General features: G+C 51.5%; 7 protein-coding genes, 2 long non-coding RNA genes and 1 other non-coding gene across 19 annotated transcripts; 2 read left to right on the top strand and 8 right to left on the bottom strand.

The window, feature by feature from the left end:
• Nucleotides 1–35,503: 35,503 nt before the first annotated feature.
• Nucleotides 35,504–36,771, bottom strand: LOC134159908 (uncharacterized). Its single transcript, XR_009963357.1, has 2 exons — nucleotides 36,540–36,771; nucleotides 35,504–35,730 (listed from the first exon to the last, which is right to left on the bottom strand). It is a non-coding gene; the product is annotated as an uncharacterized LOC134159908 (long non-coding RNA).
• Nucleotides 36,772–97,713: 60,942 nt separating this feature from the next.
• On the top strand, nucleotides 97,714–101,078 carry LOC134159907 (uncharacterized). Its single transcript, XR_009963356.1, has 2 exons — nucleotides 97,714–97,865; nucleotides 100,831–101,078. It is a non-coding gene; the product is annotated as an uncharacterized LOC134159907 (long non-coding RNA).
• Nucleotides 101,079–108,112: 7,034 nt separating this feature from the next.
• SDC3 (syndecan 3) lies at nucleotides 108,113–118,203 on the bottom strand. The gene is made up of 5 exons (XM_062611525.1): nucleotides 118,102–118,203; nucleotides 113,474–113,663; nucleotides 112,111–112,730; nucleotides 110,112–110,382; nucleotides 108,113–109,200 (listed from the first exon to the last, which is right to left on the bottom strand). The coding sequence occupies exons 1-5, from the start codon at nucleotides 118,201–118,203 to the stop codon at nucleotides 109,034–109,036; spliced, it is 1,350 nt and encodes a 449-aa protein (XP_062467509.1). The 3' UTR covers nucleotides 108,113–109,033.
• A 28,068-nt stretch (nucleotides 118,204–146,271) lies between these two features.
• Nucleotides 146,272–209,741, bottom strand: PUM1 (pumilio RNA binding family member 1). 7 transcript variants are annotated; one of them, XM_062611413.1, is made up of 22 exons: nucleotides 209,598–209,741; nucleotides 205,270–205,643; nucleotides 194,677–194,745; nucleotides 187,239–187,347; nucleotides 184,977–185,155; nucleotides 182,883–183,049; nucleotides 181,388–181,658; nucleotides 177,385–177,478; nucleotides 175,990–176,106; nucleotides 170,270–170,421; nucleotides 168,313–168,451; nucleotides 166,638–166,781; nucleotides 165,025–165,321; nucleotides 162,828–163,064; nucleotides 159,037–159,304; nucleotides 158,368–158,497; nucleotides 157,120–157,254; nucleotides 155,688–155,825; nucleotides 153,979–154,104; nucleotides 152,866–152,987; nucleotides 150,806–150,998; nucleotides 146,272–148,143 (listed from the first exon to the last, which is right to left on the bottom strand). In XM_062611413.1, the coding sequence occupies exons 2-22, from the start codon at nucleotides 205,630–205,632 to the stop codon at nucleotides 148,012–148,014; spliced, it is 3,582 nt and encodes a 1,193-aa protein (XP_062467397.1). In that variant the 5' UTR covers nucleotides 205,633–205,643; nucleotides 209,598–209,741; the 3' UTR covers nucleotides 146,272–148,011. The 7 variants fall into 7 exon arrangements, with proteins under 7 accessions (XP_062467397.1, XP_062467393.1, XP_062467394.1 ...); XM_062611409.1 differs by lacking the exon at nucleotides 209,598–209,741 and having other exon boundaries at nucleotides 157,126–157,254; XM_062611410.1 differs by lacking the exon at nucleotides 209,598–209,741 and having other exon boundaries at nucleotides 175,990–176,094.
• Nucleotides 172,541–172,624, bottom strand: LOC134159978 (small nucleolar RNA SNORD103/SNORD85). Its single transcript, XR_009963382.1, has one exon. It is a non-coding gene; the product is annotated as a small nucleolar RNA SNORD103/SNORD85 (small nucleolar RNA).
• A 6,575-nt stretch (nucleotides 209,742–216,316) lies between the features above and the next one.
• Nucleotides 216,317–237,870, bottom strand: NKAIN1 (sodium/potassium transporting ATPase interacting 1). The gene is made up of 7 exons (XM_062611407.1): nucleotides 237,542–237,870; nucleotides 223,039–223,176; nucleotides 222,777–222,857; nucleotides 221,962–222,159; nucleotides 221,202–221,262; nucleotides 218,426–218,507; nucleotides 216,317–217,623 (listed from the first exon to the last, which is right to left on the bottom strand). Exons 1-7 carry the CDS (start codon nucleotides 237,593–237,595, stop codon nucleotides 217,614–217,616), a joined length of 624 nt encoding a protein of 207 aa, XP_062467391.1. The 5' UTR covers nucleotides 237,596–237,870; the 3' UTR covers nucleotides 216,317–217,613.
• A 3,999-nt stretch (nucleotides 237,871–241,869) lies between these two features.
• On the bottom strand, nucleotides 241,870–250,740 carry SNRNP40 (small nuclear ribonucleoprotein U5 subunit 40). 2 transcript variants are annotated; one of them, XM_062611404.1, is made up of 11 exons: nucleotides 250,537–250,740; nucleotides 250,468–250,506; nucleotides 249,500–249,629; nucleotides 248,422–248,515; nucleotides 247,674–247,839; nucleotides 247,160–247,282; nucleotides 246,086–246,206; nucleotides 245,085–245,167; nucleotides 244,627–244,688; nucleotides 243,132–243,235; nucleotides 241,870–242,293 (listed from the first exon to the last, which is right to left on the bottom strand). In XM_062611404.1, the coding sequence occupies exons 1-11, from the start codon at nucleotides 250,717–250,719 to the stop codon at nucleotides 242,244–242,246; spliced, it is 1,155 nt and encodes a 384-aa protein (XP_062467388.1). In that variant the 5' UTR covers nucleotides 250,720–250,740; the 3' UTR covers nucleotides 241,870–242,243. The 2 variants fall into 2 exon arrangements, with proteins under 2 accessions (XP_062467388.1, XP_062467387.1); XM_062611403.1 differs by having other exon boundaries at nucleotides 250,468–250,740.
• A 682-nt stretch (nucleotides 250,741–251,422) lies between these two features.
• ZCCHC17 (zinc finger CCHC-type containing 17) lies at nucleotides 251,423–263,897 on the top strand. Of its 2 annotated transcripts, none has more exons than XM_062611406.1 (7): nucleotides 251,423–251,730; nucleotides 252,103–252,160; nucleotides 253,265–253,365; nucleotides 253,927–254,018; nucleotides 255,025–255,125; nucleotides 256,017–256,165; nucleotides 263,045–263,204. In XM_062611406.1, exons 1-7 carry the CDS (start codon nucleotides 251,689–251,691, stop codon nucleotides 263,063–263,065), a joined length of 564 nt encoding a protein of 187 aa, XP_062467390.1. In that variant the 5' UTR covers nucleotides 251,423–251,688; the 3' UTR covers nucleotides 263,066–263,204. The 2 variants fall into 2 exon arrangements, with proteins under 2 accessions (XP_062467390.1, XP_062467389.1); XM_062611405.1 differs by lacking the exon at nucleotides 263,045–263,204 and adding an exon at nucleotides 263,225–263,897 and having other exon boundaries at nucleotides 251,437–251,730.
• A 781-nt stretch (nucleotides 263,898–264,678) lies between these two features.
• On the bottom strand, nucleotides 264,679–267,827 carry FABP3 (fatty acid binding protein 3). The gene is made up of 4 exons (XM_062611402.1): nucleotides 267,709–267,827; nucleotides 267,006–267,178; nucleotides 265,556–265,657; nucleotides 264,679–264,968 (listed from the first exon to the last, which is right to left on the bottom strand). Exons 1-4 carry the CDS (start codon nucleotides 267,779–267,781, stop codon nucleotides 264,915–264,917), a joined length of 402 nt encoding a protein of 133 aa, XP_062467386.1. The 5' UTR covers nucleotides 267,782–267,827; the 3' UTR covers nucleotides 264,679–264,914.
• A 2,674-nt stretch (nucleotides 267,828–270,501) lies between these two features.
• LOC134159927 (cAMP-dependent protein kinase inhibitor beta-like) lies at nucleotides 270,502–279,660 on the bottom strand. Of its 2 annotated transcripts, none has more exons than XM_062611401.1 (4): nucleotides 279,560–279,660; nucleotides 271,883–272,038; nucleotides 271,610–271,761; nucleotides 270,502–270,928 (listed from the first exon to the last, which is right to left on the bottom strand). In XM_062611401.1, the coding sequence occupies exons 3-4, from the start codon at nucleotides 271,752–271,754 to the stop codon at nucleotides 270,846–270,848; spliced, it is 228 nt and encodes a 75-aa protein (XP_062467385.1). In that variant the 5' UTR covers nucleotides 271,755–271,761; nucleotides 271,883–272,038; nucleotides 279,560–279,660; the 3' UTR covers nucleotides 270,502–270,845. The 2 variants fall into 2 exon arrangements, with proteins under 2 accessions (XP_062467385.1, XP_062467384.1); XM_062611400.1 differs by lacking the exon at nucleotides 279,560–279,660 and adding an exon at nucleotides 275,712–276,216.
• Between the last annotated feature and the right edge of the window lie 3,370 nt (nucleotides 279,661–283,030).

Below are 283,030 nucleotides of genomic sequence, written 5' to 3'. Positions count from 1 at the left end.
GGGGGTACATCACAGACACTGTTAAGGGACCATCAAAGCAAAGACCAGCCAACATTTTGCCTGTGTATTTACTGCTTTCTCATCTTCTGTGTGAGAAGCATTTGCCAGGGTCTACTGAAACAAAAGGTTTAAGATGGGCCTAAAACCCATCTGGAGCTGGTTTGGTCTGGGAACTACAGAGAGTTCATAAGGCAGCCCAAGGTGGTGTTTGCAAAACGTTGGTTTAAGAAGGCCAAATGCACATTCCGAGGTCTTGCCAAAAAGCAATTAGATAAAGAGAGGAAAAGCAGGGTCCCAGGACTATCCTGAGAGGTCAGACCTGACCACAACACAAGGTTGGACACATGAACGTATGTTCAGACACCTAAATGTGGGTATTCTAAGCTGGGGCTGAACCCCATCCTTAACTGCACCCCCAAACTGCCCTGCTGACAGGCCCAACGCAAATCCTTCCAACAGAGCAAGGTCTCCACAGAGAAGGTAATTAAGCATCAGAAGCGATTACGAGGAGATAGAGCAGTATCTGCATCCCCTCGAAATCCTTAAATCCAGACAGGGCAGCTTTGTAAAGCTGTGTTGTAGCTCAACCTGTAATTACAGGCTGGATGCCCATCAGGAGATAAGATGCTGTGGTCTGTGTTTATGCAGGATGATGTCGGGCTGGTTTCTGTGCTGCTGGGAGACTCAAAGCACTGTGAGGATTGTGCTTGATTCCCAAGGTGAGCACGTGAGGAGCTCGGAGAGCTGGGCTCTTTGTGCAGGGCTGGGCTTTTCTGAAGCCTGTTCTGGGGGCTTTGGAGAGTCTCTAAATGAGTGTCAATGAATCCATCACACTCCTGAAGGGGGCTACAAGGATGCTGGAGAGGAACTGTAGTGACAGGACAAGGGGTGATGGGTTCAAACTGAAACAGGGGAAGTTCAGGTTAGATCTAAGGAAGAAGTTCTTTATTGTGAGGGTGCTGAGGTGCTGGCCCAGGGTGCACATGGAAGTGGTGAATGCTCCATCCCCAGCAGTGTTCAAGGCAAGGCTGGACAGAGCCTTGGGCAACATGGTCTAGTGTGAGGCATCCCTGCCCATGGCAGGGGTTCGGAACTGGATGATCTTAAGGTCCTTTCCAACTCTAACTTTTCCATGATTCTATGATTTATATTCCCCTTAACAAGAAGACTTCTTCCAAGCAGCAGTGATGCTTGACTTCATTCTATTTTTCCCTTTATTTTTAAGGAATTCAAACCACTCCTGTGAAAGATGTGATGTTTTCTTCTGAGCTGACAACACCTTGCTCATTAAATCCCACTTTCCACCACTCCACCATGTGCTCTGTTGTGCCCATGTACCTCAGGCACGGCAGCTCTCCCTTGGTTGTTTTTCCTGGGCTGTTTTTCTCCCTCGTTGCAATTTTGCTGCCCCATGAATAAAGAGTCAGAGTCTCCCTTTGAAGCAGCAGGCCTCTGCTGAGCCCTGCAGAAGAGCATTGACACCTGCCAAAGTAGAGATTTCAGGCGGTGGTTTCTAAGCAGGGGAAACCTGCTCATTTCCCGTGAAGATCACAGGAGTGAACAGGGTTTTCTTTGCAAACTACACGAATTCCACCTCCAAATCTCACCTGCTTCCAGCTAAATGAAGCTGTGGGGTGTTTTGAAGGTTGCTAGACAGCAAAAGGTAACTGGGGGGAAAGGGGAAGGCTCAAATTAAACCTGAGCTGGAGCACAGGCAGCTTTGGTTCCCACAGAAAGCATCCCCCAAAGTCAGGCAGCTTCAAAAGCAGCTGACTTAAAAGTAGGTGCGTGGGTAAAGTCTAAATTGTCCTAAGGTGGTTTCTAGACTGTTTGAGCTACTGAAGGTCCAACCTTAGATACCTGTATGGCCTTAAATACCTGTATGGCAGTGGGAGACGTTTAGAGGCCAAAATATCTAAGGTGGAAAAAGAAAGAAGGGAAATGGGGCTGGATGCAACAGGCAAAGAGACCAAGATGCCACTTGTTTGAGGCAAGGAGGAGGTCAGAGCCAGCAGTGATGGTCAGGAGGAACATCCATCAGCTTTGCACTGCTTTCCCATGTCATCTGAATGAGAGGTGAGGAAAATCAGAGGAAAACCAATCCACTCCAGCTGAGTGGATGCAAGAGACTCTTGTTCTTCTCACTCGCAGGGCTCTGCTCAGCTAGAATCGCTTTCATCTTCATTGCTGTATCTTTTGCCACTGTTTGTTCAAGCCTGAACCAACCCGCCGCCTGTTTTGCTCTGTGTTGCTATGGCAATTGGAGAGGTGCTGCACAGCCCTGTTGCAAACTGCAGCAGCCCTGCACAAGGCAAAGTGTCCTGAAGAAAGCAAGAGAGCTGAGCTGGCCTTAGGACTAACCCAAGCGAAATCTATACAGCTGTGCTTGGCATATAGCACCTCTGCTGTTCCTCCTCCTAAGGAGAAGGAGTTTAGGCAGCCTCAAGTGAGGCAGAGGGGTAAAATGCACCAAGTGGAGACATTGTCTTCAAGACTCAGCTGCTTCATGGCAGGAGTCTGGAAACTTAGAAGGTAAGAAGTGAAGAGGTAAAACATCACAGGAAGAAGAGCTCCCGTGCTGCTGAGGTGAGCAATTCGTCTTGTGAAGCACGCATCACTTGGTGCCGATGTCCAGAGCAAAGCTGAGATTTCCAAGGGCATCAGATGAGACTGGAGCCCGGAGCCTGCTCCTCTGAGCACCGTTAGCTTCAAAATCCTCAGCCTAAATTCCCAGCCGGCACTGAAACTGTGTGGTTCCCTCCAAAGCTCTCCATCACTTTCAGTGCATCAAGCTCTCCATCTGGGGAAGTTCCCAGCCCTCCTTAACTCCATGGTTTTCCACAGGAGGAGATGAGACCCAGAAGGATGGTGCGTGCTGTGTCTACATTCTCCCTGCAAGTTCCTGGGCATGATAAATTGGCTGGGATACCAAATTCATGTCTAGCTTGAGAAATCAAGCTACTGTCTTGCTTTAAACTATTCTCAATCTGATGAGCCTAAAACTCTGGAGAGCTGGATGTCCCCTGATGGTTCCCCCTTGCTCAGCCCCTGTCCCAGCAGCTCAGATGAAAGCACACCACTATTGGTCCCAGCTGGTCACTGAGTCATCCCTAGCCTTGCCAACTTAACCAGGATTAACATCAATTATCCCCCATCAGCAATTCCAGCCCTGGGAGGTCCCCTGAGCCCTCCATGGATACATATGACATGGGTTAAATTTATACAAGGTCTTGGAATACCCCAAGTGCCTGCAACATCTGGCACATCTCAGGGTTTCCACGCTCTCTGGGTCTCAGACCTGTCACAGACGGGTTGACCCTTGAGGATATAAGGTCCCTGGGTCAGGACCTATTGATTCTGCAGTGCTTTGTACAGCATTTGTCAGCGATTAGGGAACGGGAACTCGACCCAAAGTATGTTGATGTGGGTTATGTGTATAGAGACACAGGCATCCAGCTTGACAGAGAAATTAAAGGGCATTTTTGGTTTTCTATCCTCTCTTTGGGCTGGAAGGGAGATAAAAAAGGCTGTTCTATGACTTCCATAGCCCAGCACACTAACTGAAACAGTGAGTGAGGTTCTGCTGTCTGCTGATGGAATGTCCTGGAAAGGGGTATGTCAGAGTCAGGAAGCAAAGAGCTCTTAAACTGACTTTTCCGTCCCTGGCTCCGGGAGTAGGGGCCATTGTAAGTCACTGTCCCCACCTCTACTGTGCTGGGGAAACTGAGGCACGGGAACACAGGGACTTGCTAAACACCATCCAGCTGACATGTAGCAGAGAGGGGACTGAAATGCAGCAGCCTGAGGCTCTCATTGCTATTCTGGGCCTTAAAGCATAAATCAGAGAAGGTGCAATGGTAGATTTTAAATAACACAGAAGCTCTCATGCCCTGCTGAGCACTGCAGCCTCGCCTGGGGCTACCTACTTATGTCATGGAGATGCCTACTTAACTCCAGTCTTGGAAATCCAGATACTCCCTTGCCTTTGCCATGTTCCCAGGTCCTGCACCAAACCCTGGGTGCACGTTAACCTGTCACACGCAGCAAATCAGGGCTGAGTACTTTACCCTGTCAGGGGAAATAGCTTTAGGTCTGTTTGGAGCACTCTGGAGAGGGCAGCAACCTGCCTTGTCTGCAGCAGCCTAAAGGCATTGGGAGGGAATAAACATCCCCCTGCACAGGGACAGAGCTTTAGTCTGCTTTGGGAAGGTTATTCAGTGAGCACAACTTTTGCTTCTCATAAAGGCAAGCTTTGGCCCAGCCCTTTGCTCTCCATTGCAGAGCATCCCTTCCTCCACGGACTGGACCAGCCGTGGGCATCAGCACCTTGACATTCCCCTGGGATGGTGTGAGCTCCCAGGCTCTCAGCTGGGGCTAACAGACAGGAGGTGAAGCATGACAGTGAGTAATGGCAAGACCTTTGGAAGTCCAGGAGAAATCAAACCAAGGTGACAGCATTTATTTGCTTTCCAGTCCCCCGTCCCGCCCTCACCCCCCATCCTAATGGCATTTCAGGCTGTTTGGCTGCATTCCCCACCTCATAAACCGGGACTCAACAGCAATGACTTGAAAACTGCCATTGATGGGCTGTTGGTCAGGGTGATGCTGGGGTGTTAACCCTTTCCGCATCAGGAACAGGGCAGTGCAGAGGCAGAGCCGCTGTTGTGGCACTCATGCAAAGCCACTGAGATGAATCAGTTTTATTTTTACCTTGGAAATTGTGTGTGCCCAGAGCCTCAGAGACTGAAATATCAATTGCCCAGGGCAACACAGCTACCAACTGCATTCATCTTTCATTCTTGCTGCTGGAGGGAGAAAACCAGGTTGCACACATGGACCTCTGCCTTCCCATCTTAATCACTCCTTCATGTCCCTGCTCTTGGCAAGGGCACGACCAGGTTCTCTTTGAAGATGCCCATCCCTGTCTCAAGGCAAGCAGAGGCCTCCCAAATGCATCCCTGGTTCTGACAGCACCACAGGGCAACAGCAGGACCATGGTTTGAATTCCTAGCTCTGTAACATGCTCACAGACCTCCCAGGGCAGCTTTCTGAGCAGCAGTGATTTTAGGGGTGTTGGGGGGAGTTTCTCTGCATTTGGGGGTTTTAGGGTTTTCTCTTTGTTTTGGGGGGGGGGGTTGTTCTGGGTTGGGTTGGGTTGGGTTCTTGTAATCAGATGACACAAACTCATACTCATGAAATCTCTTGTTCTGCAGGGGCACGTAGTTGGGTTAGGAATGAAAGCTGTGTTCAGAGTAAACATCAGAGCCCTGCAACCAGGGTGTTGATGCAGGAGGTTTGGCCTCAGCCTCTTTTGGTGTCCTTTAGCAATGTTGCTGGAGCACTAAAGGGATCGTACAGACAGCAACAGCATCATTTCAGGTTGCTTGGCTCCATTCCCCTGGGGCTCCTCGGCACCAGGTTGAAGTCAATCCCTTTGTTGTTAAACATCCCAGCATGTAAATCATGTCTAAGAGCATCCCAGTCCATAACTGGATCCTTCCAGGAAGAAGGAGAAATGCATCCAGATCACAAAGGAGAATCAAACCTGTTACCTAATTGTCAGTTGAGTGCAGACAGACTGAATAAGGAGGAGATAACACATCTTGGGCCTCCATCTTTGTCACATACCCTATAAATGATGTATTTTTAATTACAAAAAGAGCTACAAACAGCCTCAACCCAAACATTTTATGTTGCTCACAATCAAAGTTTCATTTATCCTTCATTTATTTTACCACGATCTTCTAGATCAGTTTCTTTCCCAGATGGAAAGGAGACAGATGGAGTCCAAGGTGATGATTTAAGGGTTAAAGGAAAGGGTCCAGTGCAGGTTGCCGGGTTCAGCTGCTGCAGCTCTGAGCACACCTCATCTGCTGGGATCTGCATGACAAAGGCCAGCCTAGAGATGCCAAGAAGTCAAAGCCAGCCCGTTCTCCAGGTGTCCCCCGTCACAAGCAGTGGCCGTTTCCTTTTCTCCTCTGTGAAAGCAGCTGACACGTACCAAAACAAGGATCAGCATCGCAACGGCGAGGGTTTGGTGGAGAGGCAATGCCTGGGGTTGGCTGTGGTGTGCAATGAAAGCCTGAGAGCGCCAAGCTCTGAGCACGGATCTCTGCTCCCAGCTCCCAGGCAGGGCAGAGCAGCTGGGAGATGTCAGAGCAAGAGCAAACCTCACCCCTGCGTGTGGCAGGGAAACAGAGATGGGATTTCAATGGATTTCAAGATAGAGCAAAGCCCTGGGAACAAAGGAAAGCTCGAAACCTTCAGTGAGGGCCCTGAAGCCGAGCCAGCGCTGCTGTTTATACATGGCTCTGCATGTGAATCAGGACACTTCACACTTCTGTCCCCGCTTTATATGAGAGGGGTAGCTCTAAATCCCTGATGCCTCCGGGACAAGCGCTCCTCCTGGCCACCGCTACCTGCAGTTACACAGCACAATAACAGCGTTACTGAGGTCAGGTTCTGCCAGCTACACAATGAGCCTCCCTCCTTCCAGCCCTCGCAGGCACCAAGGAGCCTTTGGAAGAGGTCGGTGATTCAGGCAGACAACAAGAGCACCCAGGCCCTGCTTGTCCCTGGAAGTGTTCCTAAACCATGTAGATGAGGCTCTTAGTGCCATGGGTTAGTGGTGGCCTTGGGAGTGCTGGGGTAAAGGTTGGACTTGATCTTAAAGGTCTTTTCCAAGCCAGTTGATTCTATGGTTAGAAGCAAATGACGGGAAACAGCACAAAGAGAGGCAGCGCTGCTTTGGCCACACGGTATGCTGGGGCATGTGCTGCTTGAAGGACTGCCCTCCTTTTGGAAGGGAAGTGCATTCCTGAGGTCTGTTGGCTTCTGGGTGATATCCACAGACAGAGCAGCCTGACAGAGCTCTGCAGATGCCAGCAGGGGCTACCCCTTGTAAATCAGCCCCGGACTCAGTGTGACACGTTTCACACGATGAGCACATCTCTGAGAGCATCGCTGCCCTGCTGAAGCTGCAGGGAGCCTTTCTGATGACTGCTCTGGGTGCTGGACTGCTTCCTAGAGCAACATGGAGCTAAGGACATCGATGAGCTCTTCTATATGGCTTGAACAAGGGCATGGAGCAGCAGACAAAGGGAATGGCTTTAACCTGCCAGAGGGGAGACTGAGACGAGCTCTTAGGCAGAAGCTCTTCCCTGTGAGGGTGCTGAGGCGCTGGCACAGGGTGCCCAGAGAAGCTGTGGCTGCCCCATCCCTGGCAGTGTTCAAGGCCAGGTTGGACACAGGGGCTTGGAGCAAGCTGCTCTAGTGGAAGGGGTCCCTGCCCGTGGCAGGGGTTGGAGCTGGATGAGCTTTAAGGTCCCTTCCAACACAAACCAGGCTGGGATTCTATGGTTCTGATGACTTTAGAAAAGAGGAAGGTGCCCACACCACCCTTCTGCAGAGGAGGGGAGGGAGGATACACCAGCTCCCACCAGGATGGCTGCTGTTTTCCTGAAGGCTGGACCCAAAGCTGATGATTCGAAGGGCTGCTCATGTGAAAGCAGGACCAGGCTCCCTGCTGTCCTGTTCAAGCAGATTTTCTCCACCCCTTTTACAACCCAGTGCCAGAAGCACTGATTACTCCAGGGGAAGCCAAGAGAGCAGTGGTTCCGCTCCTCATCCGGAAACCTGGCATCTTAAATTGCTTTTGTAATTCCATCCAGGTATATCATTAGCGTCCTTCCCATCCTAATTGTCCTGCAGTCCTGCTGTGCAGCATCTCACAGCACAGCAGTAAGTAGGCAGCAGGGTTGAGTGGGAAAGGCAGGAGATAGGAGATTAGGAAGCCTGGATCAGCTTGTGCCAGGTGCTGCGCATGGTTTTTTGCCTCTCCTTGTCCCTGCTTATCCACTTGCTGATGCTGACAGAGTCAGGAGTCAGAGATGTTGGAGCTGGATGATCTTAAGGTCCTTTCAACCCTAACTATTCCATGATTCTATGTGACAGCATGGATCACTCCAGCGTGATGGAGCAGACCCGTGTCACCCCATATCCCCAGGGCAGGGCTCTGACAGGGTGCAGCAGTGATGGGGTTTGGTGCAGCAGCACTGCAGTGAGTGGCTGCCACCTCCTGACGCTGGCAAACAGGCAGGGACAGAAATGGGGAGGGAGCAAGTAGAAGCCAGTAGCACTGCATGACCCTTCTGCCATCCTCTGAGCCTCAAACAACAGCCATGTTTTGATATCCATTTACTTGCTTGCTCTTTGGAACAATAAAAGCCACTGCAGAGTTGTATCTGGAGTTTCTTTTGAGCTCCAGAGTCCAAAGAATATACCCCAACCTGGCTGAGTTTGTATAGACACAACACATATGCAAGTGCAAAGTAACAACTTACTTTCCACTTCACCAAAGAAGGATAAAGCAAAGCTACATGTCCTACACCCAGGAGACAACTGGCAAGTCACTATCCCTTAGCAATCACCCCGTGACTCGCTGAGAGTTCATCTCCTCTGTCCCAAAATGATTAGCTGCAGAAAGATGCCTTCTGCCTTTGCTATGGGAACATCCCTGTACCTGGCAGCCCACGGCACAGCAGCCTGCTCATGGCATGGTGGAATGGGCCAGCCCTATCCCTAGCCTTGTCCCCAGCTGTGTCTGTGCAGAAGAGCCCCAGCCTTGCCATTACCCTGCAGTGAAGATTTTGCCTTCATTTGGGCAGCTTTCTATTTCACTGGGAGACCCAAACTGTGCTTTGAGCAATAGCAACGGGCTGTGTCTTCAGCAAAGCCTAATGTAGCAGAAGGCAATTGCAAGGGAAATTACATCTTGTGGAAGCAGGTAGCGGTGCAGTGATGCGTAAAGTGTTTTCCCTCCAGTGAGTGTGTGCATGCTATCGGTGTTTTGGCTTTCTTTCTATTCTTAAAAGGCAGATCAGGATCCAATGCTCACATTTTACTGCAGGGAAAACGATTTCACAGGTCTGCACGCCATGTAGTCACTTCCAGGCATGGCTACTGGGGCTTCCAACCCTAATGCAAGAGCATCCTTTCTTGGAGGGGGGTGGGGAGAATGAAGAGGTCAATGGTGGAAATATCAGGGCACTGCTAAAAATATCCCTGCACCCTTCAGGCCAGGGAAATGGTATTTGGGGAAGGGATGAGCTGGGTACAGGGAGCAATCCCTATGTCTCTGTTTAGAAGCAAAACCCCTACTTGTGCCTGTGCTGCTGCCCTGCGTAGGATTTCACCAGGCAAATACTGACCCTCAATACAGCACCCAATTTCTCCTTGTGTTTTCCTTCCTTTAGCATCACTACTGCACCTCTCCTGCCAAACATCAACCCCTCTTCCCTGGTCCCTTTTGCCCTCCTTCGGGACGGGAGGTCCCACTTTCCAGTGTAGGTAGGAGAGCCACAGTGACCTGCAATCACAGTAACCCACTTGCAGCCCTCACTAGGACTGCCGCAACCTGATTTCCAACCTGTAAATAAAGCTTCCCTTTCCCAACCATAAAGAACTCCCCAGCTCATGAGTAACCACCACACTCATCTGGGATCTCCAGGCCTGGATCTATGTATCCAGGTGTGAAAATACCAGTGCTGGCTTATAAACCACTCTGTCAACCCTGTGGGACAGGAGATGCCCCAGAAATATTAGCTGCGATTCTATCACTTTCTCAATGGGTCAAGTCCAGCGTGGGTCTGAGCAGCCTCTGCATGCTGATTTGGGGCTCAAAAAAAAGCCACTAAATGAGGTTTGCGCAGTACACAGCTCATCAAGGATTCAAATGCAATAAGGGTGTTTATAATGGATTTAAGGAAAAAAGAATATATTTCCTGCATGCATAATGTATTTACTCCACACGTATATATGGTTGGAAATGTGCTGCGTTAGCTGTGAAATCTGCACAGCTAGCAAAGGGAGAGAACCCCCCCCCCCATCCTCTTCATCTGATGGGTCAAAGAGACATCACAAACTGTCAGATGCTCCTGAAATCTCATCTTTCGGTCACTTCAGTGTAAGCTCCTTCTCAGAACCAGACCCCAGCTCCCATTTCCAGGCTGGGTGCTCCATGTGTCACACTGAAGCCCCCAGTGCTATAGAATCGTAGAATCCCAGCCTGGTTTGGGTTGGAAGGGACCTTAATGCTCCTCCAGCTCCAACCACACCTTCCACTAGAGCAGCTTGCTCCAAGCCCCTGTGTCCAACCTGGCCTTGAACACTGCCAGGGATGGGGCAGCCACAGGTTCTCTGGGCACCCTGTGCCAGCGCCTCAGCACCCTCACAGGGAAGAGCTTCTGCCTAAGATCCAACCTGCCTCCAGCCCTGCCAGTATGGCAAAGGACCCCCAGGAATGTAGGCAACCTGGGTCTCCCCTGTCTTGCCTCCTCTGTATGCATTTGGTCAAGATGGGCTGGGAAAGACACCAAACGCTTTGATTTTACATCCAGAGAGTTCTGGATGATGCTGTGTGGATGGATGCTCTAAGAGTGTGCCTCCACCCGCACTGAGGAATTGCAATTGCATTGCACAGACATGTGCTTGTTGATTTAATGTTGGGGGAGATGTAATGGATGCTGAGAGTTTCACCTGGCAGATGATGGAGATAGAAGCCACCATGGGGGGAGAGGTGGGGACCAGAGGGCTCATTGCTGGTCTTGCTCTTGGTTGCATAGATGAATTTTCTCTTCCCTTCTTTCCTTGCCTGGCAAGATGCTTAGTTCAGTTCTTTAGGGACTTAGTGACCTCTCTCTGACCTGGTAGCTGGGTCTCAACGTGCCCCAGGGAGAAAAGGAACCATAAATTCACCTTCACTCACTAAAATAAATTACAAGAAATTAATGTCCCATAATGAGACAATTTGTCATTGCTGATAGGCCTGGCTTTAACGGAGGGTTTTAAAACAGCACCATTAATTTATATGGCTTTGCTATTTAATACTTGAGCAGGATGAATCTTGCTATAAAGGCAGTTTACTTGGAAAGCAGGCGAAGAGTGGGGGAGGAAAGGAGCATGGTTGCATGTGTGTCTGGGGAGCACAAAACTGCCTCTTGCCTTCAAGTGAAGGAAAGGTGGGTTTAGCTCTATTAATCTGGCTGATGAATGCAACTCCTTTTGGGAAACAGGCTGAGGCCCCCTGAATGACGATGCCTTCCCTAAAAACAGGAGCATCCTATCTCCCTAAATGCCCACCAAGGTGCTGGCTCCTGCTTTCCATGACTTGCTCCAAAGTTTGCCCATCTCCAGGACCACTGGCTTCTGGTGCAAACCCAGAAAGCAAGATAATTCTTCCAACAGGGGACTCTGAGCTCCCTATAACTTAGCCTTTCCTCCCTATCCCCTCCTACAGGGCTTCTGCCTGAGCTTTGCAGGACTGCTACAGGCTTTACAGATGAACAGAGGTGCCTGGAGCAGAGGATACCAGTGCTTATGGTCAACAGCCAGCCATTTCCCTTCCCTCTGGCTTCTGCAGGTGGATTTAGGGAGCTGTACATAGCAGGGTTAGTACCTTTACACTTGTACAAGCAGCTGACTTCTTTCTGTGTTTTTGATATACCTCCCATGTTTTCACTACCTTCTCCACTCTGTTTATTGTCAGTCTGCCACACTCTGCTCCTAAAAAAGGCTGAAAACCCAACGATGAGGCATTTAAGCACCAAAAAGCTTCAGAATGCTTTGGATGGACCTCCTCCATCTCCTCTTGTCAGCCAACATTCCCATTGTTCCTTGCATCCTGCTCTCAATGGGGTCTCTTGCCAAGCCCTGGAGCAATCTCCTGTGGTCCCTGGATGAACAATCCTGCAGTCCTGGTCAGTGACTTTCATTTGGCTCTTGCACTGCTGCATGAACACCAGGGGAATAAGAGCTCAGAAAGCAGCACAGTGCCTGCCCAGCAACACAGCCAGCCCTGCCGCCTGCTCAGCCTCTACCAGCCTGGCCTGGGGGCCCTTGGGAGCTACATGTAATTAAATTACTGTTTATGGAGCTGAGCTGACTTCTTTCTCCCAGAGATCTTTGTATCGTTCCTATTGTCTTCCATTGCCCATTGTTATTCTAGAGAGCTCTGCTTTCATTCTCCTTATAAAGGGCACATCTGCCCTGCCAGGGTGGCCACCCGTTGGGTTCAGAAAGGGAAGGGTTTAGTATCAGCCACGTTGTCTGGGAGCCCTGCAGGGACTCAGCAGAGCACCAAGCCAAAGGCAAACACCCAAGCTGCTGGAGGCCTTCATTCTAATCAGATTTACTTCTTGCACTTCATCCTAATTAGAAGTCATTTTGGTGGCACGTCCTACATTACACTCATAAATTAAATATTTCAATACCCAAAAACGTTCAGCTCGATGCCTTCTTGGAATTACTCTGCTTCTGAAAGAAAGGCAAAGCTACTCCATTAAAACTATTGTTCCCCTAGAAATGTCATTAGACTTCATCTACTGCAGTGAGTTATCGCCGGCAAGGCCAATATGAAAAGACCCTGAAGAGTCTGACCTAGAGCAGATATTAAGTCATCTTCCTTTCAGTGTAAAGTTTCTGCTATCCTTATCAAAGCTATATCCCAGTCAGAGCCTTGTGCTGCTGCAGTGTCATCCTTATAGCAAAGGCCCATCAAGAGACCTCCCGCTGCTCAAAGGCATTTTATCCAAGGAGCATCCATACATAGGAATTCTCCAGATGGGAAAAGACTTCTAGCAAACTATCTTTTACTTTCTCTCCTGATCCCCTGCCTTTCAATAAAAGACATTTAGCAGCTCCTACAGTGTTTCAGACATTGTGAGAGGACCTGGGGCGGTCCATCCCCGTGTCCTAGCAAGCTGGTTAGACCATCCATGAACCACTGAATTAATTTCCCAGTTAGAGTTCAGTGAATACGAAGTTTTGGCACTGCTGTGGTTTATGAACCTGATTTAATCCTGCGCTGGGATGAAAGGAAGTCTTTTTCAGTAAAAGTAATGGTGTCAGAGCTTCTGGCCTGAAACTCGAAAGGCCAAGGTTTCAATTCAGAGCCCTGTGCTTCTTTGGAGAGGACAGAAAAATTCACCCTTCCCCTTAGAAACACGATGGGAAAATACTCTCATTGCATGTTTCAGGTGGAACAAAGCGTTTCATCCCGAGGAAAAAGGAACTGGGTCAAAATGTTCCGGCTGCTGTTGCGCTGGGACAGCCCTGGAACTGGTTTATTGCTGCTCTCAAGGTGTTCTCCAATCTCAACTTTCCCTCCCACCAGTGACCATCATGGCAGAGGCACAGTGTTCCAACCCCTTATTTCACACATCAGAAAGGCTTCGCACACCCAGGGGTACATTACATGGGGCATTGCAGATTTAATCTCAAACATCTTGCTCTTAAACTGCTGGAACAGGCAGTTATTTTGGGGTGACATCAGGTTGGTTTCTCTAAAGCAGAGCTCATTTCAAGCTGCAGGATGACTGATCTGCCAGCATAAAGTCTGCATTTCAGTGGTCAAGTTAAACTGGACTAAAATGGGAGTGATTTTTATGGCAAAACACATTTAAAATCCCTACTCTGAGCTAGCTTAATCCACTGAAATTTCCTGTGGGGAATTCGAATGCTCTTATCCCAGACAAGGGAGTACCCACTGGGAATTAATAGCATATGGTATTCTGTTTGCACAACTTCTTCGAGGTGGGGTTTAGGGCTCATTCGTACATAAATGTCCTTCTGCGTTTATCTTTAGCAAATAAAATACTTCATGAAACTTAATCAGCCCTTCAGGACCTCAATTTTCCTTGTCAGTTAGGGTGGGTAAATTCATACCTGCTACTGCTGTATTAGAAAGGAAGGCAGCAAGTCCTGCTCTGGTTCATGTTCACATGATCTTTATGGCATACACCTAGATACAGAACTCCACCACATTCTCTTCAGACTGCACACCAACTCCATTACTCTTTGGGGCCAGAGAATCAATAAGCTTAATGGAGCAGACATCCCATTTATTTTTATGGGATTTAGCACAGTGAAAAGCACTGTTTCAGGTAGTAAAATCCCACGTTTGACCAAAACATTCTCTATTGGGTTCTAGCATCCTCCATCCCAAAGTGCAGATAAGGCCCGAAGCTTCAGAGAAAGGGCAGAAGCACTCATAATGTGCTTAGCCGGGTGTTCAATGGGCAAAAGCAAATTCATTCCTCTTCCTTTGCAAGTGTTCTTATGTCCTGAAGCATGAGGTTTCATTACCCTTATCGTAGCCTTAGTTTGCAGAGCATCAAAGGTTATTAATGGTCATAAAATTGCCTATTACTGTTTCATCTGTAAGCACTGTGTTTCTTTTTATGGCAAGCTTGTTCCATGCTTTGATTACCTGGAGCACTCGCAGAACAATGCTGTAATCCTGCAAGTTGGATCAGCAGTCATTTTATTCACATTATCTATGCGCACAATATAATATAAGCAATAATCTTTGCCTATCATTCTGACAACACAAAATCCCATTAAGATCAATGGTTCAAGAACTCATTTGGCTTTGGTGGACCATGGGCTCATTAAAACAAGGCACAAGTGCCATTGGGGACCTGGAAGATCTCTGGAAATGGGAGCAGAAGGGCTGTATTCTTCTCTCTTTTCACTCCCTACTTTAAGAGAAGGGAGTGTTTAGGGACAAGATTTCCATCCTACAAGAAATCCCATTTTGGGGAGCTTTTCTTCAATCCAGATCAGAAGGACATCCATGAGATCTTGCACACAAGTGGATGAACACCCCACTTTGCCCCCACAAGAAAGAGCATCCACCACAAGGATGCTTGGAGGCTCCCTGGCAATGAGTGAGGAGTGAGCATCAGCAGAGGAGAATACGCTCCCTGCCTTAACTATGTGACATTGCCCGTAGGAAGACCAAGGCACAAAATGACAAACAGGCTGTAAGGAACATAAAAGAGGAACAAGAAATGAGTCTGTAAATATGTTAATTGATAAGGAGGAGATCAAAGAAGTGGCTGGTGCACTCTTCGACAGAGAGGCACAGATGGGGACAGATAGGATGGTTGATGTGCACAGTGACGTATTTGCAGAGTCTTATTCAGTAGGCACTGTCTGGTTGGACTGCATGTTAATGTTGGTAACAGCAGGGGATGTGCTCGTGCTACAGCAAGGGAAAATAGTGAGTTGGGGAATATTTCAGTGAATTGAGTACTTTGAGATAGACTTTCCTTGGTAATGTCTGGAGCACTTGATGGCCTAAGCAATGCAGGCTCATAACTGGGGTGAGTCTTGTCAAGGACATTTGGACAATGGGTGATGCCCCAGCAGGCAGGAGAAGGAAAAACATTGCACCTGCATGTAGGGAAAGAGAGACCCCACTATTAGTATCAGTTACGTGGTGCAGACCCAATGCACACAGTCACACTGGTCCTCTTAAGTTCCTGGAGGATAACGAGGAGATGAAGCCAGGACAGATGTGTCAAGAACAATCCAATCTCCTCTCATGGCAGGGTCGCAGACTGTGTGTATAAGGGAGAAGGATGCGCTCTTGTGGTGCTTCGGATGTTGTTCCATGCTGCTCGAAAAGCAAGGTGGGGAGACACAAGGGGCTGCTTAATGTATCCAAAACGCTTTCAAAAGGCCTGTTCAGGGAGCAGCTAAGAGTTCTCTGGGCTGTTTGAGGTTGAGGAGGGTCCCACCTTGGACCTGGTGCTGTTTGATGCGTTCCTTGCTGACTTTGCTTATGAAGTGGAGAGTATTTAAGTTAGGTGTGGAGGAAGCTATAAATGCTGGCGTAAACGATTAAGGACAGTGCATTAATAATTGAAATACTGTAATACTTGCATACTATAATCATTGAAATACTATCTCAGGAAGGAAATGGCTAGTTTTTGCTCTGCGGAAGAGAACCAGGGAGTGACAGTGGATTGCACAGAGTCAGCATCAGCAGAAGAAGATGTCCTGGTATATATATACCTATATACATATGTATATATATGAGGCCTGCAGCAAGACATGGGAGGAACCTTCTTGATTTGTTCAGCTCAGAAAGATCTTAGCTGAATTTGAGAGCTCATCCCAGAGAGGATGTAGTCATCCTGAGGACAGCAGGGAAGGATGGGACAAGCTGGGGCTGTCTAGGGAACGCTGACCAAGAGGAACATGATAGCCACCACAAATATATCAAAGTAAGATGATAAAAAGAAAGGAGTGAACTTCCTTCAACTTTGGAGACAGGACAAGAAATAATGAGTTCACCTCCATCAAGTACTATTTAGGTAGGTGTTAGGAGAGCCTTTCTAATAGTGATAATGGCACAGCACCAGGTGAGGCTGTTCAGCTGATTGATTGCAAACTCTCCATTTCTAGAGGGTTTTGGGAAGAGGTTTTACAACTATCTGCTAAGAAGGGTTTCTGCAGAGCAGATTCTATGTTTTAGCTGTGATAGATTTAATGTCTTCAGTCCTGTCCCTGCAAGGCTGTGCTCAGGTATAAAATGTAATTTTTAATACTTACATCTGTGTAAGATGGATGTTCTTATGTATTTATATCTTCAGATTTGTAAATATACATCTGAATATTAACCTTTACATTCAGGAATCATATAGAAGCCTATAATTAACGAATTAAAAAATAATGATGGAATTATTTGAAAGGAGAACATCAGAGATTTCAGCTCCTCTGGAAAATGTCACTGAAATCAGTGATGAAAGCTTTTATTAAAAAAATAATAGTTGCAACCCTGCATTTTCCAATAGGAAATGGATCATTTTGAAGTGTGGAGTCACCCTAATTCCCAGCAATTAACTCTGAATGGCCTCCAGAGAGTTTTCTGCTGTAAAGAAGAGAGTTAATGTTTTAACTTACTAGGCTCTTTGAGTCTTTATACGTGACTTATTACTGTCATTAATAGATCCTTACCTTTGCATGGATATTGATGAATAAGGAAGTGTTAGCTCCATAGAAGGAAGCTTCCCCACATCACCGAAGGGGCTGGAAATCCATCTCCACTCTCCCAGGTCTTTGCTCCTGGTTTTACAAGCAAGGAAACTGAATCCTGTGGAAGGACAGAGACTTGCTTAAAGGTTACAGAGTGAACAGCAGCTCAGTACCCAGGGCAAGTGTGAACTCGGAATGCTCCTTCTAAATGACAGAGGATGTGGAAGGGGTATGAACTTGAAGATGACGCTGTAGAAGGTCTAGAAAGGTCAGATCAGGGTTATGATGCCCCCCCACACACATAAGGAACAACTTGATTTTGCGTCCATCAGACATCATTTCATCCCTGAAGCCTTCTCAGGAGCTGAAATCCATCACCCAGCTTGGCAAGCCTGGAGGGCAAAGAGGTGAAATGTCTCTGTGGAGGTCACCGGGGAGTTATTGTCAATCCCAGGGATGGAGCTCAGAGGACTCTGTCCCCTGTGCTGCTCCTGCTGCTGCTCTGGGCTGATACCCGCCATAGTTCATTAACAGAAGTCCAAGACTGAAGTTCAACAGTAAATAAATAGAAGGAGGAGGAACAATCAGTATTTACCAGCAGATGTAAATACTGATTACATCTCGTTGTTTTTTCTGTCCTGTTTAACTGCTCCTTTCCCCAAGCTGAGAGACACAAATGGCTCCTCCTTCCTTTGAGGATCAGCCCAATATTTAAATGTCAAGAGTGACCCGAAGGCAGCTTTACCTTTCCATCACTCCTGCAATAGAAGCAACCCAGACAGCACAGATCTTCCAGTCCAGGGGAAAAACAAAAAGGCAGGGATATAGAGCCTAAGGGTCTCTTCTTTGCTGACCTTTTCCATGCGTTTTCCTCCCATCCTACCTCTACAGCCCAAATTTCCTCCTCTCTTTCCCCCTGACTCATGAAAGCAGCAGCAAGTGTTTGGCTGGGGCTGTCTCTGCTGATATACATGCTTGATGGTTCCATCTTTCTAGGGACACACAGAAATAGCTGCTGGTGCCCAGCAGAGGAGGGAGGTGAATCGAGGAGGTGGATAACACAGAGAGAGAAAATGAGGGCTTCAATCTTGCTGTGCTCCACTGAAGCAGCACTGAGCTTGTATAGGCAGAGGCACTGCTCCTGCACCCTGAATGAGGAAGATCAAGGATAAACAGCCATGAAGATGTGGCCCAACAAATGCCAACAACACCTCTGTTGCCACATTGCAAACATTACACGTGCATGAGCAATGCTGTTGTAAGAAAGCTTTGGAAAACTGGTGCTGAGGTTGTTTTCCAGCTGGTTTTCATTCCTTGCACTGGGCACCTTTGTGGTATAATCATAGATGGGAAAGAAAGAAAGAAAGAAAAGCAAGCAGCATGCACTGAAATGATGTGTTCACACTGTCAGGGCAGGGGATTGAACTTGGCTGTCCTCTTATGGCAGTGGGAGCCTGGTTTAGCTCCACACCTGCATGAGGCTCCCTGCACATCTGGTTACTGCTGAGGAATGGGATGTTTCCATTCCATGACCCACCAAGTACTGGCCAAATATCAGTATATAGATGGTGGGAAACTGAGGCAGAGAGGGAAATCCCTGATGTTTAGAAAATCCCAAGTGTCCAGCCTGTGATCCCTATCTGTGCAGCAAATCACTGCCTTTCAAAGTCCTTAGAAGCTGGAAGAAGGAAAAACTGGTGGAAAGCCACAGCAGTGGAAGGTGCAATCTCCTTCTCCCTTCCACAGGGCAGGGAGCTGCCTCATATTCCTGCCTCTGTCAGACTTCTGTGACAAAAACAGCACGGAAGACTTGAGAGCAGCACGATAACTGCACAGCTGGCCAGCACCTCTTCATTGTTCCTGCCCCATCCATCTAAATCCACCTGTAGCAAGCCACAAATACTTTAAGCTCTTCAGTTATTCTGGGTTTGTGCAGTCTGAGGGGGATCCCTTTGCTCTAATGAATATGGCTTTTACTGAGATTACTATTATCACTTTCCAGAAGCCTTTTACTCACTTAAAGCATCTCATGTCTTACATTGGGAAACTGGAGCCTGTATTGCTGAGGAGCCCTTTACAAAGCCAAGATAAAACGCAGACCAACACCCACCCTGCTTGCAACCTCATTCATCCAAACCCAGGTTGACCGCAGTGCTTGAGATCTGGACCTACTGATGTCTGCTGTATCTCAGCCAGATAAACATCTTTACTGTGTCTTTCCTTAGGCTTTGACAAAGAACCCAAAGATCAGCCCCTGGTTGTTCCGGAGGTGAAAGCACATCAACAGCACGGCTCCACTGCTCCAAAACTTTGCAGAATGCCTCCCTGCCTTCCCTTTTCCAGCTCTGTTTCTAAGGTTGCAGCCTTCACGAGAAAGGTGGGTTGCCCTGGTAACATCTGAACACTCCGCCTGGACATAAATTACCGTCAGTCTCTGAGAAAAAGATGAACTGGACGAATCTGCAGCGTTTCTTCTTCTAAAGCAGGATTTTCCTTCCCTTTTCCCCAGATCACTTGACCAGAGGCTTTCAAACTCTCTAGAAAATGAGAGAAAATGAAGAAAAAAAAAGAGGTGGAATAGCCCATTTCTGAGGATTCAGACTCTGTAACCAGTAGAAAGAAGAACCCACCCATAGAGGCTTTTGGAACGCAAAGGTTGCAAGTAGTTGAGGGTAGGGGAAGGGAGACAGCCTGGTCCAAGGGGAAGGCAAAGGGAGCTGGGGCAAGCAGTTTCTCTCTAAGAGGAGCTGCAAGTCCCTTTGCTCCCCATGTCCCACCACTAAAATCCGTGCTCCTCTCTGAGCCATGCAGGGATGATCAGGGCAAGGCAATGTGGTGTTTTCTGAGCCTTAAGCCCTGGCTTTAGACCTGCAACCAGAGCACCACAGGCTCCACAGCCTCTTCTGAGTTTCTACCCTGAGATGCAGCTTCTCCCCGCTTAGTGTTGCATAAACCCCTCAAGCCAGCACTTGGGAAGCCATAGGGACCTTCAGTGTCTTTGAGGGATGATCATTTCTCCATCTCTTTGGACTTCCTTCTTGAAAAGGAGAGGTTTACGTGCACCACAGAGCACATGGTGAGAAAGGGACGCAAGCCCAGGCACAGTTTGCTCAGCAGGAAGCCTCTCACACACCAGGAGGCTGTGCTCCCTGCATCAGGAGGGGCTGCGGTCCTCAGTCAGTAACTAATTCAGGGTAATTCATGTAGCCAGAACTGGAGCACGTTTGTGTGTCCTCGTGAGGTCTCTCAGGCACCGCAGACCGGATGGATCAGGATGGGGAACCTCAGCCCCAGCATCTGCTGGTGTGCAGATCCTCTGAAAAAAACACCTGAAAAGTGTAAATCACCTCTTGTTTCTTAACAGCCTTGTCCAGGATTTTCCCTTTGCAGGATATTCTGAGGCTCAGTCTGTGCAGGGAGCAGGGAGACGATGCACTCCCTTGGATGCACAGAGCAGGATGATGCCTGAAGGTCTCCCATCAGACCTATCAATGGCTTTAAGCTGCCAGAGGGGAGACTGAGATGAGCTCTTAGGCAGAAGCTCTTCCCTGTGAGGGTGCTGAGGCGCTGGCACAGGGTGCCCAGAGAAGCTGTGGCTGCCCCATCCCTGGCAGTGCTCAAGGCCAGGTTGGACACAGGGAGCTGGAGCAAGCTGCTCTAGTGGAAGGTGCCTCTGCCCGTGGCAGGGGTTGGAGCTGGGGGAGCTTTAAACTCCCTTCAACACAAACCATCCCATGGTTCTATGTTCTATGGTCACCTCTGGCCATTTGCACCCCTTTCCCACCCCTACCTGGGCTGCTCCACCACAGCACAGAGGCAGCGTGAGGAGCCCCTGAGAGCCAGCCAGCCAAACCCTAGCACATCCTAATGCCAGCCAGGTTTTAAAGATCCCAAAAGAATGATGTGCCCAAGAGCCATTAATATTCAAGGGGAGAGAAAAATCACAGCTTAAATCTGCAACGCATGTTCCCACTACTGCTGGAAGTTGGATGTCAGGAGCATTTCCACGCTGTCCCGTAGCATGCAGGGAGATTTCAGTCCTGAACACAACTACTTTCATGCAGTTTAAATCTGAAAGTATTTGGTTTTTTTTTCCTTTTTATTTCTTTTTTTTTCTTTTTTTTTTCCCCTTTTTTTTCCTTGCCTCTTGCATTTAATAAGAAGAAAGAAAGGAGGGAGAACATCAGCACAGACCCTGTCAGTGCCAAGCCTGGTGCTGGCAAAGGCGGACAGCATTAGAGTCGTGATCGTATTATTAATTTCAAAGTGAATTTAATAGGTCACTTAATACTCAATGAGGAAGAAGAAAAACATCAGGAAGAAGAAAAACACAGTCCAGAAGCAACAGTATGGATATTGGACCTCATGCAACCCAGCTCCTAGGCTTCAATGGCAAGAAACAAAGGTGTTTTCCTCATCAGTTAGTTAATTCCTAATGAGTTCAGTGCAACAAGTAGTTTTGCGCACCAGTCACTAGGTCATGGCAGTGCTTGCCTGACCTGCATCTTCACGTGAAGACTTTCTCCTCCTGCCATTAGGAGCTTATCCCACAGTGCAATAAAGGATTCAAGTCACGTCACCACCTTCCTTCTGGGAGATCGAGCCTGTAGCATCAGGGATGGAGCTTAATGAGGAGGATGGGAGACAACGTTACCCATCTGCCCGGCGTAATGGATGCAGCTCTGTGTTTTACATCCCTTTTGGAAGCACTTGGTGCCAGCCCCATCACAGCCCAGCCACCGGCTGGTGACGGTGGCATCTTTGGGGCCATCTGGCTGTTTCTAGGGGGAAAGAAGCAGTTATGTGAAAAAAAAGAAGCAGAAGTGATGCTGTTACCCAAATGTGAGCGCTGTGGACAGGCAGGAGGGATGATGTGAACAAGAGGGAAGTTTTTAATCAAAGTTGGGGCCTTTTTCCAATGAAAAACCATTTTGTTTTTCCTCAAAGAAGAGCTTTGGGGATTCCTGTTCATTTCATTACCATATCTAAGAGCATGTGTGAAAATAAAATGAAACATTCCCACCCGCACATCCCTGTGCTCCCTCTTCTCTGACCTCCCTTCTTTCTGCTGTTGGAAAGGGGAACAGGGCAGAGGGAAAAGACCAAAACCTAAAGGAAATGTGGTCACATTTCAGCAGCTGATGGTCTTTTTGTGACCAGTTTCAGGCTTTCCTAAGAAAAGTGAAGAGGATAACTGGGACTCTCCTATAAAATTCAGTTACATGCATTGGCCAGGTCCTGCTACAGGATGTGAAGTTATTTTTTCCTTCATTCCATATTCCACAAGTGCTGTTAAGTCCCTTTAACAAGTAAGGAAACTGAGGCAGGGAGACATAAGGCAAGATATAAGAACACGCAGTAAATCTTGGGCAGGAATGGAGCCAGGCAGAGATTTGCTGCTCTACGGACAGGTGAATGTTCATTATTTACCTGTTGGTTTTAATTGGGTCTAATGAGGACCATCTCCCCTCCACTGTGGTCCTTGCAGCCTTCCCTGCAGAGGGATGGGGACACGGGGACATGTCCCTCTTCTGTCCTTCCACATGAATCACCTCCATCACCTTTGGGTGAGCAGCAGAGCCCTGCTCCTGGCTGGGCAGGGGGCTCGGGTGCAGGCATGAGTTGGGCTTTGCTCAGCGCATCCCTCTTCAGTGGGTGCAGCAGAAATCACTGAGCAGCCCCAGCAGGGCCCTGTGCTGGGAGGAAATGTTGATCAGCCATGACAGCCTCTGTCTGCTAGCATAAGGAGTGCCAGAGTGATGGATACAGCCTTTTCTTTCTCTAGCTCTGAGGAGCATTTTGCTTTTCAGTTGGTGTTAGGGCAGCCAGATCACATCTGCTACAGTCTTTAGACCCTGTTCCAGCAGCCAGCAGTGATTCCCTCGGGATGAGCAAGGCAAGTGCTCCCAGATAATGTTTTGGGAAGCTGCTGAGGCATGATCACCACGCTGGGCATTCTCTGACCTGTTCTAGCAAGAGGCATCAACACAACCTTTAGTCAAGAGATACAAGCATGAAGCTGAATGAAAACCCCAGAAATCCTTGGGGAAGCACCAAAGTCCCTGAAGTTATTCATGCTCCAGGCTGTCACCATGCAATCAGTCATCCCAACCCAAAGCCCAGCAGGAACAACCCCAAACAGCACAGAAAGACATGCCAATGCTCCCATGGAATGTGTCAGTGCAGCTCAATCCCTAGATACTGCTTTGTGCTGTGGGTAGTAAGGGCCATTTGAGGCTTTTGGGGGTCAGCACAGGAATAATTGCTTGCATTTAGCAGCCAGACAGGGTATTTATAGAAAACCATTAAAACAAATCCAATCTTCTTATGTTCTCTCTCGTACCACTGCTCATTACATTTTGTTTGCTCTTGAAAGCAGCCAGAGCCTGAGCCTGAGGACATCAGGCTGCAGGGACCAGATCACAGTCGTTTGGTTTTTATCTACAGCTGGTAACTAGGTTAAAATCTAAAGTAGAACTAATCAGGCTAAAAATACCACGGCTCCCACCACAGGACGAGGCCGTCATTACCAGTCATATCCCCAGTGATGTTAGCATGCTCCTGACACCTGGCAAATAGCAGAGCTTTCAAAGGTAATTGAATGAAATTATTAACTTTCCCCCAAGCTCTGTTCACTTGTATTTACACCCTGGATTGGGCACTGTGCTCTGGGGCATCTCAGCCCAGGACTAAACATCACAGTGATCTTGGGGTTATGGGAACTCTTAAGGAGATACAGGTGAAAAAGTCACCCTATCTCTTAGGTTCCTTGAAGTATAGGGGTGAAGAGTAGAGAGAAGTTATCTGGGATGTGTGACATTATTCCTATCTGGATACTTTGATTGAGAGCTGGATGGATTTGATAATGGGGTAGTCCTATCTGATCCTTGTCCCGTACAGCAATGATCCCCCTTCACCCGCTGCAGCTGAGGGCTGAGAACAAGAAAACATCACTCATCCTGCAGCATCTGGAAGCCCCTCTCAGTCCATGCCTTTACTTGATGCTTCCTGGCTGAATTTGTTGTGGCCCCAGCTTGTCCCCTACCCCTCACCTCTCCATGCTGGGTTCTGGGGTTGGTGCCTCTTTGGTCCCCCTCAGCAAAGCCTTTCATGCTCTTACAAACTATCACCCCACATTCCTCACCAGTCTTTACTCATTTCAGCCTCACTAACTTCTCCAGACTGGCTGCAAGGCAGAGGTATCCCACACAGACACAAACCCTGGCAGATGGGGGGGTACATGCACTGCCTGACCCAGGAGGACCATTCAAACCATCACATTTCCAAGCCATTAGCACTTTTCAGGAGACACCAACCAGAAGAAAACTCAGCAGTGCGCTGGATTTAGGAGGACACAGCAAGTCCTGAGGCAGAGATGCTGGGTTTGCTCTGTGCCAAGTCCCCTGTGTGAATTATCACAGTCCCCTAACCCCACATCTGCTCCTTATCTGTGAACACACTCTTAGCCTTGGACCTCCTCAGCTGATGAGAGCAGACCTACGTGTTTAGATTTCAAGCTGTTCCATACTTAGGAGCCTCTTGTGTCCTTGGCTCTGAACAGTTTAAGGAACAGAGCCAAATAACACCCCAGGCCACAATTTATTGTGTTTTCATAAGAAAACGGGAGCATAATTGATCTCTGCACAAACTCTCCAGAAAACTCGGCTCCATGCAAGCCTTGTCTCCGTCCTACTCAACAGAATGAGGGCTATTTATGGCCTTGTCTCCTCTAAAATAAAGCACATTCTTTAAGCTGTTTGCAAGTGAGATCATCGCTGTTTCTTCATCAAATGTATAAATAACGATAATGCAGCTAGGAACATGCTTTGTAAACTAGGTCTTTGGCAGCACGGGGAGTTGCATCAATCTCTGCAGATGTTCAACCTTTATGGACAGGCACATGGAGCCTCTTCAACGCAGCCCAAAAGCCTTTTGTAAGCAGAGAGGAGGCATTGGTATTCCTGCCCTGGCTCAGCCTCTCGGGAGGTGTTGGTCCCCCAGGAACACAGATGGGTCTCATTCATTTCTCTTTATCTCCCACCATGGATCACCACCTGACTCTCAGGGGGTGCCAAACACTTCAGTGCCCTTTGAAACCATCATGCACCCATCCTTTGCCTGGCATCACCATTTGCAGCTCAGCACCGGGCAGGATTGCTCACATGCTGAGTGCAGGCAGTGGAGGGCTTGTTTCCCATTGTGGGTATGGGGGCCAGGCATGTGGGTGCTCCAGCTCCTTGTTTCAGCTTTCAGAAGCACTCAAGGTGCTTAAATAAAACCAAAACACATTGAAAGCTTCAAGTTTTTATGACAACATAGATATTTTCACCCAGACACCACACTGTGTTCCTTCTTAATATGTGTTTCTGTTAATAAATGGAAATCCTAACCTCCCTGTCTGCTCCGAAGTGGCTTCAGTGTCTGTAGACCTTTGCCTGCAGCAGCAGATCTAATTCCATCAGGCAGGAGGAAGGAGGCAGAGACACCTCCTGATTTGCCTGTAGCCCCCAGACCAGCAAATTGAGAGTTAAAGCCCAAGTCCCAAGCTGGGTTTCAGGCTCCTTTGATACTGTCAAATATTTTTACTGTTCCTTCTGCATTTTGCACTTATCATGAAGCAGTCTGTTCCCCAGGGGAATATTTAAGATTGCATTTGGCACCTAACAGTTGTCCCCCACTGCACTCATCAGAATAAGGAGCACAGTCCTATGGGAATGGCGTCCCCATCAGTGCAGGGATAAATTAGGCAGGATGCAAATTGCCCCTAACGCGTGCATACATATTGCTGAGGACATAAATGCATATTAGCAATGGAGTTATCAGAAGAAGCATTAACAAGAGGGCTGGGAAAAGGATGGATAGAGATATCCTTGGTTTAAGTAAAGGATAGCAGGAAAAATGCATATTCATATGAAGCCTCCTGGGAAAGCCATTCGTAGGAATAATGCTTGTTTCCATAGTGTGGAGAGCAGCTGCCTGACCTAACACATTCTGTATGAATGGCTGAGGAAGCATCAGTGATCCATGATCACAAGGCACATCAGTGCTCGTTGTCACACCTTGGGGAGCATTCACTGCAGGGGATCTGCATGAGACCCCCACAGAAAGGCCTCGGGGTGCAGGGCACGTCCATGCAAGCAGCGACAGAGGTGCTGCACATCTCAGGCTGTCATCTCTTGTCCAAGCTACAGCACACACGGATGCTGCTCTCCTCCAAATGAGCCTGACCTCTCCCAAGGTGTGAGACAGCGCAGGGATGCTCTTTGATGCAGGCCTGGGTGAAACTTGAGGCTAAAGACTTAACGTGTGGAGGAGATAGGACCCAATTTCCTCACACTGATAAATGCATTTCAGCCTGGATTCAGATTTTGCCTCCCTGCCTCAACTCCTTTCTCTCAGCACTCTTGCAGTTGACTGCCAGCAGTGGAGCACTGGGGTTTGGGACACAGGCATCAAACTGGTATGGATGGACCCAAAGCACAAAGAAGCCCCAGGCAAAGCAGCATCAATGCATTGAAGAAGACAGCACCTATAGATGTATTTTTAGTGGTGGGTAAAAAAAGGCTAAAAATAAACAATAAACTGATAAAACTGGATATACCCTGAGGTTTCCTGCCCTGGATATGTGGGCAAGAAACACATGCTGGTCAGAAGGTCCTAGCAGCAGATCACTTCACAGGGATAAGCAAGACCTGGATGTCTGTGCCCAGGGACTTGTCACAGTGCGTTGCAGGCTGGCACGTTTCACTTGCTGCTGCTGAGCCTTTGGGAAGCAAAAGCTTCCTGAAACACCAAGAGGCTGAGCCTTGCAGTGACTCCAGACACTGGGATCTCTGCAGCTGTGGATCTCACACACATGCACAGCGTAGGAGCCCCAGTTCCTGCCTCTGCTATTTGTTCACTGTGTGAATACAAGCTGGGTTTGGTTTTCTAGTATTCTCTTTGCTCCTGTGCCTGAAGCACTCACCAGCCTCAGCAGCAAGCGCAACAAATGATGCTGCTTCAGTACAAAGATGGGAGCCCCTACTTCTAGATGAATTCAGCAGAAAACACAAGCAGGAGCAGCCCGACATGTCATCCTGCTTTTATGAACCCAGCCTGTGGAGCGCAATTAAGAACAAGATCGCTCAGCAGTGGCCTTCCAAATCCTCTTGCATTGCTTTTCCCTGCCTGGCAGGAGGGAAGGGAAAACATCAGCTTTCTCTGGTGCAGCGCTTGATCGTGAACTAATGTGCAGCTCAGAGCCAAGACAAGGGAACTGAACCAAATCTGATTAATTAGGGTATCCAGACAGGCAGAATCCTTCTCATGCTCCTCACAACACAGCAACAGAGATTATGTTTTACCTTCACACCACAGAGAAGGAAGAACTGATCCTTTAGGGATGGCTCTTACGCCTGTATCACCGCTGTGGTGCTTGGTTCTGCAGCAGTGCTGGAAGAGCAGGAGCAAGGGAAGGCTCACAGGGATGCTGATGGCTTCCAGATGTTGGGCATGGAATAAAATACCAAATGCACAAGTCCTGCTTCAGGCAAGAGCTCAGATCCACTTTCAGAATGGACAGGATCCACCGCGCCTTATAGCTTAGCATCTCAAGGTCTGCAATCACATCATGAAGCCAGCTCTGAGGGGAAAACAGAGGCCATGGATGAAGGCTGAGAAAGGTGTTCCTGTCCTGAGCTATTCTCAGGCTGTGCCCAAGCATCACCTGGGGCACCATTTGTTGGCCCAGACCAGCATCATACCATGGGGCACATTGACAGGTCACACTCAAGAAATGCTCTATCCTTGTCTCTGTCCCTGTCCCATTTGCCAATGGAGATGAAGCTTGGAAAGGCAGATGGAAAACGACAACTGGCCCCTATCGCTACCCCTACCCGCCTCTGGAGGGATTTGCAAGCTATTTGCAGCCACTGTGGGTGCATCCACACCTTCCAGCCAGTTTAATACAGCAGCTGGTCTTCAACCACCAGGAACATGCTAGCACAGTGGCCCAGGAAGAAAGCAGGTAAAGAACAATAGGAACTCATTAAGCAGCACAGCGTGGTCCTACACCAGAGTGCCTGGCTCTGATTTCACTCCATTCCTAGGTTTATGGAGCTATTAGGAGATAATTTGGTCCTGTGGTAGAGGAAGAGACTTGCTCAGCTTTAAGGCTGTTTTATTTTGGGGGGTTTTCTGTTCTATTCCTCCCAGCCTTTTCTGATTTCTCTTTCAAGCTCTTTCAACAAATCCAAAGCCACTAACAGCATGGATGGGATGGGATGGGATGGGATGGGATGGGATGGGATGGGATGGGATGGGATGGGATGGGATGGGGTAACTCCCAGGAGTCTCCCAAGTGGATTGGAAAATTCACGTTACTGCAGCCCAACCTGAAAGGAGCTCAATTCCTAGGCAACGCTGAATGCCCAAACCTGAGATACCCAGAGTTTTTCATTGCTTTTGCAAATGTGAATGTTAAGAATGGTGCTGCCTGTGGCCAGCAAGTTGTTACATCATGAAATCATCCATTTTCATGATGCTCTCTATGGGGGTTTCTGGCCTGAGAACTTTGGTTGGCAAACGTGCTTTAGACTTTTTGCTCCTGTTCTTGAAAGAGCAGCTCAAACAGGATAGAAATCACAGACCCGAAGGGCTGCTTAACCAGTTCTTTAAGACTTCCAGGGATTGCAGCTCCTCAGCTGCGATTGAGCAGTCTGAGTCTCATCCTATTTAAAGCAAAACCTATTCTTTTTTGAAGTCACAAATTCCCAGGTTATAATAACACTGCGGTACCTCTGATACCATGCAGCAGTCACTGTGAGCAAGCAGCACACAGTGGTGCCTGTAGCTGAAGTAGCTCCTATAGCATTTATTGTGAAGGTCTTTCGGACAGCTGGACAACAGGAGCATCATGCAGCTGCCAGAAGCATGAGGACAGTGGTGAGAATAAGCCTCTTGGCCTGATTTCCCCCTCTCTGCTTTGCAGAGGTACACACAGGCTGGCAGTGGGTGAATTGAGTGGGGTTTGGAGAAGCACAGGGGAAAGCCTGGGATAGGGGGATGCGTTTGGAAATGGCTCCACAAGACAGACTGTGCCTGGAGCTGGGAATTGCCTGCACCACGGTTGCTCCAGGATTAGACTTTTCCAGTTTTTCTCTTTAAAAGACACAGTTTAATTTTAGGAGGAGGAGTGTAACCATGCACCCGAGGGAACACGACACACGTTCACGCACAGGCACATACAGATGCGCAGCACACCGCTATTCCCACCGCTCACAGCCCAGCCTACTCCTTCAAACCACTCACACCTAGAAAACACTTACACAAGGCCAAAGCTGTGTGAGCATTTCCCAAGGCTGCGGAGCACTGAAATCCAGGCTTCAGCTTGCTTTCAACAGCTGAACCTCTTGAAGGGGCTGAAGGAACCCTCATCCCGCATCCTTCCCAGTGGCTCCAAGCGGTGCTGGGTCTCTCTGCAGTGATGCTGGCTGTCAGCAGTGCTGCTGAGAGCTCTGTTGCCAAGCTTCAGCCTCCTGACTTCCTCTTGTGGTGGAGTTTCTCCTTGTCATCCTGACCCCATTCAGTCCTTGAGCTTAATGAATTCCTGGCACTTTATTAACAAGAGATATCCAAGTGTGATAAAGGCCATTTTATAGTGTTGGATGAGTTGCAAAGAGAAGCAGAATTGAATGCTGTCATCAAAGAGATGCTTAGCTACAGATTATAAGAAATCTTTATATAGCAGCAAAGAGCATCTTGAGGTGTAGAACCGGGACTTGGCAGACTGGGACTCGTGTCCTTGTTTTGTCATGGACAATCTGTATGACTTTGCTGAGCATGCAAAGGGTCGAATCCTGTGAAGTGCTGGACCCTTTTCTATTGATCCAGTAAAATCGAGCAGCACCTGACACCTAGAGCATGCCAAGAGGATTTACTGATGAGAGATCAGAGGCCTGACTGCCCTGAAGGATTCAGCCCTTCTGTCTCCCCATCGCACATCTGCAGCAGCACATCTGCAGCAAGGACAGTGCTTTCCAGTGCACATCATAGAGGACCTCTGCCAGTGGCTATCAGACCATCACACAGTCACCTCTGATGCCCTTGTGAGCTGGTGAACATCACTAGATAGCTCATCTGGAGAAACAGAGGGACAGGACAGACCTGCCCAGAGCCAAAGAAGTGGCTGATTTAGCTGTGAACTAATCTCCATCCCACAGTCTTTCGCACCCCATCACCCCGAACATCAGACTGTCACACCTCAATACTCGCAGATGAGAACCCAGTCATCATCTGGCTATAGAGTCAGCAACTGCTGTGAAGTTGGTGCCCATCAGGAAGCGAACAGCACACATCACCCATCACCCCATCACCACACCAGGAAAACCACAGGCACTTGGGTGAGGCAGTGGGAGCTCGGGTTCATGTTGTTTGTATGAAATGCATTCAATTATGTTCTCTCTGGCACAGAGCTGGTGGCTTTGCTGCATTAATGAATTGTAGCAGGCAGTGCCTTTTTCAGCTTTATGCTTGCTGTATCCACCTGCATTAATCCCCTCTGAGTGGGTGTTTCTGCTACAGCTCTCATCTCTGCTCTTTTTCACTCCAGACTTTTCCTGCTGCGCTGTCTTTTCCACACTGCATTTGCTAATGGGGAATCTTCCCCCATGGCTTTTCTAAGGGCTCTTTCATCCATGGGACCCAATGCATCCAGTCTCCTCAATGCCCCTGTGAAGCAGACAAGGTAACAGCATAATTGACACACACACACAGCTAAAGCACTGAGGAGATAAAGGGATGCAGCCAAGACCAGGATGAAATGGCAGCAAGTGTTTGAAGCATTAGTGGGGGGCAGATCTCAAGCTCCTTAACCCCTCAGAGGGGCTGTGTGTCAGCTTGGGCCCTCAGTGCAAGGACCATGGATGTTCTTGCTCTGCTGTGGCCATGGATGCACTGTGCTGGGTCAGTTGGGGCTTCACCCATCCCACTCCCCTGCAGAGAGAAAATGTGCCCTGAGGTCTCTTCCACAGCTGTGAGTTTGAACTCGGATTTAAAGCCTGAGAGATGCATTGGTGATGTAGGACCTGAACTCCCCAAAGCTTTCCCCAAAGATCAGCTCTTAAGGGGCTGAATAACACCATGACTGTTGCTACTGAAAAGGAGGAGGTGGAGGAACCTGCTGGAGCAAATCCTTACCACTGTCTTGCTGCTGTCCCTCCTGCCACACAACCATCTGGTGTCTCCACCTACCAGACAAATCCTTCAATACAGGATCGCCTTCTATACAGGAACTGGGTTTTTTTACTCCATAATCCAGCACAATGGGGGTTTCTGGGCTCAAGATCACATTAAACCTGTGTCATAGGGAGCTTCCCCTCACCCATCACCCCTAGTCCTTACCACCACAGGGACTCGCAGGGTCCAGTCTAGCAGGGATGCATTGGAGGACTGGAGGAGGCAAATAGAACATCTGTGATTGACCCAGAGCCTGGGAGCACAGACAGACTGTGATTTCATCATTTCCACATAGTGAAAGACCTTCAAACACATCATGAAACAGTTTCTAAGCACCTGGAGGATAACAAAGCAATAAAAAGCAGCCAATGTGAATTTGTTCAGAATAAATCCTGTCAAACCAATCTTCATTTCTTTCTTTGGCAGAGTAGCTGGCCCTGTGAATAAGGAGGGGGAGTGGGCTCAGATGTGATGCGTCTTGAGTTTAGCAAAGCTTTTGACATAGTCTTACATGACATCCTAAATAAATACAGTTTAGGGGAAACCCCCACGAGGCAGATGCAAAATTGGTGGGAAGATTGTACTCAAAGAGTATTTATTCACATTCGGTTGTCAAAATAGGGAGGATTTTTCAACAGGGTTCCCATAGGAAACTGGTTCAAGTCTAAACACTTCTCTTGAAAACCACAATGATGGCAAAGAAAATACACTTGAAAATTATTGTGTGTGATCCAAAGAGCTTGGCAAGTGCAGGTTTAGAATTCAGAATGGAAAGGATGCTACCAAAATAGGCTGAAGGAAGTAAAGGTGAGATTGAGAATGTAAAAGAGAGGATTGCATTAAGTAGAAAGTAACCAAACACATAGAGACAAGATGAGGTAAACAGCAGGAAGCAGCACAGCAGAGAATGGACACAGACGAGCTTTATCTCTTCTCTGTAATTATTTATTAGCCATAGAGATAGCCATAGCTATCAACCCTATTGAAAGAGCAGGGGATCAGTTTACTCCAACTGTCCCATGGGAGTAGGGAAAGGTACAACTGGAACATCCCCAACAACGACCAGGTATAGAATCATAGAATCATGGAATAGTTAGGGTTGGAAAGGACCTTAAGGCCACCCAATTCCAACCCCCCTGCCATGGGCAGGGACACCTCACACTAAACCAGGTCACCCAAGGCTCTGTCCAACCTGGCCTTGAAAACTGCCAGGGATGGAGCATTCACAACCTCCCTGGGCAACCCATTCCAGTGCCTCACCACCCTCACAGTGAAGAACTTCTGCCTTATATCCAATCTAAACTTCCCCTGTTTAAGTTTTAACCCATTACCCCTTGTCCTATCACTACAGTCCCTAATGAAGAGTCCCTCCCCAGCATCCTTATAAGCCCCCTTCAGATGCTGGAAGGCTGCCATGAGGTCTAATAGGTAGGATGAACATTAGGGGATGTTTCTACAGTAAGAATAGTTTGCTCTGAATGAGCCTAAGTGAGAAGAGAGGGAAGTCTGTGGATACCAGGGACAGCAGAGCAGGCTGTCGATGATATCCTGAAGCCGCTTCCACCCATTCATTCCTGTATCCTCCTCATGTTCCAGACCAAGTACCTTGCAAGGCTACAAGGGCCCCCCAACAAACCTGCCTTCCCTACTAAATGGTATTTTAACCTCGCTCAGACTTCAGTCCTGCTGTGTGAATGCGTTGCACTGATGTATTAAGGGAGGATACAGCTCGAGGTGGCTCATAAGGCAGTGGGAAGTTTTTCAAGACGATCTTTGCTGCCCTCTTTGCTGCAAGCAGATGGGTTTACATGATTACACTGTCAAAGCATCGTGGCCTCCATCCTGCAGACCAGGAAGGGTCATTTTGCCTGTCAAACCATGCTGACACCAAAACACAGCCCAGGGGCATGTGTAGGGTGCAGGAAAGGACGATCCACAGACTGGCTCCTTGGGGAGCATCCTTATAAACACCAGGGACACCCACTCTGATAGCTCCATTTTCCAATGTTTTTCCAAGAAAAGAGATGACCCCAGTGGGGAGTTGTTTCTAAGGACAACCTGTGTCCCTCCTCTAGCACAGTGCTTACAGGGACCAAACAGGAGCCTTAGAGCGTTTCTCAGCCTTAGAGCCCAGCAATTTGTTACCACTCAAGAGTTTAGATTTAGTCCCTGTGCTCACCCCATGCTGATGCATTTGGATGTCGGAAACACATTAAAAATGCAAATAGAGGCAGATCCTAGAGAAGCTGAATGTCATCCCTCTATGTCTTTATTTAAAATCAAATCCAGCTTCATTTTAATGTCCTCCTTGGGCTGGGGCTTAGCGATGATTTTCACTTGTATAAATACACTCGCAATGTGTGTATGCATATTTATGCTGTTCCAACAGGAAACAGAAAGTCATCAATAAACCATATTATTTCTACAACTACAGCAGTAACAGGAGCAGCAGCAGCAGGCCCCAAAAAAGACCATCTCTCTTGGGCTATGGCAGAGCACAGGTGCTGCATTTAGCCCTGTACGATATTAGCTCTGGGAGACAGAGCATCCAGCCTGAAATACCGGCCTGAAGAACAGGAACTGTAGCATCCTCGTAACCGATGGCATCCTTGTGCCATCATTCTCACAAAGCACGACGCAGATGCTCCAGCCAGCCCCTAGGTCTGAGCTGCGTGTTTCAATCAGCCTGGCAAGCCCTGCCTGGGGAGCTGCAGAGAAGAGCAAACAGCACTGGAGAGGATAACCCCTGCTCTCTCCAGCTGAGCTGTGTGACAGCAGTGGATTAACAAGCTTCCCCTCCTGCTTCGGTGGGTGGAGAATTGCAAGTACCCACACAGCTGATGCTCAGGCTGTTTCCTATCCAGGAAGGGGCACTGAGGTCCTTCCAATGTTGACATGGTGCAATACTTGCTCTTGGGTCTGATCTCTGGCAGGTGGCAAAGAGCACTGGCTGCTGGCTCCCTGCTACAGAAATAGCTGATGTGCACATGCTTGCTGTGCATTCAACCCCAAATTTCCAGGGAGGAGAGGAACAGGCTGGGTCACGCTGTCAGAGCAAGGATCAGCTTCTACATGGATCGGGATCTTCTGCAATCTCCTCCTCATCATCTATACATTAAATGTTTCCCTACACTACATCGGTCAGTGCTGGCATGCAGAGCTGGGAACCAGATGGGCTCCTTGCCCTTAAGGTAGGTTTGGAGGTTGCTCCCCAGCATGGCTGAGAAAGAGGATTTGGGTGTCAAGAGCTCCTGAGACCCCAAGTCCCTCGCTGTCCTGCAGATCACCTGGGTGATTTATTTGTCCAAATCACCTTTGGACATGTTGTATAGATGGAGCTGGGTTCCTTTGCCCAGGCTGATTGTGGCTGGTGTGAAGCATTCTGGATGCCTCATTGCCCCATCTCATGAGGGCAATGCTACAGTTTTTCCTTCACTCTTCCCTCCCATCCATCATTAGATTTAATGTGATACTGCATGGTAGAGAAATGCCCTTTTTGCTGTATGGAATGACAGAGTGCTTTGGGTTGGGGGGTCCTTAAAGCTCATCCAGTTCCAACCCTGTGCTACGGGCAGGGACCCCTTCCACTAGAGCAGCTTGCTCCAAGCCCCTGTGTCCAACCTGGCCTTGAACACTGCCAGGTATGGGGCAGCCACCACCTCTCTGGATAACCTGTGCCAGAGCCTCACCATCCTCATCATAAGAAATACATTTCCTCTATCTAGTCTGAATCTACCCTCTTTTATTTTAAACCCATTACCCCTTGCCATACCACCACAGCCCCATGGCATCTAGGAAAGAGGGACAGAGCCCAGCTCAGACTGAGGTCTTGGGAACAAAGACATTTTCTCCTGTCAATCTCTGCAGCCCCAGCAGGCCCTGATCTTCATTAGGACTCCAGCTTCTGGCATAATCGAGTTACAGCTTAATGTACTGAATGCAGGATACTGGACTCCAGTTCAAGTGGAATACATCGTAATGCATTAAGTATTTCTCTTCAGATAAATAACTGAAGAAGATGTGTTTCCATTATCTGTGCATGCCCTCATAGCAGAATGGCAGAAGGCCTAGCAGAGGATTACATTCTTTTTTAATCCAATAAACAAATGTATAATGATATCTTCTGGGAACCACCCTGCAGAAAAGAGCTCCGAAAGTCCAGTGCTGGTAAAAAAAAACACCCAGAAAAAGACTCTTTTTTGTCCACGCTTCAAGGCAAGAAGAGAGCTTTATCCTCACTCTCCTCTGGGTTAAGCCCAGCAGCCCCACTGATACAGGAGACTCCATCTGGGTCCAAATGCCTTTGCTCCAAGGACAGAGCAGAAGGTCCCTGTTTGAGTTTGGTCTCCCACCAGCTCTGGGTCCATGGTTAGGATCATGAAGAGGCACCAGGGGTTGATTCCTTCTCCAGGAGAATTTAATTAAGCCTGCTGCTGAAATAACACAACTCTAAACACTCTAAATATAGGTTGCGCTCTATGGAGGGAGAAGAGGCAGAGCTATCCTTTATTGAGATACAAAGCAGGGATTTCAGCTGCAGAGCCTCTTGAAGCAGCAATACATCCAGCTGCCAAAGGCATCTCTCAAACCAACTGCTTCTTGGTGGGAGAGAATAACAGTCACCTCTATCGTCTTCCTTGTGTCGTTATATTCATGAGCATCTGTCCCCTGTCTCTGCAGGGAAAGGCCTGGCTGGCCTCTGGAAGGAAGGGAAAACCCTCTTAGCGATGCTCGCATGGGAAATTGTGTGATATTTCAATTCGAACCCCATGTTCTTGGGGGGTCCTGGAGAGCAGGAGTGCTCTTGGTCTGCCCTTTCCGTTTCATACAGGAGCTGCTGGTGAAATGGCTTTGAGGTGACCGCTGAGATCCTGCCTACAAGGGAGGCTTGTGACCCCCACAGTGCTGCCTGCAAAGCGCCTCCAGCTGAATGACAAAGGGAAGGGAATCGCCATCCTTGGGGGGGGAGTTCCCACATGCTTTCAAAGATAAGAGCTGCCGAAGATAAGAGCAGTGGCTTTGCCACCACTTTGAAACCCCTGCTCTCTCATCCCAGCGCAGCAGGGGCAGAGGGGTGACAGTACCCTGCGGAGCAATGGACTCAGCTGGGTTTTTCTATGGCAAACCTGCTTTTTTTCCTCCAAATTTGTCACCATAATGAAGTGACTCAACTCAACAGAAAACTAATTCATAGACATTCACCAGCATTAGTGAGAATTCTTAGCTGGGCACAGAGCATTCTCTCCTTGGGATGATGACTGGCCATCAAGCCCATCTCTATCAAACCAGGGTCCATATGTTTGATACACTCAGCAAAAATGTAAGCTATTTGGAGAAGTGCTCCAGGAATTTACAGCTCAGATTTATGGCTGTAATCAGGTTCCTGGTACCCAGCTGAGGGGAGCTGGGTCTCGAAGCTCTTCACTTGATTCACAAGCCCTATGACCAGAGCCATCACCCGCAGGTGACAACCAAGAACTGAACCAAGCCAAAGCACTTACCTGAGGTTATCAGGAGAGTCCATGGCAGAACAGGAGCTTTTAACCATGTTAACCTATTGCAGAGATTTGTGTTTTTATGCAGCCAGCTTGCCTCTGAACACAGCTGCAGCCGTTGCTGATAGCTCATTTAGGAGCAGTAATTTTCCCAGTGAACAACAGACAGATGTATTTTCCTTGCTGTTACGGTCACACTTGTAGGTGACGGTAATAAAACAGCTGTAGTTGTGTCTCAGCTGGCTGAGAATTAGGAGAAAGTACCTGAAATGAAGCATTTCTGCCTCCTGTGCAAGCCTGCTAGAAAGATGCTCCAGGTAAGACACCAGCTCATTCCCAGAGCCTTTGCTGACAGACAGGCTGGCCCTTTCCAAAGCACCCCATGAACAAGAGAAACTCACTGCAGTGCTGAACTGGGAGCCAAGGCAGAGGACTGGGAGTCAGTACGTGTACAGTATCTTCAGACCATTGTGCTGAAGCTAGAAAAACCAGTAGCATCATCAGCTTTAGAATCCTCTGACAGGGATGATGGCAGCAAGGATGAAACCTGGAGCTGTGTGATCTGGGTTGTGCTGGGATTAGTAAACTGGAACAGCAATAACCCATGGTATCAGAAAAGAAACTCCTTAACACACTGCTGAGATATTGAGAGATGGCAAAGCCAAGCTCCCCACTCCTTACAGCACATAGAGACAGGTTCAAGATCCCTGTCTTTACCTCCCAGGCAATCTGGGTTGCAAATGCCTAAAAGCCCAGCTAACACCTGGGATGATGAATGTGGCTCACAGATGAACTCCTTGGCACCACCAGTAAAAGCAGAGCTTATCTGGGAGGGAAGCAAGCTTTCCCAGGGGAAGTCAGGCTGAAAAACAGGTCCTCTGCCAACATAGGATCAATGCAGGCTGCCCTCAACCCAATCCAAAGGCAAGAGATGTTTACCTGACACACATTCTGTACCCCAAAGGTAGTGCAACCACTTCAGCTCAAAGGAGCAGCACAAAAAGCGATGTCGGGGGAGAAGCTCTGGAGAGATTTTACACGGTCCTCCCCAAGGGAAGATGCGGAAGCTCCTGACGGCACTGAAGTTGTCTCATCTTTTTCCCTCCCAAACAAACCCTGCAAAGGAATGAATCTGGGAAAGGAGCAGTTTCCCTCAAGGATGGAGTTGTTTACTCAGCACTTGTGTCCTCTCCATAGCTAGAAGTGGTAAATGGAGTAGAGCTGCAGCTGTGTCCTGGCAGGGCAGGAGGAGCCACCTGGTTGGGCTTAGGGCTACCCTGGATTTTGTCCCCCATCACCACGGACAGGCCACCCTTTACAGTGCACCTTCATGACAGTAGTTACAGACCAGCTGAAACAGTGACAGCTTTCAAAAGGGGGGAGGAAACCCTCCCCGTAATCCTCCAGCTAAGCTGTTGCATCCAACCATTTTAGCAAAGGCCATCTCCATGCCATCTGCTAGACTGCAGCTAAACCTGTGCCCCTAATGTGCTCCTTTATTTAGTCCTTGGGGAGGATTCAGGAGCTAATAGAGGACTGAGAGGAGAAACATGCTTCTGGTACAAGCCTGCAGCCTTTCACCTTGCCCTGAATGGTGCTGAGCCTTTAAAAGTAGATTTCCCTGTGAAACCAAGCACAATTGGAGCAATGTCTCAGGCACAACAGACTCCTGTGGAAGGCAAAGGGCTCAATATCCCACTGCTTGTATAAACCCATTTGTTCTGCTTGGAAAACAAATGCAAAATGCTGCTGTTGCAGGAGCAGTTGAACCAGCAACAGGCTTGAAGGAGGCTCAGGCATCCCCATGTCGTGAGCTGTGGGGTTCTCAGCCCATCTCTTTGCAGGAGGGGCACACCCCAAACGCACTGTGAGCACCTACATGACCTGGCCTCCTTGGGAAGAGCCCCAGCCTTGACCCAAGGCACACTCATCCCAGTTGACAACAGATACCCCTGTCTAGAGCAGGGGATAAGACCCTGCTGCTGAAGGCAATGCTTGCAGGCTCCGCTCCTGCTTGCTCAAGGGATGCAGGACTTCAACATCCCAGGGAGGGCACCACTGCAGACCAGGCAAGGAGGGGGGATTTTGGGGGCTGCTGCTCCATTCTGGCACTAAGAGCAGAGAACAGATCTCAGCACGAGCACCCGAGCAGCGCATCAAGGGCCGGGCTGCAGAAGGCTTCCAAAAGCACAGCTGATGCAAGGCACCAGGCAGACGGCACCAGGCAGGCTCTGCCCGCACCATCTGCCTGCTCCCTGCCTCCCTGCGCCCAGCAACTTAGGCAGGAGAAACACCCATCTTCTGCCGACTGGCACCTTAGGGTGCCAAAAGCATGGCAAGAGGCAGCTGTGCACTGAGCAGAGCTGCCAACAGCTCATGTTTCTAGTCCAGCTGGGAGCACAGGGATCAGGAGAACCTCCCATCCTTCAGCCTTCACAGAGCTGATTTGTCAGAGGCAGTTACAAACCTCATCTGTCTTTACTGAGGGGGAAAGGAGGTCCAAGACACAGTGAATCGATCTGGGCATGGGAACATTGCTTTAATCATATCTGCAGAGGGAGCTGAAAGGCCACTAACGGTCAGCCCTGGTTCAGGCAGCTCCCTTGCACTTGTAGAGCGTGGTTGGCTCTTCCAGGAGCTGCAAAAGGTCATGTCCTAAAGCTAAAGTGATACCTAAAATAAAGATACCTAGAGTGATACAACCTAAAGTGGTATCAGTGGGTGGCTTTTCCAGCACACATCAGACTGAGGAATTCCATTTTGTCCCACTCATTTCCATGCTGAATTCCCATAGAGCTGGGATCTGCATCACATGGGACACAGAAGCTTGATATCCTGTAGGGATAACTGCATTTCCTCAAGGAGTTCAACCAACCAAACCCCTCCTGACCCCTATGCAGGGAGCTGGTCACCCCAGCCAGCATTAACCTTGTATCGAGTGTATTCCTGAAGTGCCCCTGGAGCCACTGGTTTAGTTTACAAGCCAGAAGCATCACTGTGGGATGCTTCATCCATCCCACTTGGCCCCACCTTGATCATCATCACCGTCAGCACAAAATCCCCTCTACTTCACACCCACGGAGGGAGCTGTGCTCTGCCAAGGAGATGTAAGGCCCAAAGCCCCTGAGTTGCTTTAATTTCCTCCCCTGCTCCAGACCGGGCAGATTTGTGTCACATCGCAATCCAATTAAGTCAGTCAGCATCGCTAAACCCTCCAAGCCGAACTAATGGATGTCACCATCTCACTGAGCAGCCCATCAGCTCTCTCCTGTGGTTTCTCCACAGAGCCTTGCTCCATGGGGTAGCACAGGGCTGCCATCAAAGCCCGCCACCCGTTTTCCTCCTCTGCTCAGGAGAAGCACAGCCAAGGATGCGAGCCATCAATGGAAACGCAGTCACCGGGCCTGACCCCAGGACCCCTGACAAAGAAACGTTTGAAGTGGGTAATTAGCTTTGATTAAAAGCCTTTTGCTGTGGCAGAGGCTCCTGTAATTTGCCTGGAGGGGACAGAAAAAGAGCGGAAGGAGCAGATGTTTGGATTTGCTCCCCATAGGCGGGGTGGGATTTCATCCGCCTTTGACTGGCTTCTCCTCCTGGGTCCCAAGGCAACGGTGCTACAGCACTGCCTGCCTGCATCCTCTCCCCATCGCCCTGCAAAGGGCTGTGAGGAGAGGCAGGCTATTGCAAATGAAGCTGAAAGAGGCACCGGTTACTGCGAGATAAATGTGAGATGAATGAGATAAATCTGTGAGCTCAGTGTGTTGGGCTGCATCAAAGCAGGTCAAGGGAGGGGATCCTGCCCCTCTGCTGCGCTCTGGGAGACCCCCCCCCTGCAGTCCTGGTCCAGCTTTGGGGCAACAGCACAAGAGGGATGTGGAGCTGCTGGATGGAGATGCTGCGAGGGCTGGAGCAGCTCTGCTCTGGAGCCAGGCTGAGAGAGCTGGGCTGGGTCAGCCTGGAGAAAAGGCTCCTGAAGGGGAGACCTGAGAGCAGCTCCAGTGCCTGAAGGGGCTGCAGGAAACCTGGAGAGGGGCTTGGGACAAGGGCCTGTAGGGACAGGCCAAGGGGAATGGCTGCACCCCCCTCTCCCCGCCTGGCAGCAAGCGGGCACTGCTGCTCTGTGTCTCAATGTGAGATCGCTGCTGCCAAAGCCACTGTGAGGACACCAGGAAATACCCTGGGGACGCTCTCTGGGTGCCGTGGCCAGCGCGTCCTCCATGGCTCACCCATGGAGAATAAAGCCCTGAGGGGCTGAGACCACAGAAAGCATCTTTATTAAATGAGGAAAGAGAGCTCATGCCTTGTTTAAAAGAGCCTCTCCGCGCGGTAATTAAATGCAGCTCTAACCGCTAACAGGAAACGGAGGCGTGCCAGGCTTCTCCATTAAGAAATGCTGCCCAGAGGCTGAGGCTCCCTGTCAGTAACCGGGCTGGGTGCAAACACCATCAGACATCCCCAGCAAGACTCCTTGGGATGAGGAGTGCCCAGGGTTTATTAACCCTGTGCTGTGCTCCTGTTGAAGAGGCACCAGCAGAAAGCTCTCCCTCCATGGGTAATCTCTGCCTCAGGGCACCCAGGAAAGACTTCAAACACCTGCCCTTGTTCAGCCTGGCTGCCGAGAAAACCTTTATTTACAGGTCCCTGTTCCCGTATTCCCCCGGGGAGCTGCCCTTGGGCACATCATGATGCTGCCTTTGTTTCACTCGCATACACTTGGCCTAAAGAATCAGAATCTCCTTTTATCTTCTCCCTCATCATACTCATGCAAGGTTTATGGGATGCTGTAGCCCCCCCGCCTTCCGATTCTACCTGGTATTCCTGCCCAGCCTCCCACCACCCTGATGAAAAGCAGGCAGGACTCTTTGCGCAGGTCCATTTTATGCACCAAGGGTGACCAGTGACCTGGTCAAGGTATCCCCAATTACAATGCAAATATCCAGGCAAGGAGGTGAGTGTGAGGGAATCACTGATGGGAGAAAGACTCAAAGCAACACCTGGAAACAGCTGGCAGAGAGAGAGCTGCTTGTGGGAACAACCCAATTTGATCCGGGGGCAAGTACCAGAGCATCAGGTCAACCCTGTGATCCATGGGGCCTGATCCTGCTCTCAGAGTCACCCAGGGACATGGCACTCACGCAGAGAGGAGTTTTAACCCCCAGCCCATGTGAGAGACTTGTTAAGGTGGAAGTGGTGTTTCTGTGCTTGAGAACCTTGAGGCTTTTCCCCCAGCACTTTATGGGATTGGTTTCTCCAGCCTCTGCAACATCCTGCGGCGAGGAGTTCCACCGGATAAGCACTTCTCGCATGAGGAACAGCCTCCTGTTGTTCATCTGAACTTACTTCTTGTCCTGGGAATGGACCCTGAACAACAGCCCCTTGTTCAGCTTCCCCCATACTCTGTCCCTTGCCCCTGCTCCTTTTCAATGCACACTTAGCATGGCAGCGCCAGAAAAGAGGGTCACAAAGCCCCGTGCCAACATCCCCCTTCTCAGAGCGAAATCCCATCCAGGACAATGCATTATTGATTAGGAAAGGGGAGAGGAGGTGATATTCAAACCACACGCCTTGCAGCACTCTCAAACCCACCCTCCGCTGCCAAGGTTTCCATATCCCAAAGGTTCCTGCTTCATCTCCGGCCGTTGCTTGCCCAGCAGCAGGTACAGTGGTGGAAAAGCAGCAGAAGGTCAAGAGCGGGGTTGTGCTGTGTGAGGCTGCTTGCTCTGGGTTGTTCATTCAGAGAGATGAAAGGTTAGCGAGGCTTTAGCAAAGCTCAGAAACCAATCTGCCCAGCTCCTGATGAAGAGTCACACATGCAGCAGTGTTAAAGGGTTATTTCAGCACTGGTGGCCATGGGTAAACAGGAGTTTTCCAAACCGGAGTTTTCTAAACACGGATCCACATCAGTTAGGAAAGAATTCTCTCTCTTCTGCCCTGCCAGAAACTGGTTCCAATGAGCAGAGCACTGGAGGGCTCAGGAGCCACTGCTCCCAATGCCTCTCACCACAGGGATGAGCAAGGCTCTGCAAACCCACTGAGGTTTCATGCTCTGGCCCAGCACACACAAACTAAGGCTGTGGATGCGAAGGGAAAATTGTTTCCATGCTGATTCTTCTGCTGTAAGTCAAGCTTGCAGGACGTGGCAGCCCAGCAACACATCCAGAGTCAACTACTTGGAGGCACTAAGATGATGGTGTGGGGTTTAGGAGCCTGAGCTTGCAGAGCCTTCGTCCAGCCACCCGCAGACCCCAAGTGGCTTCATTTCCTTCCCAGTTTTGTCTCTGAGCACTGGGGACAGGAGCAGGGGGATGCCTGCCACATGCCCAAGGCTCCCAGCTTGACTGGCATCTCATATAGAACCACGGACTGGTTTGTGTTGGAAGGGACCTTGAAGCTCATCCAGTTCCAACCCCTTGCCATGAGCAGGGACATCTTCCACTGGAGCAGGTTGCTCCAAGCACCAGCGCACAGCAGAGGGGCAGGATCCCCTCCCTGAGCTGCTGCTCACACTCTGGGGGTGCAGCCCAGCACATGGGGGGGGTTCCGGGCTTAAGCACACACTGAAGCTGGGTCATGGGGAGCTTCTCATCACCCAACACCCCCAAGTCCTCCTCAGGCAGCTCCATCCAGTCTCCCCAGGCTGTGGCTGTGCTGGGGATTGCCCCAGCCCAGGTACAGGACTTTGCACTTGGTGCATCTCCTCTGTGTCCCCAGGCTATCGAGCCCTGGGGATAAGGGGAACTTCTTCCCCATGGGCTATCATGTTCCTTGACACGGAGCATTTTGGGAAGAAAATAACCCTCAACAGTGCTTTTTAGCGTTTCATAGGCAGATAAATCTAGGTAGTTCAGCAGCGCTGGAGTGATTTATTGAAGCTTCACAACAGACATAGCACGGAAGTTATGTGAGTCATGGATGCCTGTATTTGCATATGTCCATAATAAAAGGGATTTTAAAAGAATCAAGACAATGTGATTGATGGTTGAAACGAATATTACCATGTTATCAAAAGGAAATATCTTCAGCAAGCCCGATCTGTTTCAGGAAAGCTGTGCTTCCTCTAAACCCCTCCCTGCAAACCTGAAAAGCTTTTTCTGACCAGCTCATTTGGCACCTTGCAAAGGCAAGTCCTTACAAGAACGGGGGAAATCTCATGCATGGACAGGTTTGGGCACACAGGACACCGCTCCTACCACAAAGCCCCATGTGCTTATCCTTAATCCACTCAAGCCATCTCACCCGGCATCCTTTGGATGCATCCCTGACTCCTAGCACTGTCTCTCTGCAAGACAAGGAGGATGCAGGAGGTGCTGGGCTCGCCAGGCTGCTGGGTTTTCCACACAGCAGATGTCTGTGCTGTATGGATGAGGTCTGGAAAAATAACCCATGGCTGGATGGATCTCCAGAGAAACTCCTCCCTCAGCGCTTCATTATGGAACTGATAAATAAAGTAATTGTTGCACAATTAGGGTTCCCATCTCCTCCAACTCCTTAATCACACCAAGATTAATTATCGGCGCCGTTATTGCTTTTGCTTTATGGTTTTTGGGTGTTTGTCTGCTCTTTTGGAGCTGCTTTGAGATGCGAAAAGCCTTTGAAGCAGCTTAAATGTGAACATCCAGGCGGCAGCTTTGTTAAAGTTGCTTCTGCTTCAAAGTCAGCTTCATTTTCTCATCGGGGCTGGATGCTCTGAAGTCATTTAATTGCAATTTAATCTTCCTGCTTTCTCCTCTAATATATTGCGGTGCGGTTCACGGGGTTATATTTGCCAATTCATTACCAGCCTCGCTGCTATTTGACATTTCGCTTTAGGGAAATGCAGGTAAGCGATCTTTAATATTTGGAGGATTCCTGAATAAGATTTAGGGGCTGTGGGCTGGGAATTCTGATTTGCTTTTAATTTCAGTGTTCACTTCAGGGCAACTTTGGGGCATTTTCCTTGAAGTTTCGGACCATGTTGAAACTCGGGAAGAGGGAGAAATCAATGGGAAACAGCAGCAACATTTGGAAGAGGAGAAACACGTAGATCCCTCTTGCATCTTGAGCACACATGGATTAAAATCCCAGAGTTTCCCAGATCAAAATCCCAAGCCTTTTCTCCTGGATCTGATTTTTTTCCTCATTAAGCACATCGGGCTTTGCCTGTGCTTTGCTGTAGGAGTTCCTCCTCCAGCTGGTTTTGCTGCTATCATCACACCCAGTAGACTGGGAAGGCATGTGAAAGAGCCTGCCCACACATGGCACACCACATCCCTTTGTTAACACGAATCATGTCCCTGAAAGCCTTGGCAAAGGCTGGGATGCGGCTCCCACCATTTGGCTTTTATTCCAAGAGCGATGTAATGCTTGCCACGAGTGGAGCTGAGGGATGGGTAACTGCCTTTTGATGGTGGCTCACCCCTCTCAGCATAACGACTCTGAAATGAACTCCAGTCTTTTCCTGGGTTCACTTTACTGTTTTGCCTTGAGCTCACTCCTTCACCTCTTTTCACCTTGTTATTAAGGAACATATTAAGGAAATCATAAAGATCCAAAATGCACATATATGCAAGTAACCACAAAACCAGACTTTTAAAGACACTTAAAGTAAAAACCACCTAAAACCACTTGGGACTTTCTATTTAATACCCAGACCTCCTAGCTCTCCAGGCTCAGCACTCTGTGCAGAAAGCCTACATCCTGCACAGACAAATCCCACCAGATCCCAAAGGAAAAGAGTGATAAAATGGAATTTGCTGGTGTGACACTTGGCATGGGCTTCAGCGCCATTTCATGCCTCATTCTCCCTTTGGATAGTGCAGAGCGCATCGCAGAGAGCTGTCGGGACATGAGTTATTGCACACATGCAGCAACTCATATTAAGTGATCATTATGAGAAATGCAGAGTCAAATATGCAGAAGTATGGAAAGAGCCGGAATTAAGGCTGCTTTTACCTCCCTAATTAGGCCCCTGGTGAGTGTGCATCGAGTCCCAGCATTAATCACCCCCCTGCACCCTCCAGACTTCATTGCTTTTGCAGCGTTTTTGTACATTACAAACTATTTCTTCTCCTGTTAAGCTTTTGCAAAGCACACGTCCCCTTCCCACACAGGAATACCTGCAAGTGCCCCTTGCACTACAGGAAGAAGGTCTGGGAGATACCCATGTGCATCTCTGGGCAGGAGGCAGCCACTAAATGCTGTCAGCACAACTGGCACCTGCGAGAGTGTTTTGTCTGGCAGGAGGGCTGCTGCCTTTATTTGTTCCAGAGCTGCCTCCACATAAAGGATGTTTAATTTTGCTCTCTTCTCACATGGCAGCATAGAGCAGAAGCTCCCCGTATACACCAGCTGTGCCCAGATTGTGCCATCCAGCTCAGCACACCAGAGCCGGCACCCGACTCCCATCAAGTTCCTGTTGGGGTGACCTGTGTCTCTGCCAGTGCTTTTTGGACTCGCAGATCCCAGACATCCCAATAAGGGTCCATTAAATAGAAGCAAACTTCCCAGTGTCCTGGTTTTTCTTGCTGGCTAAGACTTACCCTGCTTAAGCCAAAGGGAGAAGAAAGGCAACTATCGTGACTTTTCTTCTTGAGGAGCTCTCAGCAGTGGGAATTTGCCTTTGGGCAGCCTTGCAATGAGGTTTATTTGTTTATCAGCCTGAGGAATGAAAGGCAGAGCTTTTCATTAGGACAGTTCAAGTCTTCCATGCAAATCCAGCCACACAGCAAAAGCAGGTTATGCTAAACTGGGCACGCTGATTGTGGATATAAGGCTGGCAGGGAGTATTGTCTAGTGGTTAGGCTGAGGGAGCCGGGTCCTTTCATCAGGTCCATTCACAACACTTACTTACAGGAGACTTGTAACCAGACATCTCCTCTCTGCTTTAGTTTAAAGCAATATAATGCTTTTTCTCCTTATTCATCAAGCGGTAGTATTAACCGATGGCTGCAAAGCACTCTAAGAGCTACAAAGAAAGGTAGTTTTAAGAGTGGGCAGCTAGTGAGGTTTATAACTCAATCAAACACAGCCAAGAGGTGACATTCCACAAGGAGAGCTCAGATCCTGCTGTCTCTGAGTGGTCACCATAAGCTGCCCATCCTGGGGATGAGATGGACATGGAGGGATGGAGGGCAGCAAAAGCATCAGCTCTCACCAGAGGGGTACTTGGGCAGCATCAGTGATGCCAAACCACACCAGAGGGAGAAACCAGGAATATGTCTGCAGAAAGAAAAGGCCACATCAAGGCTAATGAATCATTTCTAACCATAAAACTGGGCTTTGCAATGGCTTTGGTTCCCCACATACCCCCCCCTCCTTAATAATAGTATACATTTCTAGCCAGATGCATTGGATTATTGCCTCCAAAATGAAGCTTAACCTAATAATACTGTCAAAAGTGGAAACACTGTTTAGTCATTAATGGAATTCTAATAGCAAAGTCATTAATTGAACCCCAATAATGCTTTTCCATCCCAGTGACTTACTGCAGTTGTGCTGAGGAGGCCCAGACTTGCATCTGCATCTCCTTTCCACCTTCAGCAGTGACCAGGACTTGTACCTTTTATCATTGTATGCCTTTGTATCAGGAGATTTTCTGCTTGTTATTCACTCTTAGGAAATTTAGCAAGTCTATACAGGCTCTTTAAAGCTAATGTTGCATGAAATGCAGGGATAAACCAAAGCAGACAGCTTCATATGTACAAACATACTATCAAAACGCTCCCATCACCTAGGCTCTTCCAAATGGTTTTATTATGTAAAATGATTCAGTCTGGAGCAAAGCCACCACTGCCAATGCAGCAGTGCCAAGCAGGTATTTAATTCCTTATTTAAATATGGAATTTCAATGAAATCACACTGCATCCAAACAAATTTCTCACTAGTTGCCACCTGGTTCCCAGGTCGAGGAAGTGATGGAAATTCCCATTTTTTATTACAAGAAGGATTCATTTACTCCAGGGTGTTCCCACCAACAGGAATTAGTGCCAAGAGAGCTGTCTGTGGATTAACCCATGAGGAACAACCCTCTTCATACCTGTATCACCCATGGAGAGAGGCCATTAGCCCAGGTGCAGACACAAGATCAAAGCTATATTACTGTTAATTCATCTCCATATGGAAGAGATGTCCAATGACACATTCAGCATTAAAAAGCCAAGGTGTGTGCTACCCCAGCCCCTCTCCTTTAATCTTTGATGTCACAAATCAAAGCCAAATTTGACAAAGGGGTAAAGCTCCCCCGAACTGTTAACGCCTTACAGCTTGCTTCAGAAAAGACGTGGGCACTAAAGGAACAGATTCAGTGTCACCCCCCCCAAGAAATGTAGACGCTCATGATTCATTCCATATGGAAAAGTCATCTTGGTCCATAGACGTGTTCCGTGGAGCCTAACACGTTGCATAAACCCCGTAGCATACCTCATCCCTCTGTAAATTTTATTGCCTAAGGCATTGCAAACCAGGCCTGCTTGCCCAATATTTGCAGTGTGCTGTGTAACAAAGTATGCCCCAAATCTGCTTAAAAGGCTGTGAAACCTTTCAAGTACGCACACATAACATTAACATGCCTTAGCACCCTGGGAAGCAGCTCCATCAGCTCCCTTGAAGACTAAACTGATGTCTCGAAATACCAGGGGAATTTCCTTGCAGCTTTGCGCCCAGGCTTGTTTTGGCTGAGGAAGTGTCAGAGATTGTCATGTCCTTGTCTTTATAGATTAGATGCTTTTGATCGCCTCTGCTTTCATAAACTGTTTCCTGAGCTGCCAGCAGAGAGAGATCTCAGAGGCCCCGGGGATTGCGATTAAATTAGAGGAGGTTGTTGTCATCTCAGAGCCTGGAGCCTTTCCGACCCCCTGGGTCCTGCTGGAGCCCCCCGTGACCCTGTAACTCACACTGTGAGCAGAGGATCTGCTGCAAGTCAGCTCCTTCCCATCCTTCTCCACCCTTTTTGGCTGAAGATACTAAAGGAATGAAGCCTCCCTGTGCAATAAAGTCACACCACAGAGGGATTGCCCACTGGCCAAGAGCAGGGATCCTTCCAGGCCAGCACCATTCCCAGCAGTAGGAAGGAGGTGGTCTCTAAGGAGGACATCACCCGAACCCATCACCAACACCCAGATTGCACAGGACAAGCCTGAAGAGTGACAGAGGCTGCTCTGCTTTGATTCTTGCCCCCATCGAGGTGGTAGGTGTCAGAGCAGCAGCTCTGCACTGATGCTGAGCAGTGAGGCAGCAAATCAAAAGAGGAGCAGATCCAGACCAGGCTCTTGAAAACTGGAGCAGGGGAAGTTCAGGTTGGACACGAGGAAGAAGCTCTTCCCTGTGAGGGTGCTGAGGCGCTGGCACAGGGTGCCCAGAGAAGCTGTGGCTGCCCCATCCCTGGCGGTGTTCAAGGCCAGGTTGGACACAGGGGCTTGGAGCAAGCTGCTCTAGTGGAAGGTGTCCCTGCCCGTGGCAGGGGTTGGAACTGGAGGAGCTTTAAGGTCCTTTCCAACCCAAACCATTCCATGATTCAGTGACCCCCAGGAGGTGGGAGGGCTCCTGGGCACCCCAGAGTGAGCTGCACATCTGCCTTAGGGAAAGCTTTTTCTGTGCTTTTAATTCAATTTGACTTCAAAATATTGTCCTAAACCTCACCTTGTTGCTGACACACAAAACCCAACCTTCCCCACCCTGTATTTAAGTGCTGTTGTTAAGGTGCTGTTATTAAGGCTCCATTACTTTTACAAAATGCATGACAGAGCATCCTGTGGTACCCTGTGAAGTCCTATAAATAATTAACTTCAACTAGACTTGTCAAAATAAAGGAGCAGAGTGGAGCCTGCTCTGTGGTGCCTTTGATTTTTGTTTGCATGTGTTGTGCCTTTTACTTTCTTATCTGCTAAACTGCATTAACACAGGGATCAGAAGAAGGAGGCCCTGCCACCAACCTCGCTATTGTCACACGGGGATGGTCTGCCCCATGTCCTGCCTGGCCAGGAGGTTTGGTGTCTGCTGGAACGCTCACTCTTGGAGGGAATTTGGTGCCCAGGTTCCCCTTCCCAGCAGCATCACACCAGGGAAGGAAGCAGAGCTCCTTCAGGAAGGCACACGGCTCCTCCCCGGCCACTTCTGAATTATTCATTGGGAATTAGGCAAATCCAGGCTTCTCTGCATGAATTACCCCCAGAGCAGTGGAGATCCTGCTTTTCCCCAACATCAATTGTTTCATTTACACATCGTCCAGCAATAGAAATTAACACAGCAAGGCTGGGCAAGGACTTCACCCAAACCTGCACCAGGACCACGCTCTGTGCATTGCCTATGAGTTCAGACCAGCAATACACACCTGTGGGGCACCAAATAGAGAGGACAAAGGGGGCAATACCGGAGCTGCTCCCCCAAAACACCATCTGGGTACAGAAATAAATGAGGGAGACAGAGCACTCCTGCTTAGGGCTGTGGCTTCCCCTCTGCCTGGCTCTGCAGCAGCCTGTGCTGGTGTGCATTCAGATGCTCCATGAACGTGAGTCTCCCACCTGGTCTCAAGCAATGCTGTGCTCATGTGCAAACAGATTATCTTGGTCTCTGCTGCTGTAGAAGTTACCAGCCCCAACTTGCCTCTGCAGCACATCCCTTTCTCCCCATCACTCTCACCCCATCTGTATGCATGGGGGCACCCTAAACCATCACACCCATGTTTTAGGTACCTCCATAACCCATAGGACATCCCCAAGCCAGGGAAATTGTACATCTTCCTCTGATCCATTCATCACCCCTAGTCATACCTGTATAGCCTGGGATTAAGCTCAAAGCCACTACAGTTCCCAGACTGCTTCCTTAATGGGATTAATTTGAGCAGCTCAATGCCACCTCCACCCATCACATTCTGACTCCTGTCTCCTTGCTCTGCAAGGAGTTCACACAAAATGGTCTCAACAACCCTTGAATCCATCTTAGCTGGAGAAAACTGCTGTAAAGAGAGAAGTTTGAAGTGGGGAATGAACTGGAGGATCCAGAAAAGGGGTTTTATCTGCTTAATGGCAGAAATAGACTTTCAATACCCAGCAGGAGAGCAAAGGATTCTCACTGCTAACAAACCTATTAAAGAGAAATCAGCTTTGCCAAGACATGAGCAAGAGGTCTGGGTTCCCTTTCCAATGCTGCAGCGAGCCATTCAATTCCTTCAGTATGGTGGGGCAATTCCTCAAGCTCCTGGGAGGTTTTCTTCATCTCCTCCTAGAAGACAGAGCTATTGAACCACGTTCTCCTCATGAGCAATTCACAACCTGATGCACCATTGCCCTCCTCTGTCACCGTCTGGACCCAGGGAGCACGAATTCCTGTTCTCATCACCTAGGAGCTTACATCCGTTTTACACTGGGATGGATGCTAATACACAGTGCAGGGCAATGTGACACAGGTTTTAGGTTGGAGATGTCGGTGCAAAAGATGCCAGATCCCCAAAGAAGCTCTCATGTGTGCTCCCCACACTGTATCCAGGAAGGAGAAGGCTCTGCTGAAAAGAACAGTATTGTCTGTCCATGTAAATGGAAATCTCTGCATGCAAAACCTTCTCTCTGACCCCAGATTGGCATCTGGCTCAGTGGATTGTGAATCCTGATAAAGAACCTTTATCCATGGGTCTGCGGATCCTTTCCACCCTGCAAAGTGGCAGATAGCTCTTGTTTAGGGCTGCCAAGTGTAATACCTGCTGCTGCTATTGCTGACTGATAAATCCAACACAGAGCTGAGCGCGAGGGATGTCCTTGGGAAAGGAAAGAGGCCTGCGGGTCATTGACTGGCAGAGGGCATTAAGAAGAGCATCCAACTGGAAACGGTAGCACCACTGGCTCCTATAGGGTCTTGTGCACTGTCCTGAAGGACAAAGAAAAAGGGGAATTTCTTAGACGGAAGGAGCTGCAGGATTTGTGATAGCAGCATCCCATGGACAGGGCTGCAGAGGGGGGCATCAGAAGGACCTCAGGAAAGTCAAGGCACTGCTGGTGGGCAACCCCTGAGCTGCTTAAAATAATCCCCTCCTCTTACAGGGCTCAGTGCTGAAAGGAAGATCCTAAACCTTCATAGGGACAGGATTTAAAGGAAAATGACTACAACACCTTCAGGTGACCTGAGTCAGCTCCAAGAAGCTGGGTGGGCAGAAGGGAAGGGTGAAGAGCAGGGATGTAGCCCATGAGAGCAGGCATACAAAGAGGAGATTCAGACTAAGGGATTCAAAGTGATTCACCATATTCAGGCAGCCTGAAGCACTTCAGTAAGCGTGTGAGCTGTCAGAGATGCTGGAATTCCAGCCGCTCTCACCCATCTCATGCTCCAGCCTTTGCTCACGTCTGATTTTGAGGTGAAACAGCGGCTCCACCCCAGACATAAAGAAATCTGCTCGAAACAAGTGAATTTTCCCTGCAATGGGTAATGCAGAGGGGCCCCACCTCCTGCTCCAAGCGGAAGATGAGCTCCGCTCGGGAGATGAACTGTGCTCTGAACGCCAGGCAGGTTGTTACATGTTATTACCATTAATTATCCCACCTCCCCTGTGCGGGCACCTCCATCAGTAATCATCACGTATCAGCCAAAAGGCCACCCTTGCTTTTCTCTGCCTCTAATTCCGTAATTGGAGGGGAGGAAAGAGGGAAGAAAAATCAGTGCTGAAGTGTAAATTGCTACACTAATCTTCCTGCACTAATTGCATGTTTATTTGGAAGGGAGGGAAGGACGGTGGGCAGCCCTTGGGTCGTTACTCTCCATCACTCCATCAGTGCAAGCAGCTCCTATGAGGTTAGCAGGGAGATGTGGCTGAGCCCCTGTTGCCTTCCAAGCAGAGTGAGCGCTCGCAGGTTGTGCTGCTCACCCCACATACCCTCAGCTCCACCCCTCTCATTGCACAGGCACATGGGAATGGGAATAAGGGTCTGCTTGTGTAGGAGCAGGTCAGGGACTGCAAGGAGTCCCCCTTGGCCAGACCCACACAGACACAGTCCCATACACCAGGGAGAGTGAGGGAAAAGCAGAATGAAGCACAAAGAAAAGCCCCTTTGTGCCAGTGCACTGGAGGAAAGGTTTGAATACACCAGCTCTATCAAAAGCTCCTTTTAGGATCCATCTCACTTAGCTGCCTGTTGTTTTTCAGTCCATTCACATCGCTCTCCTCCGAGCATCTCCCAGCTATCAGAGCTTGCTGTCGCTGGAGTCGGACCAGCAATGCCATGACCAGCGTCAGTAAATCCGAGCATCCCACAGCGTGGAAAGCCAGGCCTCCAAGGGTAATGGGGAGCCAGGGAAGGGCAGCAGCCAGGATTTGCCCCTGTAACTTGTTTCAGTTCACACAGAGAACACCAAGCCCCTTACAACCTTGAGTAGCATCCACATAGTTGATCATATTCATTACCTGTCCCACCTCCCTTCTCCAGCATCTGTGCATAGACCTCCTGCACTATGATCCCAGCAGCCTAAAAGGGCACAGAATATGAAGCATTTCCCTAGGCAGCTCCATCTCTGCTCTCAAGCACACAGACCAAGGCACTCACCCTCCCCAGTGCCTGACACGGGGCTCATGTCCCCGGGGGGGGGCCACAGCCCTGGCCAAGGGCAGATCCCAGGGGACCACCAAGATCCACCTGCATCCTGCTTGATATCACCAGATGGGGAGACCCTTTCCATCTCCCTCACAGTGTTCCTGCCCTCGCTTTGGGATCATGCAAGGGTTTGGATAAGCATCTGCTCTGTTCTTTCCTCCTCTCCATTCTCTGTGGCTGCAGTGATGCTCGCTGAGCCTACGAATACATTAAAGTGTCAATATTCTTTCTTGCTTGAGGCTTGTTTGTACAGGTTCTTCTACCTCAGATTCGGATATCCAGGTTTATCTATGCCTATTTTATTCACGGTAATTCAACGCTATCAGCAGCACACTCAGCTTTTACCTTAAATCTCATATTCCCAACTGAAAGTCTGCAGGGGGAAGCACACACTTGACATGCTCTAAGCAAACAGTATTCACACTCTGCAGTTACCCACCTAGAGGAATCTGATCTCCTGAAGTACCCTGGTGAGATAAAGTAGCCATTTTCCAATACACCGGTGACCCGAACTCACATTTATTCAGCTTAAATGTGGTATCAAGCTCCACGGAGTGACTTTCATGCTAAAAATAATTGCCATTTTCCAAACGCATTGCAGAGTTTCTTAAGAGACTGAATTCCAAGGAGGATTCCCCAAACTCGAATATAAGGCTCAAGAAATGAAAGAATAATTTAGAGCCTTAGAAATGGGATCATTCATTATTTTTTTTTTTTTTTTTAATATTATAGAATTCATAAAATCAATGATTCATGGCACTGTTTGCCCGGGCATCGCATCAGCTTTGTAAGAGGGTAAATAATTGAGATGCATTTATTACATTATTTATTTGAAAATTCACAACATCAATAATTCAAAGCCAGCTAATTATCTGAAAACTAAAGGCTAAAGGGAGGCAACACAGTCCATTAGCTACGGCCACCCAATGGAATTTAATTCCCCTTTACCAGGAGTAGAAGGCCGGTTATGGAAAGCAACAGGGACACAAGGATGCTGGTGAGCCAGCTCTAGGGCATCACTGCAGGCATGGCTGGATGCGGCTCCTCCTCATGCCTGAAGTGCTGGTGCTGTTCCCCACCTGCCATCCACAGGGCATGAGCTGGGTGCATGGTCCCATCAGCATCCCTGCTTCAGACTAAGGTCTCCCCTTCAGGAGCCTTCTCTTCTCCAGGCTGCCCCAGCCCAGCTCTCTCAGCCTGGCTCCAGAGCAGAGCTGCTCCAGCCCTCGCAGCATCTCCATGGCCCCCTCAGGAACTGTGGGCTCCTGGAGTTGTTGGAGCAGGAAAGCAGATGAGAAAGGACTTAACCGCTATTAGCAGGAGAGGATGGGACAGAACAGTCTGCTCCCCTCTCCTAGGCTTGTATCCACTGCAAACAGTCCTTCAGGCAGGGAGACCTGGCTTGGATCTCTCCCCTGGACTATTTATGTGTTACCATCCATCATCCTTCCCTCCTGCCTCTAGGCTGCGGAGGAGCAGCGCCTCTTCCATCGGGACTGTGCCCCTCTGGCTGCTCACAGCAACTTCATCGAAGTAGAACACCCACAAACACACGTGTTGCTCTATCAGAAAACGAAGAAATCAATGGAAAGTGAGGTGTGGGCATTTTCCACTTAGTGCTGTTGAGACTTCTGCCACCATTAGCTGAATGCACGTTGCAAAACGCATTTATCGCTGTCTGGAAATGGTGACTATGTAAAATCTATTACAACCACCACAGTTTTCTTCTCCTCTGCCTCCTCTGATGCTCACTTTTGAAACGCACAAGCCTCATTATTAAAAGCACAGCCTCCTCCCTTCCTCCCACCCATCTCCCCCCGCTTTCCTAACCTATAAAGAAGTCAGCAATCTGACAGACCCACAGCTGCTGCTTTCAAACCCGGGACTTCATCAGGAATCTGGGAATAGGCAGCTTCCTCCTACCAGATCTGGTTTAGAGCTCAGGAAGAAGTTAGTGTCTGGGGTAGAGATGCAAACCAGAGTTATAATAACACAAGATTATCCCTCTCCTTTATAAAATTCCACATAAGTGAATGAAAACTTATACACCAGCTTTATGGAAATCTGGTATTTTCTCTGCAGTGTTGTTATAATCGTGGCAGCAACAGCAGTTATTCTTAATGCTCATTTCTCAGTGTGCAATGGTGACTGGAGAGCTCACCTTAGAGGAAGCCCTCTGAAACCCTTGGGCTGGGCTGCTGGAGCTGGGGCTGTCACTGCCCACCCAGTACAAGGCTGCGTGATATCCCCTGCACCACAGGGACAGTCCCTGCGCAGAGCAGCTGATGCTGCCCTGATCTTCATTCCGCCGCTGTGATTTGCCGCCCATCCCTATGCAGGAGAAGGTGAAGGCTTTGGAAACATCTCTTACAATACCTCTGGAACCTCCCCTGTGATCAGTATGCCGGGGCATGCTGCATTCCGCACGCATCCCCTTGCGCCAGAAGATGCAGAGTTTCCCCTTCTCCTTGCACAGAGCTGCCTTTCAGCTCCCGCTTTTGCTCCAGCCTTGCCTCTCCCCAGAGGAGTCATTAACTCCGAGTCGTGGCCGGTTTGTCACCAGTAGCACAAGTCTGGTGCACCGGCCCCTCTTGGCCTGGTGGGGAGCACGGATTCAGCCCTCAGCTCTTTTGGTGACGTTGGCTGTTGTTTTTGCCTAAGCCGGTTATGTCCATGACTTGCATCCAGATTGCTTCCATCTGGATGCAATCTACTCCTTGTGTCACCCCTAGGCAGCTGAGAGGAAGCCACTGGTTCTGGCAAAGGAACAAACACAGATTCTGGACCACTTGTCTAGGCTAAGCTGTGATGTTGTCTTCTTCCTGGGAACTGTGAGGCTCAGATCCTGGCTCTTCACTTGTCCTGCAGCTCACTGAAGTCATTGCAGATGTAATCCAGTGCATCCACCAGCATGTGCATCTCGTATCTTACCTGACTCAAAACTGTGCCTTTCTCAAGCAAAGGGGATGCTCCAGTCCCACGTGAGGGATGCAGCCAGGAGGAAACACCAAGATGTGCAAGTCCCTGGGAGACAGCATCCGGGCAAAGGCATTGCTGCTCACAGAGGCTGCTGGTCCTGCAGCACTTGAGCAACTCATGGTGTCCCTGACCCAGCAGGAAGCATCTTTATAGAGAGTGTGGGCTGCAGAGATGCCACAGGGCTTAGTATGGGTGCACAGCATCTGGAGAAGAGACTATGCCTCCTCAGCACCGGCCTCTCATCTAGGGATGCTGGGATCTAAAAAGGTGCTGGGAGAGAAGACGACAGGATTTGTCAGGCTGGGACAAGTCAGGCTCCTGTGACAACCCAACGTGCCGTGGGGAAAGACCATGTCCAGGGCTCTGCTCCTCACCGTGACCAGGAACAGGATGTGCATCCTCTCTGTGCTTGGCCTAGCTGTTAATTCCAGCTGGAATTCCCTCCAGACTGGCATCCTGCTCTGCCTCAGCAGCCAGAGGCACTTGCAGAGGAAACCCTCCTCTCCCTGCAAGCCCACACTTCATCACTACCCATCACTTGCTCTCCAGAAGACCATAAATACACATCAGTTACATCTCATGCAGGACTCCCATCCTGGCCAGCAGTGTTTTAAATAAGCTTTAATAGTATGCAAATGGGCCCTGGTGTGTGTTTCTCGTTTGGCATCTCTGAGACATTTGTGCATAACGAGAGATGGAGCGTTGTTGTGCTAGCTCCCTCTTTGCCGTGACACCGGGGCTTAGAAGTGTGATTTATTTGCCACTTGTAGCATCAGTGGAGCATGTCTCATGCTCAAGTTACCAAAGATGCTGCGAGGTTTCTTTTTGCAGCAGAAATCTGTTCCAGAAGAAGCTTGTCAATAGATGATGGGATTTTCAGCACAGAGGGAGGTCTCTGCTGCGAGCTTGGGACCAGAATTACTGATGCCTTTTCCCTTCTGCGCTTTGCAGGCTTCTTACTACACCCACTGTTACCAGTGTCAAGGGATTTTCAAGCAAGTTACTAAGCTTGCTCCAAAGCACTGGGAAATCAGCTCTGTTTCCAAGCCCCCAAGTCCCTTGAAGATGCCTTTCTCGTACAGTACCAACAAAGACATGGAACTGAATCCTATAGTTTTCCAGTCCCAAATCGCAACACTTAATTTGTCTTAGAAGCGACATGACCAAAGACAAGTCATGGTTTCCCAATTCATTAAAGGCAGCTTTAGGGCACTTAGCATCAGATCAAAACCATTGCAACTACACGATGCCAAGGGCTATATAAAACCCACTTGGCTGTTTCAAATGTGTTCAGAAATGTTGATCAGTTTTAGCTTTGTGCCAGCAGTTTTCCTCCTCACACAGGTATATTCTATTCTATTCTATTCTATTCTATTCTATTCTATTCTATTCTATTCTATTCTATTCACACAACTCTATTCCAGATCAGCTATTGTCCATGCTCTACTGCTGGATTGAAACCGCTAATATGGCCAAAACCTCTCATTAATTTAAGCAAAACCCCATCATGTGCCTGCACATTGTCTAGAGTGAATATCTACACCCACATTAGCTCGTGTGCTGGTCCTGCAGTGCCACAGATTCAAAACTTGTCACATCCTTTTAACTCAGGACCAGCCCATCTGCTTGCAGAGTTGCCAGAGCCATGCAGGCTGGGAATACTGATGGAGCAATTAAAGGAGGAAGACAAAGATGGATTTTGAGGTGAGATATAGGGCTGTGATTTCCTCTCAGAAGAGGCAGACCGTGTGCTTTTGGACCATTCTGTGTGTCCCTTGCTGAGAAGACTTAAGTGATGTTCACTGCTGGAGATAAACACATCTGCACCTGAGAGCTCATGACATATCCCCATCAGTACAACCCTGTCAGCCTCACTGAAGTCATTCTTGATCTGCATGGGTGCAATTGAGAGCAGAATGAGGCACAACAGACTGTGAAGGATAGAGATGACAAATATTGCCTGCACCCATCGGCCTTTGCATCCCCCAGTCTGTAGCACTCACAGTGCAGGCGCTACCCCTGTGTTTCTATTGTTCTGCAGAGATCTGGATGCCAACACTTCTGATGATAGAAACACGGCTGCATCTTAGAAAGCAGCACAGAAGGAGCCAGAGGAGTTTGTTTCTCGCATCACCTCACCCCAGGCTTCCCAAAGCAGAGGTGCAGAGGCTGCACACTGTGAAGGCATCAGACTCAGCACATTCATGCTCTGCAGTTTCTATCTTAGAGCTTGCAGAGCTGAGACCTGGCAAAGGGCTTGATCCTAAACCCATCCACGATGATCTGTGAACTATTCCAAACATCAAACCAAGTGGAAAAGGGATCTCTGTGCAATGCCCACTTGTGGTAATGAATCCTTGCTGATCCTCATCATGTAGGGAGGGGTTGTTATGCTCCTTTCTTCACAGATGGGGAAACTGAGGCAAGGACCAAATCATTTGATGCAGCAATTCACAAACACCTCTTCCTGGAGAGCAATTCAGAGGGAAAACCAGGGACAATCCTGCTTTATCCTAATAAAACAAGCTGAGCATCCCTCCTTGCATTTACACCCAAACACGAGCCTCACCCAGGAGTTTTATGAGTGGATCGTGACATTCTCCATGGAGGCAGGAACATTTATTTAGCCAAACCCCGACGTGCCCCTGCTGAATGGACTCATCAGATGTGTTCCGAGCATCCCTGATTTATGTGAAGCCAGGGAGAGAGCTCAGGCCTGCCTCACCCTCACAGAGGGGGTTTTCTCTCCCAGTACTGGATGGTTTAGCCCAGGGTCAAGGCGCTTCTGCGAGCACCAGAGCTCACTCCATTGAAAGGTCAAGGGATAGAAATGGAAACATGCCCTAAACCAGAGGAATTCCCTGGAGCGGGCTCTGGGCAGTGGAGATTGCTTGTCTCTGGCTGTTTATGTGAGGAGAAGCTGCTGAGGTTCACAAACAGCCCCATGCAGGGCAGAGGCAGCGGCTGGGTTTACAGCCTGGTCATTCAGTGACCTCCTGCTTATTACCTGCTCGTTAGATTGAATGTCTCAGGCAGGTCCAGCTGATTTCCCCTCTCTCCATCACCCCGCTCACCCCTTTCCACCTCCTAATGGGCTGCATCTGTTGAGCAGACCCAGCAAAGCTGGCAGGCTGAGAGGGGGGATGTCGGCTGCCATCAGCAAGAGCTGGGGAGGAAGGAGGGAGAAGGCAGAGTTTGCCTGAGATTCCAGGCTCCAGGAGGAGGAAATCCTGCCTCCAGCCACAGACCAGCTGCCCCAGATGGGGTGAGTGCAAATCAAGTTGAAGGGATGATGCCCGAAGAGGGGTCTCAGTGATCTGCTGCGATGCTTTGAGATGATGCCCTATATCAAGGTGGCCTGGCTCTCCTTGGCTCCAACTTGCAGGACCTGCTCCACATCCTGGGGTCCCTAATGGCATCCCAAGGCACAGCTCCCCCCCCAACCATGGGCTTGCACACGTGTTGTTTGCTTCAGATCTGCAAAATTCAGACTGAAAGCAGTCCGGGTTTGCCAGCTGTTTGCAAGGTCAGAGCTGCCTGTGGGTGAAAAACAATGCAAATGCCACTTCCAGCTGAGCCAAAGGTTGAGCTCTGCAGTATCCATCAGGGAGCAAGGTTATGAAAGAGGAAAACGAAGCATTAAACTCCCTTCGTGTGAAACAAAGAGGTTCCTGTTTCGTTGTTGTGATCCCTCTCCCCTCAAATCCTGGATAAACATGGAGCCTCTTGACACAGGATGACAACTCCTGCCCCAGTGGGGCCGTTTCCACCCAAGCCAGGAGCAAACCTTTAATCCCAAAGTGTGGATTGAATTCACAAGCATACAATGGATCCTTCCCTTAGTGGCTTCAGAAGATCCCTGGGCTGGAAACATCCCCTGGCTCAGTGTTTGTAGATGCTCTAAGGAGGTTGCATGGGTCAAATTAGGGTGCTGAGGCACTGGAATGGGTTGCCCAGGGAGGTTGTGAATGCTCCATCCCTGGCAGTGTTCAAGGCCAGGTTGGACAGAGCCTTGGGTGCCATGGTTTAGTGTGAGGTGTCCCTGTCCATGGCAGGGGGTTGGAACTGGATGATCTTAAGGTCCTTTCCAACCCTAACTATTCTATGATTCTAAATCAAGATAACCAACTTCTGCATTAATGTGAAGCTTTAGGAAGTGAGGTCCATAGGGTTACCAGGGGTTACGTGACTCATCCACCTTGGGGCAATATGGTCACACACGGAGGCTGTGTGCACCCTGGTAGGAAACTCTCCCAGTTAAACCATTCTCCACCCCAAAAGTCTCCTCTGCAACACTCCTATCCTTGATGCTAATGGCTGTGCTGCTTAACTGCCCCAAATGTGGGGCTGTCCCCTCTTAACCCCGGCCTGCAAAGCCCTTCAAGATGCCTCAGCTGAGACGCAAAGGGAGAGTTGCTCAGGGAGAGGGGTGAAAGTGTGCCTGAACCCGTGCCTCGGTGACACAGACATTCAATAACCAGACACACAAGAGGATGGCAGCCTGAGCTCAGGACACAATATCTCCCCTAATCCCCAAATTGTGTCTCCTGGGGATAATAACCAAATATCTTGTCCACGGCTTAATTTAGTCAATTATACCAGCAGGGAAAAGTGCACCTTCATTGTGTGGGTACAAAGGGAAGCCGAGCAGCAGAACTTGGATCAATCTACTCAGAGAAAATGTAACAAATGGGGCTTTGTGAATATCTTTCCTTGGTTCTTTTTTTTTTTTTTTTTTCTCTTTTTCTTATTTCTTTTTCCTTTTTTCCTCCTTTTCTGGCATATTTCCAGGTCTAAAGAAAAAGAAAACCACCAAAACTGGGGCAAGAGGTGATGAGGGGGGATTGGATTTAGGTCAATGGGAGAGAAAAACCCACCAGGTAAATGGGAAGGGAATGGATTTTGTTCACATTTTAAGTGTTCTTTTCAACTCCTTATGAAATGAACTGAAGAAAAGCCCTACCTGAAAAGGTCAGGCTGAATCTCAGAAGGAAATAGTAGGGTCTTTGCTGCTATGTTTGAGCTGGGGGAGGAGGAAGGTGTGCTGGGAGCATTTTGGTGTCTCAATCCGTGCTTTTCACTGCCTGGGAAACACTGCACCCAGCAATGGCAGAAGAGCCTGCAGGCTTCCCTCTGCCTTGCATCCCAATACAACCCAGTGCATCCCAGTACATCCCGAGTGGCTGGGGGAAGCCAGACCAACCCCTTCTGCGTGTACTTGTATTTGCCGGTAGCTTTTCCATGCCCGGTTCCGGTTTGGCTGATGCCCAGTACAACGTTGTGCCCAGTTGCAAGCAGGAACCACGATTTTCTCAAGCCTCAGCCAGCCTTTTCCATCACTTCCAGGTGTCACCAGCTCCTGGAAGCTCTGAGCTGGGTGCTGGCTCCAAGGACAATGCTTTTAAGCCTCAGGTGCCACTGCTTTGAATGAGTAGGGTTATCATGTGGGGATAAGAGTAGGAGTGGATTGTCCATGGTAAGTGCTGCTGAAGGAGGAAGACCCTCAATGTGATCAATCAATCCATCCTTTCCTCCATTCTCCTGAGCCTCCAGGCTCTCATCCCAAAGCAGCAGGATGCTGTGGCCATGCTGCTCACCAGGGCTCATCCCAGGCACTCTCAGCTGGTTTGGCTGGGAATTCTGGCCTGGCCTCAAACCACCAGGCTGATTAAAGGGATGGTGGGGGAAACAGAGAGGAAAGCTTATGATACAGGATGAACAAAAGCAAAAGAAATAGCAAAGCGTGTGGCTAGAAAGAGGCAAAGCAGACGTGGGGCCAGCACAGCCAGAGAACAGGCCAGGAAAGGGAGAGGAGGGAGCATCAAAGAAGGCATCTCTGTGTATTTCCCATTCAAGTGCTCTGAAAGGCAGACAGTTCAGTGTGTGTCTGCCTCATCTCCTACACCAATTAATCCAGTGATAGAAAAACCTCACACAGACTCATCAGCCACGCTCTTCCTTTCCTGACTGCTTCCCATCAGCTTCTACGGGTTTAAAGCATCCTCAAACCCTCCGTTTGCAGCACTGAAAGTCTCAGACCAACAGAGCCCACCATTTAACACCACGACAAAGGGCAAGGGGATGGTGACTTGGAGGATACAGCCCTGGGTTCACATCCAGCCCTGGCTGGTGGCAACCAAGAATCACCGCTTCCTTACAATGTTTTTCCACAGTTTTCCATGAAAGAGTTGAGGAATAGGGTTGGATATCTTCATCACAAAAGTCAGCATCCTGCACCAGTGCCTGGAGGCACTCAAGGCCAGGCTGGATGTGGTTCTGAGCAAGCTGATGTAGTTGAAGATGTCCCTGCTCATTGCAGGGGGTGAGCTCTGAGGGTCCCTTCCAACCCAAACCATTCTGTGATTCTATGATCACTGATGGACCGGTTGATGGGGTCTTGGACCCCAACAGTGCTCAGGCAGGCATGGAAAGGAGTTTATGCAGATCACAGCTAAAGGAGGCCCTCGTGCCTTGCAGGACACTCGCACCAGAGCAGTCTTCATCCTCAGGGGCTGCCATTCTCCATGGGCTTCCAATTAAAACAACAAAGCCATCCATCTGGAGAGGAGCTTTTTGGGCCAGCCCCATGTTGTGCAAGTCCTGAAGCTGAATCTGTCTGTGCATGGGCAAGTCTTGTCCACAGACCTTCACTGAAAACCCAGGGAGCTCCAAGGAGGGGATGTCAGCAGGTGGTGCTCTTCACCTGGAATCAGTGGGAAGCTCCCATCACTCGGGACCTCCTTCTTTAATGGTGAGACATCAAATGGAGGTCTTGACCGCTCATGACCATTAAACTGCTCAGAGAATTGACTGTAAAAACAGCACCTTGCGCAACAGCTCTATTCCCTCTGACACATCCTAGCCATGAGCAGAGGCTGTATTGCTTTTAATGCCTGCACAGAGAGGCTGCTAAATGCTTACACAGAGAGCTGGTGGGATGGAGCTGCTGCCTTCCTCCATGCTGTTAGCAGGAAAATGAAAGGATGGGCAACTAAGATATTAAGGGAGTGGAGCATCTCCCTTATGAGGAAAGACTGAGGGAGCTGGGTCTCTATAGTTTGGAGAAGAGGAGACTGAGGGGTGACCTTATTAGTGTATATAAATATATGAAGAGGGAGTGTCACGAGGATGGAGCCAGGCTCTACTCAGTGGCAAACAATGACAGGACAAGGGGTAATGGGTACAAACTGGAACACAAGAGGTTCCACTTAAGCTTGAGAAGAAACTTCTTCTCAGTGAGGGTGGCAAACACTGGAACAGGCTGCCCAGGGAAGTTGTGGAGTCTCCTTCCCTGGAGACATTCAAAACCCACCTGGACACATTCCTGTGTAACATTATCTAGGTGTTCCTGCTCCAGCAGGGGGTTTGGACTAGATGATCTTTTGAGGTCCCTTCCAATCTCTAGCATACTGTGATACTGTGTCTCGAAAGCGGGGTTTAGGTGCCCCCCTGTCCTCCAAACCTCTGAGGCTTCCAGCTCAGTGGTGGGTTGGCACCAGCTTCCCATCCTGTTTCAGCTGGATGTGTTTCCTGAAGGCAGTGGCATTTTGCAGGTCCCAGGGATGGTGAGTGTGTGTCTGCAGGGGATGCGGCACAAGCGGGGATGCAGGGAGCGTGGTGCTCCCAGCTCGGCTGTCAGCTCTCCGGTGTCAGGAGTATCAGTGATGCTGACAGCTAGGGAAGGGGAAAAACCAGCCTTACAAACAGAGACTAATTGGTTTGGAGCTCCTGGAGAGCAGAGACACCGGGATGGCCAAGTGTGCCAGGCGAGTGGTGACATCTCCTTGGGAGAAGCCCAGAGCTCTGCTCTCCAGCACTGATGCGCTGCTCTCCCCAAGAGTGTCCACTGCAGCCCCAACACCTAATAATGATGTTTCTGCAGACAAACCCTCAGCCAGTGCAGCTGGAGCTGACACCATGTGAAATGTGCTTGATTTCTGCCAGACTTCCTGACCCATTGATGTTTCTGGCACTCTTTTGCAGCTCTTCTGGCCAACTGACATCTTTCATGCTCAGACATTTCTTTAGTCATTTGTCCTCTATCACAGGGTCTGAACCTCCTCCCACCTGCACCGAGATGAGAAGCTGATGTTTGGGTAGAGCAAAGAATCCAGTCTTGCCCTCCAAAGCGCTCCTAAGGTCAGGCTGTTGATGGGAGGAGCAGGGCAAAAGGGTTTGTGTTAACAGTTAGCATTTACAAAGTATGTAATTCCTTAAGGAAGTCTTTGGAAAGCTGAAGCAATCCATTCAGGTTGTGTGTGACAAGCATCCAGCCAAGAAACACAATATACCCTGGGTGCACCAGCCAGCAGACAGCACGATTTGTATGCAGGGCTGGTCCTTGGCTAAACTGCTTCACTCTACAGAGCTTTCCCAACAGGAAGAGCTGTGGGGTGGGTGTTTGTTGGAAGCACTGGAACAAAACTGGAGTCACTGCATCTTCCTGGGGGAAAAGCGTGGTGCAGGAGGGTGGCACCAAGCACCTGAGGACATGGAGGAAGCTTCTACCAGGGCAAAATAAGACCACTGAGATCAATGGGGAGAAAAGAAAAGCTCTTCCTTTTGCTTTAAAGACTCAAGATGCCTCTTCCCTGCTTTCCCTGCACCCCTCCAATACTCTGTATGGGCTGTACAGTGACTCCAGTCAGCAGAAAAAGAGGCAATTTCCACAAGCCTTTATTGCATTTATAATTAAGAGGCACCACTATTTCCTCCCAGCTGAATGGCCTTGGTAGATCAGGGCTTGCTTTGAAACAAGGACTATTACTGTTCAATTGGTTATTGATTATTAGCCCGTACTCATTCCTCAGTAAAAGCAGGCATTAAGACAGGAACGTTCTGCCTGTGATCGAAGACCTTGCAAGGGCTCTTAGAAACATGGGGATTATTTATTGAAGCACTGACCCAGTAAAAGCAAATGTGATGATATCTATTGATATTTGATTAGGATTTTGCCAAGGAGCCAGGAATACGTTATTAAATACAACTACTACCTGCTGTATAGAAGAAAACAATTCCACCGCTGCCCCACACAGCCCGTGTGCCTGTCTCCATCTGTGGCTCCTCATGGCACCCTTCAACTGATCAGCTCTTTGTGGAGGAGAATACATCTGTTTCATTAGGGCATCAAACATCCAGCACCACTTGGCTTGATCTTGGGCTGAGGTGTCTCGGTGTTACCCTAATAAGAATAAACATCAGTGACTGTGATGAATTAGGACATGCTGCAAACACCAAGGGAGGAAAAGACAAAGGCAACTCAAGTGATTCAGACAACGGGCTATTGGTCCATTGGGTAGTGCATTTTCTTTGTCCCTATTCAATGCTGTGAACTGTCATCCTAAAAACACTGTCAAAACACAGCAGTTTAACACAATACTGAACACATAGGCTGGTTCACCAGGAGAAATGCCCCCTTCAACTAGAATAAAACAGAGGGATGAAGATAAGGGCTTGAATGCTCCCCAATCTCTTGGGAATGGCTTCCTCCACAATGAAAAAATGGTGTAACCTACTGCAAGTAAAGACCTGTCACATCCCTCACTTCTGGGCCAGACTTCAAGTGTCCAGACAGTGATGATGCTCTGATCTCCACTTCTTCTGCCCCTCTTCCTAGGTGTCCCGATGCAAATTGCCATCAGAAGGGGCAGTGGAAAGAGCCTGCCCCAATGCAGCTGCTGTCTTGGGGTGGACCAGAGGGACATTTCCACTGCTGTTTTGTAGCTGAGTGACCTTCATTGCCAGCCCAACTCAAAGTGAAAGAGGATCACAGCCTCCTCCTGGGACCAGGAAAGGGTTGAAACCCAGGAACAGGAGCTTATCCTCCGGCAAAGCAGCTGGTGCTCTAGTCCCCCAGCTTGCAGGAGGGTGAAGGCGCACCCCGTGATGCCTTAGCTTTAACAACCAGCTCCAGCCCAGAGCAGCTCAGCCCATCACAGCTAGACCAAAGCAGCTCTGCCTTTCCAAAGCTGCTCTCAGCTCTTCTCCCATCTGCTGCTCTCTGGCACAGAAGCAGCAGCAAGGCAAAGCCTTGGGTACCTGCCACCCGGGCTCACTTTGCATTCAAATCCATCCCACACATCTTGAGCTCCCACTCAGCCCGGAGCAGCTGCAATTCCAAAAAAAAAACCCCTATTTGTCAGGAAATGCCACTTAAAGCAGCCTTAAGCACAAGCAATCGGGTCGTGCACCAGCAAAGGCTCCCAGTTGTACCATCCTCAGCTCCTCAGCTCCTCTTATGAGAGAGAAACTGCTAACCCTGAGCTGACTTTGATGTCATTTAAAATCAAGTGTTAATAACTCCTCATTTCCCCCCTCTGGTACTTCTTCCCCGGCTTCTCCCCTTTCCAGTCCATTTCTTCTTCTCCCTCTGTTTTCCCCTTCCCTTTCTCCCCCTGCCCTTTTCCCCTAAAGAAATGAACTGAAGATGAAAAGTATCTGTTTTCTGTTTGCTGTGTGACTGTTATTACTGTTCTCTGTGCCTTCGCTGTCTGAATTCTGGAGACAGGGCGCAGCAAATGGGATGTTTCATCTTGCTGTCAGGGCCATATATCATTCCCCGAGCTCCTTCTGGGGTAACAAGAGCTGCTCAATTGACGAAACAAGCCGAGGAATGAATAAACCAACAGAAAACATTCAGTCCATGCTATTAATCTGCCCAGAGCCAGAGGCAGATGCGGGAAGGGAGGAACACACACCAGTGGCTCCTAATCACTATTGCTTCCTGGAAGAGTTTTGGCCATGAGGAATGTGACTTGCTCCAAGGACACGGACCTTTCCCACAGCATCAGCCTGCAAACATGCTGGTCCATGAATCCCACTGCAGCCATGGGAAGCAGCAGCACTCTCCCCTCCTCCTCCAAGTTTGATTTCCAGGGTGAGATGGACTCAATCTGTATCTTCAGGCAGGCAGTGGCTTCTGCTGTGTCTTGAAAGTGCCTGACACGATCTGAAGTGCTGCTGTCACCAGGAACAAGGCTTCATTAAGGTGATGGAGGGTTCAGTGGAAGCTGCAGCCACTTTGGCACGATGCTGTTGGTGGCTTGCTGCAAGGCTGCTGCACACCCAGCAAATGGGGCTGCTTATGGTGAGCAAAGGGGAGGCTTTGGGTACCAGCATGTCCCAGCTTGGCAGCAGCTCGCACAAACACTGGCAGGATATTTGTCTCTGTGCTTTCAAGCTGAAAACAACCTGTCAAACCAAGCTCCTCTGTCAGGAGCTGAACCATCATTTCATCCTGCAGCCCCTTCTGAAACAATCAGTATAGACCATTTTTAAGACCTTCCACAGGGATGCTGAGGGTGATGCAATGCTCCTGAGGGTGATGCAATGCTCAGAGGCCTCCAGGATGGAGCCACCCAGCCCTCAAATGATCCCCAGCCATGGAAACACACTTAATGTGGATCCAAGCACCTGCAAATGTACTGGTCCATGAATCCTGTCTCCAAACCTCTGGTATGGAGCTCGGCTTGGCCATGGCAATGCCTTGTCCATGATGAGGCATAAGGGGATGGATAAAAAGATGCTGGCCTAGAAAGGATGAGCTGAAAGTATTTCTCACCTTCCTTGTGCTTGACAGTGCAATAGTCCAACAAAAGCAGGAGCTTTTGGTGTGCTCATGGCCAAAGAGCCGGGCACTGAAAGAGGTGCTTTGCCATTAAATATTCAGCTGGGCATGTATGATGAATGTATGTTACATGTAACATGAATCACATAGGACAGGCTTGCTGCTGAGAGAAGGGTGGGGGAGCTGCCTCCTTGCCCCCATCCAGGCACAAGGGAGGGTGGGAAGTGCCATGCTAACAATAGCAATGTTATTCTGAGATTCCTGGGCAGATCATGACTAATATGAGAAGCCCCTGTATTCAGAGGAGGTTTTCCATCCTCTCCACAGGGGGAGAACAGGAGCATCTCCAGGAGGCACATGCCCTGTAGGCCGTTACAGCATTCAGGATGATGAAGATGCTTGTTAATGGAGCCGAGGTAAAAGACCAGCCTCATCCAACTGCGAGAAGTTTCTGGAGATGCCCAGCAGAATAATAATTGCAGCATTAAGCATGCAGAGAGTACTTAGCCAAGCTATCATATTAGGCAGGACTATCAGATGGCCAATAATGCATGCACACAGCTACCCGATCACAGAGGCGGTGGAGCAGTGGCTGGGGAAGAGAAGGGAGAGGGAATTTAAAGCATGTCTCAAGCCATGGGGGTGGGCATAAGGGAAAGGGACGTTATTTCAAAGGTGAATGGAAATGCTTTTCAGCATAAACAAATGAAGCACCTGAGCTCCCGGTTCATGATGGGAATTGATGCTGAGGTCAGTGTTATACCCTGCGCATCTTAACGGCAAACATCTGCCAAGCCTCTGTGGTTGATGAAGGACAGAGGCTTTCAGGGAATTGTTTTCACCTGCAGGACTTGAAAGACCTCATCCCACCTTGGCTTGGGCAACCCACATCCACCTCCCCAAAGCCAGGCAAGAGCATACAAACGGGGTCTGGGTGCAAGGAGAGCGCAAGTCCACATACACACTGTCTGATGGGATGTCTGCATCAGAGCCTACAAGAGCATTTCTCAATGGAAAACACTTTTGCAGAAGCAGAAAGGTTCATCTCACTGTGCACAGAGGTTTTACTAACCCCTGAGACAGCTAGGAGGTCATCTCACCTGGCTGGTCTCTATTTCAGCCCCATCTCTCACACTGAATTCATGACCAATGACTTTCATACCTTCAGAGCTGGTTCCTTCCCTGTGCCTCAGTTTCCCCTGCCTCAAACTGGCAACACCACTTCTTGATACCTTTGAGAGACAGCTTGGAATGTGGGGAGTCAGCTCTGAATGGTGCAGAGCTGTGAGCTGTGCAAAATGACAATGCTCACCAAAGCTAATGGGTGTTCACATAGGTAAAGCTGCAGCAAACCAGACAGGGCACTCAGCACACCAGGATGAACCCCTGAGGACTTCAAGCGCTCACTGTTGTTCCTATTTATTCTTATCTATATTGATCAATAGCCACATACCCAATATCAGAGGCAGAGCAAGGAGTGAAGGACATGGGGAAATTAGAGAGAAGACATTTGTGTTGGAAGATGCTATGTAGAAATGACATCCAGGTCACCAGGAACTGAACCTGGAGGCCTGAGCTTGTTCTGCACAGTCATAGGGTGGCCTGGGGCTCGCAAGGTCAGTTCTGTTACAGTGTGGGGTTAAAAAGTGAAAAAGGAGGAAAGAAAACCATTCCAAAAGCAGCCTGTGCTTCTTTGAAGAAGACATTCCATCTGCATGGCCTTTCGCTGCACCTATGCAGGCAGCAGTGTGTTAGAACAGGACCGTGGCCCCCTCCTGAGCGAAGATTCATGGTACAAAAAGAAAACAACAAAAACCCCTCAGATAACCCCCCCCACACACAACCTAGATCGGGATCTGCTGTCACTTCCAATCAAAACACTCATCAGCATCCCATTTTCCCCCAAACTGCCACCAAGGCTGCAGTGTTGCGGCTGCCCGCTCTCCATGCTCCCTGTTAGCAGCAGGGAGGGGAAGGATGTCAGCTCCTCCTTGGCAGGTTTCCCACCACTTGGATCCCACCACCAGCTCTTGTTCTGGGCTAACTGGGCCAGTGAAGCTCCCCCAGTTCTCTGCCTCTTCGAAGTGGGATCTCCTACAGTCTGGGTTCCCTTTAGTCAAAGCTTGTTTGATTCTCAGCCTTCATGTTGCTTCAAAAGCACCAACAAAGGATGTCTGTAAAGCTGCAAAACTGAGCACTAAGAAAGGAGGAAGTGCCAAATTTTGCCACTTCTCCACCTAAAGCTGGCTGCAGGATGACACATCCAGCAACGTCCCAGCAGTCTGGGGCTCTTTTTCCTGGCTTCATCTGAATTGCACAAGGATAATGGAAAGATTCCCTTAAATTCAGACCCCTACAATACTGGGGTGGTTCAGCTGGCTCCGATGCCCTTCAGAAACACTTCCTCCATCCCAAAATACATCTTTGAAATAACTAGAATGATTCACTACTTCATTCAATGAGAGGACCTGGGGTGAAACCCAACTTTGACGGCTAACAGAGGAGGGATGCATCCCAGCTGAACAAAAATGAGATCCTGGGCTGGAATCATCCAACAAGAGTGTCCTAGAGCTAAGGAATACTCGGTATATGAGGTCCAGCTCAAGATGACTGCAAAGAAAAGAACTTTTCCTGGATTTTTCCTTAGCTCTGAAGGACCCTGCCTCGGCATGTGTGGAAGCCACTAGACAATCAGTCTGGATTAGTGAGACATCTGATTAAAACGAGCGCCAAGAACAATGGTTGCTGATGATGAGTAAGATTGGATTTAGGTCACATTAAAACACTGTGAATAAATCATCCCGCTAAAGACCAATTACACCAGATTCTTTGATTGATGAATGGAAAGGGAAAAGAACTCCTCTGATGTGTTGCTGATGATTTCTAGGCTGCCCTTTAACCGTTCTCTGTCCAGAACCAGGCACAACACTTTTCCAACAAAAGGCTGTGAGCAACTTTCTTGCTCCCTGAGGCTTTTGAAAGAGTGGTGTGGGACAGAGCAGAAACAGGCTCAAAGGCACTTGTTCCAACCTGACCTAAAGCAGGAGAGATTGCTGCTGTCTGTAACCTGGTGCAATAAGGACCAGAGTCTTTCTTTGTGCAAGGAAGCTGTCCCCTGACCCTCACTTATAAAACTCAGCCCAGCTCCCCTTTGAAACATCCCTCTTAAAACCCATGGCAGGGCTCCCATCCCTCCTCTATCCCGTCTTCTCCCTTTTAGTGATTCTGTTCCTCCATTTCCAACAACTATAAAAACCTCTATTTAAATTTCAGGAAGTAGGAATTAGCCCCATTGAGAACAAAGATTAAACCACTGAGTTTTGATTTGTTTTTTAGCAAAGCCAGGATTTCATCTGAAATTGCCCTCTAAAATAAAGAATAAGCACAAGGGTTTTTAAGCTGGGTAATACACGATCATCCTGGCCTATTGTGCTAGATGTATACCTTCCCTTAGCCAGGAACCTTTATCCGTCTCATACATCAAGTCCCTTTTTGTTTGCCACGTTATTGTTGCTCAATCTGTGTTCACTGAACTCTTAAATTATTGTTTAAAACAAATAATCTCCCTATTGTCTTTCTTGAAGACACAAAGATCAGTCCGGAACAAAAGGAGATGAATTCCTCACCATAACGGCTGATAGAGTTGGATACAAAGCTCAGCCTTAAAAAGCCAAGTGTATTGCAGACATCTCTACCTGCTCTAAGCGAACAGTTCATCCTCTGTAACCAACTGCCCTCCCTCCAGCAGCTTCTCACCCACCTCTGTCCAAAGCCCCAGCACCCTAAATCTCCTATTAACTGCTGCACCTTTGAGAGCATCCTCAATATCCAGGCTTAGCCAGCACAGGAACTCTTCTGCAAATGCACATCCCTGTGTATGTGCACACGAAACACAGAACCTACTAAGGGCCATTGGGCAGCAAGGCTCGTTTTGGTGCCTGGTCCTTGAATCCTTGAGCTCTCCAAGGATTTTCTTTGGTTCTTGTTTACTTTGGGAATTCACAGATAAGTATGTCCTCCATGGGGTGGGCACCGATATATCTGTGTTGGTAGCTGGACACTGCTATCTGCAGGGTGCTGTCCTGTCCATATGACTGCTTTAATGATGCAGAAAGGTTCCTATTCTGTAATAAATGTGCTTGGCCTGCCTCCAAGGTGAAGGAGAAAGGATTAGTTACGAATCTTTCCTGATAGAGAAAGCCAAGTTAGCAAGTTTATTGATTTTGGTAAATAAAGCTCTTTATGTTGCTCCCTTGCTTATAGAAACACAAACATACACTTAGATCAAGCCAATATCACCAGCCCTGGGTTGCTGTGATTCAGCAGCACCCCTGAAGCATCCTCAGCCAAGCCACCCTTGGAAGTTCTTGTATTCAGATCCCTTCCTCCCACCAAAAATACTGCTGGAATATGCCAGGCCTTTGCTGTGAGGCTTTTATTGGTTCTTATTGCATTTCCAGCAGAAAAAGAGAGAGGCTGAGTAGAGCTCAAAGGCAGCTTCCTCTAACCTGCCTCGCCATGGGGGACGTGCTTGCTAGGAATCGATGGCATAATCCATTTTGTTCTGTCTTGCAATACACTCTTACAGTTAATCCACAAGGACACTGCAGTTTTGGTGCCAAATGAATGCTGGCACAGAAGATGTACATCACCTGCACCTGGGAAATCACCTTTACAAATTCCTAACTGCATTGGGTTTGGCATCCTTTACAACCCAGAGGTTACACAGAGTTTAGTTACAGCTTTGCCGTCAGTGCTGAAGCACCACGGGAATTTGGTTCACAGCCTGATGTAACACAGAAAATGACCTTCCTTCCTACTAAAATGTGAATTATAGTCATCTGTAAGTATATATTAGTAGCCACCATGGTGCAAGAATATGTATGATTAACCACATGAAGGGGACATGCATATTCCTATATATGTATCACGTATATAAGTGTATTTGCATCCTGACATAAATATATTCTGGAGTGACAATATTCTTTATCATGAGTCAGGCGCTGATTTCAGTTTCATAAACTGGTGACCAGATAAGACTGGGAAGAACTCAGCTTTTAACAAAGTAAATGAAAGATAAAGATAAGTGCAAAGGTAATCAATAAAAAGATTAAGACATTTCTATGAGTCACCTAAATGAGACAGCTACAAAGGAAAGAAAGCATATTTGCCTTTATAATATAGGCAAAGGGTAGATGGGTTCATGATGTAGTTTTTATTCTTCTCCCAGATTCTGCCTACCTCAAATCCTTTGAACAATGAACTCGCTTGAGGAGTGCAGACATTAAAGCCTCTCTCCCAACAGGCACGTCAGAAGACCAGCAGGACTTCAGCAAGACTAGACTCAACTTTCCTGCCCGTCTGACAGCAACCGTCGAGCATAAACTAACACAAACATTTAAAACTCTTTCAGGGTTTCTTTATACACAGCAAAGAAATCCCAGCGTGACAGAGTTCGCTTTCTGAACGCCATCCTTTGAAGGGCACCTTAAAATATCCCAGGAGAACGCAAAGCACGGAGCAAAGACCAGAACGCCTTGAAAGAAACCTTCCCAGCCATCAATTCAGCCCTTGCTATTGCTGGCAGCCACATAATAAAACCTATTCATAAAGCTCCATTTGAAACGACGTGGGCTTCTCGCCGCCACCTCTCCTGCTGGAGCCTGTTCCAGGACCTCACTCCTCCAAGCTCCAAGACCCTCTCATTTCCAGGCTCGGTTTATTGATGGCTGTTTTGTAACTGCTTGGTCATGGGCCAGCCTGGTCCCTTGGCTCTCCTGCTTGCACTGTACATCTCAATGTTGTGCTGCTCTGGTTGGGGAGAGACATCACACCCGCTCCTGCGCTTCCCTGCACAGACCAGGATGGGAGCTAGGGGGTGCTTGGGGCAAAAGGTCCCCCCATGGCCCCTCTGCAGTTGATGGGGTGATTCCAGAGGAGGACTTGGATCCTCTTGCTATAGGGATGCTGGGGAGGGACTCTTCATTAGGGACCGCAGTGACAGGACAAGGGGTAATGGGTTAAAACTTAAACAGAGGAAGTTTAGATTGGATATAAGGAGGAAATTCTTTCCTGTGAGGGTGGTGAGGCACTGGAATGGGTTGCCCAGGGAGGTTGTGAATGCTCCATCCCTGGCAGTGTTCAAGACCAGGTTGGACGAGGCCTTGGGTGCCATGGTTTAGTGGGAGGTGTCCCTGCCCATGGCAGGGGGGTTGGAACTGGATGATCTTAAGGTCCTTTCCAACCCTAACTATTCTATGGTTCTATGATTCCCCTACTGAAGGGATGCTCTTTCATCGACAGACTTCAGGAATTTGGCTGCCTAAGCTGAAGCAGCCTTTTAATAGCTCTGTCCCCACTGGTTTTGAGTGCCCCTTTCCCCAGTTACACCAGAAACCCTTATCCCAAACCCAGCCTGAGGAGTCCCCCATTCAGACAACTTGCCAAAGGAGGCAGTAACACCTCCATGTGTTCAATCAGCCTTGACATCGCGAAGGCAAAACGTTTCTCTAACAGGCAAGCTCCAGGTTATACCAGTGTTCATAGTGGCACTGTGATGCTGCACGTCTTCCTGGCATCAAAGGAGAACAGATCTCCTGAGATAATGAATAGAGGTAAGCTGTCATGCATGGAAACTGAGAGGAGACAAGACCTTGCAGGTTTCACCTGGATATATGTCTCTAACCAGGCTCTACACTGCGTAGAGGCGTATAGCCGGAGAGGACAGTATTCATCTCCTCCAGCAGCATCACAGCAAAACCTATGTTTTACCTGTCTCCTGCAGGGTTTTACAGCACGACAGGCTCCTGGCAGCACACGACGTCTCCACTGCGATGGTGTGAACAGCATTGTCAGGATCTCCAAGAAGAGGAAATAACTGAAGGGGAGACAAAGATCTTCAGGAAATTCTAACAGCTCCAAGAGCAATTTGTCTGCAAACAAAACTGAGTTCGTTTTCTGGAAGAAAATGTTCTATTTGAATATATTTTTAATTGATTATTTTCACTCAGGATTGTTTTAATTGTGTGGGGGTTTTCTTATGTTTCCAATGTTTAATGGCACGACTTCGTGACAGTACATAATATGGAATGCCACTCCATGTTAGTGGTGACAGGGAGAACATGATGCGTTAGCTGCTACTCCTGCCGTGGTATAATGTGATAGAGCGTGTCATACTGGCAATGCAGGAGATCATCCAGCTCCAACCCCTGCCACAGGCAGGGACACCTTCCACTAGAGCAGCTTGCTCCGAGCCCTGTGTCCAACCTGGCCTTGAACACTGCCAGGGATGGGGCAGCCACAGCTTCTCTGGGCATCCTGTGCCAGCGCCTCAGCACCCTCACAATGTAGTTCTTCCTTATTTCCAACATGACCTTCCCCTGTTTCAGTTTAAACCCATTCTCTCTATTATAAAATTATGATATTATTATTTATTTTAATTAGGGTTAATTAATTTAATATTGTTTTTCCTTCTATCTTCATTTCCAAGGCAGTTGTAAAAAGAGGGAGGAGAAGGATAGGGATGAGGAGACTACAACTGTGAAGGAGCTAAAATGCTTTTCCCAAGGCATCACATTCATCCCTGAGCAAAACAGAACTGATGGCTTCTGCCACCCAAGCTCTGCTGCTGAATTCACCTTTAGTCAGAAGCTGGGAAAAGGCAGCAAAACCATGGTTTTGCTTTGGTGCCTCCTAAGTGCTCCAGAAAACGCATGTTGATGCCTCTTTGGGTGACAAATTTAGCCTGCTAATGAGTGGTTGCATCACTGTTTGCTGAAGAAAATCACTGCTGCCATTTTTGCAGCTCCCAGACAGTATTTTTCGTGTCACAATATTTTCCTCTGTGTGTGCAGGGCAATCCTTTAGCCCCTTGTGCGCCTGCAAGGGTTTTATGTGTAGCTCTGAAGCCGACGCTCTCCCAGGCACAATCAGGAACGGTGAAAGAGCTGCATGCCTGATTTCTCCTGCATTCCTCTAATAGAACTTGTGGCTTTCCAGGCAGGAAAATCCAAGCTTCCCTTGGAACTCTGCATCTTCAGAAGGTCCTCACTGGCCATGAAAGCCACAAGTAGGAAACCCCTGATTGCCATGGATACGGTGCTGGCTCTGTGAAGGGCTTTGAAAGAAAACACGACAGGAAGAGCAAGTATTTGCAAGGTCAGAGGAGCAGACACAGCCCCAGCCTCCCCCACCATGAACTGCCCCAGCATTAAGGACGGAATCTAGCTCCCTCCTCCCAGCAAACCCTTCATTGTCCCATGGGTGCTGTTGTGAAAGCCATGTCTGCAGCTCTGACCTGAGCCAGGACCCCCACTACATCATCTCTGCCCTGTTCACCCCTGCATGCACACTGTGGGAAGCACCGGCTCCTGCTCTGTCACCCTCAGGGCTTTCCTGGGGACACTCAAAATCTCAGCATAAGGGAATTTTCTCCCAATAGAATCTGGCCCTCAGCAAGTCCTTATGATGGCCAGTTAGAGGGAAAGGCACAGGGCAGGCTGGCTCCATCTGGGAAGAGACAGGATGCTTCTTGTCTTCTGTGTCACTCCGGAAAACAGCCTGATTTCCCCAAGTCTGGAATCTGCAGGGTGGGACCAAAGCATTTCCCTCTCAGAAGGACATCAGGCAGTTAGGATGAGAGCTGAAAACCCATAGAACCGCGGAATAGTTAGGGTTGGAAAGGACCTTAAGAACATCAGACAGGGAAAATCCTGGAACTCGTTGAAGCACAAGAGCCTGAGACAGCTCTCCCTCTACATTGATTTCCTTTAATCCTTTCCCATAAATCAGCCTCCTCAACTCTTATGCCCCTTTCTGTTGCTTTCCTCTTAACACGCTCCAATCCATCAAACTCTCTGTGATGCCATGCGCCCACAGATGAGTCCTGCGCCATCCCCAGCTCCATAAAGCTGGTGAAGAAAGGGACTGCATTCCACAGATTCTGAGTTGGATGACATTTCTGAACACTTCATAATGGAAAATCTCCACTTCACCCATACGTATTCTGGGGCTGAAACAAAGCTGCTGGGGACTCCTCAGTCTACACCAGGCACACCAGAACCTGCTCTGTAAATCCAGACATCACCAACATAACTTTAAAGACAGCCCTTCATCCTTAAATAATGCAACAGATGTAAATGAGGACTGGTGTGTTGATAGATCATTTTCCATAGGCATCCAATCTACATACCTGCAGTCACAACAGACTCAAATATTGATACTGATACCCACTATAGCTCTATGGTATCTATTAAGTGTATTACCCTCTCCATCAGAAAGCTGTGACAGAATGCTCTCTCCTGAACCAATACGAGCAAGGTTGGGAGTGGGAGAAGTCATTTAGAAAGAGTGCTCTAAATGTCAAGACTGTCATTTATGTTATTAATATGTCATGAGTGGACTCTAGGTGATGCTCGCTGTGAGATGAACGTTATAAATGGAATAAGCTGCATGTGCAATTAATATTCCTGTTGATATATCATTTGTAAGTGCTTTCGAGAGGTTGTAAACAGGGAAAGCTTGCTTGGAGATGAATGAATTGAAGGGAAGGGAACTGAAGAAAGAAAGAGGAAAAGAGGTGCAGGATTAGACCACGCTGCCTGCTTCCTAGGAAATAAATGCCAGCAGCCTTTCCCTCCCTCAGACCTGTTGTGCTGCCTTCATATCTCCCAGGACCAGGCAGAGAGAAGGAATGGGCTCTCCACCTACCCACCGCCCCAGGGCACAGGACTATGCACACAGCATGAAGTAGGGCTACAAGGAGACCCGGTTGGAAACAGAACTCTTCAGCACTGATTTTGGCCTCGTTAGTGCATGTTTTGCAGGCATCCTTGGGCTTCCTGCAGCTCCAGCTGGGTAACGAGGAGATGGCAAACTTGGCTGGTTACTTCAGACATATGTCTATCATCAGCCACCCTGGGGGGATCACTCTGCTGTGGGGACAGAGCTCTGCTGGCCACAGTCTAAGCAGACGCTTCTGGCATGATGCTGGATCACGATAGTCAGCCAGATCTCTTTGAACTTGCTTTTGAAGAAAGGGAGTTTGATGCTGTTATCTCCCTGGATGTGACCTGGCTCGTAAAGCCCCAGTCAAGATAATTCAATTAGAGCTTCACAGAACCATGAATTGGAAGGGACCTTAAAGCTCCTCCAGCTCCAACCCCTGCCACGGGCAGGGACACCTTCCACCAGAGCAGCTTGCTCCAAGCCCGTGTCCAACCTGGCCTTGAACACTGCCAGGGATGGGGCAGCCACAGCTTCTCTGGGCACCCTGTGCCAGCGCCTCAGCACCCTCACAGGGAAGAGCTTCTGCCTAAGAGCTCATCTCAGTCTCCCCTCGGGCAGGTTAAAGCCATTCCCCTTGGCCTGTCCCTACAGGCCCTTGTCCCAAGCCCCTCTCCAGGTTTCCTGTAGCCCCTTCAGGCACTGGAGCTGCTCTAAGGTCTCCCCTTCAGGAGCCTTCTCTTCTCCAGGCTGAACCAGCCCAGCTCTCTCTTCCCACTGGAAGAAAGCTTGAAGCACCATTCTGGCCTGTCCCCAGGTAATAGGTGCTGCATAAAAATAGAACAGAAAGTAAACATGGTCTAAATAAAAGATGAAAGGCAGGCAATGAATGCAAAAGGCAGCCAGCAAAGCACCCAGGTAACAACACTGTAATGAACATAGTGCCTATTATATGCAAGTAGTAATTCCAACTCACAGACGGCCTCACCTCCATCTCATCTCCCAAGCATCCCCATAGAGGTACATCTGAAAGCTGACAGCATCTGTGCTGTGCCTGCCCCCTGGACAAACTGAGGACTGTGGTCTCCCTAGTTAACAGCCTGGCATCTCCCACCAGAGGAAATTCACCCCAAACGTGACATGACAAGCCAGGATGCAGTGTTTGTGCTTCGCGTGAGTGACAAAACCACTCCTGACAGCCTCATTTTGCACTGCCATCGTGCCTTCCAAGCACACATCCCAGAGGATTCCTCTCTTGATAGGGCCTTCCACATGCTTTTAGGAGAGGCTCAGATCAAAGAGGGCTGTGGAAGATCACTAGCTCTGTGCAAGGAACAGGAGGGGGGAACAACTTCACCACACTGGAAAGCCAGATGGGGTGGACGTCAAGTCACCGGGAAGTCAGATAAGATGGACCAACAGCCTGGGGGTTATGGATCTGGGAAAAGACAAATGGAGGCAAAACCTTCCCTTGATCTAAGCTGAATTCCCAGTGAAACCAGAACAACAGCCCTCAGAGGCATGGCTGTCCCCTATCCTCTCCTTCCTTTATGGGGAGCCTTCTGGGAGCCATCACTGAGGCACGACTCCCATTTATTCCTCCGTTTACAGGGACTGGTCATTATTTACTGAAGGTTCTCAATGCCTCAACAGCATTTGAAACAAGCAAGAAGAACTACATTTGTAAAGAGGTAGTCAGAGATGACAGAGGAGAAAATTGCTCCTATCTATCATGTTGGCCTCTCTGCTTTGCTCTCACCAAACGCTGCTGCTTTTAATGCAGGCTATGGCTCTCCGTGGCTGCAGTGGGGATGGGTTGTATGCTTCTGCCTTCCTTAATTCCTGCTTTGCAGAAACACGTGTTCTTTCTCCCAAAGACAAGCACGATTCACTCTCAAGCTGGACTTTGCAATGAGATGGAGTGGAAGCGAGAGGCTGGGGGCAGGAAGGAGCACCAGGCTCACTGCACAAACACGTGTGGGGATGTGCATACACATGTACATACAAACTCCCTTCCAAAAGCAATGCTGCTGCTTGCAACAGTCCAGAATCAGCAGCTTTCCATAAATCAAAGCTCTGTGCAACGCTGGGAGATTTTCAATCAGGTTTGATGAACTTTGGAGATGTTATTTCATGGTGGCCATAGTAACTTCATACAACCCTTCTTTGAAGCAGATACTGTTAATGATGCCACTGCAAAACGCTCCCATAAGGATGCAATTAAGAAATGTTGGTGATAATGGGCATTAGACATTTTATCAGCTCTCTATTGGGTGGTAAAAAGCTGCTCAAGCAGGCATGGACCTGGGTGCAGCTGCGAGGATCCCACTTGTTCTCTTCTTCTGCAGCACCTCTTGCTCCAGTCTTCTCTGTGGTTTCTATTGCTGCTACTCTCAGCACTCTCTGTATAGTAACTATCAAGCCATGCAGGCTTCTCTTCCTCGCCTTTCCCATCACTGGGCCCTTGACTGTCAAGGCACCTTCAGAGACACTGGTCCAGGACATGGACATGAGGGGTTCTTGTTCCTCTTTTGACCAATTCTTCCACTGTTTTGTCACCTCACAGCATCCCATTAACACATCATTGTTAGTAAGGGAGCTGTGTGGTTCATCCCAGCTGAATCCTGACCCTACTGAGCTGGTGGCTGCTTACACTCTAGGCAGTGCCTGCAGAGAAGAGCTTAACATCCTAAAGAGACAAGACATCAGGAAAGGAAAAGGAAGTCCATAAAGAGGGAGTAACTAAACCAAAACCACAGACTTAAGTCTCTAAGGCATATTTATCCCCCTCAGTGGTAGTTATTTTGGGCTTGCTTCATACTTTCAGGAAGCTTCATGGCTTTCTTCAGCCATGTTATTCCAGAAGTCTGATTTAAGTTAAGATGAAGCATTCTGGAGTCCACTTTTTGTCTCTACAGACCATTTAACCACTTAGAGGTCTGGATTAGATGGAGACATCTAGTTATGGTGAGATGGATCCCAGCCCTGGTTTATCAAGGTGAAGTCTTAATTCCTCAGGCTATGCAAACTACCATTGTAAGAATACATTCATTAACCTGCAATAACTTTGTGTTGCCTTATTGTCCATCTTCCAGTGCCTTTGCTTATCAAGGTAGAGGTCTTTAAGCTGAGCTGATATTTCCTGATACCAATGCAATGGCCAATTTGATGCAGAGCTTTCAGTCTGAATATCACAAAGACACACGAGGGCAAGTCATCCAAATCTTTTACCATCAGAATAGGCCATGGCTGAATAAATGACCACAAACTAAAGCAGAATAGCATCAGGGAAAACATAACTTCTTATATCCACCACGCTACCCCTGTGGCTGGTGATGAAGAACCATCTATGTTTATCTTCAGCTTGTCTTCACCTATGGCAAATAGCTTTTTCTTCATTTCTAATACTAATACAGCTTTCCAAGCTGTTTTCTTTAAAGCAGCTATTAAGAATGAAGGGTTAAAGTTGCCCCTTTGTGTCTTGAACATGGTATGGGATAACCAGTAGCTAAATCACAGCAAGTCAGACTAAAGGGCAATGAGTCTTTGCTAGCCTTGCAAAAAATTGCCCAGGTGCACTAATGCATCTTCTTGAGCAATGCCTCCTCCAGTGAAATTCTGCTTGCTGAGGTGGTCCTTAATCAAAGAAGTAGCTATTACCTGTGACACGACCAGGGATTTGATGGTTTCCCTCATCATGCTTTACCAGAGTGCCTAAAAAAAGACTGCATACCTGAAGATCAAAGGCCTATGAGAGTAATGCTGGAAGAGGAGATATCTCCCTCTGAAGAAGTGCCCGAGGAAAGGTGATCAGAAGAGGAGATATTCATGTAGATCATCTTCCAGCAATTCCTTTTCAGCCAGCCCTCAGGCAGATCACTCTTAGCAGGGATGATCCTTTACTCTTCCACCTTAATGAGGTTATAATTTAGTGTTGAAAAGAGCTGGGCAGCTCTTTGAGTGCTCATGGGTAGTCTGTGGGATGAGCTGGCCACAGATTCCCATTCTCCTTCCATCCCTGCAGAAAACCCATATGGAGAAAGAGCCTGGTGGATGCAGTGCATCAATCAGGTAACATGGTAATAAATGGTTTGAGGTAGGAGTTGTGCAGTGGCAGCATGTACGTGTCACATACATCTGAACACATAAGGGACATCTTCTCTAGGGCTGCTGCAACAGCAGTTGCAAGAAGAATGAAGAGACATTGATGGTTATAAGCTATGGTGGATCCAAAACATGCATTTAATGATGTTGATTTCAGAGGATCATAGAATCCCAGACTGGTTTGGGTTGGAAGGGACCTTAAAGCTCGTCCAGGTCCAACCCCTGCCACAGGCAGGGACACCTTCCACTAGAGCAGCTTGCTCCAAGCCCCTGTGTCCAGCCTGGCCTTGAACACTGCCAGGGATGGGGCAGCCACAGCTTCTCTGGGCACCCTGTGCCAGCGCCTCACAGATTTCCCCTCCAAAAGCAGGCACCAGCAATCAGGATGGGTTTGGTTTTTACAACTCCTCCTTCAGCATTCCATATATTCCTTCCCAGACCTCCTGTGGGCAGGCAGACACCAGGGACACGAGTGCCTGACTTCGGTGCTATTTCAGAACCAGTGACCTATATACAAGCAGTGGCTGCCAGTCAGAGCGAGTGGGAGAGACTCGGCTCGGCTGTCGAGATGCTCACACATGAAGGATTTCTGCCTGGGTCATCAACCCCCATTGGCAGAGCTTGCTGATGCCTCGGTTCCGTGACACAGAGGAGAGCATCAGTGTGAGGCAGAGATGAGGCTGAGAGCTGGCGAGATGCTATGGGTGGGATGAGGTCTGCCCCACACCTGCCACCACCAAGGCTGGAGAACAGCCTGTCTTAGAGAGGATGCAATCACACACAGCTTGCTGACACCACAGTTAAGCAAATGGTGGCATTAGCAGATGAGTGGATTTTATTGGGAGCTCCACACAAACCCTCCCCACCAATGCTCCCTGCTTTAACACCCCACGAATGGCGGCTCTTTACTGCTGCTGAGCTGCTCCCTGAGGTCCTGGCAAGGGAATGGGGTGGGATGTGCTCAAGTCCTGCAGGCAATCTCTGTCAAACCCATCCTTCTTGAAACAGCTCCCAACAAGGACAAAAGCCCCCAGCCATCACTTTGGAAAGTATTTGATCCTTGGAGATGCTGCTAACAGCATGATCCCATCCTGAGGGCTCCGCAGCCGGTCCTGAAACCTCACTGTGCCCTCGTAAGGCAGGAACCCTGCCTGCCTTCCCCCCAGCCCAAGCCATGAAGATGCAATCACAGCAGAAAGAGAAAAGCAATGTTATGTCCAAAGCCATGCTGGAAAGTCAGAAATGCACCTAAATCTCTGCTACACTGAGCCAGGGGTAGATCCATGTCCCTCAGCTCCATCAGACAAGCTCCTGACACTTGGCAAAGTGTGGGCTCCCTGTCACTTTGGGAACCCCCTTTGGGAAAGGGGAGACTTCAGCCTGTTCATAGCCCCCAGAAACACACACCCATTGCCTATGAAATCACACAGCTTCAGACAGATCTAATAAAGACTATGAGGAAAAGAGAGAACCCACAATAAATAAACCTGAGCAAAAGGCGATGTTTCATAGCAGGCTCCAACCATACATGATGGGGGGGACCTGATAGATATCGGGCTCCAATAGAAACATCACCTTTTGAACAAGATACTTTATCTGCTAAATCAGTTCCCTCTCTTGTCAAATTAAATCCAGAGGCCATTTAATCAGGAAAGTCAAAGCCGGATCCGGTGTCTCGGGGGAAGTTTTATTGGAAGCAGGTTCTGTCTCTGTGAGGAGGAAGGTAATATATATTTGAGACTGCATACCAATGCTAAAGCATTTGTCAGGAGGAGGAAAAAGCCATTACAAAGGAAGGAGGGAACAGCTCAGTTTCCCCCCCGAACATCATCTACATTGGGGAAATATGGAGTGACTCAGTTTTCTGAGGTCTTTTTTAAGCAGAGAGGAGTGAACATTGTAAGTGATGTTTCTGACCTAATGGATGCGTTTTGGAAGGCACACCAAAATGATGATGAACTTAAACCAGGAGGGAAACAGGCTGGGATGAGGGGTAATATCCTGTTCTACCTATCTTGAGAGGAGGTGTCAATCCCTGCAAGAGGATGCCTTCTTGCCCCAATCCTTTCCAGCAACACATGCTGGAAGGGTGCTGGTGGGGAAACGGGAACAGCTCCCAGGTCCCACCTCTGGAACATGATTTGAGCTCTTCTGTATGGCTGAATCCTTTCATAGGGTAAATAAATCCCAATATAATGAAAGCCAAACAACACTAATGAGGAGAGGGGAAAACAAACAGGAGAATAGACCAGGGCAAAAAGAGTATGTCCCAACAGAAGGAAACACACAGGGGAAGATGCTTTGCTGCCTAAAACTCAAACCAGCCCATGGGAAGGAAGCAGCTGAATTTAAAGTGACCATTTTGGAGATAAAGAGGTTGCTAAAATTACTGTTGAACATTATCCAAAAAGGCAGACAATGCCCAGATTACATCCTCAAAGTTTTATCGCCTTAAGCTAAAGGAGAAAGAGAAGGCGGGGGGCTGAGGCTCATAGGGAGAGAGATTTGGTTTCCTAGGACTGTCATGAGCCACATTGACTTGGACTCCAATCCCTGGGATGTTTAATATGTAGATTGACTTAGGCTTTCTCAGTGAGTAATTTAAGAAAACAGCATCTGGAAAGAAGTCTTAAGTAATTTAAACTCGCTGCAAGCAAAGGCAGCAGAAGGTCAGGTTCTTTAACATAGGCAAAAAGTGATGACATAGTATCTGGAAAGAGGCCAGGTTTGCGCAGTGGAAGAGGATTTCCTGCTTGTATTCCCATCCATCGTAACTCGCTGCTTCCCTTTAAAGCACATCTGCATGCACGTGTGCAGATGCACATGCTTCCAGCTGCGAGAGTTCTGAGCCACCAAGGTTTTCTCCTCCTCCCCGGACACCACTGACTGATTAAGAGGTACCCCAGGCTAAGAGCAGCAGCTACAAGAGAGGAAGGATCCCATCTAGCAAGACAGAAGCAAGGTAATAATTCAAGGAGATGGATTCTCATGGCTGCCTCTCCCAGGAGAAAATCACAATCTCTCCTTCATCCCTTCTTTGTCTGGCTTGTCTGCTCCAGGTCCAACCCAGTGAAGCAGTTAAGCGAATGCTTAACTCCCATTGATTCCAAGGGGATTACGCACCCAGCCTGAAATTAAGCGTGCTTTAAATGAACCAGGGCCTGAAAACTACGGTTTGCAGTGGGAGAGGAGAATAATGGGCCCCAAATGGAGACAGAAACTATTTGGGTACAAAACTTTTGAGGCTTTCCCCCTGCGGTGTGAGCCTTCTGTGGATGGGCTGAGCAAAGGGCTCCGTGATGCTCTCCTGGTCACAGGGACATGCGATTGCAAAGGTGGTGACAAAACCATGCTATTAAAAACTAGATAAAGTCAACTGAAATCATGAGAGCAGAAGCCATTCCAGGTCCAGGTCCAGCTGTATATCCAAAACTATGTTTGGATTAGCTCAGAGCTGTGTCTGGATGAGCTTTGAACCTTCTCTGAGGAGGAAAGCAGGAGATACAGCAGCTCTGGCACCAATATGGGCAGCTGGGAAGCCAAAGCCACAGTTATAAAACCAACCTCGAGTCTTCCCATCCAAAAGCCAAATCACAAGCCAGTGATGACCTATAACAGTGTTCTGATATCTAAACGTGGGCCACAAGAAAGCTGTAGAGGGGCTTTGGACAAGGGCCTGTAGGGACAGGACAAGGGGAATGGCTTTAACCTGCCTGAGGGGAGACTGAGATGAGCCCAGGGTGCCCAGAGAAGCTGTGGCTGCCCCATCCCTGGCAGTGTTCAAGGCCAGGTTGGACACAGGGGCTTGGAGCAAGCTGCTCTAGTGGAAGGGGTCCCTGCCTGTGGCAGGGAGTTGGAACTGGATGAGCTTTAAGGTCCCTCCTAACCCAAACCATTCCATGATTCTATGACTCTGTGTTCACAGTGCAAGAACATGCAGAGCTCCCAAACACTCAGCTGAACATCCTCAGAGCCTACTTTGACCAAATGTGAGTTGTTTGCCAAGGCACAACAAAAGGCACCTTCCTGACCTCCAAAATAGCTTCGCATGAGACACAGATTGGTTTTGCGAACTGAAGAGCATCAGGACATCAGGGTGGCCTGACTCATTTTAAGCTTTACTCTGCAAACTGAGCTGCTTTTCCTGGACATTTCCACCAGCTTCCAACCTGGAATAAAAACTGAGCCTGGGACATTTCCTTCCAAAGATGAAACACTTGGCAAAATGATCAACAACTGAAATCAGAGCCTGGCCATGGGGACTACTACAGAGCTGCAAAGGGGGATGCTGCAAGTACCCACCGAACACAATCTCCTCTTCTATAGATTTCATTGCGATCAGTCGCTGGCGCTAAGTAACCACATTTTAGTATTAAAAACACAATTTGTTCCAAACGCAGTGGCTACAGGAATGCCACATCCTGTTCTTAACAACCCAATGATGAACTGACAGCAAGCCAAATCCTGTTCTCAATTACATGAGTGTAAATTCACAGCAACGCAGTACATAACCCTCTGCGAAGGGAGTTAGCAAATGCTCCGAGCTTGTAGAAATCACATTGCAAGGATTTGCATACACAGAACTGGAAAAGCTGTCAATCAGAGCACGGGGACCGTGTAGAGCAGGCACTTTCCATCAGCTTGGCACTGGTGAAACCATCAGGAGTCACTGCCCGTGCTCTGGAGGGCACAGATTTGACAAAGACAGCTCGTCAGACAGCGTTCTTTTTCTCTTATGCTCCCACCCACATGCAAAGACACCATTTTACAGCAGCATAAATCCAGGAGGGAGAATCCAAGCTCTCAGTGCTGTCCCTGCCACCAGGCTGGGGCAAATCCCTTCCTGTCTGCATCCGCAAGCCCTGAGCCATTGGCTGCTCCAGCTGGGCAACACACTGCTGAGCCCCAGCATCAAAAGCCAGAGACAGCAGAACAAAGCCCAGCTGCACTTGAAAGACAAAGTCCTTGGGAAAACAGCCCCCCCCCCCCAAAGCATGGAGCACACCCGAGCCCCCATGCAGCAGCAGCACTCGTCCTGCCAGAGACTTCAAATGGAGGCATCATCTCCCTTGCGTGACTCCCCCTTTCATGCGCCCGGATGCAGGCGAAACCTCTCGCCAGCGGGACGGTGCCTGGGTGAGGACGTGCTGGGGCTTTCCCGGCCGCCACAGAGCTCTCATTGTGGAGGGAATACAATGGAGTCACCACAGAGCACATGGGCAAGGCGAGGGCTTGGGGAGAGCAGCGGCTTTGATGTGCTGAGGAGGAGCTGCCTGTGGGGTCTGTTAACCCTTGGGGCTCTGCCCAGCGTTCGCTTCCTCCCTTGGTCCCCCTGCAAAAGGGGCCTTCAACTGATGTGGGAGAGCTGGGAACCAGGTGTCAGGATGCTTGGGGTCCCATTCAAGCATCCCCATCCTCCCCACCAGGTATTTTACAAGCTGCAGCATTTCTTTGCTGATTTCCCATCCCTCTCCTGAATGATTCAAACATTATATTTGAGAAAACCCCATTTTTTGAGCTCCCCTTATTTATCTTTACTGCCCAGTAGAAGATTGCTCTTGAGCTCCAGCCATTGCACCCTGCACCTACCCAATATCCAAAGCCCACTGCCCACCTGCTCCAGTACTGATCCCTCTCATACCATGCACAAGCCATAGACCTCCACTGAACCTCTCCAGCTACACGCAAAACATCCCATGATGTAAATGAGACCTTGTTAGCTCCATAGAGAAGGAATGTGGTACTGGGGGAGGAGCTGTTCTAGATGATGGAACTGCTGGAGCAAGTCCAGAGGAGGCCACGAGGATGCTCAGGGGCTGGAGCACCTCCTGTGTGGAGACAGGCTGAGAACATTGGGGCTGTTCAGCCTGGAGAAGAGAAGCTGCGTGGAGACCTCAGAGCAGCTTCCAGTGTCTGAAGGGGGCTACAAGGATGCTGGCGAGGGGCTCTTCATCAGGGACTGTAGGGACAGGACAAGGGGTGATGGGTTCAGACTGAAACAGGGGAAGTTCAGGTTGGAGAAAAGGAAGAAGCTCTTCCCTGTGAGGGTGCTGAGGCGCTGGCACAGGGTGCCCAGAGAAGCTGTGGCTGCCCCATCCCTGGCAGTGTTCAAGGCCAGGTTGGACACAGGGGCTTGGAGCAAGCTGCTCTAGTGGAAGGTGTCCCTGCCTGTGGTAGGGGTTGGAGCTGGAGGAGCTTTGAGGTCCCTTCCAACACAAATCAGTTCTGTGATTCTATGGTTATGAATTATAGAATATCAGGTGGGAGGGTCTATGATTTTTTCTTGTTGACCAGAGGAGGATGCAACAAGGGGGGCATTTCTAGGAGAGGTACAAGGCAAGGTAGGGTCTCATCACATTCATCCTCTCCTGATGTCAGCATCCTCCCTCACATGGTGCCTGCAGAGTGCACACCGTTAGCTAGACCAATATAGTGTTTCTGAGGAAGGAAAATGCATCTGGACTGTGGTTCATCTGTCACTGACTCCAAAATGTATGAAAGCACCAAGAGACTGCGAGGAGCTGACAGACAGTTCCTTTGGGATTACAGGAGCAGACTCCAAAGCAAAGCCCTTTCCAAGGCTTGACATGCGAAAATGCAGTTTAGGGGCCTGATGCTCAAAGATATTTATTCCCCAGGATCCTGGCCAGCAATGAGAGGAACTGCACATGGGTGGCAGGGCTGAGCATCAGGCCCTGAAGCCAACTGTCTGGGAAGATGCATCTCATTCTGAGCATCTTTATTCCATGCCTGTGCCAGAGAGCACTTGTTAGTGTGGGTTAAATCCAGGCTTCACCCAACATAACCAGAAGCCCATCACTGCCATCCAAGTGAGCAGCGTCTTTACTACTACATCTCTAGAGGAGCGAAGCAGACAGGAGCATCTTGCAAGTTAGTGTTTAAGACAAAGCAGGATCAGCCACGTCTCGCTTTATTCCTCTTGTTTTACAAGCATCTGCTGTTTTGGAAACATCTGAAACGAGCGCAATTCAACACAAGGCACCCACCCTATGCAAAGCATCCTCTGTCAAAGGCGGAAATCTCAGACACGTGTCTCAAAAGGACTTGAAAGCTTTTCGCTGTCGTGCTGCTGGTGGTAATTTTGTTTAAAGAGAAAGAAAGGAAGGGACTCCTGGTTTTTGAAGAACTCGCCCAGATGTTTGTGGTTTGGGATCATTTCTTTTCTTGAGAGCCTGGTTAGTCTCACGTCTATTGAAACCTGCCCTGCTCACACAGAACGAGGGGGCTCTGACAACGTTCAAAGGGATCTGGAGAGCAGCAGTTTATACAAAGCTTTGCTCTGCTTCCCTGCAAGAGAAGGAGGAGGGAGGGAATGGTGGGTAGGAGCTGTAAGGGTGGCTGCTGCAGTAGCTTTGTCTACAGAAACAAACTGCAGTGAAATGGAGCTTTACAGCAAGAAGTCCTACAGGCACACTGGGGCTTTTCTCCATTACAATGCTCCCAAAGCCTTCAACAAGTTTCTGGGTGCAGATAGAAAATGCAGCCCATGTCCCAGCATGGAAGAGTAAAGACCTTCCCCATGTGTCCCACAAACATCAACTGACTCCTGCCTCCCATCAGCGCATGGTGTAGCTACCCCAGGTGTCACCTCTCTTATGTAAGCACTTACTATAGACTTATACTTCATGTAAAGTGGAGAAGATCAAGGCTGAGGAGAACAGGAAGAAGAAGTCCAAGATGCCCATTGGGCATCAGGATGAAATACAGTGCACCTAAGAACAGTCATGATGCAATGGCAGGGGTAGGAGACTGGGAAGATGCAGGCTTACAAAGTACTTGAATTCCCCTTCCAAAATTCATGGAACTCCGGACTTGCACATCCAAAAAAGCATCATTCATCTGACAGATTGAACCAACACAGAAACCTGGGTTTGCTGCCTTCTCATTGGGATGCCAGAAGGACTTGGTCACTGCTTGGGTGCCAACCATTACTTCCCAGCACAGTGATGCGAGGGCATGCACAGTCACCCAGCAGCCTTTAGCTCTCCAGTTTGAGCTAGTCTCTGTTTTCCACCCTGAAATACAGTTTGACCTGAAAGAGCATTTGATTGCAACGTTTTCCACCAAGCCAGGAGCTGTCAAATGGCAGATCAGAGCTGAGCACAAGCAGACACTGTGCAGTCACACAGTTCATTAACCCCAGATTACACCAACTGCAGGAACTGGTGCTGAGGGAGCTTAGCTACCAAGTGGGTTGGTGAATGCAGCTCTCTTGGCTCAGCAGTGTCAGCTCTGACCAGGGGAACTGTGCTGCTGCCCTCCCAACTTGTCCATCCATCTCATCCCATTCCATTCCAAAGAGAAATTGCATCCCAGAAAGGGTGCTCAGGCATTGGAACAGGCTGCCCAGGGCAGTGGTGGAGTCATCATCTCTGGAGGTATTTAAAAGACATGTAAATATGGCACCAAGTGCCATGGGTTAATGGTGGCCTTGGCAGTGCTGGGGAATGGTTGAACTGGTTTTTTCCAACCTCAATTATTCTGTGGTTGGATGGCATTGGCATCTCAGGATGCTGATCCAGACAGCCAAGCTCAGAGGGGGCTGGATGGCTCATAAACCTCCCAGGATCTCAGCAGGAGAAGATGCATAGCCTCTCAAAGGGGAATAAATAGTCTCTGGAACAGCATCCACTAGCAAGGAATATGCAAGGCTGGGGCTGGAGAGAGGGAGGAGAAAAGCTTTCCTGGTCTCTGCATCCATCACTATTAGACATACCTGAAATGGATCCAGGAGGAGAGATGTCACTAACTAGGTACATTTGTCACCCGCCTAACAAGGAGATGTTTTAAATCTGAGCAAGGAGACCTAAATAATTCAACCAACAAGACTGAGGCAGGTGAGAGGACTGAAGGGAGTTGAGCTCACTGCTCTGAGAAAGCCCAGCATTATCTAAACCATCCCGTGAGCTGGATTAAAATCACAGCTCAAAGCCTAGGTTTGGCAGCAATGGAGAGGGGATGGGATGCTCTAAATCCCTCTGTGGGAGCTGATTGCACAGGAGGGCTGTCATGGAGAACTTCCAGACCCCAAAAGACTCAGTGTGGGGTCCAACTGCAGGATTCCCCACCCTTCAGCCTCTCCTATTAGCACCACTCTTCAGCTGCCACAGGCAAGAGCAAACGCTGTGATTCCTGATGCATGCTAGAGTGATGTCTCCATCAGATTTCCCTCCTTCGTTGAATGGGGGCTTGGTTGGAAATAATTCAATGTTGATGTGGAGGGTTCAGCAAACTTTCCTATTTTCTGGCCTATTCAGTTAGGAAAATCTCTTTTTCTTTCCATTCCTCCCAGTAGCCTTTGAACTTGTCAATTAATTTCCAGCCAATTTGATCAAGGGAGAAAAGTTTCAGACCCCCAAACAATGTGAAAAGAGATGGCTGGGAGAGGAGATCCTGCTCGTGTCTCACTGGATGGCTGCAGGATGAATTTATCTGGGGCGTTAAGCAGCACTGAGCTACACTGAGAAGTGCTATTAGGAATGTACCCAACCTCAGGTGAAGTTTTGGTCCAAAAATGCATTTCAGAACAAGTGAAATAAACCAGAAATCAGGTATCCCAATCCCAGCTACTGGTGGGGCAGCGCATTTTAACCAGCGAAAACATTTCTCTCCTTCACTCTGAAGTTGCTTTAATAACTCGAGATCTCAAATGAAGGCAAGAAACATGTTTTCCAGTCATCATTAAACCAAGGAAGCATTACGACATCATGGAAATGATATCTTTGATGTTAGACTTCAGAAACGAGCTTTGATGGAGCATGGAATAAGGAATGGAGGTAGAAATCCCTAATGGGGACCCCCAACTTAAGGGGTAGGTGTGCGCTTCGCTGTCAGCACTATGTGATGGAGATTAAGTCACAAAACACCCTCTGAGGACTTGGATGCTGTGAACAAGGTGCTGCAAGGATCTCTTCTCCCTTTTACACACATACCTCATCAAAACAGCAGCGTCCAGCTCAGTAATATCATTTACCCAGCAGTTGCTTTTCTAGTGGCTATTAAGACAATTCCACTTGGCCGATTCCCCCTGACCTCCTATTCGCTGCCACAATAACCTGGCTGAGCATAGTTTGGAAAACCACTTGTATTTCATGAGAGCTTAAATCTGGAATCATCCCCACAGGGCATCCTTTAACTGTTTTCATCATCTCCCCTTCCCCTACTCTGCCGACTTCCAACATGGGGGAATTTTCTCCAAGCCCAGGTTAGCGTGCTGAGACGCCGTTATAAATCCAAAGCAAATAGGCCTGAGATGGTCCTTGTGGGCCTTTTATTCAGTGAAATGAGTCTGGCAGCACGGCAGTTACTTTGCAAACACACTGCAAAGCTTTGAGGTTCGCCTCGAATCATCAGCTGCCTGCCCCTTGGAGCTGGAGGAGGGATGGGAAGGTCACTGGATTGTGCCCGCTGGGAAAATGCTTTCTCCCAAGTGTTGGATGAGCCCCCTTTAGAGGCTAAAATACGGGTTTGCAGAACTAGGACCCCTTCTATATGCATAGGGTCAGCTCTTGGGGGACATTTGGCACCGCTCACTTGATGTGAGCCTACTATGTCCATGAGAACGGATGGGAATCCCACAATCCCTGGTGTTGCCAGCTGCCTGCAGAAACCTGCCACAGGTGATTGACCTAAGTATGAGCTGCTCTGCCAGGACATGCCTGTGAAAGCAGCTCTGCACCTTCCCGCCCTTGGTAGACTCAACAGGTTCTGTTACCCCACACATCACATCACTCCCAGCAATGACTTGGTCAAGCCTTGGGAGCTCTGGAGTTCATCCCCACCGAGCATTTCAGTGCTTCCAGGGAGCAAGAAAGACCAAGAGAAACCCAACCATTAGGTGCAACGACCGACAGTGGGCAGAGCCAAGCCAAGACCCATGAGGGTTCATAGAGCTGTCAGACCAGTTTCTGACGAACAGGGAGGCCAAGGAGCACAGAGAGGTGCAAGCACAGAAGCTGCTCAGAAGCACACAATTCCCTTTCCCTCCCTAGCAGTGTTCAAGGCCAGGTTGGACACAGGGGTTTGGAGCAAGCTGCTCTAGTGGAAGGGGTCCCTGCCCATGGCAGGGGGTTGGAACTGGATGAGCTTTAAGGTCCTTTCCAGCCATGCTCCCATGGGCTCTCCCTATGTGACATCCATCTTAGCCTGGGGTGCAGGGAAGGACCCAGAGCTGGATGATGCTGATGAATCTGTCCCTTTCTCAGTCCCTCATACTCTGGAGATTACAACTGCTGTAAGGCAAACACTGGCTCCACTCTAGAGATCATCTAGCTATTAGCTAAGCACGAATAACGTCTTTTGCATTTAGTCACTCCTAATGCAGACTAAATGGGAGGCACTTCTGGGTGCTCCTTCAGCTGCTCTTAGAGGTGGCTCCTCTCCATTCAATCAACTGCTGCTGTGTCAAATATCCCTGCCCCAGGAGATGCACACAGTTGGTTCAGCCTCTGATGAAGGCAGATGAAACCCTCACTCAATTTCTGAGATTCAATCCTGCTAAGATCTATCAATTAACTGAAGACATCGGAGCTTGCTAATGTCAGACTAATTAAGACATGCTTCAAGCACTTCCTATTAGTTATTCTCATGGTTGTTAGGTGTGGAGGAGATGTATATAAATAGACATGAGCTCTTTGCTAAAGCAAGAGAGACTGTTGCAAAAGCAAGCTCTGATGGGGTGCTCTGAAATGAAGTTTGAGCAATATTGTGACTTAGCAAAAGAGGGGTTTAACCTAATTATTAGACATATGACAGGAGCATCTTGAAACCTCTCAAGCTGTTAAATTAAACATGAGTTGGACCCGAGACTACAGGAATTGGTCTCTGCCCGAAGCACTGTCCATGCATGTGCTGAACCGAGGCTGGGAGATGAGAGCCTTTAAGACCATAGCACCCACTGAGTCTTCTCCCTGCTGGAAACAAGGATGATTGCACTATCACCTACTATTGCAGCCAGGTGTCCTGAGTAGCTTGCAAACCTGCTGACTGACTTCAACACCATTTGAGATGGGGTAAGATGTCTCAGGGGAATAATTTCTTTACCAGTTTAGAGGAAATGCGTCATAAGAAAATGCTGAGGGAAAAGCTGCCCTATAGATTTAGCCTTTCTTAGACCCCTGAATATTCACACACACGGAATAGGCTATTGAAGTGCCAGCCACAAGGAAATCTTCCTTCCTCTGGTTAGACCAGAGGATTGATCCATGAGATCTCTAGGAAATGGATGTCTTTCTCTGTGCTCCTGCTGCTGTTTAGCACAGCTGAAAGGCTCAGAGCTGCCTGGCAAGGCTGAAATTCTTGCTCCAGTAGAGCAGAGCAAAGCATCAGGCATGGAGAGGTACCCAGAGACAACCTTTTCCATAAGGAGATCAGGCTGTGGTGATCAACTGATCCAGCCTCACATCTTTGCTGGGGCAGTTACACTGGTGGGGTTCTATGGCAGCAGAGCCCAAGGGAGGAGGACCATGAGTTCCTTCTGATACACACCACCCAAGGGGTCACCAGCACCATGGGCTGGAGAAAACCAATGTTACCCCTTCCCATGGCCCTAAGCCATTCAGCATCCAAGAGCTGCTCCTTAATCAAGCATCTGAAATATCAAATAGAAGAGTCATTTGGGGAAGGCTGCCCTAAAGTTAAAAAAGGGACTTATTATGGAGCCTGAAACTAAAGAGAGACAGCCCATGAGCCTCCTCCTGCAAGTTTTCCTCTATCCAGCAAAAACCTCAAGGGATCAACTCCCACTAAATTACCCTTCTCTCTGCCAGCCAGAAACTTGTATGCATCACCTCCCACTAAATTACTCTTTCTGGCCAGCCTGAAACCTCAGCGGCTCACTTCCCCTCTGCCAGCCACAGCTCCTCCTTCCAGCTGAATTTCCATCCTGAGGTTCTTCTCCAAGTGAAAGATCTGTGGGACTCGATGAAGGAAAACAAACCTGCAGGCTTCTAGAGGCGTCCCGAGGGGCCTTGAGCAGCAGGTTCCTACCAAAGCCAGGCATGAGCCCCCAGGCTTTGCTTATGCTGCTGCTTAAAAGCCCCCTCAAATGCAGCAAGAATCTAGAGTTTCCTCTTTTCTTCCTTTCACAGCTTCTCTGAGCACCCTGTGCCAGCGCCTCACCACCCTCACAAAGAATTCCTTCCTTATATCTAATCTAAATCTCTGCTCTTTCAGTTGGTTTCTGCTCTGTCCTCTCCTCAGCTCCCCCAGGAAGGACAAAAATCACATCCTAGCGCAGTCTTTAAGATGTGCAAATTATGAGGAAGAAGCAGCTTTAAACATTTTGCTTCCCCTAAACCTCCCTATATCTTTGTAAAGTATTTACTCTGACAGCCCCTAATACATTTACCATGGGAGATAATCTTTCCCATTTGGGGCTAGTGATGAAGAAAACTGCCTGTTATCAGCTGCCCAGCTCATCCCAGCAGGAGATATCCTATCTTGGGCACATGAAGGCGGATTTCACTATTAAAGAAGCTGTTTGTTTGCCCTGATCTATGGAGGAAAGAACCCAAAAAGGCAATCTCTTTTGTTCCCCACAAGCAGCAAATCAGTGTTTCTGCTCTGTCTTCATTACCTGCTCGGTAATTGTGGCTCCTGAGTGCCTGGTGAGACACCATGAAGGACGCCAAAAGCTTTCCTTTCCCCTTTTTGCAGCACCATCTGCTTTTGTCTTCTCACAGGCTGATGGAGGCAAGGAAGCATCCACTGCATTAAAGGGGCGTAAATGAACCCTCTGGCTTTATTTTTAACGTGATAAATAGTAAATATCAAATGCCTGTTTGCCCTCGCCATCTGCTGCAGGAGTTGACTTATTGGGAGCAACATCCTTCAGCTGCAAAGGCGAGGAGTCACCCTGACACCTCAGCTCCCTGCCTCTCACCTTGCCCAAAATGAGCAAAACAAGGTGACATTTGAGGTGTTCCAGAGGTGGTTGGGGATAGACGTTGTGTTTGCAACATCCATTTTCCTCTTCATTCCAGGGGCTCTCCAAGAACATTTCTTGGCTCCTCCTCTAGCCACACATAGTCTTTACAGGGATGCAAGTCGCACACAGAAGGCAGATGCTGGATCATGTCTCATGATCCAGGGGTTTGGCCCAAGCTGCTCAAGACTCAGGGCCGGGAGAGATGCAACCAGGCACTGAAGGATGGTTCAAATGCCCTGAGGAGGAGTTGGTCACTTCCCTGATCAGACATTGTGCTTGTACCACTATAACCTCTCAGGTGGCTTTTAGAAGAGACAACCCTTGACCATGTAGCATGGGTTACAAATGAAAACACACACACAAACCATGAAAGCCTGGCAAGAGACGATTCCTCCTCTTTCCCCCAGCAAACATCCAGGCTCGGAGGGGAGCCACTGTTTGTTCAGCCTCCCAACCAGTTTGTGCTCATTGGAACTCACGGTACAAAACGTTCCAGCAGATGCTTCCGGGCCTCTGGGAGCTCTTGAGGAGGCTGCAATAATGAAAAGTTATTAATTAGCCTATTATTAATTTATTATCATTATTAACTGCTGACATCCTGCTCAGCTCCAGCTGGTGGGGCTGCAGTTGCACATGGCAGGAGCCTGCCATGAGGAAAGATGATCCTGTTATAGCCCTGCTCCAAGCCATGCACTGAGGTGACAATGAATGGGGGAAAGGAAAGGAGGTAGAGGGGCTCTTCAGATGCCTCCATTAGAAATAACACCCTAGGATTGCCATATGCATTAAGTTTCCTGCCCGAGCAGTATAACACAGTCTATGGTGTCTTACAGGAGAGGTGGCAGCACCATAGAGAACAGTTTAAGGATGTGAGTAATGGTATTTCAGAGCAGAAGTAGAAAACCAGGGGAGATGCAAAGGCTGTGATTCAAAATCTCTTTGGTGGAGTAGACACAGAGCATGTTACCCCACACCAGCCAGGATGAGGGCTTTGTGTGCATGGCCACATTGATGTGTGCTGCTCCATCTACCCAAACCATCCTCCAGCTTCCCACGTTAACCCACAGAGTCCTTATAACATCAAGTTTCAGATGTCCCTTGCCAGGGTACCACTCTTCACACAAAACAGGCAAGAAGTGCATAAAACCCAGCCTTCTTTTAAAGCTTTTTCAGGTTTGAGCTGTTGAACTCGTTGCCTTGAGTGGTTTTGGATTCAGAATGTTGGGCTATTACAGAGGGAAATGCCCTGGGGCATAGTAATATGGATTCAGACTGAAACTTGAGCCCCAGACTGGGCACAAGACCGAATGTTTCTGAGCAGGAATTAACCCCTTACTGTTCACAGCTAGGAAGAAACTTCCAGCTGCAGTTCAGAGAGCAGCAGAAGGAGCCATTTCCATCCCCAGCCTAATGCTACAGGAGAGACTACTGGATTAGAGGCATGGGAGATAAATCACTTCCTGTGCCTCGGTTTCCCCAGTATGGAGCCAAGAGGAGACTAACAAAACAGTTTAGTCAAAAAAAGCCAAGAACTCAGGAGCCCTCCTGGTTCACACACCCTGATTTTGAGACCTTACCAGATAAACTCCTTGTTTTCCCCAGCCCATAGCAGCTCCTCAGGGACACTGCTGCTATCTGGAGAGCACCCCTGGGTGCCAGGGCACTTGTTATACCCTCTCCTGTGGCCCCGCTGTGGAGACCTGCCACAGCCCTGGCTGATGAAAGCCTTGTCATTATCCAATTACCGTACAGTTGCTTTTAACTCCAGCCAAATTAAAGTAAAATGCAAATGAAGGTGTTAATTCCCAGCATCCAGAACCAAACAACAGAGCTAGGGATGCTTGTGGGAGACAGAGACGAAGGAATAAAGAGAAAAAGCACATTTCACATAGCCTCAACAAGTTCAAATCAGAGCAGCCTCCCTCTGTAACCCAGCCTCTGCTATAGAGCTTTCCAGAAGAGATGCTGGAGAGAGTTCTCTGGCCTCAGAATGTCCCTTTTGTTGGCAGGGAGATGGTGGGGACACATCTGTCACCCAGGGGATGCCACCCGAAGAGTCTTCAATCTGCCACCTCCACCCCAACTTTGCAGAGAATGGGGCAGAGCTCCAACTTACCCTCCTCATCACATGCATGGAATGCAAAGCCACGATGCTGCTTGCCAGCAATGCCCTGCCTTATGTAGCAAATAGCCTGCAATTTAAGGCAACGATTTGCAGCTGTATGGATCATGTGCTTATAGAGACCACCTCTCACACCCATTGAATGGGCTTCTGTCCTGGTATTTAAAGGAAAAGAGTTGAATAAAGAGCTGACATCCAGCTGGATGGGGTATGGTGGTTATGAGGCTCAGCCAACTCTTCCCAAGTATTTCCAGCTTGTGCAGCTTTGGTTTTTCAATGGAATGCTAATAATTGATGTGGGAGGATGCAAGCTGAATTACCCAGCAGTTCCTCTTGCCAGGTAAGTTTACTTAGACCAGACCTACAGAAGAGCTCTCCAACCCATGCTATAAGAGGAGGATGATGATGATGATGATGATGATGATTATGATGATGATGATGATGATGATGATGATGATGATGATGATGATATCTACCCTTGACACAATCCCTTCCCCAAAATTCAAGCTGTGGAAGATGAAGAGGCCCTCTGCAGCTCAATGGGCCAAATGCAGAGAGAAATCCCAAGTCAGGAAGCATTGTCCATGGTGGGAGTGTGGGGTTGCTTGTGTTTTCCTCTGGAAGTCATTGACAGGGATGCAGTTTAGTCTGAGCTTTATCAGAACCAGCTGTTCTAAGTCTCCATTTCCAATGACTTGGTGTTGATGAGAGTGGATTACAGGGAATAATGAGAAAGGCAGACTCAGATTGGAATGTTTGGATTTTATCTAAATGGAACGCTTAAATGGATTTAGCCTTTATTATTATTGTTTTGTTATAGGCAGTAGCACAGGGTCCCTATTATTTTTAATTGGCTTTGTTCCTCATTAGATTGAACACAGATTGTCAACCAGCAGAATTCCTCATTGAATACAAACCCAGGCACCAAAAGTCCAGGCTCCAGCAGGCCTTTCTATAGAGGAGGGAAATATCCCACCAGGGAATTCTCTGGGCTCAGACATAGGATACGGGGCGAGTTGTCCTGTCCTCCCACCATGGGGATGGACACAGCCTCAGGAAGAACAGCCCCTAGTTTGCAGAGGGGAGGAAATACTTGTGAGCAGGGCTGGGAATAGGTGAGGGACATACGGAAATCCCAAAGGTGTTCTTAGCAGCACAAATGCCAATTGTCTTGTAGCAGGTAAATAATGGGAAATGTCTGACTGCTGTAGTAGCTGCTAATAATATCTGCTGATGCTCAGGAAATGCTGTCATGCAGAGCAGGAATGGGCTGCTCTTTGCCTCAAATCCTAGACAATAGACCAAAAATACTCGGAGGCAGCATTCTGGAGCCACTGGCGTCAGCCATGCCCAGATATCCATCACTCCCATCAGGCAGCCCTGTCTTGCAGACCAGGACAAGGAGTTTTATCCGGCTATTCTCTGTTAGGATTTTATCTGTTTGTATATACATTATTTTTTTTAAAGGGCTTCCTGTCGTTGGGAAGCAGGGAAAAGGGTCCAGGAGCTCCAAAAGATAGGGAGAAACACAGGGAGGATACTTAGGTGAGATGGGGTGTGTCTTCAGGACCTCAAAAGAGGTGGGAAAGGATGGCAATGAAGATGTGGAGATTATATACAGCAAGGCAGAGGGCTCCAAAATAGGGCTTTGTGCATACAGAATGATGGACGAAAGGGAAGCAGGAGATGACCCACCATGTCCATGTACTGAGGTGGGAGCAGAGCAGCAGTTGCCTGCGCTCTGGGATGAGGCAGAACAACCCATCACAGCCTTCAGCAAAGCTGCCTTGGGAGCAGTACGTCAGCATTAGCCACACGGTTGGTAAATGCTCTTTATATGGTGTAAGCAGAAAAGCTCATAAAGGATTTGTCCTGGTCACTGCTTGAATGGTGGTGCCAGGTGAGGTCTGGCCATGGGGTACAGCCATAAAGGCGTTTGAGCCTCACCTCATTCTTCAGTACCTGTTAAGGTGGATGTCTGGTCCTGGCAAATCCCATTCCTCCCTGCCCTGACTCCTTTCCAGCACACCCCAAGGCTCATGTAGGAGGTCTCCATTCAACATGGAAGCCCCTAGTAACATCCTTCATTGCACCCAAATATCCTATAGCATTTGGGCACCATGGGGAGCCTGCTCAGGATCTGGGCACTGCTGGGACATTCATTATATGGCACGGTGTGGTGCCAACATCTCTGGAACCCAGAAGCTGATTCCATCCATCATTACAAAATGGTCTGGGCTGGAAGGGACCTTAAAGCTCATCCAGTTCCAACCCCTGCCATGGGCCTTCCACTAGAGCAGCTTGCTCCAAGCCCTGTCCAACTAGGTCTTGAACACTGCCAGGGATGGGGCATGGCCCAACGGCCTGATGCCATAGTGAGGGGCACTCAGGAGCCTTGAACCTAATTCTAGGCTTCACCGGTAGGGTGCCTTCGAGTGGTGGCTGCCAAATGGGCTCTCCTTGAGCTGCCATAGCAGCCATGTCCTTGCAGCAGACGCATCCTGAGCTCCTGGGACAAGCTGCCTTCTCAAGGCTTTTGTATTGGATACTTGGATAGACCATGAAGAGTCCACTGATAATGGAGATATTTGTTTTTTTTTTTTTACAGTACCTTCCCAGTTTACTGGGATCATTCGGAATTCCAGCCCTGTCCTTGGATGCGCTCACTGTCCCTTCCAGTGAGGCATTGCCTGCAAATCTAATAATCATCTGTGTTAAGCCATCATTCAACTGTTAATGAAAACATTGAATAAACCTGCCCCAGGAGAGACCCTGTGTGGATGCCCGCTCAATCCATCTGTCTGTTTTGACAGTGAGCAGCTGACAACCACTCCCCTGGTACCTCACAAACAGGTTTCTCACCCTTCCTACAACAACTGCATGTAGATGAGGGTCCCCTGCGAGACAGTGACAAAACCTCACTGCCCTGGCCATGTCTGACACGGACAGGTCCTTGTCTGTGCACAGAGCAAAGTTCCAGGTCACAAAAGGACATTAGATTGATTTGATGCATCAGTTCTTGACAAGTCCATCAAGTCTGATGTCCTTGTCATCTTCAGGGTGCTTACAAGCAGTGTGACTGTTTCTTCCAGTGTTTTCTAGGTTATAAACAAGCCTGGACCTCTCTTCCCTAAGCTTGGGTTAAGCTGTAGTCCTACTTTTACCTCTAAAGTGGGCATCTTTTGCAGTGCAGCTCTTTAGAGCATAGGCACACTGGTTTCTCTATCTGTTGGCTCTTGATGGCTTTGGGGACAGTTTATCCAAAGTAGCAGTGACAATTCTGTTGCCCTTCATGCTCTTTTCAGCTCAGGGTTGGTATCTGAAGATCTTTCCCACTGGACACTCAAATGTGCATCATGGAGGTCCGCATACAACTGCCTAAAAGCCATTTGTGAAGCAAGGAAGGGGCTAGTGCCTTTGGCCCACTCATTTGCAAGGAAAAACCTCAATTACAGTGTTGGTGTTGGACATTCTGCTCATGTCACAGAGATTTATGATGTCTGAGTCACAGGGAGCCCCTTTTGCTGCAAAATAAACCCAGCTTTGGACTATTTGGGGTTCTCCTTCCAAATCCTAGGGGTCTGCAGCGGTGCTGTGGGAAGGGAACATTCCCATAACAGCCATTGCAGGGGTGGGGGTAATATACAAGACATGGGGATGGGGATATAATTAGAGGCTGTTCCAAGCCTTCAGCCTGAATACCAACACCTCAGTGCAAGCAGTTACTCACTTCACTTGTACCGGCAGCTGGCTGCGGCTGCTGCCAAGGGTGCAGGGGCCGAGGCTGCACAGTGAAATCATTATTGCTGGGGCTGGGGACAGCCTTGGAGACCTGAATGGGTGGCCCTGGTAAATCTGAGACACTTCTGGAGGCAGTGGGAGCTGCTGTGGGGAGCAGGCAGGGGATGCATAGGGGCTGGGGGAGACTGGAGATACCAGATACCTGGGGTGTGTTTTACCTGGCTCTGGGAGCCAATGGTTGGGGTGAAAGGGAGGTGATTGAATCACAGAATCAACCAGGCTGGAAAAGCCCTTTAAGCTCACCCAGTCCAACCGTTCCCAGCACTGCCAAGGCCACCACTAACCCATGGCACTGAGGCCTCGTCTCCACGCTGTGTGAACACTTGCAGGGACGGTGACTGCAGCCCTGCCCTGGGCAGCCTGTTCCAATGCCTGAGCACCCTCTGGGGAAGGAATTGTTCCTCAGCTCCATCTAAACCTGCCCTGGTGCAGCTTGAGGCCGTTTCCTCTTGTCCCATCCCTTGTTCCTTGGGAGCAGAGCCCAGCCCCTCCTGGCTCCATCCTCCTCTCAGGCAGTTGTAGGGAGTGATCAGGTCCCCCCGAGCCTTCTCTTCTCCAGACTGAACCCCCCCAGGTCCCTCAGCCATTCCCTATCACACTTGTGCTCCAGATGTGGGGCTCTATCTGCTACCAAGATTCAATGAGGTATTTCTGTGCTGCCTGGCCTCAGAGAAAAAGTAGGGTTTGTCCAATGCATCTGTCTGGGACCCTTGCTAAAGATTGAGTGTTGGGTTATATAGAACAGCAGTTTAACCATCTTTGTGCTGGATGAAGCACTTAGTGATGGGGCATGAGAACCTTCAGCCAGAGGCTTATAAGGGAAGCAGGGTCCAGGCTGGTAGTAAAAACCAGGAGCACTTCAAAAAACATAACCCCAAAGCCAAAGAAAGTGATGGTGCCTGAAACTCATGCCAGCAGTACAACAGCACTGGGGCTGGGAGCACATTTGGAGCATGGAGCACATCCAGCTCATGGGGCTGCTAACCTCCTGGGGCTTGGCATTTGCCCTTGGCTGAGGCTGACTCTCAAGACAGCACGAAGCCATACAAAACATGCCTTCTGCTGCAAGCTGGGATGCATCCATGGAGGTCTGGCCTCTGCAACACAGGAGCCGGTTAAACACATCCAAGTATCTCCTTGCGGAGGCCAAGAGCATCGCTGCCAAGTCTCTCACCACGTTCCCTTCCAGGAATCGCTTTGGAAAGGGGAACTGTGAGAACGGGACCCCAGGCCAAGAGCCCAGGCTGCTTCCACCTCCTGCCTGGGGAGGGGATGGTTCTCACAGCTCAGATATCTCCTCCCGCTTGCTGGTGACACTTGTAGGACATGGGGACACTGGCTTGGCTGGAATGCTCCATGCTGTTGGACATATCTGTATCACTTGCAGCATCCCTCCGCATCCCAACCTCCCCCGTGGTCCAGCACAGGCACAGTGGGGTGCACCGCGGTGGTCCCCGCTGCGCTGGCTCCTAAGCATCTCTGCAGAGTTGCCATGGAGACCATTAATTAACCATCATCCCTCGGTATCGAGCCCCGAGAACAAGTGAAACCTTTTCCCTTCACCTTCATTGCAGGCTGGCACAAGGAAAGCCGGGGCCAGGCAGGCTGCAGCAAGAAAGCAGGCAAAGCCCTGGGCAGACAATGTTTAAATGACTTTATTTTTATTCCTTTTCTCCTTTTATAAATGGGCACAGCACAGAAAGAATTAAAAAAAATAGACAGTACCATTAACAGTGCTCGATCCATTGGCAAAAGATTAATTTTAGAGTCTTTTCTTCTTATTATTATTATTAAAGTTTTGGCCATTGAGTAAGAACAAAAACAATTGACAAACATTTTCTTTCCTTTTTGCTTTGTTTTGTTTTTAACAGACACTATGAAGCAGTTTCAGTACTAAACTCTAGGAGAGTTATGTACATACCAAAAATGTTCGGTTTAAGATATGTTTCCTATTAAAAATATTTACATGCATTGTTTTGTCACCCCCTCCCCTATTCCTTGAAAGGTAAAACGTTTGTGGTTTCTTCTCATGGGTGAGATTTGTTGTTCTTTTATTGGGAATTTAAATTAGCTCCGAAGAAACAGTGAATTGGGGCTCGCTTGTTGGGCTTTTCCTTTGATTTCCTGGAACCTTCTAGAAAGGGATATATTTTTTTTTACTATTTATATCAATGGATTTTCCTTTTTTTGTGTTTTTTTTTTTCTTTTTCAGATTTCTACAAGAACGTTTCATGGTTATTTACAGGAGAACCAATGGGTGGTGATTGATCCTGGTGGTGAGCGTTGAGAGAGAAGCATGTGATTTTAAAAAGGAGTTCTATCAAACTGCAATGGATATACATTTCCCTAAAGTCAGCAGTTCTGTCTGGTTTGATTGTCAGCTGTACTCTTATGACTTAGACCAGGGGGACCCAGAACAGGGGTAGCTTATGCACTTAAAGTCACTGGTACCCTTGAGGTCTTTGGAGATGCGGTGGATGAGTTGTCTGGAACATGGGGTGAAAAAAAACCCATCTGGGCATCACAGGAGCATCTCCAGGGGTGTCTTTTTCCCAGAAATAAAAATAAGAATTAAAAAAAAAACTCAAAAGGGAACCCAAAAAAGGTTTGTACACTCCAGACTGAGACTTCTCTATAGAGACTGGGAGTGGATATGTCCGTGGAGCTGCAGGCACAAGGTACGTGGGACAGACCAGAGCGAGCATGGAGGGGCTTTGGCTGCTTCACCAGTATCCAGCTCTGCTTCGGCTCTGGATGGGGATGCAGCCATTGGAAAAAGGCTCCATATCCCCAATCCTGGCACACCCCAACCCAGCGCCAGGCCACTGCTATGACGGGGCAAAGGATGGAGCCAACAGCATGGGGGCAAATCCTGCACCCCACAGCAGAGCACAAGGGCTGCAGCGTCCAGCACACGATGCTGGTGGGTAAACCCTCCTCCTCCTCAATAGGTGCAGTTTACATTGAACCTGTGCACGCGTGCGTGCTTTGCACACACACGTATATACATATATACATACATATTAATTACATACACATATATATACATACATACACAACACACCCATCCCTGTTGCCGCAGGCTCCAGCCCAGCCGAGCAAGCTGGCGAGGTGCCTGGTGAGACGGCAGTAACTCTAATAAACCTTTCAGTGCTGAAAGCTCAATGTCACTTCAGGAGCTGCCAGAGCCTTGCAGAAACCCTCGGAGCCCAGAAACGCTCATAAAAAGGGTGTTTGGGGGGGAGCTAAGGGGGGAATAATAACCATGATAAAAGAAATCCATTCTTTTAGCTGATGGTTTTGTTCTCGTTAAAGCCTCCGTGCTGGTGACTCATGGCAGGGGTCGGGTAGCTCTGAGTTATGAGTCTGGGGAGCAGGAGCCAAGGTTCACAGGAAGCAAAGCAGCTCCTACCCAGGGATCTTTGGCACCCACCAGGCAAAATGGGGAGGGAATGGGAACTGTAGAGGTAAAGCAGCACACCGCAGCACACATCCAGCTCAGTGCCATCATCTGCCCTGCAGCAGGATCCCCCCCCCCCAGTACAGGGATCTGCTGCTTTAGTTTTGAAAGGTCCAAAATCAGAGGTTTTTGGAGAAAAAGGTGCAGCTCCCTCCCAGCCCTGCAAAACCTGCGTGGGGCTGAGTCCTGCTGCAGGCTCGGGCCACCTCCATCCCTGCCCATCCCGTCCTCCCTCTTCCAGGTCCTCATTTGGGCTCTTATGCATGGTTTCTGGTCCTCCCTTCTCTTTGCCCCTCTCCTCCTTATTTATGCAGCCCAGGAGTCATTGATCACTTCATCAGTCTCCTCCAAGGCATCAGCTGCTGCAAATCACAGCAGGGATAAACTGAAACCCAGCAGAGCCGGGAGAGGAACCGCTGCCACTTTCCACCCCTTGCAACTGCAACTTCCCTAAGACTACAGAACTGGCATGGCAAAGAGGGTTCCTTCAGCTGTGGTGCATCACACACACGCAAGCATGCAGGAAAGGAATGGAAAAAGAAGTGGGAAAGCCTTGCTCTATGCCCATGTGGATGCTCATATCCTTGGATGCACAGCTGGAAGGATGAACACATCTGGGCATTACTGAAACTGGGAGACCACAGCTGTTCCTGGGGATATCACTACAAGGGATATGCACAGACTGAGTTTGTGCAGAGGGGGATGATGACAAATCCATCACGAGGGGACGATGTGGGAAATGCTACCATTGGAGTTGATTTTCCTAATAACTTGCTCTGTGGCCAAATTGACAGCTAAGAAAAGAGGCTTTTGCTCCTCCTCCCTGTGCTTTTTCACTTCTTCCCCATCCATCTTCACACCAGGAATCCCTCAAAAGCCCCAGAGATGTGTCTATGCAGAAGTGACTGCTGGAGGGAGCAGTTGTGCCCCACTGCTACCGGCTCGGGACCACGAGCCGCAACACCTCCTGTTCACGTGGGTACCATACACAGCCTCAGGGATGGCCACACTGCAGCCCACCACCACCACATCCCCGTTACAAACCCTGTCAGCATCTCTTAGCTGGAGTTCATTGGGTTTTTACCCATCCCCATTGCACTGGTAATAAAGAGCAGATGGTATTTGCGATTTGGTTTGGAGATAGGCTTCCCCTGAAAAGATCAGACCATGTTCAGCTTCATCTCACCGTCACCACTACATGGAAGGCTCAAGATCAGCCATCCTCCAGTAAGACAAGGCTTTTGTTCTTCCAAGCATCAACTCCAACCACTAACCCAGTGCTCCTGGGGAACTGAGCCAACAGGAAAGGCTCCATCAATTTATCAGCAGAAGAAGGTGGGTTCCAATAACGTAAGATCCAACTTGAGCTCCCATCCCCTCTCCAAGCAGAGAGCAATACAGCAAATGTATGGAAGCAGCAGGTAAAGGATGAACTGAGACTTTGGACAATTCTGATCACCAGTTCAATTGCTTTCACCTTATTTGGCATGTGGTTGTCTTGTACTTTCTAATTACTGCAAGACAAAGCGCTGCCCAGCTTCTTCTTGCCATCCCACTTCCAGCCTTCCTCACTTCTGAAACTGTGATGGATTTAAGTGCTGGGATTACAATTTAACACCAGCTGAGTGAGCCGAGGTTAAGCTTGAGTGAATAAAAAATTGTATTATGGAACGTCAGACTATTAAATGGGGGAAAAAATGGCATGAAGAAGATTAGGGAAGCAGCTAAGAAAAGCAGTATTTAAAAGATTAAGCTGGGAGGGTTTTCTTTAATGCAAGCTCAAAGATTAAGTCCACGTTTTTCCAAGAAGATGGTGATTTTGGGTGGCCTCGATACTTGCCATGTCCAACTCATTATACCATGAAGAGGCTCAAGTTCTGCCATTCCCCAACAGCGAAGGCCCTTTGTGTAGTCCCCAAAAACCCCAAAGCCATCAAATCCATGAGTTCAAACTCTCCCCTTCAAGCAGGTTGGAGAAAGTGGCTCTTAGAGCCAGGTTGGCACCAGCCTTCTTCAGATGTGGGGTCCCCTCTTCGCAACATCCTCATCCTCCACATCCAGGATGGACCCAAGAAATGGGTACGCACACACTCACACACACATGCACACCATTTACCTTTCAGCATCACCATCCAAGGCATCCAACAGGACCATCTTTCCCAAACTAAAAGAACCAAAACGTTGACCATTTTGAGGCTGACATCTCTAAAATGGGGATTTCAGAGCTGGCCTGTACACACAGGGACTCTGCTCTTTACCCTGAAGTAAAACCAGGTCAGCATTTTGGGTTGCAGTCTCTGCGTTGGGCACCCCAAACGTGTAGCCCAAACCTCACATCTTCACAACCACAAAGTCCCATCCAGCCATTATAAGCAGTGCAATGAAAATTTACAGGGATTTCATTTCATATATATATATAACTGTGTATGTATGTGAGTATATATATATATATATATATATATATCTAAAATATGTGTTTGGCCTCTCAAATTCCTAACATAAAGAAGCACTGCTGTCTTGTAGACTCCATCAGGGTCATAAATCCCTATATCCACTAACACCCTGAGGGGACAAAGTGTCACTGTGTCTGTGCAGGTTAATTCACGATGCAAGGGAGTCAAAGCAACTGATTCTTCTCCATTTTCCTGTTTAAACTGCTCTAAGAGCAAAGCCAAGGTCTCCATGGGACACCCTTGAGATCCCAACCATCATGAAAACAAAGCTCCTTGACTGCATCACAAACAGTGCTTCAGCTAATTAAAAAGCCAGCTCATTGAAACAGCTAATTGACTTTTCTGCGCAGAGAGCTTGCTCCAAGAAAATCTAGCCTTTCTAGAAGGCACGGTTGGGCTTTGGATCAGGCCCTGCTGCTCTGCACCTTAGGTAGCCTCAGGGGGGGAAACCACTGCACTTGGGTGGTGATGGCTTCCAGGATCTATCGCTCTCAGGCTCCTGGGTGCCCTGTGGGTTATACTGGAATTTAAGCAACAACAAAAGAAACACAAACCATCAGTCCTGGGTCTTGTAAATGATATGTAGCAGCCAACCTGCCCTGGGGTGGACTGGTGGGAAGCCACCGCTTTGCCTCACCTTCCTCATCTTCTGGGCGCAAGTGGCCTGGCGGGGACCCTTGACAAACCCCAAAGGGGACACGGTATTGCCTTGGCTTTGCATTTGTTATGCTGTGTCTTACACCTTGCAGTGCTTCCTTATTCCCTCTGGAGTAACAGGGGAGAGGATTGAGCTTCTCCATTTCCAACTCCTCTCCCTGCCAGCTCCCCACCAAGCAACGTCCCGCTCTGCTGCAAAACCAGTGCTGTCGGTCGTACTGCGCAAGCTGAGTTTTATTGGTCACAGTGAAAACCCAGCAAAAGCAAGGTCCCTTCTCCACCAAACCCCTCAGCGGCCGGCGACACGCGGCTTCTATAGATTTAAGGTCTCTGGCTGTGCACAGCGATGCAGTGAAGCGAGGTGGTGGCAGGAGGAGAGCAGCAGGAGATGATACCCCAATGCACTGCTCCACAAACTCTCCAAAGAGTTGATCTAAAAAGATCATTTCCAGCGTACTGGCCACTTCTGTGTGTGTTTTTGCCTTTCCTCACTCCAAGAGCAAACCCTGGGGCATCAGGTATTCCAGCCCCTTGTGCTTGTTTTCAAGGTTCGAAGCGTATTTGAGAGTCGTGTCCTCTCTTCAGACAGAAGCAGGGAGCAAGGAAATTCCTGCAAAGCAACCGACCCCGTTCAAAAAGAAAAGAAGAATTAAAAACAAGAGAGAGGGAAAGAAACCTCCCTCCTTTCCAAAGGGAAAAATAAAGGAAGATAAATCCAAACCAACCCCCCTGCGCCCCAGGGCTGGTAGAAGGTGTCTGGATCCCAGAGTCCGTTGTGTTGGTGGGAAAAGCCCAGTGACCTCCAGCCATTGTTGGCAGCCTGAACACACTGTCCCATGCTCACCAGGGTGCTCCCTGGACACGGGTTCCTTGGTGTTGGCTCCATGCCCCATGCCTCCCACTGTGAAAGGCCAGCGGTACTCGGTCTGAACTCAGCGATGCTCTGGGCACTTGGTTTTCCATCCTGCTGAAGATGTGTTTTCTCCTTTAGCTGTTGCAGGTTTTGCTTTTTAAATTCACAGTCTGATCCAAAGAAGAGAGAAATAAAAAGAGAAAGAGAGAGACTGGATGAAGTAGAGGAGGAGGAAGAGTTTGGAGCGGGGAGGGAGGGAGCGTGAGGCACGCCAGGCTCTCCTTCTACGCGTAAAACTCCTCCTGCTTGTCAGGCTTCTGGTACGTCACGTTGGCTTGCTTGGGTTCCTCCAGCGTGTAACTGCCCTCATCCTTCTTCTTCATCCGGTAGATGAGCAGCATGACAAGGAAGGCAGCGAAGAGAGCTCCCACCACGCCTCCCACGATCACCGCTGCAACACAGACAAGTAGCACATCCATCAGTGCTGGCTTTCAGAGCAAATAATAGGGGGGGAATCATTTTGGATTCCAGTTTGGTTTTGTGCTTTGCACCTTTCCTACTCAAATCTATGATTAAGAAAACTGAACACTAAAGTGAGGGGCTGGTGCAATGATGTGGTTCAAGGAGCTTCAACAAGCTCCTCAAGTGCAGTGATGCTGAAGGGTGGGTAAGACCTGAAAGTGAATGACAAAGCAGCCCAGGCACAGTGAGAGGTCCCTTGTGCAAGGAGGGTCCAGAAAGTACCCCCAAAGAGCTGCTCATCTGGGAGCCTGCCAGCATCTGCCATGCTGAAGACCACCAGAACAGCAGCTGCTTTGCCATTTGCCTCCAGCTCTCTTTAGCTGGTGATGGGACACTGACCCTTCTGCCTCATCACTAACGTCCCTTGCAGTCAGAGGTGGCCAGCTGGTTTTCAGTCAGTCCCATAGCACACAGAGTCATAGAACCATAGAATCATTTAGGTTGGAAAAGCCCTTTAAGCTCACCCACTCCAACCATTCCCAGCACTGCCAAGGCCACCACTGAGGGCCTTGTCTACATGGTGCGTGAACACTTGCCACCTCCTGACTCCATCCTCCTGTCAGGCAGTTGTAGGGAGCAATCTTTCCACTAACATCCTGTGTTTGCCCTGCAAAACCATCTTAACAAAAGCAAACTGTGCACAGCTCTGTACTCTCCTCACAAAGACATGAAGACCCTTGGGAACCCCGCAGCAGAGGCCCTGGAGTGCCTGTTGTGGGCTATCCCACATTTCACACTACCTCCATGTCCTTCCAAAGCCCAGCCCCAATCCTGGGGCATGGCCATCCCAGCTCTCTGCCCCATCCCTAAAGCCCCCAGCTCTTCCCCACGAGCTCTCACCTATCAACACTTCTTTCCTCTCCAGGATGTTCTTCTGGGGGAGCTGAGCAGCCGAGTTGCCCGAGTCTATCGTGTTGTCCATCAGCCCCGGCTCCGCGTTCTTGCCCAGCCCGGGTCCCGATGGGGGGGTCACCACAGCCATCACCTCGTTGCCGAGCTCGGGACGAGTCGTCTCTTCCTCCTCCCGGATCTCAAAGTCCCCGCTGGGGCCGCTGCTGACCGGGACCTCCAGCTCGTTGTCGAGGGCTGTCGTCACCTTCCCTGGCTCCATCTGGGAGAAAGGACAAGATGGAGCAAGGGGACAAGGACCAAGGAGTGGTTCCTGCCTTCAGCAGCAATGATGTGTCCAGAGGAAGGACATCACAGTGCTGATGACAGCAGGGAACATGGGGGATAACGCTGGCGTGTCCCTTCCCTGTGTCTCTGATGTGGACGATTGCATTGCATCAAGTAACGCAACCCCACATCTTGATGGTCACCAAAAGGCTGAGGCCACTGTGGCTGAGCTGGATCATTCTTATATGTTTCCATCCCAGGTACCCCAAGATGCACAAACTCTCACCTGCTCCCTGTATCTCCCCCTGAAGAGGGCCCCACATCCCAGGCCCTCATTTGGGCTCTCTGTCCCCAGTGTAGATGGATGGATGGCTGAAACATCTCACAGATGCCTCCTTGCTGGGCATGAAGTGATGGAACTTTTTGTGCTACAGCAACATAGCAAGTGTAAAGACTGGTGCCATCAGACTGGTCCCAGGGAGGTCCCTTCCTTCTCCTTTTTCTCCCTTCAACCTGCTTCTGTGGTTGCAGCCCTGTAGCACAGGGCACAACTGGGTAGTTGGGTCCAACTTTAGCCTAAGAGCTCATCTCAGTCTCCCCTCGGGCAGGTTAAAGCCATTCCCCTTGTCCTGTCCCTGCAGGCCCTTGTCCAAAGCCCCTCTCCAGGTTTCCTGCAGCCCCTTCAGGCACTGGAGCTGCTCTCAGGTCTCCCCTTCAGGAGCCTTCTCTTCTCCAGGCTGACCCAGCCCAGCTCTCTCAGCCTGGCTCCAGAGCAGAGCTGCTCCATCCCAACCGTGACCTATTCATTGCCTCCTGCTCATCCCCACATCTGCAGCTCACTCAGGGCCAAATCCCCCTTCACATTCCCCCTTGTCCCAACAGCCTGACCCCCTGCATGTCCAGATGCTGCGCTGGACCACACTGAACATCCTTGAGCAAAACCTCCCTGGGATCCCTGCTTCCTGGAGCAAACAGCTCCCTCCACATCTGCCTTGGGATGTTACAAAGCCCAATGGGCGGAAGCTGGGGCAGGCAAGTAGAAGCCCTCTTCATATCACACTGCCCTGAACACATGGCTCAGTGCTTCCCACAAGCAGGCGGTTTTGTGACAGGGATTGATTGAAGGTCAGCAAGAGCCCCCAGCTCTGTACGTACATCTACATACAGAAAAGAGGGGCTGGTTTAGACAAATCACTCTGCCTTTCAGTCAAAGCAGTTTTGACAGGGCCCCTGGGGGGTTCTGAACGAGAGATGGAGCAGCACATTAAACCCCCTGCTCAGGACACCCAACGGGTTGGAAACGCTCCTTCGAGCTGGAATTGTGAAGCATTTGGGCCTCCCAGTGACAGGCTGCAAGGTGGGAAATGGTGCAATGAGCCCAAGCACCAAACCCAAAGCACCAAATCCGAAGCACCAAACCCTGGCAAGGCAGAGCTGGGGGCACCAGGAATGCATGGCATACCCTGTGTGCTGCCCATCATCTCTTATGCCAGCCCCATCACCATGCTCTGCCTGTGCTAAATCCCCCCACCCTTTAGTCTCCCATCTCCAGCTCTCCAAATCTTCCAATCTGCAGGGATTGGAAGACCCCAACCTGGATTTGACCTCATTCTAAGCAACGGGGTAAAGACAAATCAACACCAGAGGCTTCCCATCACCATTGCTTGGCTTCCAACACGGCCCACGAGCCCTTTAGCAGGTGAGAAGGGCTCCTGCCTCCTACCTGGGGGGCTTCTGTGGGTGGCAGCGTGGCAGGACTGGAAGGCAAGGCAGTGCTTTTGTCTGTGGGCTCTGCAGTCCTGGACATGGTTGGTTTTGGCAGTGACCTGGGTTTGGCCGTGCTGGTGGGGACAAGCCGCGTCGTGGCCACCTCTGTTGGGGTGCTGGTTGCGAGGCTGGACGTGGTGGGGGTCTCCAGGGTGGTGGCCCGGGTGGTGGCTGCCTTGGTGACCAAGGGGAGCAGGAACCTCCTGATGGTGGTGGGCTTGGCAGCGGCCACGGTGGTGCTGGTGCTGGTGGTGGTGGTGGCCGCGGTGGTGGTGGTGGTCGTGCTGGCTGTGGTCGTGGTGGTGGTGGTGGTCATGGTGGTAGGGGAGATGCTGGCAGTGGTACTGGTGGTGCTTGCTTTCCAGCTGGGGATAACCGGTGTCTCTGTCATCCTGGGGATGTACAGGACGCTGGTGGTCTGCTCGGGGGTGGTGTCCTCAGCAGGGAAGGGCTCAAAGGGGGTAGCCACGGGCTGCACCATGGTGATGGGCACCACGGCCGCCGTGGTGGGCAGAGCGATGGATGTGTCCGTGGGGAGGCTCACGGCCGTCTCGAGCCCCGACTCCCTCTCGAAATCTGAAACAGGGGGAGAAGAATGAAGGGTGAAACATTTCCAAGGGCTGGAATGTGCCTGGAATGTGCCTCACCCCCCAGCAATGAGAGCAGGGACTGGTTCCAGGCTCAGCTGAAACCAAGCACATCCGCAGCATTCCACTATCTGAAAGGGGCTTACAATGGTGCTGAAGAGGGACCCTTCATCAGGGACTCTAGCGATAGGACAAGGGGTGATGGGTTTAAGCTTAAACAGGGGAGATTTAGGTTAGATCTAAGGCTGAAGCTCTTCCCTGTGAGGGTGCTGAGGCGCTGGCACAGGGTGCCCAGAGAAGCTGTGGCTGCCCCATCCCTGGCAGTGTTCAAGGCCAGTTTGGACACAGGGGCTTGGGAACATGGTCTAGTGTGAGGTGTCCCTGCCTGTGGCAGTGGGATGGAGCTGGATGAGCTTTAAGGTCCCTTCCAACCCAACCCAGGCTGTGGTTCTGTGATTCTATGAAATCCTCATGTGCTGGTCAAAGCCCCTCCTCGGGGGTCAATGAAACCTCTATAACATGGCATGTGCCGTTGTGCCAGAGAAGGACTAATCCTGCCCCATAGCACCAGAGACTAAAATGGGAAATGGAATCACCTGAGCCCAGCTTTGGGACAGTTCCCTTTGCTTTTGCCTAGGAAAGAGCAGGAGGGCAGCTCCAGAGGCGGATAAGGGCATCCCATCACAAGCCCCTCTCCAGTCCCACCGAGGACCCTTCCCCACAGCTACTTACACCCTGAGCCTGAGCCCGAGTAGACGTCGTCCAGTTCATCATCCCCAAAGGGGTCATCGTCCCCAGAGCCCTCCAGGTCCACGGGCCTCTCGTAGTTCTCATTGCGCCAGCGCTGAGCCTGCAGCCAAATGGGGACACGCGTGAGCAGGTCCAGCCCCACCAGTGCTTGCACCGACACCCCCAGACGGCCCTCGAGGGATAACGCATGGATTCAACAGGCCAGGGAAGAGCCAGACCACAGGAGCAGAGGCAGCTGAAACACCCAAATCGTGTGGGTTTGCCCCCAAAACAATTCACTGCTGTCAATCCTGCAGACAAGCAGACATGTGGGGAGCTCTCATTGATGCCAATGGTATTTCCCATGGAAACAAGCCCTCTGGAAAAGGGGAGGAGAAAATCCAACAACTGCTGTTGGAAACTAATGGGGAAATAATCAGTTTCTCCAGCTCATTATTGTTGGGTTTAGGTGATATTTGTGTGATTCCTGGCACAGATGTGACAGTAACACACGCTTCCCAGCTGCCGTGGCTTAGGAAGCCTCCATATGAAACACTATCAGACTTCACATATTCCACTGCTTTACAGCGCTAAAACTTGAAGAGCCCTTGCTAGTAGGGCTCTTAAACATCTTGTTTTGCAGATCAAAGTGTCTCCTGGTTGTGTTGCAAGGAAACAGTTTGACACTTCATTACAAGCCAAACAAGGAGTCTTTGATCTGCAAGATAGCATCAGATGTTCCAAGATGTAAGGAGGCAGGTTAGTGCTTAAATTGGAAATGAAGGGGTTGAAGGGTCCCCATCACCTCTTGGAGCGTTTTACCTCTTGACAGAAGCTTGGGGTTTCTTTGTTTTCATTCCAGATTGGAACAAAAAGCAATCTTGAGGAGTCAGAAGAGCCCATGACATAGAAAATCGGCTCTTAACTCGCATCATGTCCCCACATCTCTCCTCCGGGGGCCCAGCAGCTCGCAAGGGGGAGAAAACACTTGGCTGGAGCAAGATGCACTGGGGCTAGAAGACACTTCCCAGGGGCTGTGAGGTGATCCCAGCCCTGGTGCCCAAGCCAAGGAGAGTCACTGGGTACTGCAGATGTGCCCCTGTGTCATCCCAAGCCCCTCTCCAGGCTTCCTGCAGCCCCTTCAGGCACCGGAGCTGCTCTAAGGTCTCCCCTTAAGGAGCCTTCTCTTCCCCAGGCTCCAACCTGTAGCACTCAGCTCCCACACAGGACGCAGATGTTTGGAGCTGGGAAGCCTTTCCTCTGCATCAACCCCAAACCTGCTCTATGCGAACCCCATCACCCCCTCCAGGCTGAGGGAGCAGGATCCACGCCCCAGCCCGGCAGGGATCCATCCCCTGGAGGCGCTGACTGCAGCGGGGAACAACTTCACAGCAATAAAACACCTCGCAGGGCCAAAACCGGCTCTGTGGAGACAACTCCCCTGATGTGAGAGACGTCTCTCCCACGCCTGCCCCTCACACGCCAGCCTGCAGCAGAGCAGAGAGATTCTCAGCCAGGTTTTGCCCTAAATGGATTCCAGAGGATCCGCATCAATCTGTGCTGTTTATACCCAGAACACTGCCAGGGATGGGGCAGCCACTGCTTCTCTGGGCACCCTGTGCCAGCGCCTCAACACATGTTCACGAAGCTGCGGCGTTCCTGCTGCTCAGGAGAGGTGAAATGGGACCTAATGTGGGATGGCAGAGAGTTTCCCTTCTCTTCCTTGTCTGCAAGTCTCTGGGGGCTGCTCCTGCGTGCAGGGGGAGCTGGTGATACAAAACCATGGCAAGCAGCAACGGATGCTGGGCAATCCCTTACTCCAGCATCCTCCACCCTACTCCTAAAGAACCACACAGCCAGGACCAGGCGTGGGGCACCCCCTGACTGCAGCAAGCAGAGCCCCAGCTCATCCAGCTTCACAAAGATTTACTGGTAAAGCCTCGTGAGGCTTCAACAGGCATTCCCAGGGCAGAATGGGGGTGTCTGGGACACGGCTGCTCCCAAAACAAGCCCCCATGTGGTACTGACATAACCCTCCTCCCAGCCAGGCTGCCCCAGCTGCAGCCCCGATGGTATTAGGTCAGGCTCATGCAATAAATCTTGGGAACAGTCGGTGTTTATTTGGATTTACTGCTGCTTAGATCCCTAATGCTCCGCATGCCCCCAGCCCCACACAGCCCCCCTGCGAGGAGGGGGCTGCTCCCCCTTTGCAGCATGGGATGAAGGGGAGAGGAGCGGTGCTTTTGCCAGCCCAGGAAACCACAAATCACACAGGACGGCAGCTCCCAGCCTGCAGCTGCCTCCCACCCCTCAGCCCCCATCGCATCAAAGGCGCAGCTGGCTGGATGGGTCCCAACAGAGAAACCCCATCCAGACCTTATCCCAGACCCTGCAGGCTCCAGGTCGGAGCGAGGTTGGAGGGAGCCTGCCGGCAGGATCCCTGCATGTGCTGGATCCATCCCTTGCTGCCCCTGCTCCCTGGGATAGGCTCACAGAATCAACTGGGCTGGAAAAGCCCTTTAAGCTCACCCAGTCCAACCATTCCCAGCACTGCCAAGGCCACCACTAACCCATGGCACTGAGGCCTCGTCTCCACGGTGTGTGAACACTTGCAGGGACGGTGACTGCAGCCCTGCCCTGGGCAGCCTGTTCCAATGCCTGAGCACCCTCTGGGGCAGGAATTGTTCCTCAGCTCCATCTAAACCTGCCCTGGTGCAGCTTGAGGCCGTTTCCTCTTGTCCCATCCCTTGTTCCCTTGGGGGACTGTGTCAAGGACTGCCCTGACCCCATTGCATGTTGGTGCTGCTGCCCCAACGAGCACTGCAAGCACCAAAGGAGGGTTTTCCATGGATTTCCTGCCTGCCTAGGATGGGAGTGACACAAGTCACATCCACCCCTTCGCCATGGTTGGGATAGGGGGGACATGCTCGCAGGACTCCCACATCCTCTGTGTAGCCCTTTCTGGGTGTCCAATGCAAAGCTGGGCCAGGCAGAGAGAGGCTCCCTGGGGCAAGGAGGAAACCCCAGCATAGGGAGAACAAAGCATGAGGAGACCCCAGTGCGATGTTGATCCTGGCCCCAGTGCTCCTTGCCCCACACCACCCCCAGCTCAAGCCAAGGGACAGCAGCTCCATCCCTGCAGTTACAGCCTCCCAGTCAATGGCTGTTGGCAGCGGGGCACCCAACAGCTCAGTGCTGCTTGCCCCAGCCAGGCTTCATTAGGGAAATTAAACCAGTCAAGGCAAAGCTGCTGGAGGCACTGGAGCCCAAGACACCAGCCAGGCCTGGGGGTTGCATTACCTTTGGCAGTGTTTAAATCCATGGGAGGCAAAAAGGAGTGGGAAGGTTTAAATCGCCCTGCGAGGTGCTGGCCCTTCACCAGGCCATGCTCAGGACTGTCCTGCAGAAAGGGAACTGCTCCATGTGGCTCTCTTCCTCCCAGAAAGGGAGCCACAAGCCTGTGGCTCAGCCCATGCCAGCCATGGAGACAGCCTGGGCCCGGATCCAGCTCTGGCATCCTCCAGACCCCAATCACTTGCCCTTTTTCCAGGCCTCCAACATCCAGAAAGGTCACAGATCTGCTATAAAAGGAAGTCCTGGTGCAAAGCGGTCTCCATAGACCATAGAGCAGGCAGTCAGATTTCAATAAACATCCCTCCAGTGCTCTAAATGTCACAAAATAAGTGCCAGACCTAAAGGATGCTCTGGAGATGACATGGCCACTACATCAAGCTTGGACAACAAAAACATCCTCCACTTGATCCCAAAGGACCCTTCTGGTCCCATAGCCTCCATGAGGCTGAGCAAGATGAGCAGGAGATGATGCCCACGCAGCCTCTTTGATGCCTCTGCTCTGCAGCTTGGCTGGACCGGGCAGGAACAGCAGCCAAGAGGCTGGAGCAGCACAAATCACACCCATATCCCATGCTAAGAGCCTTGGGGAGCAAGTGAGAGCTCTGACCCTTTGGCCTGGGACTGCTGGAGCTGAGCAAGGGAGATTAAAGAAGCTTCAGTCCCTCTCCATCCTCTATGCCCATCTCACCCACGCAGCACAGCCCCTTAAAGCCCATCCAGCTCCAACCCCTCCCACAGGCAGGGACCCCTTCCACTAGAGCAGCTTGCTCCAAGCCCCTGTGTCCAACCTGGCCTTGAGCACTGCCAGGGATGGAGCAGCCACAGCTTCTCTGGGCACCCTGTGCCAGCGCCTCAGCACCCTCACAGGGAAGAGCTTCTGCCTAAGAGCTCATCTCAGTCTCCCCCCGTCAGGTTAAAGCCATTCCCCTTGGCCTGTCCCTACAGGCCCTTTTCCAAAGCCCCTCCCCAGGTTTCCTGCAGCCCCTTTAGACACTGGAGCTGCTCTAAGGTCCCCCCTTAAGGGGCCTTCTCTCCCTAGGCTGAACAAGCCCAGCTCTCTCAGCCTGACCCAGAGCAGAGCTGCTCCAGCCCTCACAGCATCATTAGGCTGTTACATTTTTTAGGGTGTTCCTACTCCATGGCAGGGCTAAAAACCCTAAACCCGCCCTAAACATCAAACCCGAAATGTGCTGCCATTGCAAAAGCAATATTCACTGCTGAGTGTCTGGGTTTCACACCAGGAGGAACAAAACCTTATAAATCAATTAATCTTTAACCACGGGGAGAGGCTGGTGGGTGAACCTCTCTGGGATGCTCTCAGGCCCTTCACCAGTAGCCATCAGCATAGCAACGGTCGCCATGGAAACCGCCTCCTCCATGGCGACGCATCCATGGCTGGTGCGGGGCGATGGGTGGTGCTCCCCAGCGCATCCACAGGATCCGGGTCCGGGGTCTCTTCCCTGTTGGGGGTCATGGGGAAGGAGGAATTGAATGACCTGATGGGGTGGGCAGCAGGGGGGGGGGGGGGAAGTTGCCTCCAGCTCCTGGGGAGTGGTCCTGGTGGGGCAGAGAAATCCTGATTCAATTCCCAGCATCCACTGCCTGTGAGACTTGCAGGGGGTCAGAGCATCACCCCACACCGCAGCAGCCCTGGTTGGGATGTTCTCTGACCCAGTCTGCGTGTGATTGAAGGCTGTGGATGTTTCTAACTCTCCTGGCTGTGAGAAGCAAGAGTTTTCCCTGAGGGAATCAGAAAGCACATAAAAAGAGCTGGAATTTGGTGGTTTCTAAGGCAGCTGGGATGCAGGCTTGGTTCATGTCTGGAGGTTAGGCGGGTGGTGATGGGGGACCAAGCATCGGAGCCTGAGGAGCCCATGTGCATCCTCCCATCAGTCCAACTGCAGTCCCCAGCACCTCACGTGGGGTTTGGAATGAGAAGGCTCCTGCTGTGGGGAGAGCTGGCATGGCAAGATGGGGATGAAGGTGATTTTATCCAATGGTATGGGTGTCCATGGCCACCCAGGGGCCTCCAGCACAACTCTAGGGCATGAGATGGGGCCAAGGCAGGGGGAAAGGATGCATGTGGAGAGCATCAGGAGGGATGCAGGGATCAGCCTGCTCCACATCCCAACAAGCGGGCAAAGAGGAGAAGGAAGATTGAACCAGTGTGAAGGCAGCCTAGAGAACAGGACAGGGCTGTAAAGGGAAGCACAAGGACTGGCTTGCATCCCATCCTTCCCTATCCCCTGGTGCCAAGCACAGGTTCTTGCCTCTACACCCAATCCCCTGCCTACCCTGCTTGCAAAGCAAAGAGCAAAACCAGAAAGGCAAAGTCTCAACGTTCTGTTTGCATTTCAACCCATTGAGACAGCTTTGGGAATCCCAAACCCCCTGGTCCCAGCAGCAGACCCACTGCCCTGCATGCTGCAAGAGCAAGAGGAGAGGACAAGGTGGGCAGGTACTGGCTTTGGCCGGGATGGAGAGATGCAAACAGCAAGGGGAATGCTGGGCTGTGTCATTCACCAGAGATGCTGACTCTGTCTGCGTTGGAGAGCTCGGAAGGACGCAGCCAGGGTCAGTAATCCATCGGGGGCTGAAAACCATTTTGTCCAGGAAAAACTGAGACCATATTGCAGGAAAAGCGTCGATTATTTCTTTGCTATTTTCCGCAGGATATTTTCAATTAATCACCCTTGGAAAGCGCTTTTCTGGTGTTTTATATAGCCAACCTCAATAGCTCGTCACAACATGTGATTTAGTGATACTATAAACAGTTGAAATAATATCCACTTGCGCATAAAGCTGGAATGAAAACATTGTTTCTGAGCCTTAAAGACTCCACAATTCTTTTCCCACTACAGACCAACAAAAAAAAAATCACTGAATTTCCACTCTTGGATCCAAGGCTGCGAGTTAAAAATAAACCTGTTGGAAAGCTGCTCCAGACGGCATCTCAGTGGCACAGGGACCTGCTGCTTTGGGAAAAGACCTCCATGTCCCAGCATGGTCAGCCCCCAGCCAACATTTTTGCTCATGGATTGATGCTGGAGACCACCAAAGCTGCTTGAGATGGAGATGCCCATGGTAAAGCCTGGGCTAGGAGGCAGTTTGGGGTGCAGGATGCTGATGGGAAGCAGGGAGGGGGTGATGCTCACAGCCAACTTACGAACCGCGGTGTGAGCTCACACAAGCAGCAGCCAGGTCGTTTGTGTAACTTCATTCTTTCTCTGATTAATGAAGCCCCTGCACAACAGCTGCCTAAACCCCAGCGCATTCTGATTTAATAAGCCTGTTATTTTATGCAAGTAAAACAATCATTAACATTTAGCAAGGAGCAGCAATTATTCTGGCTTTGTATCGATTCTCCACTGCCAACGCAGGCAACGCTGCGAGGAGCCAGGCTGGGAGCAGCCACATCCCAAAACCTGCCTTCGGACACACACACTTGTGAGTGTTTAATCATCACATAATGAACTGCCAAGCCTAGGTACCCTAAACCAGGCTCAGCTCTTCCTGTCCTCCTTGGGATCATCTGTCTCCACTGTCATTCTTTATCCCAGTTCTTCAATGGATTAGTGCCAGATCCTACCCATTACAGAGTAAATATCCCGGAGCCAGGGCTGGCATGAAAAACAGCAATCCTCCCGACAAGGTGGGCTGCTGCTGACACCTCATCTCCCAGCACACTGGGCTCTTACCTCTGGGGACATGGAGGAGAAAACAAAGCCAAGCACAAAGCACAAGTCCCCAGCTCCTGCTGCATGTAAATCCCTGGGGAAGAGGCACACAGGAGCCACGCATCAGCTGGGATTGCATCAGGCAACGAGATGGCTTCTTGGGGTCCCCCCAAGCACCCCTGGGATCACCGTGTTTGGTTCCTGCTGCATCCTCAGTGGGTCGAAGTGTGGCCTTTCGCCCCACAGCTGTGGGTTTGGCCAGAGCTGATGGAGCACTTGGCTGGGAATGCTGTCAGCAGATGCAGGAGGGGAGCAGGAGGTTCCCCAAGCCTGGATGAGCCAGCATAGGGAAAAGCCAAAGCCAGGCCCTGCAGACCCCTGGAGAGGGGAGAGTGCCATGCCACAGCCTGAAGCATCGTGATACCCACTCACTCACATCCCAAATCGATGGTGCCATCCATCCTTATACTCAGAGCATCCTGCTAACGTGGGGGGGAAACAGAGACCACCTGCATGGGATGGAGCAGAACCAGGCCAGGCTGGAGGGCAGGGATGGTCTTGGGCAGCCGAGGTGCCTGCAGCCCCAGCTCTGCCTCCTCCACCTCCCACTGTGCCTGGCCAGGCTGATCCCTTTTCCACACCGAAGGATCCACAGTGTGCTCCAGACCCATTAATTCCCATGGGACTGCACATTGCCATGGTGACACAGGCAGCCCCGGGAATACCCACAGCCCCCAGACCACCATCCATGGATGCTCATGGTGGGCTCCATCCACCTTTTCCTTCCCAGGGGCTGGGGAGCTGCAGGCATCAGCAGGAATTCCTCCCAGTCATTACAGAATTGATTTAATTTGCTCTGCTCCATAATCCTATTGCAGCTTAACATGCAAAACTGTCTGGAGCTTTTCTCACCTTCCACAAAGGCTCCTTTCCTCTTAGACTCGCTGATGAGGAGCTGTGGGGATACATGGGTGGGGATGTACTGGGTGCTGCACCTTGCTGGAGAGCAGCCTCCTCTCTGAATTACTCTCCTAATTACACCTGAGAGGCTTTTGGTGGGGACCTGAACTAATTATTCCCACTTAACACCTTCTTGGCCTTCCTGGCTATTGCCCATCAAGGGTAAGTGAAAATGAATGTCTCTGAAAATAAATGATGAAAATGAGGTTATTTCAGCCTCATAAGGGGCCTTCTCCATTCCCAAGGACTGTCCTGTTCCTTTTGGGGGCTCACTAGAGAGTCAAAGCCCCCATAAGCCCTGGCCACAGCTGAGCATGAGCCCTGCTGAGAGCTGGGGGGGTGGGTTGGCAACAGCTTGAGCTCCTCCACACACCCAAATCTCCTCAGCCAGATGGTTGGGTTGATTACACGCTTCCCAGGTCACCCGAGGGCAGCACCAGCATCACCACAGGCCCCCCAGCTCCGAGTGAGGAGCCTCAGATAGGGAAAGAGCTTTTCTCCCTCTTTCCACCCTATTTGCTGCCAGTGGGAGCCCATTCGCTTCCCTTCTTCATGCCCAGGGAAGGGCAGACACAGCACAGAGGGAAAAGCAACCACCATGCACCCGATGACACGAGCCTCATGGAGTGTTTGGGCATCACCAGGTTCAGTTTTAATCCGCAGCAAGCAGAGAGGGTGGAATCAAATAGGTGTGGGGATGGTTGGATGCACAGCACCTCAGACACTGGCCTCCTTGTTCTCCACCAGCCATGCAGCATGGCTGGAGCAGGGGAAACCTAATCCCTGCTCCCTCCCTGCTCGGGTTTCTCAGCTCTTTCGTGTTAAAGCACTGGGGAGGCAGCAGCAGCACTAACAAAACACGATGGTGGCGCCAGCCCTTGAGACACAAGAATTTAATGCCCAGCGCGTTACAAGCAAGGCTGGGATGGAGCAAGGTTTGCATGCACTGCGCTCCCGACTCCTCCGTTTACTCCAAGCCCCTAAACCAGAATAGACCCTGGCAATGGGGGGGTTAATCCTTGTCAAGACCATCCACGAGGACAAGACCCCCAAGCAAAACTCAGAAGGGATGGAGCAAGAGCACATGGATTAACTGAGGTACAGGGATAACACTGGGGCCATCAGGTTCTTAGTGAGGTGCAGTGATTTCCTAGGACTGATGTGCCACTGTCACTGGGGGAATGCACCTGAATTTGGGGGTGTTGAGTTAATCAACCAGCATTTGAAAGACATGCAAGTACCGAGTGTTTCTTGCTTGACACTTAAACACTCACATTTTTTTGCACCTTAAAAATAGATCAATGCATGAATACATTCAGAGCAACCAGGTATTAGCACTGCAAAAGGCGTGTGAAAACTCCTTGCAAACAGTGAGTGGGTCCCAGTGCACGTGGAAGAGCTTCTCACCACCAAGAGTAACCCAGTTCCTGCTGTCTTGTCTCATCACTCAGCTCTCCTATGAGAATTAGAGCAGGATGGGGAGCTCACACTGGACTCCCTGCCCTCGCTGCCCATGCCCAGGGAGGAGAGGTGATGTGACAAAGCAGGGAAAGGCCAATAGCCAGTCTGGGGCTGCATCCTGGCTCTATCCAGCCCCTCTGGGCAAGACAGCAACCATCCAATTCACTTCATTTTCCAGCTGCAGAATGAGCCTCTCTCCCTCCAGAAGTGCTCAGGAGCAGGTTGACATTTCCCACACGCAGCAGATCACCACTGGAGCAACTCAATTGAGGGAGAAAAAGGGTATTTCCTCTTTCTAATCCACACACAAAGAGCCCTCAACCTATATTTATCCACCCTGAACTTTATCTGCTGCAGTTATTCGGCTGGAAATGTAATCAATCTCCCTTCCAACAGCACCAGCCCCTTCAGCTCAGTGGCTGCGCATCCTCTGCATCCAGAGGCGCTCAGCAATGAAACCTGGTGTGTGACAAAGACAATAAATACACAGCTTTGAAAGCACAGCTTTCCCTGCGCAGGAGAGCACCTGCATCTCTTCAAACCCTGCTTTGTGCAAAGGCAGGAGACGCGGTCCCAAAGGACCCACTGGCTGCAGGAGCAATGGGACAGGCCGCAGCAATGCAGTCACCCCAAAAGCAGACACCTCCAGGACACCAGGACCTGGCTCCTGATGTGTCCCATCTGGAATAGCTTAGGCTCTGCACCGTGCCACTGAAGGTAAGGTTTCCAAATGAAAGCAAATGCTTCAGATCTGCTGGAAACCAGAACCTTGACCTCAGCGTTGCCCATCTCTGGTTACTGGTCCTTGCCCAGGAAACACTGCAGGGCTCAGCTTACCAAGAAAATAAAAGAGCTGGAGGTTTCAAGCCTTATAAATGAGCAAAGCTCCTGCCAATGGACAAAACCACTCCCGTGTTCTCGCTGCCCTTACACTGGGACTGGGGGATGTGAAGGCTTTTTGTATGCAGTGGGAAGCGTTTCAAGGTATCCTGCCTGCACGTGATGGGTGGATGTGTGAAAGGGGGCTGGAAGGAGTTGTTCAAATATTTATACAGCCCGAGCCTCCTTGTTTCCTGCCCCCAGATGAAGTCCTCCTAATGCAGTGTAACTAAACAAGCCTTTTCCATGCGGCCTTTCCAAGGATAATTGTGGCTGATACAGTGAGCGGTACAGCAGTGTTTCAGAATCCCCATGGGGATGAAAACCAGTGGCCTTAAGGCAACAGCTACCGAGCACCCCAGCACTTGCAAAAGCCCAGGGCAACACCATGCCACCAACAGAGAAGACAGGCTGGGTCCTGGGTACCGTGCCCTATAGGTGCTGGGTGCTGTGCCCAGGGTGCACCAGCAAGGACGGACACCCAGCGTCAATTCCCTTCTCTTTAGGAGAAGAAATGTTGTGTTTGCCAAGGGCAGGAGATCTCCAGCAGCTGGAAGCTGATGTCCACCATGGATGGAGGAATCCTGGGAATGGCTGAAGGTAAATCCCTGGTGCCTACAGAGCAAAGCATCCCCAGCCTGTGCATCTTGAAGCATCCCACCTGCAGGGTCAGAGTGGGGATGCAATGACCCAGGGGACAATCACTGTTGTGCACTTACAACAGGCCCATGTTGGAGTGGGGACAGACCCCACAGCCCAGCTGGAGGCTTCTGCATCACCCCTCAAGAGGATTAGCAGAGCAGAAGGAGCCATGCAAGGGGACCACTCTTCATCCTATGGATACAGCAGCATCCTGGTGTGACACAGACCTCTGCGACTGTAAGCTGTAGGGCCAGCATCCTCTCTGCCATTCAGGTGGGGAAACTGAGTCACAAAGCAACTGGGCAGCATCTCGCAAGCCTGGGAGAGGACCAAGGAGTCCTGGCCTCCATCTCACACAACTTCATCCTCAGGGGATGAAGCCAAAACCTGCTGTGTCTGGAGGTGCTGGGGCCATGACCTGGTCCAGCAGTGTACCCGATGCACTCACAGCACTGTCCAGCCCTGCTGCAGTGATGGGGCTCCCCAGGAAGCAAAAAAAAGGGAGAAAAAAACACCAGAAAAAAAAAAGCTATTTCCAGCTCTCCAGCCTTTTTCTTTTCCCCTTTTTTTTTTTTTATCCAGATCTAAAATTGATTAAAATAAACCCAGTGATCTGACTGAGCTGTTTCTATTTAGGACCTGAATAAAGACTCGCGAGCGCAAAAGCTTATCTGCTTTGGAGCTTTTTTTCCCCCAACCGTATCAGTTGCTCTAATAAAAGCTTCGGCCTCTCCCCGCCAGCCTCCTCGCACTCACATCCCTTCCACTGTCACACTTCCACCCTTCCAACTACCACTTCCATTGAGTCCTCCTCTGACTGGAGCAAGCGGCCAGGTCCCCCACTGCTACTGGTCAGCAGAGCAGTGACAAGGTTACGACTCACCCGGCTGCTGCTAAGTCCACCACAAAACCCTTCAAAAGGCAAGGATTTCGGTTAAAAACCCTGCTGCCCTCTCCCTGTTTGTTTTCATGGCTGCTGGTGTTCTTCCCACCACATTCTCAGCCCTGCACAGGGCTCAAGGCCTGGGTGCCCACCCAGCACCAGAAATGATGCTCCAACCACGGGACATGGTTTGCACACAAAGGAAGCAGCCAGGCATGGGTGCAAGCAAGGTGGGAAAGCGAGGCCAGAGCCTTGGATGAAGGCAGCTGCCTGGCTGTGTTCAGGTCCTCATGGATATTTAGCTGCAGATGGGAAGAGCAGGAGCCCCAGCTCAGTGCTGAGAGCATGTCTGGATGCTCAGACTGGGGATGGGGCGACAGGACAGGCTGGATAGGGCTTGGAGCAAGCTGCTCTAGTGGAAGGTGTCCCTGCCCATGGCAGGGGTTGGAGCTGGATGAGCTTTAAGGTCCCTTCCAACCCAAACCATTCCATGGGTCTATGAAACACTGGGGTGCAGCACAGGGGATGGATGCGTTCCCACTCACCTTGCTGCAACACAACCCCAGCAGCAGGTCTGGCCATGGCACCACCCTCACCCAGCACTCGGAAGCAAACCCAGGCTCCCCCCGTGCTGCCTTCCTCTGCCCCATGGCCGGTTCAGCGAGGGACAGGGTGAGGATTAAGGATGCGATAGCGAAGGGATTACCCGGAGCCCTCGCTGGGCACTCAGATCCCGAGGGATTGCTGGTGCCCTGGGGGGAGGGCAGCATAAAACCTTTGCATCTGATGGGGTTTTGTGGGGTAATAAAATGAAGGATTTACCTAGGGGGGCCTCAATGCTAAAATGACAGCAGGGAGGTGGCAGAAGCAAGCGGCATCCATTGCAGCGCTGCGATGGGTGAGCAACCCTTGTCTGGCCAAAGGGGTCAGGAATTTCTATCCCTCTGCCAGTCTTATCCAGGCACCTGTACCCCCTTTTTACCCAAAGGGAAACTGAGTCACAGAGCAGAACCCCAGCGTGGCTGGAAGTCACTGCTCCATCAAGCTCACACCATAACCTCTGAGATGTGCAGGAATCACCCTTGCTCTTCCTTACAGCCACAAACACCAGCACCCCAAAGGGCACCCCAATGCCCACATTGCCCCCAGCAGCCTGGAGCTCCCGCTCATCCCAGTTCCGCTTCTGCCTTTCCTCGTGCCTGCTTCCCAAAAGGCACAAGGACACGCGGCTGTAGATAAAAAGCCCTATTTTTAGTACTTGGTATCATGAACCTCTGGGACTCGCTACTACGTGCTGGCATCCCCAAGGACAAGGTTTCAGTCTGAGGCATCAAACCCAGGGATGGGGAAGACGCGTTGCCATCAGCCAGAACGAAAACCAGGGGATACGTCTGAACGTGGCTGGTGTGAAGAGGGTGTCCCCTCCTCTCCCCATAGGAAATGAAGAGGTTTACACCCTCCAGCTGCACTCACAATGTGGGTTTGGGGTCACATCCAACCCTGGGTGTGGGAAGGGGCAATGGCTCTGCTCTCCCTGGCCCCCAAACCCCACCAGGACCAAGCTGAGCCTGTTGGGCTGGACACTGAACCCCCCAAAACCCCACCACCTCCCTTTGTCCCTCCTGTCCCTGTGGCTTTATCCCCATAAGCCGATTGCCGGCGCTGCTGCCGGTGTGGGGCCGCCTGTGGTGAAGGTCCGTGGTGCAGGTGAAGCGGCGGCAGGAGCCTGTCTGTGAGGATTAAAGGGAATTACAGCCACTGCTTAACCAGCCAGAGCAAGGCAGGAGTCAAGGTGCACCCTGAGAGCCGTCCCCAACCAAGAGCATCCTCCCCGGGGCTCCCTGCTGGGAGATGGGTCCCGTCATTCTCCATCCTGCTCCTAACCTTGGTAGGTCTGGGACAAACCTTCCCTAAGCACAGGTAGGAGATGCCCATGGGGTGTCTTCCCTCATAAGAAGGATGTGGAGCTGTTGGAACAAGCCTGAAGGAGCTGTATAAACCCTTCTGACTTGATTACATGGTCCTCTCTAGGCTTAAAACCTACCAACCAAGGTATATCCATTTTATATATGCAAAACCTACCAACCAAGGTATATCCATTTTATATATGCAAAACCTACCAACCAAGGTATATCCATTATATACATGCAAAACCTACCAACCAAGGTATATCCATTATATATATGCAAAACCTACCAAACAAGGTATATCCATTTTATATATACAAAACCTACCAACCAAGGTATATCCATTATATATATGCAAAACCTACCAACTAAGGTATATCCCAAGGTATATCCATTATATATATAGAAAATCTACCAACCAAGGTATATCCCAAGGTATATCCATTATATATATGCAAAACCTACCAACCAAGGTATATCCATTATATATATGCAAAACCTACCAAGGTATATCCCAAGGTATATCCATTATATATACACAAAACCTACCAACCAAGGTATATCCATTATATATATAGAAAATCTACCAACCAAGGTATATCCCAAGGTATATCCCAAGATATATCCATTATACATATACAAAACCTACCAACCAAGGTATATCCATTATACATATACAAAACCTACCAATCAAGGTATATCCATGCCTCGGGATGGTGCAGGGGAGATGGAAGCTGCTGGAATAGGTGGGAGGCAGCGGGGCCAGATCCAGGCCCTCTCCTGCTACATGTCCCACCATGGATTAAAAAAATCCCTTTTTTCCTCTCCCTAATTATAGCCAGGGAAGGTTTCCACACAGCCTCTGTGTTCCAGCTCCAATTACAATGCAGAGTGTGCAAAATACAGGTCACCCGGCGCTATTATTACACACCTGGATGGTTTCCATTAATTAAGGAGGGGGAAAAGGGAATCTGTGGAGGGAGATGTGCAACACGGGAGCCTGGGGTGATGGAGGTAAAAATACCCCGCACGGGTGACTCATGGGCACTTGGCAAAGCCCAGCCAGCACCAGGACACCGAGCAGATGGGCTCCAAAGATGCCTTAATGGCACGTCCCCATCTGTGCTGGCTCCATGGGTGATGCCACAGGACTCCCAGATGGGAATAATGGGGTATTTGGGGTGCCTTTGTGTATAGAGGAGGAGAAGCACATGGTGAGCAGTGGGTGCTGTGCTGAAGTGGGTGGGTGAGTGAGATGCTCTCCTCAGCAGCACATAAATACCCATCGGCTGGAGCAGAGGGAGCCTCTGCTCCCACCCAGCATCACTTAGGGAGTTAATCATAGGCTTCATAGTGCAACACCAGGACCCTTCAGAACCCTCTTTGTGCGCCCAGATGGGCTCCCAGGAGCAGCATCTGGGTTCACAGGAGCCTCTTTACACCCTTCCCAAGCAATACAAGGCCAGCTCCGGCTCTCACTTTGGTCTGGGTCATAGCTCAAGTGAAGAAACGGCTCGAACAAATAACGAGCTCAAATAAAGAAATGGGGCTATTATTTCTTTGTGCCCCAATTCTCAGCCCTGAAGCCTCATTTCAGTCGGGTTGAAAGGCTCCCTCCAGCCAAGCGGCAGCTTGTTCCCTGCCTGCTCAGATAACAGCCCTTTGCTAACAATGAAAAGGCAAGGAAAAGAGCAATTACCCTTTTCAAAAGCCAGCCAAGCGCAGCCCCAGCCCTCCCGCCCATCCACCAGGCTGGGCTGGTCCTAGCACTGAGAGGTAGGCAGGGACCAGCAGCATAGATTTGGTTCCTATGACCTGTAGATCCCGTTCTTTACCAGGGAAAAACCCTTCCCTGCAGACGGGGAAAGGCTTTGGGATGCTTGCGGACCCGCATTGATGGCGAGAAGGGGACCACAGTGTTTTAGCTCATGTCCTCTCCTTAACTTTCAGTGGAATAGGGAGGACAATGCTCAATTGTGCTACGGGAGGAAGAAAATGATCTCAGAGCTGCTTGTGGAAGGAAAGGTTTGGTCTAGAAACGTCTCTGTGCCAAGAGAAATCACCCACAGACAGAGGCGGGACACGGGAACCGGGCACACCACACCTCAAATCTCTTTTCCATGAGGTTTCCCATGGGGAGCACCGGGCTCAGCCCTCCCCAGGAGCAGCAGAGGTGGGATGAGCTCAGCACGGTTACATGGGGACATGGGGATAGGGCACAGGACCGTGATCCAGGCTGGAAACCTCTTCTGCCTTAGAGCACATGATGCTCCGTCGCAGCCAGAGTGACTCAGGAGGCAGAAATCCCCCTTATCCGAGGCCAGCATCGTGTTAGTCCCTCCATGGAGAGCACCGTGGAGTGACTCGTGCCACTTGTAGGTGACACTGGCACAGGTCAGATGCACCACAACCATTTTCTCCCATCGCTAAAGAGATAAAGGAGAGATGTGGACTCCCCCAGACAGCCCCCTGGGGAGCATGGGATGGCTTTGGTGAGCCAGGGTGCTGTCTCAGTGCCAGGGGATGCTCCACTGAAACCACAGGAGAGGCAGCTGCAGGAGGAAAAAGCCTTTTAATGACCACAAAAAGCAATTGTGGGAGGGTTTTTTAACCTTATTTTGTGTTTTAAATGCCTCTTCATTTCCCAGGATTGGTTTAATTGTGGTCATTAAGGTGGTGAGGGGAACACTTAGCCTCTGAGGATGGGCTGGGGTGAGAAGAGGATGGCTATAGGGGCAGACCTCAGCCCCTTTGCTCTTAAAAGGAGGCTTCTCCAGCCCTACAAACCATCCTCCTTTTCCCACCTCCTCTCCCTCCCATTCGCTGCCTCAGTTTCCCTATTCTCAGCATCATTTTAGGGATGCTGGAAGCATCCACGGAAAGGGCAATAAATGCATGAAAACACAGGGAGGTTGTGGGGATGCTTCATTCCTGACCTGTTTAGGTGGCACGGGAAGGAGAAAAGCTATCCCTACCCTGCTGCCATGAAACCCATCACCTACCTGCCCCTACAACCGCTGCAGTTCAGTGCCTGGAACCCCGTTGCCCCTCCCAATCCCTTCTCATGCTGAGCCACAGCTAACGAACCTCCTAATAATGATTAATTGGGAATAGATTAAAGCCTCTTGCAGGCAGCTGGAGATTAATATCGACTCCTCTTCACCCCCCAAACCACTGATGAGAAAAGGAAGGACCCCTTTTCCCACGCAGCCCTTTTCCTTATGGCATTTAATAGGGAATAATGCATCGAGGGGGGATGCGTGGCTGACCGCTAGGCTGGGGTGGTTGCAAGCTGGTGTGTGCTGGGTGGAGGGAGTCGCTGCCCACCTTCCCCGGAGTTGTCATGGAAATTGGAATGGATGTTGATTAAGATGCTGCGCTTGCCAAACGCAAACGTGCCGCAATCTCCAGAGGGACTCCAGCCTGGAGGAGTAATCCAGAGCCTGGTTAAAGGGGAAGCACTGGAGGGACACCCAGCCCCTTGATGGGGATGGAGAGGGAAGAGAGATGCCCCATCTCGTCCCAGACAAGCTTCATGCTTCACAAATGCAGCTTCAATGCCTTGTCATTAAAAGGAACTAAAACCCCCCAAAACATCGGGAAGAAGGGAGCTGGTTTGGGGTCCTGCAGTCACTGCTGCTCAAGTGCCCGCTGCAGGCAGGGCTGGAGCTCAGCATCCATCCCAGGAGCAGGGGGATGTGCCGATTGGAGCGGGAGGCAATCCCAAAGCTTCATCCCAAAACTGCAGACCCACGAGCATCCTCTGTTCACTCCAGAGGCGGAAACAGGACCGGACACAGGCACAGGGCCCCAGCACCACTGGGATGTGCCCGATGGAGGGCGAGAGGTTGCTCGGAGCCGCCTGAGCCCCCAGTCATGCAAGCAGCCAGAAATAGACCCTATTTCCATATGTAGGACGGAGCCCGCAACGCCAGCGTGGCCACGACCTACTTTCCCTCATCCCGGTGGGATGTGGGTGCATTCCATGGCTGCGGCAGGCTTGGCTCAGCACACCCCCCACCCAGAGCAGCCCACCCCCCTATGGAAGAGCAGAAATAGGCTGGGAGTCCCGCTTTTGACGCAAACTCCCAGTTTCACACCCAAACCAGCAGCTCCCGGGGGATGCGATGGTTGCCGGCACCTCCGGAGCGCTGCCAGCAGCGGGATCTATATGGGAAGGGGCTGATGGGCTCGGAGCTGCTGGTGGGTTTCATCACAGGCTCATTGCAACTTGCTTTGGACCCTGAGCAGGCTCGGGCCCTGCTTCCCACACGTGTCACATGCTGGGGCGCAGCTCCTCACATCTCCATCTCCTGCTCCTCGCTGCCATTCCAGAGCCCACCAGCACAAGGCTCTTCCAGCACCGAGCACATGGTACAGAGACCCCCACGCACCCTGCACATGCTATTTTTGAGTTTATAAGCCTTTTTGCACCACTGAACATAACACAAGCAGCTTTTACCGGTGCCTCTGGGATGCTCCTTCCCTTAAGGACTGCACAAACTAATTGGTTTCTGTAAAAACACGGCCTTTTCCATCAAGTTAACACAAGAAAACCCAAACATAATCCATTGCTGCTGAGCATCTCCCCTCTCACAGGGTTTGCCTGCAGCTTGGAATAGAGGATGGCAACCAGGAGTTCCCAAGGGGAGGCATGCCGATGCTTATTTCACAGCCTGTTGTTGCCCCCAGCCTGGGCAGCGCTCAGCAAATATCCAGACAGGAAGGAGGGTTCTGCTCCATGTTTCCTATAGTAGTAAAGATTAAAAGCAGCTTTAGCTTTCTGGTGGAAATAGCCCTTCCTGACACGTCCTATTTGCTCAGAGCTATTCAGGGCTTCCAGTCTCTGCCGCTGGAGAATGACTTAGTATTGTAGAGTGAAAATAAACCCCACCTCAACCAGCTCTCGGATATAGTCCTGGAAGCAGGTGAGGAACAACCTCACTCAGTGATTAGTCAATGCACTGTCAAATACACCGGGAACCCCAGAGCAGGATGGTCAAAAGCACCAGCATCCCTGCGCGGGGACGGGTACCAGCATCCCTGCGCGGGGACGGGTACCAGCATCCCTGCGCGGGGACGGGTACCAGCATCCCTGCGCGGGGACGGGTACCAGCATCCCTGCACGGGGACTGTCAAACATACCAGCATCCCACAGCTAACCACCCAATGACACCCAGGACCCAGCCTCACCCTTTCAAACCCTGCAACTTCTCACCCACAACCCAAAAGCCATCAGACCAGGAGGCAAAATAAAGCAGGGAGAGCTCCATCCCAGAGGATTTCAGCAGGAGAAGCCATGAGGATTGTTTCACCCCATGCCCAGTTTCTCCCTTATGGAGATATTTCTGGCCTCTGTACAGAGCAAGGAAGAACCTCCCCACACAGTGACCACCTCCCACCACACACCATGTTTTCCTCCAAGCCTCAGCTCCGCAAGTCAAGGGATTCCTTGTGCTTGGAAAAGCATTTCCAGCCTTAAATAAGCAGGAAAGCTGGAAAACGAGACCCTGAGAAGCTCTCACAGCCCAGGGGGGGAAGGAAACAGACCCAAAGTTTCGGTTTCACTGAAGAGGAAGATGTTTCGTCCTAGGTTTCGCTGCTGGGGTGATGGCATTGGAAAGGCGCATCCCTGCTAAAGCAACCAGAAAATCAAGCTGTTTGTCAGCCTGAAACACCAACTGACCCTTGGGTTCCAGGTCAAGCCAGGCCAGCTGCTCACAACAGGTTCTGTTATCCCATTTTCCTACACGCAGTGGAACCATCAGCTCCAGGAAAAGGAGGTTTTCTGCAGCAGAGCCCACTGTGCCCCAGCACCATCCTGCCCAGGTCACCCAGACCTGCTCTTCCTCCTCAATTCCCCCTCCTGGGCTTTTCCTTCCTCTTTCTCATGAAGCTTCAAGCCATGCTGTGCCCAGAGCCACCCATCTGGGGTGGGCAAACCCTGGGAGCACCACAACCACAGTGGGCCCTCAACCTCCATCTTCCTGCCTCAAAGCAGCAGCTCTGGTGCTCAGCCAGGTTAAAGCCTCGGCAGAAGGAAAGGAGGAGCCATGAAAAGCCACCAAAGCACTGCTCTGTAAGCAAGGAAGTGCAAGGCTTGAGCAAAGGAGCTTGACCCTGCTGCCCGCTGGGGAAATGGGGATCATTTTCCCCTGGAAAGCACTGGGTCAAGCAAAGTACCATCAAAATTCCCCTTATGGCAGGATTTGGCCTGTTCCTGGGGGAGCAGCTGTTTTCCCTCACCTCCTGCCGCATCCTCACCCCGGGAAGGGGTCATTCACACACCATAAATCCCTCTGCACTCAGAGCTTCCCTAATTAACAACATCCAGAGACGTTCAGGCAGCACCAACCCTGCTCCAGCACCACTGCAACCACCAGAAACAAGAAGGAACCCAATTAACTTCTTGGTGCCATTGAAGTCAAGGCTCTGGACAAGGGCCTGTAGGGCCAGGCCAAGGGGAATGGCTTTAACCTGCCTGAGGGGAGACTGAGATGAGCTCTTAGGCAGAAGCTCTTCCCTGTGAGGGTGCTGAGGCGCTGGCACAGGGTGCCCAGAGAAGCTGTGGCTGCCCCATCCCTGGCAGTGTTCAAGGCCAGGTTGGACACAGGGGCTTGGAGCAAGCTGCTCCAGTGGCAGGGGTTGGAGCTGGATGAATTTGGGTTATGGGAGGGGGGGTAGAGCTTGTCCCATCCTCCGGAGCCATGGTGGTGGCAGAGGAGGAGGCACAGAGCCTCCAGCCCCAGCTGAGGATGGGGAGCACTCAGAAAAGAGCTGGAATAACACAAAGCACGTTGCTGGGTTGGTGATCTCGTTTTCCCCTCTAATTGCTCGGCTGTTTTAACAGACAGACATTTCCTTGGCAGTTTTCAAGGGCTATAAATGTTTTATGTTCCTTTCCTCTGCGCTCAGACAGCAATTTCGACTGATGCAAGACCCGGAGCGGAGCAACTCGGTGCTGCCAGGGAGCAAAAGGACCAGGACACTGGCCTCAGGGGGAGGATCCAGCCCCTCATCCACATGGAAAGTCATCATCCTCCCCCATGGTGTCATCTCCTTCCCCCCCACTGCTAGAAGGGGATCCCACCACCCATGCAAGATAAGATGTCTTTCCACTGCAGACAACTATAGATAGTGCCTAAACCCTTTTAAGATATTTATAGCTGGAGGCAAACTGATTGCACTCACTGGTGGCAGCTGGAATTGCACCGGGAGAGGTGGGATCCAGCCCATGCCTGATGCAGGGGAGTGGGTGCTGGGTGAGCATCCAATCGGCCCCAAAACCACTGGTCCCTTGCACTGCTGTGGGAGAGATGATGCAGGATGCTCAACTGCTGGAGAGAGATTTAGAATCATTGAATCCCAGCCTGGTTTGGGTTGGAAGGGACCTTAAAGCTCCTCCAGCTCCAACCCCTGCCACGGGCAGGGACCCCTTCCACTAGAGCAGCTTGCTCCAAGCCCCTGTGTCCAGCCTGGCCTTGAGCACTGCCAGGGATGGGGCAGCCACAGCTTCTCTGGGCACCCTGTGCCAGCGCCTCAGCACCCTCCCAGGGAAGAGCTTCTGCCTAAGAGCTCATCTCAGTCTCCCCTCGGGCAGGTTGAAGCCATTCCCCTTGGCCTGTCCCTACCGCTCCTGGTGCAGGGTCCCTCTGTACCATCCAATCTGGAGCAAAGAGGACACAGAGCTGAGAGGCTCCCATCCAAACACCCAGGGGCTGAACCCAACCCGTTTCACCAACAGCATTTCCCATGGGAAGGGAAACTCGCCCCACGCTGCCCCTCACCTGCTCTGAGCATCCAAAGCGGAGCAGGAGGGAGGAAATGGCCCCTTCTCCCCAAAGCCTGGCCCCAGCCCCGCTCCTCTCACACTGCTGGGGGAGGGCCCAGCCTAATTGCTGGCAGCTTGTCCTGACTTTAATACAACCCATCAGGCTGAATGCTCCGGCTGGAGGGGGGAAAGGAAGGGACAGGGATGGGGATGTGGCCACCATTTCCTGAGCCAGGGATGCAAAACCCCACCGGCGTGAGGATGGGATGAGGGGCAGGCTGGGAGCATGGGGGCTTTGCCCCCTAATCCTGCCCCGTGGAAAGCAACTGATCCCCTCCTTGTCCCAGCATCGTGAAGCTGCCCGGCATGGATTCGGTCCTGCTTTTCCTGCAGGAGTTACAGCGTTGGGATGCACAGCCCTCGGGAATTGCTGCAGATGCATTCTTTGCTCCCACTGGAGCTGGCAAGAGAAACAGGGAATCTGGAGCTGGGTCACAAGGAAAAGCCCACATTTGGGTCGCTGGGACCCTCTCCTGTACCAGTGGGTGCTTTACAGCCAGGAGGGCTCCAGCCGCATCCTCAGCATCGCACCAGGCTGGTGGCACCAGCAGGAAAAAGCTCCTTGGAAAGAAACCAACACTCAACCGAGCCAGAAACACTCTTTGTACCAAACACTTGTCAGTCACAGGAGGACCCCATGGGGTTCATCTCCCCCAGTCCCTATCCTGCTGCTTTTAGCTCAGCACAAAACCCAAGTGCACAAAGGCTGGAAGGGAGCACCCTGAGGAGAAAGCCCCAAAAAGCCACTGTTTAGACCCAAACCCTCTCTCAGCTCTGGTGGGAGGGAGGCAGGACACAAAGCTATTGCTTCCTTCAGACCCTGCCTGTTGCCTTCTCTTTACAGCTGGTATAATTCCGATTTCCTCTCAGACTGGGGCTCATTTGAAGCTGGGCTGCTGCATGCAGAGCCTGGCCAGGCTGCTTCTTCCTCTTCTCCTCATACCAGTGGAAATCCCCACATTGCAGCCTGTTTGTGGGTCTTGTTTCGGCTGCTACAGACACAGCTTGAGGTTGGTTGTCTGCAAAGTGAGCCCAAACTCTGGTGAACAGAAACAACCCATCACAGGTGCTGGGAGCTGCATCCAGGCGGCTCCACTCACCAGAGCATCCCAGCCCAGGGCAGCTCCAGCATCTCCAGTGGGTACCCAGGGAGCCCAGTGGGATGATGATGCCCCGCAGCCACTAAACCCAGCACAGGACCCTGTTTCATCCCAGCTCATTCCACTTGATGCCTCTGATGCCCAGGTCCTCATTCAACACCCTGATTAGCAAATACATATCAGCACACTCCCTAATTAACAGCAGGCTAATTAACACCAGGCTCTCCCTTGCTCTAGTGGAAGGTGTCCCTGCCCATGGCGGGGGCTTAGGACTGGCTGAGCTTTATGGTCCTTCCCAACCCAAACCAGGCTGGGATTCTGTGATTTATCCTGGAGGAGATGGGCCCAAAGGGAGCCGTGATGCCAGCTGAGGACCAAAGCACCCCAAAGCCATGGATGGGGACACGCAGATGCGTCCCAGCACCTCCTAAAAAGGGAAACTCTCAATTGGAGCAGCTCCCAACCAGAGCTGCATTAAAACCATCCCAAATCATCAACAAATACCTGGCAGCTCCGGGTTTTTCCACTGGGCCAGAGCCAGGGCTTGGGGAGGTTGAAGTGCCCGTCCCTTCCTCCTCCCCATGCTCTCCAGAAGCACCTCCTCCTGTGACACTCAGCTCTGGCTCTTAAACACTGTCACCGATAGGAGGAGATTCCCAGGACACCCTCACCTCGCATGGAGCAAACACACATGGAATCATGCATGGAGAAGGAGCAGTAAAGGCTGCATGATGCTACTTGACAAAACTGGGAGGCAAAATGCATTATTCCAGCTTCCTCTGATTCATCTTCATGCAGAGGTTTCCCAGTGGCAGCACTGGACACGACAGACATCCCCAGGACAGAAAACACCTGGAAAAGTTATTAGGAGCCCACTGGACCCAAAATTGCCTTAAATGAACTGGAAATGGTGGACTTGACACCTAGGCTGGGGTAGTAAAGCCCTTTGCATGCTCTGTGCCAGCACCACTCGCTGCCTCTGCAGGGAAAACCGCTCTAGGGTGGGAGAGGAACACAGGAGCTTCTGTTCAGTTCCAGCTTCCCTTGCAGAAAATATGAACTAAATCAGATTTTTATCAAAAAAAAAAAAGAGCTCATTTTGGACCCAAACTCCCACTCCCCCCAAAACACAGCCCATGGATGGGCTTTGGACACCACTAACACGAGCATCACTTCCACAGCGTGCCAAGCCCGTGCTTGGGACCACACACCCTTGCTCAGCAGCTATTGAGCCTGACCAATGCAGCTCATGGAGCAGCTTCATTCCCCTCCTCCTCCTCCTCTGGAAAACAGCATTTTTTGGCAAATGAACTGTTTTGCCAACAATTGTGCTCCTGCGAGGGGACACTTCCCCCCAGCCCCAGCCTCTTCTGCCCCAATGGGCCCCACATGGAGGCTGCAGCCATGGGCACACGTGCCTGTCCCTATATAGAGTTGTTTTGCCCCCTTCTCGCTCCAGCAGCCCCTGTTTCGCCTCTGGCCGAGCCCAAGCAGCAGCCCTGAGGTTGTTGCTGTTATTTTTATCTTGAAATGAATAGTTTGAGCCACGGCCAAGCTGCTCCGAGGGAGGGAGATGCTTTGCATCACGGCCACAGAGATGTAAACACACGCCTGGGCAGGAGCAGAACAAACAGAGGCAGGCCCAAGGGAGCTGAAATCGCCTGTTCTGGGATGGAAAGGTGGAAAAGGGGGGGGTGAGGATCAAGAAGCATCACTCCCAGGGTAGGGAGAGCAGTGGTACCCATCACGGCTCACCCCCAGATCAATGCCATCCCCTCCCATCTGCTCAATACATCGCATGCGCTGCCCCAGAGGGGCTCAGTGCTGGTTTAGGCAGGACCAGAATGAACTTTTGGAGTCATTTTTAGCAAGAAGCCTTGGAAAAACCAGCTCTAAAGATGCCTTCACCTTCCCAGAGGAACCGGGAGCATCCCTGTATCACCTGCACCACACCAGGCTCCATCCCATTCCTTCCCAACTGCAACAAGGCCCAAACAAGCACGCTTTGGGGAGGGCAGATGCTGCAGCCAGGCTCAGCTCCTCTGCCTCCTGGATCTCCCCACATCCATCCCCCTGCCATGACTTCCAGCAGCTCCCATCCTGCCCCGCGGGGCTGGGCACAAAGAGGGGCCTTTGCCCTGTGCTTTGCTTGTGAAGGTCATGGAATGCTTTGCACAAGAAACCCGGCATAAATAAGTGAGTTAACTGGGAAGGATGCCACAAAAGCTCCCTGCTCCCTCCTTGCCACCTCTGCTTGTGAAAGGCCCAGGGAGGAGAAGGATCACTGGGTGCTTCCCAAGGGAATTATTGCCCCCATCTTAACGCATTGCATCAAGGGAACGTGGAAAAGCACAAAGTGAGGATGGAAAAGCACAAAGTGATGATGGAAAAGCTGGGAAATCCTCCCCATCAGCCGCTGCTCCTCCCTCCACGCACACGTGTTGTGTCTCCAGGGACATGGATGGGGAGGGACGAGCATCTTCCAGTGAGGCTGGGGTGGAAACCAGCAGCACGGCCCCTTTCTGCCCATGGGAGGCTCAATGGCATCGCCCGTTCCGCAGGATCAATCCTTCTGCAGCAGCTCCTGAGCCAAAGGAGCCTTGTGCAGGCGTTAACCAGAGCAGGGAGGGTGCTGAGGGCCACAGCTCCAGGGAAGGTACCCCCCGGCACACAGGGGATGCCAAGCCATGGGCTGAAGGGGGTTTTGCTCCCCATCTCCTGAGCGCCGAGGCTGGGTTTGCAGAGGTGCTGAGTGATGGGTTCACACATCAGGGAGCAGGAGCAAGGCAAAGAGCACACCCAGAGCCACACAGGGAGTGAGGATGCGCTCGGAGCTGGCATCCCTGCCTTGCTCCAAGCACCGGGAAGGCTCAGCGGAGTGAGGACCCCAGATCTAACACCCTGACCTAAAACTCCTCTAAAGCCTTCTGAAGGCTCGGGAAGGGAACGGCTCCCATCTCCCAGAGCACAGCCCTGCACTGGGAGGCCCCGTTTTGTACCCGGCTCACGTTGTGCCGGGACGGGCATTCCCCCGGCCTGGCTGCTGTATCCCAGGGCTGCCGCGCGTCTCCCGGATGCTCTTCCAAGGGGGAAAAGGAGCTTTAGGGACACTTGGGGATTTAACCTCCCCTTTACCCGCATCAGCGGCAAGAGGACCCTGCACCCTTTGAGATGCTCTGGGACCGCTCACTGCTTGCTTGTAAGGGGAAGGAGGTGGTGCTGGATGGGGAGAGCAGGGATGTGCCGACACACAGGGCTGGGTCATTACATCCAACCACGTCGGGAGCCAGGCTGAGTGCTGGCAAGCTCATTACACAGCACGTGATGCAACAGCAGCCCCCAAAGCACCAGGATGCTGAAACCTCAACTCCACCCCAAACCTCGGCGGCACCATGGGGCATCTGTGGGTCCCGCATTCCCCTTCATCCCAATGGATTGAGCCAAGGGTGGGTTTTGAGGGACTGCAAGGAGCAGGAGATGCCAGACCATATCCGCCCTCACCCCATGGAAAGAAACCCAGGACTGCATCAGAATCACCTCTCAGCTCCTTAACAAGAGGGGAAGGATGAGACTGGGCAAAGCCCCAGCAGGGACAGGGACAACAGGGATGTGAGCAGCCAGGAACCATGGACAGGTTACAGCTAATTCCCAGTAATTAAGGTGATGAGTTGATCCCTAATTAAGGTCACGGCTTGGCCAGCAGCCAGATCTAAGGCGACGTGTCCATGCCCAGCATCCCAAGGGATGCAGCCACTCCCCCAGCACCTCACCATAGCCCAGCGCATGGGCCTCTATCCAGGGTTAAAGCACATCAGCCCCCTGCACTTAATGAATAAGCACCGAATTAACATGGGCAGCGCTGCCTGCTCTGCCTGTGCTGGCCCCAAATGGATCCCGGACACCACTTGCCCACCAGCATCCCCACCAAGGCCCTGCATGAAGGAGGAGGAAGAGGAGGAGGAAGGAGTGACCCCGCTGGCCTGTGGGGTGGGGAGCAGCCGGCTCTCCCAGCTGCACAGAACACTGCCCGCTCTTGGATTCTCAGGTGTCTAATAACGGGTTGAGCTCACCCCCCCAACCCATGAGAACAACTGATGCAGGGGCTCCTCGCCACCAAGCTGCCTGCAGCCCCAAACAGGACCAGACCTCATCCTCTCAGAGTGGTCCACAGCTGGCTCCAAAGCGATGAGGCAGGAGATGGGGACAGCAGGGATGGGCAGGGCGAGCTCCTTGTTGTTGCCACACAAAACCGAGCCTACGTGTCCAGGACACTGTTGGGAAAATCCACTGCTAGGAGCGGGAGAGGCGGCTCCTGTCCCACGGAACACCCAAGGGTTAAAGGGAACCATTCCCGTGGGACCAATCCCAGCTTCCCCAAACCAAGGCCAAGAGGGATCGCAGCCACCAGAGATGAAAGGGAAGCGCTGAGTTCCCGGAGGCTCGTTCCCAAACACTCCAGCAATCCCGGTCCCTGCGCCGAGGCCGGGAACACAGTGTCCAGTCCCTGCAGTGCAAAGAGCGATCCTCCGGGTGCTGCTCCAGAGAAGGGCTCCCTGGCAGGACCAGGGTGTGCGTTACCCAGGTACAGCTGCTCCAGGGGGTCCTCAAATCCATCCCCTATCCCGTTTGGGCATTCCCATAACACAGAAGCCAGCTGGGATGCACCAGATCGGTGCCAAGTCGCTGCTTCCCACCCAGGTGGCCGCAGGGAGAAGCCAAAACTGTGTCCAATGAGACCAAGTGATCTAAAAGCTCCAGTGAAGAGGAGGGGAGAGGCCTCGGTCCCCTCCGGATGAGGATGCCCAATGTCCCAGCATCCCTCCTGGGAGAAAGCAGCCTCTCCTCTCCCTCAGGTCGCTGTGGTCCTCAGGAGCATCCCACCACCTCGCACCCTGGCATTTAACAAGCCCATAACCTTTCCTGCCTAATAATCCTGAACAAGTGCCTCTGACTGTGGCACCATCCACCAACCAGCAGCTAGAATTCCTCAAATAGGGAAGGGGGGAAACAGGGGGAGCGAGCATCGACACAGCCCACCGATGCCCACCATGGGTGCTGGGGACACCGGCACAGCCCCACTCATCTCTCACCCAGGGATGCGGGATAGCTGCCAACAGAGTTGGTGCTTCCCTGGATCGATAGTAAGGAGGAACATTGGAATACTGGGCTGCATAAACCACCCTGTGTGAGCGGCATTAGCGGGAGCCCCGGTATCCACCACTGCTCAGGCGAGTGATTCACACACCTCATGTTCCACAGCACCTCAGCAGCACCCTCAGAAGCACCGAAGCTGCATCTGCCTCTTTGGGAAGGGACTTCGGCTGCCGGGAAAGCCGGGATCACCCCGCAGGTACCAACCCATAGCACCCCCAAACCAGACCTCCAGGAGGGCGAGGAAGAGCTTTGGGTCATTGGGTGCAGCAGGTCACTGGTGAGCAGCCAGGCCCTGGGGTCTTCTCCTCCTCTTGAAGAGCAGAGGAGGGGGCAGGCGGCCTCTCCCCACCCCGAGCTCTCCCATTCCCTTCTGGTTGCATGGTGAAGGCATCATCTTTTCCTCCTCCTATGGGATCCTTCTCATAGAGCATCACCCAAGCACCCTGAAAAGCCACCCTGGGTACCACAAAGGCTTCTGTGAAGAGCGAGGGCAGGCAGGGTGCAGGCAGGGTGCAGGCAGGGTGCAGGCAGGGTGCAGGCAGGGTGCAGGCAGGGCGCTCCCATGGAGGGTTTCCCCATTGTGCCTGCAATGGGGAGCAACAGTTTTGGAAGCGCCACGGGAAGCTGCAGACGTTTTCCTCCTGGAGACACGGGAATCCTCATCCGTGAGCAGGGCAGGGAAAACCGGGAAGAGCCCGGGCAGAGAGGAGCAGCAAACGCTGCGTGGGCAAAGGGAGCCGCAGCAGGGCTGGCGCCGACCCCTGCCCATCCCGACAGGGGCTGGAGCTGGGAGGGAGATTCCCAAAGGCAGGAATTGGGGAGGGGAGGGGGGGCGTGGTGGAAGCGCCCTTCCCAAGTTTCTTGTTCAGGAGCGGGATGTTCCCTCTCTCCCAAAGCGCATCCCTACGACCTTCACATGGACCCCGCCTGCCCCTTGCGCCCCTGCCCCACTGCTGGGGGGGGGGGGGGGGAATTGGGGAGGTCTCAGGGAAGGGGATGGGGGGGGGAAGCGGTTTTGGGGGTGCTCTGCGGGCAGCAGCGTGCGGGGCGGGGGGGTCCTGAGCCCCCCTCGGGCACACAACGGTGGCGGCTCCGGGATCTCCCCCCCACCCTTCCTCCAGCGCCGGGTGCGGGTCCCAGCTCCATCCCCGCACGTTGCCGCTGCCGGACCCCGCCGGCTCCACGCACGTCGCCGATACCGGTGGCGGCACCACGGGCCGGCCCCAGCACCAGCGCCCAGCCCCGCTCCCGCCCCACGGTGCCCGCTGCCGATACCGGTCCCACCGCCCCTAACCCGGTACCGATCCCTTCAGCCGCCCCCCCCCCCACGGTGCCTGTGCGAGCCGCATCCCTCCTCCCGCTACCGGTACCTCCATACCCCCTTCCGGGGCGAGCCCCCCGCACGGCACCGCTGCCGATCCCCCCCCTCCAACCCCGCTTCCCCCGGTACCGGTTGCAGCGCGATCGCGTTGCGGTGCCCGGTGCCGCTTCACCGCCGATCCCACCCTGCCCGGTGCCGGTGCCCCCCGCACTCACCCTGGCGGCGCGGGGGCTCAGCACCACCAGCACCAGCAGCAGCAGCACCGCGGGGCTCCGCAGGCCCCGGGGCGCCGGCGGCGGCTCCTCCGCGGGCATCTTCGAGCCGCAAGGACGCTGCCGGCGGCTGCAGCGGCGGGAGCGGCGGGGGGCGGGGACGAGCCTTTGTTGCCGCCGCCCGCGGGAGGCGGGGGGGTTGAAGGGGGGGGGGGGGGGGGTGGGGGGGTTGCGGGACGCGCCGCCTCCCCCCCGCCACCCCCACCCGAAGCAGGAAGCGCCGGGACTGGAAGCAAATGGGGGGGGGGGGGGAGCTCGGGCAGATGGGGGGGGCTCGGGGGTGAATGGCAATGGGGGGGGGCTCAGGGATAGGAGTGGATGGGGGACACCCTGGGGGCAGAGAGGGACGGATTGGGGGAGCCGGGAGGAAATAGGAGAAGGAGTGGATGGGGGGAGCCTGGGGTGGATGGGATGTACGGAGTGGAGGGGACTGGGGCAGACTGGAGGGGGCTGGGGTAGATGGGGGGCTCGGGGGTGAATGGCAATGGGGGGGGGGTCAGGGATAGGAGTGGATGGGGGACACCCGGGGGGCAGGGAGGGACGGACTGGGGGAGCCAGAAGGAGATAGGAGAAGGAGTGGATGGGGGGAGCCTGGGGTGGATGGGATGCACCGGGTGGAGGGGACTGGGGCAGACTGGAGGGGGCTGGGGTAGATGGGGGGGCTCGGGGGTGAATGGCAATGGGGGGGGTTAGGGATAGGAGTGGATGGGGGACACCCTGGTGGCAGAGAGGGGAGGACTGGGGGAGCCAGGAGGAGATAGGAGAAGGAGTGGATGGGGGGAGCCTGGGGTGGATGGGATGCACCGGGTGAAGGGGACTGGGGCAGACTGGAGGGAGCTGGGGTAGAGGGGGGGGTCCAGGGGTAGATGGGGTGGTGCTGAGGCAACGAGGGGACTCAGGGGCAGTTGGAGGGCTCAGGAGTAAGTGTTGAGGAGTCTGGGGTACATAAAACGGGGGATCTAGGGAGTATTGGGGGACCCAGTGTTAGGTGGGATGCACTGGGGGAAGTAAAAGAGGGGACTGGGTCAGGCTGGTGGGGTCCAGAGGTAGATGGGGTGATGCTGAGGCAATGGGGGGGATGCGGGAGGATTTGGGGGGCTCAACAGGCAGATGGGGGTATGGGGGGCATCACCCCAGGGCAGATGGAGAGGAACCCTCTGGGATGCAGCTCCGTGATGGGACCCCCCCTGCCCTGCTCCATGGCCCCTCGGTCACTCCTCGCTGGGGCTAGAGTCACCCCTGGGGTACCACAAATACCCAGGGACCCCCTGCCTCCATTTCCCCTTCCAGAACTAGGCGGAAAGCAGTGGGATCAGAGCGAGGGACAGTGACTTCCATGGGGTGACCCTGGGGTGATGGTGGCCTTCAGCAACCCCGATGGGTCCAGGAGTGAGCTGGGAGCAGGCGGGATGGGATGGGATCGAGTCGCTTCTCACCATGGAATTGCTCCTGAGGGCGGTCACGCACTCGCTGTGAAAGCCTAAAACTGCACTGGGATTGTCCTAAACCCCCTCATCTGAATGGAAAATATACCCCGGGGGGGAGCAGGGCCCCACAGGGCCCGGTTAGGAGGGGACATCAGCCGAATGCCCTGTGAGGGTGCTGCGGAGCTCCAGAGAAGCTGTGGCTGCCCCATCCCTGGCAGTGTTCAAGGCCAGGTTGGACACAGGGGCTTGGAGCAAGCTGCTCTAGTGGAAGGGGTCCCTGCCCGTGGCAGGGGTTGGAGCTGGAGGAGCTTTAAGGTCCCTGCCAACCCAAACCAGGCTGGGATTCGATGAGATTCAGCTAAAACCGGAGCCCTTGGATGGGGAGCACCCGGACACGAGCATCCTCCTGCTCCCTGCTTGCTGGGAAACTCCGAGCAGCCTCCCCTTTGGGGGGGCCCTGCCTCGGGGGCCCCACCCGAGCCGTTTCTCTCCATTTTAATTGGGCTGTAATTAGCAGGAGCCAAATTAACAATCATTAAATGCCCCAGTGCATCAATAGCATCAGCGGGAAGCGGGGGGAGAGGCTTTGGGGGTGCAGAAAGGCAGCGGGGCGGGCGGGGAGCGGGTGCTGAGGGTCCCCGTTGCCGATGCTGTTGCCGTTGCCGGGGCTGCACCGCCCCGCCGTGGCCGCGGCCACCGCTGCAGGGTCCGGATGGAGCCCGCAGGATGGAGCCCGGAGCCCTGCGGGTCCCCACCACTGGCACCCGAGGCCAGGCGTGGGCAATGGGGGGGCCCTGGACACGAGAATCGGGGTTCAGGGGGGTTGTTACCACCGGGTCGGTTCCACGCCATGCTGGGAGAGGGGGATCCGGTTCTGTCAGGCCAGGGTGGGTGTGATGGGTCCTGGATGAGGCGATGGATCCGGGGTGTCAGGAGGGACCCCGGCTGATGGGAAGGACCTTCCAACCCAGGGCAAAGGGCTCAAAGCCCAGGTGAGCTCCTCTCTGCAGCGAATAATGGGTGAGGAAGGTGAGGACCCACTGCTAGAGGCTGCTTTCTCCCCACATCCCCGGGCCTGGGCAATGGCACAGGGATGAAAACAGAGCTGGGGCTGAGCCAAGACAGGGAATGAGGGCACAAAGGGACATAGTGCGGGCAGCGGGTGAGGGCAGCCCCAAACCCAACACCGCTCCTGGGCACGGAACAAAGTCCTCAGGAACACGAGCCTTCCATGACCCAGGAACCATCACTGGGTGCTGCTGGAGCATCCCCTCCATGCCTGCCCGGAGCAGCTCCCTGCTCCCCATACCCTGAAGGTGAAGCAGAGGATGAGGAACAGCTCCGCAGGGCCCGGACCCAGAGCAGCAACTCAGAGCACACCACAAGCAGACGAGAGGTAGCAGAGGATCCTTTCCCTACCCTGCTCTTTGCTGCACTCAAAGCAGCCAAGAGCTGGCTGCTCATCTCCAGCTTAGAGGATGGAGGCTGTAGGAGCTACAGGTTCGTACAGGCCCAGAGGAGAGACTTGCCCAAAGCACTGGGGATGCAAACAGCCAAAACAGGATCATGGGATGGGTTGAAGGGAACTTAAAGCTCATCCGGTTCCAACCACAGGCAGGGACCCCTTCCATTAGAGCAGCTTGCTCCAAGCCCCTGTGTCCAACCTGGCCTTGAGCACTGCCAGGGATGGGGCAGCCACAGCTTCTCTGGGCACCCTGTGCCAGCGCCTCAGCACCCTCACAGGGAAGAGCTTCTGCCTGAGAGTGCAGAATCCCAGAGGCTCAGGGAGGAGGCACGGCCATGGGGTCACTTTGCTCTTCATTCCCAACACGCACCCGGCGCTGAGGGCGGCTGCCATGGGGATGGCTGCTCCTCAAACCGGGAACAGACCCAGGGATGTTGACGCTGGAGCCGTCGGAAGCAGGCACGGAGCCAGATTCCAAAGTTCTGTATTTTTCAAAATAAAGATCACACGTTGTTTAGAGACAATCTACACAAGAGTTACAAAAAATAGGCGCCCAGGCATAAGCATACACAGGTTTGTTAATTATACACATATGGTTACAAGTGTGCTTGCAAAAAAGTTTCATTGGAAATATACACAAGGCTCTGTAAATGTACACCGTGTAGTGTTACAAGTCTATATTCAAACAAGGAAAATTGACAGTATGTTACATTCACTTACAAGTAGACAAAATGCAAAATACAGTTCATCTTCTGTACAAAAAGGGGAGGTGATTCACACTTTACAAGGTGAAAAGGGGCTCTGATTGTAAGGAAAAAAACAGGGGGAGCCGGAACTTCTGCACTTCTTGTTTCTTACTGTCACAAAAAGAAGCAAAAACCATTACTTTGTAAGAGTCAAAAAAACCACTATTTGGAACTGAATCAGAGGGGGGGGGTGTAGAACATTTAGAAAGGGTCGCTACTGTCCAACGAGGTGACAAAGAAAACCAAGCATCTCTTGTTACTCTTTTTGCTTGTCCACATGAACTAGGCTGTATAAAGAGAACATTTCCTTCCAAAGAAAAAAAAATTTACTTCTGGTTGAAATTACAATTTACAATATACAACACTATATGCTACGACCATAAAAGGTGTGAATATACACTGAAATGCACAGGTTTGGCTAATTCTCTTTTTGTTTTCTTGTTTTCTTACCAAAAAACGGGTTCGATGTCGAGTCAAACTTCTCCACATTTACATTACAGAGGTTTACAAATGTACAATTGTACAGTCAGAAGTATGTTCCACTACTAGGGTACATTATAGATACAGATCAGACATCAAAACAAGAAAATACTACAAATTTTTATATATGTAAAGTCTACACCAAGTATACACTATATATTTATAGAAGCAAGACCAAAGCTGAGTTGGATTTTGTTTTCCTCATGCTAAGTAATCAAATGGTGTCTCTCACCGTTAACAGGACCAGGTACACCCGCCCTTGCGTTAAAACCTGGTGGGGCGCGCATCGCCTTGTCCCCCCGGCCACCAGCTAAACTCCCCTCCTTCGGCATGTTCTACTCCACAAAAGAAGAGGAAAAAACCAACCAAAAATAACAACAACAACAACAAAAAAAAAAAAAGCAATTAAAAAGTTTCAAAAACTTCATTCTTTGTTTAAAACTGCAGCGAGTTGATTTCTTTCCACGCGTTTATCAACAGCGTCCAAGGCGCCCTTGGACTAAGATTCAACCTTTTCTATGTCGGCTCAAGTTTGGACTAAAAAGAGAAGGAAACCAACCCAAGAGGGATTTGCTCGAGGGCAGGTCAATTAAAACCTGGGGTTTTGTTTCTTTTTTCTCTTGTTTTTCTTCAAACCAACCACCCTGAAAGTTTCCACAATTGGAATATAGATACAACAGTGAACAAAAACGTGGCCTTCCATGTACATTGGATCCCTATGTACAAGTATTCTATACACCGGTAAAACAGCAGGGCAATTAGTTAATTAAAAAAAATAATTAGTACATGTTATGCATAATAAAATTAAAGAAATTTACAAAGGCTTTTCATTTTTTTTTTGTGTTTTTTTTTTCTTCTCTGGTTTTTTGTTGTGTTTTTTTTTTGCTTGTAGCAACCATTTTAAACCTTTTCTGCCTGTGGACTGGAATCGTGGTGGTTGCTGGCTGGCGGGGCCCAGGGTGCTGCTCCCCGATGCGCCACCTCAGATGATGCCATTTGGGGGACCACAAATAGGCCCCAGGTCCACCCCGTTCTTCATGTAGTATTTCTCCAGCTTGGCCAGGATGTGTTTGCCATAGGTGTACTTGCGCAGGGTGGCGATGTGAGGCCGGATCTGGGAGGTAAAAGAAGAGAGAGTGAAGCTTAAAGGACCTGAATTACGGTCATGGCAATCCTGGGTGAGCTCCGGGTGCTGCCTGCTCAGGAGAGCAACAGAGCACAGTGCCTGCAATACTAACGTGCTGTTTGCTGTAATCACATTAATTAGCCATGGAATCCCAGCCTGGTTTGGGTTGGAAGGGACCTTAAAGCTCCTCCAGCTCCAACCCCTGCCACAGGCAGGGACACCTTCCATATAGCAGCTTGCTCCAAGCCCCTGTGTCCAACCTGGCCTCGAACACTGCCAGGGATGGGGCAGCCACAGCTTCTCTGGGCACCCTGTGCCAGCGCCTCAGCACCCTCACAGGGAAGAGCTTCTGCCTAAGAGCTCATCTCAGTCTCCCCTCGGGCAGGTTAAAGCCGTTCCCCTTGGCCTGGCCCTACAGGCCCTTGTCCAAAGCCCCTCTCCATGTTTCCTGTAGCCCCTTTAGGCACTGGAGCTGCTGACGCTCTCCTGGACAGTTTCAGAGGAACGAGACATCAGAGCAATTCATTTTCCTCACTAGATGAGAAATACCCCACACCACCAGCTGGTTCCCTCAGGAATACATGTACAGTGGAGTTTTCACTCTGCCCTGTGCCAGCCTCGCTTCACAGCTGCAGACGGGATGACGAGGAAACAGCCGGAACGAGATGCGCTCCTCGAGCAGCACAGCGCCATTACCTGCCTAAGCCAGGACCAAACAGAACACTCCCATGGGCAATCCCCACCAACTTCAGCCTATTTCACTGGGTCAGCTTCTAGCTGTTTAAATTCCTATTTCACTCTAAGGCTCCACCTTGGAAGTCAGAAATCGATGCTCCAGCCACTGCCACATCCCATTTCCAAGGTCTGACTGCTGCTCTGAGGTTAGGGAGAGGAAAGCTCCCCGGGTCAAATCATTCCTTCTTTGTTCCTCTTCATTTCTGAGACTTTTTTTAACTGTTAAAATGACTTTTAAGCTTTAAGAGATGTCTTTAACACCACCACAAACTCACAACCCAAAAGCAACAGCCGATGCGGGTTGGAACTGGATGAGCTTTAAGGTCCTTTCCAACCCAACCCAGGCTGGGATTCCATGGTACACTCACTTTTCCCAGGCTTCCGTTCAGCTCGTGGCTGAGCTCTTCACTTGCACTCAGTCCTATTTAGCTGTCATCCCACTTCTATTTCTGACAGCCACACTGATAATCTGATTAGCATTTTATTCAAAAGACTTTGCTTGACAGGGAAGCACATGTCAGTAAAGATCATCTCTATGTTACTCTTTTAATATACACACCTCTATATATAGAGCAGCAAAGCCACAGGTCATTCTTGTCATGTATTTCCATTACAATTTCTTTTGGACTAATACAGATTTTGGTTTCAAAGAACGACTCTGAATGATTCCTAAACTGAAGAATTAACCTCCCTGAAGATTGTTTTAGCTGCAAGTGCGGTGTTTATCCACTGATTAACTGCCTTGTGTAGGGAAAAATCAGCTCCCTCATGCAGATAATACCCACTTCTTTATACGGAAATCACTTGGTCTGTTTTCCTCAAGGATTCTTAAACACACTTGATTTCATCGGGATGTGAATACCTGACGCTTCTCACAGTTGTTGCTTTGATAAATACATAAATGTGGGTTTCCTGAGCCAGTATTAGTATTTCATTTCTAACAAGAGGTCTGGCTGTAGCTGCTATTCTGTACAGAGTAACACACCCAAACACATGTGACTGCAGAAAACCAGCTCAGTTCCACCACACGTCCAAAAGCCTGGGTTCCCCCATTTGTTACAAGCACAAAGACCCACAAACGTGACCCTTAAAAGCAGGAAAATGAAGCTATCACCTGATTTCGAGCACTTCTTGCCCCTGGGGCAGCAGGAGAACAGCCCTGGGAGGTAGGACCAGCAGCAATGCCTGTTTCAGTCCAAAATCTCTTCTTTTTTGACAAATATGAAGCCCTGAAACTGCCAGGCTTCAAACCTTGTAGCACTAAGCTAAACTGTGGATGTGTTCAAGGCCAGGTTGGACACAGGGGCTTGGAGCAAGCTGCTCTAGTGGAAGATGTCCCTGCCCATGGCAGGGGTTGGAGCTGGACCAGTCTGGGATTCTATGAAGTTTGTCATCAGAACCATATTCAAACCTGAGCAATAAGGATTTCATCAGGGGCTGCAGGCACAGCAGCGCAGTGTCACAGCTACCCAATCGCCCTAACAGGGCTGAAGGGCAAAGACAAGAAGGGAGAAGGCTTGTGCTGTGGGTGTGCAGAGGTCTGGCCCAGCTGCACCGAGCTGCTCTCATCCACAAACACTGTCCTCAGTGAGGACGAGCGTGTTGCCATCACCAGACCTTTGGAGGCCCCTCGCCAGGCTCCAACAGCGCTGCTGCAGTGAATACTGATGGTTTTTAGCAGCATTTGCTAGTGTGGAAGTAGGTTACTAGGTCAGCAGAGATTGCTAGAAGCAACCAGCTTGGTTTAAGTCCAAATGGCATCTCATTATTTCACATTTTCATCTTTCAGCTCCTACCCAAAGTGTATGGATCTTACATATCCAGCTTTGAAACAGCCGTCGTTAGGAAATGCTAATGGCAAAAAGCAATCCTGAGGAGCCCTCTACATCCTTCTCCATCGACGGCAGCTGCTTACCTTGTGCATGACAATCTTCCGCTGAGCTGGCTCTGCCACATCAATCATCTTCTGCACCACGTAGTTGGCGTACTGATCTTTCATCATGGTGTATAAGGCACTGTGAGGGCCGTCGTTCATAGTGCACACCTCATCGATCAACATGGCACGCTCCGTGCGGGAGGCGTGAGTGACACACTTCTCCACCACGTTGCTGTAACAACAGAAGAAGGACAATCTGTGGGCATGCAATGTCTCCACTGGGCTTCCCCTCCAACCCCAAGGAGATCTCTTCCTAATAGCAAGGGCAGACCATTTGGTGCTCCTCGCTACAAGAGAGTGATGCTAGAAGAGGTCCAGAGAAGGACATCGCAGCTGGTGCAGGGCCTGGAGCACAAGTGTGATGGGGGACGGCTGAGGGACCTGGGGGATTCAGTCTGGAGAAGAGAAGGCTCAGGGGGAACCTGATGGCTCCCTACAACTGCCTGACAGGAGGATGGAGCCAGGAGGGGCTGGGATCTGCTCCCAAGGAACAAGGGATGGGACAAGAGGAAACGGCCTCAAGCTGCACCAGGGCAGGTTTAGATGGAGCTGAGGAACAATTCCTGCCCCAGAGGGTGCTCAGGCATTGGAACAGGCTGCCCAGGGCAGGGCTGCAGTCACCGTCCCTGCAAGTGTTCACACCCCGTGGAGACGAGGCCTCATGCCAGTGGTGGCCTTGGCAGTGCTGGGAATAGTCGGACTGGATGAGTTTAAAGGTCTTTTCCAACCTGGCTGATTCTATGTGCTGGCACAGGAGTTCAGCAACATGGAATAGAAAAGCTTGGGATCCAAGTGGGAATTCAGATAAAGGACTGGTTTAGGTTTTATTTCACTCCAATTTGTACAGCTCTAAGTGATGCTATGTTTGAGATCAGCGTCTGTTCTCAACACACCCATCAGAGCAGCGTATGAGTTGTTCTTTGTTTCGTTTTCTCAGTGCTGGACCTCGACAGGAACAGAGTCCCAAGGTCAGAACAACTGGGAAATGCTTATTCAGGAACTTAAGATCTTAGCAAAGGCAGAGAACTCCCAAAATTCCTTAATATATTAGATGACTGGCCTCTGCTCTCCCAGGAGCCAGGTTAAATAGGATACATGAAAGGGGATGAGGAGTTTTCTAGTCTTATCTTCCACATCCCTGGAATCACAAAATCACCAAGTGGTTTGCCTCAGCTAGTGCTCAGCTCAGGGGAGACCTTACACTAGGTTAATGCTTCATGTGGAAAGAAGTTTAGGAATTAAAAGAGCAAGGCAAGTCAGGAAGACAGGAATCTGAATAACAAAATTAAGAGAGCTCTCTTCTAATTCTTAATGTTACACTTCCCTTGTGTCTGCAAGTATTAAAGCTCTATTTCACTAACCATAAATGCTGAGCCTTTGAGGAGCTCAGCCTTCATGTTCCAAAGGCCAGAAACACACACAAAAGGAATTTACAAACATGGGAAGGACACCTTTGCCTTGACATCCACTAAGGTGGATTTTGCTTCTCCCCACGTGTAGCTCTGTAGTATCTGGACCAACAATCCCAGACTGCTGCAGCTTCCCTAAGAGGGCATCACATTGCATATGTCTCCAAAGGGACTGCAAGACTTGGCAAGTAAAAAGCCCAGCTTCTTCCATGAAAAGTAAGATGAAAAGAGGATTGAGGCTCCGTGGATTTCCCGAATTCCCATGCGGCTTGACCCAGCATCCCAGGAGCAGTGAAATGCTCTGATGGCATGTTACTAACCAAGGGATAGTGACCACTTCAAAACCACCAAACCAAAATGAAGCCAACACACAGCAAAAGTCATGGTCACGTTCCAGGACTGGATTAGAGCTGCTCCTCCACATCTCCATCCTCCTTCATGACCAGGAAAACTTACCTCACCGGTCACTCATCCCGCTTTATAAGCGGTTATAAATAGCATTCTGTTGTTAAGCAAAAAGCTCTTTTCACCTCCTTTCACCTCCTTGCACCCCACCCCTAACTCTTGGGCAACTCCAGCATGTGTCCATGCTCCCACAGGGTGTGGAGACTTTAAGGAACAAATTCATACCTAGCAAATTTATGTTGACTCAACACCAGCACGTTGCCTCTAATTTCTGCTACAATCTTGCTCTTATCCTCGGGCCGACCATGTTCTAGTACATGCTGGATAACATAGTTCCCATACTGATCCTGTTTGAGAGACAGCAGAAGTGTGTGACAAAACGTGGACAGGAACCATTAATATCAAACTAGTTCCCACTGTGCATTAAGACTTACAAGCTTGAACTAAACACTACTTAAAGTATCTACTGTACAAAACACGTCAATACTTTCTACTTCTACGGCAATGTGCATGCTAGAGCTTCAGCAGGGGGTAAAATGCTACATCTGTGTACAAATTACAGCACGAAATGTCAATACTCTGCTTATTGCAAGTTTCTTTGCTTTCTCCAGGCTCAGACACACCAAATCACACGTCCTTGGAGGGCTGTGCCATGGTTCTAGCTATGGGGACTGCTCTCATGCACGTTCACATTGTGAATGTGTGTGTATTCAGGTCACAAAGTGTTTTCCCAGTTGGCAGTACCAGAGGCATGACCTGATGCTTCCCCTCCACGCCCAACCTCTTCCCATTTTCCATCTGCTAAATACACAGGTTTCCATGTGCTAAATACACAGGTTTCCATGTGCTAAATACACAGGCTGCATACGGGACGGGCTCATTTGCTGTTATACCCACTGTGCCCCAATACCTGGATCTGTGCAAAACAGGTCCTCAGGAAGAGGAAAGGCAGACAGGAAGGGGGTCTGCATAGAACCAACATACCTTAAGAGCCCAAACTACTTTGCACTTTCTTCTCTTACTCCTCTTTGATCTTACCTGCATGGTGATGCCTGGAGTGAAGCATTAGGACATGCACCCACTCAATACTTAAGCTCCTTTTCAATAAGGGAAGTTAACTACAACTTTGATACCTGATGGATTATTTGCACATAGCCAAAACAATTAACAATGATTATCTGTCTCTTCCTTCCCATTCCTCCTCAGGGACAGCATCCCTGTGTTCCCACCAGTGTGTCCAGCACCAGTCCCAAAACAGGCTGCCAGGGAGCTTTCCTAATACAAAGCAGTACCTGAGAAACACCTCACAGCACCTGCATTCCCCTTTCCCACACTGACCTGAACAAGCTGCTCGGTGTGTTGGTGAAGTTCCTCCAGGATGGGAAGGGTCTGCTCAGGAAGACAGTGCTCGAGGATCCTCTGGATCACACGGCAGCCATATGGATGTGTCGACAAGGCAAAAACCTGCGTGCGACAAGGACAGGCAAGCACAGGCAGCAAGGCTGCTGTTAGTCTTTGGGAATCCTAGAAACCTGGTGGAATTAAGTGAACACATGGCAGGTTTTCCCAGGAACGGGAAGTAATGACAGTTTGCAGCTCTGGAGAGCATGAACTGGAAGCATCTGAGCCCCACTGCCACAGGGCTACCTGGTGATCACATCCCTACCTGTGCTGCAGCTTGCCCTTTCATCAAAGAGGGAAACAAGTGCTAAAGCCTCTTTATTAATACAAAGACCACCAGGATAACCAGGCCTTATTAAACACTGCTTCAGAAGAATAAACCCAGCACACCTGGCCAGCGACCTAGCTGAAGCTACATAAGAAATGGCCTGACCCACACAAGTTAAAAGATGCTCAGCAAAGGATTCCCCTCAACTCTGTGGATTTGTTTAAAAGCCTTAACTGTGCTTAGAGAAGAGACAACAAAGAGCCCTCGTTCTCATTTCTAACGGATTACCAAAGCTGTTGCTAAGAACATGACACATTTTATTACTGCTGCACAAAGTCCCACTTGGCTGCTTAAAATGACCGAAAGCAGCAAATCCAAGCACTGAAGTAAATTGACATTCTACACATTTTTAATAACTATTGAGTAAACTGTGCAAGAAAACAGGACTTGAAGTGCAATTAAACTGCAGGAAGAGTATTGAGGTGATGGCTTTAACCTCCCATATGCAAGTTCAGCTGAAACTGGGACAACTGGTCAAGGAAGCACCAGTGCCACCAGCCAAGCTCCCAGAGGTATTTTGGCTTTGCCCAGTTCCCTAGTGGAAGGTGCAAAGCTAAACTCTTAACCAGCAAATCTGCTGAGCAAGTTTCCAGCTGGAACCCTGCTTGTTCTGACACAGCCAAGCAAGTCCCCACTTTCCCTGCTGTTTCAGCAGCAGCCAAGTGAATAAAGCTGGTTCCTGCTATAATAACCCCAGGCTATCTTCACATCCCAGTGGCAAAACCCTCAATACTTCAAAATGCTCCTCCAAAGCTGAAGCTGCAAACACCCAAACCAGTGCTTTTGTAATGGAAGAGAAGCTGACTACGGGCAGAATAAAGCCAGCTGCACAACTAAGAGCCAGGACACCAATTCAGGAGAGGATACAAGAAAAAACACGAAAACGAAGTGCAAGAAACTGCCCTTTCTAGATGCAATTCCTGTTTCTCCTCTCAGCACAGACCCTTGGGAAGCAGCAGCCCTCTAAGGCATCCTCACAGCCAGGGATCATACTGGGAGTTTGCTATACCCATCACTAAACCCTCCTCACCACCTTCACTATGAAGATAGATTAGCAAGAGATTTGCTTTCCCCTCCATCAGCCAGAAATACCTGATTTTCCAAGCAAACAGGGTTTTGCAAGGATGCTTTCCTGTGATCTACCTGCACAAAAATGGTAACAGAGACACGACCAAGAGACTTCAGGTTCCCTAATGCTGCTGCATTACCCTTTCGACAGATACCTGCTGAAATGCATTATGGTTGAACAAGCTACATCCACTCTCACGCTATTCAAAGCAACACATAGGAATAAAAAGATGAGAGGCCAAGGCCTTACCTGTCCCTTAAAGGCATCGATGATGAACTGCAGGGACTGAGGCTGCACACACTCAATACACTTCTGCACCACGTGATTACCGTTCTGGTCCTTCACACACTTGAGGACGTGGCCATCCAGCTCCCGAACCATCTCGTTCTATTGGGGACACAAAGACAAACAGAAAGCACCAGCAGGGCTCACGGCTGAGAAATGCACAGTTTGCACTGCTGAATGGGGCCATGAATATGAACGGGATGAAGGATGCACCACGGACTTTCACCTGGAAGTTCTCCAGGTGTTGAGGTGAAGCTCACTGTGCTCCAGAAACCAAGACTATGATGAATGGAAGATAAAGCCCTTCTTTCATTAAACATGAGTGTCCTCTTACGAGCATCCACATCTTGTGATCCACAATGATACTGTTCATCCCCCATTCCCTCCTCTGCTCCGCTCCAGGAGAAAGAACTCACAAATGTCCAAACTTCATGAACTTGTGTGTCAGCTTCATGTGTGATTACAATGGGGTAAGAACTTGCTAGTATTTTACACAGCAAGTTAGTGCTGCGAGTTAATGAAGGCATGTGCAGATGAAGTTTAGGTGTGACCAATGGACCCCACGTGCAGGCCAAAACCTTCACCATCAGAAAACAGAGAATGACAGCTTTGGGTACCCCAAAAGCAGCTGAGTTCAGGTTTGCAGCTGGCACAAACCCAGGAGCAGAGAGGCCTCAAAACCACCATTCTGGAGGAAGCCAATGGCAAACCCTGGCCATCACCTTGCTGCTGCAGCAGCAGCTTCGCTCCGGCTCAGCCTACAGGGAAATGAGCATTCCTGAAGCCTCATTCAGTTTTCAATGTAATAACCTACATTGAGATTCCTGCATCATGATTCCCAACACCTTTATTAGCTGGCTTGCCCTGTGTGTTTCTCATCTTAATTCATCGCTCATAAAACCCTTGAGGAGCTGCTTTATTAATGAGCTCTGAGTGGGACTCTGGCTATCACCCACATCTCTGTAACACCAGGCCAGGCTTGACAGGAACTGCTGTATGAGGAGGAGTTACTCACTGTAGGAAAGCAGAGTATTGACCCACATATCAAAGCAGTGATATCTCAATGTATATTAAAGGCAAAACCCCGGCACTGCTTCCATCAAGGGATTTAAAAATATCCTTTAATTCACCATCATTCTCAGTTTCCCCTACATACATAATCTGATTTCAGGGAATTAACAGACAACCAACACCACTGCCAGTTAAGTGGAACAAGGAGACGGCAACAAGACCCAAGAATGGCGTCACGTACTTCTCATGCACAGGGAACAGGACAACCATGCCATAAACCAAACCAAAAGAACACCAGCCACAAGAGGAAACAGGAGGTCGCAGGTCAGGTACCAAAGGGGAAGGAACGTTAAACATCAAGAAGAAAGTTAAAATTGAGACTTACAATTACCTGCTGGTCTGGGGGAATAAACTCCAGGGCCTTCTGGATCACCCTACAGCCATACATCTGCAGAGCCAGGGACAGAACATGCCCACGGATACGTTCTGCCAAAGCTAACTTCTGTTCCAGGCTGCCAAACTGGGGAGATGAAAACCAATCACTACAAGCACAGAACTTGGAGAAGAGAAGGCTCCTTAAGGGGAGACCTTAGAGCAGCTCCAGTGCCTAAAGGGGCTGCAGGAAACCTGGAGAGGGGCTTGGGACAAGGGCCTGTAGGGACAGGCCAAGGGGAATGGCTTTAACCTGCCCGAGGGGAGACTGAGATGAGCTCTTAGGCAGGAGCTCTTCCCTGTGAGGGTGCTGAGGCGCTGGCACAGGGTGCCCAGAGAAGCTGTGGCTGCCCCATCCCTGGCAGTGTTCAAGGCCAGGCTGGACACAGGGGCTTGGAGCAAGCTGCTCTAGCGGAAGGTGTCCCTGCCCGTGGCAGGGGTTGGAACTGGATGAGCTTTAAGCTCCCTTCAACCCAGACCTGTGAGTGTATGAAAACCCACAAGTGGCCAAGTGTCACAGCAGCCCTCCCCTGCTGTCACACTGCAGTGATAAACTGTGCCTATGGAAAAGAAGGAAAACACCCACGGCACCTCAATGGATGTAAAGAGGCACAAGCCAAGTGTCTGTTCTATGTCTGTCAGACATGCCCAACATGTGAAACAAACTCCAGAGTCAAAGGTGCTGGAGCCACCGGGGTGAGATGTGCCAGCTCTCTAACCCTTGACAGGGTCAATACAAAACTACTGGACAGAAGAAGCACAAGGGCTTGGTGGGGAAGGAACAGCCCTGTTTGAAGGAGAAGAGATGTGTGTCTGCCCAGCCTCCTGGTGTGACACCACCACGCTTCGCTCCAGCGGATGCTCTTCACTGGGAAAGTTTCTCTTTTGCTCCTAAACACGAGTACTGACAGCTCAGCACAGCACCCGTGAATGCTCTGTTGGGCCTACATCTCCTGAGTATGTGGCTATTTATTCCGCCACCTCCTCCATCTCCAAGCAAAGCGCTCCTTTTCAGATGAATCTTTGCAAGTCCCGCATCAGTCACCCCAATAGGAACGATTCAACAGCCCAGCGGGAGGAGATGTCAGCAGTGCTGACAGATACCCACTGGTTTAGCCAAAAATCAGGGTTTCTATGCGCTCATCCAATACCTCAGGACAACATACGGCAGAGTAAGACTTGCAGGGGAACACAGACTTACTTCAAAGAACTTCTGGATGACGTAATTCCCAAACACATCGACCATCAACTGATAGGCTGCCTGGAGGATCTCATTGAACACGAGCTGACGTTCTGCTGGGGTTGCACGCTCCAGTTTCAGCTGAATAAACCTGGAAAACAGGGCTGGTGTGATGCTGCTGGCACATACACCCTCTACACAGCTGTTAATCCAAACCCTTCCAAGAGCCTCATGCACTAAGCTCCTGCAAAGCAAATCTTAGATGCAGTCACCTTATCCAGCAATCTGAGACCTGAGCGTGGTGGCAGCCATGAGGTCCGTGGCCACACGTCATTGCTGGTACCCCAAAAACCTCCTCACTCCAAGCAAAGTGGATCTCAGCAGAGTAGTGCATCAAGGTCTTGTGTCCAGAAAGCTCTTCCTAATGAGTTAAGCCACGCCAGTGGGCCTAGCTAGCAAACTGCAAAGCAAGCAAGCTCCTCTTCAGAGGAGGAACTCCTTCTATCCCCACTGGTACCCAGGCAGCCTTTAAAAAGAAGGCTCAGAGTGTTCCACCACTTGGCTCTTCATACCTCCTTTTCCCTGTTCTGCCTCATTCCTTCAGGATGGGATGCAAACTGCAAACGATGCTGACTCAAAGAGCAGCTTTCCCAAAAGCCTCCCCCACAGCACGAGGTTTTTAAAGCCCACCTGGATCCGTGCTGATCCTGGGAGAACTCCATGATGTGCCCGGCGATCTCCCTCAGCTGTAAGTTGGGGTAGCGGTTATTGCGGAAGTCCTCAAGGAGCCTGCTCCGGCCGGAGGGCATCACATCTGACATCCCATAGCGCAGGCGGGAGGAAGGGAAGAGCGTGCTGCTGGGGCTGAAGAGGCTGGAGGCACTGCTGGCGCTGCGGTACTTGGCTTCAGCTCCAGGAGCAGCTGAGATGTAGCGGCCGCTGCCGTTTGTGAGCCCTCCTGCAAGGAAACCACATCAGTTGGATGGGGACGTGGTCCAGCACCGATCCTCAGTGCTCAGTTAGGAACAGCTACTACAGGTTTCAGTGAGGAACAGGCTGGAAGAGCTTCTGGTGTCAAAACTGCCTAAACCAGACAAATGTCAAGCCCAGCGCTGGCAGCTTTTCACTCACTTCTTGTTTCCAGGTCCCCTTTCCTCCATCCTCAGGTTTTCCCACACCTACCCTGCTGCTGTGTCAAGGACTGATTTCTCTTCATCAGGGACTGTAGTTATAGGATAAGGGGGAATGGGTTTAAACTGAAACAGGGGAGGTTCAGGTTGGATATGAGGAAGTTCCTCCCTGTGTGGTTGCTGAGGCGCTGGCACAGGGTGCTCAGAGAAGCTGTGGCTGCCCCATCCCTGGCAGTGTTCAAGGCCAAGCTGAACAGTGCTTTGGGTGACATCGTCTAGTGTGAGGTGTCCCTGCCCATGGCAGGGAGTTGGAACTGGATCATCTTAAGGTCCTTTCCAATCCAAACCAGTCTGTGATTCTATTATAAGAAGCACACTGGGGATGGGAGTCAGGATTAAGATGAAATTAGGCAAGAAAAAGGCAGCAAGAAGGCAATAAACCCCCAAATCATTATTAAATACAGGCAAATAACAATAAATTAAAAGCAATAAATAAGTACTTTTTAAATCTGTGCTTTCACAAACGTCCTGAAGATGTCCACCCCATTAAAAATCCACCCTGTTACCCAACAGCAGGGATGGGGGAACAGGCAATGATTCACAATGTAGTCAGTGCATTGTGTGCACTGATAGGAGCCAGCTTAAACCCTGAAACACCACTTCCTTGCATATCAGCTTTCAGATTCCAAGCTACAGAGGACTCTTCCCTTTCCTGCAGGGCTCGGGATCCCTCTGCTGGTCAGAGACCACAAGGTGCCTCCAGAGAGTATGCATGTTCTAGGTGGGACAAAGTCCTCCCAAGGAAACTGCTGTTATCCTATGGGAATCTGCCAGCTGAGAGGCCAACGGGAACAGAAAGGGCAAAGCTGGGAAGTCCTGGCAAAAGAAGGGAGACCTTCAGGGCAAACGGTGGTGGGGATGTGTGAAAGGGAACACACCTTCTCCTGCAGCTGCACACACAACCCTGCCTGAAATCGATACTACCTAAAGGAAGAGCTGAGTGAGCTGCACTCTGCAGCTCCAGCAGTGCCTGGAGGAAGCTCCCATGCAGGAAACCCTACATGAGAATTAAGTATCTGATAACAGCCTAATTATCTTCTCCTGCCTCTGAGCTGGGTGAACATGTTCTGACTTCTACGGAGCTGGTGCCAAACCTGCCCTTTCTCAAGGAGAAGGAGACTTGAGAGCTCCTTGGTCACATCTCTGTCTCACACTGCCTTACCAATGGTGTGGCCATCATCTTCTCTATCTACCTGACTGAGCAGAACTCCACAAAGTGACCAAGTGACGTTCCCCACAAGGCTATGCAAAGGAACAGTAAATCACTGCACAGGTAAAAGGAAAACCAACAGGGACAAGCCCAGCAATGGTGTACCTATGTTATCCATGGCATTCCAAGAGCTCAGAATTACTACTTGTTTTTTGAAAGCCTGGAGCAAGTCAGAGTCACAGCAATGGAAAATGAGTTCCTGATCACCAGCAAAGAGCTGTCAAGAGGAAGGAGTGCAGCCCTCACACTGCTGTCACCCATGAATTATCTCGGAGTTGAGAGGAAAAGCACAGTTTGTACAGAAAATGTCTCCATCAGAGGTTTTAAAAGAAAAACCTTCTGATCTTTTTGGAGATCCAAAGCAAACCACAAATTACTCCAGTTTTCTTCCCACGTCTCCCAGTGGAGATGCTGAACATCATCCTGGGAATGAAGAGACCGCAATGGGGACAGGTTTCCCAAATCAAGCTCTTCTGAAACTCACCAGTCAAGCACCAAAGGTCAGAAACCTCAGAGCAGCTCACGATGGGAAGGCCCCCAGTGACTTCTGGAGCACAACCCATCCAGGTCAATAATAACTCCTCTCTCCTTCCAGTTTGCTCTCAAACAGATCCGACCCATCCCTGAGCCACTTTTGAAGATTCATTCTTCTATCTGCCTGCAGGGGTAACAAACTCTTTCTAGGGCCTGATTTGAGTCTGCTTAGGCTTCAGCATTAATTTATGGTAGCTATTTAACTGTCAGCTTCAGGCCTGTACAGCTGCATAAATAAAGCTAAACCCCTTCCAATTCCATTAAAGCTCTGAACAAGGGAAGATGGTAAATCTAAACTTGATCTTAAAATCATATTTATTACGGCTCCATGCTAACCTTTAGCCAGCATTCAGTTTATCACACAGGCATGTAATAAACATGATAAACAGCATTTTATGAGTGCGCACATGCATGGAAAACTGTTCTGATAACCAAGTTTTGTTAAATCCAGACAGATACATGATAAAACCAGAGATTTTTGAGCAAGTACTGGTGCAGACAAAGGAATAACCTACCTTATATGCTTACAATGCCGGGAAATGAACACTTGAGGAAGTTCAGGTGAGCACTGCTTTGTTCTTTAACACTTGCTTTATCTGTTTTATTACAGGTAAGAGCTCTGGGTTAACTAGAAGCTCTTCCAGAAGATGTACCCTGCATACAGTAATGCATCTTACCAGAATTAAGGAAGTCTCTCCCATGCACTAATGTGCTTTTTGATAAGGCCACATTGATGGCAGACTTTCAAACACAACCACACAAAATCCTCAGCCAAGAGCTCTGTGCTGCTCCAAATAAGATTGCATCTTGTGGTTAGAAGAAGAAGCTGACTTCTAAGTTCATTCCTTATTGAAAACTTAATGGGTATTTTAAACCATCTGACAAGATGTCTTGTTTTATTTTGTATCAATTCTCTATTTTAATCCAGGGCAACACACAATAAGTGCTGTTACCAAGATCTGTGCAAGAAAAAGTGTGTCATTCAAACACTTGAGAATGTTATCTCTAACTTAGGGACAAACAAACAGGGAACTAACAGAGAGGTGGGACCATGTAAACCTCATGAAGCCTGAAGATAGGCTGAGGAAGCTGGGCTTGTTCAGCCTGGAGAAGAGAAGGCTTCTCAAGGGGAGACCTTAGAGCAGCCTAAAGGGGCTACAAGAAACCTGGAAAAGGGCTTTGGACAAGGGCCTGTAAGGACAGGACAAGAGGGTTAGAACTGGATAAGCTTTAGGGTCCCTTTCAACCTAAACCACTCTGTGATTATATGATTCTATGAAACCTTCCTATCTACAGCTGAACTGCTGCAAGAGTCAAACACAGGACTTGATGGTACTGTGTCTTTTCCAGCCTAAATGATTTATGATTCTATACCATGGATGCTACAGCTCCTGCTTCAGTGTTTCACCTCCTTCTACACAAGCAGAGACCCTGCTGCAGGAGTAAGAGCAGCCCCTCTGCAGCAGGTATCTCACCTACACAGCAGTGCAGGGGTGGTCACACCTAGAGCACAGCAGCAACCTGCAGTGCTGCACTGTGGCTCTTACCCAGGTTTAAACTTGAAGATGATCCATGTGAGGATAAGGAAGGTGGCGGAGTTTGCGAGTGGCCAGGTCCTTGGCTGGGCAGAGGCATTCCCACAGGTCCAGGAGAGGAGGAAAACCCAAGGCCATTATAAAAACTGTGTCCTATAGGTGTCAAACTGCTGGATGTCCTCTTGTACAGGTCACTGCTCCCTGTAAGGGAGTCTCGGCGGGAGCCACTGCCCGTGTTGGAGTTAGCAACTGGAAAGAGGAAGAGAGTCAAGTTGGGTGATGTCAACAAGCTGCTGAGACAGCCAGAGAAGGGCACCCATTAGCAGCCATATAGCACCAGGCTGTTTTCCTACAGGTGCTGCATGTGCCCCAGTGAAATGCATTCATTAAATCCACAGCTGATGCTCAAGCAGAAAATCCCCGAGTTAAAAATGAGTCTGAATCCCGGCTTTACTCTTTGGCCATTAGAACTAAACCAAATCCAAAATGAGATTTGATCTACTCCTATTTACTCAAGACCATGTACAGCTTCATGTATGTTTGCTTGGAATCCTCATGTTCATTATTCACTACATCAGAGACCAGCTCCTGCTCGCACCGGCTTCATTGAGATGGGAATCAGAAGTCGATTGAACACACAAACCCAATGGATTTTGAAGAGTTGTCGCAATACTCAAATACAAACTCTTTAAATGTGTTGTCAAATTGAGGGAAAAAAAAAATCAATTTTGCATTAAATTCTTGCTTAATAAATAGTGAAACTGTTACCTGTACTGAACCAAGCACCTTTCAAGGCTGCACACAAGCCCTAGAAGCCAGAACCTCACATTTCTGTTCACTGATTGAGGGAAAACATGTTTGTGCATCTTGGCATTGAGCAAATTCTTAACTGAATTCAATGAGTTAAACTGAAACAGAAAAGGTGAATCCTGTTTCCCTGAAGCCAAGATGGCTCCAAATCTCAGGCTTAAGACAAATATCCAGACTAACTTGTGTTTAACACCAGGATTTGATGCAGCGACAGGATGTGCCTCAGCCTTTTTGGATGGAGCAGGCTCAAAAGGCATGTTTTAACTTGCCCTTACACTGATGAAAGCAGAGAAGTTCAGGGTAATTACTACCTCTGAGCCTAAGCAGTAATTAAAACAATTGTTGTACTTCAGAAAACACAAACCTAAGGAATAAAAAATACCCAATCCACAGACATCTTTCTGCTCTGGCTTTATTCTGAGAAAAATCTTTGTCTCCAACTGCCTATAACAAAGGAATCAAAAGAAAGCGTGTGGAGCATTTCTTGCAACCACAGTAAATGACCTTTTCTTGGTGTCTGATATAAAACTCCCAGAATAAAGCATGGAAAGCACCTCAGGTCAGCTTTTTTGAAGTCATGAGAAGTTACTCAGACATTATCCTGAGGTAAGAAGAGTTTGAACACGGGTGGATACTGCTCCCGAGCCAATCCCTGTTAGCCCAGTGCCTCCACCAAGCACGGCAGGTAAAGGCAAGGACATCCAAACCTGTTTTAAAACTTAATCTGTAGCAACAAGGGGATGACTGATCACGTGTACAACCAAACAAGTTCATTACTTTGGTATTTCGAATTGTATCATCTACTAAAAGCAGTTTCACCAGCAAGCGCTGCACATTTTGAAAGCCAAAGTATTGCTAAGGGAAAATCACCATTTAACCTACATGGATTTAACTTCCATTTCCATTCAATCTCCAGGCTGAGAGAGCTGGGCTGGGTCAGCCTGGACAAGAGAAGGCTCCTGAAGGGGAGACCTTAGAGCAGCTCCAGTGCCTAAAGGGGCTACAGGAAACCTGGAGAGGGGCTTGGCACAAGGGATGTAGGGACAGGCCAAGGGGAATGGCTTTAACCTGCCCGAGGGGAGACTGAGATGAGCTCTTAGGCAGAAGCTCTTCCCTGTGAGGGTGCTGAGGCGCTGGCACAGGGTGCCCAGAGAAGCTGTGGCTGCCCCATCCCCAGCAGTGCTCAAGGCCACGTTGGACACAGAGGCTTGGAGCAAGCTGCTCTAGTGGAAGGTGTCCCTGGCCGTGGCAGGGGTTGGAACTGGATGAGCTTTTAAGGTCCCTTCCAAAACAAACCAGGCTGGGATTCTATGAATGGCTGAGCAGCTTGCACAGCCCCTCACTGCATGTAAAGCTGTCTACACCTCTTTCTTCCCCAGAAAGACCCCTGTGCTCTTACCTGCTGTCCCAAACCCTCCCAGCGCAGAGCCCAGTGTGGCACCAAGAGAGCTGCTGCTGCCGAAGCCCAGGGAAGTGTTGGCAGGTTGGGCAGAGCCCTGAGAAAAGAGCGAGCTGCTCTGGGAATTGCTGCTCAGCGAGTTGTTGCCATAGAAGGAGCTGGATGCCAGGTTGTTGGTGGGCTGCTGCTGGGGCTGGGGTTGGGGCTGCTGAGTTCCCAGAGGGCGGAATGGTCCGTTTGTGGTTCCTGCCAGGCCGCCCGCTGCCCCGTTGGCTGAAGCTGCAGCCGCTGCAACCGCTGCAAAGGAAGAAGCAGAGACTGAAGAAGTCCATTTCCACACCAGTTTTAGCACTTAAAACACAGCAGTTTCCTTGTATTTACTAGAAACCTTTTCCTTTCAGGATGAAAATGTCCCTTTTACCTCAAACTCTGCACAAAGTGTCTTCACTTCATACCCAAGCTCCACAAGTCTTGCACAGAGCTACTGAATACCAATAGTGCCTCCTTATTATAACTGCCTGGATTATGAGAGCTGTGCGGATGAAACACACAAAACCAACCCCTCTCTCCTAAGATCTAAGGTGCAACTCAACACAGGCACACACTGGGCAATATCCACTTAAGAAACACAAGTTTTGAAAGAAGCAAAATTGCCCTTTAGTGCCTGAAACACAACCCTGCAGGGAGGGCCAGGAACATCAAACTCCAGGGCTTTTGGGTTTCAGCCAGTTCTAAAAGTAAAAGAAAAAGCAAAATAAACAAGAGCTACAAGGAAACAATTAAAAGGCCCATTTCATAATCTGTTACTAACCCTGGCAAAGACTGCTTACACGTACAGATTCTGCCTGAAAAAAAGGCTTTTAAAGCCTTGAACTCCCAAAGAACCCTAATAAAACCCGACCCAGCTCCTGGCAAAGGCCAGGCTTGTAACATCTTACACAAGGTGATCATTTGGGAGCTCTACAGAGGCTAAAAGCTTTTATTACGTGGGAAACTAGATGCCAGCAAAGTCCTATGGAGCCAGGCTGAGAGAGCTGGGCTGGGTCAGCCTGGAGAAGAGAAGGCTCCTGAAGGAGCAGCTCCAGTGCCTAAAGGGGCTGCAGGAAACCTGGAGAGGGGCTTTGAACAAGGGCCTGTAGGGACAGGACAAGGAGAACGGCTTTAACCTGCCAGAGGGGAGACTGAGATGAGCTCTTAGGCAGAAGCTCTTCCCTGGGAGGATGCTGAGGCGCTGCCCCATCCCTGGCAGTGTTCAAGGCCAGGTTGGACACAGGGGCTTGGAGCAAGCTGCTCTGGTGGAAGGTGTCCCTGCCTGTGGCAGGGGTTGGAGCTGGAGGAGGTTTAAGGTCCTTTCCAACCCAAACCAGGCTGGGATTTGATGAAATTTAAGGAACTGTCATGAAACTGCAAAACAAAAGTTTATGTGGTGCTGCCCATGTGAGGCTGCTCTGGAGGCTCAGCCCACAGTGAGCACAGAGATGTTCTCACCAACAATCCCCACAAGGGATCTCAGTGAGGGCAAGTGTGTCATCATCGCCAGCAGAGCCCAAAGGGTTCAGGTCCCCCTCCACCAAGGTTAGAGCAGAATTCCAGCTGCTGGGACTGGGACTCACCTGCTTGAGCTGCAGAGGAGCTGATGATGACAGGAGCGGGGGCCACCAGGCGGACAGGGGCCCCCAGACCGTTCCTGGCCCCTGCATTCACCACCAGAGCACCCGTTTGGTCATAGTAAGCAGCAGGAGCCAGCACTGGGTAACCTGAAGAAGCAAATTACAGGGGCAGAGGTAAGGTGACAAGCAACACAGCTCAGGGCAGATCCATCACCTTCAGATGAGCGTGGTGCAACAGGACTGTGAAAGGAAAATCTGCCTGGAAAAAGGCAGCTCCACTTCTCCTGCAGAGGAATGAACTGTATTAACAGTCTATAACTTCACACTAGTAAGATTTTCAGGTAGAAAAGAGGTTTATTTTATCCCTAAACCTACTACACTAGCATTACCCTCAGTGTCAATTCAGTTATACACAAAAAAAAAAGGTCTTATAATACCAAAGCACTCTTTCTTTTCCATTGCAAGTAGAAGGTGTGCTGCAACTCTACACCCACATCAACATGCTGTACTTCCAACTCTCCCAGTGAAGCCGTTCAGTGTGCACACAAGTTAGGGATTCCTGAAGGTGTGTATCACACCAATATAGGTAAATATAACCTCCTAAATCAAATATGCTGGTTGTACACAAAGCAACAGACTCTCAGCAGCATACAGGTATTTAGGTACCTTGCCATCTAATTCTCCCTGCCCATGGCAGGGGATCAGAACTGGAATGATCTATAAGGTCCCTTCCAACTCAAACCAGTCTGGGACTCTATGATGATTCTACAACTAAATAAATCCTTCAGAATGAAGTGCTTCTCTAAGGTGAGGCCAGAAAGAGAAGGCTCTCTGTGGACATCTGCTTTGCAAATAAACCCCCCTAATGAAGCTTTAAGGAGCTCTGCAGATTGCTTGGAAACATGTCTAGAGTCTGACATTTCACTTCATAACTTCTTAACATAACAGCCTTCTTAAACCATAAAAAAAACCCCATGTAACAACCTTGCAACCCTTCTTGAGGTCAAAATAATCCTGTTCTGTCCCATCTGACGAGCCAGGCATACTTGCATGTGCCCTTTGCCATTACAAGAATATTCCATATAATGGAATGTCAAAAGCATTTCTCCCCTAGCCCCACGGAGCAGAGGCAGAAGTCACACAGCAGCTCCTCTCTTGCAGAACTGCAAATGAGAACAAACCCTCCTTCCTTTCCTTTGTTTTCTTTCCTTGTGTTTAAGCCACCAGTATTTGCCTTGAAGAAATGAGTCAGGGGAAGGCCCTATCCTGCTTAAAGTCAAGCACTTGGCAGGGATGGAGAAAGGAGGCTAATGAACAGGACTAAGACACCTCTGAGGTTTTAAACTAAAGATCCCATAAGCTAACATGATCCACAAGAAAACCTGAAGGCAGCTTTCCATAGGCAACTGAGTACACAAACTACTAATGCACCTCCAGCAATGCAGCTGATAACATCTGTCACCCGGACACCTAAACCCTGATTTAACTACTGTCAGATTGTGGGGTTTACATTTAACAGCCTCCCAAAAATGCTTTGTAAAGCTAGAAATTAATCCCAAACCCTAATAAAACCAGGATGCTGCTGAATGCCAGGTGAATGGGACACCCCCAGAGACACAGACACAGCTTCCTCAGCCCTGCCCTGGCACTGGTGACATGCAGCTCCCCCGAGCCCTACCTGGCATCCCTGCTGCCAGCCCCTGCCCAAAGGCAAGGGCAGAGTTGACAGCTGCAGCAGCCACCAGTGGGTCAGTCTGCTGTCCCTGCTGGTTCTGGTTGGGGGTCAGTGGGCGCTGACTGGCTCCTCCACGGAGAACCTGCAGGAGACAGAAACATCACATCAACGTGGTTGCTTTGGGACCCAGGAGCAAGCTGCAACCTTGCAGGAGTGTGAGCAGGGATGCAGCTGAAGTTCTTGCACAACGAGTGCCTGACAAGCCCTCCCTTTACTCAGGACAGAGCTGCCTTTGCCACCACCAGCCTTGACACTATCACCACGGTAAGTGGTAAGACCCAGTGGAAGTAACAAACCCCCCTCAGGCTGAGTGTAATCTGGACGTGCTTCATTATCTGCTGCATCATTTCTTGATCCACCTTCAGTACTCACCATTGTTAGAAACCAAGCCATCAGCCCCATCCCCAGTAATGGCTGGTCTCTGCCATTGAAACCCCCACTCGAGCAGAACCCTCAAGAAGCCCAGTGTGGGAGCTGGGGCTGATGACAGGAGATGACAGGGGCTGTTCCAAGCCACCAGTCCCCATAGAAAACAGCGCCTCAGTGACATTTGCTCATCACTGGCAATAATGACCACAGATCACATGCTGCCTTTTATATGCAGCTCTTGTGGTGTAAGCACAGGCTGCTCTGAGGGGAAGATGGCAAAGTGACCTTTCCTGTAATTACCTGTGACAGGCTGGGCTCGCAAAAGCCTTTTGCCCAAAGTGGTGATGCAAGAGTTTGCTGCTGCTTTGCAGAAGCTCTCTTAGCACACACCCTCCTCATGGGGAGAGGTTCCCATCTGAATGTCAAAGCCTAAGTGCCTGCCACACACTCTCAATGCTGGTTCACCTGCGTGCAGGAGCTCTGAGCCACACACTCCTGTCTGTGAACTGCCATGTGGGGAGATGTGATGATTAAATTGTCAGGAGCAAAGTGTTTTCCTCCAGATCCGTGGTCCACAGTTGTTGGTGTGAAACATCACTGGTTGTACGATCCAAAAAGGCCTCATAATACAACCCCACCCTGGGTTTGGCTTTAGTTTTTGAAGCAGAAGCTAATAAATTCTGCTGCCAAGTGCTCTCTTCTATAACTGTACCATGAGGACCAGGAAGGAAGGTCTGTGTTACTATGAGAAAGGAGCCGCCTCGCTCTTTGGAAGGGTAATGAACCCATTTGGTCTCTAAGCAGGAAGTATCGTGGGACAGAGGCCAGCAAAACTGGAGAAAACCAATGTCAGGCAAGGACCAGAGCTTAAAAATACCAGACAAACAAGCTGGGGCCATGTCAGAGCTGGCTGGGAAAGAGGAGCCTGAATCCGGTTCCTGACACCCATCCTACGGGTCCCGCTTTCTCTAAAAGGAGAAAAGCAAAGCATATCCCACTGCATGGCCAAGGGGATCGTAACCAAAGCAAGGGCAGTGGCAGCGGAACGCCTCTCGTCCTTCTAGCACTTAATCACTTGGTTTAGCAACCATCAGTTTCGTCTGAAAGCTTGGATTTGTTTTCTTTAACTCTGGAAACCTGGAGAGGGGCTTTGGACAAGGGCCTGTAGGGACAGGCCAAGGGGAATGGCTTTAACCTGCCTGAGGGGAGACTGAGATGAGCTCTTAGGCAGAAGCTCTTCCCTGGGAGGGTGCTGAGGCGCTGGCACAGGGTGCCCAGAGAAGCTGTGGCTGCCCCATCCCTGGCAGTGTTCAAGGCCAGGTTGGACACAGGGGCTTGGAGCAAGCTGCTCTAGTGGAAGGGGTCCCTGCCCGTGGCAGGGGTTGGAGCTGGATGAGCTTTAAGGTCCCTTCGACCCCACTCACTACGTGACTCTATGAAGTGAGGGTCAGGAGCTGTCACTGAAAGAAGATCAGGGTTCTTCCCAACTGCTATGTTCATGATGTGATGTTCCAAGCACCCTGGCCCTTACCTGCTGCTGGCCCTGCTGGGTTTGCTGGGTTGTCTGCTGGCTGGCTGAGTTGGTGGCAGCAGCGGCAGCGGCTGCTTGCTGCTGGAAGAGGCTGGCAGGATACACTCCCCAGGGAGTAACTCCATAGTACTGGTGAGGAACAACTGCTGGGCCTGAAACACCAAGGACACGGGTGAGCTTCTCCAGCATGACAGGAGTTACACAGCAAACAGTCACCGAGATACCTGCTCCTCACGTCTGGTTTAACAAAGCCCATTTCCAGGTGATCTGCCTTAAACCCTTTGCACACACACAGGCATTCTGGCAATTGTATTCTTCATTTCTGAAGAGCTCAGAAGTCAGACCTGAAATTCCATCTTTACTTGCTTTTACCTTTCTGGATGAGGTCAGGTTCTGGTACTAGTGATCCTGTAGAACCCTGGGTTTGTTGTTGAGCCCTAGTTTTATAGCGGAAGAACAACCCTCTCTAAGCAAAGAAGGAGGAAAGTACAGAGATATACAAGTTTCTCCTATCTCAGCTGCCATACACAGCTCAATAACATCCATCATTTAACTCCCCAGTAAATTAAGAACCCCCCTGGAGAGCATCAGTTCAAAGTGTTGAAAACGTTGTTTCTCCAGCCACTCAGTCCTCCTTTGCATCTGCAAACCACCACCAAGGAGGCTGTGTCATCCTGTGTCTTTTCACATCCCTCCTCAAACTTCAGAGGCTCAGGAAAAAAAGAAATCATCCCAGAGAGCACCAGGCAAAGCCTGAACTGTTGAATATTCAGTGTGTTTCATCACGTCTCAGCACAGCACACACCCTCATGGCAGCCTGGAGTAATTCTAGCTGGAGGAAGCAGTGAGCACTCTGTGCTCAGTGGTGGAGTCCCTCCCACAGATAACACGTATGTGAATCCAACAGCGTTCTTTAATATGCCTGTTCTTTATCACTGGGAATGGACAGCAGAAATGGAGAAGTATTTCCTTTGCTTTTCAAACCATCCCATGGGCTCCTTCCCCACAGCAGCAGTAATAACTTACACCACACCGTGTTTAAGGCAGAGTGCCATAGTCGTATTTCACACTGAAGAATAAACAGGACTTCAGTGGATTCAAACCACAGACTTGTTCATATATGGAATAAAAAAAGCTTTTATTTTGAGAGACAGTTGGTATTTGAGTTCTAACCGAGCCATTTCAGTACTGCTGTGTCTCAGAGACACTGCAAAGGCCCAGAGCAGTAAGACAAAGGGCTTAAAACTGTCAGAGGGGAGACTGAGATGAGCTCTTAGGCAGAAACTCTTCCCTGTGAGGGTGCTGAGGCGCTGGCACAGGGTGCCCAGAGAAGCTGTGGCTGCCCCATCCCTGGCAGTGTTCAAGGCCAGGTTGGACACAGGGGCTTGGAGCAAGTTGCTCTAGTGGAAGGTGTCACTGTCCATGGGAGGGGTTGGAGCTGGATGAGCTTTAAGATCCTTTTCAACCCAAATCAGGCTGGGATTTTGTTAAATTCCTATTTCAGAAGTGTAATAATAACTCTCCTTTTATTATTTTGTTTTTATCCATTATACTTCCCTCATATTTAGGATTTTGTAAGCATCATCGCTGACCATGCCCAGCTCCATGTACACACAGTGATACGGGAGACGTCACAAGTAGCCCTTTGCCTAACTGCAGGCACTTCAGCAATACCTTCTGAGCAGCTGGATTTGTATCTCACACTAAATCTCTGCCACAGCACCCACCCTGTCTGGGTTTACTGGGCACCATCAGGCACAGACAGTAACTTGCCTGTCCCACTCATATTTGTCTTGCAGCAACAGCCACTTGTTTCTTACCTTCCAACCTGGGAATTATATAGCTAAAATGGATAAAAGCTGCAGGAAATGAACCATCCCCACCATGGCAGTGCCTATCCTGACCTGAGCACCTACAGCCACACGGCTCATGGGTGGAGTAGAACCTGTTTAGAGTCAGTCAATGCAGACCAGACACAGGTGCTTCTGCACTCGTTGCAACTGCTCCATTTTATGCAAGTAAGAACCCAGTGTTTGCCCTCAGGCTACCAGGATGTTGCTGCAACACGCTTTATCTGGGCAGAATTCGGGCATCTCTCTGGCTTATTTTAATCTCAGTTCTAATTATCAAACAAGCACAGTCTGGATGGGGATTTTTTTCCCTAGTAAGAGGTTGCTGATTGGATCTGCAAGAGCCTTAGGTGTGTTTGAAAGAAGAAAAGACACGGAGGCTTTGAAGTCTGCAGGCAGCTGGGCTTAAAAGAGCTGCAAGTCTGGCTCAGCTCATTTGCGCACATGGAGAGGCTCATTATTGAACAGTGTTCTCAGTGAGGGCAAGTGTGTCATCATTGCCAGACTTTACCCAAACACCCAGAGTGTTGCTTGACTTCAGGAGATCTTGTACCTGCTTTTACACTTAGTAAAGACAGGCACACACGAGCAAATAAAAGCCTTTTTGGTGCCTATGAAATCAAAGATTCCCACTACTACGTCTCGCGCATCAGCCACAGACACCCACAAATAGTCCTTTGTAAGAAACATTAGCAAATCCATGGGTGTGTTTGTAACAAATCCTCTGCTTTTCATCTCAGCTTTGGCACTCAAGTCTCTTTAAGCTCAAGCCATACCTGCCCCTCCAGCCAAGAACGAGGGCTTGGGGACCACCATGTCAAAGAGCCTTGAAAAGCTCATGTCTGAAAACACACAGCTTCAAACTGTATCTACTATTAGTGATTTGTGACTGCTTCAGAATTACCAGTACAGCAATTGAGGGTACTAATGGAGCCGTGGATTTCTAGGGATGGGGATGAGGACCAGCTCATCTCCAATGGCTCCAATGCAGCCTCATGCAAGCAAGCCCTGTGTCCAGCGCTGAGGCAGAGCAGAGGTACCTTTGCATGACGCTGTGCCTAAGGCAATGGGGAAAAGCCAGCTGGATCTGCTGCCCCAAATCCGAGCCCTCAGTGATGTGTGCAGGCATCCATACTGGTCCCCAGCTCTGAGCTGGGTCAGCAGAGTGAAAGAGGCTCCTCAGAATGCCAAGCTGAGAACCACAGCACAGGCGCATCCAAATCCACTCCCCTCAATCTGTAAGTGCTGCTTTTTCCTGCATGCAGCCTAATCCAGCATCCACTTCTCCACAAAGCACAGAACACTTTGCTCCCTGTCCCACATCTCAGAGGGAACCAGCATCTCCAGCTTGTCGTACAAAAGCCAGCATTTCTTTATGAGTGACATCTCTCTCAACTGATAGAAGGCAATTCCACAGCACTTTCTGAAAGCAGCAGTCATCTTCCTCATGCTTTAAACTCACAAGTGATTTCTTCTTGAGCCTAGGGACCCTTTCCCTCTGCATTAAGATCCCTTCTTTAAAATGCTACTATTATTGGAAGGAAAAGAGTACTGCCACATTGTCACAGGGCTGACACTCAAGAGTCATGAAAAAGCTGCTGTAATGGCAGAATCTTAACGACAGAATTATCTTTGCCATAAAACACATGCAAGTTTCCCCTCTGCTCTAAGAGTGGAGCAATAAACTACCAACAACTCTAAACTCATTATTTCTTCCATCTCATAAACTTCTCCAGGTCTTCCCAATTTTACCCTCCCATACACATCAGGGAGGCATCTGACTCCATACATAGCTCTCACCATCTGAACTGTCCCGTCCCTTCAGTGCTGCACTCATCACAGATGAAGACTTTCAGAACTGCTCAAGTTCAGACAGAAAAGATGCTTATCCTAAAGCAAACATCAACCGCAACTCTGTTACGTTGCCATTTCAAGCTGTCAGGGTCCAAAGCCCAGTGAGGTGGATGGAGTAACTCCTATTTCTCCAGGGTGTAACACTGTAAGTACACTGCAGTGTGCTACACATCCTTTTGTTTGGCTTTCTGGAGTCATAAAGTCTAGAAATGATTCAAATAGAGACCCTGATGCCAAGTTTTGGGATGCTTTAGGTATCCTGGGGTGCGTTATTTCCTAGTTGAAGATACTCAGGCAGCTGCAGCTTCAACACGGCTGAGAAAAAGGAGAAGAAAACAGGCTGTGGCAAAGAGACTTCCATTTTCCTGGAAATCTGGCAACAGTTCCATGTGCCTTTCTATGAAATCAAGACACTGACCTCCTGCTCTGCTGAACTCCATCACTCCTTCCGAATGAGCCCTGCCTTTAGAAGCACTGAGCTGATGCAAAGAGGCCAACCAGAATCCTCCTTCTATAGTAATCACTTCCACAGCCCCTCTTCCGACAGGGACTGGAACTGCTCGTGCTCCAGCACCTCTCCCCTGCTAAATCCTGGCTGAAGCTCCTACTCGTATTTGCCATTGAGAGTTCAGGTCATTCATTCACTACCACACATTCATCATCACATGCTAGTTTATCAACTCCTGGACTGTTAGGAATATCCTTGTACTCTAGCTCTTGGCTTTCCTCCATTTAATCACAGTGTCATTTGTTTGCCAACAACATGTTGTTGTTACCTAACGTTAATCCTGCATTGTTATTATGCAATCAGCACACAATGCTCACAGCAGTCAAAAAGTCCAAAGCCCACAGCTTTCAATTATAATCTTCATTCTTTACATCCATCCATATGATGCATTAAAAAAGCCATCCAAGTGGGTAACAGTTGCTGAAATCCCATTTTGGAGCTTGACCTGATGATGGCTCAAAGCTTAAGAGCTCAGCAGTGTTGTGTAAGAGCTCTTCAACACCCCACAAAGTCACGTACCAAACCCCAGTGCTCTTTGGCAGAGTGACAGCCAATGTCTTATGGCTTTGATTTGGTACAAGCCACCCCACAGTGAGTTCTAAATGGAGCGTGGCAACAGCATGCAGGCTCTGCTGGAAACCACCTCTGCTCTGAACTAAACAGGTTCCACTTCAGGTGCAGGCTTCCTCCCTGGTGGCTCCAGAACAGCAAAGCGTGGTGATAAAGCTGATCTTCTGAAAGAACGCTCTTCCTTTGTCCTCAAGGCTTAGGCAAGAACCTTATGGGATCCGCAGCACAAGTTCAATGTACAGCGTGTTCTTCACACTGCCGGATAAGCTGTTTTCCTGAGCTGTCATCTCAAAATACACGGATTTTGGCTCTGGCAGTTGGAAAGAGTTTGGAAACTGATATGTGAACGTTTGGGAGAAAGACCTTGCATGAAGACAAGAGCCGCCATCGCTGCTTGCATCGGGCAAACTGCATATTCATGGTGTGAGCCTTGTAGTGGATACAGGGTGTTTTTACCTTGAGGATCTAAACCCCATGAATTCTTGACAGCCTCTTGCAAAAGGGAAAGATCCCATTTGCAGGATGCGCTGCAGTAAATCAAGTTAAACAGCAATGAGATACAACCTCCCTGGCAGGAAAACACATCCTCATCTTTCTAGCATTTAATAAATCTGTTTACAAAGGTTATCTCTCACTCCTGTCAGTCCCCAGAAAACCCCAAACATGCAGCAACATTGATGTCTGCAAGCGTTTTGTTCTGGCTTTGCTCTGGTTGTTTATCCTCAGCAGAGAGAGAGCCCACAGCAAGTGTTATACAACAATTACCACATGTAAGCGACAGAAAACGGTGTTTCCAAGACAAACCCTGTTTCAACTCACTGATAAACCATTATCTCTCCATGGAAATGACAGTGTACGAATAGTTCATTTCACAACCATGCACTCCAGAGCAGCTCTGGCACAGGCAAGGAATGAATGGGCAAGTGGGAGCATCTCACCTAACGTGGCAGCGGCTGCGAGTCCGGCAGCGTAGGGGTCGGTTCCTGGCGGCGCGGCGCTGATGATGTACGGGTTAGGGACAAAGGCAGCAGGAGCTAAACCTGCTGAAAACATACCTGTCAGTGGAAACAAACTTCACTAGAAGTGCAGCCCTGCCAAAACACCTCTGCCCAGTGAACACAGAACCCTGGGTTGTTGTAGGATGTTAGTGTTTGTTACAGGGTGATTTCTATAGTGAATGAGCGACACCAGAGTCTGAATAGAGCAATGTGTGGAGGGTATCATTTACATGAAAAAAAAACAATTCCAGTGATGCAACATCCATTCAGGAAAGCTGAAGTGGTAAAATTCAAGTGAGTCCAAAGGAGGCCATGGAGATGCTGCGAGGACTGGAGCAGCTCTGCTCTGGAGCCAGGCAGAGAGAGCTGGGCTGGTTTAGACTGGAGAAGACTCCTGAAGGAGAGACCTTAGAGCAGCTCCAGTGCCTAAAGGGGCTGCAGGAAACCTGGAGAGGGGCTTTGGACAAGGGCCTGTAGGGACAGGAAAAGGGGGAATGGACTTCAGAATCCCAATAGTTCAATGAATTAGCCAGGAAGGAACTCAGGATCATACAGGCATGGCAGGGAACCATCCCTGCAGTGTAGGCATTACCTTCCCCTGCAAGGCAACAGTTTAATCATTAGAGAAATCCCAGAGGGGCGGGAGAGGGGCGTGGAGGGGAGGTGAAGGTGAAGGGGAGCAAGGTAAAAAGCTAAACCAGTTTGATTCAGGTCTATCCCTGAGCCCCTACAAGCAAACAAGTACACTGTGCAGAGTGGGAGAGCCCCAACCCATTTGTACTGGGCTTTTTGATAGGAAGAACAACTTAAACTGCTTATTGTGCTAAAAACATTTAACCCTATGATAGTTTAATCATCCAGGAATAGCCCTGCTACAGGGTTATGCACTTTATTCCTAATCCATACTCCTTTAGTAACATCAACCATGTGTTGTGCATGAATTACATCTTTCAGTTCAAGACGGCCCAGGCAGCTGAGCCACAGGACATGTGTACAGATGCATATGGAGTTGTGTATTGCTGTGCTCACCCCAACTCATGTCTTACTCACAGCATGGATTTCAGAGCACCCTCCTTCCTGAGCAGGCCCCTCAACAAGGGTAAGGGTCACTCCTGCCAGACACAAATGCTCTGGAGCTTTTAAAACAGACAAGGCTACCTCCAGAACTCTTGAAGTGGAGCTTTAAACAATGCACTTCTGCTTATATGTAATTACCAGTCACAAAACACAGTGAGGATTGTCCAAAACCCACCCATCCTTTTTCCCTGGTCTTTTCCCAATGTGTTCTATTGATTAAAGCCCACTAAAATGTGGTGTATTACATGCAAGACTTACCTATGTGAGGCTGATGGGCAGCTGCCAAGGCGTACTGCTGCTGCTGCGCTGCTGTCAGCTGCTGAACAGCAAGTGCATTCGGTCTTTGGAACAACTGAAGGGAGAGAAGCACAAATATGGTCCTTCACTCTTCCTTTTAAAGTCATTCCTTTACACTCAATTTGTTTTCGTAACTACAGACACTCCTCTTGAAGGGAAAACATTTCAATAGGAATTGAAAAACACCAAACTCTCGAAATCAATTGCCCATGATAATCCCCCTGGAAAACAATGTACTTCTGAAGTACAGCTAAACCCCAGCTAGGGTTTTCTCTGCTGTTCTCTGAACATTGCCTGAAAGCCCTTTTATTCCCCAATTAAAACACACAGCTCCTAACCGCAGCCTATGGATCACTAGTAGCTGCCACAGACCATGAGACCTTGATCAACACCAAGCACAGTGAAATCACAGTCACAGCAGCAGACAACCTGGGTGACTCCTCCAGACGGTGGGACTCATAGAATCCCAGACTGGTTTGGGCTGGAAGGGACCTTAAAGCTCATCCAGTTCCAACCCCTGCCACAGGCAGGGACACCTTCCACTAGAGCAGCTTGCTCCAAGCCCCCGTTATCCAACCTGGCCTTCACCATGAAGAAGCCAGCAGAGTAAGTGTGGGAGATGATACACTTGTGATGACTCCAGAGCCACCTAAAGAGCCATGGGGTGGGACAACAGCCTTGGGAGCTCACAACCCCTTGGCCAAAATGCTCCTTTTCCTGCCAGCCTTCCATGCAAGGAGTGTAAATTCTTCTCTAGAACAGACAGAAACCGGACCTGGGGAGTTTGTGGGTAAGTCATCCAAAGGATACCCGAGTTTGCCAGCCCAAAGCTCCCTGCCATCTCCAGGAGCAACAGGCAGCGTTCCTGAGAACAGTCATTCCCAAGAATGAAAAGGAGAGGATTACATCAGTCTTCCAAGCATTTTTGCTTAGGTTTGGATTTTATGTGTTCTTCATTCATCCAGGCCCTTACTACAAACTCACTTCCCAGCTTTTCTTCTACCGAAGGAAACACTCCCCAACGTAATCCATCAGCAGAGGATGGCTCAACTCTAATTCAAACACTAAGGACCCACAAGTGGAATAACCACTCCGGAGCTACCCAGAAGCAACGTTCCTCCCCACTCAGCTGTGGCTGCCCCATCCCTGGCAGTGTTCAAGGCCAGGCTGGACACAGAGGCTTGGAGCAACCTGCTCCAGTGCAAGGTGTCCCTGCCAGTGGCAGGGGTTGGGACTGGATGAGCTTTAAGGTCCCCTCCAACACAAACCAGGCTGGGATTCTGCAAATGAAGCATCGCTTACAGCACACGGGGGAGTTAATCCAGGGAATTCCAAGAAACCAGAACACGGGAGACTGTGTTATAGTTACGGGAACATTTGTGGATGACACTTCTGTAAGCCAGTTTCTCCTGAAATAGGGACATCTGACATCTCTAATCAGATTACGCATGGTTAAGACCTTCCCTTCTTACTACTGCTTTTAGCTGCACTCGCTTGTAATCCCTTCAAAGTGTGTGATGCTTCCCAACAGCCTTGGAAAGGCACTTCTACAGAGGAGATCCTTTTGTTCAGGATGTATTTCCTTCTGACATCTGCATACAAAAAACCTGGACTGCCGAAAGAGAGAGACTGCTTTCATCCAGGCTGTAACTGGCAGCAGATTGGATGTCATGTAGTAAGAAAATGGGCACATCGAGGAGCCAAGATACAGCAGATTTACACAGATGTGCACTGGGAGGTCACATCAGGCAGAAGGACGAAGCCTTCTCTTTACTACAGCCCTTACATTTACAAAAGCCTGTTGAGTGCAGTTACTGTAGGTGTAAGGAGCTATTGCAACAAGGTTGAGGCTTCAAAAGAACAGCTCTGAAATAGCCCAGCCTGCTTATTGTCAATGGGACCTGGGAAGGAGCTTAGCACAACACAGCGATGGGGTGAGCAGGGTGCTGTGCCCACAGCCCAGACCTCCACTGCTGCCAAACCTCACCATTCAAAGAGACCAGAGAGAACTTCAGCTCCACCCAGCAGAAAGCTGGATTTTACTTCTTACGAGGACAGGCTGAGAGAGCTGGGCTGGTTCAGCCTGGAGAAGAGAAGGCTCCTGAAGGGGAGACCTGAGAGCAGCTCCAGTGCCTGAAGGGGCTGCAGAAAACCTGGAGAGGAGCTTTGGACAAGGGCCTTCAGGGACAGGCCAAGGGGAATGGCTTTAACCTGCCAGAGGGGAGACTGAGATGAGCTCTTAGGCAGAAGCTCTTCCCTGGGAGGGTGCTGAGGCGCTGGCACAGGGTGCCCAGAGAAGCTGTGGCTGCCCCATCCCTGGCAGTGTTCAAGGCCAGGCTGGGCACAGGGGCTTGGAGCAAGCTGCTCTAGTGGAAGGTGTCCCTGCCCGTGGCAGGTCCCTTTTAACCCAAACCACTTTGTGACTCCATGGTTAGCTACTGCTATCTTCTTCATACAAAGAAAACCAAACCCCACCAGACCTGCTTAGGGCTGGCTGAAGTCAGAGCTCCATCCTGCAATCCCTCTGGACATGGACCCGCTTCCCAGGCCAGCCTTCTTCTGACAGTTTCTATTCCCACCAGCTACATGCAAGATGTTCAGATTTTAAGTCCTAACTTTATAAAGCTCGAAGAAGCAAATAAAACCCGCTTGAAATTGCCAATGAGCCTTCACTGAACTAAAAACCACAGACAAAATGCACATTTCAGTCTTCCCAGTCCTGCAGGTCCTTTCCCATATCTAACAGTTCTTTCCAAACCAGTTCCCTTGTTGAGCTCTAATGTAGAAATAACTAGCCAAGTATCATTGTTGGATGTTAATTCTCACAAGGTCCCACACCAAAAGAAGACAAAGCCTTGGAACCAGGTCTTCTTTATGAAATCTTCAGCAGCTATTTAGTTTAATCATTCAAATAATGTCCACCATTCCTCTCCTAAACGTGCTGGATAATAAACCAACCCACCAGGCTCTAACAGGTATTCCCATTGCTTTAAAGGCTCTGATTACTCCGAGTTGGGCCTTTAGCACACACTTGGCAACGGGCTTTCCTCACTGGGGAATGCCAACAGGCTGTTCTGCTAAAAAGGACTGGTTATTTTAGGGAAGGCAGGGCTAGTTACATCCCTTTGCCCTCAGCTGTGACAAAGGGTCTTGCTCTTCTTTTGAGAGATATCACTGTTACAATAGGAAAGCAATAAAAGTTGATGATTGCTGCCCATACTAGCAGGAACAGGAGCGGATTGAGCAGATCCTTGGATCTAGGCCCAGCATTCAAGCCAAGCCAAGAGCAAAGGCAGGACTTGGGTTACTGCTCCGGGATGAGAAGCTGCGGCTGCCTGCGTGGGAGAAAGGTCAAACACACTGGGCTGAGATAAAGCTCAGTAGTATTGGACTCTGGCCTCGGGTTTTAAACCCTGCTCAAGTACGAGCAGTTGAAATCCATTACTCCTTGGTTGGCTCTGGATTGGTACTGCAGAGATCCCACAGCAGGGCTGTGACACCGGGCCTGAGCTGCTGTTTGACCTTTAAGGGCTCGAGGGTGGGTTTGGGTTTTGTTAAGCAGTTTTGACTCATTTAAAGCTCTTCTCCAAGGTAAACTTACTCAAGGTAAAAATGATTAATACACAGACAAGCACTGCTGGTAACTGCTGCTTCCTATGGGTCCTGAAGTCTGCAGCTCAGTGGCCATGCTGAGATCTCCTGTCTCGTGCTCCCTACGAGGACACAGGCCGCACTCTACAGATAGCAGAGAGACAATGAAGCCACCCCAAATCTTCCTCCACCCCTCTCCCCAAGAGAAGAGCCTGAGCTGGTGCTGACCCCATGATGATGGAAGGTGTCCCTGCCCACGGCAGGGAGGTTAGAACTACATGATTTTTAAGGCCCCTCCTAACCCAGCCCATTCCACAGCTCCCTGACTCTCCTGAGGACTGCAGCAGGACTGGACCACTGGCCAACACGTTACCTGCTGTTGGGAATTGTAGTCGAAGAGCCCCACGGTGGCTGCGGCCGAGTCCACAGGAACTTGGGTGCCCGAATAATCAAACTGAAGAGGCTCCATGCCAACGTGCTCCATGGGATCCAGAGGGACACTCTGGGACTCGATATTGGAGAAGTCCTCCACCGGCTTGGCACCGTTAGTACTTGCCAGCTGGGCTAAGCCCTCTGATCCGTTCTGGTTTGGGCCCAGCAGATCGACCTCACTAGCAGAGTTCTGGCAATTCCCGGGCGTGCGGCTGCAAGGAGAGATCCATCCATTTAATCACACAGCACTGATTCACAGCGAGACACAAGCACTCAGCACATCTGCCTGCAGATGGCATGATAAAGGTGAGGTGAAATAAGAGGACACTGAAAGAGTTCCCTAAATGAGTTCCACAGCAGAATTTATGTCTTTAAACAAACCAAACCCCCAATCCCCCACTGCTGGTGCAGTACAAATGTAAAACCAGCCAGGTTCTTTTTACTCCTCACTTGAGAGCATGCCATTACAAGACAGAGTTTCAGGAATGCCAAAGCTCTTTGGGAATTCTGAACTATGCAACGCTCAGGTGCTGTTATCCCACTTGAAACCTCTCTAAATGATCTAACATAAGCCTTGGGCTCTGGTGGGAACTGGTTCATCCCAAGGCAGGGACCAGCAGGTTGCACCCCCCAACACTGGCTCTGCTTTAACAGTTTTCCTACATGTCAATGTGAGTGAGTGGGTAAGTGAGCAAGAAATACAAATGCACCGATTACAGCAAGAGCCACCATTTCAGAAGGCTTTAACCCCTTGAGAGCTACAACAAACAAGCCATAACCTCAGCTATAACTGGTATTAGTATATAAGCCTAGTCAACCTCTTCAGGTGATTGTTCCATAGGAATCCCACACACAGTAGTAAAAGAAAGGTGTGAAACTAAAACAAGATCACAACAGACAGAACTAGAGCTCACAGATGTTATCTTTCACCTTCCCAGTGCTTCCCTGGGTGCATTAGGACGTCTTTAGGACCCTGTGTCAATGCCTCAAAGGCTTTTTCACCACAGCATAGAAAATCTTTCAAGGAATATTAAAAGTGTGTGTGTGCTGGGTTTGGCTGGGGAAGAGTTCCTTTTCTTCGCAGTGGCTGGTATGGAGCTTTGCTTGGGATTTGTGCTGGAGGCAGAGTTAGAATCATAGAACCAGGGAATGGTTTTGGGTGGGAGGGACCTTAAAGCTGGAGCCCTGCTGCCCAGGAGACGGCTGAAGCCCTGCATGGAATGGGAAGCAGTAAAGGAATTCCTTGCTTTTCTTTGCATGTGTGCTTTCGCTTTACCTGTTACACTGCCTTGATCTCAACCCAGGAGTTTTCTCTTTTACTCTTCTGATCCTCCCCTCATCCCACCAGGGAGGAATGAGTGAGCAGTTACGTGGTGCTCAGCTGCCACTTGAGGCTGAACCAAAACTGATTAACTACTACCTAATAGTGCACATACCTGAAGTCTTTGACATCTGCGTCGATCCCATTCTGCACAGGCAAACCATTGGTTTTATCCATCACATCCCCCTCCTCCTTCAGATCTCCTAATTTATCGCCATCAAATGTGCCCTTGCTCTTCTTATCTCCTTTGTCATTCTCATCACTCTCTGCATCCCTTGGCCCCTGGGCAAAAGAGACAGTATTTGAATAAGCTTCATTCTCACATCAATTCTACTTTCATTCTGAGCTTGTAACAAGTCAAAGGAACGTGTCACCATCCAACAAGTCACTTGCAAACACTAGTTCCTACAAATAAAAATGGAAAAAAGGCAAAATAGTCCAACATAATGGAAGAAAGAAGGGAATGACTCTCACTTTCAGGTTTTATCCTTTTAGTTTCTTCCATTTAGCAAGTCAGTGTCTGCTTCTAAATGCTCAAAAATCCCACCCTAAAAGAACGTTAAAAAATACTTCAACAAACCCTCTTTCTAGACGGGATTTGGGCACTTCCAGTTTAACCCAGGGACTTCTCAACACAACAGCACGTAGTGAAAAGGTACAAAAGGAATTAGAGCCTCTCAAAGTCACTGTCTCAGTGGCTGGAGAAGCCCATGTGTAGGAGCAGAATGGGATCACCTCAACACTGTGATTTGTGCAGTGAATTCCGAGGTAGGGCTGATTTAAGAGCATTCAAATCAATCATTAGGTTGGTCACTGGTTCATAGAACCCTAAAGCACATTTTGGAGGGGGGAAAGGAATGGAAAGCAAAATAAAGGAGGAAATAAGAAGGTTTCTGTGCTGTTGAGCATTTGATGGGTGATTTTACATCTGCAGCTTTTCTGCCCTTAACGTCTGTATTTTCTTTCACTTGGGAGAAGAATCAAAGGGAATTATGCCAGGGGCACAGTTGTGAAAACAAAAGGGAGAGGAAAACCAACATAATTTATGATAAAAACCAGCAAGGGGCATATAAACATATTTATCAGAATGGCTTTGGTGCTGTCACACAGACAGACATTAAACCCTCCATCTGAGGGCAAGCTGCTCTGTATGTAACAGGGCAGAGGAACCCTATATTTGAGTCCTTTTTCCATCCTCTTAAATTGGAGGGGGGATTTTTTCCACCAATATTTAGGAAAAAAAGGATTGCTTTAAAAGTTATTATCTTCTGATGATGCTTCTTAAAGAAAATCAACCCATGCTTGTTTAAGGGCAGACACGGCAATACCAATTGTAACTACAGGCGTGGAGCCCAGTTCCCCCCCATCACAATGGGATATTCCCTGGGGAGACCCCTGGTTGCAGAACTGGTGACCTGACCATCAGTGTGATGGAGCAGGCACTTCTCTAAGCCCCAATTCTGATGATAAATTGGCTCCTTCCACTGTTGTCCATTCCTCAAACCCCATCTCTCTTAGGCTCAGGGTTCAACAAGGTTATAGGGCACCCAGTAACGAGGGACAAGATAAAGAGGATGGACGAAGGAACCCACAAATCAGCTCCCTGAAAAGATGAGCAGTCCAGCAGTGACAAACCTACTCTGCTTTTGTGCTGTGTGACAACCCCTGCTTGAGCAGTGGCCTAGGAGGTGGCGATGCAGCCCCTACTTCCCCACCACAGGGATGGGGCCTGATTGTGCCTCCTTTCCCCACCCCATGAAGCACAGTGACTACCATCACTTCTCCATGGGAAACGATATGCCCTTTAAAGCATTCCCACTTGGAGTGGCTTCTATAGCTACGTTATGTTTCTAGCATCATTACATGGAGCTTTTTGTTCTTCACCAGCAACAAAGCAGCCACACGTTCATTCAGAACCACAGGCAGATGTGCACACTCCTCCCACAGTGAGCTCAGGTGGGGGTCACTGCTGGTGGGGTGATACAAAGAACCAGGGAGCACCAGGAACCTTCACATTCCTCACACCCATTTCAACCCTGCATCCCGAATCAATAGCAATGGGTAAAACTTCCCTGGTTTAAGAGAGGGAGCTAAACAAGAGCAAATTAAAGAAGGAATATCTGCCTTTAGGGATGGATTAACAACCAATCAAACCAAGCAGCAAATGGAGAAAGGAACATAACAGGAACTCAGATGTCAGCACACTTACAAATCCTCCTTTCCTTAGGCAGGAATCTCCAGGAGATGAGCTCAACACATACTCCACCATGCTAACTCCAAGTCCTCCACTCTCTGACCGTGGTGAAAGCACTGAGTTGACTTCACTATTCACATGAAACCCCTGACCAGGTCTTCTCTGCACCATAATTGGTTGGGAAACAGAGTGATCTGGAACAAAAACATGGATAATGCTTATAAGTAGAACCAACTATTTACAGGAGGCAAGTCATTAAATAATTACTCTCTAGGGTCTGAACTGCACTATGAAGTGCCAATGTTTTGACTCTGATCATGTCCATTAGACAAAGCAGGATGGCTGCTTGATTTTTAACTACTAGAACCTGGAAGCCTACATTCAGAGTCTAAAATCAGAGCATTTCAGAGACTTAAGTCTCTAAGGAAAAGTTGTAGTTAAAACCAGGAAGTTGTAGGGTTTAGTTTTAGTACAACTCTTGCATTGGTACAACAAAAAACCAGTCAGTTTTGGTTTGTCATTTCAAACATCATCCTACCGTTACCCCAGCTCTCTTGCTCAGATGAAGTACCCTATTCATGTCATGACCATATCTTCTCCTAGATGAGAACTTCATTTCTTCTTCATCCCCTGTCCTCCTGCATCAGTCCCATTTATCACCCCTGCCAAGGACTGATGGCTCCAAGTCCTCTGCCAGAACTGGCTGGGCAGGGGAAGGGACCCTGCAACCAGTAAGGAAGGGGAGCAGCTCTGCTCCTGCCTGCAAGGGCTGGCAATGCTCAGAAGCAAAAATAACAGGCAGCAGATACAGTAGTTGCCAGAGGATGGTGGAAGGGACATGCAATGATATTGATACTGAGCTGCCTTATAAAGCAGGCATAAGCTGTGGAGAAGTCGTTCTATTCTGTTATTGGTCCTGGCTATGCTTCCCTGCCCCTCAAGCCAGCATAAGCATCTAAAATGGACTAAGGGAGACTTTTGGGGGATAAAGCTAACTAAGAAAAAAGAAAAGCTCGTTTTAACAGACCAGTTCTCCAGCAGTGTTCACTGTGCTGCTGTATAACCATTTAGAGCACCAGGAGCAGCATTTTTTTCTTACAAAAACCCAGGTTTCAATAGTCTGGAGAAGAGAAGGCTCCAGTGCCTAAAGGGGCTACAGGAAACCTGGAGAGGGGCTTTGGACAAGGGCCTGTAGGGACAGGCCAAGGGGAATGGCTTTAACCTGCCAGAGGGGAGACTGAGATGAGCTCTTAGGCAGAAGCTCTTCCCTGGGAGGGTGCTGAGGCGCTGGCACAGGGTGCCCAGAGAAGCTGTGGCTGCCCCATCCCTGGCAGTGCTCAAGGCCAGGTTGGACACAGGGGCTTGGAGCAAGCTGCTCTAGTGGAAGGTGTCCCTGCCCGTGGCAGGGGTTGGAGCTGGAGGAGCTTTAAGGTCCCTTCCAACCCAAACCATTCCATGGTTCTAAGATTAGTTCCACTGTTCCTGGAACAAACCCATCCTATGACCATGGCCACTTCCACAGCCACCTCCATGTTGTGCTCCTCGCTTTGGGGCAGGGACCTTGAGGAAGTGCTCAGCCTCTGGCTCTTCTCTCCAGCTGAGATGAGCCAAAAGGGAAACTCTGACTTCCCTGACTCACCAGTGTGGGCCATGGCTCAGCACTGGATGCTGTTGAGGTGCACAGGATTAATTGTGAATAAACAAAGGAAGAGATGAGACCAAAGGTTCTGACTCATGGAGATTTGGGATCAGCCAGTGTAGGAGTCACCTCCCCCAGATCTCCACCCACCTGTGGAGGCTGGGACCAGCCTCAGCTGAGCACAGGGTGAGAGGCTTTATCTCCTGGTCACAGCCCATTTGAAGTGTAAGTGATAAACCCTACCCTGATCACTATCCCAAAACCTTCCCCCTAATTCAAAGCATCACTTCTTTAACCTCAGTGGTTTGGGGGTTTGGTTGGTTTAGTATTTACAAAATTAGGGGCTCTTCTTGTTCCTGAGGTTTTTTTACTCATCTTGTTCTCTAACACCTCTGTCTGAAGTTCATCCCAAGGCACAAAATACATCAGAAAATTGAAATTGAAATGTTAAGGGTAATCTAAAGCTTTGAAGCAGGTAACAGGGTGCACATATTCACATTAACCAATCCTTTAATACCTATGGATATGTTAATCACAAACCAACGTGGGGGTTTCTAGGACATAAAGCAGGTGTCTTTGAAAGCTGAGTTGCACATCTGTGTTCAACCCCAACTAAATCAAGTAAATAATGGAGCTACCTGATGTTCCCCAAGCACTGTCTCTCCACTGATCTCCCAGAAATATCCCTTTTGGTCCATCTTTGCTGGAATCATCAGATTCCCAAAACTTTTTACCCGGCAACAGCTGCTGCAATTAAAGAAACACAACAAAAAAGAACACAAAACAAAACAAAGCATGATTAAAAGAAGTAGGAAATGCAAACAGAAACCATAAGCGTCTCCCTTGGGAACATGGATCAGTCATTCAACACCAACTGAGACATGCTTCATCATCAAAACACAGATACCCTCCTCTGGAGCCACCCAGCACTGAGGTACCACTTGCATCCCCACATCCCTCTTGCGTTCTCAAGTGCTTTATGAAGCCCACAGGTGGAAGCACACACATACCACTGACACTGTCCATACCCTCCATACTCAAGAGCTGCTTGCAAATAAATATCAGCAGGAAAAAGACCCTGTTCTGATCAGAGAATTCTCATGTGTTGTGGTTTAGCCCCGCTTCATTCCATCTTGGTCAAGACCAGGACATTTTGCCTTCCACCTGAGCTGGGATGTGCCTCAATTGCCAACGTTTCCAGCACTGATTCTTGCTGTCAAATACTCAGAACACAGAATAGCTCAAGAGGTGCCAAGAGCCCTCCGTTCTCTCCTGTTCAATGTCTGCTGAGGGCTCCCCACACTGGGAAGCTTGGTTGTAAGCACAAAGAATGAACAATTCTGGGCCACAGCCTGTGCTGTTCCTATGGGATGTAAGGCAAACAGGGAGATGCTCTTACTGAGAATGAGACAAAGTCACTCTGGCTTGGATGAATCCAAGGAAAATGGTTCTGAACTCCAGAAGATGGCACAAAGAACAACATAGCCTATTGAGATGCGTTTCTAAAACACCAGCTTCTCCAAGGCAGCATGCACTATGTGGTACCTACATACAGCAAAGGGAATTCCGAGCCCTCCACAGCTACCCTTAGATGTCAACCACACAATCTTCAGATGAAATCTTGTGCTGAATGAGATGCGTGCAATCCCGACAGGAAACAGCAGCACAACCACAGCACATGAACCAAATGCATGAGCCTTGCCTGACATTGGACTAAAACTAAAGGAACTGGAAGATTAACAACTCATTGTGTCTGAAATGATCACAGAATGAGACTCATGGCCTCCAGCAGCTCACCTGCACAGTTGAGGCTATGGCAACCAGAGCAAACAGGCTGCTGGATGAAGATGAAGCAGATGTGATCCAAGAGCTCTGAAGGCAGACATCAGGAGAGTTGTGCTCACCCTGTACTTGTTAATGTAAGGAAGATCTATTTACTCAGAAACATATCACAAAGCAGGTCTGTATGTACAGGATTAAACCCGAGGTTCAAGTCTGGGTTTAAGGCCAGGTTACACAGAACACAGGTAGTACAAAGAAAGCAACATCAATTCTAGGCCTCGCCTGAAGAGCAGAATTCCTTTCAAAAACTAAAAACACCAGAAAAACCTCAAACCCACTGTCTTGGGTTCAGCTGTAGCAGTCATTTTTCTCCTTCTTAGCAGCTGGTGCAGTGCTGTGGTTTCACCTTTAGCCTGAGAACAATGCTGATAACACACCAATGCTGTAAAGGAGTATTTCCTCCGACCAAGGACCTTCTCAGTTTCATGCTCTGCAGGGAGGAGGGGCATGGGAAGCTGGGAAGAAGCAAAGACCTGACCTTGGATCATCTCTGGGGCTCTTTTCTGGACCTTCTCCAGCCTGTCAACATCTTCTTTGTAGAGCAGGACCAAAACTGAACCCAGTATTGCAGGTGTGGCCTGACAAGCACTGAGTAAAGCAGGACACTGACATCTTTATCTCTGCTGGTGATGCCTTTATCGACATTCCCCAGCATCCTGTTGGCTTTCCTTACCACAGCTGCACACTGGTCACTCTTATTGGGCTTTACATGTTGCTGCTTCCAGCCAGGCAGATCCCAGCCTATGCTGCACTACGGGATTGTGCTTTCCCAGTTGCAAGACCTGACACAACACACCCGCAAGCACCCCTGGCCACTGTAAGAACAGGGATAGCTAAACCAGGACTGCCAACACAGGGGTGCTGCATCTCCCACAACACTTGCAAATCTCAATTATAGCTACATTAGATACTCAAGGTGTGGAAAGGGACATCACAGACATGAGGCACCAGGTCAGACCCAGCTCATGGAGAGCTGCGCAAACCAGGAGCACCTGGAAGATAAGGAGAACCAACACTTCACATGAATATGTCTGTCCAAAGCACAGCAACAAGTTGTGTTAGGAACTGGAATGCAAAGAGTGAGCTCTTCTTTGCATTCTGGACGCTCATTTCAATAAATTCTTCTATTTTCCTGACCATCCAAACGGGGTCACTACCACAAAAGACCGTCTCCTCAAGCTGGAGGGTGCCTTGAAACTCATTCAGCCTGGTTGTGATTCACCCAGCCCCTTTCTTAAGGGGGAAAACACATGCACTTACCAGCAGGATCCTGAGGAACTGCCTACAGGCACCTTCCTATGGTTTTGCAGTGAATCACAGACCAGGACTAGAAAAATCTCAACTACTCCCTGTCCTGTGCACACACCTCCTTAGCTGCACAAACATCAACTCTGTTGCCTCCAGTTTAATCTTTTCCATCCCAGAAGCATAAAGCTCCCAACTGGAAGCTCTGTAACATCAGCAGAAAGAAATGTTTCTTCCCCACACAGGTTCCAGCTGTATTTAGATACTGGGGAAGGGGAAAAGCAAATGCCAGTATTAACAGATGGCAGTGGAGTCCTTGTGCTGTCAACTTCTGCTCCAACCCAAACCAGAGGGTTAGCAAGCAGCAACCATCCAAATTATTACTGACTCCTGCCCAGGAGATGAAGTTTTCATCAGGGAAAGTTGTCAGCTCTAATAGAGGGAGAGGAAAAATGGTATTTGAAGTGAATCTTATCCAGTTCTTCAGGTGGGAAATCAAAGAAGGAACATGCAGCAGTTTGGAACTGGACCAGTTTCATTGTTCCCAGTTGTTATTAAAATTGACCCTATCTAGTATGAAAATAATCCTTCTGAGCCCTCTTAAAAAGGACTTACAGCGTTAGGCCAATATTCAATATACCAGAGTGGGGAGGAGGGGCTGACTTGCACATCCACAAAGGCAATTCTACAACCCACAAGTACAGAGCCTGTGCTTGTAGATCCCACCGTGATGGGATTAGGAATTAAACAAATGAAGTGAACTGATCCCCTCCAGACAAGGCAACCATGAAGATAAACCATCTGTGTCGCTGCAGAGCCCCATTCATCTGCAGCAACAGGCAGGAGGAGGAGCATGCATTTACAGATCAGATTTGGGCAGTGCTGCAGGTTTACAAGCACCAAGATGTTATCTGCCCCCCAAAATATGCTACCATGCATGTAAAAAACAAGACAGGGAGGCTGAGCACACCATGAGCAATGGAGAGGCAACCCCAAGGGCAGCTTCTGCCACCCCAGGGAGCTCAACTGGCTGGTGGAGGCTCTGACAGAAACCAAGGGGCAGCATCCTGCCTCTGGGTCAGGCAACCCTAGCACAGACACAGGCTGGGAGAGACTGGAGGGAGCAGCCCGAGGAGAAGGACTTGGGGGTGTTGGTCAATGAGAGGCTCCCCATGACCTGGCTTCAGTGTGTGCTTGAGCCCAGAACCCCCACCCGTGTGCACTAAAACCCATAGGGGACAGCACTAGAGAGTGAGAAATGCTCAGCAGATGAAGTGGGAAATATTCCTTACAGCATTTCAAATCTAGGGTGATGTTCACCATTACCCCTGATATTCATACTGCAAAATGTTGGGTCCAATCCCTTCCATGTTTGAAGGGAAGTACCTACCAGCTGCCTCCTGTATCTGTTCTCCTCCTCCTCCCACCCTCCTGGCTTAAGTTACAGCTGCTCCTGTACTGCAGACCCAGGCTTATCTCACAGCATCACCCACCACCAAACCAAGAATGTTGCTGCAATTCAAAATGCTGTAACTCTCTGATGACAAACACCTCTCCCAGCCTCTGCACTGGCCATGAGCCCCCAGAGATACTGCACCAGTGTTCAGTGTTGCAAAGCTGCAGATAAAAGGGATTTATGTGAAGAAGAGCAGATGCCCAGAGACCAGAATAGGCCACGGAGATGTTTCAAAGGCTGGAGCAGCTCTGCTCTGGAGTCAGGCTGGGTCAGCCTGGAGAAGAGAAGGCTCCTGAAGGGGAGACCTAGAGCAGCTCCAGTGTCTAAAGGGGCTGCAGGAAACCTGGAAAGGGGCTTTGGACAAGGGCCTGTAGGGACAGGCCAAGGGGAATGGCTTTAACCTGCCCGAGGGGAGACTGAGATGAGCTCTTAGGCAGAAGCTCTTCCCTGGGAGGGTGCTGAGGCGCTGGCACAGGGTGCCCAGAGAAGCTGTGGCTGCCCCATCCCCGGCAGTGTTCAAGGCCAGGTTGGACACAGGGGCTTGGAGCAAGCTGCTGCAGTGGAAGGGGTCCCTGCCTGGCAGGGGGTTGGAAGTGAATGATCTTTAAGGACCCTTCCAAAGCAGTCTGTGATTCTGTGGTACCCAGTTCCTCTGTCTTGAAGGCCAGAAAAGAAAGAGAACTTGCACAGACCATGACAAGCCTCAGATAAATCAGTACTGTAGCACCAAGACCCCACAAGCAGCATGGACACACACTCTGGTCCATGGGCTAAAGCAGCAAAACTAACCAGCCCCTACATTCAACTTCTGAGGCACCATCCTCCTCCTTCACTAACTGCTCTACACCATTCCTTTTTACTGCTTCCCAGTTCAACATCTGCTGAGAAGGAACAAAACCAGACTCCATTATCCTGGTGTGGCTTGTAGTGAGGCCTCACGATGACTTCGTCCATCAGAGCTTCCACCTGCAGAGAGCACTCAAAGGAGGGGAGAACAGACAAGAACAGACATCCCTTTCACAAAGCTATTCTCAACATCATTGACCGTGTCCACTATCAGTGGCCCAAATCTCTTCTATTTTAGAGCTGAGCAAAAGGGTTTCTGTGGCTCCTCTTTTAATCTCACACTTAAAAGTATCACACTTCAAGGCACAAAGGAATTTAGGGGGGGTCTGACACTGGCTGATGGGACTGTGAAACTGGAAACAGGGCACAGATTAAAGGGGGGGGGGGGTTAAGCTTTTCTTTCTTTTCCCAGATTAGACCATCTGTTCATCACCAAATATTACCCACTCTGCAGTCAAAATGCAGGTAAGAGATTTAGTTGACAGACCCCTTTAAAACAAAGCTCTTATGTCTTCAGAGGCACAGACTCCTTATACCACTACAATGACGATGCTGCTTACTAAGACGCAAGAAAAGGAGATTAAAGGACACACTAAGTGATGAAGCACTCTTTCCCTCATCTTTCCCCTCCAGGTTTTCCACTATCACCTCAAAGTATGGAATTACTGACACTTCCTACAGGTTCAGAAGACACGAAACAAATAGAAATCAAATTCCTTTTTCCTCATTTATTTCAGGCTTAAATGTTTTCCTAGCAGCTTTCTCCACGCGTTTCCTTCACATTCCAGGAGCAGGAAGAAAAGGGGTGGAAATCACCTCCTTAGTGCCTTGCTAAAGCATCTAAACAACAGACAGGGCACGCTGCACAAAATCAAAGCCTGCAGTTGAAGAACATGGTCTATATCCTGTGGGAATCTCTGTTTACACAGCTCCTTAAATCAGCCAGCTGGATCGATGGTGAAATACCTTGGGAAATACAGAGAAAATTCAACAGATAAGGAAAGGCAACTGCAAGACTGAAGGAAATACAAGAGAAACAAGAAGTTGTGGAGAAGGTGAGATGTCACCTTTCCTGGAAAACCACACACATTCCCAGTGCCAGAAGGATGCCATCCCCAAACCTTCCGCATCACAGGTACAAGAAGAAGGTGGGGAAGATGAATCAGCACTGGAAGGCAAACCTCACATCCTCCAAAGGCTGGACTTGATGATCTTAAAGGTCTATTTCCTACCATGTTGATTCCATGATGTGATGTTCTGGAGTGCCTTCAGGCAGTGAAGCCAACGTGACCTCCTAACACCACAGAACAAGTGCTGTGCTTACCCTCACCAGGCTTCAAAGAGCCTGGACGCTCTATATCAGAACATGAACTTCTTGCCCAAGTGAGGTGTTAAAAAATAGCATGGAGTGAACATTCCCACCCCCGCCATTCCATTGGCATGCTTTACATGGAGGCACCTCAGCTGGCGCTCAGCAGCTTTAGACAGGTTTTTAATGGCATGTTTTCTCCTCTGTAAATCACTTTCATCTACTCTGAAGTCAAGTGTCTCAATATAGGTTAAGATAAACTGGAGAAACACATTTTCCTATCAAGAGCTGTCAAGTTAACATGCAGCTCAGTGTAAAGATCTTCCAGAGAAGGAAGAAAGGAGAGAAGCTAAGCTGCAAGCACCCTGAGGTCTTTCACCTGAGAGAGGGCACCTTCTTATGAATCCCACAACAGTCCTGGTTTGCTGTTTTCTCCAATAATTTTGGAGTTCAGGGATTAGTTTTTATGAACTTGGCTCATAAAGTAATTAAGAGATAGGATGGACTGAACATGGAGGAGAGAAACTGGTCTGAACTCCACAGACTGGAATGCCAAGTGGAGGGCTCTCCAAAACCACAGCCTCTCTCAAGCTGGCCTGCTGTACATTAACATCCTCCTCCAAGACAGTGCTTTCTCATCCACAGGCCTACAAAGGGACTGCCTACAAAGGGAAAGGGAATAACGAGTTTACAGCACAGCCAATGCAGTAATGGGCTGTTCAAGTCACCCTAAAAAGAGGTAAATTCTCTCTTTTCAAAGAAAACCAGTGGCCATCTCCCCCAAACCTGCCACCTCCTTATTGCACAATGAGGTTACAATAACCCTGCCTGGGTTTGTGCAGTCAGAACTGAAAGGCCATGATCTGATAACTCCTGCTCAGGCCTCTGACCTGTCCAAAGCACTTGGCACTTCTGCAGCCCTTGATTCTGTTGCTCAGTGACTCCCACCATTAAACACAGCCCTGTGCTTGGTGCCAAGAGCCAAAAGGTGGCCGGGAGTGGAAACAGGGCAGCAGACAACAGCAGCCACCTAACCCCACAGTGTGACAGGGTGTGAGCTCACTGCATCCCAAAATAACCACGCTGCAAGTATTGTACCACTTGTCACAAGCCATGTTTCTAACTGTTCTCTTACAACCACTGGCTTGCTGTTTGATGATACAGCAGGTGGAGGGCTTAGCTGTTCCTCCTACCAAGATGCAGCCCAGCCTGGCAGGGTCTTGTTTGTTAAAGCACACACACACACACAGAGCTTCACAGCCACAATGGAGACCTCTCACATTCAGCAGCATTCCAGCAGCCTCTCCAAGTGTGATTTATTTCCCCTCTTCCCTCCCCCTCAAAATCCACTGTTTTTTCCTATAGGCCTTTCACTTACCTCTCCCATAGCCCGTCCTTCCAGAGCAAGCGCTTGAAAATCATGATTCAGTTCATCCATGGAACGTACCTATTTAGAGAAGGGGAAGAAAAGCCCATGAGGAAATGCTGGATTTCGGGTTTGGCTCAGTGATAATCAGAGTTCACAGCAATTCTTCTGATACAGACGAAGAGCTACATTCCATATTACAGCATAGGACAAGGTTATTGAGCTCCAACAGATGACTTACCTTTAGGACTCCCAGCTATAAGGTATACAGTGTTAGATTTATACACACACAATAAAAGGAAAAAACAGCAATTACTTATAAGACACACAAAATCTAAAGCCTTTGATAAAGTCTAATGCAAAGATTAATGTTGAACAGTAAAGATTTCAGGGGAGTGAGTCAAAGCGTAAGCAAGAAGGTCAGCATCCTTTCAGGTGAGAAATCACAAAGGCTCTTGTATAAACCAGGTAGACTTCTAGTCAGGTTACATTGATATGAAAGGGAAAAAACCCAACTCTGGACCTGAGGACAAAGCAGAGACATTCAACCACATGCCAGGACCCAGCCCAAGCTATTGCCCTCCTCAGATAGCACCCCTGTATCAAGGCAGTGCTTACTACACCATACACACACACAGAGAGCAATACTACACACCTCCTACTCAAGGCTTACACAATCCCTGCAACCCAACAGATCTGATGCACCTCTCTGCTAGAGCAGGGGGGATAGTTTATAGAACATTAGGTATGAATCATCCACAGCCTCTGGTCATTGCAGCCCCTCACAGGCTCTTCATGGGGGATGATGACCTGTACCCAGGGTTTAGTTGTGCCAACACTGGACTCATGGCATGAAGGAGGCCCGAAACACCCACTGGTGGGTTTATAGGACAAAACCCCCCCAGACTGGTTTAGGTAACTGATTACTACAGGGGTGACAGAGAGACCAAGATAAGAAGAGTAATAAAGGACAAAAAGGAGGATAAAGATGAAAGCAAAGTGCACTCCAGCTGTATAACTGCACACCTAACAGCACTGGTATTTCCACTCCTCTCCTCAGAGTCTGAAGGAAGCTGTCCTTAAACATGCCTTTGATGGCAAATTGCCATCCTGACCTCCCTGTTACACAATATACAGTAGAAATGAGCTGCATCCATCTTCCCAAATACACTTTACCCAGTCACTATCAAAAGCAGACAAAAAATAACACAAAATCATAGAATCCCAGGCTGGTTTGTGTTGGAAAGGACCTTAAAGCTCATCTACTTCTAACCCCTGCCACGGGCAGGGACACCTTCCACTAGAGCAGCTTATTCCAAGCCCCTGCGTCCAACCTGGCCTTGAACACTGCCAGGGATGGGGCAGCCACAGCTTCTCTGGGCACCCTGTGCCAGCGCCTCAGCACCCTCACAGGGAGGAGCTTCTGCCTGAGATGTGAATTACCCATGAGAGATGGTGAGAGTTGAGGCAACAACTTACACACACCAATTACACCCCTTTAACAAGCCACCCTTTGGGGGCTGATGTCCCCAGTGCCCAAAAGCTGTAACAGAGCAAAGGAGGAGCAGGGAAGCTTGTGACAGCCCCCATGTGCCCCTCAGGAAGCAGCAACGAATCTGAGCACCTGATGGGACACGTGGCACTACAAAGTCCAGTTCATTTTAACCCAGGCACCAAGAGGGCCCATGGGGCTGAATGGCACTTGTCAAAAGGAATCCTGCAGTCAGGTACATTAACAGCAGCCAGGGCCTCAAACTGTCCTTACAATTACTAAACAGGGATGTGAAGGACCTAACATGAGAGCAACAGTACATTTACCTTTCTTCTGGAATAATCCAAGGGGCTTTTCCCACTTGACAGCTCCCAGCAAAGCAGCTGAATTGTAATTTTAAGTAAATATTAATGTCAACAATCAGGTTAATACTGCACCTTATATTAAGCAAATATGGTTGCTAATATGACCTTTATCTATAACTGCACAGTGCAATACCATAGCACATTTTGAGGTCTTTTGGGGATCACACACCAGCCTTGTGCACCAAGGCCTCCTCCCTGATGTAGGATTGATATAAACCTACACCGACACACAGCAAAGCTATTGCAGAGCAGCCTTCACTCTTCATCACAAGGGATCTTCTCTTCCTCTTTATGCCAAGTGATGTTTCCCAGTAAGAGAAAGGACAGGTGGACGTAAACAGAGCAAAACCCCAGCCAAATACACAGGAATAAACCCGAACAGACAGACCAGAAAGTGCTCTGGAGCACAAGCAGCTGAGGAAGAACCAGCTAAGAAATCCTCCAGCTGATGATGGGAAGGAAATGTCTCGACAAGTGCAGCAGGAAGCCTGAGGCTTTCTATTTTCTTTCTTGATGTTGAACAACATTAAACAGATCCAGCATCTGCATGTATTAGTGGTAACAGTGACTGAAGAGGGTTTAACCTATTGCTGTGAAGCCGATTATATTAAAGAGGGCAAGCAAAGCAAACCAGAGGATGCTTCTGGAAGCCCTGGCTCTCCAGTGTCCTTGCTTCCCCTCTCCCTACTGCCTCACAAGGACTGCCCCTCTCCTCCCCCAGCACTTCCTTATGCCAGGATCTATCCAGCCCCACTCTCCCTTCCATTGGAGCGCTTATCCTTCCTCTCTCCCAGTTCCACTTCCGACCAGGAGGCAAAACCTCCAGGATAGCATCTACTACACCCAAGGCAGGCCGGGCACCGCAAAGACAGGATTTGGGGAAGTTGGAACATGTAGATGGCTGCTTTCAAGGCTTCTTTGATCTACAGTGAATTACAGGGCAGATTGCAGGCTGCCACCCTGCCAGCCAAGCAAACCAACTCCAGGTATCCCACAGATCCTACTAGAAGGAATTCTGAGCACCCTGAACTTATCTGCCATCCCAGCAAACAAAAGGGCCAGGTGCTGGGAGCACAAAGCCATGAAAGGGCTCCTTTCTTGGGCTTCACTGATGCTGGACGTGCTCCTGAAGCCCTCCCATTATCTGAGCTCTGCACAAGTTATGGGACCACCTCCGTGTCCTACAGAGTAATGAGGGAAATGCTGTTACTGTGACACTTTGGGGGACAGATCAAACTGTCACGATATCTCAGAATAGCATTTGCTTGTTTCTGTGAGAAGAGATAAGAGATTCAATCCCCCTTCCACTACAGCAGCTTGCTCCAAGCCCCTGTGCCCAACCTGGCCTTGAGCACTGCCAGGGATGGGGCAGCCACAGCTTCTCTGGGCACCCTCTGCCATTGCCTCAGCACCCCCTCACAGGGAAGAGCTTCTGCCTAAGAGCTCATCTCAGTCTCCCCTCGGGCAGGTTAAAGCCATTCCCCTTGGCCTGTCCATAGCACCTCTCCAGGTTTCCTGCCGCCCCTTTAGGCACTGGAGCTGCTCTAAGGTCTCCCCTTAAGGAGCCTTCTCTCCTCCAGGCTGAAGGAGTAAAACATTCCTCAACAGAAGTCACCATTACTGCACCAGAAATCCAGGTGTAGTCATGTACTGATCCAGGAAGAAGAAACATCAAGAACATTCAGGCCACTGAGGCTCCTTAGAATGGAGGGGAGAAAAAAATTATATACATATATATAGTTGGTTGAACACCCTAAATATTTAGTGGCACTTGACTGATGTACTCCCAAGTTTGAAGCTTTCTCAATTAACTACAGGTTTCCAAACTGGAGAAGGAAACAAATGCCTCCTACTCAGCCGCGGGAGCTGCCGGCGACTGTCTGCTCTGAAGGGCTCACAGCTACTTGGTTAACACACATCTGAGAACACATACACACACACAGATATAGCATCTAGGAGAGGAAAATAGTATTTACCGAGTGAAAACAAGCACCACACACTGTCGACAACAGGCTCACCACCACCGACTAGACCAGGGTTCAAATACTTTGTTCCATTGACTGATGACAGCACTATTTCTAGCCTTCTCCCATAACAATGGTGGGCAAAGGAAGAATGTAAAAGTACAAGTAGTAGATGGGATGAGGTGGTTTTACTATTTTTGTAGTAGAAGATTCACCATTAGAATTGCTACTCCCATTAGCATTGCAAGCAAAAAGCTATTGAACTTACCCCTGGCTCATGATGGCTGTGGCGTCTGGCCAAGGTGATGAGTGATGCAGGGTACAGGAATCAACCCAAGGAAGCCTCTCACATTGATTATGGGATTCCTCAGGTTCTATTCACAGAGGGAATGGCTTCAGAGAGGCTGTGGCTGCCCCATCCCTGGCAGTGTTCAAGGCCAGGCTGGACACAGGGGCTTGGAGCAAGCTGCCCTAGTGGAAGGCGTCCCTGCCCATGGCAGGGCTTGGAGCTGGAGGAGCTTTAAGGTCCCATCCAACCCAAACCACTCTGTGTATCTATGATACACGAATGTGGAATTTAGGTACCCCCGAGATGTCTCAGGCACATACTGGGGTGCAAAATTCCGGAATATCAGATTATGGAAGCAGCAACCTTACTTTTGTCCTGCTGGAGCTGGTAATACCTTGGGAAAGCCACTTTCTGCTTCCCAGGTGCATGTCTGGATCAAGTTTTTGTGCAAGCACTCAGGGCTACACTAAGATCTGACTGGCCTGACCATAGGGAGGGCTTTTCCTTTCACTCCCACTCCTACTCTGATCTACCAAGGTTTAAATTCAGAGGGACAAAGGTGTAAGGAAGGGAAAGGCCGCATCTCATTCACCACCTCTGTCACAGGAGAATGGAAGTGGCCCCAGGCTACGCTGGCAATGGTGCAAAGGGCTCATTTGAGGGTTTGATAATAGTCAAGTGTCACCCAGTACAGAATCAAGGTCTGAAGCCCAACTTGTGTACAGGGCAAGTAACATGGGCAGATGCTCCCAAGAGAATCAACTGCCCTAGAACAGAAGTTACCCTTAAAGGAAGAGGAGAAATGTGATAGCTGAGAGGAGATCACTTGGCAGAGGGAGAGCAGCATCTCATGACATTGGCACACAAAAGCAGCTCATCACAGAGCAGAGATCATCAGTCAGAGAAGACAATTCGAAAGTGTCTCAGCAAACACATCAAAGCAAGTTCTCCAATACAGGCACCACCGAATTCAGCGCTCTGGAACAGCTCCTTAAGGAGATTTCCATCAGCAGCTGAGATCAACTGGGCCAGATTTGAGGACAAGGTTACCCTGGATGCAGTGTGCCTTCACCTATTTACAAAGACACTCCTTTTATCACAACCTGTCCTGCCGAAGCACACAGAAGTCAACACCAATGCAGTAACACATGGAAGAGCTGAAAAGGGAAAAGCAAAGTTGGAGAGAGGAGAGGAAGATAACAGGCAGGAGCTGTGTTCTAATGAAGCTCTATTCAAAACACACTTGGGCACAAGGTATAAACCGAAGCACTTGAATTCTTCTTGAAGCACTGAAATCTCTAAATTCAATAGTGTGAAAATAGCTTTGCTCTTCCTGAGCAAGAACCCAGAGGGGAGCCAGAGCTCAAAGCCAGGTTGGACAGGGCTTGGAGCAAGCTGCTCCAGTGGAAGGGGTCCCTGCCCGTGGCAGGGGGCTGGAACTGGATGAGCTTTAAGGCTCCTTCCAACCCAAACCGTTCTGTGATTCCATGATTCTCATCCTATGACACACCACAGACACATCCCAGAGCCAGCACACCAGGGCACTTGTGCAATCCTAACTAGAGCCAGGTAACTTCCCACTGCCTGTCAGAGACAGGGAAACCCAGTGATACTCAGGAAGCAAGTTCTTACAGTACCCTTCTGAAGATTTCAGGTTGGTTTTTCTCCCCTGTATTATCCGAAGGATTTTCCAATACCCAACCTTAAATATCCAACTTCACTCATGCTCCTTCTAGCTCAGAAAGGATTTTCAAAGGGCAATATAAAGCAAAAGACCAAATGAAATATTCCAATTCCCATTCCCCAAGACATCCCTTTACTATGGGGAAATCTCTGTGAAACAGATCAGCCAAATGAGACATTTCATTCAGGAGAGTTATGTTGTAAATCATCTGCGTATAGATTTAGCTCAGCCTTGTCAGTGTCAGCATTAAGAAAAGCCCTAAGACTGTGAGAGGAGGAAGCATCCATAAGAACCCTAGACATTTAATGAAACACACCTCAGAAAGCTGCCTTCCAGAGCCACATGTGCTAACACACGGTGTACATGAAAGACTCTGCCTTCAACTCCAGGAGACACCAAGCCAGGTTATCTGGACCCCAGCAGCCCTCATACACCAAATGCTTTCCAGGGGCAGATCAGTAAGTCTCTGTCCTGAAGAGTCAACTGTCACTCAAACAGAACAGGACAAGGGGTGATGGGTTTAAACTTAAACAGGGGAAGTTCAGGTTAGATCCCAGGAAGTTCTTCCCTGTGAGGGTGCTGAGGCGCTGGCACAGGGTGCCCAGAGAAGCTGTGGCTGCCCCATCCCTGGCAGTGTTCAAGACCAGGCTGGACAGATCCCTGGTGACACGGTGTTCTGCTGACAGACACAGTACACCACAAAGTGACCACACACTAGCTGTATAATATGCAGAGTTTATTAAACAAGCACGCGAAAGCCAATAAGCACACTAAAGCAAGCAGCACACTAATGTGAATTAGGTAAACATCTTTCTCTATATAGTGAATAAGTACAATGAAGCAAATCAGAGATACAGGTATATAAGCAAAGTACCGAAAAAAGTCAGCAATGCATTAAATCATTACTGTATAGAGAGAACAGAGTTTAAGAAGAAATACATCACCAGCTACCACAGAATCGTCCTCCAGGCCCACACTTCCAGCTGGGAAGCCCCATTGCAGCCAATGCCAGGAGGCTCAGATAACTGAGAAAGCTCCTATGCACTGCCTCCACCCATAGGTGAGGCTTCTGCCATGGCCACAAGAGGGTTCTGCTTTTATACCCTTATCAAAACAACCGCCTTTGTGCCAGATCTCTGTTTGCTCGTGGGCCCGTGCAGTTTCTCATCATCTCACTGTTGTCCACTTCTGAGAGTGCTGGGCAGGCACTCCAATGCAGCCACGTATAAAGGTCACAGAACAGCTGCACACCTATGTTTTCCTGCCTCTTTCCGACACTCACCATGAACACAAACATATATACGCTGCCTACGCTGTGGCAAACAGCATCCTTTGTTCTGCCTTTCAGCCATGAGAGGGAATCAACTCTCACCTAAGTTCCCATCCATTATACATGGTCTAGGATAAAGCATCCCTGCCCATGGCAGGGGGTTGGAACTGGATAATCTTAAGGTGCTTTCCAACTCTATTCTATGATTCTGTGTTTCACTTTCAAGCACAAACACCAGGGCTCCTCCCCTCTTAGCCTCCAGGTTCTTTTTAGAGGCCCTTGCCATGACTTTAAGGCAGCCACAGGGCCTGCCAACAGGCACTAACACAGTCAAACATCAAATCCAGACGCTTCCACAGCAGCATTCTTTGAGTAGCTGTGCTCTAGACAGGCCAGGAGATTTACCTCCTGTCTCCATTTGAATTCAAGTTCCCAGTTAAGAAGTTCCATGGTCACACTGCCTTAAGGCAAAACTGAGCATAAACCCCAGTCCCAGCCCTGCTGCTCTCACTAATCTTCACCAACTACATGTGAAAAATTCCCCACATTCAACAAGATGATCCCTGTGGAGTTCTATTGTCTCCAATTACTAAACATGTTCTCAGAGCAAGCAAATGCCTAAAACCATTTGCTTCTACTAAACAGCTCCCATACTACCCTCGGAGCAATCCAGACAGTCTGAGCACAGCCACTCGCTGCAATTCAGAAGGGACCACACCACAGAGACGTTCCCTTCGCTCCAATTCAAGCACATACATGCCTCCACCAGCCCTGTCCCAGCAATCCCAGCCAACTTCCCTAAACCCCTGCTCAGTGTTGGTAACTTCTCCCAGCTCAACATCTTGACCAGCTTTTTCTCCCCCTCAGGAGCCACAGATGGCCGTTTGGATTTGGAAAGACATACGTACGCTTTCATAGAATCACAGAACCATGGAATGGTTTGTATTGGAAGGGTCCTTAAAGCTCATCCAGTTCCAACCCCCTGCCACAGGCAGGGACCCCTTCCACTAGAGCAGCTTGCTCCAGGCCCCTGTGTCCAACCTGGCCTTGAACACTGCCAGGGATGGGGCAGCCACAGCTTCTCTGGGCACCCTGTGCCAGCGCCTCAGCACCCTCCCAGGGAAGAGCTTCTGCCTAAGAGCTCATCTCAGTCTCCCCTCAGGCAGGTTAAAGCCATTCCCCTTGGCCTGTCCCTGCAGGCCCTTGTCCAAAGCCCCTCTCCAGGTTTCCTGGAGTCCCTGCCCCTTTAGACACTGGAGCTGCTCTAAGGTCTCCCCTTAAGGAGCCTTCTCTTCTCCAGGCTGAACCAGCCTGGCTCTCTCAGCCTGTCTATAGGAGTTTTGTTTAGGAGCTCAGAGATTTCAGTTGGGAAAAAAAACTCAGATTCCACCATTACTTCAGTATCTGCAAGAACAAAGAGGAATTTATAATGCATGCTATTTGTGTGGCTACCTAAAGACACAGAGTGACAGCAGCATCTTCAATTGCTGACTTTTATATTGAAACTTGCCTCCCCTCACCTTCTGGTAAAGGGAAAATAGAAAAAGAATGAGCATTTTTCTGCTGTTCACAACAAGAGGATACAATCTACTTCCTTGGGAGCAGAGAAACTTCAGTTTCTTAAGTCATCCCTATTACAGCCACTCACAGCTCCATCCTCAGAGCAGCTGCTCCAAGTACCAACAAATGAGAACAGCCAGCACAATGAGAAATGAAATCAAGGACACAGTAAATAAGTTCTGACTCACAGCACTTGTAGCTATATAGTAACACATGATGAAATACTATCATTTGGTAAAACTCACTGGAGCATTATCACCAACAGAGAGATGCCTGTCTACATCTATAATGAAGAAGAAACTGGGATTCAACAACTAAAGCATCCCTCTATCTTTAATTACAACTCCCAAGCTCCAGGCAGACATTAACCTGTATTACCCTATAATTAGTTTTTTCTGACTTCCCATTATCTTTTAGCTCCTGAGTTTCTGAACCAGTCTTCAAGGCAACAAGGGCCCTCGCTGCATTATCTTTGCATGTCTAAAATCAAGAGTACAGCAATGGAAGTCTATCCATCAGAAATCAAGACCAAACAGACATCCACAATGATTTCCCACCTCTTGGCTTTAAACTAAACACCAGGGCTGAGTGACAAAGACCTTACGTACAGGCAATGTGCAAACCACCAGGAAGCAAAACAAACAAGGTCCTACTGTTAACTGTATTTATTTTGAGCTTCAGATCACAAAACACATGGGGGAAAACCAGAAAGTACCACATTTACATCTCCTCCATCACTCTTTCTTGCAGTAACTTTTACATTTAGTGACTGAAAACTTGGCCAGTTAACAGGAAAATTACACCTCCTCACTTTAAAGGAAATAACTGCATTGAAATAACTTCATTAAATCCTTTGTTTCCACATGAGGGAATAAGAACAATATTCTTCTGACTGCTTAGCTCATACTGCAGGATTTCATATGCTTTTTCTTCCAGACAAAAATGAACCTGGATTTCCTTCTTTGTTGATGCACACACCAACACCATCGAGGTTGCAAAACTCTCTGCAACATTTGCTTTTCAAAGGTCTGGATGGCAACACTTCCCCCTAGGCAGTGCAACAAAGGAGCGAGTGCCTGTTCCCTTCTACTTGAAATACTAGAGGCAGGAGATACTCATGTGCAGGTTGCAGAAGCTTTGTGTCTGCTGCTCTCCTGCTTGTGGGAATGATTCCGTGTGAAAAGTGTGCTTCCACTTAAGTTGTGCTCCCTTAGAAGAGGGAGCACATCTCCTTTGAGGAGTTACTCACAGGTCACAGACAGAAAGCCAGAGTGAGTCATGCAGTCATTTAACTCACAGCACATCTGACAATGCAACTGCTAAGCAGACTTCTAGTAAACACTAGTACAGAGGCACAGGCCAGCCCACTACCCCTTTAAAAACATTTAGTTGCTGTAAGAAGGTAGCTGTGTGCCTAAAAGCTGTTTCCTGACACTCCTAAGGCAGTTCTCAGTTCAGCTAAGCACATGAATAGCACCTTCCCCTCCCAATTATAATAAGAAAAACCCAAACCCAAAACAAACAAGCAAAGAAACCCAGGAAAACACATTACCAGTGACTTCCAGAGCCGTGCTTTTCAATATTGGGAATGGTAAAAGCCCAACCTCCATGCATTGGCAGTTTTGTAATGCCATTACATAAGAATTATTTAACTACAGCAACAGATTTGAACAGCAGCAGCAGGCACTGCTACACTGGTTCACACATTGGAAAAAAAACCAAATCAATAAAGGGAATGAGAAACGTTGCAAACATGCATTTGACTGTCACAGAGCGGTTTGGGCTTTCAACACCCTGCAAAGCCAAAATGTTTCAGCTTATAGCTAACCAAGGCACCACAATCCTGGAAAGAGAAAACAAAAAAGCACAACTGTTGCCCATTCCAGCCACCCAACAACCAGCTTAAGCATCATTAAAAGCATCTATCACAAGCCCGATGCATTCACAGGTTGAGTTTGGAAACAGGGAACTTGGTTTTTACCTGATGTTCTGCATGAATGTTATCCCCAGTAGGCCAGCGATGTTTGCTGTTATTATAGCCGCCTCCACCACTTCCTCCTCCCCCAAGCTGCTCACCATGCTGCCTCTGGAAGAAGTAATCCACCATGGCGTCGTCCTGGGAGCGACCAGCAACTCCAATTGATCCCGGAACAGGACTGGAGTGTGTCCCTGCTGCAAGGGCCTGATTTGCAGCTGGCTGTGGCTGAGCCTGGGACCCTGTTCCAGATGTCAGTACAACAGGCATGTTGGGATTAGCTGTATCTTGAGTGTGCTGCTTCAGGTGGGGGCTGAATGAGTCCTGCCACAGTACTGCTTTTCTCTTCAAAACACACGCAACGCTCATTCCACCAGCACCTATGGAAGGGGATGGATGGGGGGGAGATGGAGGGAAAAGAGGGAAGGAAAAGATAACATGAAATCCTTACAGCTTCAGCTTTACAGCTTCAATCATACACCCAGCTCGTGACTGGCAGGGAAACATCACGACGCCAAACCCAACTCCTTGTAACATATTCTTTGCTCCATTAACCTAGCAACTAAAATATCACCTAACAATGCAAGCCAGCCAAAAAAAAAAAACCCACGTTTTGTGTTCCAAAGCTTTATCAGCACACACAAGGTTTGTGTAAGGGACCCATTACACTGAAATCAGAGTGTCAGTGTGTTCTATGGACACAACACCCACTGGAGTGCCATGGCTCCCTGGTGGAACACGAATCCCACCCTCAGAGCCTGCTGTGCTTGTTTCCATGCGACACTTTACAGGCCAGATCCTCAGTCAATACACGAGCCCCAATACCACCATGTGCTTGCTCAGTCATGCAAAATACCAAGGCATGCTTTTTAAACGCAAACTTAAACCCCTGGATTTCTACTTCTACAGTTACCCCAAGCACAACACGCACCCTTCCTGCACACTCAGCCGCTGGCTTGGGTCGTGAAACAGTAAAACACACTGGCCTGTTTGGTACAAGATTCCCTGGAGACAGAGCAGGTAACCTCCCAGTGCCCGGGATCCTGCAGAACCTTCCAGAGCAGCCAGCAGCGCCAGTCCCACTCACAGCAGGGGAAAGCTGGACAAGTCACAGAAACCCTCAAACACCGAAACCACCCCAAACGCCTTGCATACAGCCCACATCATCTGTGTGCAGGAAGATAGGTGGGCACCCAGCACCTCCCTAATTCACCATCCCCCCAGTATTCTGATGACATCCCAGCAGCACAAACCATGGAAGTTTGTTATTTAAGATGTTATCAGCTGATCCTGAGAGCAATGAAGACATTGCACGTGTGAACAGAGAAGTGTTTTCATCTGTTACGTAACGCCCAGCCAGTGCAGAGCACACACACAAACCAAACCTGGGTCTAAAGCCGTGCTGTAGTCAGAACTGGTCTAAGATCATCACTAGTTTATGGCTTGTTACCAAAACACAACCCCAAAGATCCCACACAGGAGTTATAAGGATGACACTGGGGCAGGGGGTGTTCTGTACAACACAACACGTTACCGTTGTACCTTGGTGGCTGCTAACCCTGGCCCTGATCCCAACGGCCTGAAAGGCGCCTGTGTTTGCTCTCTGCTCATCAGAGTCGTTTTGAACAACACTCAACTACTACAGGCAACTTCCAAGAACAATCTTCTAACAGTGGAGAAAGAAAGTCGACACCAAAAAGAAACAACAATCCAAGTCCTATCTTGGCTCAAACTTTGTCAGGTTTGTCCCACACACTGAGAAGGGTGTTAACAGTCACAAGAAAACAACTCGAAGAACTGCAGAGATGAGATTTAACTGCCCCTACACACAGCTTCCACAGCCACACACACAACTTCAGGAGGTTTCTTATACAAAGACCCTCACAACTTAAATACCAGCAGCATTCAACAGAACTAACTCCTCCTGTCTTTCCCAACCACTTCATAAACCACTGTGACAACACCTGATATTACTAAACCCTGTTTTTAAGAACACAATACTCAAATTTAATGGCATTTTCCCCTTAGCTTCCCTTTAATAATCATTATCAAAACCCTTCGGTACCACAAAATGAAGGAATAAAGCACCTCCATGCCATAAGAAAAACTCCAAGTAAGTAATTAGTGGGAAGAAATTCACATATCACCCGGTTGGGGCGTGTATGAACTGCTGACAATGAAACCTGAGCAGCCTCTGTGTGAAGAGGTTGCAAGCTCTCTCTGGGCAGTCTTTAAAAACCATAGGAAGATACTATGAATCCGCAAGGAGTTTCATGTATCTGCACACTGTGCCAAGGCCCCTTTTCCAGGGGGAATACCACAGCAAACAAAGTTGTGAGAGGCAGGCAGCACAACCACAACCTTGTTTTCCTCCCAAAGAACCTCCTGCTCACCAGCACAAAGTGGTTTCTGCTTTCATTTACAGGCAGATCGGTAATAACTGTGTTACTATAAAGACTGGGGGGGGCGGGAGACTGTCGCAAGGCTCATGGAGGCACCGTGCAGCTCCGCACCAGTGCCTCCTGCTCCCAGACACTTCCTCTTTCGTCTGATCCAGACAAGGCAGCTCCAAAGGCGAGAGGAAAACTTGGCACAGGCGACATTTTGAAAGGGAGCGAAGGGGAAAGGAGCTTTGGGGGCAGTTCAAGTTTGGTTCCAAGCCGGGTTTTTATAGAAATGCCGTGGTAAATGCAGCGGACAGCTGAATCCTGTCATTCAAAGCACACAGAGCATCACAAGCATGTACAGTCACCTACACAACAGGCAGTCATTCGCTAACCAGCAGCTCCTAATGGCTCCGAGGAGCCTTTCCAGTCCCAAACTCTTCCTCAAAACACAGAATAAACTTTTCCAACCTAAACCAGCTGCTGGGAGGTTTTGGATTTCCAAACAAAGGTTTCCACCCCCCTACCAAGCGTCCAGGGCTGTGATTTTCCTTTTCCCTCGATAAAAACACAGCATGTAAATAAAGCACTCTGTGTTATCATTACAAGCGAAATACTTTAGCTTATTGGACGTTTCACAAGCAACAAAAACTCTGAAGCTATCTCCAAGCAAGTCTGAAGCATGGCCTTGACGAAAGCAGCTTTAATCCACGCAGAGCACAGCTCCACGCTCAGCTCTTCCCTGCTCCTGTTCAATATCCCTCTGAAAATAAGGCAATATCCCCAAATCAAGCCAGCGCAAGAGGCATGTTTCCAAAAGTTCAATCACGAACGAGAAGGGAGCTTGGGGCTGGGTGGGTTATTTGGGAAAGTTGGGCTGGATGGGAAAGCAGAGCCATTGTTCCGGCGCTGTGTGGGCCTAGGAGAGAACTTTGAGCGTTAAACCTGGTGTTTTCCTTCCAAGGCTGGGGACACGCTGCAGGACACTGGTCACACAGTCACCGACGGAGGTGCTTGAAAGCACCATGAAACCCTTGGGTGATAAATGCTCCCCCCCCCCCAAACACCCACCCGTACCCCACCTCCCTCAGTCTTAATAAAGGAAATTCCTTACTCATGATCTGCCTAATAAAATCTCTGCTGAGAACAAAGTTATTAAACACTGACTACAAATATATATAGATATGTATATAAAGCCCAGATTGTTTCTCAGGCTGGGGCAAGAGACAGACTCTTAAAATTACAAGCCTGCAATTAAAAAGAGCCAAACGCTGTTATTACGTGAAAACGAGATAAAAACAAGGGGAAGGGATAAAAAAAAAACCACACAAACACAACCAGCCCCCCCCGGGTCACCAGCACACCCAAAGTATTGTCTGCATCCTCCTCACCCCCTCTTCTCAAAGCACCGTCCGTCGCCCCCCCACCCCGGGGACACCGACCCTCGGAGACACCCCCCCCCCATTAAGGCCGGGGAGGGGAGAACCCACCGCACCCCCCCACCCCAGCGGGCCGGGCCTCCGGGTAACAAAGCCCCGGCCTTTCCCGGAGTGCCGAGCCCGGCGCCCCCCGGCAGAAAGGGGGAGCCCCACGGAGGGCCCGGCCCCGGGGGTGGACGCAGGCGGGGGGCGCCGGGATGGGCCTGTGGTTCCCCCCACACACACACACAACAACACCCCGGTCCCTGCCGAGCGGGGAGCGGCCGGGAGAAGCGCTCGGGAGGCAGGGCCCCGCCGCGGCCCCATTTCCCGGTAACAATAGGGGCCAGGCCCCGGCCCCCCGAGCGCCGACAAGGAGCCGGGCGGGAGCGCCAGACACAGCGCCCCGCCGCCGCTCGCCTTCGGGGCGGCCTAGCGCCGCTCCGCCTCCTCCCCACACCAATATGGCCCCACCGGCGGCTCCGCTGGGGTGCGCGGCGCGGCGGGGGCCCGGTCCGGTGCCGATACTCACTGGCGGAGCGGTAGGATGAAGACGGATCTCGGCCCCCCCCAGGCCGCTCGCCGCCTGCCTCTCCCCCTGCCTTTCACTCCGACAACATGGCGGCCCGGCGGGGACGGGCGCCGCGCTGCACGCCGGGAAGGCGAGGCCGCTCCAAGCGATGCCGGCGCGGCCCGGCCCGGCCCTGCCCGCCGGCCCCGGCCCCTTCACACACACCCGGCCCCGGGCCCTCAGCGCCGGGGCAGGCGCCTTCTTCCTCCGCCGCCCTTCACCCGCGCAGGTTGGGGCTCAGCGGTTCCGCTTCACCACCGTGGCCCCGGTGCGGTCGTAGGGCTCAGGCCGCCCCTAGCTCCGCGCTGTCGAGCCCATGGGGCTGCGGTGGAGCCCCCTCCTTTATCCCGAGCACCCCGCAGCCCTAGGCGGGCGTTGCTTGGAGGTCAGGCAGCGTCCAGCGCCCTGCCCCACGCAGCAGCACCCACCCGGGTGCCCGCCATGCAGAGCCGCCACAGAGGCGCAAAGAGCGGGTCGCGGTCACCCCACGCCTTTCCCAGCCCAGCACCAGCAACCAAGCACGATTTTGGGGGTGTTCTCCCCACCCCAAACCCCTTCCACTCCTCTTCCCCACAAAGCCAGGGCTGTAAGGAAACTACAGACCCCAGCGTGCGCTGCTCCGGGTCCAGCCTGGGCACTAAAACACAGCGCTGCACCCTGGGAGCGGTAGTTTGTGCCACAACACCTCCATGTTAAAGGGGCAGCTCGGTCGGCAGCATTGTGCAGCCTCCTCCATAGCGGTGCTGGGCTCCCGTGGGGTTTATTTTGGGGGGTGGGGAACACTTAACATGTGCGCTCGATGCTTACATGCGATGCTTCCTCTCCCCCTTGGCCAGGCGAGTGACCCACACATGGAGACAGGAGGAAGGTGCTGGCGCAGGGAAGCGCTCGGGACATGCCCGTGCATGCACTAGGAAAAAACAAGCCCAGCGCGGCGGCTGCAGTGTTTCAAAGGGCTTCAGCTGCCAACGGGGTCCCACAAACCACACAGGACACGGCGAGAGGTTTCCCTTTATCCTGAGCTGCTGTGGGCAACGCCATCAGGTTGTGGTTTCAGGTGCAAGAAGTTACCTCGGTTTATCACAGTCGTTAAGCACAAGCAGGGTCGGATCCAGCTGGGAGCTGGCTCTGTGGCTTGCATCCATCTTCTCCCCCAAAGGGTGATGGGTGTCTCTGTGTCCCTTCTAAGCACCCACAGCACCGAAGCTGCGTGGAAGCAGCCAACTCCGAACCCCTAAGGACACACAGCTCATGGCTGCAGCCTGGGGGGTGCTGAGCACCCCAGGCCAGGCGTGATGGGGTCCTTCAGGATAAGGAGTTAGCTTATAGCTTGTACAGCACCCAAAGCTTGCTTCAGCCAGTGCTGGCGTGGCGTGTTTGACCTGGCAGAGCCTCCCTGTGATAAACTCTGCTGGAACCATGTTGTCCAAATGGGTGTGTGGCCCTTGGCATGGCCCCCCCATGCCCTGAGCACCCCACAATGGCTGCAGCATGGATCCTGTGCAACGAGTAGCTCCTGTTAGCGAGGCCTGGCTGCCTCCAGGCTCTTCAGCAGAATAGGAACATCAGCAGGTTCTCTTAGCGAGCATCCCTACAGAAGACAAAGCTTACTCTGCTGCACTGCGCTTCCCTGCTCCAAGTAAATGGCCTCAGGGATGCAGTCAGCCCATCAGACGTGAGGCTGGATCAGTTCTCCACCTTCCAGCTGGTAGAGCCCTAAACCTGGCTCTGCCATGCCATGGTGGACCATGCCACAACCCCAAATCACCACTGGTGTGAGCAAAGCCAACCTCTTGGCATAGCAGACATGTGAATAGTGGAACTGTGTCGTCTTGACACTGGAGCAGATCAATCTGCCCACACACCCTCCTCCTCCCTGAACATCCCAGGCTCCTACATGGCATCAGTGTGGACTCCCGGGTGACAAACATTCCAGCTGTGAAGCATGAGAGGTCGGGAGCTGTTTCTCACACCGTGTCTTCACTTGCGGAGCCCAGGGGAAGACGGGCAGGTCCCTGCTTGCCTCTCCTGGCCACGTTTTAGAGTGCTGTGCTTGCAAACTGGCAACCTCAGCACCCCACCTTGCTGGTGGGGCTTCCTGGTCCCCAGCTATCATGCTGGTGGTAGCACAGGAGTCCCCAGGCAGTGCTGACCCTCTGCTGTGAGCCAGAGATAACAGCTACACCACAGCAGGTTGCAGCATGCACCCAGGCTGCTGCTGACACCAGAAACAGGGTTCCTGTTAATTACACCAGGGATAATTACATTTATACCGGTATAATAAGAGGGGGAGGGAAGGAGTCCTCCTGTGGTTGAAGTGTTAGTGGTTAAAACCCATGTATGCCAGTCAGTTTACTCGGGTTAGGAACAAAGAGGCAGGGAAATGGCACATGGGGACCTGCAGCCCTGTGGCTATGGGACTGAGCTGGAGTTTGAGTCTCAGCTCAGGATAAGCCTGATTCTTTCCTCCTCTTGGTTTGCAGCTGGTGCATCCTTTGGGGAGGATGCTCGGTACATAAGCCCATGCCTTTCCCCAGGTCCCAGCAATCAGAGGGTACATCACTCCCATCACTTTGGTTTTGCACCCATCCTCTTATTTTCAGAGCAGCGGGGGAAATGCTTCGAAACAAAACTGATGTGAACAATCACCCAAAACGGCCCCAGCCATGGTGAGTGTGGGCATTGCACCACAACCCACAGCCGTGGTGAGGTCTGGGGGCTTCACTTTGAACCCCTTATCCCCTGGACCAAACTGGTCCCTCCTTACAGCCACTGTCCCCTGCCTGGCCAAGGCTGCGATGTCATTATAGAGTCTGAGCACCTCTCCCTGCTATCCTGTGAAGAATCCCTGTGTCACTGTAAACAGGAAGGGCAGGAAGAAAAACGAGTTGATTTTCTTCCATCCCAACCCAAGCGAAGAAATGGCTGAGGAGCAACAAAGGATTAATTTACCCTGTGCAGAAGCGCCGGCTCCCTCCCGCAGCCGAGGGACCCTGGCAAGTCACAGATGTTAAGGAGTAAAAAAGCCGCTTTCACAACCTCAGACAAAGGCACAGAGATGCTTTTCAGGGACTCGAGTTGATCCATAGATCTGGCTGCCTGGTCCTAGGTGTGCCGACATAAATACTGCTGGTTCCAAGGGAATGGGAGTAGGCACGGGAGCAAGGCCGGTAGGACGCGATGGGTGAATGGGGACAATGCTGTTTTCGTGCTTGGAGGGAAGCCTTTGGTTGTAAATTGATTAAAGAACACATCCCAGGCCTTATTTCCATCCTCTGTTGTATTTCCTTAGCAAGGATGAATTCTCCAGTTCTCCAGTGGCCCTGCCAGACAGGATGTGGTGGCAACCCCAAAGGACGCTGTCCTGAAATTGCATTGCCCAGCAGCAGACTGATGGCATGGCTGGAGGAACCCTGAAACGCCTTTGCTGGAGCAAAGCAGCATCATGCTCTGGTCCTGCAGCAGAGCCAGCTCTCAATCAGCTGCCTTTTAGCTCCAGAGCCTCAGAAAGGGCTCAAGGACGGGATGGAGCCACTGCGGGCAGCTGCCCGGGCAGGAGAAGCTCCATTTTGTTCCTGCAAGTGGGACATGTGCCAGATGTGTTACACCATTCCTGAGCTCCTGTCCCTGCCCTGTTGCCATGGGACTCCTGTGTTGTTCCTGGCACTGGTGCCTCTTGCTCTGGGTGGTTTGGTTGCATTGCCGGGGCAAGCTGGGAGCAGAGAGGCTCCACTCTCACCCTTTGCCCTTTCTTACTCAGCAAACCCTCCTTTAGCACTCTGGATTCAAGCAAAATCACTCAGGATATGAGAGAGAAGAAAGGCAAAAGCCTTTCAAGCACCAGATCTGCTGTGGGCTCCTTCCAGCTTGTGCAGGAGGGGACATGGGGGTCTCACATCCCCATCTCCCTCATCCCTCTGCCCCAGGGAAGATCCAGCCCTAACTGGGCCATGGGTACCCTGGGAAGAACCTCATCTACAAAGCAGTAATTAAAGGCTGGATCCCAACGTGTGTGCCTCAGGGGGCTCAGCTGAGGTTGTAGATGTAACGGTGTAGGCACAGGAGTGTGCAGTGGGGGTAATGCTCATCCATACATGATAACATGCTGGGGTGTTGTTTTAACTGGGAGCAAAACAGGAAGCACGTCTTGAAGGTGCAGCGTGCAGATAGCTGTGCCCTGGGCAGGGCCCCAGGAGGCCACTGTGACAGCCCAGCAACAGCAACACGGCGTCACCAATGACAAGAGCAAAGTGGACAGCTCAAAGCCAAGAAATCAGATCTGGAGAAGCTGGAAGCAAAGGAGGAGTGGGGTTGGGGACTAGGAAGACCTTCTGGCTCACTGACCCCTTGCAAATCCACTGCTCATCCCCTGATGAGCATTGCAGCCCTGTGACTCTGCAGTCTGTATGTTCCCAGTAACAATATACATTTTCCATTGCATATACATATTCCAATAAATAGCTCTGTGCAGGGGAAGGATCCGATGATCTCGACGCTCTCCAGCCCTGTTTGCTCTGGAGATGTAAAGAGAAACCCAGAGCTTCCTTCCTGTCGATCTTCCAGTGCTGAGGAAGAGCTGGTGCAGCGCAAATGAGATACACAGAGCTGGTGGAAAGAGGTAGCTCCTCACAAAACGCAATCAGGCTAGAGGACTGCAAGAAGATGTCATGTGGACTGAGAAGGCAGCAAGCTTCCAAAGGGCTTACTCATGTAATTGCCTGTTGAGAAAATCCAGTGTTGATATACTTAGTGATAACAAACAAGCTGGAAAGCTTAATCAGCCTCTTGCTTCAGAGCTCTAATGATTAGAAGCTGGGATGAGATATGGTGTGGGGGATCATCATAGAACCACAGAATGGTTTGTGTTGGAAGGGACCTTAAAGCTCATCCAGTTCCAACCCCTGCTACGGGCAGAGACACCTTCCACTGGAGCAGCTTGCTCCAAGCCCCTGTGTCCAACCTGCCCTTGAACACTGCCAGGGATGGGGCAGCCACAGCTTCTCTGGGCACCCTGGGCCAGCGCCTCAGCACCCTCACAGGGAAGAGCTTCTGCCTCAGAGCTCATCTCAGTCTCCCCTCTGGCAGGTTCAAGCCATTCCCCTTGGCCTGTCCCTACAGGCCCTTGTCCAAAGCCCCTCTCCAGGTTTCCTGGAGCCCCTTCAGGCACTGGAGCTGCTCTCAGGTCTCCCCTTCAGGAGCCTTCTCTTCTGCAGGCTGCCCCAGCCCAGCTCTCTCAGCCTGGCTCCAGAGCAGAGCTGCTCCAGCCCTCGCAGCATCTCCATGGCCTCCTCTGGCCTCGCTCCAACAACTCCACGTCCCTCTTGTGCTGCTGCCCCAGAGCTGGATCAGGGCTGCAGGGGGGGGGGGTCTCCCCAGAGCTCAGCAGAGGGGTAGGATCCCTTCCCTGAGCTGCTGCTCACGCTCTGGGGGTGCAGCCCAGCACAGGGGGGGTTCTGGGCTGAAGCACTCAAGCTGGGTCATGGGGAGCTTCTCATTGACCAACACCCCACGTCCTTCTCCTCAGGCTGCCCCATCCATTCCCCAGCCTGTGGCTGTGCTGTGGATTGCCCTGACCCAGGGAAAGGACCTTGCACTTGGCCTCGTTGAACTCCATGATGTTCCCATGCTCCCACCTCTCTGGCCTGTCCAGGTCCCTCTGGATCCACCCCTTCCCTCCCGCATGTGTTTTCTGCTTTTCTACTGTTCCAAATTCCAGCTTTTTCTCTTATTTTACTACCAGGGAGGAAATCACCCACCCGGGCAGCGAGGGAGAATGTGGAATCTCACTGGGACACCAGAAAATGAAGCTCATGGTTACAGGTACAAGCTGGGTACTAAAGAGCCCACATAGGCGAGTGGGAGCATTAAGAGGGAGGGGAAAAAAGGGGGCCAAAAGTAAAAAACCCACCAGATTTTAATCGATTCAAGTGCAGCAGGAAGGGAAATGCCCCAGAGCAGGACAGCATCAGCTGAAACCTTCCTTTGCCTTTCGTAGTTACAGAATAGAAAAGAAATCCTCGTTCACATTACAAATACAGTCCTGTATAAAAACAAGCCAACAGAAAAGGGGGGAATAAGGAAACCCAAAAGGTCACGGCACCAGTGCCTGGCTCCCCCGAAGCTCAGGAGGGAGGGCAGCTCCTCTGAATGAGTTAGGATGATTCCAGGCTTTTCCTTCTGCTTCCTGCCAGTTTGGAGAAGGGTTTTGAGCAGGAGGGTGACTGCTCCCATCCCACCCCATCGCATCCCGCATCCCAACCCGCGGCAGGTCAGTGAGAGCATCCTTGGTCCTGGAGAGGAAAAGCAACCCCGGAGGTGGTGTTGTCACCGGGGCTGGGCAGCGCTTGGGGCTGGGAATGTGTTTTGGGGATAGGGGGGAATCTGTTGCCTGAAAAACATTGTTTTCCTTGGAAAAACTAAGGGAAAGGGTGGAAAAATTATTGCCTGTAGAGTTCGCAGCTTGGCTGGAGGCGATGGAAGGGCTGGTGGGGGATGCAGCCAAATCCAGGGGGATTTGGGCCTGGGCAGCTTCGGCTGTTGGTGCTTCCCAGCTGCTTCTTGGGAAACACAAAAAATATCCCTAGATACCCCCTTGGATGGGAGGACAAACCCCTGGGAGGCAGAATTCACCCCACCCCACCCCCTGCTGCTTACAGGTGCCAAGGGTGGGCTTGGAGCCAGGAGACACCACATCCCACCTCCGAGAAGCAAAGGAGAAGGAGGAGGTTGGGAGGAGCTGGGATGCTTCATGGAACTTCCTTTTCCTTCCAACTTCCTCTGAGACTTCCCAGCTCCTCTCCATCGCTTCCCAATGGATCTTGACCATTCCCCCCTCCCACATCACCATTCCCCACATCCCGATGTCGCCCTCCTGCTGCTGCCAGACCTGATGGGGTGGATTAGCCCCTAAGATCCCACAGGGATGGAGGGACCGGGGTGGGTTGCGAGGCCCCAGGGTGCCCTGGGGTGGGCAGAGCGCTGCTGAAGGCACGGTGTCGGCCGGGGGGGGGGGGGGGTCATGTTCAGCCACTGCTCAGGCACTTCAAATTAATACAAATTAACCAAACCCAGTAATTAAAAAGGAGAAAACCAACCCAAACATTCATGAGATGTGTTAAAACAGCCGGAAAGGGGCTGTGTCAAAGCAGCGTCAGTATTGCCAACTTTGACCCCCCCCAAAAAGGTGGGAGGGATGGGGGGGTCTCGCAGGGGGATTCGGTGGGCTCTGTGTCCCCCCCATGTCCCCAGGCAGGGGGGGGAATTGAGGCAAGATGCTGACAGCCGGATCCAGCTCCTGATGGCAAAGGGGATCATCCCGGATTGAACCCCTCTGACACTGTTCCATCCAGTCAGGGAGCTGGGAAATTCCTTCTGGGAGCAAAACCCCTGGTTTTGGGGGCCAGCCCGACTCCCAGACCTGGAATTTTGGGCAAGTGTCCCAGCCCTGGAGAATGAAGCTGGTCCCTGTTCCCAAAGCACTGTTCATCCCCACCCCTGGTCCCAGTTTGCTCCAAACCAGCTGGGTTTTGCCCCAACCCTGCTCCAGCCCCCTCCTTCCTGGAACACCGGGAAGGGTGCTGCTGCTCCAAGGGAAAACCAGGCTGGGAGAAACAGAAGACGACGGTGTCCAGTGGGTGATGCCACATCCCTGCTTGTCCCCATGTCCCATCCTGGCGAGGCTTTGGGAGCATGAGAGGGAGGACACAGTGCAGGGGGGTCCACCTGTATCCAGACCCCCACTCCCCATCCTGCTGTGGGTGCCTGGTTTGGGCTCAGAGGCTTCCCAGCTGGATGGACGTGCAGCTCCCGGCTCCATCCTCAGGGGTCTTGCAAGGTGCAGGGAGGGGATGGATGTCTTGGCATCGTGTTCCTCCCCCCCATTCTGGGGGTCGTGTCATTGGGTGTGGGGCAGTTCACTCTCAGGGGGTCCTACGGCCTCTGGCTCCCACGCTGGGCTGGGGCTGGATCCAGGGCAGGTTACCCGGACCTGGGGGGGGAAAGAGGAGACGCGTTAGGGGTGAGACCCGAAGCATGGAATCACAGTCCCAGCCTGGGGTGGGTTGGAAGGGCCCTTAAAGCCCATCTGATAAAGAGCATCACTGGGGGACCTGGCTCAGGGAGGGCAGGACACCCACATCCATCCCCATCACGTGTGTGCTGCCACCCTCGGGGTGACACCATCCATGTCCCCATCCCGGGAAGCTCTCACCCCACCGTGCCCTGCTCACGCTGGAGGGCTGTGGTGGTGGTGGGGAAGGACCGGCTCCATGCAGTGGGGTGCAGCACCCATGGGTGCTCACCCATGCACTGGGGTGGGCGCACGAGAGCCTGTGTGTGCCCAAAGGTGCAGGGAGGCCTGAACAGCATCATAGATGCATTTGTTCCACCACAGCTCTCTCACTGTAGGCCCTGCCCTTGAGTTTGCATAGAAGGCTTTGGATATAATTAATTCCTGGCACCCAACAGGAGGCAAATCCCTTTGGATTTCACAGCCTTATCTCGTTTCAGCCTTTATCTGGTTAAGCTTAATGGGGAAGGGAGCAGAGAACAGGGAGCTCACCTATCTGCAGAGCTGCCTGTGGGGCTCAGCAAACACAAAGCAGCAAACAAGGGCATGAACCCCCCTAAAACTGCCCAATCCCAGCCCTGATGGAGACTCTGGTCTTTATGGTGAGGCAAGGAGGATGCAGACCCACATCTTTTGGGTTATGATGGTGCAATGAGGGACCTTGGAGGCGCTCCTGCATCCCAGAGCATCCCCAAGGCTTCCCAGCCTGGCACAGACTCACGTGTAGAGTGGCTGTAGCTGTAGGTGTGATGTCTTCTGTGGTGCCTGGTAGCCATAGGAGTCGAACCCGCCAATGAAGTCAACTGGAGAGAAGGGCAGAGGAGCGAGGTGAGCTGGGGAGGGTGGTGGGGACACTTCTCTGCCTCCCCCCCCTCTACCAACAGCACCCATGGGTAACGCAGCATCCTGACTTGCAGCAGGATGCAGTGGTGTTCTGGGCCCCTGCAGCACCCCAGGATCACTGAATCCCAGCCTGGTTTGTGTTAAAGGGACCTTAAAGCCCATCCAGCTCCAATCCCTGCCACGGGCAGGGACACCTTCCACTAGAGCAGCTTGCTCCAAGCCCCTGTGCCCAACCTGGCCTTGAGCACTGCCAGGGATGGGGCAGCCACAGCTTCTCTGAGCGTCCTGTGCCAGCGCCTCAGCACCCTCCCAGGGAAGAGCTCCTGCCTAAGAGCTCATCTCAGTCTCCCCTCGGGCAGGTTAAAGCCATTCCCCTTGGCCTGTCCCTACAGGCCCTTGTCCAAAGCCCCTCTCCAGGTTTCCTGCAGCCCCTTCAGGCACTGGAGCTGCTCTAAGGTCTCACTGGAGCTTCTCTTTTCCATCCTAGGTCATGGCACCATCCCAGTCCCCACAGCATCCTAGGGAAGTGCTGCTTCCCAGGTCTTGGCAGCAGCTGTGGTCAGAGCAGCATCACAGGGACACACAGTATCCTGGGTCACAGCAGCATTCCAGGCCTCAGCAGTGTCCCAGGGAAGTGCCATTGAGAGGCAGAGGAAAGGAGCTGGACTGACACGCAGAGATCCCTGTGGCTTTTCTCATCACAACAGCTCTTGCATTGCAGGCTGGACAAAGTGGGCAAAATTACCCTGTCATTGCCTCCAGAGTGGGCATTCAAGGAGAATTATGGGGGAATTACCTCTCCTTTAAGGCCTGTCATTTAGGGAATTGCAGACACCCATGGATCAATGTTCCCTGGTGCGATTTCCAGCCTGGTGGCTCCTTGCCCTGCATCAACCACCTATCGAGCCCTTGGGTGCTCACTGGAGGAGTCCTGGTGGCAAATCCCATCCCTTCACCATAGCTGGATGCAGTGGGAACTATGGGGGGACCTCAACATCTCCCCCGATCACCCCATGTGGCCCCAGACCTGAACCCTCCACCAGCACCCCCAGGCTGTGGTGTCTGAGCTGCTGCAGGAGCCACAGCACAACCCATCTCTCCAAACCCAATCCATTCATCCCCATGGAGCAATGAGCTGGGTGGGTTCGCACAGGGGTGTCCATTAAACAGCAGCGTGCTCAAAAGGGGAAGCAAATTGATCTTCCTGACTCAGCATTCAGCCCGCTCTCGGTTTTGACACCATCCATCCATCCATCCATCCATCCATCCATTTCCAAACCTAATATGATATTCCATTGAAAATGTGCATTTGAATCCTGGGCTCCAGCAGCATTAATATTAAAAGTGTATCGAACGCAGGAGCTGTTTGAATGCAAACACGCTCCAAAACCGGCGGCGCTGGATAAACCTTTTTGCCAGCTTCTTGGATACAGAAACAAGTTATTCCCGCCAGCAGTGGCCACTTTCACATGGAGATTTTCCTTTTCCACTACGCTGGTTCCCAGCAGGCAGAAAACATGGGGATGCTGCACGCCGGCATCACCTGGGATGGGCTGGGAGCATCCCTGGCTCTGTGGCACCATCCTGATTCCAAGGCAGGAGCTGGATGCTGGGGTGGCTTTTGCCATAGGGGCCATTGCAGAGCATCCCTGCCTGTGGTGGCTGCTGGGAGCTGCCAGCTGGCAGGAATTCATTAACAGCAGATGAGCATTTAATGTGGTTGGATGGCTCCAGCCTTCACAGCCTGGTTAATTGGGGTGCTCAGTGCTTCCGGACGGGGGTTTGCTGGGATCTGATTGGAAAGCACAATGTAGTTCCTATGAAAATCAGCCTGTAACAATCTTAAATTGCTGATTCCCTCCCTGTTTTGGGTGAAACCTGTTTGGGTGATGCTATCCATGGGGATGCTGGCTGGGGACACACATTCCCTTGTCCCTGAGCCCCAGGTGGCTCTCAAAGGGGTTGGCAGGCAATGGATGGAGATGGGAGCAAGGCTCTCCCACAGTGCCCTGACGCCGGATCCACACCAGGAGGAGCATCTACCATGAACATATCAAAGCACTGTGGTGGATCTTTGCAGCAAGGGCAATTCCCTGCCCCTGCCACACTAGAGCAGGGACCTGGAGGAGATGCTCTGAATTTGGGTCAGTGGGGAGCAGCGAGAGGGATGCCGAACCCAAACCTGGCCACACTATAGGGGTGAGCTTCCTGGCTTCAGTGGGACCTGGACTTGGGAGACTGGGCACCATCTCAGCCTCTTCATGGGCTGCTGTGGGGCCAACACCCAGCCCCATTCATTGGATGAAACTGGTCCCATTCCTGCACCCAGTCCCATGGGAGATGCAGCAGCTCAGGGCTCAGCATTCCCAGCCCTGTCCTCTGTCAGCCCTGGCCATGGTGCAGCACCCTCCCCAAGGCTGAGGAGGGCAACTGCACTGGTGGCACAGGGTGGCACATCACACCCCAGCCCATCTGCCTCAATGGGGATGGGAAAATGGGGCAAAACCCCCAACTAAAGGTATTCCTTCACCTGTGACCCAGGCATCATTCCCCATCCCTGGCTGGGAGCTGCCACCCCAGCAAGACCCTGGTTGGTGTCATCAGAGGCTGTTGTGCAGCTCTCCCACCCCATGACAGGTATCAGGAGCACTTACAGCTGTCTTCTTCCTCCAGGAACACTTTGCTGACGTAGCAGGCATAGACAAAGCCAAAGAGCTGCAAAACAGAAGCAGTCGGTCACTGGGGTGATGGGCAATGGATCAGCATGGAGCCTGGTGCTGCGAGGGGATGCCTGGAGCATCCCAAGGGCACTGGGAGCATCCTGGGTAGGATCAGTGCCTTCTCTGGGTTAGTGGTGCTGGAGCCCATCTCCAGTGGGTGCTGGTTTGGGATGCAACAAGACTGGACGGTTTCAACTGCACTATGGGAACAAGGGTGATGGCCCAGGATGGGTGCTGAGCCCCATGCAGAACCTGGTGGGTGCACGGCAGCTGCTCTGGACCCCAATTCCCTTTCAAGCTTTATTTCCTTGCAGCCCCCAAGGCTCCAGAGGAGTTTTGCATCCAGGTGCGTCCCCTTCCCACCTCCCCATGGGACGAGACAGCCCCTGGGATGTGGGGATCACCCCTTGTGCCAAGCAGCGCATCCCAGGGGCTCATCCTCCAGCAACACCTCTGTGTGGATTACACCGAGAGCTCCCCAATCCCTGCAGCACCCAGCCCACAGCCTGACAGGCTTTAGGGTGAGCAGCACCCCGGGGCGCTCTCATGGGCTCATTGCCCTCGATGCTATAAACAGGCACCGATGCACACCGTGGGACATCTCCAGCTCTGCCCATCCCAGTCCCTGCCGTCACCCCCTTCTCCCACGGCATGATTTGGGATTGGGGATGAGGAGGAAAGGAGCAGTGCTCACCGCCAGGAAGATCTGCGTGGCGCTGCTCACCACCTCGATGTACTGGTAGTCGAGCAGGCAGCCGCTGACCGTGATGACGTGATGGTCCTCGGGCGCCAGGTTGGAGTTGAGCACCGGCGTCACCAGGCAGCCCGGCCCGTTCTCCATCCACCACGAGCGGTGCAGTGAGGTATTGAAGGTCATGATGAAGTCTCGGTCCTGCGGGAGGGGAACGCAGGAGGAGGCACAGAGCGTGGAGCTCGGGGGCTTTGCAGAGGGGTTGGGCAGAAAATGGGGTTTTCCAAGCCAAGGGTGCTCCGTGAGACCCAGAGAGTGCTAGCATAGTGCAGGGCATCTCCCTAGCCTGCAGCCAGCACCCAGGGTTTGTGGCTTCCTCCTATGCTGGTGTTCATACACCAGAGGGAGAGAATCCCCTTCCTCGACCTGCTGCTTGAGAGGCAGAACCATGGGACCGTCCCTCCAGCATGGTGCAGCAATCCCATGTTTCTGCTTGCTAAAACAGCCTCAAGTGTCCTGGAGCCACATGGGAAGATGGTTTCATCCATCAAGTCCCCTGAAAAGCCCTTCTCCCCACTGTGGGCAGCTGGGACCTATGTCCTGAGCCCTCTGGGATGGCATCCTCAGAGCAGGGTGCATCCTCAGCATGGGTACACCAACTGTGGGCTGGGGATGCTCAAATCACCTAATGATGCATCATTACATGGAGTTTTCACTACATGAAGTTTTGCTCTTTTCCATGCACGAGCTCTACTTTAATAGCCATGGGAGGGAAGGAAAGGCAAGGAAAGGAAGGGGAGGAAGAGGAGGAGCTTTACCTGTGACAGGCGTCCAACCTCCAGGTAAAAGCAGATGATGAAGGCGTTCCAGCCGACCCACAGCACCAGCCACACCGCGTACTGCCAGGAAGAGAGATGCTCAGGGAATGCCCAATGGACACCCCCTGCTCCATCCCACCTCCAACCTGCTCAATAGATCCCATGGGACCCACAGCTCTGGATACAGGGCGGGACCTGGGGCTGAGCCATCCCCAGGGGGGATGATGCTGTACGCAGGAGCAGCATCCGCGGTGGTACCTACCACCATGAGGTATTTGGATCTGTACTGGATGGTCCCAAAAATGCCCAGGATGACGGCCATGATGTGTAGGAAATTAGCCAGGATGGGGGCCCATTGGTAGCCCAGGAAATCAAAGATCTGCCTCTCCAGCGCTGCCACCTGCAAGAGAGCATGGGAAGGGGCAGGTATGAAAGCATCGGTCACCACAGCATCCCGGGATGCTGGAGGCAAAGAGCAGCTGGTAATGAATGGGAATTCCTATGGATAATTGGTTGCAATGGGCTGAAACATCCGTGTGATGCCTTGGCTGGTGGGGGGTGAAAACATGGGGGGGAGTGAGGGGTTACTTGGAATATCTGGAGCTAGAAGGGGAAAGCAGGAGATACCAGCTCGTACCCACCAGCACCCTCCATGCCTCAGTGTCCCCATTGCTCAGGTCTTGGGCACTGCTTTGATCACCCTTTGGGGTGGGTTTATCCCTGGAATCAGCCTGCCCAGGGGGGAACCTGCTCAGCTCATGCACGATGCCCTGGGTACCAGCCCTCCCATTTAACACCACTGGGGTTTGATTGCTGTTATCATTGATAATCCATAAATAAGGACTTGATGCAGCTAAATAAATCACACAATGCACAAAATCAGGGCCGGTGGCTTCGGATGGAACCTGCCTTTACCTCAGCACTTACTTACGGCTTTATTTATACCAGCTCAGGGTCTATTACTCTTAATTACAGGGTTAGCTCAAAGCGATGTGGTAGCAGAGGTGATGTGGGAGCACTGGGGCATTTGTCAATGGTAAAAAATGGAGATTGGATGAGGCTTTGGGGGTTTTAGGGAGTTTTTAGGGCTCTTGAGGGCTGAGCTGCAGCATCCGTATCTCCAGCAGCTTTGCAAACCAAACCAACTCTTACATTTACCTTTGTGAGAGCCCAGCCCCATCTCCTCGCTCTTTGAGGTGCCCCAGATTCACCCAATAAACCCTCCAGGGCCCCAGGTCCTCCCTGCAGCACCGTGCCTCAGTTTCCCCTCCCAGGGCAAGGCCCTTCATCCTGGCAGGGAACTGGGAGCTTATCCTGCAAATCACAAGAGAAAATGGGCTTCGCATCCCCTGCTGCGCTCACCAGCACACAGCGAGCTGGGCTGGCCTTAGGGGAGCTCCATCCCTGCGCTTCTTGAAGCTCCCATAGGAAAATGAGGGCCCTGCAGCATCCTTGCCCAGCCACAGCTTCTCTGGGCACCCTGTGCCAGCGCCTCAGCACCCTCACAGGGAAGAGCTTCTGCCTAAGAGCTCATCTCAGTCTCCCCTCTGGCAGGTTAAAGCCATTCCCCTTGGCCTGTCCCTCCATCCCTTGTCCCAAGCCCCTCTCCAGGTTTCCTGCAGCCCCTTCAGGCACTGGAGCTGCTCTAAGGTCTCCCCTTAAGGAGCCTTCTCAGCAAAGGCAAGGACTGCTGGATCCCATTCCCTACTCTGTCACTGGGATCCATGCTGGCAGGACCCCAGTCTCAATTGAAGGTGATGGAAAGCCACAGAGCAGCCGCCGGGTCCGTGGTGCCGTGACTGAGGCTGTTTGCATTGAGCTTAATTCACTTCCACAGTATTTAAACTCTCTGAGGAAACAGCCTTTGGAAATAACAACGGGGCTGTAAATCCTTTAAATTGAGGGATATAAATAATAGATGATAACAGGGAATGTGGTACCCCGGGGGGGTTAGAGCCATCCATCGAGCTGGTGGCTGTTGACAGAGCTGCTCAGCAGGAGCTGGATGCGAAGGCTGGGTTTTGGGTACCGGTGTGTCTCCGAAGCGAGGGAAGGGACTCTGAGAGCATCTCATGGAGCTGGAGTGATGGATGGCACCTGGACGGCTCCTTAATTCCAGCCCATTGAGCCAGGACAAGCTGGGAAGAGCCTGGTCAAACCACATCCTTCAGCCCAAGGAGAGGCAAAATGAGGAGCAAACACCACGGTGTCCTCGAGGATGAGCAAGGGCTCATCTCAGGCTTCAGCTGGGACATTTGGGGGCAGAATTAGGGGTTTGCACAGTTTTACTATGTGGGCAAAACACCTTTTTTTGGGGGGGGGGGAGGAACATCCCTTTTGGGGGGATGGAAACTCCTGGCTCCCTAGGATGTGGCAGGAGCAAACCTGCCCTTGTCCTTCTGAATGTCTTCACCAAACCACCCAGGCAAGGGCAGGGGATGTTCCCCCCTCATTTTTCATGGAAAGAGTCCAAAACAGGCAGGAAAAGGCTCCATTCCCCCCCCCCCCAAAAAAAAAACGGATGTTTCCCACTGAAAACACTGTCCCTAAAGCCTGAAGAGCCCCGAGCATGCGGCTGCAGTTCTGCCCGCTGTCAGCGGGGCAGGAGCAGGCAGCGCAGGCAGGATGCTCCCGGCTGCCCCTGCCTGCAGCATCTGTGCATCAAGCTGAACTAAAGCCTCTGCCCTCCCCTGGCAGGAGCGGAGCGGTGCCCCCCGATGGGATATTATCCTTCCCCGGGTGATTCCCTCCCGAACACCATATGCCCGAGGCTCGCCGGGGATTTAACCTTTCATTTCGCTGCGTTTTGAAGAGGTTTGGGGGTTTATTCTGCCTTGAATCCAGTCTGAAGACACTGCGGGAGCATCACTGCCCCCGCTGCTGAGCCCAGCCTGAGGGATTGGGGCAGAAATGCCCCATTCTAGGAGTCTGGGGCAAAAATGTACCGGGGTTCAGGGAGAAAACACCCCCCAGCAGAGCTGGAAATCAGCATCCGGCCCTAAGGGGATGCCAGGTGCTGTTGGTCCCCATGAGGGATGTTTCCCATAGCCCAGGCCTGGATGTCCTTGCAGCAGGTCATAGAACCAGAGAATCATCACAGCCTGGGTTGGGTTGAAGGGACCTTAGAGCTCATCCAGTAAAGAGCATCCTTGGGCAAACGAAGCTCCGGGGGCTCCCAGATCCTGCCCCCATCCCCAGGAGGAACAGCCAAGTCCAGCTCCCATCCTGCTACAGGCACCACACCACCCTCAGCACCCTATTGCAGGCTCTGCCACCATTCATTTTGATGCAGTTTACGGCATTTTGCTCATTTTCCCTTTGCCATTGGAGGTGTTTCCATCATGTGGTTCCATTCCCAGCTCCGCCCGGCTCCACTTTGGGGAACAGCTGCGATTGGAATGAGCGAATTGACTATTAAGGAGGTGCAAACACCGCTGTGAACCCGGGGACTTCAGTTAATGACTTGGAAACAAGTTCTTGACCTACTTCCAACTTGCAAAAGCCTTCGTGAAATCACAGAGAAAGAAATTAAAGGGGCCAGAGCCTTGATTGCTCTGTGCTATGGGGTGGAGATGAGCAGGATGCGGCCCCTGGCCTAGAAGATGCTCTGAGATGAAGCAGTATGAGCAAAAAGCAGGGTGAAAGAGGCACAAATTGGGACCTTCCTCAGCTGTTGCAACCTCAGTGGGTTTGGGGGGGGGTTCTGGCCTTTGCAATGCCCCTTTTCCCCCACTCCCAATGGATTTAGGAGCTCATGGAGCAGCCCAGATCTCCAGGATGCAGCTGCAAGTGCTGGGGGCACAGGCAGAGATGTAGTGGAGGGGTGAGATTCCTTGCCACAGCTCCCCATCAACCCCCCCAGCGCCCAGCACCCATCCCCCTGGGCTTTCCTTCCTCTCGCCTGTGTTTTCCCACCCCCATTCCCCTTTATTTCATTTCCCTGCATCCGGCAGCGTTGCCATGGGAACACGGCGGCTGGATGCGCTTGTCTAGACGCTGCACCCCAGGAGCCCGCCGCCGGCATCCCCCACCATGGGCTGGGTGCGAGGTCACCCCCTGCATCCCTATGGCTGCATCCCCTCCAAGCTCCTGGCTCCATCCATCCCTGGGGGTTCCCTACAAGGAGGGCTGGGAAATGCAGCTTGGGGGTGGATAATGGGGATAACAGTAACCATCATCACCATGGAATCATTGAATCCCAGGCTGGCTTGGGTTGGGAGAGACCTGAAAGCTCATCCAGTTCCAACCCCAACGCTTTCCACTAGAGCTGGGCCCATTGCTCCCAAACCTGGAAGTTTTGGGTGGATTTGGCTCTGTCTGGCTCCGATCTCCCCAGCAAGGACTGCAGGGGACTGTTATCCCTGGAGGAATGTCAACAGGGGTTATCTTTCCCAGCAAACATCACAGCTTACCCCGTGAGGAGGCTGCTTCAGCTCTAACGCAATGCCACATCCATTTAACTTCCATCCAGGATTCCATCTCTTATGTCCACTGTCCTATAAGTGCTGAGACGAGACTTTCTGCTTTCCCTCCTCTCCCAGCAAGGGAGTCACTTTTCCATGCCAGGGGAAGCCAAAGAAATCCAAGCAGCTCAATTCCCCTATTGCCTGTCAGAGGCTGAAGCCCCAAGGTCTCTGGTGCTGGCTGGGAAGGGTTGATCCTGCACTGCCCGGGTGCTGTGCCATGCCTCAGTTTACCTGGGAATTGGGCCCAAGTCCCATTGGCCCCGCTCAGCACCACACTGGGAGCATTTGCTCTCTTGGTTAGCTCCATCAGTGTAGGTCTAATGGGGAAACTGAGGCACGGAGGGATGGTGGAGGAGACCAGAATCCCAAGCCTTGGAGAATGGCTGTGCCTTGAGGACAATGGGTTGGGAGCTGCTCCAAAGCCACCAGTGCAGGGCTGGGACTGCTGGGCTGGCTCGAAGAGATGGGATACGGGCTGAGTTACAGCCATCAGGCTAAATTAAGCCACAGTTCTCCCTGGAGATGCTGAGTGGAGCTGCATCCCTGACCCCAGCACAGCATCTCTGGTACCCGGACTGGCTGCATCTCTCCGGTGCCGGTTTTCCCATGGGATGCAGTGGGGAAGGGGATATCCCCCACTGCCCATGGAAACCCCAACACTCACCCAATGTCTTGTCCTGTGGCTGAGGGGGAAGAAGGAAGCTTGAAGGAACCAGCGCTCCAGCAGGACACCCATGGGATCCTGCCCTGCTCTGTGTGGAGAAAGGGGCTTGGAGCTGGGAATCTTGGGCTGAAACCTGGGAGAATTTGGGCTTAGATCTGGGGACCTTGGGTTTAAATTTGTGGGATTTTTGGCTTAAATCTGAGGATCTTGGGCTTAAATTTAAGTGGTCTTCATGTGAGATTTGGGGAGTTTGGGGGATGAATTTGGGGGATCTTGGGCTTAAGTCTGCAGATTGTGGGGCTTAAATCTGGGGGACCTTGACCTTAAAGTGGAGAGATCTTGTGTTTAAATTTGAGGGATTGAGACTTAACAATGGGAGATCTTGGGCTTCATTTTAGGAGATCTTGGGCTTAAATCGGGGGAGTTTGGGGCTTAAATTTGGCAGACTTGGTGCTTAAATGTGGAGGATCTTTGGCTTAAATTTGGGGGGTGCACAGATATGACAAATGAAACGGGGCACCAGGAGAGATACAGGGAGCCTGACACATGAATGACAAATGATGCGGGTGAATCCACAGGGGTTGGACAAGGAATGGGAGTGAGCAGGAGCAGGATGCTCCAGGAAAAGCAGGGTGGGAGGGGATGGATCCTGACCGAGATGTCCCCATCCACCCACGCTGGCCGAGCTGTTTGGCCAAGGCTTAAGCCTCAGGCAATTTCGATGCTAATTCTCCCCGCTAAGTTCTTTAGCTGCCATCTGCGAGGAGCAAGAGGTGTTTTCCTCCGCATCTCAAATGATGCCTCAAAGACAGCGTTAATATAATCCCATGGGGGAGGAAAGGAGGGGGAAATACATACAGATATATATAGAGAGATATAGAAATCCAATTTACTGACTTATTTAGTGACACTTTGTGTAATCAATTCTCGCAGGAAAGAAAGGCTGATTAAAGCCAAGCGCATCGCTATGGAAACCGGCATTCCCTCCTCCCACGACCCGCCGGCTGGGAAGGGTGAGGAAATCTGCCTGGTAACAACCCCGTTAATGAGCCAGGGAGCCCAAAGAATCCCTGGAAGCGCCGCTGCCGCCAAAGGAGCAGCCGGGAGCAGCCGGTGGGGAGGCGAAACCGAGCCGCGCTCCCCAAATATTGATTCAGATGGAAGGGGTTTGGAGGAGGAGGGGATGCTCCTGCATCCGGGGTTGGTACCCAGGGGTGCACCCGGCGAGCCCTGTGGGGGCGGGTGTCTCTTATCCGGTTGTTTGGCCTTCAAAGAGAGGATGAACCCACCCTGACACGAAGGTTTGAGAGATTCAGGAGGGAGCTGCCAGCACAAAAGGGGGTTCTATGATAAACCCAGTGGGTTTCCCTCTCCGCAGGGCGATTCCCCAGCCCATGGGCATCACTTCCCGTTGTCTGTGCTCATCTGCCCCCGTGGGCCAGAGTTCCTTCGGGAACTGGGGATTTATTCTTATCTCTCCATCGGATAATGGCCCTCATGGAGGGTTCAGGGGTCTCCTCCTGCCTGGATGCATTCCTCACCTCAGCACCCTGCAAGGAGAAGATGCTTGAGACACCCATGGGTGCTGCTGAGGCAAGGGTAAATATTCCCATGGGATGAATATAACCCCTCCCTTGGGTGTGGGAAGTGGCTGGGGCTGGCAGTGAGCAGCACAGAAGGGACTTGGCCATTTCCCCATGCACTTGTGATGCTTTTTGGGGTGCTTTAAGGAGCGAAGGTCTGCACAGGGCATCCTTACTGCTGCTCCTTGTCGGCTGAGGGATTTAACAACAATCCCATCCCGTATTTTCCTTACATTCCTTCCATTACCACCACTGTCACCATGACCAGGGATGTGAGTGGAACTTCACATGTGAGAGGATGCTTCAGCAACGGGATCATGGTCCAGCCCGGGGACCAGAGCATCCGGGTGCTGCATCCCAAGACTATCACAAACCGGAGCACCCAAAAGGATGTGACATCCCACTAAAACCAGAAACCTGGATATTCTGAACCATTCCAAGGAGCTGTTAAACCTTCCCATTCATCCTGAGGAGCATTTACTCAGGCTCCTCTCAGTGTGTGCTGTGGCCACCGGTGCGTTGTTAACGCATCCATCAGCAGCAGTGTGGCCGGGAGCTCATCAGAGACACCTCCAACAGCCATAAAAGCCACTTGTATTAATGGCTCTGTCCTCCTTTTATCCCCACCACGGCCAGGAGGGGGGTTTTGGGGTTGATTTTACCACTGCTTTTGTTGCTTGGTGATGGATGGGGAGCATTGGATCCATCCCAGTGCCCACCCTGGGGCCTTCCTGCTCTACTCGGCCACATCCTTCAATGACACTGGGGTGACAATGACACAGCTGGGATGATGCCACCCCAAGCATCCCAAACCCTGCATCCAACAGGGATGTGAGCCCATCCCCCTGGCATCAGGGCCAGGCCCACATCAAGGAAAACAGGATTTTCCCCCAAACCTTGTATTTTCTCCCCCCTATAACCCCATGGGATGGCTTTGCCAGTTGGGTGATGGGTGCTACTCTGAGTCACCCCCCTTTTGGGTGCACCCACAGGAGGGATGAAGATTTCCATCTCAAAATCTCTGGGGAAAACCCAACCCTGCAGCTCCCATGGCCTGGACACAGGAGCTGGGGGGACTCCTGGGGTCCCCATGTGGGACACCCCATGACCTGGACACAGGAATGATGCTCACACCACCTCCTGGAGTTCCCCTGTGGGTCCCCCCTGGGGGCAATGGGGCTCTCCCTATGTCCCCCTGCTCCATCCCCACCTCTGCTGGTGGCAGACACTCACCTCGGCACTGATCCTGCTTCCCCATCCCTCCCAGCTCTGCTCCGTGTGCCTCCCAAGGGAAAGTGAGGGGATACCCTGGGTGTCCCTCAGTGATGGGAATGTGACCACGGCCAGGCTGGGCATGAGGACTCCCAGCCCTTGGGGACCAGCCCCACAGCATCATCCCCACCAAAGCCTGCCTCTGGCACCATGGGGCTCTCAGTGGCCCCAGTGCCATGCCAGGGGGATGCCACCCCCAATACACAGGTGCCACCCTGCCACAAGCCCCATCAAGAGCCATCTCCAGCCCTGGGGAGCAAAGAGGCACCCCCAGACCCCCCAAACCTTGCTGCACTCCGAGCACCCCATCAGCCACCCCATACACAGGGACTCGGTGCCAGCCCTGAGCCACCCCGGTGCCTGTGTCCCCTCCTCCCTGAGCCAAGGGAAAGCGGTGCCAGATGCCACAGAAAGGGGCCAGGAGAGGATGGATTCACCCGAGAGCCCTGGCAGCTGCCAAAGGGAATTGGCAACCGGGTGGTGATGGGCTGGAAGTGGCAGCAAGGGAGGGGACAGCAGGGGCCAGGAGCGGGGGGGGGGCCTGGAGGTGCAGATGGGGATGCTGTGCCCCTGGGTAAGGGGGACAGGGCTGGTTCCTGAGCCAAAAGAGGGCGGAAAAGAAACGGATTGAGAGTACAGGGAGAGAGCCCGGGGGAGACGGGACAAGGACTCTGAGCGTGACATTTCCTGGCAGGAGCCAAGGCCTCACCATCAATCTGAGCCATTACTGCACAGGAGCAGGAGCAGACAGGGCTTCCCAGGGGCTCCCATTAGCGTCAGCATCCCGCCCTGTGCTGCGCGAGCATCCTCCATCCCGCTCGGAGCATCCTTCATGCTCACCCGGAGCATCCTCCGCTCTCATCTCAAGTACCCTCCATGCTCACTTCAAGCACCATCCACTCCCCGAGCGTGAGCACCCTGAGCACCCTCGACTCCCACCTGAGCATCCTCTGTGATGATGCCAAGAATCCTCCACTCCAACCGGAGCAGCCTCTGCTTCCAACAGGGACATTTCCCACCTGGGGCTCGTACCTGGGTGTCCCTATGGGATGGGACAAGGTGCTGGGCAGAGATGCACCACTCCAGTGACAGCAGAGTAGAGGGGATTCTCCTCCACTATTTAAACACTACCAGGGCTGCTCCTTTGCCTTCCCACTTCTCCCGGCTGTGATGTCCAGAGTTGGACAATTGGAATAAACAGCAGCTTTCAAATGGGGGGAAGGAAAAAAGCCCCATGCCCAGGGGCCTGTCCTGAGCCCCTCTGAGCATCCCTTGGGATTCAGGAAGAACATCTCCTCAATCAACCCCCAATGCTCCATCACTTGGAGGCAAAATACAGCCCCCAGCTCCATGCTGCGATAGCGATAAGGACATCACAGGGCACCCCGGGAGGATGAGGGATGTGGATACAGCCTGGAATGCTGGGATGAGAGGGGTCTGAAGACGCCTGCCTGTCTACTGATCTGCTTGGCTGGGCGCTGCAGCAATCAATAGCCAATAACCTGCATGGTGCTGAGGAGCTGTGAGGACGTGTGGCTGGTGCTGATGTGAACATCAGGGTCTTAGGGGGGTGCTGCCGGGGGGCTCCTGACTATTTCCTTCCCTCTGTATAAGGATATCCCCAAGCCCCCTCCCTGTCATCCCACGGACCAGCAGAAACCAAGCTCCTCAAGACTCTGCTTTGCCGCATCCTCCAACCTCAGCTCTCCTTTCCCAATCCCCTCCTGAGGTCCTGGGGATGTATTTTGGGATGGGACACCCGGCTGGCAGGGCTGTGGTCCCAGGGGTGATGCTCACTGCCCCCCCTTCAGTCCACACCTTTCCTCCCGCACTGGTTTTATTCCTCCTCTTCTTTCTTCCCATTACTGAAACGAGCATCATTGATTTTTTATAGTGCTAATTCTTCTCCTAACAGAAAGCCACCTGGGATCACATCAAATTGCTTACCAGCATCCAAACACTATTATGGCAGCTCAGGCCCTTTCAGCAGCCAAACGAGTCAGCTCGATAAGAAACAGCATCAAGTTTGGCTGGATGAGGCTCCTTTTCCCAGACATCAATTAGGCCACCTACTTTTAGGCTTTGCTGATCACATCATGCATCAACCTTCCCTTGCCGTGCTCTCGTGGCTTCGCCATCAGGCCATGCTCATCCTCTTTATTTGCTCTATAACTGAGACATTCATTTCCCAGTGCCCATTGCTCCCAGCTCTGGCAGGAACGGGCAGGAATGATTTAAGTTCTCCAACCACTCGTGTTAATGCTCTTGGGTGTACGTTTGCTGGTCTTGTAAATGTAGACGCACTGCACTTTAATCGCGGGTTTAATTGCGAGCAGGAACGTTCCTGCTTCCCAAATGTGCCCATAAACCTTTATAGCTCTGCCTGGGAACAATGCGGCTGCAATGGAGGATGCGCGTCCACTGGGATGGAATAAAAGGACCCCAGCCTGGTTTGGGTTGGAAGGGACCTAAAGCTCCTCCAGCTCCAACCCCTGGCACGGGCAGGGACCCCTTCCACTAGAGCAGCTTGCTCCAAGCCCCTGTGTCCAACCTGGCCTTGAACACTGCCAGGGATGGGGCAGCCACAGCTTTTCTGGGCACCCTGTGCCAGCGCCTCAGCACCCTCACAGGGAAGAGCTTCTGCCTAAGAGCTCATCTCAGTCTCCCCTCTGGCAGGTTAAAGCCATTCCCCTTGGCCTGTCCCTACAGGCCCTTGCCCAAAGCCCCTCTCCAGGTTTCCTGTAGCCCCTTTAGGCACTGGAGCTGCTCCACAGCCGCCTGAACCCATGGTCCCTTCTTGGGCTGGTCACCCAGGCTGGTGCTGAGGTGGGTTGGTGTTTTTCATGCCTCCAACACACACAATTCCCACCTTGGAGCCGTCTCCAGATCCTCAGCGCTGCCCATCCCTGGAGCATCCCTATCCCTCCACACCAGCACCCACCACCCTGCAGCATCCCTGGGCACCGAGGCATCACCGCGCTCATTGTGTCCCATCCCATGGGATGGGGTGCAGGGATACGAGGGTCTCACCATCCCTATGCCACTGCCAGCCCCCCATTGCCATGGCAACCATGCAAATGTGAAAGCTTTCCATAATCATTAGGGAGCAGAGCAGTATAAACAGTGACTGCAGCAGATTACATGCCGATTATGAACAGTCGCACCTTCTGAGTGCTGGTAATTACACCTAATTGTGCATTTAATTGTGTAATTGAAAACCCCCATGCACAGTTCATCCCGGGCTCTGTTCCCCTTTCCCGGCAGTGGGAATGCGGTCAGGGGCAGCTCCGGCCCCGCTGTCCTCAGGTCATCCCTGTGCTGGGAATGGGGCACGGTGGGAACCACGCGAGGACAAAGGATGCCGGTGGATGTTGGAGGTGCCAGAGCTGGAGGCCAAAAGCAGGGAGACGGGGACAGCAGGGTCAGGAAGCGGTGCAGTGGGGTCCTGCCGGGGATGGGGATGTCACACAGGGCTGATGGGTGCTTCAGGGATACAGGGATGGACTTTGCGCATCCTTCCTTAGGCCGACCCTGTTAGCTCCTTCCCTGGGCTTGGTGATGGGGGGAGTTCACATCCCAAAGGCTCTCAGTGCCCTGTGTGAAGCCCATGGATCAGGGAAGCAAGGAGGGAGGGATCCGTGGCCCCTCGCCCTGCACCTCAACCCTGGGAGGCTGCGGGGGGAAGGATGCCAGTGCCGGTGTGGTACAGCATGGCACAGCACAGCACCACACACTGCCACCCCGGCAGGCTCAGCCAGGCAGGAGGTGCCAATGGAGCTTTGCTTTCCCAGCCAATTAAAGGAGAAGGAGAGGAACAAAGAAGGAAAAGGAGCCCTGGTTCGGAGCAAAGCTGAGCTGCATCCCACCCCCGGGGAGCCCTGTGCTGTGATGGGAGCACCACCGGGGCATGGAGGAGCCCACCTGAGCATCACTGAGTGGGATGGCCGGCTCCAGCCTGACCTCAGCTTCCAGCATCCCACATCCTGGAATCCCATATCCCTGCCCACAAGATCGGGTACAACCCTCTGCAGCAGCACAGCTGTCCTGGTCTGCAGCCAACACCATTAGGCTTCAGAGTTAACAAGAGTCATGGCTTGTGGCTCCATGTCCATGCTTGCAGTAGTCGGGTGGTATCACCCCCAGGTCCATTTCCCATCCAACCACCTCAGCAGCTCTCATCTTCACATAAAGATAAATCCTCCCAACATCACCCATCCCAGAGAAAGGTTCCCAAAGCCCCCGGAACCCCCCAGGCTTTCCCAAATGCTGGGAAGGACCAGCAGAAACCTGAGAGTTTTGATTTCATCCCACCTCATCTGCACAAATATCTCCCGGCAGCTCCTCTTGATGTGGGGCAGGGCTGGTGGGCATCTGGCAAGTGCATCCCTGGGGTTTTCCCAAAGGAAAAAAGAGAGGCAAAATCCAATCCCTTGGGAATGGTGACCCCGTGTGCAGCATCACCTCACTGAGTGCTCAAAGGAGCACGTGGGATATTTGATGCTCCAAAGCTGCCGTGCCATGGCCCAAACACCGGTTTCCCAAACCTGGTTCAGGCACAATCACTGCCCCAAGGGCTGTGCTGGGCTCTGCCTGCAGTGTCCTGCCCCTCCAGACCTGCCCTTTCCAACCCAGCACAGGGGACCTGGCCCCCAGTGGGTACCAGCAGCATCCTCTATCACCATGAGCATCCCCCGTGGGGACACAAGGGACCAGGAGCGCATCCCCAGGTTGCAAATACTGGGGAAACCAATGGTTCCATGGTGGCACACAGGGAGCAGCGGGAAGGTGCCTGCAGGAAGGGGGCCCAGCAGTGAGGACCAGCCAGAGGTGATGGTGTCACCCAGGGCAGGCTGCTCCTCACCCACACTGCTTTGCTTAAGGGAAACCGAGGCTGATGAGGCCTGGCAACCAGCGTGCTGGCTGTCGGCACAAGGTGACCCTGCAGCAATGGGGCACCCCCAGTACGCACCAGTCCAACCCCAGGCACTGGGAGCACTGGGAGCATGGCAGCCATCCCCCCCCACAGCACAGAGAGCCGGGGTCAGGCATCATCCCTGCTCCCCATCATCCCCTCCCAGCCCTCAGCATCACCTGGGCTGCACAACTCGACCATGTCACCTCAAGGATGAATATTGGCCTTGGTACCCAAGGGGACCCTGATGGCTCAGCCCAGGGCTGACGCCCCTCATCCTGGGCAGGGCACCCAGTGGTACCTTTTCCTCATGGACCACATGGGTACCACTGCTGTGGAATGGGGTGCTGAGGGCAGAGAGCATCTCCCCATGGCCAGCGGGATGCAAGCTGCTGCTTCCAGAGCTGGGAGAGCATCCCACAGGCTGGGAGGGGATGAGCTGTAGGATGGGGTGAGCCTGAGGTGGGAGAGCCACTGGCGAGGGGCATTTACAGAGCCAAGCCTTTGGGAATGCTGGCAGCACCAAGACACACAGAGTAAGGGGTGGAGAGCAAAGCCTGACCCCCATCTGCAGCACCAAGTTTCTGCTCTCCCAACTCGGTTCAGTTCTTCCCCTACAATAAATAGGTTAAAATCCACTGGATCTGGGATATGGCAGGGAATAAACACCAACAAGTGACCGAGAGCCAGGAAACTCCTGCACGCCCAGAAAACACCCATCAGGTTTATCCTAAGGGGGAAGGCGAGCAAAGCGCAAAGCAAGGCTTTACGGATTGAACCAGGGGGACGGCTGGGGACACAAGAGGGCATTCCCACTGGGAATGGCAGGACTCCAGCCTGCGGTTCAGGGCTGGCTTGGAGCATTCCTGCATCCCGCCAGGAAAACCCAGTGCCCCCCATCCAAGAGTGGGGACCCTCCCGCTCTCTGCCTTCCAAAGAATGGAGAATGAACGAGAGCAACGCCGGGAAGAAAGCGCGGGTCAGCGGGATAACACCGTCATCCCTGGAGCTCATCCGGAGGCTTTCCATCACTGCCTCCATCCACCCCATCACCCCCGATCCCTGGGGACACCAGGGCTGACCACCCTGCCTTTCCACAATCTCCTTCCTCACCACGATGAGCCCCAGCATGGCCATGAGGCAAGTTGTAGGGAGCTGATGCTCTGTTACTGAACCACCCACCCGGGATAATCCATCACAACCTGCTTTTAGTGGAAACCCCCCCAAACACCCCATGCGCTCCCATCGCTGGCTCCGCTGTGGGCAGCCTGATGAGGACTGACCCCCAGGCAGCAGCCAGCACAGCACCCTTCTGAAGGCCAACAATCCCATTAAACCCTTCCTTTCCCTCTGCTCCCACCATCCCAGCATCCCCCCGCCGCGGGCAGACGGGTCCCACTTGAAAGCAGGAGAGTTTCCAAAGTGCTGGCAGTGGCTCCAAGTTTCCCTTTGGATCCAGCTCGGGGGAGCAGCACCCCAAGGAACATCCTTGGAGTGACCAGGATGGGAAAGCGCCGGCGGCAGCGAACAGGGAGGGAAGAGGATGCAGGTGGAAACAAAGCTCACACCTGCTGGAGACACATCCCTCAGGCGCTGACAGCGCAGGGAACCGGCTCCCATCCATCTCCCCAGCCGTGACTCCAGCCAGCGCCGGATTGAGGCAGGGGATGAGGGGGGCATCTCATCTCATTCCTCATTGAGTGTTAAATCTCCTTGGGGTATAGGGGGGGGCTTGGGTGTCAGTGAAGCATCCCCAAGCCGGTCCCACAGCAAGGTCACCGCCGACACGGCGCGGGTAGCGGTGACAGCAGCGTTCGCACAAAGCACGACCCGGCATGCTGATGAGCGCGGGCGGCCCCTCGCCTTACCAGCTGCAGGCAGCAGAATCCCACCAGCGTGCATCTCCCATTGCATCTCCCCATGGTTTCCCAGCCGGAGCCGCGGATTTTCCTCCACCGTGGCCTCGCGTCGCCGTCCTCCGACTCCTCAGCGGCAGAGCCGACACCCGGCGAGCATCAGCCGGGCACCAGCAACATGTCCCGCTCCGCAACCCCCGGCCAGCCCCGGTACTTTCTTCACAGCAGCCCCGCCATCTCCCGCACCCTGCCAGGGCAGCGCAGAGCCGGGATGGGCTCAGAAAGGGGCATCGCCCCCCATTCTCCGCCTTCCTCCCCGCTCCAAGCCAAGTGCGCTCCAACACCCCCCCCACCCCCCCGAGCCCGCTACAGCCCCATCCCTTAGCGCAGAGCCCCCGGGGCCGCGCAGCCCTCGCCGCCCATCCCCGGAGCCCGCAGCTCTATTGTCTCTCCCGCACAGCCCCGGGGGCGGGCGGGGAGGTGGCGGCGGGGTGGGGTCGGGGGCGCGCCGGGCAGGGCGGGACGCGGCCGCCGGAACAACGCCAGACGCGCTCCCCAGCGGGGCCCGGCAGGCGGAGCGGCCGGGAGGGGCGGAGGCTAGGCCGGGCACGCTGCGCAGCGACGAGCCCTTTAGTGGCTTCCGGGGGCGCCGGGAGGTGCGGACCCTTCGCTGCAGGCGCTGCTGCCGGTAGCGCCCGCCTTCCCTTAGCCCGGTATTGGCCTTTTTAACGGCAGATTTCTATTCTATTATTTTCCAGGTGGGGATGGGTTAAACCCCGGCGATGCGAATGCAAAGGGGCTGCTGAGCTGCTGCCCTCCCCTTTCCCTCGGCCCTGCGGCCCTTGGGCGGTGCCTGGACCCGCAGCACGGGGACCCCGTAGCCGCCTCCTTTGGGGTGGTGGTGCCGGGGCAGCAGCGGGGTTCGCAGGGAGGGGAAGCCCCCGAGCATCTTCCCCCTGCAGAGCCCTCAGCCCGGCACCCGCGGCTCCAGGGCCGGCAGCATCCACCGGGGCTGTGGTCCTGAAGGGCTTAAACCCAGCAGAGCTGACAGGGTCCGGCCCCAAACCGCCACCCACCCTGCTCGCCTTTGTTCTGCTTTCACAGCACGGCTTCAGGGGGATCGGGGAGCGCACATCCTCCAAGGAACAGCTGGGATGCTGCTTTAGGAACCTCCTGCCGAAATGCCACCGGCACAAGGTCTCGGGAACACTTTGCTGCTTTTCCCTTCCATGATTTCTTAATCCTCAGCTCTGGTTTTTATAAGGAACCATCTCTTAAACCAGCCCCATATGCTGTTAGGTGTCGGAGCTGCTCTGCACCAGATCCAAGGCACTGCAAACCTTACAGGTACATTAGAATCATAGAATAGTTAGGGTTAGAAAGGACCTTAAGATCACCCAGTTCCAACCTCCCTGCCATGGGCAGGGACACCTCACACTAAACCATGGCACCCAAGGCTCTGTCCAACCTGGCTTTGAACACTGCCAGGGATGGAGCATTCACAACCTCCCCGGGCAACCCATTCCAGTGCCTCAGCACCCTCACAGTAAAGAACTTCCTCCTTAAATCAAATCTAACTTCCCCGTTTAAGTGCACATTAATGTGCAAGTGTCGCCTGGCCATGGTCTAACCAAGGGCCCATCCCATCCCCATGGGCTGCTGGGACCTGGAGCATCTCCTTCATCCTCCATAGTGGGAATTTCTCTCCCTCCCTTTACATGGCCTTCATGAATGCAAGAAACATGCAGGGGGTTCACCAAGTGATGCTCTGAAGCAAGGGACCTGCAGAGGTGGTTGCACCCAGGCTGAACCATCACTGTTTGAGACACAGGGACCTCTGCATTTCTTCTACCCTATCCCCAGGCCCTCACCAAGAGCTGAGCGAGATCCCATCACCCTCATCCCATGGGGAGAGGTGTCCTGTGCTCCTGCAGGTTATCTGGATGCATAAGGGTGCAGCATCAAGCTTGTGGCTTCCTCTGGGATTTCAGCACAGCAGAAACCCAAAGCAGAGGGACTGGTTTCACCCCATGGGTCAAAACAAGGCCCAAGCACCCCACAGCATCTCCTTGGCAATGAGCAAATCCGCTCAGCTCAGCCTGCCTGTCCGGCTCCTAAAAATGCCAGGAAAAGGCAAAAAGCCCTGATGTAAACCCAGAAAACCCAATCCAGTGGCTCCCGAGCAGGTGGAGCTTCCTGAGGAATCAATAGGAGATTAGAAAAGGTCAATAGAACGTGTCAAGTGCTTCCCTAGAAGGCGAGGAGAGGACTTCATCTATGTTGTGGGTGGGAAATGCACCCACCTTTGGCTTTTGTTCCCTTTTCTGTTGCAAGAAAACACCTCAATGACTTTAGCACTCCCTACAACTGCCTGAGAGGAGGATGGAGCCAGGAGGGGCTGGGCTCTGCTCCCAAGGAACAAGGGATGGGACAAGAGGAAACGGCCCCAAGCTGCACCAGGGCAGGTTTAGATGGAGATTAGCGATGGGGACCCCAAACCTGGGCATCAGTCTCCTGCCAGCGCAGCCGTCACCAGCCCTGAGCCAGCACCTCTGCTGCTGGCCTTGACCCTGAACCCATCCTCCTCCTCCTCACCTCACCTGGACCAGCCCCAACCCACAGCAACACCAAGCCCATGGGACCCCTTGGGGGCATCCTCCAGCTCCCAGCCCCAGGAGAAGGATCACGATGGAGCAAAGCAGCAAAGACCCCTCTATTTAACCGATTCCTCCCCGATTTTAACTTCATGAGGCCCCAGGCTGCGGATCCCCCTGAGTTCCTTGGATTGCTGTTAATGGATCCTTGTTCCTCTGACTCATGGTGAATTGATGGAGAAATTAAAATGCATTCACACCATTCTCTTATCTGGGTGTCTCGCGAGCAGGCTGGCACATTACAGAACCCATCAGCATCGAGCCTTTGTAGCTCGCAAAATTCATAATTAACCAAAAACTTCTATTCACTTCTTCATGTAATTTAATTAGTTTCCCATTAAATAGACACTAAAGTATCCTCTATTTCCCAACAGAGCAAATAATTGTTTTCTATCCTCTTAGAAGTTATCGCTTGCTTATTGTAACTACCACAATTCATTAGGAGCCTCTAAGCAGCAGGGGGGGCAAGGACTGGAGGAAGGGACAGGGAGGTAATGAAAGGGGGTGGCAGGGCCGGGGTGCCCTTGGCTGAGCCAGGACCTCCCAGTGATGCCCATGTTGTGCCCAGCACCCAGCACAGGATCAGCCCACTGATGCTGAAGGGCCAAAGAGGATGGGGATGAGGATGCAGGGGGTCCCTGCCAGCTCTCCATTCCCCGTGGGAAGCAGCAGGCAGGAAAGCTCAGAGCAGCTCTATCACACAGAGGCCGTTTATCTGGATCCCAGGAAGGATTTAGTTTACAGTGGAAATCTCTCAAGCAAAGACCTCCCTTGGAGGAACGAACCTGTTCAAGAAAACAATTGGCTCTGTGCTTGGATTATGCCTTGAACACTTTGCTGCTGCGATGCCCGAGAGCTGGTGGGGTTCCAGTGTGGGATGGGATCCACGAGGAGCCCGAGGCAGGGACTGGGAACCTTGGGACTGGGAACTGGTGGGAAAAGCAGCCCCAAATCCCCTGGAGCTGTGGTACCTGGTACAGAGCATCACCCTGACCCAAGGGCTGGTGCTGGCCCTGACAGTCTGGGGGGCTGTGAGTACATGGGGGTACACATGGGTACATGAATGAACGTGCACATGCAGGGGAGTGTGCATGGATATGTGCATGTTTGCACCTGTGTGCGTGTGTGTGCTTGTGTATGCATGTATTTGTGCTGGGCTGCACCCCCAGAGCGTGAGCAGCAGCTCAGGGAGGGGATCCTGCCCCTCTGCTGCGCTCTGGGGAGAACCCCCTGCAGCCCTGATCCAGCTCTGGGGCAGCAGAACGAGAGGGACGTGGAGCTGTTGGAGCGAGGCCAGAGGAGGCCATGGAGATGCTGTGAGGGCTGGAGCAGCTCTGCTCTGGAGCCAGGCTGAGAGAGCTGGGCTGGGTCAGCCTGGAGAAGAGAAGGCTCCTGAAGGGGAGACCTGAGAGCAGCTCCAGTGCCTGAAGGGGCTGCAGGAAACCTGGAGAGGGGCTTGGGACAAGGGCCTGTAGGGACAGGCCAAGGGGAATGGCTTTAACCTGCCAGAGGGGAGGCTGAGATGAGCTCTTAGGCAGAAGCTCTTCCCTGCGAGGGTCCCTTCCAACCCAAACCACGCTGTGGTTCTATGGAGTTAACATCTGTGGTTTCCCTGGGGTGCGTACAAGTGCTTGATTTAGTGTTGGACACTGAAGAGTAAACCAGAGCAACAAGTCCCACACACAGTTCTTGTAAAAAGCCATCTATTTCAGTTTTCACTGTATAAAAAACCCAAGAGAAATGGACAAGGAATATACAAACCACATGTGGACCTTGAACAACTTTTACCAATTTCAAGTGATCTGGGGAAGGGTTTTATCATCTGTGGTACAGCCAAAAACAAATTCCTTTCAATCCCTACTATTCCTTCCTCCCCACAGGAGGGAGGTTGGAAGGAGGCTGTACAGTGACATTACAGCCTGAGGAGGGCAGTTTGTCACATTGAGCTGCTTCAACGTTGTCCCAGTGCCATCAGTGTGAGGGGGTCTGGCATCAGCAAGAGGCAAAGTCAATCCCACCTCTGTAAACCAAGGATCATGGATCCCATCTCCTTGTTGGCTTCACTGGATCTCCCCCATGTACAGCCTTTTGTCACTGGATGCAGAGAGAACTGAAGGAGAGAGATGGGAAAAGGGGGATATGTTAAACACAACAGTTTGGGATCTCCACAAAACACAGAGTTGGAATTGACTTTATTTCACTTGCTGCTTGTGAGCTATAAAGCCAAATTGCCTTTGCTCCCCAAAACCACCCCGTGGAATTGCTCCTCTGACCACTGCACACCATGGCTGCCATTCCCCCAGCCCCAGACAGGCATAACCACACACTGCCTGCAATGTCTGAGCAGGAAAGCAGTAAAGAGAGGTGCATGAACACGCTGGTAGTGCTCTGGAGCATCCCAAGGGGTTGTTTCCACAGCCTGGATGCTGCCGGGGGCCTGCCGGCCGCTAGAGGGCACAGGCTGCCCAGGGAAGCCTCGAGGGCGGTGGTAGTGATCCAGAGCAGGGTAAAGGCAGCTGGAGCCCAGCTCCACCGCACCACCTCCACCTCGAAAAGGCTCTTCAGGGGATTCAATACACAAGAACAAGCCAGAAGCACCACTCTTGACACTGACAACGGCTTCATTTGAGCCCAGGAGAGGTGTGGGTGTTTCTGTGTGAACTCACACGCTGCTGTCGCTGAGCACAGAATCACAGACTGGGCTGGGTTGGAAGGGAGCTTAAAGCAAGCTGCTCTAGTGGGGAAGGTGTCCCTGCCCGTGGCAGGGGGGTGGAACTGGATGAGCTTTAAGGTCCCTTCCAACACAAACCAGGCTGGGATTCCATGAAACGTGTGTGACACTCAGGGCTCTGGGCCACAAGCAATTGTGGGGCTGTTTCCCAGAGGATGAGGAGTTCAAGCAGCCCTGAAACCATTGCCCCTTCTGACTTCAGCTGGAGAGCACTTACTGATGGGTTCCTCTGGATGGAAGGCCAGTTCGTTCACTGAGCCAGCGTGGCCTGGCAGCTTGTACAGAATCCTCCTGGATGTGGTGTCCCACACGTACACAAACCTACAAGAGAGGCACTGTGAGTGCATTGAGGAGGGAAAGCAACTGCCCCCCTCCAACAGCTCATCCCTGCACTGGCTCAGCACCTGGCCTGACACAGATCCAGCTCCTGGTGTGAAAACCTCCAGGGGAGCTTTAGATGGAGCTGAGGAACAATTCCTTCCCCAGAGGGTGCTCAGGCATTGGAACAGGCTGCCCAGGGCAGGGCTGCAGTCACCGTCCCTGCAAGTGTTCACACACGGTGGAGACGAGGCCTCATGCCATGGGTTAGTGGTGGCCTTGGCAGTGCTGGGGAATGGCTGGACTGGATGAGCTTGAAGGGCTTTTCCAACGCAATTGATTCTGTGGTTCTGACCACTGAGAGTTATTTTGTACAGACAAATGGCACATTTATGCAACCTTGCCTTGCTTTCCCAGCAGAAACTCCTCAGAGATGGCAGAAGGATTTGCACAGCCCTGTCTAACCTGCCCTGGGACCTGGCTGCCTGCTCTTCCCCATGGAGCAGCACCACAGAGCTGCTGTCAGACCTCAGAGCTACACCAGCATCTGCAGAACTAACCCAATGGCCCAGTGCTTGGAGGGACACAGGTGTCCCTCCACCATGTGCTGCAAAGGAGTCACAGCTCAGCCACTTGCTGTGACAGCTGCCCCACTATATCTGACCAGTGAGAGCTAAAGTTCTCCCTCTCCTCTATCAGAAACTCATTAATCTGCCGATTACTGCTCCAAGTCCTGGCCTCCAGCCTGCAGGAATTCCTGTCTCCATGGCACTGAGGGTGCGTCTGGATTTGTTCCAGTGGCAGTTGGTATCCTTCACAGTGACCTTCAGTGTCTGGCATGGACCCTCTGCTGGCTTCCTCCCTCTGCCCCTTCCCCTCCTCAGCTGCTTTAGTTTACAGAGTCTCTCATTGTAAAGCCCAATATGTGCTAATTTAGCCAGGTCTTCAGTTCTTGTTACTCACGAATTAAAGGATCAAGAGTGATCCTTGGAACACCACTGGTGCCTCCTGCAAGCTGCCACACAGCAATTTAACCACTTAATGTGGTCCTCAGCAGTATAACCCCCACACTACATACACTTCCCAGACTCCCTGCATCCTGAAGAGTCTCACAAGCACCTGCTAGGATGACCACATGGGTCCTAGTCCAACATCAACCATGCTCCTGTCATCTGCTGGTCCTGAGGTGGGATCCCGTGGTTGAACATAAGCAGTAATGCAGATCTCGTCAGCTTTTGACAATAAGAAGAAGGTTTTACAACTATGTGGTGCTCCTCCACTGCCACAAAGGCAACAGAAACACATCACTGTAGTAATCAGGGCAGCCAACGTGATCCAACTCATTCCAGGAGTGCGTGGATTCATGGTTAACAGGGAAGGCAGCAGCAACTCACCTGTCAGCCGAGCCCCCCGCGATTTTACTGCCATCCGGGGACCAAGAGCACCTCAGAAGGTTCTAAAATGAAAGAACAAGCACAGATCTGTTGGCAAAGGCAGATGTAGTCTTCCCCTTCTACTCGAGTTAAGATCACCACGAGGCTTTCAACATCACGAGCACCACTTTAATGATCCCAAGGAGATGGTAATTACAGATTTTGGTTTATGGCTGGCACCATCCAGAGCCTTGTTATTTCACACCAAGTAGGTAGTAAATGTAGAAAATACTTAATTTACAGCTAATTACAGTGAAGTGAGCAAAGAAATCTGGTTACTGCAGCTTTAATTGGAATCCCACTTTGTGCATTCATCTTTGAGTTCTTATTAAAGCCTTTTCGGTTGAAACTTGAAGAAACAAGTTGGAGAGCAGTTAATAGCACCACAAACACCACGTTCTGCTCTGCAGGACACTCACCTTCTCAAAGTTGTGCACGTTGCCCTGGAAGATCTTCACACATCTCTCCTTAGGGGCGAAGGGCCGCACGTCCCAGATGCGAACTGCAACACAGAGCTCACAGTCACCAGCTAAAGGTGGCACAGGGCAGCTTCAGGAATGCTTCTTTCCCTGACATGCTGCTAATGAGCAAAGGTCCTTGTTCTCTCCATAGAATCACAGAATCCCAGACTGGTTTGGGTTGGTAGGGACCTTAAAGTTCATCCAGCTCCAACCCCTGCCACGGGCAGGGACACCTTCCACTAGAGCAGCTTGCTCCAACCCCCTGTGTCCAACCTGGCCTTGAACACTGCCAGGGATGGGGCAGCCACAGCTTCTCTGGGCACCCTGTGCCAGCGCCTCAGCACCCTCATAGTGAAGTTTTAACAAGTATCTCCCCAGAAGCAAAGGAAAAGCAGCAGCTTCCCCCTGCAGAAAGCACTGGTGTGAAAGGTAAAACACAGACATTTATAATCACACCAAGACCCCACCAAAAGGAGGGGAAAAATCCAAGCCAACCCTTACATAAATGAGGCACCATCTCCTTACATGAACCTTCTCTTTGCTCTAACATGCCATGACCACGGTGCTGAACAGCTTCACTGAACACCCCCCAGGAGACAGTTTGGAATCTGCTGTCATTCCCACTGCAGGGAAAGAGCCAAACCTCCCTGACAAGAGCCAGGCTGAGGCTGTGTTCAACTGTCTGTGTAAACAACGTGTGCCACAGTGTGTCCTCCCTGCCCTTTGGAGCCGTGACAAACCCTATGCTGCAGCTGCTCCCTCCCTGCAAAGGACACGACTGTCACTGCTGTAACAAGAATTCCAGCTTTATCTCTGGAGCCAGACTCCCTTCAGCTTATCCCCATGGCTGGATCTTGTGCTTCTACATCACACAAGTTGAGCTGTTCCTAAACGTGGTGCAAAGCTGGTGCAAGAGAGCAGCCCTTGGCTGCTGTGCCCTCAGAGCAGGTAGGATGTACCTGTGTTGTCCATGGCGTTGGAGAGCAGGTAGGAGCCTTCAGAACTCAGGCTGAGGCCTGTCACCGAGTCTGCGTGTCCTCTCATCGTGTAAGTGAGCTTGTTCTGGCGCAGGTCCCACACCTTCACACACAACAGAACCAGAGTTTAGCAACAAGACAGCCAGGACTGTTGGAACTGATGGTTCCAAAGTGTTTCACACAGGTACTGATCACAGCAAACATCAGCTTTTGATTCCAGCTGGGGAGGTCTGAACGGCTAAAATAAGAGACTAGAATTTGTGTATATTAGGAAAAGTGCCCCTTAGAACATGTTTAATCATCAAGGAGTTTAATGTCAGCAGCCCCACACATGCAGGAACCCCTCTCCATCTGGCTAGAGCTCCCCCAGCTCCCAAACTCCACTGACTGATGGCACAGAGCAGTTGTTTAATCCCCCAAATTCCACTGTTCTCTCCCAAAGCAGAGCAGTGGGAACAGTTCTCCTGCTGATGCCACACTCAGTGATGGCTCTGTGACAAGCACACGCTCCTCACGCCTAGGTGAGGCTGGAGCCTGAGGCTAAAGGGCCAGGAAGACAGACTAAACCATGCACTACCAGGAGAATCTCAGTCACCAGCTGAATGAAACCCTGACCTGGTTCTTAAATAAGAACTTTCCACACCAGCAGGTGACAAAGTGAGCTGCAAACTGGAGCAGAGGGCACAGAGTGTGGATGCGTCACCACATTTCCTTTAGTTTACCTCATATATGGCTCTAGAGCCTCCGGGACAAGCACAGGCTGCCAGAAGAGCAGCATTCCATGTCTGCTCCAGCGGGTGACAGCAGCACTGGGACACCTGGCCAGGAATGCCAGGGCTGCCCAGGCTGTCACATGGCAAAGAGCCCTGGAGCAACTCCCTCAGAGCTTATTGGCCCTAAATCAACAGCGAGGTCAGACACAGGAGGTCCACGTGGTTCTTGTGACTGTAAAATTAACCAACAGGCTTCCACATTTGGCCTTGAGCAATGGAAGATGTGATGGGATGGAAAAGGTGTGTGTGGTTGGAAAAGCATGCTAGGATAAGGGTATTCTACCTTAATGTCGTTGTCGATGCCTCCGGATATGATCTGATCACTGGTGTCATTGAATGTCACAGCCAGGACCTGGTATGTGTTCTGGAATGTCTGGACAGCAGCTTTTTTCCTGATATCCCACAGCTGAAAAGACGCAGCACATAAGAGGTGCACAGAGATTTAATGACAAAATGACAGGCACTTGCATGGATGCAGAGAACCATAGAATGGTTTGGGTTGGAAAGGACCTTAAGGTCACCCAGTTCCTACCCCCTGCCACATGCGGCAGAGGCTGAGTGCTCTCCTGAAATCCCCTCTTTAGATCTTGAGGTCTCTATAACCCCCCCAAGAATGACAGCAATAAAGGAGCAATCAAATTTGATTTCCATGTTTTTTCTCAAGACTAAGTTGTTACCTAAAGGAATGAGAACAGTGATGAAAGGCTCGATTTAACCCACTTAAATAGGACCCCCCCCAAATTCTTTCAGAGATGCCATCTTTCAGCCCAGACTATCTCCTCCCGCCACACACTGACCTTCACTGTCCCATCATCACTGCCTGTGCAGACGAGCTGGGGCCCTCGCCTCGCTGGGTAGCAGGAGTTCACGAAGGATGTGTGTCCCTTCAGCCTCTTCACCCTCTCTCCAGTCTCACTGTCCCACACAGCCACTGTTTTGTCTGTGGACGCTGAGAAGAGCATGCTGCAAAGGAGAGTCATGGTGAGGATCCCAATTTCAGGAGCACTTCTCCCCTCCCACCTTTTTAACTCTCAAGTTGTGTGATCAAAGGTGGGAATAGGCCATGGAGAAGAATCTCCTCCATGCACAAAGACAAAGGTGGTGTTTCAGAAGAGGCTGACTGGTGGTGGGGCAGCTACACTGGAGGCACCCCCACTTCTAGATACACAGACATTGGTTTTCTGCTTTAACACTACCTGGAAGGAAAACTGAGTGGTAATGGCTTAGACGCAACAGTGGAAAGGCCTTTTAAGCTAACAGATATCCTCTGAATACCAAGACTGGATTGTTTCAGGCTCACACAACTCTCATGTTCTTTCCCTCCTCAGTGCCTCCCAGATGACCAGCATTAACTTTCCTCTGCTCCTCCAAACCAAAATCAAGGGTACTAGTGATGACTTTGCTCAAGCCCAAGCCAGCATCATCCCTTGTCTGGGAAAGCCACACAAGCACTGGACCAAGCAGAGGATGTGGTGGTACTCCAGCCAGCAGAAAGCACCTTTAGAAAGAGCTGTGACAGGCCAAGTGCCACCAGCACCAGCTTACCTGCCATCAGTGTTGTAGTGCAGCTCCATGACCGCCCCGCTGTGTCCCTTCAGGGTGGCGTAGTTATCACAGTCCCCGTAGACGTTCCACAGCACTGGGGGAAAGGGAGGGAATTAGGAAGAACAGGAAACATGGAAACACCTCCCTACTGCAAAGGGCTGGTCTCCAGGAATTCAGCAAAAGGAGCTCTATCATCACCACGATCAGCACCACCAGGGATGAACAGCAACAAAGAGGCATTGTGTGAGGACAGAGCTGGTTTGAGCTGATTTATGGGTCTAGTTCAAGCTGAATTTATGATGAAAATAATCGTCATCTCAGCAACCCACAGCATTAAAGGCTGTGTTTCTGCAGGGCGCTGCAGGCACAGACTGGGGCACACCAGGCTATGAGCCCCATCTGAGTGTCCTGGGATAGAGAATCCTAGAATAGCTTGGGTTGGAAGGGAACTTCAAAGCTCATCCAGTTCCAACTGACTGCCATGGGAAGGAACATCTTCAATGAGATCAGGTTGCCCAGAACCACATCCAGCCTGGCCCTGAAAGGCTCCAACTTGTGCCAGTGTTTTACCACCCTCATTGTAAAGCTTTCTTTACATCCAGCCTGAATCCTCCCTCTATTAGTTTAAACCCATCATCCCTGGTGCTATCACAACAGGCCCTCCTAAGAAGTCTCTCCCCATCTTTCTTGTAGGCCTCTTTTAACAACCAAAAGGCCACAGTAAGGGCTTCCTGGAGCCTTCTCCAGGCTGCCCCAGCCCAGCTCTCTCAGCCTGGCTCCAGAGCAGAGCTGCTCCAGCCCTCGCAACATCTCCATGGCCTCCTCTGGACTCGCTCCAACAGCTCCACATCCCTCTTGTGCTGCTGCCCCAGAGCTGGATCAGGACTGCAGGGGGGGTCTCCCCAAAGCACAGCAGAGGGGCAGGATCCCCTCCCTGAGCTGCTGTATGGCTCCTTTCTCACACCCCTAAGGTGAGGCTCAGGACCCAGTAAGACGAGGGCTCACCCCAGCAGCCCGATGTACAAGCCCCAACCCCATGGAACCAGCATTGGCTGGGACCCCGGTGCCTGGTACTCACAGATGAGCCTGTCGAAGCCAGCAGAGGCGAGTGTGTTGCCATTGGGGTGGAATTTGCAGCAGTAAACCTCCCCCTCGTGCCCCGAGAGCAACATGATGGGCGCCTGCAGCGAGGAGCAGCGAGGGGGGCCCTGGGGAGCGATAAGAATCATGAAACCACAGGATCAACTGGGTTGGAAAAGCCCTTTAAGCTCACCCAGTCCAACCATTCCCAGCAGTGCCACGGCCACCACTACCCCATGGCACTGAGGCCTTGTCTCAATGGTGTGTGAACACTTGCAGGAACAGTGACTGCAGCCCTGCCCTAGGCAGCCTGTTCCAATACCTGAGCACCCTCTGGGGCAGGAATTGTTCCTCAGCTTCATCTAAACCTGCCCTGGTGCAGCTTGAGGCCGTTTCCTCTTGTCCCATCCCTTGTTCCTTGGGAGCAGAGCCCAGCCCCTCCTGGCTCCATCCTCCTCTCAGGCAGTTGTAGGGAGCCATCAGGTCCCCCTGAGCCTTCTCTTCTCCACACTGAACCCCCCAGGTCCCTCAGCCCTTCCCCCTCACACTTGTGCTCCAGGCCCTGCACCAGCTCCACTGCCCTTCTCTGGCCCCCTCCAGCACCTCAAGGTCTCTCTTGTCGTTAGGGGCACAGAACCGAGCACAGGATCCGAGGTGCGCCCCACTCGTGCCCAGTGCAGCGGCACAGCCCCTGCCCTGTCCTTGCTGCCGCACTGCTGCTGCTCCAGGCCAGGATGCTGGGGGCTTCCTGGGCACAAGCCGCTCATTCCCAGCCCCACCATAGCAGGCCCTTTCCCATGCGCAGTTCCCAGCCGCTCTTCCCAGCCCTGGCGCTCTGCTCCACCCCCGGAGCTCCCCCCCAAACCCCAACATCGCCCCACGCGCACCTCCCCTCCCTCCCGGGGCCTTTCCCCTCCGTCACCCCCTCCCTGCCCACCGCGGCCCCCTCACCCCCTCCCTCCGTACCGCCTGCAGCAGGGCCCCGGGCGGGGGCTGTCCGCCGCCGCCACCACCACCACCACCGCCGCCGCCCCCCCCCGCGCCCGGCGGCCCCGGCAGCTCATGGCGGGGCCGCTTGGCCGGCACGGGCACGACCGGGAGGTCGGCGCCGGGCGGGGGGGAGGCCCCGGGGGCGGTGCCGGGGGGCGCGATGGGGCCTGGAGCGGGGCCGGGGCCGGGGCCGCCGGCCGGGACCTTCCGCTTCTGCTGCTCGATCATTGCCGTCCGCTGCGCGCCCCCCCGCCAGCCCCGCTATTGGTCAGCCGCGCCGCGTCCTGCCGCGCTGATTGGTGGAAAGCGGAAGGATGGCCCGCCCACCAACCTCAGGCTTGCATCCGGCGCGCGGGTGACGGCAGAGAGGCGCGGAGGGTCGGCGGGCTGTCCCACGCACGGATTGGCTGATGGGGAGGGCGCCGTCTAACACGGGTGACGCTGAGTGGATGAAAGCTGACGCCCGGCAGTATTGCTCTTGGTGATTGGGAGAGTGGGAGGTGCTTCAAGGTGAGAGGGGGGTGTGTGGAGGAGTAAAATGGCGGCGGGCGGGAGGCGCTGTGGTGGGTGCTGACGGCACCCGTGCTCTGTGGGTAGGCCTGGCCCGGCCGCCCCGGGGCTCAGACCGGGCTCCCGCTTACGGCCTCGGCTGCCCGCGCCGGTGAGAGCCGCTGAGCACACGCGGCAGCAGGGCAGGGGCGGCCGGAGCGCTCTGATGGGCACCGCGGGGCGCTCGGGGGTTGGTGCTGGTTGTGGCTTAAGTCGAGGCGAGATGTAGCGATGGGACGGGGGGGATGGGTTCGAGCCGCAGCAGGGGGGGGTCAGGTTGGAGATAAGCTCTTCCCTGTGAGGGTGCTGAGGTGCTGGCACAGGGTGCCCAGAGAAGCTGTGGCTGCCCCATCCCTGGCAGTGTTCAAGGCCAGGTTGGACACAGGGGCTTGGAGCAAGCTGCTCCAGTGGAAGGGGTCCCTGCCCACTGAATGGAACTCAAAGTCCCTCCCAGCCCAAGCCAGTCAATGAAACAAGCACTGTTCCCTGTGGATGAGCCTGTGTGCAGGTGCCTTCATGTATTAATCAACTGTTTCTTCCCAGGGTGTCTACCTGCACCCGGGCGATGGATGTGCGATGCCCTGAGTGAGTTCAGCTCCTGTGGGGCAGCTGGAGTGACTCTCACCTGGACAATACAAGGTTGCAGCCATGGAGGTGCTGCCCGAGCTCTACTCCATCTTCCAGGGAGAGGTACTGAGGGCATTGCCTGTGGTCCTGGGGAAAGGGCAGGCTGTGGGTTCTTCATCTCTTGGTCTAGTGGAAGGTGTCCTTGCCCATGGCAGGGGGTTGGAACTGAATGAGCTATAAGGTCCATTCCAACCGAAACCAGGCTGATTCTGTGATATATATGTATGTATATACACAAGGTGCTAATCTGACTCGCATGGAGTGCTTGGCTGGCTGTACCCACTCCCAGGTTAACCAGGGCTGCTCTGTCTAACCTGCTCTGTTAGCTAAACTTGAAGGAAAAGCAGGGGAACCATGTGGGCCTCATTGCCTGCTCTAATCTGTGGTTTGAAAGTGGGTGTTTTGTCAATGGCTTTGTGTCACTTTTCTCCCCAGGTTGCTGCAGTGACAGAATATGGGGCCTTCATCAAAATCCCAGGCTGCAGGAAGCAAGGTTTGTTGCTGTGCTTTTGTTCAGCTCTAGTTTCCCACTGGGGTGTGTAGCTGTTGTCTGCGACATGAAAGCCTCACTGTTTTTTAGCCAAAGCTCAGAAAAAGGTATTTTTCCTTAATTAGGAAGAAATTGGCATCTCAGGAGGTATTTGCAATCTGATGATGAGTTTGCATGAATACTACAGTGACTCAGAAGGCTTTTTGGTAACTTCAGGATGTTCTAGAGAATCATTTGAAGGTCTTGGGCAAACTACAGTAACCTCTTGCAGTTTGCTGCTTTGCCCAACTGAGTTCTTCAGTGTCCAATGTAAGTTAATAAAAATGACTGAAGTGAAGCTCTAATACAAAACTCAACAGGGAAAGCTGATTTCCAGCTCCTTCGGTGTTTGTGGAGAAACCTGCATAGGAAACAAACTGCTTTTACAGAAGAAACAGTGCCTGGTGGAGGCTGTATCAGGTGCTGGCAACACCAGCCCTTCTCTGCCCATGGCAGGGGGTTGGAACTGGATATCTTAAGGCCCGTTCCAACCCAAAGCAGTCTGATTCTATGAAATAGGTTCTTTATGCCCCAGTGCCCAGGGTGGGTACAAGCAGGAAGGGAGAGCTGTGACTGCCTGCTGTGCTGTTCCTTATGGGCATCTGGTGTTTTGAGTACAAAAACGTTGCTTTGGAGGATCTGCTTCTCTGAGTTATTTGGAGCAGATCTTGATGAGCTTTGCCATGTCTCATTGCTGCAAGTACTTGATTCTCACCTGCTTAATGTACTGGGGGAAGAAAATGGTTCATTTTGCTTAGGGGAACCACTGAGCAGCTTCTCTGTGGTCTCCAAAGGGGTTTGGTTGTGCACCCCTGGCCATGATCAGTTGAAATCGGTTAATCAAAGAGTTATTGAGCACCCCCTCAATGTTTTATTGATAAATTCTATGCCTGTTCTGCTGTACTAATGTCATGAACATTATAAAACACAGAAATGAAGACAGGATGAGCTGAAGATGAAATGAGCATCCAGCCCACTTGGCAGACTGCAGGTCTAGAGGGCAAAACTGGGCTTCAGTGGAGACTTGGCTTAATTTTTCTCCTTCTTCTCTTCCAAACCCATGCCCAGGCCTTGTCCATAGGACCCACATGTCCTCCTGCCGTGTGGATAAACCATCGGAGATAGTAGATGTTGGAGATAAAGTGTGGGTGAAGCTGATTGGGAAGGAGGTAATATTCATTCTTGTTTCCTCAGTGCTCTGTAGATACTATAGCCTGCAAACCCACTGAGAGCTGTACTGAGGGGCTGTGTTTCTGGTGCTGTGTTGGCATTCGAGGGCCTCTGTTTTACACACAGGCAGTTTTTCTTTACCTCCAGACATGACTTTGGGAGCAAGGCTTTGGTGACTTGCAGCAGAACAGGGACTTCATCAAAGCTTTTGGCTTAAAATTACCTGGAAGCGTTCACTCACTGTGTAGCTGAGTCACCCTCAGTGCCATGGGTTAGTGGTGGCCTTGCCAGTGCTGGGGAATGGTTGGGACTTGATCCTAAAGTTCTTTTGCAACCTGGTAGATTCTGTGATTCTATAGTTCTATATTCGAGCTTGTCTCGTGACTGAAGTAGCTGCTGAGCAGAACCAGGTTTATTGGCTATAATACTAAATGTAGCTACAGACTAACAGAACAAAAGCCCTTTGCAGTATCCCTTGTGCTGCTCTTTGCTAACCAGACTTCTCAATAGGCCTCCAGACACAGGGCATTAACAACGTTGTCATGAATCCTCTCTTTCAGATGAAGGATGACAAGCTGAAACTTTCCCTCTCCATGAAGGTTGTTAACCAAGGCACAGGAAAAGACCTCGATCCAAACAATGTTTCCCTTGAGTAGGTAAATCTATTGAGCAGGATCTGACAGACCAGCCAGGTTGCTTCTGCCTTGAGCTCCTGCTTTTCCTTCCATACCCCTTCTAGAGCTCCCCTCCTGTGCAGGGTGGGAGGCCCTGCCTCAGTCTGGTGATGTCTGGCTGGAGGGTTGGCTGAAGGCAATCCCTTGGCTACACTGCCTACAGGCAGGAGCTGGAAGAGGCTGCAGCAAGTTCCAGCCCTTCACACTGCAGCAGGATTTTCATTCCTGTGTCCTGATGGGCATTAACTTGTGCAGGAGGGACTGTTGCTCCAGCTGAACATTTGTCTCGCTTCACATACTGAGAAATCAAATTGTAACTGAGTGTTTCAGAGCTTCTTTATCTACTTTTTATTGCTCTTTGCTTCTTTTGATGACATCTCTTGCAGATCAGAATGCCAACCTGGTCTGGGTTGGAAAGGACCTTAAAGCTCTTCAAGTTCCACCCCCTGCCATGGGCAGGGACACCTTCCACTAGAGCAGCTTGCTCCAAGCCCCTGTGTCCAACCTGGCCTCGAACACTGCCAGGGGTGGGGCAGCCACAGCTTCTCTGGGCACCCTGTGCCAGTGCCTCAGCACCCTCACTGGGAGGCTTTGGCAGGTTAAAGCCGCTCCTCCTTGTCGTTTGGACAGGCATTTGTCCAAAGCCCCTTGTGAAAAACAAAATCACTATTTTTACACTGGGCAAGTTACAGATGTGTGTTCACATACCAAATAAGATGTTAGCATAAAGGACATGTCTGCAGCTCCCTGTGTTTGTCTGCTGTGCAGAGAGCACTCAGGTCGCCTCAGAAGCAGATGATGATGGGCAGTACACTGTTAAGAATGTGCTGTGTCATCATGAGCAGTTGCTCAGCTCCATTCTTTGGTTTAACAAGTGGGACTTCTAGAGCCGCAATTGAAAACTGTGTTTAGGTTGGGTCCATGTAACTGTATTTGTTTAGAGATGAGAGTGGATTGAAAACAGAGCTGTTCTTACCTTTCCAGTCAGGATGAGAGGAGAAGACGCACGTTCAGGGATTACACGAGTCAGAAGATCACACTGGAAGCTGTCCTGAACACCGTGTGCAAGAAGTGTGGCTGCAAAGGTATGTTTATGGGCTGCCTTGTTCCAGCCAGGTAATGACCTGTAGACTGGATTATATCCACATCCTGCTCATGGTATGTGTAAGGGCTGAGTTTCGCTTCCATGGGCCTTAGAGAGCTCTCTTCTGTCTCTTATGAAAAGGAAAGACTTGGCTGAAATTCAGTAGAAGTCACATTTGAGCTTCCTACAGAGAACTTTCCTGCTGAGTGCAGGTCCATGCAGGGTCCCTTCTCACAAGATGTTAATGCCTCTTGTTGAGGCCTTGTTCTAGTTTGGTGTTTGAAGAAATACACATGTGCCTTCACCACAGAGCCACAGGGTAACTAGTTAATGCTGTTCTGGAGAAGGTTAGCAGCCATCTGGTTCTCTGCAGTGGTGGATAACTATCTAAAATACCATTTTAAAGAATCCCTTAAGCTTTAAACTGGATTCTGTGTGTTTCCAGTCTGGTTTCTAACAGTGATGTCTCTAAGGGGTGAGCAGATGCAGCTTTGATGTCTCCAGAGTAGAAAGGATTGAAGCAGAATGAGCTGCTCTCCTCATTGTCTGTGGCTTTGGTCTCATTACCAGGTGCCTGTCACACCAATTTACTCTTTCCCATCCACCTTTCCTGTTTAAGCCCTTGCACAGGCACGTTTCTACCAGTTGCCCTGTTCAGACAAGAGCATCTTAGTGTTTTGCCTGACTAATCTCTCCAGAATGACCTGGGTTGTGTTTGCTCCTGGCCTGTTTAATCAGGGCATGTTAAACTAGCTGAGAGGTTGGGTCAAAACGGGTTCTCTGATGTGATTTAATAAGGTGATCATTGGCAGCACTTCAGGTGTCTGAAATAGTTTTAACAAAAGAATAGTAAAAAAAGAGGTGGCTTTCTCCTTAAAACACTCTTTTCCAGGTCATTTTGCCAAGGAGTGTTATGTGCAGCCTGGAGGTACCAAATACACCCTCATTCCAGAAGAGGAGGAAGAGGAGGTGGTGGCAGCAGGACATGAAAGACAGAAAAAGACCAGCCTGGCTGATGAGCCTTCAAAGAAAAGGAAAAAGGTACGAGGTGCCCTGCTGCTGGCCTGGAAAAATGAGCCACATTTGTCCTGTGTGACTACATCTGAGCTGCTCATAGCACTGGGGCTGTGAGCAGCCAGTTCTGAGCTGAGGAGGTGGCTCAGCTCTGGAGCAAAGCAGCAGACTCTGCAGTCCTTTGGGTAATTCTCATACTTTCTGCCTTTGTTCTTGTTACACCATCTTTAGGGTGGTTTTGTGCTGTAACACGCAGTCCTCAAAAGGTATTTGAGAAAAGGGTTATTTTTACCCTCCTTTTTGTGAGGCTCTATAGAAATTGCTCCAGTTCCCTGAACCTATTTCCCTGTTTACCTTCTGTGCTCTCCCCTCTTGCCCTGTCTTTAACTGCACTGGCTGTCCCCTGCAGCGGGTGGCCTGACCCAGGCGGTGCCATGTGCTCTGGGCTTATCTGGCCCCACGGTGGGGGAAAAGCACCAGTTGTGTTTGCACAGGTAGCACGCTCCACTTCCAGGCTCTGCAGCAATTCTTGTCCATGGGAAAATGTCGAGAGATAAGAGACCACTTATGTCCAGTGTTTGAGCTCTGCCTTCAGAGCTGGTGTAAAGCATAGGGGAAACCTGAATCCAAACAGGAGCTGGTCAGTGTGTTTGTACAGCATCGAGTATTCCAACTTTAGACTTCAGTAAACAAACTGTTTCATCAGCCCCTTCACAGCTGGAGTCCAACTTCCAATTACACTTCCAAAGCCTGCCCTCTTTCCTCTTTTTCCAGCTCTGACCTGTCTGTATCCCTAGAGAGAGGCAAAAGGCAGAAGAGGTGGTGGATTTGGGTTTTACAGGAGAGAGACAAGGACAGAGTTAGCAATTGCATAGTAAGGACTAACTTCTGAGGGCTTAGTTATCTCAGGCTTACTGTGGAGTTAAACCAGTACTGGTCCCAGCAGGAGAGACTGCAGATGGGGGAATGGAGGAGTCTGTTTTGATGGCAGGACTCAGACCAGTTCAGAGTGACTGACACTGGTGGCTGAAGTGATGTTATTCACTGGTAATGTGGTTTCTGGCACTTTGGCACACTCTTGCTGAAGAGAGGAGGGGTAACTGGGGCTGTCTGGGGTTGTAGATGGTGGCTGTGCTGGGGAAGAGCCATGTGTCTGTTGACTTCCCTTGTGCAGCCCCAGCCCTGTGCCAATCCTGTTCCTGCTCTATAATCAGTACAAAATGAAGCTTGTGTTCATTTGATGCCTCTTTTGCAGTCGTTTGCCCAGTACTGCTCTGGATCCTGTAGCAGCAACAGGATCACCCTTGATTGTAGATCCTGTTGCCTGGTTCCATCCTGAGCTGTTCCATCTGGGACCTTAAAGCTCATCCAGTTCCAACCCCCTGCCATGTGCAGGGACACCTTCCACTAGAGCAGCTGGCTCCAAGCCCCTGTGTCCAGCCTGGCTTTGAACACTGCTTGTGTAACTGTTACTTAAATGTTATGGGGTGAGAAGTGACACAAAGGTATGCAAACAGCTCCTTGTACCAGTGCCTGCCCACTGGGGTGGGGATTCCTGGTGGAGTTTCTCCCTGCTGAGACTACAAGAGATCTGGGTCACTATCCTGAATTTATTACTAGTTCTGGGTCTTTTTTTTTTTGGATTAACAGCTTTCCTTTCAATCCTGCTGCTTCCTTTGATCCTCTTCCCTTCTCAAGGAGGAGATCAAAAGTTTTCTGATGTTTTCCAGTGCTGCTTTGAGCTTTCTAGAGGCAGGATGTGGGATCCTCGGTATGAATAGCTCCCTTGTTGTCTTGAGTGCCTGCTGTGAGCTTGTCTGGGAGCCTCCTTGTGCTTCCCTGTTTGCCTGGAGCCCCGGGGGAGTTACACAGTAGAAATAGCTCATTCTACCTAGTGCAAGTTGCCTCATCTCATCCGGTGCTATAACATGAATGTGGAGCTTTATTTTCAAATTAGACAGGGAGCTGCTCTTTACCAATATCCCTTCAATGTTGTGGCAAAGGCATGAACACTTTTGGCTGCTCACAATCAAACACTTTTGCCTGCCTAGATCTGCTTTTTCCTTGCAGTTTCTGGATGCTTTTTCCTCTCCCCACAGAGATACTCTGGCCTCATAGAATGATTTGTGTTGAAAGGGACCTTAAAGCTCCTTCAGTTCCAATCCCCTGCCACAGAGAGGGACACCTTCCACTTAGTGGAACTAAGCACTTCTGCCTAAGCTCATTTCAGTCTCCCCTCTGGCAGGTTAAAGCCATTCCCCTTGTCTTCCCCCTACAGGCCCTTGTCCAAAGCTCCTCTCCAGGTTTCCTGTAGCCCCTTTAGGCACTGGAGCTGCTCTCAGGTCTCCCCTTCAGGAGCCTTCTCTTCTCCAGGGTGACCCAGCCCAGCTCTGTCAGCTTGGCTCCAGCAGCACGTGGCTCTGTCCTTTCACTTTACTCCTTGGGTCCCAGGGTGAAGGAGCTCCCATGGGAACCAGCAGCATGTCTGTGCTGGGCTCCTGTGGGAGGCAGGCGTGCTGAGAGACATGAACCCTGCCCATTCCTCTTCCTTGTCTTTCAAGAGCAGATCTGCAGTGTCAACCTTAGGAGTAACCCCTTTAGTTTTTCTACAAAGCCATCTTCTGCTCACATACATTGACTCATCCCTGGGGTAGTTTGGAAATGGTTGTTGGTACTGTGTAGTGAATGGGATCTGTGATGCCTTCTGGGCAGACTTGCTGCTCCTACTCCCACCTGGAAAAGGCTTCCAGGAATTCTTGCAGATGTTGTCTCTTCATGTCAACCACACCTCTTTGTTTGCTCAGTGACCTGTGATTCATCAAACCTCAGCCCATTCTCCCTTGTAGCTGGTGCTTGTTTTACCAGTTCTTACATGGCATTAGGTTAGGGCCCAGCTCCTCACACACTGTGCTGTTTTCTTACTGTCCTCTGTGCTTCCCTGAACTCTGCATTTGTCAGTGCCATAGAGTGGGTTCTGTTCATCAGATTAATTCTGGCTGGACCTTCAGCACAGGGTGCTCTAATGCCTTCAGATTCTTGTTTGGAATTAAATGGTGGGGGGTGGAATTCTGCCTTTTTCTTGTTCTCTTTAAGTATAAAACCTCCCAGAAGGATCACTGGCACCTCTGGAGATGCACAGAGAGAGATACCTGGAAATCCATTCCAGTTTTTCACAAGGACACAAAGTCTCTGAGGCCATAGCTCTGAGGGTCTGACAAAAACGTAAATGCTTTGTGGAGCTCTGGACACTCCTCTTATCTCAAATACCTTTACAAGGAATGAAGTGTTGGAACATTCTCTAAGCATAGCCTGGGGCACCTTGCCTTGCAAAGGGCTGGAGAGAGCCTGGTGGGTGTTGTGGTCCCCTTTAGTTCCAGCTTTTTAAATGTAAATAGAGCAGTAGGAAATCCCCTGCACAGCCATGGGCTGGGGGAGACTGAATGGAACAGCCTAAGGAGCAGGACTTGGGGGTGTTGGGTGAGGAGAAGCTCCCCATGACCCAACTTCAGTGAGCACTTGAGCCCAGAGCCCCGCTGTGTGCTGGGCTGCACCCCCAGAGCGTGAGCAGCAGCTCAGTGAGGGGATCCTGCCCCTCTGCTGTGCTCTGGGGAGACTCCCCCCTGCAGTCCTGATCCAGCTGGGCTGGATCCTGACACTGCTGGTGTCCATAGAATAGTTGTCCCAAGCCCCTCTCCAGCTTTCTTGTAGGGGACCCCTTTACCCTCTTGCCTGCTGGTTTGCTCCCTGCAGTATCCATAGCCCAGCACACGCTCATGTGCTGTGGTGCTTTCATTGCTGCATGGAAAAGGGCTTTCCCTGTGCTGCTGTGAGCACTTTGCCTGTAAGAAGTCCCCAGAAAGGGGACAGGGCATGGGTGGTTTTTTCTTTTTCAGGCAGCACAATGTCCATGTGTGTCCTTCCATTCCCTCTGTAATCCTGAAGGAACACATGTGACATCCTGTCCTGTCTTCAGCCTTCCCATGGTGAGGAAGTTTCCCAAGCTTGGGAATGGAACTCTCTCACTTGCTAAGGTCTTGTCAAACTTTCTCACCACGTGCACGGGCTGGAAAAGCTTGAGAAAATTCTCCTTGCTGCATCCCTTTCTCTGGGAGATTTAACTCTTTACCAGCCTCTTCTTCTAAAGACTGTTACAGCTTCTTTCTGCCCTTCATCTGGGGGTGGAAGACTTCTTAATGTGGTCTTGTCCCATGATAAAATGCAGACACTCCAGTTTTGGCAACATCCATGACCATGGTGCTGTTGTGGAACTGCACAAACCTGTTCCCTGCCAGGGGTTTGTTAGGTGTAAACTCACCTCTGCTCTCCCCCCTGGAGTCTGAGGCCTCTTTGCTCCATGGGCAGCTCTGTCCATGTCTGGTCTCTGCTCTTCCACCTCCCTAAAAGAGTTGTGCTGTTTCATGTTAAATAAGCTACCTCCCTCCTTTCCTTTTTGTGGTACCTCACTGGTTACCACTGTGATTCTATGCTCTACACCAGGAAAAGCTTTGGTAAGGCAGATAAAAAGCCAGGCTTCCCACCACCTCTAAGTGCAAGAGGGTGAATGATGGGGGGTGTTCAGAGCAGGGTCCTGCACAGGTTTTGGGGAGCAGTACAATGGGAGACAGATCCAAGTCAAGTGCCAGTCCCAAACATAAACCACAACCATGTTCTACATTCTCCTGCAGAACAGAGTGTAATGGGAGAAGCCTGGAGCCCGAAGCCAAGCACTCTGCTTCCTTTCCCAGCCAAGAGTGTCCCCAACAACCTCAAGGGTACCCTTGGGCTTGCAGTGTGTTACGGTGAGGCTTGCTGTGTCACCCCTGCCTTGGCAGGGATGCTGGGGCTGTGCCCTCATTTCACAAGGAAGCAGAAAGAAGCAAGTCCAAGGGCACAGTTACGCCAGTCACAGGACAAGGAGTCCTCAGGGAGGCCACCTCCTTGGCTGAGGACACCACAGCCCCCAGGAGCTAAGCCAAGGGAGAGAGAATGAACCCATGATTACATGAGGGAACAGTGGCAAAGAGCCAGATACACAGGAGACCTGAGCAGCCCAGAATGATTGGGGTGGGCAGCTATTTCCACCTGCTCCAGTACCACCAGATAAGCACAGGGCTGGCCATGGAGGGTAAAGGTCTGACATCAGTTTACACTGAATCATAAAATGGTTTGTGTTGGAACAGACCTTAAAGCTCATCCAGTTCTAACCCCTGCCACGGGCAGGGACACCTTCCACTAGAGCAGCTTGCTCCAAGCCCCTGTGTCCAACCTGGCCTTGAGCACTGCCAGGGATGGGGCAGCCACAGCTTCTCTGGGCACCCTGTGCCAGCGCCTCAGCACCCTCACAGGGAAGAGCTTCTGCCTAAGAGCTCATCTCAGTCTCCCCTCTGGCAGGTTAAAGCCATTCCCCTTGTCCTGTCCCTACAGGCCCTTGTCCAAAGCCCCTCTCCAGCTTTCCTGCAGCCCCTTCAGGCACTGGAGCTGCTCTCAGGTCTCCCCTTCAGGAGCCTTCTCTTCTCCAGACTGACCCAGCCCAGCTCTCTCAGCCTGGCTCCAGAGCAGAGCTGCTCCAGCCCTCGCAGCATCTCCATGGCCTCCTGTGGACTCGCTCCAACAGCTCCACGTCCCTCTTGTGCTGCTGCCCCAGAGCTGGATCAGGACTGCAGGGGGGGTCTCCCCAGAGCGCAGCAGAGGGGCAGGATCCCCTCCCTGAGCTGCTGCTCACACTCTGGGGTGCAGCCCAGCACATGGGGGGGGGGGGTCTGGGCTCAAGCGCTCACTGAAGCTGGGTCATGGGGAGCTTCTCACCCAGCACCCCAAGTCCTCCTCCTCACGCTGCTCCATCCAGTCTCTGCCCCACCTGTAACGATGCCTTTGATGCGTTGAAGTGAATATCCTGCACTTCCCCCACCTCTTGGCACAGGCTCAGCTAACTCATGACTGCTGTAACAGAGCTCAGCCCTCCAGAGGTTGTGGCCAGTGCGGAGGGCAGTGCCATGGCTCCTTGCTCGTGCTCTGCCTTGACCTTCAGCTGCAGTGCTGCTGTGCCATCTCGACTGCAGGCTGTGTTCTTACAACCCCAGGATGACACCAGGCTAGAGGACATGTGTCCAGGAAGGGAAAAGGACCTGTAGGGGGAAAGGAACTAGGCTTTGACTGGGGCTAAAGTTGCATCCAGAGCAGCTCACAGTGGTTTGTGTATCACTGGCATCTGATCCAGGGGATCAGATCCTCTCCACAGTCCTGTTTGCTAATCAAATACCCACAACTTGCAGTGCTGCACCATTAAATAGCCTTCATCTGCTTTGGGATTCTCTGCCTGATGCCATTCCAGTGGGAGGTGTGAACCAGGGTGCTCCTCTTGGAGTAATCTCCACTTGGGAGTCAGATGCCTCCAAATGGAGGGTTTAGATCTGTTTCCAACTGCCAGCTTTATTACAGCACCAGCCATTCCTGAGCTCTGCTTTATCTTTTGCTTCAGGGCTTTGCAGAAGCATGGACCAGAGGCTGAATGCTGCTGTGCTGGGGAAGGGAGAGGCTGTGCAATCTGTCTGGAGGTTGTGCAAGGGCTTGCACAAAACCCTCACCCCAGGGAGCCTCTGACTGGTACTGCTTGGGCTTGGGCTTTCCCGAAAGGGGAAGGGCGTGTTGGGAGTGCTCCAGCACATCTACACATTGCATTGCCTGGTCTGGGGCTGCTGGAGATGTGGGGATGGTGCTCACTCCCATGTGGCTGCTGTACAGACCCGTTTGGTTGGCCAAAAGGCTGCATCCTGCCAACGTCTATTAGTAATAGCCTTGAATAACAGAGTAGGCTCTGCCTGTGGAGTAGTGGCTCTCTTCTTGTGACCTAACAGACGGTTTTCAGGCTGGGATTTACACCCTGACACCCTCCTCTGCTCACTGCAGCTTGGACAGAGCAGTAGCTGAATAACCCTAACCCTCATGGGTCAGAGCTGAGAGCACATCCCAGATAGGAATGGGCTTGCCCCTGTCACAGCTTGTCACAGGGCTCATTGCAGTGTGTCTCACTGCCCTGCTGAGCAGAGCTGACAGGTTTCCCACCTTAACTTGTTCTCCATTTTCTAGGAGAAGAAGAAGAGAAAGAAGCGCAAGCATCAGCCCTCCTCCTCCTCATCATCATCCTCCTCCTCCTCCTCCTCGGCCTCAGACGGCTCAGACTCAGACAGTGATGGGGCTCAGCCAGCCAGCAAGAGGAGAAAGCACTCAAGAAAGGGCAGCAAGGCCCAGAAGAAGAAGAAGAAGCAGAAGAAGCATAAGAAGAAGGCCTGAGGCTGAGCAAGCTGGTGGGGCACCAGCGGTGTGAGCCCCTGATGTGTGCACCACGAGGCGTGAGCAGAACTGAACAGCACAGCCACCATTAAATAGCCTCCATCTGCTTTGGGATGCTCTGCCCGATGCCTTTCCAGTGGGAATTGTGTACCACAGTGCTCACCTGGGAGTAATCTCCATACACCCCTTCTTCAGCACCAGGCCTGGCTGCAGCCTTGTGTCCCACTGGTGCTGCCCATTCATTGTCTGTGAAAGGTGGAGCAGCTCAGCCGTGTGTCCTGCATCCTCCCAGTGCAGTGTCTCTTGACTTTAGGCTTAAACCCTCCCCTGGCCTCACTCGTGTTGGCTGCGAACATTGGGAGTGGAAAAGTAAGGAGCAAAGAGGTGAATGGAGATATTTTAAGTAAACATTAACAGTGGTGTGTTGGCACCATGGTAAGGGATGGAAAACAAAGCACTCCAGCCTCCAGCTGCACTTTGTACCTGGTCTTGTCCTTCGTGTGTTCTACACTTGGTCTTGGGCAGTGAAAGAGTCGGGGTAGGGGTGTGGGAAGAGGTGAGGCCTGTATTAAAGGGGTTGTTTGGAGTCCTGGCTGCTTTGTGAGGTCCCCTGCAGCGGGAAGGGAGGGTGTAATGAGGCAAGAACCCTTTTGGAGGGGAGTATGAGCCTTGTAACTGGAGCTGAAGGCCAGGGGAAGGGGTGGCAGAGTTGGGCTCTCCTGTACCCGTGACTGCAGTAGGTTCCCTGTGTGTCCCAGCCACATGGGAACTGTTGCTTCCATGCAGGTGGGAATGGGGCTGGATGGAGGTCAGCTATTGGCATGGCAGGACACAGGGCAGCTGCTCCTTCTCCTGTTGCTTCTCCCCCCACTTCCCCACAGCCAAGCCCCCTTTGGGGCCAGTTCCTTCCCAAACCCACACCTGAGGTGCTGGTGGCCTCAGTCTCTGTCTGCAGCTTTGGGTTGTGGAATGATGGCTCTTGCTGGCATGGAACACGCTGGGAGCATGGAGGAGCGATGCCAGAGCTGCAGTGGGAATAAACCCAGTATTCCCTCTGGAGAAGCACATTTCTACCTGTGACCACCTCTGCTTCCCACTGCTCAAGAGAACAGGCTGAGGCCACTACTGGGATTGAGCCTCCTTAACCCCATCAGTGTCCAGGCTGGTTTAACCCCCCCCATTCCCCACGGCTGGAGCCTGCAGGTGAGCCCGAGCCAACCCCCGTCATCCCAAGGCACTGCTCCCAGAGCTGTAACAACGAGACCTTTATTCATCCTTCACGTGGCTTTTTCCCATTATCAATAAAAAACAAAGAGCCCTGACCCATGAGACCGGCCCCAGCAGCCCCCGAGCAATGGGGACAGGGGCAGCGGGTGGCCCCATGGCGTGATGGGCTCCAGGACCCCGGTGTGGGGCGAGGGCTGAGGTGTGGGGGGGAGGGGGCGAGTGTGGCACCAGGTGACAGGCAGGGAGCTGGGGATGGCATCTATGTGGCCTTCTCGTAGGTGCGGGTGGACACGACGTTGCCCATGGTGAGAGTCTGGTGGTAGAAATGGGGGTGTTAGTTGTGATGTTGGGGCAGCTCCTGCCTGCCCTGGCCTGGCCTGAACCCTTCTGCATAGAATCCCAGACTGGTTTGGGTTGGAAGGGACCTTCAAGCTCCTCCAGCTCCAACCCCTGCCACAGGCAGGGACCCCTTCCACTAGAGCAGCTTGCTCCAAGCCCCTGTGTCCAACCTGGCCTTGAACACTGCCAGGGATGGGGCAGCCACAGCTTCTCTGGGCACCCTGTGCCAGCGCCTCAGCACCCTCACAGGGAAGAGCTTCTGCCTAAGAGCTCATCTCAGTCTCCCCTCGGGCAGGTTAAAGCCATTCCCCTTGGCCTGTCCCTACAGGCCCTTGTCCAAAGCCCCTCTCCAGGTTTCCTGTACCCCCCCCCCCCTTTTTTAAAGCATGACTGCACCCCTTAACTCACACCATTCCCATTATGGCTATTAAATAGATTATACATCACAATTTTGCTTCCTGTATCCCCATAGCAGTTTTTCTCTCTGTTTTTCCCACTAATCCACCCATTCTCAACACCAATACCACTTGGTCTCCTTTCAAACCATTTCTATTTCCTTACCAGGATTAACTTCCCATCCTTCAGCTCCCGCACCAGCGATGTCTCCTTCCCATCCCACTTTTGCACATGGACCAGTTTGCCTCCATCCAGCGTGACCACGGACTGAGGGGAGAGAACAAGAGCCACCATTACCAGGGCAGATACTAGGAGAGGTACTAAGGGATGTATCAGGGCAGGTATCGGGGATGGTACCAGGGCTCTGATCTGAACCAAAAGGGCCTGGGAAGGGTTTTGGATGGGCTGACCCAGCACGCTCCAGGGCTGCTGTTTGCACAGCTGCTGCTGCTGACTCAGCACCCAAACCCTGCCAGTGCCAAGGTTACTGTGAGCCTGGGGCTGTGCCAGGGCCACATCCTGCCCTGTGCCCCACACCGGGTCCCCCCATGGCTCTGGCTCCTCCTCCTCCCCAGGGCTCAGGTCTCCCCATGGTGTTGTCCCCACCCAGGCTCTCTGCACACCTCAGGATCCCCACAACTCATCTTGCACAGGGCCCCACGGCCCTGGACCTATACATCCGGGTGCCCCATAGTGTGCCAGCCCCATCGATGCAGCCCCATGGCTCGGGCAGCCTCCTGTGCCCTTTGGCCAGTAGCCAAGGAGCACCCGAAGGGCACGTCCTGGGTTGTGGCAGGGTCTGGTGCCGGTCACATGCTCTGCTGCTCCAAGCATAGTTTCCACCAGCTCCAGCCAGTGTGAGCAGGGATCTGCTGTGGACATGGATCTGTTTTGGGCATGGATCTGCTGTGCACAGGGACCTGCTATAGACAGGGACCTGCTGCCCTGTATCCCCCCCGGCATCCATCCCCTTTCAGCCCATCCTCACTCCGTGCCCAGCTCTTGCACTTGCTGCCTTGGGGCTGGGGAAGGGGATTTGTGTCCAATGAACCTCAGTCCCACCCCCCCGGGATGCCCCCTGGGCTGGGGGGCACAGGGCTGCCCCATGCACAGTGTATGTAATGGTGCATGGGATCAGCTGCTGGAGCTAGGAGACAGCAGGGGCAGCGCTGCAAGGGGCAATGTGCAGGGGGGAGAGGCCAGGGAAGGAGCTCGGACCCTTCTTGAGGTGCTTTTTCCTTGCTCTCATGGGGAAGAACGGCCCCATTGGGTTCAGCATCATCCAACTGCTCCATCCCTGCTGCAGCTCTGCCCGGAGGGGGCTCAACGCCGAGCTCTGTGCCCTGATCCCTGCCCTGGAGCAGGGACAATGCTCGCTGCCACCCCACACATCCCCTTTGCATGCTCTTGAGCAAGCCCAGCCCTTGCACAACCTCCCTGCCCTCCCGGGACACCCCAGCTGAAAACAGGGTGAATGAGACCAGGTTTGAACCCCAACCCTGGAGCAAAGAGGCTTCATCCTTCCATCGGCAACAAGGCTGGAGCCCCCCGAGCCGTGCGGTGACGGCCGGATCCCATTGATCCCACAGATCCCACCTGGGGGGCCGGGACTCACCTTGACGTGCCTGTCGTCCGCCGTGGTCTCATCGAACTCCTCGCCCAGCTTGAAGCTGATCTCCGTGTTCTTGAAGGTGCTCTGGGTCTTCACCGTCACCTTGTCCCCATCCAGCTCGATGATGGTGGTGGGCTTGGTGAACCCGGCCACCTGCCGCGTGGCAAAGCCCACGCCTGAGGGTGCAGGGGCAGGGTGAGGGTGTGCGGAGGATGCAGCATCACCCTCCAGCATCACCTCATGGGTATGGGGGTGAACCCCGAAACCCCCCAACCCATGCTCCTGGCCACCCCCCAGGGTTTTCCTGCTCTGCTTGGGGAGGGCTCTGGGATGGGAACAATGGGAAAAGGGGCTGGGAATGCTGCCATTGCAGCACCCAGCTCCAGGGTTGCGCTTGGGGAGGGGGGGCGGGATTCACCAGTGTCCCCCACATCATGGACCACTCTGTGGTGTGGGATGCACAGATGTGATGTGTGTTTGGGGGGGGGGGGGGGGGGGTTGGAGGGGATCCTGAGCAGCTCCCAGCACCCCCCCCACCACAAAACCAAGGGCAGAGAATAACGAACCCCCCCCACCCAGACCCCCCCATAACCCACCCTCCATAGCAGCGCTCCCCCTAACCACAGCCCCATGCGCTTGGTGGGATGGGGGAATATAAACCACGCAGAGGGGCGATGCCCGGCTCCAGCCCCCCCCCGGTGCTCACCCAACGCCTTCATGTACTCATCGAAATTGGTCGTTTCCACCAGCTTCCAGGTGCCCACGAACGCATCCACCATGGTGCGGGGCTCCGGGGAGGGGTGCAGAGGGGAAGGGGAGGGGGTCCCAGGCAGCGGCTTTCGGCAGCGCCCAACCCACAGCTCCTGTCCGGCCGCGCCGCCGCCTTAAATAACGTCCCCATCACATGATTGGAAAGAGCAGACCCGCTCCAGGAATACTCCTCCTCGGCAGCGCTGCCAGCGCCCACCCCGCGCCCCGACACCGGCCCCGACACCGGGGCGCAGCCATGGGGCGAGCGTGCCCTGAGCTGGGTCGGGTCCCGGCTCCCCAAAGGGAGAGGGGAGATGGGGAAAGGGGGGGGTGCGGGTGTGAGCATCCCGACGGAGGGGTGGTTTGGGGTGGGGATGTGTGTGGGGACAGCAGTGGGGTCCTTCAGGGGGATGTGTGCTGAGGTGGGGGCCGTGGGGACCCCTGCTCCATGTGTGTGTGGGGGGGGGATGTGTGACCCCAGTGATGCTCTGTGTGTGCGGGGGACACTGGGGACAAGGGCGGCCATGGGACCCACACGTGTCCCCTTTTGCTTCAGGCTCTGTTGGCAGTGGGGTCCATCCATCAGGACTCCATCCCCAGCACCGGGGGGGGTCCCACTTTCGGGGTGGGGTGGCCTCACCCCCATATCTGCAGCGTGTTCCCCATGGGGTCTTAGGCACAGCGGGGGCAGAAGGGGGTGAGGGAGGGACCCGAGGACACCTCCTCCCTCTCTCTGGCCCCAAGGTGTCATTGCAGGCACCCAAAAATAGCCGGAGCTCGTGTTTAGCCTCTTCCCACTGCGCTGCCTGTGATGGAACCCATTGCGGTGGGGAGATGGGGACAGACCCCGTGGGGTGAAAAGGGGGGTGTGTGACATGAGGTGTCCCATGTGTGCAGAGCCCGATGCCCACACACTCCACCAGCCTCCCCCCACAGCAGTGGGACCATGGGATGTGGATGAGCCACATGTAGGGCACAGAACACCCATCCAAAGGGACACCCATGACAGGGACACCACGTATGTGGGTACCGATGCACGAGTACCAGTGCACATGAACATGTGTGAGCACGCCTGCCCATGCGCATGGATACCTACCCATAGGAGCACCCACGCATAGGAGCACCCACATGCATGGATACCCACACACAACAGCACGTCCCCGTGTAGATATCCCCTCCACGGACACCCATGCGCACAGGCACCCACACACGCATGCCCATGAACATAGGTAGCTACACACACGGACACCCGCTCACATGCTTGAGCACCCATGTGCATGATCTACTGCATGCACATGGACACTCACCCACAGGAGCACCCATGCACGTGGGCACCCATACCCACAGAGACCCACCACACACGTGAGCGCCCATGCGCATTAACACGCATGCCCATGCACATGGACACCCACCCATGGCAGCACCCATGTACATGGATATCCATGCACATGGACATCCATTCACATGAAGGTGCATGAATATGGACACCCATGCACAAGGTCATCCATGTGCATGAACATACATGCACATGAACATGCATGCACATGAACATGCATGCACATGGGCATCCATGCGTATGAGCATCCATGCACATGGCCATCCATGCACATGAACATGCATCCACATGAACATGCATCCACATGGGTATCCATCCACACACATGAGCATCCATGCACATGAACATGCATGCACATGAACATACATGCACATGGGCATCCATGCATATGAGCATCCATGCACATAGCCATCCATGCACATGAACATGCATGCACATGAACATGCATCCACATGGGTATCCATCCACGCACATGAACATACATGCACTGCATGCACATGCATACATACATGGCTGCCTGCACACATGAACACCTACCCGCAGGAGCACCCCTACACATGGCCACCCATGCACACTATGTGCACAACACCCATGCACATGGATGCACAAAGGTGCTCACACCTGGGTTCCCCATGCACAGAGGCACCCATGCACACAGGTACCCATGAACAAGGGTCCCCATGCACACGCACATGCACCCACACACGTGTGGCTGTGTTCACGTTGGCTGGACACGGTGACCCCACACATGGCCCCACACCAGTGTCCCTGACCCGGTCACCCCCCAGGGTGGTGGCCAGAATGGACCTGGGCTTTGGGCTTCCTTTGCTGGTCCCACAGCGACAGCTATAGGTGACCGTGGTGATGGAGATGGGTCCAGCCCAATGTGCAGGCTCTGCCTGGCTCCAGCTTCCCACCAGGAAACCCCAGCCTGGGCAGGATCCTGCCTCCCAAGTCCTTCCCAGCCCCTCGGTGCCCGGGCAGGGGGGTCCCCATCCCACCCGACAGCAGGTTTTGGGGAGCAGCGCCTGGGAAAGCCCGGCTCCATCTCACACCCCCTTCATTCCAAAGCACTGCAGGACCCGTTTGCTGCTGTTCCCCCTCCTGGGTTTTCCCCAGGGAATACGAGGGGATCCCAGGGCTCTGGGCATGGGCACCCATAGGTGGCCCTGGCAGAGGGGGGATGCTCAAAACAGCATCACCCTGCTAACCCCCCCCCCAAATCGCCAGCATCCTTTTGTCCATGGAGCCGAGACCACCCTGGGATGCTCCACTCCTTGGTGGGAACACTCAGCAAGGTGCTGGCTGCCTTTGCTTAAGGACTGTTGGGGGGACGTTGGGGTTTTGCCCCCCCCCCCCCTCCCTTGGAAAAGGCCCCCGCATCACGCAGGAAGAAAGGCGAGGAGACGGAGGTGGTACCCAAAACATCACAGTGAACACCACACTCAGCTAGAAACACCACAGGCTGCTCCTGCGGCCAGGAGGAGCCCCCCCGGAGAGCCCCCTGTGCTCGGCTCTGCCCAGCGTCCCAGGACAAACACATTCCTCCCTCGAGTCCTCGCCCCGGGTGGGAATTGCCCCTTGGGAATCATCCCGACAGGTCCCCGTGCGATGCTCGCCCCATGGCGGGGGGATGATGCCCGATGGCAGCACCGAGGAGAACCCAGCGGACTCCGGCCGTGCCAGGGAAGCTGGGCTGATGCTCCACAGCCTCCTCCTTCCTCCGCTGGTCAGCAATGGCCCCCCCTGGAGCGGGGTTAGGATGTGTCCTTCAGCTCGGGGCTGGGGGGCTGCGGAGGGGGCACCTCCGCCGAGGGGGACTGCATCTCCTGAGCGCTGCCTGCGGGAGAGAGCAGGGGTGAGGGATGAGAGCAGAACATGGCCCACGCAGTGTGTGTGTGTGTGTGTGTGTGCTGGGCTGCACCCCCAGAGCGTGATGGAGGGGATCCTGCCCCTCTGCTGCGCTCTGGGAGACCCCCCTTGGGTCCTGCATCCTGTCCTGGGGTCCCCAGCATAAGGAGGACATGGAGCTGATGGAGCAAGGTCAGGGGAGGCCACGAGGATGCTCAGGGACTGGAGCAGCTCCCATATGGAGCCAGGCTGAGAGCATTGGGGCTGTTCAGCCTGGAGAAGAGAAGCTGCATGGAGACATCAGAGCAGCTTCCAATATCTGAATGGGGCTACAAGGATGCAGGAGAGGGACTGCAGAGACAGGACAAGGGGTGATGGGTTCAAACTGAAACAGGGGAGACTGAGATGAGCTCTTAGGCAGAAGCTCTTCCCTGTGAGGGTGCTGAGCCCAGAGAAGCTGTGGCTGCCCCATCCCTGGCAGTGTTCAAGGCCAGGTTGGACACAGGGGCTTGGAGCAAGCTGCTCTAGTGAAAGGGGTCCCTGCCCATGGCAGGGGTTGGAACTGGATGAGCTTTAAGGTCCCTTCATCCCACCTCAGGCTGTGGTTCTATGACAAGCAGCCCCAGTTCCTGCCCTCCCCGCACCATCCTCCATGGTCCTCATCACCCACCTGCGCTCAGGGACATCTCTGCCAGCTTGAGGGGCAGGTCAGCGGGGCTGACACCGGCCGGAGAGCCCAGGATGTCAGGCAGGGCATTGCGCCTGCCCGTCCTCCCGGAGGATGCGAAGTCCAGCACGGGTTCCACCTCGGTCATGTTAACCCTGCCGAGACACATCCCTGCCCATCAGCCCCTGGGAGCACCGAGGATGAGCTTTAAGGTCCCTCCCAACCCAACCCATTCCATGATCATGGAGAAATGGGGTCCCCCCCCAGCAGCCTTACCGGGCACCCTCCAGCCTGGCCTGGTGCTCTGCCTCCCCCGTGCCCAGGGTCCTGCTTTGCTCCCTGGCTTGGTGCTTCCTCCTCCCAGGGTCTCACAGGCAGTGAGGGACCCCCCAGTAGATGGGGACCACCTGTCTGGGTCCTTCAGGCTCCAACCTGGGGGGAGAGAGAGGAGGGGTCAGCAATGGGGCAGTGCAGGAGGGAGCCGCGTCCCCATGGGTGGTACCCAGAGCTCCCAGCACCCTCCTCCCTGCGGGGCTGCAGCAAACCAGGCTGTGAAGGGCAGGGATCTCTTGTTGGAGAGATGGATGGAGAACAGGGATGGGGACGGGGAGGTGGGATGTGAGGGTGGCACAGGGTGCCCAGAGAAGCTGTGGCTGCCCCATCCCTGGCAGTGTTCAAGGCCAGGTTGGGCACAGGGGCTTGGAGCAAGCTGCTCTAGTGGAAGGTGTCCCTGCCCGTGGCAGGGGTTGAGGCTGGAGGAGCTTTAAGGTCCCTTCCAACCCAAACCAGGCTGGGATTCATTGATTCTATGGCAGCAAGGCAGGCTGAGAGCTCACTGTAGCGTGTGCTTGTGCACGCATGGCATCCCCTGGCACACATGTGCATGCGTGTGCACCCCATGTCAGTGCAGGGGCTCCCATTAAGTGCCAGGGCTGTGTCAGCCCCTGGTCACAGAGGTTCCCATCACACATCACACGTCCAAGTTCACGTCCTCCGTGTGGCACCAATTGTGGCCACGCTGACCCTGGGCACCAGGACACAAGTAGCATCCATGTGGATGCCAGAGCAGCCGCCATGTCCCACTGTCATCCATTGGGAACAGGGGCTGGGCTGACACCTGGTGTGTGTGATGATGCACACACACACACACACACACGTGTACACTCGTGTTCACACACATATGTATGCACACAACTACACCTATGCACACGTATACATGTATACACACGTGGATGCTCACAATCACACACACATCCAGCAGGGCAGGAGCCCCACAGGGCCAGATCAAAGCCCCTTCCCAGCAGCTCCCTCTGTCTCAGGAGCTGCAGGACCAGCAATAAGGAGTCTTCAAGGCCAGGCTGTGTCCATCCTGCAGCTCCAGGGACACCGGGGTCAGGGTACCAGGGATGCGGACAGGGGTTCCATCCTGTCTGTCACCCAAACCACCATGCAGAGAGATGAGGTGCTGGGACCCTGCAGGGGTTGTCATGGGTGGGGATCCTGAGCACTGCTGGGTGCAGCATCACTGTCACAGGGAGCCCATCGCGCTGTCCGCATCCCGCTGCATCCCTGCGTTCCCATGGGAGCCTGCCCCGTGCCAAGTGGTCCCAAACCCAACCCAGCCTGGGCAGGGATTTCCCCTCTAAGCAGGGGCTGTTTCTGTGGGGCTTAATATGGTCTCATCTTAAAATAGCCCCTGGAGTCACATGGAAGGTCCTCAGGGCCACTGGCTCCTTCTTTAATGCCCCTAATGGGATATAGGAGGTTGGGGCAGAAATAAACCTTAATCCTTCCTGGAGATGGGCCATGGTGGAAGATCCTGGGAAGAGGTGGAGGGAGGACATGGCACGGGGATCCATCATACCCCTTGGGAATTGAGCCAGCCCCCACTGCCCCCAAACCTTGGGCATCCTCAAGCACCACAACATCCTCCCAGCACCAGAGCATCCCATCAGGTGCTGCTGAGCCCTGATGCTCTCGTGCCACAGAGGTGAGAGCCATGGACAAGCTCTGAGCACCTTGGCTTGGCCTCGGGCTGCTCAGCAGCGCCATTTGGCTGCAGCAATGATCAAGCACAGGAGAGGAAGGTGATGGACACCAGGCACATGAACCAGGCCTGCTCTGGGGTGTTTAGGACCAGGGAGATGGGACAACGATGGCTGGGAAGTTTTGCTAAGGATTCATTTCCCCATAGGATTTGCTTCTTCGGCTTCTAAGTGGTTGATGTGTCCTTGGCTCATCCGAAGCGTGGGTTTGGGCCATTTCATGTCCCCAGCTTGCTTTACAAAGGGGGTTCTTCACGCTCCTTTAGTTCAATGTGGTTCAATGGGGTCTGTGCTGAGCCTCTCCAGCCACAGGCTGGGAAATGCTGCAGCCCAGCCCGAGACATCCGTGTTATTAAGGGATGATGAGCGGGATGAAACATGGGAAGGATTTACCGAGGCGTAGCTGTAACACTGAATTAAATGAGGCTGCAAGCCGGGAAGGAAAGAGCTGCCCTGGATCAGAAGGGGATGAGAGCATCATCCAGTGATGAGTCCGCACGGGAGGCAAATCCAACGGGGCTGATTTAAGCAGAGAGCGACAGGCACCAGGCAGAGCAAAGAGCTCCTGGGGCTGGGAACAGCAGATGGCAATGATTAAACACAGGATAAGGTCTGGAGAGCTGAGGGATCCCCCATGGAGGCAGCAGGTTGGGACCCGGTGGGTTCATCCCCAGGGATGTGGCCGCAGGCACAGGAGGTGCTGAGCAGCACCCGCTGCCATGTGGCAATGGGCTTTGTCAGCTGTCAGCAGCCCATAAACAGCACCTAGGATCTAGGTGAGAGGGAAGGATGGGAATAAATATTGTCCCAAACTCATCGTCTCCAGGGCAGGGATGGAAAAGGCCTCAGGAATGTTGGCTGGTGCTAGAGTATTGATGCAGAAGGACACAGAGAACAGGTTTTGCTTCAAGCCCGCCACTGAGGTGGTCTTGATGCGAGTGTCTGGAGATGATGATCCCTGCTGTTGATGGGTGCAGCCCATGGAGGATGCTGACACCCCATCGCCTGCCCTTGGCAGCAAACCCTCTCTGACCACGGACTGCAGTTTTGTCCCTAAACCTCCAGCTTTCCAAGGGGGAGAGCTCGGATCCTGCCTGGTGCTTTTCCAGGGATGGTGGCACAGTCTGGAGCAAACCCGTGCCCGTGTGCTCGGAGCATCACCGAGGTCTCACACCAGCCTCACCTACTTCCCCTCTTCTCCACAGCTCCTGCTCCTGCTTGGGTTGCCTCATCCATCCTGGGGCACACTGAAGGGTCTGTTCCTCCCCTCCATCATCCCGGCATCGCCCTCATCATCCTCACATCCCTCTTCACCCCTTCCCCTACTCCATTCGTGGTCCCCATCACTGCTTTGCAAGTGGGCAAGACCAGATCTAGGCTCAATGACCATGTCTAAACTCAGTCCCATTCCTGCTCATACCCCATTCCTGAATTATTCCACCCAAACCTCTCCTGGGGTTACAAGGATGCTTGTAAGGATCTTCCCTTGGATTCTCCATTTCCTTTTGGATGCCTTAGAGTTGACTTGTTTTTTAAGGACCTTTTCTCCAGCTGTTGGACCCAAAGTCTCCTTTTCACCCTAAAACCTGGGATGCGTCTGAGCTAAAGCCAGCCTAGATGGGGCTGGTTGGATGGAGCTTGGAGCAAGCTGCTCTAGTGGAAGGTGTCCCTGCCTGTGGCAGGGGTTGGAACTGGAGGAGCTTTCAGGTCCCTTCCAACCCAAAGCATTCCATGATTTTGGACCAAGCAAACACTTCCCTGTCTCTGCAGTGGGGCTCATCCACGCCTCTTGGATATTGGTACCTCAATTCCCATTCAAGGCAAAGAGTGAGAATCGAGTCCAGAACACGACGCTGATAACCTTCATTCCCCATAATCCCTGGATGCCAACAGGGAGATGAGCCCCAGAGGTGGCTTTTGCTGCTGACATCCATAGGATGGAGTTGCTGGGAGGAGCAAAGGATGGCTCTTGCTCCATCAATCCCTGTCTCATCGTGCACAGGGATGACGGCAGAGTTCAGCTCTGCTTAATACCCTCCCGAAAGCAAATAAAATCCAACCTGAGCCTCTCCAGACAGGATTCTAGGCTGCTTGCAGGAGCTGTCACTCTGTTTTATAACACTGCAAACAAACCAGAGCAAGGCCTGCTCGAGGGTAAGAGTGAAAGCAGCTCAGGCGCTCGCTGCCATCCCAACCCAAAGCTTCCCCCAGCATCTGCAGGGCAAACCCAGCGCTGCCAACCCGAATGTGGTGCTCACCACCGTGTCCCACATCATGGCTCGGCTCCCCCAAAGGGCAGTGACCACAGGGAAGATCCCTTTTTGATCCTGCAGACCCGGATTGGGCCGGGAAACTGCGCTCCATAGGACTCAGCAGTTTAATCCCAACTCAGCCCTGCTGAGCACAGCATCTCCTGCGAGTCCCTGCATGGGTAAGATAAAGGCATCTTTTCCTGTGGGAGCAGCATCCCAGGAAGATGCCAAAAGCACCGGGGAAACCTGAATGTGTGGTGTCCTCTGGACCATCCTGGCTTCATCCCTGGACGAGCCTGAGTTGCTCTCATTAAAGAGGAAAGCACTAAAAGCTCAGCAGAGCTGGCAGTGCAGCATCACTGCTGGGCCTTGCTGGGCACTTATCCTGCACCCAAAAGCTCCTCATCTCCATCCCCCTGGAACCTGGAGCTCCCAGCCCAGTGCACATCGCTGCTTCCCATTTCATCCCTTCTCCCCTCGGATCCCTGTTCTCCTCTGGGAAATCGGGAGGGGAAAATGTTCCTTCTCTCTGTGCTAACAAGAAGCACCTCCAGCTTTTACCCACCTAAAGAGCAGGGCCCCTGCTCCCTGGCTGATGGGAGCTGCAAGATCCCTGTGCAGAGGTGTGGGCAGAGGTGAAGGAAGGGATCCCATCACATCCAGTGGAGGGATGGAAGGAGGGATCCTACCTCATCCCAGGGAAGGAACCCACTGCATCCCAGGGAGGGATGGAGACATCCCAGGGAGGGATGCAGGGAGTGATCCCAGCAGGTCCCAGGGAAGGATGGAGGAAGGGATTGCGCCACATCCCAGGAAGTGATGGAGGTTGCTCCAGCCACTCCCAGGCCACCCTGTGCTTGTGCCCATCACTGCCCCCACCCCATCAGTTCCTCACCTTCAATTGGTGTGGTGGGAGAGCAATCTCCCTGGGGGGGGGTGTCAGGTGCCCGTTGGGGACCCCACAAGGGTGCTGGGTGCGAGGGCTGAGCCCATCTCCCCCATCTTCCTCATGCTCTCAGGCCCATCCTTTGCATTTGGGTCCTTTTGGAGTCCAAGGGGGAGATGGAACAGCCCCATTCACAGGACGGTGATGGAAACCCACGTGCAGCCCAATGGAGAGGACCCGGCACCGCAGGTAAAGCAGTGCTTGCTCTCGTAGCCAAGGGAGATAAGCAAGAGCTTCCCCTGCCACACAGCCCCATTGCAGAGCAGGTGATCTAATGGGAGGTAATCGCAGTGATTGAGCCCTGGCTAATACAGCTCCCACCGTAACCCTGAGTTAGCTGCTCCCTGGCAGCACAAACTGTAATCTGGCACAATGAACGTGGCACCCACATCTCAGCCGCTTCCATTCTCCATCACGTCCAGGCTCCCTCCTCCCCACATGGCTTTTCATCAGCTGCTCCAGCCTCAGCATCCTGTTTGGGAGCCAATGGACCCGATCCGAGGCGCTGGGGACAGGGACAGCCTGGATGCTCCCCTGTGTGGAGCATGTGGGCGGCAGTGGGATTTGTGCCAGGGGAAACCCAAGGAGATGTGAGGATGCGGCAACACGGGCTCTGGGATGCAGGGGCTGGGACATCGGGGGCCTGATGGGTACCACTGGGTTCATTCTGGGATGTGCTGGGTGACACAAGCCACCAGGCATCTCTGACATGCAGTTGGATGGCCCCAGGCTCACCATGCATTGCAGGAGCCTCTTGTCCCATCACAAGGTCCCTTTACTCCATCACTTTACTCCTTTACTCCTGGTCAGCACCAGGAGAGGAGCGTGGTCCAGCTGGGTATGGTGGGGAAGGCAGCTTCCCTAAGGAAGCAGCATGGAATGCAGAGGATGCTCCCAGCCCTACCAGGACACATGCATGCTCCCCCAGATCCTGAATCTTGGGGGCAAAGCCAGCTGAGGCTTCCCAGGCCACCTGCAGCATCTGCTTCCCCCCAGGGCCTCTCTCCTTCCCACTGCAGCCCATCCAAGCAGGGACTGGAAATCTCCCCTGTGTCCTGCTCCCCAAGCAGCATCCTCTCCCGAGGATGAGTCTCCCTCGTGGTGAGGCATCACATGGAGGTGATCCAGATGCTTCCCCCCATCCCTGCATGGATGCCAGGAGCATCACCGGGATTCCCTGATGCGGTGGCTGTCACCTCATCACCCAGTGACACCCACCTGGCCTCTGGGGAGCAGCTGGGGAAGGGACTGAAAGCCAAGGAGGGAACAAGTCCATGCAGGCACCCTGGGATCAGAGGCAGGGATTGGAATTCTCATCCTGGATGGAGCAGAGCTGGATCCATCACCCCTTGGCTGAGCCAGGCACTAGAACCTCCTGCCCAAGGAGCCAAGGTAGGAGCAGGGCTGTGGGTACCCTCCCCATCCTTCATGGTGCCATGTGTCCACAAGGGACTGGAGCACCTTGAGGGAGCACAGGGCCAGGTCAGGATCTGGTGCCAGAGCTCCACTGGCTGAAACAGCAGCTGAACCCCAAGGCAGCAACCAGAGACTCCAACAACCTCCCACTGAGCATCCCCCTGCTCCCGGCCACCTTCTCCACCTCCTCCAAGCATCCCAGTCCTGGAACCAGCACCGTGAGTCCCCCAGCTTAAAGGAGTGAGGAGATCCTGGCTCTGCCACCGCCTTCCCCTCCAAAACCTCCTGCTTCAGGGGCAAGATGCTGCTGAGACCATAAAGGGTGGAGGTGATGGTCAGGCTCTCAGCCCCCATTGCACCTCCCACCTCTGCTGCCTGGCCATGATGAGTGGGGATAAGCAGGGAGGACCCAGGCTGGCAGCAAGAGCTGTGGTGTCCCTTGGTGGACAGCCCCAAGGTCACAGGCTGTGGGTACTCGAGGTGAGCACAGGGCATCCTGCCTCTGCCACCTCCTTGGTGTCCCTGCCACCCAGCCAGGGAACAGGAGCCAGCGCCGGGGACCAGAGGGACCCGATCCAAGGGGCAACCTGCCAAAAGAATGCCCTGAAGGCAGCGGGGAGGGGGTGTCCCTGGGGAAGCCCTTTCATCCCGAGAGGATGCCGCGGGAGGAGCCTGTCCCCTGCACAGAGCAGTGCTCAGCCCGTGCTGGGTCTCACTGCTGGGACCCCCCTCCCGGCACCCCAGGCCTGAAATCAGCTGGGAAGCTCAAATCTGGGAAGGTGAGGGCAGGAGCTGGCGGGGGGTCGGGGTGATGGAGATGAGGATGGGACAGGGTGGAAGGTGGTGGGGGTAATGGTGACCCTAGGACCTGCCAGGGAGAAGGGAGCAGGAGCTGAGGGCCCAGGATGGGACAGAGATGCCACCATGGGGGCTGATCTGAAATACCCAGCGCAGATGGGTGAGTCTTGCTCAGTGCCCGATCACTGCTCACCCTTATCTGCCCCAGAGCCACCTACCCCCAGTTGGATGGTCACAGACCCCCCCCCCCCCCCCAAGCCCTTGAGTACCCCCTCAGCACCCAAGCCTGATGTAAAGTTTCCTCCCCCTAAGCCCCATCTGTACCCTAAAGCCACCACCACCCTTTCCTGCCTTTGCTCTGATGTGCTGCCATGGAGGTGCCCAGGGTGGGCACCCAGTCCCCATGGTGAGCACCCGATCCTCAGCACCCGTCAGCACAGGGCATCCACCCACCGTGGCCCAGGTCCTTGATCACCACCACCCATCAGCTGCTCACCTGGGCTCTGCTGGAGCCGCTGCCTACGTCGACACCGGCGCCAGTACCGGTGCTGCTGGCGGTGATGATGCTGGTGCCGATGCTGATGTTGATGCCGATGCTGCCGCCGCCGGTGTCAGCGCTGCCGCTCGGTGCCCGCAGGAGGGATGCTCCGCGCTCCGGCTCGCAGGCGGCCCTGGGGGCACCGGGGCCGAGCCGCCGCCGCCGCCGCCGCTCCCGGCCCACGCTCCGTGCGGGGGGGACCCACCCGCCGCCCCCCCCCAGCCGCCGCCGCCGCCGCCGCCGTGCCCCGCCCGCCGGTGCCGCCCCGCCGTGTCCTCCCGTGTCCCTCCCGCGCTGTGCTCCCCCCCCCCCCCCCCCCACCACCACCCCCCCCACCCCCCCCCCCCCAAGAGCATCCAGCCCGGGCTGGGGGGCTCGCAGCGCGCTGCGGGCAGCAGCGCCGCTCGGGGGGTGACGCGCGGACCCCCCTGCTCCTGATGTCTGCGGATGGAGCCCCATGGGGGGTGATGGGGGTTCCACTTGGGGCAGCTTGGTCCCCAACACCCCCCCCCCCCCCCTTCCCTCCCGGCTCATTTATTTCAGGTCCAGGATGGAAATCTTAGGAATAATAATTAAAGATAATAAGGGGATGGAGCCCGGGGTGGGGGAGTGGGGGGGGGCTCGGAAAGCCTGGATCCCCCTGTAAAACCCACCTGAGCGTGCCCCAGCCCATGTTTTGCTCAACACAAGGACATGGGCAGCACCGAGTGTGTGTGATGAGGGGGTCGTCCCCCCGCCCAGCACCCCGGAGCCGGATGGGAGCTGTGAGGAGGGGAGAGCAGCCTGAGCATGAACTGAGATCAGCCCAAAGCGGCACCCATCCCCTCGGCTGCCATTGCCCGTGTGTGTAACTGGGGCTGGGGAGAGCCTCCAAACGTCCCCTCCCGGCTCTCGGGGTGGATGTGCAGGGCCAGGTTGGAAGGGGCTTGGAGCAACCCGTCCTAGTGGAAGGTGTCCCTGCCCATGGCAGGGGTTGGAGCTGGAGGAGCTTTAAGGTCCCTTCCAACCCAACCCACTCCGTGACTCCATGATCTGTGGCCAACCTCCTCTCCCTGCCTATGGTGAGGGGTGATGCTGAGCACCCGCAGCAAGGTGCCCACCCTGTCCCTTCCCTGGGGAGCTCAGCACCACTCCTGGTCCCTGGGGAGGGCAGAGCTTCATGACCCATGAAGGGCAATGCTCTCCTGACCTCCATCCCTGTGGAGGGATGAGGCTCACGGCACCAGCCAGGATCGGGTCCCCCCGTACCCCACGATGGGGCTGGAGCCAGCAGTCAGTGGGGGGGGGGGATGCATTCATCCTGCTGCTGGTGACGGGCGCTGGCAGCTCCCGCAGGGACCAAGCCTTCACCAGATGCTATTTTTAGCTCCTCACGCTCCGTTTTCTCCTTGACTGTCTCCCCTCTCTGGAGCAGTCTCTGGCCGAGCATCAGGGATGTTTATCCTGCCTGGCACCCGATCGGATGTGACACTGCCGGTCATGGCGGGGGGGCTGCATCCCTCTGAGCCAGGATGTGTGTGGGAGCAAGGGAGGGGACGTTGGAGGGAGACGAGGCAAGCACAGGGTGATTGGGGAGGGTCGTGGTGGAGCACCCTGCACTGGGTCTCCCCCTTTCTGCACCCTCCGGGTGCCCCCAAGGGATGCTCTGCCCTGGGACATCTCTGCATCCACCTTGGAATGCTTCCCTCTGCCAGGTGATCCTTTGGGATCATCTGGGCTGGGGGGGGCTGGATAAACTGAGGCACACAAGAGGTGTGGGTGTCTCCATGTGCGTCCCTGGTGCTCAATAACCTCCCCAAACCTGCCTGCACCCAGGACATGGGGAGCATCGGGGCCCAAACTCCAGCTTGGGTACAAGCCCCAGCAATGCAAAAGAGGTGGGAAGGGAAGGATTATTCCCTTATCAGGCAGCACCCGCTGGGTGTTGGGATGGGGCCATGCCTGGTGCTGTAGCCACATGGAGCAAAGGTTGCTCTGCTCCCCTGCTCCCTCAGGCTTTGCAGATGTTGGGAGCCTCTTGCCAGAATGCTCCTGGCAGGGACCTCAAATACCCCATCCATGGCCCCCCCTCAGCATCAGGAGGGCCCCTGCTTTATCCATCACAGAGGTGAAGTCAGTGAGGATGGGCTCAGACCACTCCCTGCCCTCCACCTGCTTTAAATCCCAAGAAAGGGGCCCAGAGCAGGGAGGAAATGGGCTGGGAGAGCCTGTTCTGCTCCCACTGCTGCGTTATCCCACTGGTCATCAAACCCCACTGACCCTCAAGCTGCTGACGGGGATGGAGGCAGCATCCCCCTGCCCCAGGCTGCAGCAGGGGAGGATCAAGCTCTCCTGCTTCCTGCTGTGGGCTCTGATCTCAGCTCAAAGTCACCTCTGAGGAGAGCAGCACTTTGCTGTTCCTCTTTTAGATGTATCTTCCTGATTCCCAGCCCCTTTAAGACCCTGGTTTCTGGCTGGGTATGGAGGTGACGTGGAGGAAAGGCTATTCCTGAGCCGAGCTCGGCCCTGGGCTGCGTCAGTCCCTCCGTTAAGGTGCTATTTCGGGACATGGGTCACAGGGTTTGGGGACCTGCAGGTTGTTCGCTGGCCTGGGACAGGGACTGTCCATGAGGATGGGCAGGACACAGGCTCTGGGGCTCTGAACCAGCCCCATAGTGATGGAGGTGACTCCTATGGGATGCTGCAGAAATGATGCTCAGCCCTGGAGAATAGCCATCCTCCCTGTGAGATCCCGGAGGCCAAAGGCAGAGAGAGCATCTGGTTGCCTGGAGGATTTAAAACCAGAGGGAAAATGCCAGCAAACACCTCCCAGGGATGCCATTTGTCACCAGGCAGGGTGGAGATGGAAGTCTGGCCATCGCCATGCTGCCTCGGCAGGAGATGTAAGGTTACAGCACATAGCAGTGCCCTTCCCAAGCATCCTCATGCATCCCGGTACTCAGCCATCTGGATGTGAGCTGGCTGCACCGTCCTTCACAGGGACATGGATTATGCAGCACCATCTCCCCGTGGGCACATGATGGAGATGGTGGAGACCTTCCCCACGCTGTGTCCATGCATCCTTTCCATGACAGGGCATAGCATATGAGCTGCTTCTCCTATTCCTGTAGGTCAAAGCAGCTTGAGTACATGCAAAGACTTGCACAGGGCTTTGCAGCTCGTCTCCAACTTGGCCATTCCCAGCAGTGGGAAAATCCACCCAAAAGAACATCTTCCCATTATTTCATTGCAGCAGAAGCTCTTTTCTGACCCAAACCATGACGGGACTCACAGCCACAGCCTGCGGCTCATCCAGTTCATCACAGGAGCTGCGGTTCCACCAACAGCATCCCCATCCACTGTGCCTCTCTTGAGGCCCAGGCATGGAATGATTCACATCACCTGCCCCAATGGACAAGCATATTGTTTCTGGGACAAAATAGCCACAGT

This window comes from Pezoporus occidentalis, unplaced genomic scaffold, assembly GCF_034315485.1.
Source record: "Pezoporus occidentalis ecotype Australia unplaced genomic scaffold, CSIRO_AGI_Poc_V1 ctg153, whole genome shotgun sequence".
Classification (NCBI taxonomy): domain Eukaryota; kingdom Metazoa; phylum Chordata; class Aves; order Psittaciformes; family Psittacidae; genus Pezoporus; species Pezoporus occidentalis.
The sequence above is the reverse complement of the archived record's forward strand: the minus strand, read 5'-3'. Positions and strand labels throughout refer to the sequence as shown.

Coding starts and splice junctions, on each gene's coding strand:
- NKAIN1 (XM_062611407.1), bottom strand. CDS start 237,595: ATGGGGAGATGCAATGGGAGATGCACGCTGGTGGGATTCTGCTGCCTG. Junction 221,263..221,961: donor CCACGCAGATCTTCCTGGCG/GTGAGCACTGCT, acceptor TCTGTTTTGCAG/CTCTTTGGCTTTGTCTATGC. Junction 218,508..221,201: donor CCTGGAGGAAGAAGACAGCT/GTAAGTGCTCCT, acceptor CCTTCTCTCCAG/TTGACTTCATTGGCGGGTTC.
- LOC134159927 (XM_062611401.1), bottom strand. CDS start 271,754: ATGACCGAGGTGGAACCCGTGCTGGACTTCGCATCCTCCGGGAGGACG. Junction 270,929..271,609: donor AGAGATGTCCCTGAGCGCAG/GTGGGTGATGAG, acceptor TCTCTCCCGCAG/GCAGCGCTCAGGAGATGCAG.
- SNRNP40 (XM_062611403.1), bottom strand. CDS start 250,719: ATGATCGAGCAGCAGAAGCGGAAGGTCCCGGCCGGCGGCCCCGGCCCC. Junction 249,630..250,467: donor CCGGGGCCCTGCTGCAGGCG/GTACGGAGGGAG, acceptor ATCGCTCCCCAG/GGCCCCCCTCGCTGCTCCTC. Junction 248,516..249,499: donor TGGCTTCGACAGGCTCATCT/GTGAGTACCAGG, acceptor CCTTTCCCCCAG/TGCTGTGGAACGTCTACGGG.
- ZCCHC17 (XM_062611405.1), top strand. CDS start 251,689: ATGGAGGTGCTGCCCGAGCTCTACTCCATCTTCCAGGGAGAG. Junction 251,731..252,102: donor ACTCCATCTTCCAGGGAGAG/GTACTGAGGGCA, acceptor TTTTCTCCCCAG/GTTGCTGCAGTGACAGAATA. Junction 253,366..253,926: donor TGAAGCTGATTGGGAAGGAG/GTAATATTCATT, acceptor CCTCTCTTTCAG/ATGAAGGATGACAAGCTGAA.
- FABP3 (XM_062611402.1), bottom strand. CDS start 267,781: ATGGTGGATGCGTTCGTGGGCACCTGGAAGCTGGTGGAAACGACCAAT. Junction 267,179..267,708: donor TGAGTACATGAAGGCGTTGG/GTGAGCACCGGG, acceptor CTGCACCCTCAG/GCGTGGGCTTTGCCACGCGG. Junction 264,969..265,555: donor AGGATGGGAAGTTAATCCTG/GTAAGGAAATAG, acceptor TTCTACCACCAG/ACTCTCACCATGGGCAACGT.
- SDC3 (XM_062611525.1), bottom strand. CDS start 118,203: ATGGAGGAGGCGGTTTCCATGGCGACCGTTGCTATGCTGATGGCTACT. Junction 112,731..113,473: donor CTCGGGCTCAGGCTCAGGGT/GTAAGTAGCTGT, acceptor CCCCTGTTTCAG/ATTTCGAGAGGGAGTCGGGG. Junction 110,383..112,110: donor CACCCACAGAAGCCCCCCAG/GTAGGAGGCAGG, acceptor CCTTTCTCCCAG/ATGGAGCCAGGGAAGGTGAC.
- PUM1 (XM_062611413.1), bottom strand. CDS start 205,632: ATGAGCGTTGCGTGTGTTTTGAAGAGAAAAGCAGTACTGTGGCAGGAC. Junction 194,746..205,269: donor ACATTCATGCAGAACATCAG/GTAAAAACCAAG, acceptor TTCTCTAAATAG/GTACGTTCCATGGATGAACT. Junction 148,144..150,805: donor GGAAGATTGTCATGCACAAG/GTAAGCAGCTGC, acceptor TTTACCTCCCAG/ATCCGGCCTCACATCGCCAC.